Here is a 260137-nt window from a genome sequence, read left to right on the forward strand (position 1 = left end):
AGTCTTGAGGGAGTCTGTCCCATGGTATGTGGTAGAGATTGATGGGAGACCAGACCTACAACACCAATTGCTGGAGCACAGGATGGTTTGTGGTGGAGCTGAGCCGGCTCTCCCCACATCAGAGATGCTGCACCATATCTCAAGGCTCAGACTAAACTCTAAACTCCCCTCCTCCCTCAGACTCGGGGGAACAAAACCTCTGAATTACGTGGCTTGGACGCATTTGCACCCACTGGCCGGGGTTCATGGCCACAGAAAGCTGTGCAAGCAACACCAAGTGAAAATGAAAGTCTCACCCAACATTTTCTCTTCTCCTTATCACCCTACGCACTCAGGAGGGTTTAATCTGCCTGTGGCAGATGTCCATGAGTTTTACATCCCTCACCGAGTGGTTTTATTAGATGAGTGATGCCCATAAAATAGCCACTTGGGTGCTTCCTGCTTTTTTCCAATATTACCAGGGAGAAAACAAAATAATAATACAGAGATCCCTTGTGTGCAACTCCAAGCACCGAGTTGACTCCATCTCCCCTAAGAAAACCAAACTCCAGGTGCTCTACAACTCAAAAATGCCTTTATCCTCCTCTCATACCTTATCATCTGCTCAGCAATTCGGCCTCACGCTGGAAACTTTGTCCCTCTTGAACTGCAGCAGGAATTTTGTCCCCAAGGCCGTATTTTTCAGAAGACATCCACTTGCTTTCTTTGCGTGCAAACTTCAGCAGCATCATAAAGATTAACTTCTTGAAAGTACATCTGGAAAATAAAATTATATGGGAAGTTTACTTAATTATTACATATATCTTTGTCATGCTGACGAGAAGCACTTTAGTGTGTAGGTGTAGCTTTAGCAGAAGAAACAGGATAAAATTTATACAGAGGAACAGTTTTTCTATGCAATTACAGCTTGCCTTTGAGATCCTTCCCTAGAGAGAGCACGTTGCAGAGCTGGGTAGGGCCTTACCTGTGACATCAGTGCTACTTCTTCTTCCAAATATCGTGTTCTTCATGTGTAGTAACCTTGTCAAGCTTTAACTGAGTTATTGTCAATAGTTCCAAGTCCATACATCAGCAATAACTCCCAGATCATCCATTTGACAGTACGCTCATGCACTGGGTTGGGATGGGATGGGTTGGGTTGCAGTGGGTTGTGTTTGGTTGAGTTGGGTCACGTTGGGTTGGGTTGCGTTGCATTGCCTTGGGTCACGTTGGGTTGGGATGGGTTGGGTTCGGTTGCGTTGGGTTGCGTTGGGTCGCATTGGGTTGGGTTTGGTGGGGTTGGGTTGCGTTGGGTTGCATTGGGTTGCGTTGGTTGAGTTGGGTTGCGTTGGGTTGCATTGGGTTGTGTTGGCCACCATTCCTCTGACCTCTTCTTCAGTTGCATGACGTGATTCATCTCAAAATACTCCAGAGCACTGGAGCTATTCAATAGTCACCTTTGCTTTGAGGGTATCTGAGCACTTCAGCAACGCTGCGGTGCCCAAGCTCAAGCGATTCCCAAAGCTCAAGCAGCTAAAAAGGTTCTTTGCTTGGAAATGGTTTCGTGGAAGCTTCTCATCCTGCAAGCCCCTTCAAAATGAGAACTTTTCATCCCTGAGTTATCCCTGTTTCCCAAAGTAGCTTTTCTTGCACCTGCAGGACTCACCACCTCTTGGGCTTCTCCTGGTGTTCTGAGCGTCTTCTGGAAAGGACGGCAAGACCAGGGCATCACTTTGGGGAGGGCAGCTGAGAGGCTGGTTTTCCAGGCACTGGGCACTTCTTAATTAAAAGCACTGAGATTTAATAATAAAGAGAAAGGAAGTTAATGGGGAGACGCTCTGACTGGGGCTGCAGGTTATTTTGGCCACAAGAACACACAGGACAACAGCAAAACTGGGGGATGGTTAAAACCAGGCCTAAGCGTAAATCAAGATGAACTGAGAGCTGCAGCCAAGGGGAAATATATATATATACATATATATATATATACACACATATATATATATATAAATAATTTCATGTTTGTTTTTTATCTGAAGATGCTACTTGAATTCTGAAATGGATGCGCTTTATCTCAAATAAGGTTTCTAAAAGGCTCAGCCATGCAAAGAAGAAACACTTTGGGCGCACACAAAGTGGAATACGACCAAGTATTTTGTTTCGATTAAACCAAACAGAATTTTAACATCTATTTTTGACTCAGCTGCTGAGTCAAAAGATCCACAATTACGGCAAATGCAAAATAGAGACATTAAAAAGCAGCAGGAGACACTCCAACTGCTTCCTCCCATTAGCATCTTACCAAATCTGCCCACGGAGGAACCCAACTACGACACGGCACGTCTGAGGATGTCAAAACCACTCACTCTGGTGGCCAAAGAAGGAAGAGAAACCAAGAAGTTAATAACCTGGCTCGTGTTTTTCAAAGGAACGGGGAAGCAAAACCGGAGGGAGAAGCAAAACTCCGAGGCACAAGAAGGGAGAGAGAAATTCCTTCGTTACAACTGGCTCATCCTTGGCAGTAATTATCAGTTTCGGTAATTGAAATCTCCTAGCGCGGCGGGATAACGACTTCATGGAGCAGTCGTTGCGTCGGTTCGCCAGAGCAGCACATTTCAAAGTCATCCGTCCCCCCAAAAAAACGGCTCTGTCATGGTAGGCGGATAAACTGCCGAGCCATTCAAAACACAGCTGTCAAGAGCTCGGCCAGGCCTGCGTGTCGTCAAGCGTCGGGTCAACGATGCTGCGCTAATGCTAGGGAAAAAAAACCTCGTTACGAAGCAAAATACATCTCGGAGCCACCGCGGTGCCTTCGGAAACCAGTTAACCCCATGAAAATGGGGATAATCGTTCTTACCCACCTCCATCCCTCGCAGGGGTGCAATGGGATCAGTTGGCAGATCTAGAAAATGCAAATTGTTAATGAAACACACGCGTCTCTGCGCTGGTGGTGGCTCCTGGGTGGGATAAAATGAGCTCTGCTCTTCCCATGGGTGCCTTATCTTTCTTTTGTGGATGCCCAGAGGAGCCAAAAAGATGCTTCAATGGGCAGCCCAGGGTGACAGTCACCTCCAGTATAGAGGGTCATTTGGGCACCGTGACACCCCCAAGCCTTCACATCTCCCATTACGTCCCATCTCACACCGGATCACTGATCCACGCGCGTTGCGTTTACCCTCCTTTATGGCACCGCATCACTTGTGGGACCGTTTCTCCGATTTGCCGACATCCTTTCAGTTTCTAGCCCTGTCCCGCAAAGCCCTTTTGGGCTTTTCTTAATCTTGGCTGAGTAGCCATCCCATGACACCCCCAAACACGCTCAACGCTGTTTCCATTTCAACAGATGACGACTCTCCGGCGGTGATTTCCTACTCTCTACCCGAAAAGACTTCTTTTTTCTGGACAACACTGCCCTATTTACCTGATGAAACTGCCGTTTGACACATCATTAAACACCTTATTACCGTTCCAGGAGACAAAAGCCAGATGCACGCTCGACCACGGCAGCCTCCAACATCACGTTAACGCTTGCCAGTGGAGTAAAGGCCTTGGAAATAAATCAGTTATTGCAAATGAACTCTCGCTTTCCCATGGTTTGCTGACTTGATGCTCAGGCAAGTCGCTGAGTCAAAAGGTCAATGGGGCCCCAGGGGAACATAAAGACTTTATCATTCAGCTCCTGCGACTCGAGGTACCTGCGGCGTGGATGTCTCCATCAGAGCTAATCAGCCCCTGATTCCTTTAGTCAGCGAAGAGAAACAGGTGCTTTTAGGGAGTGATTCATCTAATCTATTTTCAGTCTTCCACGGGATGAGATAAATTACACCTAGAAATCTCAGCTTCTCACTTTCAGCCCCTAATGTCAAGACACCCCATTTAACGGACTTGAACATAATGAGGAAATCACCTTAGAAGGTGTAATGGTGATAGTTGTTTAATATGAAGATGAATCCGCCCGCTACTTCTATAATGAAATGAAAAAAATATAGTAATAATATAAAATATATATAATGTATACCTGTATGTCCTGTGACCGTCCCACACGCTCTCTGTTTTTCTTTGCTCCGTTTCTTCTACCTACAACTAGAAAAATGAACATTTTCTGTCCCAGATGTGAGGTTTAACATTTGTTACCGGCACTTAGCGCGTGCTTGAATTATTGTGCAGGAAAGAAGAGATTTAGTAGGATTAATATGGTGAACATATAGAAAAAATTGCTGGAGGTGGTGAGGGGACGGCAAGAAAATCAGCAGAGAGCAGCTCGCCTCTCCATCATTTCAGCACTCCATGAGAATGTTCATATTCGCATCGGAAACAAACTCTTCAAAGTGGAAAGGAAAGAAGCATTTCATAAGCAAAATATCCCTATTATTGGGAAGTGGAGAAACGAAGAGTTAATATTGCAGGGTCATCGCTCTGGGGGTGGAAATTGGGTTTGTGGGGTAAGAACAGGGCAGGTCCCATGGGACCGTGGGGCCTTGTCATGTCTCCCCCTATTCAAAGGGACCCAAAGTCAACGTGGTATCTGGATTTCAAATCTACATCTTTTAAAGCAGTAGATAAGGGTAAAGCAAGAGCTTCAACATGCTCTGATGCCCCATGGGAGCGCCTTGCGACGTGGGTGCTGCCATACGACAGCGTGCCCCAAAAACATCGACCCCCCGATATTTCCTGCTGGATTTCCAAGGCCAGAAAGATATTTTCTTGGCAAATCTCTTGGCAAAAAACTGATGAAACCAGTTGTGAAATGAGCAGCAAAGAAGGAAAAGAAGCCATTTCTAAGCCAGCTCAGCGTCACCCACGTGTGACAGAGGAACAGCCGCGCGGAGCCGGCTCGGCCTCAAAGGAAAAGCCGCAATCAGTAACGTCGTTAAAAATAAAACCCCCTCTCGCTGACGCTGCAGTTACGGCTCGAAACAATCAAATCCCACCCAAAGGCTTCGTCTAGTGAGGGATCACAAAATAGCACAGAGTCCTGCTCGAGTCGCCTCAAATAACGAGCAGGAAGTTTATCCATGGAGACCCTTCCCAGTTAACGTTGTGGAGGATCAGTGACGCTGCATCCAGCCCCAAAACATCATCAGCCATCCCTTCTCCTGGAGATCCTTGAGCATCCTCCCAACCTGCTTTAATAAAGGAATTGGGATGACAGGGCCACCGGCACCTCGTGTCTCCCCATCATCAACCTCAAAACTGTGTCCGACAGCAAATGCAGCTCCAGCAATGGCACAACAGATTAATGAAACCCAGCTTTGAAAAACTGTTTATTAATTCAGCTCCAGCACGGCCACCCCAAGAGAAACCTGGTACTTTGAGGTCTTGGAAAGGTGGAGAAAAGGGGGAATTGCCAGATTGGGTGAGGTTAAATTCAGTAATAAATAAACCGTCAGCTGATGGGGATGTTGTCTGGGGTGAGAGGTTGTCCCAAAAGTCCACAGCGAGCAGGTAAAATTGGGAAAGAGAGCAGCAATACCACGAAAATCAGGGGGAAGGGAGAAGATGACACATGCCTTTGCAGTCTCACACTTGCGGTTTATTTATATACACACACCTAGCTAAGCAAATGCCCAAGAAAAGCCGTTGAAAAGCAGTTTTTGAAAGCAAATTGCATTGTGTGGCTCAGCAGAGAGCTTGTTCCCTCTCTGCGAGGGACTCCCAGCTCACAGGAGGTTGGAGACCTTCTCCTGATGGCAACACAACTGATCCAAGACTGGATTTAAAGCGCTATCCCGGCACTAATAAGGCAAAGCCAAGACCCCACAAGGCTGGTGTTCAAACCCAGATAATTAAGCCACAGGTTTGGGTGTAGTTTGGTTTGGTTTGGTTTGGTCCACCACAGAAATGGGACTTTGTTGTTCTCCTATTGGTGGAAGAGAAGCTGGAGCAGCTAATGCTTTGATATTAACGTTGGTGGTGGGAATGAGAAAGAGGAAATAAAAGAAGAAAACCAGGCCTAGACATTTCAGGGAGGTTTCTTGATCCAAAGTTCACATTGAGCTTCATAGATCGAACTGTTCCTACACACAACTGACTGCAGGAAGAGCTAAAAGCAGTTGCAAAGAAGATTAAGACCCTCACATTTACAATCTCCTACGTTCTACCTCTTTTTCGCAACCATAATTTGGAAAGGACGACGAGATGGACTCTTTTCAAGCAGACAGGGTGTCCACCCAAAACGTAAAGCTTGCGAATTGGTAGTAGGTTGTTTTGGGAGGGTGAAGCCGCGCTCCTGCCCTGAGGATGTAATTACAAGAGGAAGATGGATGTTTCACACTCGGAGCCGCTCCAGAGGGACATTTATAGATCACAACATGACCGCAGTAATCAGGCGGGGACGTTAATGACGCCCAACCGAGTTCTGCAAACACGCTTCAGAGAAGTGGCCAAATACAAGGGGGAGGAATTAATCTTCCAGGACAATTATTTAAGACTTATAATCTGTTGAGAAAGGAATTACCGGCTGAGTGCTATGCAAAGCTGCGGTAATTATGCTAACAAATGAGAAGTACATTTATCTGCTTCCAAAACTGTTCATCAACATTGTGCGGTTGGCTTTCCCCGTATGCAGTTACAGACAGAAATCATTATTCTTTGTAGACTGCCACATACCGACCTTTTTCATGGGGTAATCGGCCAACAGAAAATCCCACTTTTAGGTTGAATAATCTCTAAGACTCGGCTCAAGTGCATCACGCAGCGATCGGACTTGTGATCCCTGTAACAAGACTAAAGGAGATAAGAGAAATCCTGTCAAACGTCAAAACTGATACTCCTCAAGAATATCCTGTGGGTTATTACCTTCTAAATGAGTTAATTTACTAAAAAAAGCTTATAATGCATCAGGATTGTGGAACTCATCTCCATCTCACCAAGGAACGCGCAGGTAGAAGTAAAGTCTCCGGTACGCCGTGGTGTGACCTTCTCCCGGCATCGCCGGAGAACGCGGGCTCAGCCCGACACCCTCCTCCAGAGAAGGTCCCAGTTGTGCCTTCCCAAGCGATTCCAGGACTTATCTCCCGGGATTTCACCCAGGAAAAGAGATGTAGCTGGACCCTGCCCAAGGGTGCACCCATGAGGAGTCTCAAAACCACCTTGTTTGGATGTCAGGGATGTAGGAGGCAGGAGAGGAGCTCACGGTGCGGGCGGACGCGGCTGGAGAACCAGCCCAGCGCAGAGCAGCCGGGGTGGACCTGACGTTACTTAAGCTGTTGCTAAACCCAGTCTCTGCCTCCTTAGGCTCAGCTTTGGTGCTGCGATCCCTCCCCGCACACTCAGGTTGTCATTTCCTGAGGACTGGAGCCTACAGCGCTGTTCGTTTGAAGTTTTGTTGATGAGCTGGATGTCCGAGGAGAAAAGCAGCTGCCAGGGAGCGTGCAAGGATGTGTCGTGACACGAAACGTCGCTCCAGGACGGGATTATCGTGCTCTTGTTGGAACTCAAACCGCTTAATTACTTAGCACATCACTGTGGTGATGGAGACGGATGAGGATTTGCTCACGGAGCGGCCAGAAGCTCGAGGGCGGGTGGAAACCCTTGAACGTGGTCCCAGGATGGGACAACCACCTTCTCAGCTCTCCATGGCCACCACCGCGCCACCTTCGAAGATGCCAAGTCCCAAACGGAAGAGGAGAGGGCAAATTTACTCCCGTTTTCCACCCAGAACGCCCTTTTTCTCCTCACCCACTCCATGCGAAATTCATATGGGCGGCGCTTCATTTAATTACGAAATAAGTAGGGTTGGTTTTTAATTGCCTCGCTGTTTTTCCAGATCCAACCAAGCGCTTCCCGTGCCGGGCGGTGGAAACATGTCGGGTATTTTCCGAGCTACTAATCAGCACGTTGCACGGTAAATATAAGGACACCGTGAACACAAGCCGCAAGATGATTATAGTGCGGCGGAACAACGGAGACGGAAAATAAAACAAATTGAGGGCAAGGCCACTACCCACAACGAGCATTCTGTATTTTGGATCTAAAAATACTGCGCTCAAATAAGGAGGCTTTAACTTACCCCTGACCAAAGCAAATAAAATCAGGTTGAGGCTACATTCAGTAGAGAGAGGTCAGGAATAGAATACATATGGCTTGTTCCTTTTTTAGGGTATTTATGGTTTGTTTTAAATCTGTCCTTTATTCACCCCGTTATCTTCGGCTGTTAGGGTGTATCTTTTTCTTCCTATAGGCAGAGCGAGGCGATTGTCCAAGGAGAGAAAACTTGGTTTGTTGCTCAGATTCTTTATATATCTCAGATAAAGTGGTAGAAGGCACAGTTATTTCCTCCTGCCAGCACAAGAGCGACTGCGAGATAAGGTACAGGAACAGCGTTGTCCATTAAAACAAAGTCTCCAAGAGAAAACAACCTCCCCGGCTTCTTACGGCACCTCTTAATTCTTTTTGGCTTCTTGGCAGCCGATCCATTTTAAGTGAAGCTCTTCGCTTGTCACCACAAAGCAGAAGGTCTTTCTATTTCAATTAATTGTATTTATTTCTGCTTGTCAAGCACACTTTAATACCAGCTGTCTCTGTTTGGAACTATCTTTATTGGCTGCTGTCAAAGGACTCCAAATAAGTAAAAGCCTAATAAGTAAAATAAGTAAGATTTATAGCGCTATATATTCAGCCCGGCTTCACCTGCGGGAAAACGCTACAGTACCAGAGTTTATATTTATTCTCCTGCTGAGATGGAGCCAGAGATGGAACAGATGTAGTAGGAAAACGTCGAAGTTTGAGATAAAAATACCTTGTTAGCGTGTAAAGCGTGCAGGGAATATATAGAGCACGTCGCCAGCGGCTCCATCCTCAGGGCGCCGTTCGGACAAGTTCACGCTCCGTCCGCCGTCCCACAGTCAGAAAGGAGCAGAGAAAAACTGCTTTTATTCATTTCTAGAGCTGGAAAATTGCTTTTCACTCTAAAACCATCAGCTTTTAAACAGCAGCACCCACCTGCTCCTCTTCTTCCTCACCGTTCCATCCGCTACGAGAAAACAGCGTGTGGAAATATTTGCTATTGGGTGTTAAATTTCACGGTTTACTGAAACACTGATGTCCATAAGGGTATTAAAGGTCTTTTCTAACCAAAATGATGCTACAATTAGTGTATATCCTGCTAAAAGCTATTCCACCTCTGCTTGGTCGGCTGAGAAGGCCCAAAGGCATGACCCTCACCTCAAAACTTATTTTTCTCCTGATTATTGCCTGAAAATGAGATATCTCACCCAAATACCACCAGACGCATGAGAAAGAGTCCAAACTCGTCTACACACCAAACCTCCCAGGGATGTGCAGATCCCATTGAAGCCAAGGGGAATCTTTACACATCCTCTAGCAGAACAAAATAGGGAGAAGGCGACGCTGGATCCACGTTGTCATTAAAACCAAAATTATTTGTGTAAAGTCAGCATCACAAATCACTGTTTTTACACGCACCATGATGTTATTATGGAATCACAGAATCCCAGAGTGTCAGGGGTTGAAGGGACCTGGCAAGCTCATGCAGTGCAATCCCCCCATGGAGCAGGAACACCCAGATGAGGTTACACAGGAAGGTGTCCAGGCGGGTTGGAATGTCTGCACAGAAGGAGACTCCACAACCCCCCTGGGCAGCCTGGGCCAGGCTCTGCCACCCTCACCAGGAACAAGTTTCTTCTCAAATTTAAGTGGAACCTCCTGTGTTCCAGTTTGAACCCATTACCCCTTGTCCTGTCACTGGTTGTCACCAGAAGAGCCTGGCTCCATCCTCCTGACACTCCCCCTTTAGATATCTGTAAACATGAATGAGTCCCCCCTCAGTGTCCTCTTGTCCAGCTCCAGAGCCCCAGCTCCCTCAGCCTTTCCTCACACGGGAGATGCTCCACTCCCTCCAGCATCTTGGTGGCTGCGCTGGACTCTCTCCAGCAGTTCCCTGTCCTGCTGGAACTGAGGGGCCACAGCTGGACACAAGATTCCAGGTGTGGTCTCCCCAGGGCAGAGCAGAGGGGCAGGAGAACCTCTCAGACCTACTGACCACCCCCTTCTAACCCACCCCAGGTACCATTGGCTTCCTGGCCACAAGGGCCCAGTGCTGGCTCATGGTCACCCTGCTGTCCCCAGCACCCCCAGGTCCCTTTCCCCTACGCTGCTCTCTAATAGCTCATTCCCCAACTTACACTGGAACCTGGGGTTGTTCTGCCCACATTCAAGACTCTACACTTGCCCTTGTTCTATTTCATTACATTTTCCCGCCCAACTCTCCAGCCTGTCCAGGTCTCTGATGGCAGCACAGCCTCTGGCGTGTCACCACTCCTCCCAGCTTGGTGTCACCAGCAAACTTGCTGACAGTCACTCTATTCCCTCGGCCAAATCACTGATGAATATCTTGAACAATCCCGGCCCCAGCACTGCCCCTGAGGCACTGCACTAGATCCAGGCCTCAACTGGACTCTGCCCATTGACCACGACTCTCTGGCTTCTTCCCTTCAGCCAGGTCACACTCCACCTCACTACTAGTTTGTATATTTGTAAGTTTATGCATCTTCCTTAATATTAGGGTAAATATCTCCTTGTTAAGAAGTCCTCCGTCTTCCAGCACCATGCAAAAGGGGTTTAGTTTGGTGCAATCTCATTAATCTCACGTCTCTTTTGCACTGATCCGTACCAGGATTAAACAGGCCAGCACCACTCCAGGTTTCTGCTGGTTGCTTGAACAGGCAAGGGATTGTGTCTTCTCACCAGCGCAAGTCCAGGCCAGATTGGGGGTGAAAAAACAACCTCCAGATCTACGACTTTGACTGTTGAATACAAGGAGGAAAGGAAAAATTCCGTGTCAAGTTGATTTAACTTCTCGAGCCATCTGTAAGTGTGAAAAACAAGCCGCCGCATCCACAAACAAAGCGGCAGATGGTGGGTTTGGGATGGCCGCTCTCCTGCGGGGATGCAGCAGCGTGCGGTGGCTTCTCCTCCAACCAGCCGTCCAAGAGCAGAGAAAATGCCTTCAAAAAGCGTAACTCCCCAGCACCTGTGCGTATATACTCTTATATTAGCAGAACAAGCCAAAACTCGTGACTTCCTTGGCGTGAAGGGCTCGTCTGGATGGCTTTCTGTCTATCTGGCCGGACCGCAGTCCCTAGCAGACAGGACAACCCGTCGCCACGCTGCCCATCTCCTGCTGCCGCCGCAGCTTCCACGGGCACAGCCCGGCTTTTTGATCCTAAATCAACAGGAACTATCCCAAAATAAATCAATAAAACGTGTTCGCCAAAAGAAAGGTGGGTAGGGATGGCTGTTTTACCTCCTCCTGCTTAATCCTTCATTGCAGAAGAAGCTGGATGCCTACCTAGCTGGTGGAGAAAGATTAGATTCTTCAGGGTGGTTGTTAAATAACAAGAGGCGATGAAATATTAAAATCCAGCCCAAAGTGGAGTGCAGAGCTGGCCAGTCAGCAGAAACTTGAAAAGAATGAGGGAAATAGAGAATATCCCTGAAACGGAGAGGAAAAGGCAGCCAGAGAGCTTAGCAGGTTTCGAAGATCAAGGAGAAATCCCACCTGATCAGCTTAAAAACTCTCAAGGCACTAAATATTATAAATGCAAGGCCCGGGTCTGGAAACTTGGGTTTTGAAGATAAACCAGCTGCAATCCGGCCATCATCCCAGGAGCTGGGACATCACGAGCTTTGCAAGAAAAATGCCGGGGCTCGGCGAGGATGAGGATGCCCAGAGGGGAGGAGGAGCAGCCAGCGCTGGAGAGAAGGACCATATGGCACGGAGACGAGCAGATGGGAGGGGGAGCTGAACGGCAAAGCGAAGGAGACGGCGCGTTCGGGTTTGTTCCGCGAGAAGGAGACGGCGGCGCAGGGGAGGGAGAGAATAAAACCACACCGAAACACGGGCAAACACCAGCCGCGTTCTGGTTGTATCAATACATGCTAAAACTATTTTAGTTGTATACTTACCCTCCGCTGCTTTGGCCACGCCAGGTCCACGGAGCGTCGCGGCGGCTTCTACCGGAGCTGTTTTGGCTTCCCGGCGGAGCGTCGCGACGGTGCGACGGGCTCCGCCGCCCACGGAGGATGCTCCGCGGCGTAAGGACCGAGCGGGTTCTGACGTACGGCGTTTCACACCCATGGCCAGAGGCCGCGTCTGCAAAAACCAGAAAGAAAACCGAATTACATAAACCTAAATCCTTGGCGTGACTGGGCTGCCTCGCAAAGCCCCGCTGCCCTGAAAGCTGCGACAATTAGCACACTGTTTATTCCTAAGATTAAAGCCAGCGAGGTGTAAAACAGCAGCTGGAGTGTCAAGCGCAAGGCATTATTTCGCTGCCGCAAAACAGACACGAGGCCGGGCTCCCGTTGCGCTCCAGCGACGCTTTGTCGCTCACCTGGAATGAAGGAACTCACTGTAATTTAAATTCATATATATATATATAGATATATATATAAACCCTTGGCTTTAGGAAGGGAGCAGGGTGGTCCACCATCCACAAAGCCTTTCACTGTCAATGGATTTGAACATTTCCCTTCTCTAACTCCATTAAAACTCCCTCCTTACGCAACAAGATCATTATGAGAGCGCTGGAAGAGAAAGGATTATAATAAGAATTACATATGTAAAGTCCGTAGCTGTTGATTCGGGGTTGATCTGGGTATTTCTATTCTCAGTACACACAGCGAACTCCCACATTCCTGGGTTGTTGCTGCCAGGCCACCCAACTCCTCCGCTCTCCGTTCTACTCTAATCATGAGAATTACATTCCGATAACGGCCAAGAATAAATCAGAAGGTCAAATAATACGGCCAGTATCAATCACTCCTCAGCATTCAGGTTAATAAAGCCAATTAGATCAATCAACCTCATCTCGCGTTCCCTGTAATCCACCCAGTTTCTCGCTGTTATGTTGCAGGGACAGATTCTTGCTAGGGAAGTTTTGGGTGTTACGGGCAAAAAAGAAGATGGATTGAAGAGTCAGAGGTGGTTGAGCATCGTACGTCGCCACACGAGCCATGTCTGGGGTCCGGATCCGGCCCCCTGCGCCACACGTTATGAAAAGCAGCAAAAAGTCCCTTCTGATGAAATTTGGGGAAAAAACTTCGTTCTGATCCCATATCTCATATGGGACTGACCCAGGTCCTGGGTCAATAGAGCAGGGAGGGGGGCAGAGATGATACCCCGAAGCTTCGCCAGCGCATCAGCATCTCCAGGAGAAGACATCAGCGCCAGCTTCTGGACACAACCACATGCAACCGACCTCGGATTATTCCCCTAGAAAAATCCAACGAAAGAACCAAAACAGGAAAACAAACTCATAAACCAAACCCAACAAACACTCACTGATTGTGCACTGGGGGAAAAAGTCCTTCCTGACCCTCGCCGGCCGCTGGCTGGAGCCCAAAATATCCCAATCGATCGTAGCAACTGTCAAGCCAGATGATGGTAACGCTCTCTCCTGACCTCAGAAATCTATTAGAATATATTAGATAACAGCTGTTTCCATGGCAGGTGATGTCACGACAACATCGCTGCGCCGGGTCGTTTGGGTGACGAAGCGAACGGCCGAAGGTCGCTGTAGGAAGCCACGTTCAGATGCTCGGCCACCTGAAAACAGATATAAACCACATTTTCTCTTGCTCAGTTGGCGCTGATGTTGTCTCAGAGCCCCAAGAAGCCTCTAAAACCGGTGTTTTCACCGCTGGTGTGGGCTTAAATATATAGTCATGCCTCTGGGCTGTACCAGGATATCTTCTACATCATTTACATGATGACTTGAAACGAAGCTTGGGATAAATTAGACTACATGAAAAATATTGTGACTGTGACATTGTTTTGCATGGAAATACCTGCATTTGCAAGCATTCAGACACACTTATTGCTTGCTAGGCCTTAATAAATCTTAAGAAATGTTGAGCTGTCCAATCCGGGAAAGGAAGGAATCCTGGGTGGCTGAAGAATAGGAAGCGATTTCAGGTCTTTGTTCTATATATATATATATATATTTGTACAGATATATACATACATATATATATATATCTGTAAACATGAACGAGTCCCCCCTCAGTGTCCTCTTGTCCAGCTCCAGAGCCCCAGCTCCCTCAGCCTTTCCTCACACAGGAGATGCTCCACTCCCTCCAGCATCTTGGTGGCTGCGCTGGACTCTCTCCAGCAGTTCCCTGTCCTGCTGGAACTGAGGGGCCACAGCTGGACACAATATTCCAGATGTGGTCTCCCCAGGGCAGAGCAGAGGGGCAGGAGAACCTCTCGGACCTACTGACCACCCCCTTCTAACCCACCCCAGGTACCATTGGCTTCCTGGCCACAAGGGCCCAGTGCTGGCTCATGGTCACCCTGCTGTCCCCAGCACCCCCAGGTCCCTTTCCCCTACGCTGCTCTCTAATAGCTCATTCCCCAACTTTTTCTTCTCATATTTAAGTGGAACCTCCTGTGTTCCAGTTTGTACCCATTGTTCCTTGTCCTGTCACTGGTTGCCACCAAGAGCGTGGCTCCATCTTCCTCACACTCACCCTTTACATATTTATAAACACTAATGAGGAATCACTTCAGTTGGAAAAGACCTTTAAGATCCTCAAGGCCAAGCACAACCCACCCCCGGCACTGCCCCGTGTCCCTGAGAACCTCGTCTGTGCATTCCCAACCCCTCCAGGGATGGCGACTCCACCACAGCCCCGGGCCGCCTGTTCCAACGCCCGCCATGAGGAAATTTTTCCCTGCCAACCCCCGGGGGCGCTGTGCAACCCTTAAATCCTTCCGATTTTCTTTTCATTCTTAATCTTTTCCGGGCTCGCCCCCGTTTCACCACCACAAACGCCCAAACGCGGAGCTGTTTTTCCCTCACAAACCCCCCGCGCACCCCCCGAGTGCGACCAACCGCCCGCCCTCCCGGTCCCGCCCAGGAACCGGCTCCGCCGCCCAATGGCGCGGCCGCCCCCCCCGCTCCCTCCCTCCCTCCCTCCCCGCGGCCGCCGCCGCCGGGAGCGCCATGGGACAAAAGACGCGCTGAGCAGCGCGGCCCCAGCGCCCAGGCCGCGCCCGCCCCGCTCCGTGCCCATGGCGGCGCGGAGCCGCTAGGATCCCCCCGGATCCCGCCGCCATGCCGAGCGGCAGCGCCGCCGCCGCCTCCCCCTCCGCCGAGCCCGCCGAGCCCCCCCCGCTGCTGCTGCTCCAGCAGCGCCTCGCCGGCCTCGGCCTCCGCGACCTGCGCGCCCGGAGGCGGGGGGGGGCGAGCGCGGCCGCACCGCTGGACCCCCCCGGGGAGCCGGGGCCTGGCGGGGCGGAGGAGGCGGCCGAGGGGGACGCCGAGCTGGGCGAGGAGGAGGCGCTGCTGGCGGAGGACGAGGAGGAGGAGGAGGAGGCGGCCGCGCTGCTGCTTCTCCCCTCGTCCTCCTCGCCCCCCCAGGCGCTGCTGCCGCTGGGCTCCGTGCTGCTCTCGCCGCCCTTCGATGCGGGGGAGGCGGCGGCCGGGCCGCGGGGAGCGATGGCGGCGCTGCTGGGCCAGGCGTGCGGGGGGGCCGGGGAGCAGCCGGCCCTGCTCCGCAGAAAGAGCGTCAACACCACCGAGTGCGTGCCCGTGCCCAGCTCCGAGCATGTGGCCGAGATCGTGGGGCGACAGGGTGAGTGGGGGACACGGGGGGTGGCCCCAAAACCCGGGCGGGCCGCGGGCCGGGGGTCCCCGTCGCTTCGGTGGGAGCTTCTGCTGGCCTAAAGTTTGGCTTCGCCGTGGGCTGCTGCTCCTTCCTGCGAACCCAAAAGCTTTGGTTGGTACTTTAAGCTGTGTAGAACGTGGCCACGTCCAGGTAGGTGTTGGCGCAGGGTTTGGTGTCCGGTGACGCTCAGCTCGGGCTCTGGTGCCGCCTTTCGCCGGGGGAACTTTGGACCATGTTTGGCGAAGACTTTTGGGTGAAGGGCTTTAACTTTGCGCTGTCCTGCAGCTTCCCCGGGCAGAGCGAGACCTCTCGGAGCCCTTTTCGGCATGAAAACCCTCTTCTTTCTGCAAAAACCCACCCAGTTCTGTGGGGCTGTGTCTTCCCGTCGCCGTCTCCCGCGCCCCGTGGGTCTGTGTCGCGCCGTGACAATAAGGTCACATCACTCGTGTCACGTTCACCGTTGGCCCTTCCATGCGGTCCGGCGGGAGCGGCGGTGGTGGAGTTACAAAGATGACGTTTCGCCGGCTTTCTGCCTGATTTTATATATATACCAAGCGCTTTATATATAGCAGCGGCGAGCGTAGGTGTGGAGAAGCAGACGATGAAGTGGCCGCGCTCTTCCCCTTCCCTTTTCTGCGTTGTTTCTCGCTCTGGGGGTGCTGGGTGGCGTTTGCTGATGGGCTCAGATAAGCAGCGGTTGTGCTGCTGCCTCCATCAATGTGGCTTTTGTTCCTTTTCTGGAGGGGAGAAGAACTAGTGAAATGGGTGGAAAACAAAGCGGTACCGAGCGCCAAGGCTTAGGCAGGGTTTATATTTTCACTTCCTACGGTTAAGGCCAGGTTTTAGCATTTTGGGCTGTGTGTGTTAAAGGAGAAGCAAACCCCACGTTACAGAACTTGGCAGGTATCTAATGCAGACACATCATTCTGTCCAGAAGCAAAGAAATAGTGGTTTAATGTCTTTAAACTTCTGTCTCATGAGGGTGAGAAACAGAACTGAAACCAGTTATTTCTCCAGTCGTCTCAAAGTGAAATCCAAATTATTGAGCTTGGAGGATCCATCACATCAGGATTGTTCTCCGTCGGGTATTTCGCAGGACTTGGACTCACTTAAAAACAAGATCATAGAGTTTGCTTTAAAAAAAAAAGCATCATTGCTCCTGAAGGATCCATTTGCTGCTTATTTCTTATCTGTTTGGCTTGCGATAAAATATTAGAATAAAAGAATCCAGGCTACAAAAGAGATTTGCATGAAAGCAAAGTGTAAAGCCACCCTCAAAATTCCAGCTCGGGGAGACTTCTTGGGGATATAAGTTGTATTAGTTCCACTAAATATTTGTCAGATTTCTTAGAAATACAACTCTTTGCGTCTTGTTTTTAGGCCCGGAGGCTCTTGTGCTCTCGTCCACCTGCTTTGCGAAGCGCGGCCGGGTTTCCTCGATTAAGCTGCTCCTTCTCCTCCCCAAAAATGAACCCCCATGTCTATTTAACACACATCCCACCCAGCCGGTTGCGTTATCCCCGACCCGTTCGGCTCGAGTTTTCTGCCAGCTCCGTGCTGTAATACTTTAATATCTAATTATGTAAGGCTGATGCAATTGGAATGTTACTCCTGATGGATTTTCGCTGAGATTTAGTTTATGTTCTTCGCGAGGTATAAAAAGAAACGTTTGCAGGCCTGAAATAGCAGGAGCGCTGAGTTTGATCTGCATTGACATCACCGGAAAAGGCTTAAGTAATATTTTCTTTTAATGAATACTAAGTGTCCCTTTTTAAAAAGGAAAATCTATAGTATTTCTGAATTTTGGGTGGTTTTTAATGCTTTTTCAACCTTGAAAAGTTCTCAACCTTTTCTTCCCCCCCCCCCAAGGCTGGCAGCCACCGGTTGGGATAGCGTAATATACCAGTAATAAATAAAACACAATCCAGGCTTTGGAGCGGAGGCATCTCCAAGGTGAACAACAAAGGGAAAGCTATTCGGAGCCTTTTCTTCTTGCTGAGGCATGTGCCGGGGAGCCAGGAAAACCGGATTCCATTCGTGGCATGGGCCGGTGTGAATTCGGACTCGCTGGATCCAACCGGCGCTGAGTCGCCGTGGAATATTCAGCAATACATTCACCAACGTGTTGATTATCCACCGAGCGTCGTTTTCAAAGGGTTTATAGTGTTGATAAAGTGGTGTTTCCTCCCTAAGACACCACTGGAGTCTAAATGCTGCGTCTCTTCCTTCGGGAATAGTTGGGGAGCTCGAAACGGGCCGAGCGGCCTCCAAACCCCAGCTGAGTATGAGCAGCGATGATATCACCCCGTTCCGCCGATTAAATCGATACCGACCGATCCGCTTTGCGACCGAAATAACATTTGGATGCATATTTCATGAGCCTTTTTGCTTCTGCGCGCGGGCGCTCGAGCAAAAGGAGCATTTTGCTTCGGGTCGCCCTGTAAATTAGAGACGGGCAAAGCTGGTAATTAGCATCAGCTAAATAATAGTTATCACTAAACTAAACCAATGCTGGAGCGAATCTGGGGACTGGACATCGATGTCCTACGGTACGATAATTATAGTCGTTTCGAAGAGAAATATACGTCTGGTTTTACGTCCCGATGCGTTGTGATCGTAATAATACAGCCAATATTTGGTTATTAATTGTTGACCTGTACAAAGCAGCGAGCACAAAAAACTAACGAGTCTGAATTGCATGTATATATATATATATATATATATATAAACTGAATGCTTAAGAATACTCGTAGTTTCATGTTTCATTTAGTTACTTTCTCTTCTAGTACATTGTGCTCTAGAAGAGAAACTTTGTTCTAAACAAAGAAATCAAAAGAAAAGGCCCAAAAGCTCTAAGTGAAGCATTTGTTTCCTATTTCAGTCATTTCCCTCTTTATTTCAGGTGTTTCTTTAAGTTCATGAGGCCTTAATATTGTGCAGGTTCTCGGTTTCCATCACCGATACCAATAATTCTACACCAAATTCTCTGTTGTTCCTTTGAGCAAAGACACATCATCTCTTGCTTTTCACCTTCTGGTTCATTTGACAATATATACATATATAAAATAATATACTGTGGAATTTTGGGTGTGAAAACACAGCTCTAGCGGCACTTTTGAGCGGGGAATTTGGTGTAGGTGACGATATATAGCGTGAGTTATATGGAAATATAACACGGGCAGGTTCGCTAACTTGTTGTCGTAACTTTTGGGTTGTAACGGCGCCGGTATCGCATTTTGGGTCATAAATTGGAAAACAATACACTTGGGAATTATTAATTTGCTTTTTGCGAGTCTTGACTCTTTTTAAAGGATTTTAGAAATAAGGATACACAATAATATTAAGTGACTGGTATTTATAGGGTAATCATGAAAGCGGGTGTTGGAGGGAAAAAGCCATTCAAATTTATTCACCGTCTAATAGTAATTGAGGAGGTGACGGGTTTAAAAGCCCCCAAAATGTTGCTAAAATAGTTTGTTGCTGGAAGCGCGAGAGGCAGAAGCTGTTGCCGCTTTCTCTGGTGTGGCTTGCGGAGATAGAAACAGCGCTTCTGGTTTCACCCCATGGTTTCTTCCAGCTCCCCAACCCGCTTAAAATAGGCGCTTTTCTTGTGGCTTTCTACACTTGGACATCGCGCTAAACTCACCTGTGTTTCCTTCCGACAGGTTGCAAAATCAAAGCGCTGAGGGCCAAGACGAACACGTACATCAAGACCCCCGTTCGTGGGGAAGAACCCGTCTTCGTCGTCACCGGCCGGAAGGAAGACGTCGCCATGGCCAAAAGGGAAATCCTCTCGGCCGCCAAACACTTCTCCATGATCAGAGCGTCGCGCAACAAGAACGGACCCACCTTGGGGGGTTTATCGTGTACCCCCAACCTGCCGGGCCAGACGACGGTCCAAGTCCGGGTGCCTTACCGCGTCGTGGGGCTGGTGGTGGGACCCAAAGGAGCCACGATCAAAAGGATTCAGCAGCAAACCCACACCTACATCGTCACTCCCAGCCGGGACAAGGAGCCCGTCTTCGAGGTGACGGGAATGCCCGAGAACGTCGACCGGGCGCGCGAGGAGATCGAGATGCACATCGCCATGCGCACCGGCAACTACGTGGAGCTCAACGAGGAGAACGATTTCCACTTCAACGGGACGGACGTCAGCTTCGAGGGGGGCGCGCTGGGGTCCGCCTGGCTCGCGGCCAACCCCGTCCCGCCCGGCCGCGCCAGGATGATCTCCAATTATCGCAACGACAGCTCCAGCTCCTTGGGAAGCGGCTCCACCGATTCCTATTTCGGAAGCAATAGATTGGCCGATTTCAGCCCGACGAGTCCCTTCAGCGCCGGCAACTTCTGGTTTGGAGAAACGTTGCCTTCGGTGGGCACGGAAGATCTCGCCGTCGATTCTCCCGTCTACGACTCCTTACCGCCGCCTTCCCAAACCATTTGGACTCCTTTTGAACCCGTCAACCCTCTGTCCGGCTTCGGTAGCGACGCCAAGCCCCAGCGCCAAGGGAGCCAACCGTCTACTCCTCGTTTGTCGCCCACTTTTCCGGATAACCTGGATCACCCTCTGGCGAGGAGAGCGAGGAGCGACCCACCCAACGCCCACCCAAGCGGCCTCCCCATCTACATCCCCGCCTTCTCCAACGGTACCAACAGTTATTCCTCTTCCAACGGCGGTTCCACCTCCAGCTCCCCCCCGGAATCGCGCCGGAAACACGACTGCGTCATCTGCTTCGAGAGCGAAGTCATCGCCGCCCTGGTCCCCTGCGGCCACAACCTCTTCTGCATGGAGTGTGCCAACAAGATCTGTGAAAAGGAAACGCCGGCGTGTCCCGTTTGCCAGACGGCTGTTACTCAGGCAATCCAAATTCACTCTTAAAAATATATATATATATATATAGATATTATTATATATGGACTTGGTAAACTCTTTACGAGTCACGGGTGTCACGGTACCCTCTAGTAAACTTCCTAATGAATTCTGACTGTTGGGCTTTTCTTGGGATTTAGGCTGAAGTTGTTCTGCGAGATTTCGACGTTCTCAAAAGGCTGCTACGCTAACACTAAACCTCGGCGGGAGGAGATGGCGGCGCCGGGTTTGCAGCGGTTTACACGAAATAACGCACCGCTTCTCCGGCTTTTCCGAAGGATCCGGGAAGCGCGATAACCCGTCTGCCGCGGAGGGTTTGTGGCATTATCGATGTATCAAGCAACACTTCCAACGCTGCCTTCTTTACACTGCCAGTTTTGAAACAAACAGGTTTGGGAATGACTCTTCTTTTTGCTTTGCGCGACAACTTAGGCCTAATTCTCGTTGCGAATCCCTTTCTTGTGTATCCTTCAAAAGCGCCGTTTGATTTCTCGACGTGGACGACGTTCAGCTGATCAATCACGGCGTGAAGCTGCCCCGACGCGATTCCATTTTGCGGTAGGATCAGGAATATCTCGATTGATTAATTCCTCCCCGTATCACGTGGCAAAGCCCGGTTGGCTTCATCCTACAACTTGGCGACACGATTCCCGCTGACATTCCGTTCGTTAGGCCGATCGAGTTGTTCTTAATTACAGTTTTTTAGCGTAGGATTCCAATTGTGAAGCATCTTTACGTTGGCTCCGTCTTTTTCTTGCACGTATCTCAAGGTAGAGTTTCTTTTTAGGAAGGAAAAGGAAAGACAACCAAGAGTTGACGTGTCCCCGTATTATTGACATCGGCCCTACAATCAGTTGACGTCTTTCCAATCATAAAGAATAAAAATAAGCCAAAATAAGTATTTTGGAGCTTCTTACATTTCAACCTGTGGATGTTTCCAGCGTTTTCATCCTCAGTACGTTCCCAAATCTGTGCTGGCAAATATTAAACCAACAACAAAAAGACACAAAGTGGAGTCCGGGTGGATTCTTTTCTATTTTTTGAAGCATTATTTTCCCAAGAAAAAGCTTTTTTTGTCATTATATTAAAAAAAAAAAGACAAAAAAAAAGTGTATTGAACTAGTAAATATACAGAAAATGTTATTTTTTATTTCCACTTGAAGAGTTACATTTCGTATCAAAAACCAAGTTTACAAAGAACGGTTTTTATTTTGCGACTTTCAGCCGAAGAGTTGCCTTGAGGGCACCTTTCATGCTAATTGCTTGTAGGTTAATTAATAGCTCCGCGTCAGTATTGAAACTTAATCCTGTAGGTCCGAACGAACCCGAACCCTCGTCCCGCATGTGTTTTGTATTTTAGCGCCTCGTACACGGCAACTAATACGCCAAGGAATCGCCAGCCGTTAGGTGCGTGTACCCTTTGTAGAAACCACAACCGTTAACGATCAGACTATCCAATTAGTTTAGTATTTGCTAATTTTACTACACTTTTTGTTATGTATATGTAGGGCGGTCGTAGGGATTATTAATTCAAGTAAAGCCGAAAAGAAAACAAACATATATTTTATGATAAAAGGGCCTTTAACTTATGACGGCCAAAGCACTGATATTATATATTTGCTGTAAAGAGAATTATAAGAGTTTTATTTTTCTGATATTAAAAGTTACTTAATAAAGACTCGTTTCCATTAACTGGAATGTTTCGCTCTCGTGGTTGTCGCAATTCCTCTCGCTACCGTGGAAATAACCTCGTTTTTCCATTAATTACTTATTTTCCAGGCTGCCATTGGTTCTTCTAGAGGGCCCCACTGGTCCCTCTTAAGTACTAAAGGGGGGGAATCAATATATATAATATATAGGTAATAATAGCTGCTCTTTTTGTTGTGTTTTGGGGTCTTACACCTGCACCTTTATCATCGTCCAACCTCCATTATTTCGGATCATTTTGGACTCGTGTAAAACAGCTACGGGCTTAAAAACCTCCCATTGGCCCCGTTGAATTGATTCTTCAATGTGATGGGTGAGTAAATCCACCTGGAATTGTAACTTTTCCTCATGGCAATGCAACTTTGTTGAATTCCAGATCAAATTTTAAGCTTGACTTTTATCTTAACTCCATCAGGGGCTTTTCCCAAGCAAAGAAATGGTTTAAATTTAAGCAAAAAATGCATAAATTGCCTTCCTTAGAACCAAAAATCCCTTATTGACGCTTAGGGAAGATTCTTGTGTCTATAGACCTGGAAAAGCAGGATGATGGGACCACCGAAGCATCAAGATTTTGGGGGGTGGAAGTAAAATTTAAAGGGAATAAAGGAGCTGGGGGTGAAGAAAACAAATGGATTTTGGGTTAATGATGGTGTTTGGTGACATGTCTCTGCCACTGCCACATTGGGTGTCCTTGGTCACATCCCTTGACGATACTTATGGAGCCAAAGAGCTTCACCCAACACCTCAAATATCCAACAATGCCCCTCAATTGTGGCTGCGGAGAATGTGACCGCGATTAAATGGCTTCAAAACTCCCACCCAAGAATCAAATCAAGCAGCCAAAGAGCTGAATCTTGACCTTTTTTAATCAAAAACATACTCTGGTACAGAATTTCAGGAAAGTTAACTACAGTATATTATCCACAAACTAGGGCTAATGAAAAAACAGACCGGGGGGTGCGGGGAAGCTACAAAGGAACTACTGGGAATTCTGTTGACCGCTTATCAAAAGGCAATGGCTGAAAGAATAGCTTCACGCAAAAATAACCCCTCACGCGGCGGGTTTTTGGGTCACGGGGACCGAATCGCTACCGAATATCAGCCGAAAAAGCCATGGGAAAAGGTAGCGGAGAGCGAAAGCGGGAGGGGATTGGGGTGAAAGGCTTAAATGGTGTGAATTTAGGGGGGATTTGTTACTCACAAGGCACAACAGCAGCGCTAAGAAACCTCCGGGGGTTTTGTCCGCCGTCGTTTCGCCTCCCGATTGGTCTCGCTAATGAATTTTTCAAGGTGGAAACTGGAGATCAACAGGAGTGGGTGGAGATCATTGATTTAACGTGTAAATCTCTTCATCTCTCAAAAACAGCGTCCGTAACGATACCTGATATGCATCTTGTTTTATAGAGATGTTCAAGTAGGGAATGAAAGGATGTCTTAAAGTCCAAATCCCACTTCGAAGACGCATCTTTAACCGGTTAACGAAGCAACTGCACAACGCAGTTAAAAGGTCTAAACTCTAAAGCGCTTCCTCGTCAAGATTTAAGACGTCTCGGTCGCGACCATCGAGACATAAAAACCATTTGAAGGGTTCTGAGGAAAAAACCGAGTCCCGTCGGAATTATTTTCATGGAAAAACACCAAAATTGAGGCGGTTTTCCTGATCGAATTAAGGATTTGTCAAGCAAATTTTCACCTCCGTCTCTAGAGCGTCAACTTGAAACGTTAAAGTTTTAAGGTTAAAGCCGCCTAAACCTTCCGGCGCTAATCCCGGCCAAGTCCTCGAGCGCAGAGATTTGTGATTGCGTAATTATTTCATCGCAATAATTAAGACAGTTGAATTCACCCCATTTTGAGATGTTGAGGCGAAGAGACGCGATTCTGGGGATGGTTGAGCCGCAGTTTTATGACCTTATATATTTCAACGCAAGACTTTGAAAGGTTTCACGTGCCGGTGCTGAAGGCTTTTCCAATCCATTATGGCTTCTTGGTTCTGAAAGACCCCATTGCCGTTATTTCCTCCTCCCGTTCTGAACGTAGCGGGGCAAGATAAGCCCCTCGCAAAGTGAAATAGGGAGTAAAGCTCATGGATAACCCCTCAAATGAAGTTTGGTGTGATAAATCCATCACTCGGAGGGTTAAGATGCTTCCTAAAAGCCAAGACGCCTCGTATCCAGCAGGAAAAGTACGGGAGGTGGTTCAAAACGGAGAAGAACGTGCGCTCGGGCTTTTAGTTTCTTCCACCAAACGCCGTTTTCTGTCGGGGATGGAACCTCACGGAGCTTCTCCAAGGATCAGAATCCTCCACTTCCCAAGAAGTTTTGGATGAAATAGATTATTGGGAGAGAAAGGAAAAAGGTTTTGAAGTCGAGGCCTTGAGCTAACTCAACGTTCTTTTTGCAAACGTCAAGACGTCGCCACGTAAACTTGGCCAAAAGCTGCTGAATCAGCGTTTCCCGGCTTTTTCTTTCCGTGGGCTCAGTCCAGCTCTGCAAAGCTTAAGCCGGCGTCTCCGTTTAAGCTCCAGCTCCTGTTCTCTTTTTATAGGTTGAAAGCGAGACCCTCCGGACGTGGTTTAACCGGGCGAATCAGAACGATTGGAGTCTAAACCGCCGCCAATTCCATCCGCTGTTGGCTGCTGCCGCTCATCTTGCGAAGGAAAAGAATCCGCCGGCTTCAAGGTGCGGAATGACAGGAGAGAAGCGAATTGAATTTATAATAAAAATCAGGGTTTTCATCATTTTATTTCGACTATTAACTAGAGAGAAGCATACATATTGTATCTGTCATACAGTCAATACATTTGCGGGGTGGGTTGGTTTTGGTTTCCTACGGTAAATTGTCTATACAAAGTCATTGCCAATTGATACGGTCGTCGATGGCACAGGGCGGAAAATAACCACGAGGTATAAAAACAAGTTTGCCATCTTGCCCTGAGTGGAAATGGTGAACAGATAGAAAAACTGGATCTTAATCTCGATGTATTTCTCCATGATTATGGTTTATGCGAGTAAAAAGTCACGCCGTTATTTTTTGCTTTAAAATACCTGCCACGTTTTCACTCGAATAAAATCAGCGAAGTCAGCAGGAGTTACGAAAATACGTTCAAGCCGCTGGGCACGCGATCTATTAATTTCAGTGGTGATTTTGCAGACTGGGGGTTTCCCGTTCTCTTTAAATCGAGTGCCAGCACTGAAAAGCATCCGTTTCCTTTAGTGTTTTAAAACGCTTCTGTCTATATAAATAAAAATCTACGCTATCTTCTTCTCTTTTTAAAAACTAGTGAAGGGAAAGCCCCATTTTCCTCGAGATTTTGAAGCAACGTCTATCTCATCCCTCATTTTTTTGGCAGCTTCTACCTTTTAATCCGGCAAACAAATCATAGCAAGGTAGTCAACAAAACCAACAAGTCTTCCGTTAAGTCTTGTTCCCTAAAAAGAACGTCCCGAATCAGTTGGAATTTTCAAGTTGCTAAACGTTCCGAACTATGAGAAGGAATTTTTCAGGTATAAATATATATATAATATATATTCTGCGTACAAAAGGCTCCTGTGAGGCTTTATCGCCGAGATGCCATAATAGAGAAGGAAAGTTTCCAAGGGAACAACCCCGATACCATAAAGTCCCTCTAAGGCGTTTTACCTTTCACCTCAAGCCCTGAGCCACGTCTTCTGACAATTAAATTCCCCAAACAACCGGCAAACAAAACCCCATCCAAATTCTGCATGTTCAGTTTCTTTCTGCTAAGAGCAAGGCGGCAAACACATTTTTAAAACCTGTTTTCGATTTGGTTGGGTGGGTTTTTTTTTTTAAGGTTAAGCAGAACAGAAGTAAAATATATCTTGGGGTTATAAACAGAATCGTATTTTACAATCCGCCATCCTCAGGACGTCCCGCGGCGGGAGGGAGCTCAGTCTAAAGGCTGCGGGTCGGCGATGGGCATGGTGTGCAGAACCTCGTCCAGGAGCTGCAGCGCGCGGTGCAAGTGGATTTCGATCCAGCACGGCGTCTCTTTGATGCTCTGCCTCGGGTAATCGGGGCCCCAACCTTTGACGAAGCTCATCCTGAGGATGCACAAGCGGCGCAGGTCGTCGACGCCGATCCCGGCGGCGGCCGACAAACCTGAACGGGAGAGAGGTAGCGAGTCAGCTCCTTTTTAGCGTCGTTCCCGGTCGCTCGGCGTACAAACCGCACAGCCAAGGCCAATCCATGTTTCTAGGCCTCGTTTCATATTATCAATCTGCTTTTTGTTGGGTTCAATTTCCAATTTTCAATGGGTTTTTTTTTTGCAAAACACATTCTTAATCCTTTTTTTTACCCCAAATAAAATATTGCATTTTAACTCTGCAAAGATTTATTACTTTAGAACATAGTGTAGATTTAATATGGAAGAGCAGCTGGATGGCTGCGTAGTGGAAACAATATTAAAAGTAATCTAAATAAGCGAAGAGAAACATTCCATACAAATTATTCATTGCTTGAAGTGGTTCAAAACCATTCAAATACGCTGATTAAGCGATTTTTAATGATGAGTGTGATACAAATACATGGGAAAGTGATAGGACAAGGGGTAATGGGTTCAAACTGGAACACAGGAGGTTCCACTTAAATTTGAGAAGCAACTTGTTCCTGGTGAGGGTGGCAGAGCCTGGCCCAGGCTGCCCAGGGGGTTGTGGAGTCTCCTTCTGTGCAGACATTCCAACCCGCCTGGACACCTTCCTGTGTAACCTCATCTGGGTGTTCCTGCTCCATGGGGGGATTGCACTGGATGGGCTTTCCAGGTCCCTTCAACCCCTGACATTCTGGGATTTTGTGTGATAATTTAAAGGATCTCAAATTTAGCAACTAAGAAATAATTAAATAGATTAAAAAATATAGAACATCCTCACGCTCTCTTCTTCTTCAAGAATCTGAATATTAATTTTCCCTACATCTCATCAAGGACTTTGTCGCTCGGTTGTTTCGAGTCACGTTTTTACGAGCTCAGACCGTAATTTTTCAAGCTTGGCTCTAAGCAGTTTGGTGCCGTATAGAAATGTGGATGTGGGGGTGTTGTTATGAGGAAAAGCTGTTTAATTTTGCTTTCGGGTAAGGAAAAAGGAGCTGAAGTTGTTGTACTCACTAATGGCCGGGGCTATTCCACCTACTGATCCGGGGCCGGGGATGTTTCCGGCGACGGCGGCGGCTTGAGCGGCGGCGGCGGCCTGAGCGGTGGCCGCCTGCTGCTGCATCTGACGGTGGCATTGGCGTAAATCAAACACCTTTGTAAAAAAGAAATAGCAAACTATAGAGATTCACCGCCATCAGGGAAGGAGTTAAGTCCCATCGCTGAGAAGCTGGATCTGCTTCGACGTACACGCGGGGAAAAGCCAAATTTTCCCTGCCTAGTTTAATTTCTAACAAAAATAATCTATTAAAGGTCATTCTTAAAAACTGTTCGCCTATGATGTTACTGATGCCAGAACCTGGTTGAGCTGAGCGCCCTGTGTGGAACAACCACACGATCGAGGTCTGAAAGATGCCGCGGGTTGATAAAATCCCAACTTTATACTTAAAACAGGCATGGAAGCCAATAAGTCCTGCTTAACTTTGTCAGGCTTTGTTGTTTTGTACTGAAACGCATTAAGCTATTTCAAATAAATACTGATAGGCCTGAAGGCTTCAAGTTGGTGGTATTTTCTATTTCTGTGCTCTAATATAGTCGGGAACTCTGTTCTCATACTAAAAATCTCATACACAAACGCTGGGGTGAATAAAGAATTCGGTATCTATATGATACTTTCAGTTTAGAGTCACGTTTCAAGTTTAAATTAAAGTCACCTGAGGTGTCAAATTGAAAGCTTTTGATTGTTTGAAAGGATAATCGAAGTGATTTATTTCAGTGTCTCATAGCGTAATGTTGAGTTATGTTTTTACAAGCTTTTTGAACCAAATAGATGCTTTCCCCCCCCCCAAATTTTCATCTAGACCATCCAAACCCACCTTGATATAGGCGCTCGGGTAAATCTTGTGAACGGCGTCCCCGGGCGCGCGTCCGGCTTCTCTGTCCAGGTAGTAACTCTGCACGAAAACCGCGTGGTCGCTGAGGCATCTCACCCACACGTCGCCTTCTCCTTTGCACTCCAGCTGCACCCCTTTCCCTATGTGCAACCTGCAAAGATACCCAATTTAACGCACTTGTGTATATATACTATACATTTGAACTCTGCTAAAGAAATTCTATGCGATTCTCTGTCTCTCGGTCGTTTGCGATGGTTTAATTTGCGCTCTGCTCATGCAAAGACTTGAATCTGTAATAAGATGTAAAGATCTATAGGAAACACAGAATGCGACCATATTTGAGTAGCAATGACTGCGCTCGCTGACCAAACCATCTCAAATTCATTGTTTTCTTCCCAAGTGTAAAACCCTGCAAGTGTTTTAGTGCAGAAAGTCCCTCAAGTCGAAACGTGTGGTTTTTTGGATCACGTTACAGTAATTCAGCATTCTGCCCATCGTGATGAGACATTTCTGAGATGTGGCATCATTTTACTCCTTCTCCTTTCAAAGGAGGAAGAGAGGGAAGGAAGGGGGAAGGAGAAGGGGAAGGAAGGAAGGGGGAGAAGGAAGGAAGGAAGGAAGGAAGGAAGGGGGAGAAGGAGGAGGAAGGAAGGAAGGGGGAGAAGGAAGGAAGGAAGGAAGGAAGGAAGGGGAGGAGGAGGAGGAAGAAGAGGAGGAGGAGGAAGAAGAGGAGGAGGAGGAAGAAGAGGAGGAGGAGGAAGAAGAGGAGGAGGAGGAAGAAGAGGAGGAGGAGGAAGAAGAGGAGGAGGAGGAAGAAGAGGAGGAGGAGGAAGAAGAGGAGGAGGAGGAAGAAGAGGAGGAGGAGGAAGAAGAGGAGGAGGAGGAAGAAGAGGAGGAGGAGGGGGAGGAAGAAGAGGAGGAGGAGGGGGAGGAAGAAGAAGAGAAGGAGGGGGAGGAAGAAGAAGAGAAGGAGGGGGAGGAAGAAGAAGAGAAGGAGGGGGAGGAAGAAGAAGAGAAGGAGGGGGAGGAGGAAGAAGAGAAGGAGGGGGAGGAGGAAGAAGAGAAGGGGGAGGAAGAAGAAGAGAAGGAGGGGGAGGAGGAAGAAGAGAAGGAGGGGGAGGAGGAAGAAGAGAAGGAGGGGGAGGAGGAAGAAGAGAAGGAGGGGGAGGAAGAAGAAGAGAAGGAGGGGGAGGAGGAAGAAGAGAAGGAGGGGGAGGAAGAAGAAGAGAAGGAGGGGGAGGAAGAAGAAGAAGAGAAGGAGGAAGAAGAAGAAGAAGAAGAGAAGGAGGAAGAACAAGAAGAAGAAGAAGAGAAGGAGGAAGAAGAAGAGAAGGAGGGGGAGGAAGAAGAGGAGAAGGAGGGGGAGAAAGAAGAAGAGAAGGAGGGGGAGGAGGAAGAAGAGAAGGAGGGGGAGGAAGAAGAAGAGAAGGAGGGGGAGGAAGAAGAGAAGGAGGGGGAGGAAGAAGAGGAGAAGGAGGGGTAGGAAGAAGAAGAGAAGGAGGGGGAGGAGGAAGAAGAGAAGGAGGGGGAGGAAGAAGAAGAGAAGGAGGGGGAGGAGGAAGAAGAGAAGGAGGGGGAGGAGGAAGAAGAGAAGGAGGGGGAGGAGGAAGAAGAGAAGGAGGGGGAGGAGGAAGAAGAGAAGGAGGGGGAGGAGGAAGAAGAGAAGGAGGGGGAGGAGGAAGAAGAGAAGGAGGGGGAGGAGGAAGAAGAGAAGGAGGGGGAGGAGGAAGAAGAGAAGGAGGGGGAGGAAGAAGAAGAGAAGGAGGGGGAGGAAGAAGAAGAGAAGGAGGGGGAGGAAGAGGAGGAAGAAGAGGAAGAAGAAGAGAAAAAAGGAGTCGTTTCAGTTTTCTGCGCTTCCCCATCAAAGCTTTGCACACGAATGGAAATCCAACGAGCGCTCCATCAACCTTTAACAAATCTATATATTGCGGTTATTCTCACATCACTCCGGGTGCGGCGTGATGTACATAATGGCACGGGCTGCTAATTTCATCCTGGAAGCAACAAAAAGCAACACGCTATCACAAAGGTTTTTGTCGCGTAATTCACGTTTGGGATGCATTTATCTTCGGATAAACTGCGCTGCGGGTAATTCGGTTCAATAAATACACGAGGCTTGTTTCAAAAGGGAGAAAGCATGAAATATTATCGAACACGGCAGGTTTGGGGAGGTGCGCGATACCTTGCTCGCTCGATGGCTTCTGTTCGATGCACGTTGGAGAGCTGGCCCAGGCAAAAACGGTCCCCTCCGGACGGATCCACGTATCCATCCACGGTGACGATGGGACAGCTCGAAGGGACTTTAAACGTCTCCCCGACTTGCACGTCCATTTCGAAGTAGGCAATTGAACACCAGTATTCTGGAGCTGAAGAACAGATACAGGTAACAACAGGCTGGATGAGCCACTTCAGGCTCTCCCTGCTAAATGAATTATCTTTGTGGCGATGGTTTTACTACTCAGTGTTTGAGCCCAATTTACACAGAATCACAGAATGGACTGGGTTGGAAAAGATGATCAAATCCAGCCCCCTTGGTCCAACTCCAGTCCATTGACTAGATCATGGCACTAAGTGCCATGGCCAAGCTCAGTTTAAAAACCTCCAGGGCCGGTGAGTCCAGCACCTCCCTGGGCAGCCATTCCAATGCCTGACCACTCTCTCTGCAGAGAATTGCTTTCTAATCTCCAGCCTAAATTTAAGCCCATGCCCCCTTGTCCTATTGCTGACTGCCTGGGAGAAGAGACCAAGCCCCACCTGGCTAGAACTGCCCTTCAGGTAGTTCTAGAGAGTGCTGAGCTCAGCTCTAAGCCTCCTCTTCTCCAGACTAAACAAGCCCAGCTCCCTCAGCCTCTCCCCATAGGGCTTGTGTTCCAGTCCCTTCCCCAGTCTTGTTGCTCTTCTCTGCACCCGCTCCAGCACTTCAATCTCTTTCCTGAGCTGAGGGCCCAGAACTGAACACAACACTCCAGGTGTGGCCTCCCCAATGCAGAGCACAGGGGAAGGATCACTGCCCTTGTCCTGCTGACCACGCTGGTTTGGATCCAGGACAGGATCCCATTGGCCTTCTTGGCCACCTGGGCACACTGGTGGCTCCTGTTGAGCTTCCTGTCCATGAGTCCCCCCAGGTCCCTTTCTGCCTGACTGCTCTCCAGCCACTCTGTGCCCAGCCTGGAGCGCTGCAGGGGTTGTTGTGGCCAAAGGGCAGCACCCGCCACTTGGCCTTGTTGAACTTCATCCCATTGGAATGGGCCCATTTTTCCAGTCTCTCCAGACCCCTCTGCAGAGCCCTCCTGCCTTCCAGCAGCTCCACACTCCCTCCCAACTTGGTGTCAAATCTGCTGATGATGGCCTCAATCCCCTCATCTAAATCATCAATAAAGATGTTAAACAGGACTGGACCCAACCCTGACCCCTGGGGACACCACCAGTGCCTGGCCGCCAGCTGGATGCAGCCCCATTAAATTCGGTTTGCGGAGAGCATCGCTATTTCAAACCAGTTTTGAATGGCAACGATTTATCTGTAAATGGTTCCTCTCCTTTTAAATATATACTCACAAATTTCAGAGGACTCGATCCCAAAAGAATCAGATTCAAACCAGACAGTTTGCAATTCCCACAATATTCCGCGTCCAGGTTGTACTCACCAGGATGATTTGATATAGGAGGCTGGAATGCAAGTTCATTGTGAACCGGCCCTTGAAAAAGAAAACATAGCATTTCTTGTACGCAAAGAAGGTTTTTATATTCTGAATCAACTTGGTTTTCTGCAAATGGAATAGTTACTATGGGATTGCAAAGCTTTAAAAGCAAAAGGAAACGCCGGATTTGTTACATATAGTAACACATATATAAAATATATGTGGTAGCGCTATAGCTATCTGAATTTCTCATTTCTGATCCCTGATTTCCGACCCCTAATTTCCGACCTCTAATTTCCAATCCCTAATTTCCGACCTCTCATCTCTTTATCCCTGATTTCTGATCCCTGACCCCTAATTTCCAGCCTCTAATTTCCGACCCCTAATTTCCGAGCCCTAATTTGCCCCCTAATTTCCAATACCTAATTTGACCCAATTTCCACTCCCTAATTTCTGACCCCTCGTTTCCAAACTCTGATTTCTGACCCCTCATTTCCTGATCCATGATTTCTGACCCCGATTTCCGACCCCTGATTTCCGATCCCTAATTTGACCCCAATTTCCAGTTCCTAATTTCCAACACCTAATATCTGATCCCTAATTTTTGACCCCTAATCTTTTTATCCCTGATTTCTGATCCCTGACCCCTAATTTCCGACCCCTAATTTGACCCCAAGTTCTGATCCCTAATTTCCGACTCCTAATTTCTTGATCCCTGTTTTCTGATCCCTGACCCCTAATTTCCCCCCCCCGATTTCTTTATCCCTGATTTCCCACTTCTCACTTCTTTATCCCTGATTTATGACCCCTGACCCCTAATTTCCGATCCCTAATTTGACCAGATTTCCAACCCCTCATCTCTTTATCCTCAATTTCTGATCCCTGACCCCAATTTCCAACCTTTAACTTCCGATCCCCGATTCCCAATCCCTAATTTGACCCCTAATTTCCAATTCCTGATTTCCGACCTCTAATTTCCAACCCCTAATTTGACCCCTGATTTCCGATTCCTAATTTCCGACCCCTAATTTCTGATCTCTAATTTCCGACCTCTCATTTCTTGATCCCCGATTTCCCACCTCTCATCTCTTGATCCCTAATTTCCGACCCCTGATCTCTTGATCCCTAATTTCCAACCCCTCATTTCTTGATCCCTAATTTCTAACCTCTCATTTCTTGATCCCTAATTTCTAACCTCTCATTTCTTGATCCCTAATTTCTGATCCCTAATTTCCCACCTCTGGTCTCTAATTTCTGACCCCTAATTTCCAATCTCTGCTGCTGTAACGGAGAAGAGTCCACCAACCACTTCTACTTAACTCTCCGAACACACTTCACATCAAAACGCTGGTTCTGTATTGAAATTAGAGAGTTTGAGGGTACAGAACGACCCAAAACGAGCCCCGAGCGTTGAATAAACATGCAAATGGGTGCTACTCACAATAATGTCCAGGGTGCATGGGCGGGTGATGCTGCAGATGGCCGTTCTGGTGGTGAGGTATGGTCGGCGTATACGCTGCCGTCCGACTTCCAGTCCAAGTCGTAGTACTGTCTGAAAATCAAAAAGAGCGCTTGGTTTGTTTTTAAGGAGTTATTCCCCATCTCGTTTCTAATCCTCTATTTCTCCTGCACGTTCGGGAGCTGGTTTTAGAGAGCTAAGAAGATGGCATGTATGGATATATATATATATATACTCACTGTGGTGGTAAGTGGCTGGCTGAGCCGTAAAGCCATTCTGCTGAGCTCCCGGCTGTAAGAGTCCATCACTATGGCTACCTGTCAATATACCTGGTAAAGAAACAAACTACCTATTCATGAACGTTCCAAAATGGGCGATTAAGAAGAGCTCGGCGCTACCGGGGAGGAAAATAAACCCAACTAAGGGCGCTGCAATATATAGTCACCCTGAATAGTTTAAGAGAAGGATGCAGGGAACTCTGTCCATCAACCACTTCACATCTCGTTTCTCAGTGGGAAAAACGTCACAGGTTGTATTAAATATGAACCCAAACAGGCCAACAATTGGCTTATTTTGTTGGGTTTCCCCCCCCTGAAATACATATTTCAAAAATCATCTAAGCTTTGAAGTAAAACTACAAATATTTCAGGACAGGTTGTAAGAATTTGATTCGAAAAGGCTTCAGCTCAGCCATTAACACTCAGCAGTTTCACTCAAACCGGTCTGAATTTAGAACTTTAAATGGAAAACTTGAACTAAAACCTAAGATTAAGTTGTTTGTTTCATGTCTTGGCTCCAAAAATTATAGCAAGGATGAGAAAAAGTTACTAAGTGTTGTGCAAAGCCAATGTGATTAAACTGCCTTGTCCTTTTTTTCCCCATTGGAGACAAATACAGACGTTGTACCTCAGTTTTAGCGACAATTAAAGACACCACCATAATTCAAATTTGATAACATCAAATCCATTATATTAACGCATTTTTAATATTAAAGTGATTACGTGAAACCTCGCCAAACTTCATGCTTTCCCTGTTTCCTATGTGTAAATGTTTGGAGGGAAGCGGGAGGTTTGACGTCGCAAACTCTTCCACTTGTAGCAAATACCCCTAGAAAAGGCAATTTTCAACGCAGCACCCCTATGGACTCATTAAAATATTAATTAGGGCTGTCGCTTTGATAGGACAGTGGGTCATCCAGTCTCTCAATACTTATAGTTGTAATAAAAGAATACAATTCTTCACTCCTACAGCAATTATTCAAATCATAGCCATGATGTTAACGATTACGAGATCGCATCGTATCAACGCGGCAACACCGCGGCGCCAACGCGAGTGACGCGTGGGTAAAAACCACCCGTTATCTTGGAGATTTGGCCGTTTTCGGCGTATTATTTGGGAAAATATGTGTGAATCTTACTTGTCGAAGCCACGGGAATGTTGGGGAAGTTGGTGGTGCTGGTGGTACTGGCCTCGGTGGGCGCCAGCATGGCCGGGGTGCTGTACGGCTCCGTGGACGCCCGGTTGCTGGGCGGGTGCTGGATGGTTTGGACCGAATGGCCTTCGGCCGAGGACAACGACGGCTGCCCCTCGTAGTCGTGAACGTATTCGTCTTTCACCAACATGCTCGACGGAGCTGCGAAGGAGCAAACGGGTCAACACGCAAAGCAAATCTATACTTGATTTTCCATATAATCATCACTAAATTCTAAAGAAACATTTTGAGGCAACGGGGTGGTAGAAACAACAAGTTAAAGCTTTGTTGAGTTGTCTGGGGGTTTATGTCATTTTTGCTTGAATATTTCTAATCAAAACACCGGGTTACCCAAATTTCCTCCTCTATGAACATCAATTGCAATGAAAATAGGACACACAAGGGGAGCTGAAGCTTCTATTAAATAATTATTTATCAATATATGCTTCTCATACGCTGCTGAGCTGGTTTTCCAAAAGACAAATTCAATTCCATCTGCTCTCTATTCCCCTTCCCAAGGAATAAAATCCGTGCGTCCTGAGAGTTTAACACCATTTGTGCCCATAAAAATGCAACAATAAATAGAATTACTCACCAGAACTCTGTAGTGTCAGCCCTGAGAGATCTTGAAAGAGAAGAAAAAGAGGGTGTGGATGGTTATATACATGGAGATCTTTAACAAATCTGAACATTAAGTTTATAAGCTTCTATAAATTAGACTCTACATATTATACCCCCCTCCATCACAACACAAGTCCCAACGCTAAATTACTCCTAGGATACACATTCACGGTAAGAAATGTGCGCAAAGCCAACAAAAAGGCTTCAACATAAGCCACAAACCGTTCTTTCCAATCTGGAATAAAGGTAAAAATATCATTCCATTCAGACAAACAAGAGCACATTTATAATTAGACCATTAAAGCGAATGTTTCTAATTTAGGCCTGTATGTTCTACACCCCAAAAGACAATCATTGTATAGTTTATTCGCACTTGAAATGGAGAGGCTACTTACCGATGCCAGGCGATACTACGCGCTCGTAATGGTAAGGGTTTACACAGACACTGTCACATTTTAAGTCAAAAGCGTACTGACAATATTTAACATGCTTGAGTTCATTTTTATGAAGATCAGGCCACCTCCAAAGACGAGCGTAAATCACATGGGGGAATCCCTTGCGACCGGCCACCTACAAAGTCAAGACAGAAAAGTCGATTGGGAAATATTTCCCTTTATTTGGGAGAGGACAAACATCAACATCATCTTTCATGAGGACATAACAAGATGGATGGATGAGCAGAGCGGTGGACATGGTCTAATCTGACTTGAGTGAGGCATTTGACACAGTGTCCCACAGCATCCTCAGCGCTGAACTGAGGGAGTGCGGTCTGGATGAGCGGGGAGTGAGGTGGAGTGTGACCTGGCTGAAGGGAAGAAGCCAGAGAGTCGTGGTCAATGGGCAGAGTCCAGTTGAGGCCTGGATCTAGTGCAGTGCCTCAGGGGCAGTGCTGGGGCCGGGATTGTTCAAGATATTCATCAGTGATTTGGCCGAGGGAATAGAGTGACTGTCAGCAAGTTTGCTGGTGACACCAAGCTGGGAGGAGTGGTGACACGCCAGAGGCTGTGCTGCCATCAGAGACCTGGACAGGCTGGAGAGTTGGGCGGGAAAATGTAATGAAATAGAACAAGGGCAAGTGTAGAGTCTTGAATCTGGGCAGAACAACCCCAGGTTCCAGTGTAAGTTGGGGAATGAGCTATTAGAGAGCAGCGTAGGGGAAAGGGACCTGGGGGTGCTGGGGACAGCAGGGTGACCATGAGCCAGCACTGGGCCCTTGTGGCCAGGAACCAATGGTACCTGGGGTGGGTTAGAAGGGGGTGGTCAGTAGGTCCGAGAGGTTCTCCTGCCCCTCTGCTCTGCCCTGGGGAGACCACACCTGGAATCTTGTGTCCAGCTGTGGCCCCTCAGTTCCAGCAGGACAGGGAACTGCTGCAGAGAGTCCAGCGCAGCCACCAAGATGCTGGAGGGAGTGGAGCATCTCCCGTGTGAGGAAAGGCTGAGGGAGCTGGGGCTCTGGAGCTGGACAAGAGGACACCGAGGGGGGACTCATTCCTGGGGATCAAGATGGAAAGGGGGAGTGTCAAGAGGATGGAGCCAGGCTCTTCTCGGTGACAACCAGTGACAGGACAAGGGGCAATGGGTTCAAACTGGAACACAAGAGGTTCCACTTAAATCTGAGAAGAAACTTGTTCCTGGTGAGGGTGGCAGAGCCTGGCCCAGGCTGCCCAGGGGGTTGTGGAGTCTCCTTCTGTGCAGACATTCCAACCCGCCTGGACACCTTCCTGTGTAACCTCATCTGGGTGTTCCTGCTCCATGGGGGGATTGCACTGCATGAGCTTGCCAGGGCCCTTCAACCCCCGACATTCTGGGATTCTCTCCATCATCAAAACAGGAAAAAATAAAAGTAAAGCTGGTGGACAGCTACTCTTCCTCAACACTCCAGAATGGAGGAAAACATCTGGTTTTTGCTTGTACTAACCTGAAGCCTCCCGTCTAGCGTTCTCTGGATCGTCACGCACTTGCTGGGATGAGCTCCGTTCGTGGTTATGGCCGTAATCAAAGAATCCAACTCATCTTTTTTCTCCTTCAGCTTCTTCACTAAACTCTCGATGGCGCGTTTGGCGAACGTTTCGCTCTCCCCACCTTGGCGATGGCACATCAAGCTGTGAACGATGCTCAGACAAGCGTCATTACTTGTTGGCGTGTTAGTAATAGACATATTGTCCATTTGTCACAGCTTTTTTCGTTTAATTTTCCTTTCAGATCAACCGTCGGGTTTGGGGGCTGTTCTGATTTTCAAGCCGATGAACGAGAGATGATCCAAGTGAAGTGTTAGATGGGAAAACCTAGGAGGAAAAAAGAGCTACATTAGAATTTCTTTAGTAACAAATCACGTTTCTCTGTGGCTTTTGGCTTATTTTTCAAGCTACGTACAGGATATTAAAAAGCACATGAAGACATATTAAAGTCAGTAAAAAAGTGTCTCAAACAGAACTGCCTTAATTACACTAAATTTAAGATAAGGAATAAGTCCGAAGATATTTGGCCTTTAAACTCCACTTGGGAAGAACCTGCAGCAGTTTCTGGTCATGAATTTATTCTTCTTGAATATCCTTTGGAAGTTAATTCACAAATTAGAAGAGCTTGATTGATTCTGAACGAGCTACTTAATTACTACACTTTACATTTTCTGAATAAGATTAAAATAGAAGCCTTTCTATTTCTAGAAACCACCATGGCATTCTCAGCAATGTAAATAAAATATATAAAGGAAAACACTAACCTAAAAGTTCAAGATCATTTTACCTAGTTATTTAAGTCTCTCCTTTTGCGCTTCAACTCATTAAACCTCTTTGAAAAGTCAAGCTTAACCTGCCACTCATTCTCTATGGCAACCTGCATAGATCCACCAGCTAAACCAGAATAAATATCCTTTCCCTTAAATATAAACCAGCATCCCGGACAGATGGGCACAAGTCATCATAAATAATAATAATAATAATAATAAAGTTTTAGCCAAAAGAGCTTGAAATAAAGAGATGAATGATAAATTTCCTCGCTGACTTTGAACGGAGGAAGATGGAGCGAATAAATCCTTATTTAAGCGGGACGATCTTCCGAAATGTCGACTCACCCGGCGCTCCATAGGAGCTTCTGACCGCTCAGCACTTTCCAAAGCCGGGCCGCTTGTTTTTAGGGTTTTGAATATCGAAGCGCGTGGCCGCTTTACAAGTCCCCTCTAGAGAAATCCTCTATTTAATCGCGCCATTTTAATCCCCCAAAAAGCGAGTAGATCAGTAGTTACCACCCTGGTGTGTATCAACAGATGCCACGACGTGTTTCTCCTTTGGATAGTTTACAGACTATTTTTTAAGTTCCTCCAAATTGATTTTCTCACCAAATCGCTCCGCTGATCACACATTCAAGAGGTGCCTTCGCACCTTCTTACTCTGTCGCTTTCACGTATGCGAATAAAAGCAAAACACAACCTTAACGCGACGTATTTTTCCGGCTTCCGGCCACGGAGCACTAGATGTTCCGCAAAACAACCGTCTGCTTGCGTGATTTCATGTTTATTTGATGTATGAAACCATACATTCGTTCCTTAGCACGTCCCACGCTCATCCCGCGCTTGGATATACAGTGGGATAGGTAGAGCCAAGTATATTGAGCAAAAATATCCCTCTCGGCAGGAATTTCATGGAAACGGCAACGGGTGAGAGCGTTTTGGGGGAAAAAGAGGCAAAAAAGAGACCGAGAACACGAGACAAGCAGCAAGAGATAAGAGTGAAGCTCTTGGCTTCGCCTGCCAAGGAATAAGATATTTACCTCCCTTTTGCTACAATATGGTGCAAGCAGAACAAAGAGGACAAGCTCAACTAATATTCTAACAAAGTTATAGAGAATTACCTCGTTATGGTATAGAAAGAAATGGATTGCAACTAAGAAGCATTAAGAGGTGTTAAAAAACAAGCCAACGAGTGTTCTGTGATAGTTTAAGTACTGTAACAAGAATAAGATCCTCTGAAAAGGAGAGAAATCTGAAAGACGAGATTGCCAAGTAATTAAAACCACCTTTAACGACATGGAGTGAACATGTCACTATCTCCAAGAACGGATAAGTAACCAGGAGCTGAAATTCTTCTTCCGAGACCAACGTAGACTTGAACAAATACCACGTACGACCCACTTCTGTCCCTGAAGGGTGACGGATCTTTTCAGCCCGCGTGATGAAATTCCAACCACGGAGCAGCTGTCTGAAACGACAAACGCGACGCTGGTGCCACATGCCTGGTTTTCACGGCTGCCGGAAATTACCTGAACAATAGAAATAGATTGTGGAAGGTCTCTCGTGAGGCCTTAGAGTTGCTGAGGTGTGTTTGAGTTTGAAAACCTTCAGCAAGAAGTAGGCAAAGACATAGAGACGTCGGCAGAGATACATGAGCCGTTTGAAGGTACAAACAAGAGGTTTAGGAAGAGAAAAGATGGGTTTTAGATTAGAAAAAAACACACGGAGTTGATTTCCTTGCTTATACAAAGGTATTATTACAGAAACTCAACCAAGACATGAGGGCTGCAAGGTGTCGCAGCCATTTAGCCAAGCGAATTTGGGAACTTTGGGGAGAACGATCAACCCCGAACGAGCAAATGAAATAAAACGCTTACACGGATAAACCATGGATGGAGCTGGAAACGAACGACTAACCCAAAGGAATATGATCGGAGGAATCCGACAGCTCGGGCAAGACGGTTAATCCAGCGCGACGCTGCTGTGATACCCTACCCTGTTCATTTCCAGTGGGGTTGAAGCCAATCGCAGCTGCGGAGGGCTCAAATTCACCGAGAAACTCGGTCTAAAAATGTGACAGTCCAAATGCCACCCGATAATTGCTTTAAGAAACGGGCAAAAGGCCAAAAGCCCCTCCACGTAATTTTCTGAGCTTGGATTTGATTCGTTAAATTGCTACGGCCAACTAGATGTTTTTTAAACGAGACACGACTTGAGACGCTCGGAGATTTCGCGGGCCAAATTATGTGTGAAGTATTAATGGTGGTTTTGATGATGGAGATGAGCTCAGAAAAGAGGTTCCAGCTCAGAAAAGAGGTTCCAGCTCAGAAAAGAGGTTCCAGACGCGGTGCTGAAGGTCCAGAGATGCTGGTGGGACGTTGACACGGGGCAGACGGGAGACACGGACGCATCCGAAGCGAAGGAACAACCAAGGTGGATTTGCCGTCGCGTGCGCAAGAGGCCTGAAATAAACAGTTGTGAGGGGAATCCAAGCAGTTTGTGAAGCTAAAATCAAATTAAAAACAAAGACGTTACACGTGCGGAGTAACAGATGACACATTTGGGGCTCGGGAAGCCTTTAAACAGCAAGGTAGAGAAAGATCTGCCTTTTATTTTTGTGCAAACTGATCGGAAAACAGTTCTGTGTCACCTTAAAGCATTTCAAATGCTCACCAATGGATGAGTAGATCCCTTCCGACCAAACTGTTCCGTTCTAAATGATACAATCACAGATTTTGAGCAGCAAAAATGCTCTATGATGAACACAAATACATAAAGCTGAGCACTTTTAGTCCTCGTATGCGTAAGGGCTGGTGTTACAAACGCACAGAGATGCTAAAGACGATAACGTACGGAAAATAAGCGTGTCTAACGGCATTCGCCAGGTACAATATGTTTTTATCTACGCTATGAATCTTAAGATAACTTGGCCATTATCTGTTGTAAAATAATGCAGAAGGGTCTAAGCAAGTCAGCAGAATTGCAGGCAGAACATCCTTTGTGATGAGCCATGACTTAAGTATTACTACGGTCTTGGGGGAAAAGGAAAAGAAATGCTTATATGGTCTGAGCTTTCAAGTAAAATATGAAGGTAATTTGGGGCAAAATATATGTAAGAAAACATCAGAATGGGTTACTGGAGGTTGCTCCCGATGCTCTGGGAGTAACAGCCGCCCCGGTCATAGATGCGCAACATTTTGAGCCCAGGCGGTAACGCGATGTTAACGAACTGGCTAATGAGAAGAGCGTACAAACTGACGCTTTGCTAGAACATTTCCCAAGAATAAAGGACGAGAAAGGCTCTTGTATAAGCTGCTGCCTCCAAAATTAGACAAACACGAAGCTGCCGCTAAAGCAGCGTATATATATTTGATAGCTTTTAACCACCAAAACATTACTCCGGAGTTTTGCTGTTTAATAATGCAGTGGTAGAAGTTTTATGATAAACACGATAAAGAATCCATAAACCAATAAAACAAAAGGCAGCTCGAGATTTGATGAAGAGATGAATAAGTGATTAAACTGCAGCTACTTTCCAGCACATTAGACTATTAGCTACTTGCCCAAAGGGTGAACGGGAACAAAAATGTTTGTAGACATAAGAACAAGCAGCATCAAAGAGCGGGAGAAGTGCAAAGGTACCACAGTTCTGTACACTAAGATCTAACATTCCCCAGAATACTATTTTTGTGCGCCTATCTGAATCATCACTCTCAATTCTGCTCATCTCGCTGTCAGGCGCTAGAAAAATTTCAGACACATGACAACGTAAAAAGAACCGGAGATGAGTTTTAAGACAACTCTGAGTGGCAACTCTTTCGTCTTCACATAAATCTGCGGTGAAAAAAGCATGAGCAGCCATTTCTTTGGGGAAGAAAGCTGCTCATCTGCATCTTTACTCCTCGCGGTTTCCACCTGTGCGCTTCAACGGCTTTCAAAAAGCACTTCTACTTTCTAATTTTTGGGAAAGTTTATGGCTCAAAAGCTCCTCTTTTCAATACAGGCTTCTTGTATGGTCAGAGAGGGACGATCACTACATGGAAAGGGCACTAAACTCCTCAAAAACTGGATTTATTTGCACAACGCACCTCCAAATGGGTGTTCAACCCCCTCTCCTCATCCTCACACCGCATGAAAACCCAACAACAGTCAGAGAAAAAGCTGAAGGCGGTGGAAGTTTTGCCATAAAACAACAAGCAAACCTGAACCATTCCTCAGAGGATCCTGCGAGCCCCATATTCTCAAAGAAAGGTCCTTCCAAAAAGGCCAATTTGTCAAAACCACCCAAAGAGGAAACAATTGCGGCTCGGCCAAGCAATAAAAGGAAGAGTCAAACCTCAGTGGGGCAGAAGCGGTGTGATTTTTTCCACTCGCACGTAACGTTTCGATAGCCCGGCAATAGGTGTATTAGATAACATCTGTTCTTTATTGTAATCTGCACGGGGATAATGTTCTCTGCAAAACACACAAAAATCACCTCTGGGCAAAGCAAGCGTGGAAAATTCCAGCCGCAAGTTTTTCCCAAGGTGAACAACATAGGAAAACGGAGTCCTAAGATTTGACTTGAACACCAGCACAGTGACGGCTGCTCCTCACCAGCACCCGCTCCCAGCACCTTTGTTCTCCGCTCTATCTGTTGCTACCTCTCAAAACTCACAACCCTATTGTGCCGGCTGCGCTCGAACGCATTATGTAAAGAGCCATCGACGTAAAGAAAAAGGCATTCTAATCAGTTTGAGACACTCTTTAGGCTGCAACTCTTTGAAATAAAGTTTCTCCATCAATATTAAACACGCATGCTTATGCAACAAGCAAATCAAGAGGTTCGCGAATGCAAAGCGAGAAGAAACTCCGGCCAAGATAACAGGAGGGCTAGAAGGACAAGTTGCCTATTATGGGGCATAAAACCAAGTTTAGTTTTATAAGTTTCGACAAGCGACATCACTGAGCAAAGTAATAACAGGATGAGAGTCTTAGCGTTTCAAAGATGACAGTCGGGAATCGCTCTCGCCTGTTGACAGTGGCACACCAGCCTTAACCGAGATAATTTGAGAAGCGGTGGTAAAAAACACCACGATCCTACTCCGGCCGTGTGTGTTTGACAACACTTGGGGTTGCAGTCGTGCAATTTGGGTTCGAAATAATAACGCGTCCAACCCACAAGTGGATTAGCCCATAAATTAACCAGCCTCCCGTGGTATAAAACTGGAAGACTCAAGTATGGACCAAGTCACAAACCCCCCTCAAAAAAAAATAAACAACGAGAAACGGGGAATGGAAGGAAAAATAGTAATGATGGAATAATCTTTAATTGTGCTCGGAAAAGCAGCGCCTCTTCCCGTGAATAAAATGGCAGGTTTGGCAGAGGGAAATCAAACAAAACCCATTTCCCAGCGTGCGGGAGAGAGGGGAGAAAACTGAAGCGCGGCCAGACGGGCTGAAGAGGCGATTTTAAATAAATAATAGTCAAAGTTTGTTGTTTGGGTTGTTTTTTTTTTGAGGGGGGTGTTTTTTTGGGGAACCGAGAGCGGGTGTTACCTGAGCGGCCGCTCTCCGGGCGCGGCCTGTGGTGAGAAGCGGTGCCGGGGCGGGGGGGGGGGGGGGGGGGGAGGATTCCCTCGCCTCAGCCGGCCCCGGTGCGGCGGAGCGGGCCAGGCCTCCGCCCCCCCGCCCTGCCCTGCCCTCCCCTCCCCGGGGCTGCGGCGGGGCGGCGCTGGGAGGCGCGGGGAAGGGGGGGAACCGGCCGCCCTGCACCGGCCGCGCCGCCGCCTTCCCGGGCTTGTTGTTGTTGTGGTGGCTCCGGCCGCTCGCGCTCCGCGGCCGACACGTCCGAGCGCCCCCGCGCATGCGCGACATCCGGGTATCACCCCCCCCCGCCCGCCACGGCGGAGCGGCTCCGCGCACCCCCCTCCCGCGAGGTAAGTGCGCATGCGCGCCCGCCGCGCCGCGGTTGCTGCGCAGCCGGCTGGAAGAGAGTGAAGCGGGCGGGCGCGTTACGCGGGTTTATTTTTGTGGTTGGCGTCCGGCGGCGGCGCAGACACAGCCCGCGAAAAGGCACCGGTCCAAAAATGCGGCTCTAACAAATGCAAACAAAATCCCTATAAGTGCAAAATGCAACCCCCAGAAATGCAACCTCCACAAGTGGAAAACCTCCCAAATGCAAACCCCAGAAGTGGAAAGTCCTGCAAATGCAACCGCAACAAATGCACAGGGACGCTAATGCAACCCCAATGCAAACACCGGGCGGCAAATCCAACTGCTTGTCTCGTCCAGCAAAAGCGAACTGCCCAACGGAATTCAGCTGAAAATGAGAATATTGATTTGTTAAACTGGAATGTTACATTTTGGCCACCGTTAGAAGACAAAAGAGAAGGGAAAAGGGGCACGAAATGCCGCAATCGCTGCAAAACGCAACGTTTTTGCTAAATACAGGGGGTGTTTGGCAGGGTGCTAACGCAGCTCCTCTGATAACAACAACGAAGAATGATGGAAATGACAAAAAATCGTTATATCACCATAGCAAAAAACTTCCTGCTCACACTATAAAGTCATTTATAGCCACTTCCACACCCTTTAAATCTCAGTGATGAAAAGCCATGTAAAATAGTGCTATATTGGGCATCTTTTCCTGGGTGGATGTAACTGAAGCTCCTCCACGTTGGGATTTGCTGAGCGCGTTGCAAATTGATATTTGAGTTTGGGAACATGCGATTAATTCACTCTGACAACACGTATTAAATGGGAAAGGATCTGAATTTGGGGTCGTTGTGATTATATCGTGATGATACGTCCGTGTGTTTTAAGCCGGAGCTCAAAGACGCTTCACCCACCAAAAACGCCTCCGAACTCCGGTATTTTTCAAACACAAAGTGCTGGATCCATTTAATATGTTGCGGTTTAGCGTCCGTTCCCCCCCTAAAATGTTATTTCAATCAAATCTTGGCTCGTTCTACCTCAAGATCCCGATCGATACGTTTTTATCCTTAATAAAAAATGCATTAAGTCGTCGTGGTGACTTTGTGCCAAACCGCCGCTCGCAGCGAGACCTGGACCAGAAATGGGCTTTTTAGAACAAAACCAGCCCAGCTAAATAATTCATGTGCTTTTCCTTGCAAATGAACGTAATTATGAGTAAATTATTTTTAAAAGTTGTGGAGTGTGACCTGGCTGAAGGGAAGAAGCCAGAGAGTCGTGGTCAATGGGCAGAGTCCAGTTGAGGCCTGGATCTAGTGCAGTGCCTCAGGGGCAGTGCTGGGGCCGGGATTGTTCAAGATATTCATCAGTGATTTGGCCGAGGGAACAGAGTGACTGTCAGCAAGTTTGCTGGTGACACCAAGCTGGGAGGAGTGGTGACACGCCAGAGGCTGTGCTGCCATCAGAGACCTGGACAGGCTGGAGAGTTGGGCGGGAAAATGTAATGAAATAGAACAAGGGCAAGTGTAGAGTCTTGAATCTGGGCAGAACAACCCCAGGTTCAGTGTAAGTTGGGGAATGAGCTATTAGAGAGCAGCGTAGGGGAAAGGGACCTGGGGGTGCTGGGGACAGCAGGGTGACCATGAGCCAGCACTGGGCCCTTGTGGCCAGGAAGCCAATGGTACCTGGGGTGGGTTAGAAGGGGGTGGTCAGTAGGTCCGAGAGGTTCTCCTGCCCCTCTGCTCTGCCCTGGGGAGACCACACCTGGAATCTTGTGTCCAGCTGTGGCCCCTCAGTTCCAGCAGGACAGGGAACTGCTGGAGAGAGTCCAGCGCAGCCACCAAGATGCTGGAGGGAGTGGAGCATCTCCTGTGTGAGGAAAGGCTGAGGGAGCTGGGGCTCTGGAGCTGGACAAGAGGACACTGAGGGGGGACTCATTCATGTTTACAGATATCTAAAGGGTGAGTGTCATAGGATGGAGCCAGGCTCTTCTGGTGACAACCAGTGACAGGACAAGGGGCAATGGGTACAAACTGGAACACAGGAGTTTCCACTTAAATTTGAGAAGCAACTTGTTCCTGGTGAGGGTGGCAGAGCCTGGCCCAGGCTGCCCAGGGGGTTGTGGAGTCTCCTTCTGTGCAGACATTCCAACCCGCCTGGACACCTTCCTGTGTAACCTCATCTGGGTGTTCCTGCTCCATGGGGGGATTGGACTCTCAGGCAGATCCACGTTAATGAAAAGGAATTTTGTCCTCTGGTAATTAAAAAATGGTTAATGGAGAGAGAAACTCATCGAGAAAATGGGTGTATATTCCAAATTTTTCTGCTCTTCCCATTAATTTAATTCAAGTCTCACCAGTTTGATGAAGCGCTTTAGTATCCACACTTGAAGAGTGGACCTTGGTAAGAACAAAGAGACAACTATAACTGGATTATCAAATACATTCATTTAGATCCTAAAAATGTATTTAGGATGTTTGCAATCATTCCCTATACATATATATAGATATATATCTGACACTCCTTTATTTATTAAGATTTAATTATAGCCAAGTCCGCCCTTCATGAAGAAAACACGAATATAGCCAAATTATATTCAGGATTTAACTTGCTCACCCCACCAGCTTGTTCTGGGCGAAGCTTATCGCTGTATATAAATATATATACTCATATATATGCTCTAAATCATTTGTTTTTTCGAGCTTTGTTATCTTCAATTTAAAGCATTTGTCTTTGAAAACGCACCCGGAGGAACAATTTAGAAACGACGACTTGTCGAGATTTCCAAACGCTTTACTGGGTGTACAAACGTAGGGCTTTAAATGAATTAAATTCAATTAAATTTCAATAGTAGTTCGGACAGGAAGCCTAAATTGTGTTTATTGATCCTGTGGAACTGGAGAATTAGAACTTGACTTGAGCATGAAAACACCCCCAGTTACAACGATTTGGTGGGGTTCTAAATACTTCATTAATTCCAGTTTAACAGTCAGATAACAGGCGCAAAATGAGGCGTGTAAATTTGAAATAGATGTTATTCAAAGGCTTTTAACGGGCAGGATATGTTGAATTCTTACTAAATATTGTAAACCCCACGGGCTCTGAAGGTTTGTGCCGCCCTAACGCTCCGATTCTGGGGCGGCTCAGCGTCCGAACCCACCAGGAATTCATTCCAAATTCCAGATGTTTGCGCGTCCTTCTTTCCGGCTTTACGAAAGCGGCTGTTTTTCCTTTTTCATAGCAATTTCTATGGTCATAAAATCCTCGGCCAGCGTCACTTCTTGCCCATCCAACCCCGACTCGGCCTGTCTCTTCATTTCGGTGACGTCCGCGTCTCCCTCCCCTCCGGGTTTGTATCGTTGACTGAAATGAGTCAACACCAGTTTCTTGGCTTGGCAGCGTTTGGCCCAAGCCGACGCCATTCTGGGAGTGCTGTGACCGCGCTCACGCGCCTTTTCCTCTTGGGTATCGTCCAACGTGGCTTCGTGCACCAGCACATCGGCTCCGTAGCAAAGCTTGGCCGCCGCATCTCCGACCGTCCCCGAACAATCCCCCAAAATGCAGATTTTCCTTCCGGGAATCGCGTTTTCTAAGATGTCCGAAGGAGAAATTGTGATTCCGTTCTCCAGAACGACCGAGGTTCCGTTCTTCAGCTTCCCATAGAGAGGACCTGGTTGAACTCCTGGGAAATAGAGTCCGTAAGTATTAGGATTCGGTTATAAAATCATCACTTAAAAAGAGACGGGCTAAATACAACCTCAATATAAATAGCGATGGATATTTCACATGAATAAAGAGCTTGTACTATGAGCAGGAAGCGTGTTTAAAGACAAGCTACGTTCTTCATATTAAAGTCAATACGCGTATTTTCCTCAAAGCTGCTTTGTGCTTTTTAAACTTTAACGTCTGCACGTGGTTGCTTTTCCCTGCACGATATTAATGGGTATTTGATATTCAGGCCGCTGCGTTGCTATGAAGTATGAAAACGTCTTTAATAGAAAAGGGAATATTGAATGTAAATGGATTATGGAGGGATACAGCAGGGCTAATTAGCTGCATTTGCGGAGTCACCGCTCGCGCTTTTAGGCCTTTAAAACATTCAAAAGAGGTAAAATAAACTAGTTACCAAGGTCTTTCAGCTTCTGGACGTTGAGTTTACCAGGCCGGGGCTTCTCTTCCACCACAAAACCAAAGGAAGGGATGCGATGGAACAGGCGAAACGCTTTCACAACCAGTTGCTCATCCTCAAGTAGTAAGTAAGAGTTTTCGACTGGATCCAGGTGGAGAATTGTCCCTTGTGCACCTTGAGCCACTTGATCCAAGCAAGAGAACTCTTTAAATTCCTCCGCGGGGCATTGATCTGGTGTTGGGACCAGCTCATGAACAGCGTAGGGAAAGAGAAGCTGGGAGTGGGAGAGCTCCAGACTCCTCCGGATGAAATACCGCAGCCCTAAGGGGCCGTAAATATCGAGCGGCGGTTTGCTTGGGTCGGGATTAACTTGGAGACTAAGCGTGCACAGCAGGCCGGGAAGGCCAAAAATGTGGTCGCCGTGAAGGTGAGTTATGAAAATCTTGGTGATTCTGCCTGGCGATTAGAAAGGAAAACAAGAGAGGAAAATAAACGAACGCCAGAACAATTAGGATATTAACACTTTGTGGCAAGAAGCGGGAAATAAAGGAGGGATATGAAAATGGAATGAGTGTTGAAGAAATCAACACGCAAGGCTTATCTTGGCGAAACAGGTCAAGAAAAGACGCCAGAGACAAAGGTTTTAGTCGCTTCTAAGCAAGACACGCTCCACAGAACAGAATCAACTGCAAAGAAACGCCACAAAGTGTTTGCGCTTTGATACATCACATGGAAACGAATGAGAAACCTGAGGTGGAATTTGTGTCTAGTTTTGAATTTCGCACATGAAATGATCATAAAGAAAAGAAAATAAACATCCAGGTTTGATTTCAAAGTCCTTTAAACAGTTTATCGTTGATAATTCCATCTTTATAACTCGGGAGTCCAAAGGCTGCTCTGGCTGCTGCAAAAGCACAGCGACCGAAGGTAAATCTGCTTGCTATTTTATTGCCAAAATGGAAGTTAACACGAATACGCGCTGCTTGAAAACAAAAGCACAATATCTATTGAAGACTCGCAGCGGGTACTGTCTAGAGCTGCCTGCAGACAAATACAAACCACGCCGGGTTAAAGCCGGTCTGTGGCCCAACGTTTGAAATCACAAAGCCCAAGAAATGAATTTAGGAGAGTTTGGTTCTCACAGAATCCCAGAATGTCAGGGATTGAAGGGCCCTGGCAAGCTCACCCAGTGCAATCCCCCCATGGAGCAGGAACACCCAGATGAGGTTACACAGGAAGGTGTCCAGGCGGGTTGGAATGTCTGCACAGAAGGAGACTCCACAACCCCCTGGGCAGCCTGGGCCAGGCTCTGCCACCCTCACCAGGAACAAGTTTCTTCTCAAATTTAAGTGGAACCTCCTGTGTTCCAGTTTGCACCCATTACCCCTTGTCCTATCACTGGTTGTCACCCAGAAGAGCCTGGCTCCATCCTCCTGACACTCCCCCTTTAGATATCTGTAAACATGAATGAGTCCCCCCTCAGTGTCCTCTTGTCCAGCTCCAGAGCCCCAGCTCCCTCAGCCTTTCCTCACACGGGAGATGCTCCACTCCCTCCAGCATCTTGGTGGCTGCGCTGGACTCTCTCCAGCAGTTCCCTGTCCTGCTGGAACTGAGGGGCCACAGCTGGACACAAGATTCCAGGTGTGGTCTCCCCAGGGCAGAGCAGAGGGGCAGGAGAACCTCTCGGACCTACTGACCACCCCCTTCTAACCCACCCCAGGTACCATTGGCTTCCTGGCCACAAGGGCCCAGTGCTGGCTCATGGTCACCCTGCTGTCCCCAGCACCCCCAGCTCCCTTTTCACTGCTCTCTAATAGCTCATTCCCCAACTGATACTCAAACACAGCTCTTCACCAAAGGGCAATCGAGGATTTCTGCGCGGCAGGTTCGGCAACCGCACCTTCAGATGCTCAGGCGTGTTTAGCGCGTATTCAAATAACACCAGCGCAACGCGTTTTGTTTCGATCCCACGAAATTGCTTCCCCGCTCCCCTCGTCGCAAAACCTTTAGTCGGCACAAACCTGCTCTGAGGTGGCTCCTCATGAATTGTGTTTGCGTTCCCTCCCCGCAGTCGAAGAGCCAACACTCCCCTTCCCGGCGAAGCACCAGGGCCGACGCTCCTCTTGTCGGAGACGGATACGCCGAGCCTGTGCCGAGGAACGTTATATCCATCGACATTTTAAACACGTCGGTGCGGCACCTGAAAGGGAGATTTCGAGCCCCTGAACGTACGTATTTATGCTGGGAAAGAAACAAACTTCTTTACTTTCAGTGAACATAATTTAACGTGACAATCAAATTACCTTATAACATAGAAACAAAAGCAGAGTGGCTTGTGATTTTCAGACAACGCAATATTTACAAGCAGCAGTTTTACATCAAGGGAAGGTTGCAAACATGCAGCCCAAAGTAAGATGTGACCATAGCTCGTTACCTGAAGAAACAGCCCTATCCAGCTGGAAACGCTCTGAGCTTTAAACCCACCATTATTTCTTCCTTCTTCGCGTTATTTAAGCTTCGAATTTTCCTCTAAAAGCTGTTTCCGAACGAGCGGCGCCAAACTGCCATTTAACCGCTGTTACTGGACACCAAGGGGAAAGATTCGCACCCCAAAGCAACATCAGCGACCACGAGAGGACCCGATTTATTTTGTCTTCGCCACAGCATCCTCAAAAGCGATGGATGTTTTACTTCTCATGAGCCCAAAAGCTGCAGAAGGATCTATACAATGAGCTGCCATGCTCCAGTTATTTATGTACCTGCTATATTGTCCGGGTTGGTCTATAGGAGCAGAATCTCCCTGAGCACAACTCGGATGCTTCTTGCCTTATGGGATGCGCTTCAGCCTTCCCAGGTTTAATTCCTACCTTGTTTTCAGATGTATTTCTGCCTCGTTTCAAACTGCAGGTGCCTCAACAGCTTCAGATACCTTTCAAGAAAAAGAATGACTGTTTATGACATCGAGTTGATTTTTAGAGGAGGTGCCACAGCTTTACAAAAGAGAACAGTCCTTTCCCTGAGGGTTCTCTGAAGAAAAATGAGGTGTAATTACCTGAATTGGGAGATAACGGGGGGAAGGACGTGCGTTTATCACATCCCAAAAAGGCAGAAATACACATTTTGCTTCCTTTTCCTCACATAAGAGCAGATTGACAACTTCTCAGCTGAACCAGCGTCAGGATTTACGCCGGGAATTTGTGTCCGTGAGGCAGAGATATGAGAACCAGCCAGAACACTCTGACCCCCCCTCAAACACCTCGCAGCCGCCCGAGGTGGAGCGGGGGGTGGGAGGAGAGGACACGGCTGATTTAGTCAGAAAACGCGGCAGGAATAGGCCTGACCCGCAGGCCCGGAGCCCCGGCCTCGAGTAGCCGCCCGCCCCGCCTACCTCCCCCCGGCGGCGGCAGGTGGAGCCCGCGCTGCGCCGCTCGGAACTCCCGGCTCTCCCGGCCCGGCCCCTCGGAGGCCGCGAATGGCGGGCGGGGCGCAGCTCGGCCGGGCGATACCACAAACCGCCGTCACACTCCGGTGTTTTCCCTCATCTATTAAAATACGGATGTAGGTCCTCAAGTCTTTTAATAAAGAACCTCTTTAAAAGTGCTGTAAAAGAGGCAGATGTCCTAAAAAAACAGTTGAAGAGCTAAAAGTTGAATAGCTCTAACTACAGCCTCAGTATGTTTTGTTTGCTGAGCATTTAGCAAGGGACAAAAAGGGGAAAAAAGGTAAATACCAGCAGTGATGCAGGTGATCACATACCAATTCTGTAGAGGTAAAGTGTTATTTTTTTCAGAATAAACAAAATCAAATGTAACTTAGGCAAAGGGAATGCATTTTACTAAGAAAATAGAGGACCAGGACACACATTTCTGTAGAGTTACAACAGTATAAAGGAGAAAAAATTAAAAGAACACCCAGTTAACATTTAAATACAATTTCAGTTACAGCTGAGCAATGACCGTCCCAGATAATTCAACACCGGAGATTCCTCACAAGCACTCCAGTACATTCATTTATGTACTTTAGATACCTTTAAGATAGAAATAAACATAAATTATTTTGACATTTCTCCACAAACTGGCCACTTTAAAGCATCTTTATTTCCATTTTATTAGAAAGGAACTACTTAAAGGACGGAGAAGTCCAAGTCAAAGGTAGTCAAGCGCACACCCGCAGGCTTTGCAATAGCACGGTAATTATATTGGGAGTAGGTAGGTCAAGGTAGATCCGCACAAAATTAGACGGGAACTGAATTATAGCGCTCAAATTCAGCTGTTGGGTGGGTGCAATTAGAGCTTTGCTCTACATTTTCTCCTTGCTCTGGCGTTCCACGGAACACCAGTCTCTGCTTGTTACAAAACGCGATAGCAGTCTTAAAAAGTCCAAAAATAAGAGTGGTTTTCTTAAATTCGGCAACCAGCACTTATGTATTTTTGCACATAAACGTAGATACGTTTATGTGAATGACAGAGTGGCTTAAACCCGCCTTTGACGTCAAAAAGAGCCGGAGTAAATGGAAGAAGCCACCTTGGATTTACTCAGGCCCAGAGTAGGCTGGATAATCATGATCCCCGCTCTCCTCAAGGAGCAGTCGCTAAATAGGGCTGCTAATTAAAAGCTAAATATCGTTTAACTTCACAGTTGAGCGTGACAAAGGGTTACATCCCCCCCTCCTGCAAAACAAAGAGCGCAAAGACGCGCACCTACCACAGGAAACCTGTTGGGCGCCGCTCTGCGCGTGAAGCGTCGCTTCGGTTTAGGCTTGGCAAAGCAACGCAACATCGTGAAACGTCGCCGTTTGGGATCTTAAGGAAGTTAAGCTTGGATTAGTCCTGGAAAAGACCGAGGTATTGACCTCCGTGTGGGTTTCTGATCCTCTCAAGAGCATCCAGAAGTTTCCTCATCGAAGAGACGTGGAATAAAGATTTCTACACCGTTCGGAGGACTAAAGTCACCACAGTTGGGTGAAGAGTTAGAATCTACTCATCCTTTAGGTGGTTTATTTTATAAAGAACAATAGAAGTTGAACTTATATTGTGTAATATTACAAAATGCATCCCGGTGACAACTTTTTCCCCTAAGAGAATTTTCTGTATTAATAAAGATCGGAAAATGCTTCGGAATAAACCAGCAAATAGAAACCAGGTTAGGTAAGTAGAAAAAGGATTCTGCGGTTCCTCGCTAAGCGGTAGCGCTAGCAATTAATCCAAAGCTTAATTAGATCTGAAGAATCCACACAAGTGAAGATGAATCGATGGATTTTATTAAGAAAAATCATCAAACTGAATAGATGGATGCAGAATTTTATTTTGTAAGACAGTGTTCTATTTACGGACTTATTGCCCGGCCTTTGTGATCGTTCTCAACCGAGACACCAGATCAGTGCACGGGGTGGTTTTGTTACTCATCTGCCTAATTAGCGCCTCGGCAGAAACGAAGAAATGTGCGTTCCCAATAGATTTGAATCCAACGATGCGAACTCCACGGACAAAACGCAACGAGCTTCAGCTAGAGCTGAATATTCAGGAGGTAACAAGAAGTCGTCCACGAAATAAATAGTTGCTCCGGAAGACCACGGGTTTCAATACGATACAAAGCAGACATAGCAAAAATAGATGAAAAAAAAGCATTCTTTGTAAAAACATCATATGTGTGTGTTGGTCTTTTTTTGTACATATACTTACATATACAAGTTGCAAATCACGTACGTTGCCCGATGGATTTGGAGCCCCGTCGGACAGCGCTTTACCACAGTTTGGATACGCGGCCTTTTCCCCACATGGCTATTTTTCTATCTTTAGATAATCAGTCTTCCCAGTTTTTTATCTAGTACACAAACATCATTTTAAAAGCAGAACTTTAAGCGACACAAACCATATCCCTGTTCTATTTTGGGCCTGTTTAGTGGAAAGTGCGTTTTCCGCTAGAAACAAGGGGGTAAATCCCCACCAAATTTTCCTTCTCTTTAAATCCCGGCTTCAATTTTGCCAGCGTAGCCCTCAAAATGAACGCAATGAAAAGGAATGCAGGTTGTGGTTTGTATATCGACCGCGCGGGACTATTCATCGCAAGGGAAAAATCCAACTTGCAATTTTGGATTTTACACCAAAAAACCGCCACGAATTAAAGCTGTTTTGGCTTCGGGGGGTTTGTTCGAAGCGGCGAGTGCATTGAGGAGCTTTTGTCATGAAAACATGGAGCGAGTGGTTTTGCGAGAACATGATGTGCAAGGGAGAAACCAATTTAGAAACAGAACCTTTAAAAAAGTAACGAATAAACCAACAAAACGTCGGTAAATCACCTTGGAGTCCGTCGCAGAAAACCCCGGATTATTAAAAGCAGGAAGAAATCTATAGATCATCATCAAACGCGCGTAGCTAAAGTATTAATGGAATTCTTTAGTGTGGGGTCTAAGCTAGAAATGCCACGTCGTAATTTAATTTTGGAGAGCGCTCTCATTCCTGTGACCGATATTATCACCCATATGGTTGGATGATAATCGGGAGAGATCTACGGCAAGTGAAAAACGGGGGGAAATAAGCCAACAAAATGAGCCAAAATAAATTACAGGACTCGAAGCTCATGATTTGAATTGGTCTGAAAAAGGGATCCCTGCAGAGTTAGAAGATACAGCCTGAGGAGCGCGATGTTGCCGTCAGTGAACCTTCGATTCGGGCCAGTCGTACACGTCTGGCATGAAGGATTCGTATTCGTAGGTCCAAACCTTGGAGCGAATGTAACGGTTCTTGTCTGCGGGCTCGGGGTAATGGAAAGCCATGTTGTTGGCGTATAAAAACTCCATAACCTGCAAAGTTAAAACCAGCGGGCAAGTTTGTGCCTTTAATTGCGTCGGCAGCCGCGCTCCCGCCTTTGAGGACTCGCAACATGGGTAAAGACGAACGCCAAAGTGTTTTTACCATTGCTGGATGTCTTACCAGGGAGCGGACAACTTAATTCTGTTCATCAAAACACCGTAATGTGGGCCCATCACCAACCAAAAGCAGCCAATAAATGCATGATTTTTATAGCGTCTCTTATTAAAGGCACAAAGAACAGGGTGTTTCGCACCCAAGGTTCTTATTGTGCAATTCAGCGAGTTAATGGACGCATAAAATGCTTTAGGACAGTTCAATTTTATGGTTCGCACTCACCTTAACGGCAATATAAATAGAAACTTCCCTGATATTAGACAGCGGAGGATAAAGTCTTCCTTGGGCGAGTTCTTCATCCGTCAACTGCTCTGCCAAAGCCTGAGGTAGAAAAACAACCAGCTTCTAGTGGTTGAATTCCAAACGAGATCAATAAGATGCTAAAAAGCATGTTGTTAGTATTATAGTGCCCTGAAAGCACTCGAATAACGCAGCCGAAATCTCGACATCCTCAAAGATCGACTCCACAATGTGTCCATATCAGCAAATTCAGCTTATAAGCATTTAGCAAAATAAACCAGTATTTTTTTGGAGGCTGAACTACCCATAACCATGACAAATAGAAGAATGTAAGATCCATGTGTGTTTGGCCAGTTGATTTGGTTGTATTTCCATGTGGTGGGTTCTCCCGCTCCTGAATGGAAGAGCAGGAGAGGATGGAACCACGACCACACCACCATCACCAAACCAAGCGCTGGGCAGGATGAGGCGGCAACGGATGGATCGAAACATTTCCTATTTCGTTTCTAAATGAAATTTGCAATGGAAGCTGCTATTTTTCACCGAAAATCTATTTGGTTTTCACCGAGGGGCTATAAAACCAACGGGAAACCCCAGAGTTTCAGCCCATTGTGCCCCAGCGTGTTCTGCTACCACACTTACCTTAGCGGCCTCTAGGAAAACCTTATCGCTGATATGTCGCACGCTGCTGAGGATCACGGCCAGAGCCACGCCTGCAATACAATTAATGCCAATTAGGGCCACGGCATTTCCAAATACGCAGCCGAGATGCCACGAGTCGCCCAGAGTGTTATTTTTATCTAGATCAGGCTTTGGCTACCAAAGGTCAGACCCTGTGGTCCCTTAAATCTGTGATTTTGATGTCTATTTTCTCCCTCCTCTTCCAAAATAAGTAGAAGAACCCAAAATGCAGCAGCTTTCAAAGCCTTTAATATGAAACACTCTTTTGTTTTAGTGAGCTCGCTGTGTGCATGTCACATCCATCCTTATTTGCCTTCATTTATTCTTCTGATTTGAGTTTTAGGCTTTAAATGCTGGTGACACCTCTTCACGCTGCTCCGCTAACTGTTCCTAATATAGCGATGGAACCAAAGAAGTGCGAATAGCCTGAGGTTCAAGATTTAAAGGAGATCATTCTATTTATTACCTGGAAATATATAAGCATTGTTTCCTTGGCCTGGTTTGAAGGTCCGTCCGTCCGGCAGAGTCACCAGCTCGAAGGGGCTGCCGCTGGCAAACAAGCAACGGCCCTAAGAATCCAAAGAAATCAAGTATTTGTGTTAAACCGTGATTAAAAGCATCAATGAGCCACAAGTCCCATGACCATAGGGACTGTACAAAGGGTCTATTTACCGTTCTTGTGAAAAAGGGGTTTAATCAGCACGAAATATTAAAATAAATGGAGAATTTGGAGCGTCAAATAAACCCTCAACCAAAGGCCAAAGACCAAAAGGCAACAAAGATTAAAACACAACCAAAGCCCACGCGATACCCAGTGGTGCTAAAGCATGGTCGGGGTTTTACAGGTGCCATCTAGTGGAAAAATAATAAGGAATAAAAGATAAGTGATAATATTTTCGTTTCCTTACTGACTTCCTAAGATTCTTTTAGCCTAAGGTTTTATATCGGTCAGGATTAGGCTGTTCCTAAGGCCTGGAGACACATGGGGCTGATAAACTTTATTAGTTAAATGACAAAGTCAAGTCACTGAGGATCTTCTAAGTAATTAGCGTATCTTAAAGGGAAGAACGTCATTAATTTTCAAGGATGAACTATAGGTAAGCTGAGTACGTTGCATTATGAAAACAGACATTAGATATGGAGAAAAGCCTGAAGACCCAGCGACGGTACAAAATTTATTAATAAGGCCTGGAATAAAATTACACCTGTTCGTTTACTGTAAAAACCGCAAGAAGTAATTAGGCTGGTCTGATAGTGCTGCTGGTCTCCTTCAATCCAAGATGCCTGTAGATCTTTATGCCAGCTAAATGAATTAAAATTAGAAAGTCTTTTAACGAGGCCCACACCTGGAGAATGCAGGCAGGGGAGAGAACACAGAAACCTGGAGCCTGCCATGTAAAGAAAAGGCATTTTCAGGCAAAATGTTCAATTTAGTGCTCTGTCTGCCTGCTGCTCCCTTGTTCCTACCCCAGCTCCGTTCCCTTCTCTCCACTCGCTCCAGCACCTCAAGGCCTTTCTTGGGAGGTGATCCCGCCACCCCTCTGACCACCATTTTGAGCTCTGAGGTGATTCTGGCACCCTCAGGGCTGCCAGTTTGAGCCCTGAGGTGATTCTGTTGCCCCCAGGGCCACCATTTTGAGCCCTGAGGTGACTCTGGTGCCCCTGGTGCTGCCATTTTGAGCCCTGAGTTGGTTCTGGTACCCCCAGGGCAGACATTTTGAGCCCTGAGGTGATTCTGGTGCCGCCATTTTGAGCCCTGAGGTGATTCTGGTGCTCCCAGGGCCGCCATTTTGAGCCCTGAGGTGATTCTGGTGCCCCCAGGGCAGCCATTTTGAGCCCTGAGGTGATTCTGGTGCCCCCAGGGCAGCCATTTTGAGCCCTGAGGTGATTCTGATGCTGCCATTTTGAGCCCTGAGGTGATTCTGGTGCCGCCATTTTGAGCTGTTTCCTCTCATCCTGCCACTTGTTCCTTGGGAGAAGGGACTTAGCAAAACATCATTCTTTGAAAATCAACACTTCTTTTCAAACCACCTCCATTTATTTTTGCCAGAAGCCAAGAAACCTCTGTATTATTCTGTCAGTAAGTCCACGTAATAATAAAATCATTTGAGTTCTTGCGTTCTGCCGCTCAGCAAACAGTTCTATCACTAAGGGCCAAGAGGAGGACATTTATAAATGTGACATACCTCTGTCAACGTATACGCTTCCTCTGCTGTGCATTCCGCTTTCACCGTGGGGTTACTCAGTGCAAATATTATGGGGCGCTCATTGATAGAGGCCATCGCTTTAATTACGTCCTGAGAGAAGAGCCGCCCAGCTCCCGCCACTCCTGAAGCAAAGGTAAAATAGAATCAATATTTGACCCCCTCGGGACAGGTGACAGTAGATTCACTTCATGTCACCCTTAAAGACTCGGAACGAAGCATTATTTTATGTGATTTTTTGGGGATTAATCGGTGTAAAGAACGCTTATTACTGCTCTGGGTAAGAAAGCGGGAACTCCATGCTCTCCCCATCTTTAATTGGGTGTTATGGGTATTTCTGACCCCACACAGGTACAAATGCAGATAACAGGTCACAAACTCAGGGTAGCTGCTCAGCCAAAACCCTTTTATTTTCCAAATAAATCAGAGTTGTACCAGGAAATACCTGTAATCCTATCCGACCTCTGTTATAAATCGCTACCTACGTATGTCAGTGGTTTAAAAGCTATGAAATATCTCCTTCCAGATTCTGCCCAGAAAAGCCGACTGCAAATTAAATCGAGCAAACGATGGGTAGGCAGAAACAAAAATAACCTTACTTACCAATGATAGCCGAAGGCCGAAGTACATTCACCGCCTCTACAAATGTCTTTGGTATCTGCTCTGGAGCCGGATGCGTAAATGGTTCTTGATTGGAATCGACCTTTTGTTCTCGGCCCTGTGGATAAAAAGGCGATTCTTTTATGATGGGGACATAGAAAGCAGCGTAATGTTGTATTTCAAGGCACGGTGCGTCCCTACCTGAACCAGTAAACCGTATTTGTCGAACATCCATATTCTCCCGTAGGCTTCCTCAGCAGAAACTCCGCTTTCCATCATGGCCATAACGATGAGGTTCGCGATTCCCAGGGCGGCCTTGGGGATAAAAGGACTTTTGGTTTCGAACGAGTCACAAAAGAGGTTTGTTATCTGGTTAAGAACCCCAGAAAAATCATTGAAGCGCTTTGTGCTTCTCTCCCCGATGCATTTAATGCTTTGTGTTAATGTATTTCAGCAACGTTCTGCAATGGAATTCAGACTGTGAACGTCCAGAAATCCAGTTTAATGTCTTGTTGTTCTGGAGTTTTAAGCAAACTCACCTCTCCTGCTCCAAGGAACAGCACTTTCTGCTCCGCAAGTGGTTTTCCTGTGGCTTTCTGTGCTGCCAACAGTCCCGCCAGGGCCACTGACGCCGTCCCTGGAAAAACAGAACAGATCAGCAAATTTGCTGCTGACACCGAGTTGGGAGGGAGTGTGGAGCTGCTGGAAGGCAGGAGGGCTCTGCAGAGGGGTCTGGAGAGACTGGAAAAATGGGCCCATTCCAATGGGATGAAGTTCAACAAGGCCAAGTGGCGGGTGCTGCCCTTTGGCCACAACAACCCCTGCAGCGCTCCAGGCTGGGCACAGAGTGGCTGGAGAGCAGTCAGGCAGAAAGGGACCTGGGGGGACTCATGGACAGGAAGCTCAACAGAAGCCACCAGTGTGCCCAGGTGGCCAAGAAGGCCAATGGGATCCTGTCCTGGATCCAAACCAGCGTGGTCAGCAGGACAAGGGCAGTGATCCTTCCCCTGTGCTCTGCATTGGGGAGGCCACACCTGGAGTGTTGTGTTCAGTTCTGGGCCCCTCAGCTCAGGAAAGAGATTGAAGTGCTGGAGCGGGTGCAGAGAAGAGCAACAAGACTGGGGAAGGGACTGGAACACAAGCCCTGTGGGGAGAGGCTGAGGGAGCTGGGCTTGTTTAGTCTGGAGAAGAGGAGGCTTAGAGCTGAGCTCAGCACTCTCTAGAACTACCTGAAGGGCAGTTCTAGCCAGGTGGGGATTGGTCTCTTCTCCTAGGCAGTTCACAATAGGACAATGGGGCTTAAACTTAAATTTAGGCTGGAGATTAGACAGCAATTCTCTGCAGAGAGAGTGGTCAGGCATTGGAATGGCTGCCCAGGGAGGTGCTGGACTTGCTGTTCCTGGAGGTTTTTAAACTGAGCTTGGCCATGGCACTTAGTGCCATGATCTAGTCAATGGACTGGAGTTGGACCAAGGCTTGGACTGGATGATCTCTGAGGTCTTTTCCAACCCAGTCCATTCTGCCATCTCAGGAGATCTGAACCGATCTCCACAGCACGTTATGGTTTTACGCACATTTTTTGCATCTATATGAAGGATATAAAGGATATACCTTGAATATCGTCGTTGAAGGTACAATATTTCTCCCGGTATTTTCTTAAAAACCGGAACGCGTTGTGGTTTCCGAAGTCTTCAAATTGGATAAGCGTGTTCTGGCCGTACCTAGGGAACGGGGCAAATATTCCTATCACAAAACACGTAAAGAAACACAATCCTTTTAAAATATACCCTGCACGTAATTCTCTTTGGAAAGAGGACGCCCCCAGGCCTTTCCCTGCTTCAAACAGCTCCATTCTGTGAATATTTAACTATAAGAACGTTTCAGGTCATGGAAAATCACTACAGAGCCGCGTCTTTTGACTTCTAGTCTTACCCTTACTCCTTAAATGATTATTTCAAGGCCGGTGTGTTATTTATTCTTTACTTCCCAGCAGTTTTGGCCATAATTCCATGTAGAATATTCAGTGTTGTACCTGTCTGTAATGGCTTCCATAAATTCATCAATCAGGTCATCGTAGACCTGCGAGCGATCCCTTTTTTGGTACAGGCCCATGTAAAATGGATCTTTTAGGAGCGTCTGAAAGAGAAGAAAATGAAGGTAGCAGCAGAATTAAGCTTAGCTTAATACGCTAAGCGGAGCTCACCGTAACACCTTTCGCACCAAAAATACTGAATTTATAGCCTCCAGTCTATATTAACGCTCATTAATTTCAGTTGGTGATGGCAGCTCTTAAAATGAACCAAATCAATACTGCGAATAAACCACTTTAAGAAATGCCTTAAAACATTTCCAGTTTCTTAAAGCCAAGTCGGCCTATTTTATAGCGTTCCAGTGTTTAATTTACTTCCAAACACATCATTTCGCTGACAAATCGATCCTGAACTCACAGTGTTATCCGTTCCAACATCGATACAGACGGGCAAGCATTTATCTGGATGAATTCCCGCACAGGCCGTATACAAACACAGTTTTCCTACTGGAATTCCCATCCCATATACGCCGAGGTCTCCAAGACCCAAGATTCTTTCTCCATCGGTGACAACGACGGCCTGAAAACAAAAGGTACAGTTATAAATTTATAAACTTCAGAGCGATATCAATTGTGGGTTTTTTTCCAGGTGAAAATTCAGGTACGTTTATACAGTCAAATAATAATTTACAGTTTATACAGTCAAATAATAGATAACAAGGAATATTTTACTCGAAGCAATAATGCTGAATGTTAGAGTCTATTAAGTTGGGTTTAGGATTTCCACTTGTAAATTTAAAATGTTTCAAATCATCATCACTCACCTCATCTCCCTTTGTGCTTCTCGACCCAACTGGGTCATACAAATTTTAATGGTACATGTTCATTATTATCTTAATTAGATGCCATCATCAATGCATTATTTAGTATTTACACTTGCGTCAAATACTAACGAAGCTTAAGCAGCTCAACTGAGATTAAATACGACAATTAAAAAGATATTAAACAGTGGTACCTTAACGTCGTTCTCCGGCCAATTGTTCACAATTGACCTTATATGGCCTCTGTCTGAGATCGAAATAAATAAACCTCTGAAAGAAAGAAACCAAGAAATATTTGATAGGTGACGATTAGAAATTTCAGTTTTCTTCATTAAACTGAATGTCAAAGAGTAAATGCCCCCCTGTAAGGGTATGAGAAGGGAACATGATGCTAAGCCTGGCTTAGTGAGCTCGGCTCCCAAGGAACAAGCGCCAGGATGAGAAGAAACGGCCTCAAGTTGCGCCAGGGGAGGTTGAGGTTGGAAATTTGGGATAATTCCTTCCCCAAAGGGCTGTGGGGCATTGGAACAGGCTGCCCAGGGCAGTGCTGGAGTCACCATCCCTGGAGGGGCTGGAAATACACACCGATGAGGTTCTTAGCGATGTGGTTTAGCGTTGGGTTACGGTTGAACTCCATCTTGAGGGTCTTTTGCAACCAGAACGATTCTGCAGTTCTACGGTTTAGCGGTGGACTCGGTTGTGTTGGGTTAACGCTTGGACTCGATGATCTTCACGGTCTTTTCCAACCAAAACGATTCTCTGATCCTATTTTGGACGCACTGAGCGTTTCTGAGTGTTGAGATTGACGATGCTCTTGTATTTCTCAGAGTGATTAACTCCGGTTCCGCTGCTATATCTTCAGGTTCCTCCCGTGGTCTTGTGGCTCTTTGTTGAGCTGTCCTGGAGAGCTCAGGTGGCATTCGAGGCAAAAAGAGCTGCTGCTTTGGTGGATTTGATGATCTTGAGGGTTTTTTCCAACCCAAACGATTCTATGTGGTGCTTAGGGACATGGTGACCTTGGCAGTGTTGGGTTAATGGTTGGACTCGATGATCTTAAAGGTCTTTTCCAACCTAAACGATTGTTTGATTCACTGCAGAACATCCCAATAATCTTTCCAGCCCTGGGACCCTTTGTCATCAGCAGAAACACGTTGGTCGCAGCTTTGATTCTGCTGGGACCGCGTTTAAGCTGAGCTTCCTCCAGCAAATCCGCCATAGGGGTTTGTGCGCACTCGCGTTCCTGCCCCGAATTGGCACAAGTCTTGTGTAACCGAGTCCAAATGAAAATAAAACATTGACAAGCACGCAGAAAAAGTGATAAGCAAGATATATGTGTTATCCTTACTTTGGTCTCCTGAAGATGTGTCCATACTGGGAGCAGGCCAGGCCTACGGTTGGTGTGTACACAATCGGCATTAACCGCTCAATATCGTCTTGTAATACCCTATAGAACAATTTTTCATTCCTCTCTTGGATTCCCATGATGTAGATATACCTGAAATCAAGAAAAACCATCAAAAAACCCCCAATTTATTTCACATTCATGCTTATTTAAAACGAAACACTGGCTGTGACACACCATGCATGCTAACGAGTTAATGCATAAACAGGCATTGGGATAATATAATATAATAAAGATAACGCACGGTTTTATTGCGGGACGCGGCTGGGAGTCTCGTTACTGTTAAAAACAATTGTCAGCGGAAGAACTTTTCTTCACAAAATCAATAAACAACAAAATACATTGATATTAACGAACTACGCATCACGAGACTCCAAATTCTAACCCAGTAATTCCCTCCTAGTGGGATTAATAACGCACGATTGATGAAACCTCCAACAACTACAACCCCCAGTGAGGGCATAAAAACCTCGGTTCGTTATCCTCTTGCTATTTTTTAAAGCAATTTCCATTTACTTTTCCAAGGGGTCCGTCATTTTGGCCAAATTCTTATGGAAGCGTAAGGCCTGGATGTCTTGCGTCTCTATTTTAGGAGGCAGGAGCCCTTGCAAGCCAAGCATCTGCCGTTCGTGTAACGTGAAGGCCATACCCTGCGAATGAGAGAGAAACAATTAGCGTTTCTAATGATCATCTAATTTTATTTGCTACTTCTGACCAGCCGCTGCGTCCTCTTCTCATGGCAGGTGCCCCATCATAGAAAATTATATATATATATATATATATATATATATATATATAAAAGATACAATAGGTTGACCTTTATATTGACCTTCATTATATATCATTAAATATAGAACTCAAAAAACCATAATTATTATATATTTTCACTTCTATTTGAAGAGACTTTCCCATGTATTTGTATCATGCTCATCACAATAAATCTCGAGTTTGGAGGCTCTGCTTCATATAAATCAGCGTATTTGACTGGTTTTTAACTAATAAAATTACTCCTTTGGCAAAAATATCATTAAAGAGATTAATAATTTGTATATAATGTTTCTCTTTGCTTATTTAAATCACTTTTAATATTGTTTCGACTACGCAGCCATCCAGCTGCTCTTCCATATTAACTCCCCATCTTGATTTAGTTTATTCCCGTTTTTCCAGTCTATAGACCACTTGGATTTTCAGAGCTACAAGAACATGACCCACAGTGGATTTTTAAGTGGTATCAAGCTGTAATACTGTAATAATTTCAATTTAAGTCACTTTTTGGTGTCCTTTGACCCATGGTACAAGGTGTCCTTTCTCTTAGCGTTATCCACTGACTTTCACTGCAATTAATTTCCTTAATCCTCTTTACAGCTCAGAAAAACCAGGTGTCCTCTCAAAGGCGGATGGAAGAGAAAACCCAGCGCACTTCAAAGGCCGCAAATTAATTCGTTCGGCCACACGGAGACATTCATTGCAACAAGAAATTAAAAAATAAGGTGAGTAAAACGAAGCGTTGACAGTTCTTTTTAGTTAAGACGAGCTCAAATAGAATCATAGCATCACAGTCTTTTAATCCACAGTTTTTACTGGCACTGAGAGCTCGGTTTGGTCTGAACTGAGCTCTGCTATGCAAAGCAAGCGGTTTAGGGAAGATATAATCAAATTACAGAAGCCCAGAGTGTCAGGGGTTGAAGGGCCCTGGCAAGCTGATCCAGTGCAATCCCCCATGGAGCAGGAACACCCAGATGAGGTTACACAGGAAGGTGTCCAGGCGGGTTGGAATGTCTGCACAGAAGGAGACTCCACAACCCCCTGGGCAGCCTGGGCCAGGCTCTGCCACCCTCACCAGGAACAAGTTCCTTCTCATATTTAAGTGGAACCTCCTGTGTTCCAGTTTGTACCCATTGCCCCTTGTCCTGTCACTGGTTGTCACTGAGAAGAGCCTGGCTCCATCCTCCTGACACTGCCCCTTTCCATATTGATCCCCAGGAATGAGTCCCCCCTCAGTGTCCTCTTGTCCAGCTCCAGAGCCCCAGCTCCCTCAGCCTTTCCTCACACGGGAGATGCTCCACTCCCTCCAGCATCTTGGTGGCTGCGCTGGACTCTCTCCAGCAGTTCCCTGTCCTGCTGGAACTGAGGGGCCACAGCTGGACACAATATTCCAGCTGTGGTCTCCCCAGGGCAGAGCAGAGGGGCAGGAGAACCTCTCGGACCTACTGACCACCCCCTTCTAACCCACCCCAGGTACCATTGGCTTCCTGGCCACAAGGGCCCAGTGCTGGCTCATGGTCACCCTGCTGTCCCCAGCACCCCCAGGTCCCTTTCCCCTACGCTGCTCTCTAATAGGTCATTCCCCAACTTACACTGAACCTGGGGTTGTTCTGCCCAGATTCAAGACTCTACCCTTGCCCTTGTTCTATTTCATTACATTTTCCCGCCCAACTCTCCAGCCTGTCCAGGTCTCTGATGGCAGCACAGCCTCTGGCGTGTCACCACTCCTCCCAGCTTGGTGTCACCAGCAAACTTGCTGACAGTCACTCTATTCCCTCGGCCAAATCACTGATGAATATCTTGAACAATCCCGGCCCCAGCACTGCCCCTGAGGCACTGCACTAGATCCAGGCCTCAACTGGACTCTGCCCATTGACCACGACTCTCTGGCTTCTTCCCTTCAGCCAGAGATGTTTCTCAGTATAGAATTTGGAAATCTCCTCTGATTTCTCCCCTCCATTTCTTAAATTCAATTGCATATCTTTATTCTTCCCGAAACAGAATCATATATATACCGGAGGGTTTGGATGATTCAATCTGTGAAACCACCCAGGTTATTAAACTTTTCAAGATCTCTACAGGCAAAGACGCCACCAGTTCTTGTGCCACCTCCAGATGTGCGGAACCACCTATAAATCAGTACAAAACCCCAAAACCAGACTTAACTAACCCAGTTTAATGAGGCGCAATATTACCCGCCACCTTTGGCTCTTATGGCACCTTTTCTGCGAGGCGATAAAAGCCGGTTACAGATTAAACAGCCCCGTCTTTCCGCGTTTAATTCCCTTTAAAAGCACGCAGATCTCTAGGTATTTCTACCTTTCGAAATTCAATGTAAATCTTCCATTTCTAGCGCTTTCTAGGATCTTTATTGATGGTCAATTGGCAACTGCTGGTGGTATTTCAAGCTCTATCCTATTGATTTTGTCCAATTCGCTTGAACTTTGGGTTGGTTTTATTTTCGTTGGGTTTTTAATCTGAATCAGAAACACGTTTGGATATTTCCCGGGAGTCAGAGAAGTCGCGTCCATCTTCATTAACAGAACAATTAAACAATTTAATCTCGCAGCATTTCTAAGTATTCAGGAAGGTGTAGATGACAATAAATCGGGCTGAAAAAGCTCAGAATGAATAGGGATTAAACTGTGATTTATGGTCTATATAAGCTGGGACAGTTCTCTAGGATTAAACCACGGCTTGTGACCCCACCAGTGAATTTAATTTATCATGTATTCCTGCACACAAGTGCCCAAGCATATGCACAAAGAAACTAAACCTATGAATAATGTTCCAGGGTGAAGATCAAGACTATTCATGGTCGAAGGGTCAGGGATCATCTAGAAGAAATCCTGGTCCTTGAGTGCGAAGCTGAAGCATTATCGCTACATAAATACCATTTTAATTGCCGGCGCTAGACAAATTAGATTGTCCGAAGAGCATCCCGAACGCCCAACGAGCTCCAAATGCTGCCAGCAGAATAAAAGGTCCTGGAGCCAATTAAATGTAACTCGAATCCCTGCAGAAATCAAACATCATGGAAGACAGTAAACACGCACGGATGCCAGCGATGCAGTTACAGTATGTTCCGCGATTGTTTGGCTGCGACATCAAGGGCGTTACCGATATAGCTCGTGACCTTTTTCCGAGCCGCCCTGACAATAAACTCAGTTTCAAGCGTATAAACCTCAACCAGCCCATGTAGGCGGAGTACAGACCTGAAGGAGACAGGTAAGGATGGGGGAATAAGATAAAAATATGTGTATTTTATATATATATATCGCACTGTGAGCAAGGAGAACACAAAGGGTAAAGCACTTTGCACCATTTATTGGGTTTGTTGTGTAATCAGCACTTGAAAAAAGCTTCCAGGCCTTGAAATCATTTCCAGTGGCACATCCAAGTTGTCTGGAGCCCCGAAAAGTCTCGAGATACTCTGATAAATCACACCAATCTATTCTTTTCTCCTTCTCCAACATGAAAATCCCCATTTGATTTTCACAGTCGGGCTCTAAACTTCCCAGCTCGCTCTTCATATTCACAACCTGCGTATTGAGGCATCGTGCAAGAAATGGTAAGAAATGTGACTATAGGTCTATATTTTCTACTTCTTCCCGTCTTTTCAGGATATTTGGGAATCATTTTTTGCCAAAAAAACACATTGGAGCCAAACATTTAAGAAAAAAAGGATAAAGTTATGCAAGTCCAGCTCCGATAGCTCAGGAAATATTGTTAGAGGCTGTTCAATTTGTCACCTTTCTTGGCCACTTTAGCCAGCTCAGCTCAAATATCAAAAGGCCTCGTCTCATTTCTTACGTGGTTTAGTTTACGCGTTAATTGTTTCGATATTTCTAAAGGGATAAAAATTGGGGGAACAGCAAAACTTTTGTGAAGGGAAAGAATAAAAAATACACTTTCCTAAGAGAAGTTGCGACGCATGGAATGAATATAATGTTTATTTGCCAGGCGAGCTCCATTCAAGGCTTATTTTTAGATGCTCTCTGCCCGACTCTCTGCACGGGGATGTTTTTTTATTGATGTGGCTCAGGCCCAATTCACAGTCACAGACTGAGTGGGGAACTAAGCAAGACTAAATTCACAATTAACCTTTGCAAGCTATGAACTTAAGGCTTTTCATCTGCCAAAGCTTGACTTGGATTCCACCAGCCCCAAAACGACGCCGGTGAGGAGCAAGAATTCTGTATTCGGTAGAAAGAAGCGGTCGGGTTGTGGAAATCGCTGTGAATTACACAGAATGGACTGGGTTGGAAAAGACCTCAGAGATCAAGTCCAAGCCTTGGTCCAACTCCAGTCCATTGACTAGATCATGGCACTAAGTGCCATGTCCAATCTCAGTTTAAAAACCTCCAGGGCCGGTGAGTCCAGCACCTCCCTGGGCAGCCATTCCAATGCCTGACCACTCTCTCTGTGAAGAATTGCTGTCTAATCTCCAGCCTAAATTTCCCCCGGCAGAGTTGAAGCCCATGCCCCCGTTAAATAACGGCGCTCCAAACCTTGTTCGTCCGCGGGTTTAGCATCAGCGGTTTGCCTTTCTCTTTGGTGTGTGCGCCGCGCCGCGCCATCGCGCAGGGACCGGCGGCTGCTCGGAGGCGAGAAAACATCGTTTCTTCCTTTTCTACCGCCCCTGGGAAAAGGAAAAGAAAAGAATTCAGAGTAACGTCGCTATTTGGTTTCAAAGAGACATGAGGAATGGAAACCTTGCCAGCGCTACAAACAGATGTTGCTTATAACACGATAATTCCAGCCTAAACCAGCCAGCAGTGGCCTAAACCCAACTAGAACTAAGGGCTGCTGAAAATCAGGATCGGAACAGCAAGATTAAATCGGTGCCGCAAAACAACCGGCCTTTAGGTTCAGTCTTAAGTGGTTTTCATTGTGGGTTTGATATCGTTAGGCGATCACGAATCCATCTCGATCCATACAGGTGAGGTTAAAAATGATGCGTAATTTGAACAAGGAGTTCAAAAGTAGGCCGAGCATCACCACACCTTATCTTCCTCTAATGAAATTCAAATTACTTCCTCGCAACTAACGAGCATTTCAAGACTGTGGCCCAGATTTCTCCTCGTTTAATCAATTAACTCTCTAATCAACAAGAGAAAAAGACTTAGAAGCCCCAAGAGCTCCGTGGTGACAAGAACAAGCCACCTGCCCAAACCCTTTGGATTTAAGGCTTCAAGAAGGAGGTTTTTAAGGAGATTAAAGGGTTGGGTGACGCCGCTTTGTGTTTTTAAGTGGTTTATGGTGGGGTTTGTAGAGGTCAGGCTGGAGACGGTGGTGGTTTAAGCAGAAGAAAAAGGAATTAGGGCTTGACAACAGTAAGGACTAAACAAGCCTGCGTGCACCACCAAACTGCTAATTTTTGGCTAATTACCACGTCCACGCTGTGTCGCGATTTAAGCGAATTAAACTCTCCGGCCCAGCAGCCAACGGGTGGCGTCTGTGCCTTATCAGGAGGCGTCTGGCCAGGTCAAACTCATCACCAACGTGCACAAACGCCCTTATCTAGGAGCAAACGTTTCGCCGCCGCAATTCCGGATTCGTGAACATTGCAAAAGCCGCTCGGAAGGGAAATTTCACCCGACTTTTTACAAGGGACGTCGCTCAGACAGTCGAGCCGCTGATTAAAGCGAGGTCCTTAATTCTAAGTAGCATCTCTCACCAGCAACTTGCGCTGGATGACTTTGCAGCCTAGAAATATAAGTCAGTGAAATCCTGTGGAAATAAACAGTTCCAGTCGTTCTTCCGTGCACAGAAACTACCAGGACCTATGAGTTAAAAGCAGCTTGTTCTTGACAACACAAATTGGAATTATCCATTCCAGACCATATAGTTCGCACAGTTTCTAATATTTAAGGCCTCTTCCTTTTTTATTGGGTTGGTTTGGCGGTGCTTAAAGACATTATTGTCTCTTCTGTAGCCACATCAATCTATCCAGTAATATACACTATCCCAAGCCTGGTGGGGATGCACCACTAGTCTAGTCTCTAATTAATTTTTAATAAAGAGACAAGCCTTGCTTAGCCAAGTATGACACAAAGCAGGCACACGCGAGCTGGCTTCATCACTTCAGGAATGATAAAGCAGGCTAGAATTATTACATTAGCTTTAAACGTCTCTCCCGATGAGATTTCTGCTTCAAGAAAGCAACATTTCCCTGTGTCCCGCGCTTTGCGGATCAAGGCGATAATTCAGTTTTATATCGGGAGCATCCCCATGCAAACTCATTTTAAATGATGTTTCTAACGTACCTCGACATCTGCAGGTTATAAGGAACAAACATCCGGGGGGGTGTCACTAATAAAACGCTTGGCAGCGGTAAGCGGGTCATATTGAAACTGCTTTTCGTCCCTTTTATTCTGAGGGAACTGATTCAACAAGGAGAAAAGTTGTTTGGAAGGTTCTTAAGTGAATAAGTTCACAACTTGAGGGTTGAAACATTCCACTCCCAGTAGTAAAGGTAAACGCATCTCCATACACAGGACTAAAGCCTTTCCTGCAGAAGCCTCGGAAAGATGCGGAAATAACCAGAAAGCCGCTTATATTCCAGAGAACTGGTAACCACCTGTCTTAGAGCTCTTCATTACCAAATCTAGATTGTTTTGGATAGATTTAAGAGAGAAACGAGGATGTTCCAACATGCTTACAAAAGGGAGAATCCTCAGCCATAAGCACGAGCTGCTGGCTAATTCAGAATTAATCACCTTTAGCGATTAACCCCTTATAAACCTCACTGTGCGCTAAAGGTTGGACTCCTTAAAAGCTTCCTGCTTAAATCCCAGAAGAATCTGAAAAACTACGTGTATATAACTAGTCACCAGCTCCTTCTGTTGCGATAAAGGTGCTGCCACCAGTAGTAAGGACGAACGTTGAATTAGTACACACAGAAACACGGCGCACGACCACGCGTTTTGGCAGCTTCCTTTCTCAGTTTAGGGACCAAACCAGCTTTGAGTCTTGTCTGCATTCACGCTGCTGACACAGAAGCATTTCCAACAGCCGCTTCTTCAAACGGCCAAGACGCAAAACCCGAGGACCACGGGTCTAAAATAAATATAAACTAAAAATACCAGGCGGCGTTTCCCCTCCGGCCGCCGCACCGGCAGCTCTGGCGCTTCGCAACTTTTGCCTTTATAGGTTTTAAGGCCACAAGAGTTCGGCGCTGAGGAGCTGGGGATGTGGGAACTCGGGTTTGTTCTCTGAGGGTGGCGGCGGAATTTGTCACCCATTTTGACAGCTGGTAAACACACAGCGGGTAAAGCGACGCACGGCCTGTTTCTCCTAAAACGAAACAGCCGCCCTTGGTGGTTCCCACCTGCCGGGCCCAGGGCAGCGGTCCCGGTGTCCCCCGGGGGAGTTCCCCGCAACAGGCCGAACCTTGGGGCCTCCCAAAAAACGGGGTTTGGGGGGGTGGGGAAGGGCGAGCTGCTGCTTTGGTGTGACCTCAATGGGCGGCAGGGGACACGGAGCTCCCTCCATCCTCCGGCCCCTCGCTCCCCGGCGGCCCCGCGGCCCCGCCCGGCGGGACGGGGCTGCTCCACGGCCGGGCCCGGCCGGTCCTGCCCCCCGCAAGGGCCGGAGCACCGAGAGAACGGGGTCTCCTCACCCTGGCTACACGTAGGGCCCGGGGGGGAGACGTTTGAAAGGCTCTGGAGAAAACGCCCCCGGGATACGCGTGTGGGAAGAGACACCTTCCGTACGCCACTGCAATTCTAAAATTGTTACCAGAGCGGGATCTACCTCCTCCTGCAGCTGCTGCCCTCTGAGTGATGCTGGCCGAGGAAGCTGTTTCTATTGTGCAACAGCACCTCCCATCCGCCGGAGCTCCGTCCGCCTCGGAACCCAACACTGAATGGAGCAAACAAGGAGGCACCAGGGAGGGACACCCCGGAGGGCGGGGCGTTCCCCGTGACTGACAAGGCAGCGCAGCCAGTGAGACGGAAAATTCCCACCGGTCCAAAGCGGCGCTCAGCCAATGAGATATCCTTCCTGCGGCTCCCCGCCCTGACAGAGCGGACAGATGGCCAATCAGCGAGGAGGGGGCGGGTTTGGGGTTGTGTGAGGGAATGGCGGTTGTTCGGGGACGAGGAGAAGCCGTTCTCCTCCATATAGCGCATTTACCTTTAATACTGGGGGCCCTCCCAATAAAACAAACAATAAAATCAATAATATGAACACATCTTGTCAAAAATCCTGCTTCCACAGTACAAGATAATGGACTTTCTGATGCTTAAGAGCTTTTCCAAAGCAAGGCTGTAACACGGATCAATTTAATCCGCTCTCTATTTGTCCTGGGAAAACTACGCTAGAATTACAAGTTATTCACAGAACATCTGCTCTTTTTACAGAGCTGTTCTGAAGAGATTCTCCTTTGAACTCAACCTTTATTTGCTGAGTGTTTCAAGCCTCAAGTTGTGAAGTTGCTTTACTTCAGAACTTTACATCCAACCTTGTTGGTCACCTCAGAAAAAGAGGGAATCATCCTCTGAAATAAACCTCATTTTTTGTAATAATCTAGGGCTATTTGTCCTAACACCCGTCTCACCTTAATTGAAATTATATATAATTGAAATTATACTTCATTGAAATTAATTATACAGCGTTTGGAAACGAAAGGTTTGATGGTTTAAAACGCAACTGCTCAGCTCACCTGAGATTTTGTCCTTCTCTCCAATTACATCCAATTATCCAAAATGCTAAAGCTGTTCATTCTCTTCCGGCACCTAACGAGATATAAATCATTAGATGTACAGACAAGCGCCGCGCCGGAGTTGCTATAGGAACTGTAACAATAAATATCTAAAGCCGCTTAATCAAAACCTCCTCTTCTAATCGTGATTTTGAGGCGTATCGTGAAGTGCATATTCTGCACTTGATATTCTGCATTTTCAACCCCTGATATTTAAGTCTGCCTAAGTCTTGCCCAACTTATCTAACGAACAATTAACGCCTTGCTGCAATATAAACTTCCCCGGGAGAGAATGATTGTCTAAAACCTGTGTCGTAATATGAAAAACCTTCCCCCCAGGGAATGGGATTTGCTGCAAGGTCTAAAGCAATTTTTACAATGACAGAGAGATATTATTTCCAGCCAGCATCTTGTGCATCAGCATTTTTCTCCCAGAAGCCCGTTGGTAGTGGTTAAATCCTCTCCTAAATCTGGACTTTGGTCCTGATCCGAGTATTTCAAGAGGGAGGTTGGTGTGGTGAGGAGCTCTGGACCGTGATTTGTGTCTTAACGAATCTTAAACTTCCGCAGGTGGGCGGCACCATCGTGGAGCGACGTTGTGATACGGATCAGCCTTCTACCTGACACCCCAACCTGGACCTGATAACCCAACCTGGACCTGGTAGCCCAAACCGGACCTGATAGCCAACCTGGACCTCATAACCCAACCTGGACCTGATAGCCCAGACTGGACCTGATAGCCAACCTGGACCTCATAACCCAAACTGGACCTGATAGCCCAAACCGGACCTGATAGCCAACCTGGACCTCATAACCCAACCTGGACCTGATAGCCCAGACTAGACCTGGTGACCCAACCTGGACTTGGTAACCCAAATTGGACCTGGTAACCCAAACTGGACCTGATAAACCAACCCGGACCTGGTAACCCAACCTGGACCTGGTAACCCAACCTGGACCTGGTAACCCAAACTGGACCTCCTCACCCAACCTGGACCTGATAACCCAAACTGGACCTCATAACCCAAACTGGACCTGATAACCCAACTTGGACCTGATAACCAAAACTGGACCTGATAACCAAAATGGATCTAATAACACAAACTGGACCTGATAATCCAAACTGGGCCTGATAACCCAACCTGGACCTGATAACCCAAACTGGACTTGATAACCCAAACTGGACCTGGTAACCCACACTGGATCTGATAACCCAAACTGGACCTGATGACCCAAACTGGATCTGGTGACCAAAACTGGACCTGATAACCCAACCTGGACCTGATAACCCAAACTGGACTTGATAACCCAAACTGGACCTGGTAACCCACACTGGATCTGATAACCCAAACTGGACCTGATGACCCAACCCAGACCTGGTAACCTGAACTGGACCTGATAACACAAACTGGACCTGGTGACCCAACCTGGACTTGGTAACCCAACCTGGATCTGGTAACCCAAGCTGAACCTGATAACCCAAACTGGACCTGGTAACCTGACCTGGACCCGATAACCCAACCTGGACCTGGTAACCCAACCTGGACCTGATAACCCAACCCAGACCTGATAACCCAAACTGGATCAGCCCTCAATGTTCCTCCACTGTCCCGGCTCCGCTCTCTATTGTGGATCATCCTCGGGATAATTTTGCCTCTCCTTTCTGTAACATTCCCAGCTTCTCAAACAGGGGTTAACTACATGGTTCGATTAATCCTTCTATACAGAGGTGACCCTATTGACTCTTCACATTTACATTAAGATGCTATAGCAAACACTGGGCAGTAAAGAGGATTGTTACCTCAAGGCAGAAAAATAGTGCATTTTATTAGATTAATTCCACTAAAAGTCATTACCTCTCCCCAAAACCTTGACTCCTTTACCTCTTCAGAGCTACCACTAATTACCTTTACACTAATAGCGCAGATGTGACTCATATAACCGTGAACAGGCGTCGTAGTCAAACCAGCACAACAGGTTTGGCACTCGTGCTCTTTAATTTCTCCGCTTTTGATCCGGAGCCTCTTTTTAAGCTGCGTTTGACCGCGGATCATCAGTTGCTTCTATAATATCACGTTTCTTATATTTCTCCTCAAGCTCCTTAACTGTCTTGATGGAAAGACAGAAGGACACGGAGCCTGAAATGAGGTTGGAAATTTAGGCTTGGGAGAAGAACCTTGTGTCTTTAATGTGCTTCTTTATACTGCAGGAGTAACTAATTAATTCCCATCGCAAGGCTTGAATGGTTTATTGCTCTCTCTCCCTTCTTTTTGCTCATCCAGGAGGCGGCTGAGGAATAGACTGTGATCGTATCACCACCTGCAGCATCAACTTGTGGCTGTGGGGCTGTTCATTCAAGCAAATATAAAGCAGATAAGCCTAAAGGGGAAGGACTGCCCTCTCCTGACCGCTCGGTATACACCAAGTTGGGATTATTCGACAAAAAAACAGGTATAAAAGCACCAAAAGCTTAACACTAAACTCATAGTGAGTTTAAAAGTCCTCAAGTCCAACTGGCTCCTGTTAAACTGGATCACAAAATCTAGATCCTCCTGCAGAAGGTTGATATTAAAACGCGATCAAAGCTCCACGCTGAGGTTTTATATCTCAAAGAAACAATAAAAGCCATAAATCGACGGTATCGCTTTCCGCAATGCGTAGACATCTGGAACAGTGTCCGACGCCTCATTTAGGAGATATCTGGATAATCAGGAGCCAGCGACGAAACCTCCGCTATAGAATGAGATTCATTCTGTGATTCTGTTACTCTTCGGAAAGCGATAAATCACAGCTCTTCTCTCAGCTATCCCTGATCAGCACAAACCCCCCCATCGGTTCTTCTTACCTGCTCCATTCTGCAAAGTTTTGTTTGATTCAATGATTCACGGACGCTCCGTTGTGGTTTTACTCTGGGATCCAGGTGTGATTTCTATAGGAAACACGTCCCTATTGAAAAGTGAGCTGAAGCTGGTTTTTGTCATTAATCTAACAGTAAAGCTCCGAAGAATAAACACTTTGAGACTTATAATAAGCAAAATAATTACGTGCTACCATGTAAAGAAGGCTCAGGCCTTAAATTTTATTGTTGTTGATGAGGAATAAATCTGGCTTGTGACCGGCTGAGCACAAATTAAAACCACCCCTTTCGCTCCCCGCCTTTCCCAGCATGGGACACCGACGTTCTGGAAACAACGTTAAATAACAGCTCGTGAATCGAGATGGCAAATCAGAGCAGCGGCAAGAAGCTCGAAAAGTCAATATTAGACTTTAAGTGTGGGGCCCCAAGCTCCCACTCCCCCCTAGAAGACAAGATTCAAAAGCAAAACTGTTCTTTTCATGGCCGTAATATCATAAATAGTCCCGCGCGTCTCTGGTGAAGATGTTCGGGCTGAACGCGCCAACCCAAAGCAAATGGCTTCTGGTTTCAGATGCGGTTCGATCGCTGCCGACGTCACGAGTGGGCGCGTCTCTGTGTTTGACGCACCGGCAGCGGAGAGTTTTAAGTCGCCTCTCGCGTCGCCGATCGCATCCTTCACGTAATAAAAACCCGGTCGGCTGCCAGACATCGGTTTCGAGTTGATGCTTCTGTTTGTGTGTCTCACGTTGGGTTTTACCTGCTCTTGGCGGGGCGGCACCGGGGAGCGAGGGGACACAACTGTGGCTGCTGCCACCTCCTCCTGTTCTCCAGGAACACGCTGGAGCGCCGACAATTCCATTCCCAACCGCCGCGCACACGGCGAAGCCGAGCGGGACCACGGCGCCGGATTCGCATCCTCTCCGCCGCTTCTTCGGCGTCTGAATCTCTCCCGCCGTCAGGAAAAGTGCTGAGCTTTAATTGAGGTATATTCATAATCCGCAACGCACTGGAAACCAAACCCTCGGTTTCTCCCTCGTTTCCCCTTCCTAAACATCCAAACACTCAAAGCTAAGACCAGAACTCAACGGCTTTGCCTTCCAGATGTTTTCTCCAACGGCTTTGCCTTCCAGATGTTCTCTCCAACGGCTTTGCCTTCCAGATGTCTTCACCTCCCAAATATCTTCTCCCCGCCTGCCCCAGGATTTCCACCCCATCCCACCCACGCAGCCTCATCGTCGGGATTAACGGTGTTTCCATCCATTTAAGGACAGACCTACAAGTTTTTGGGTTTCTCGACGCTTAGCGCAAGCTCTAAACCTCCACCTGATCCCACCACGAATAGAAACCAGGGTTAAGACGGTAAATGTTGCTGTTGGTCACCATCCCAGTCCCACAAGAGTTTTCTTCGCGTCGCAGAATATTTATTACTAGTAGATCACTCATTGAAAGGGTAGAAATAATTAATCTCGGAATAATAATAGTTAAATACTGACCTTGGGGTTACTAAGTACAGTAGTTTCTCTGTTACAAATGGAAGTAGCGCCGGCGTGCCGGAGAGCACAGCGAAAAAAGCAGAGATTGGCTTTTCTAACGCTATTTACAGGTTTTCCGTTGAAAAAAACCCGCCGAGTTGGATTAAATATACAACATTTCTCCCGTATCCAAACTCTTTAAGGTGCTCCGAAGTGTGGATGAAAACAGAAGCTACAGTAGATCAGTTGCGTCTATTTACAAACCGCTCTCGGTCGCCCGTTGACACCAGGATTTTCCGGAGAAGGGTGACGGAACTCAGGTTGTTCCACCAAAACGCGTCGTACGGGGCCTCCTGAGTACTCGGAGAGCTCGGATCCACCTCGTGCGACAGGAGCGAGAAGCTACGGGTGAGAAACCCAACGAGGAGAACGCGCTTAGAACAAATAAAAGAAACAATTGGAAAAATAGGAATAAAATCCCAAGTGGCCCGTAATTTGTAGGTCGAATTTCTTCAGAGTTCTTTTCTGTTTGATGGGCAAATTCTCCCCGTAGTTTCGTTCTCTGGTGCCTGACGGACGCTGCCCGGTGTCGCTTCTCCCCGTAGCGCTTGTGGTCGCACCGGTACCTCCTAATCGCTCCAAGTTGGGTGTTTTTGGGAACCCGTCAAACCAGGAGGGTTTGACCATAACGAAAACGCTGAGTTTGTCCTCGTCGGTCTAAGATTTTAGAGAAAAAGAAAGGAAAAGAAGTTGATTTGACTCCTGTTTGTAAACTTCTCATGTGCCGTCGCCGTTCCCTCGTACATTTACGTTTCAAACAGGTCCCAGAGATTGCAAGGCAAGCGTGTTAAGGCAGTAGAAGAAACTCAACATTTCAATCACACCTCTTGATTCCCTTAAAGGCATTTCTAAGGCATCAAAAGGGGCACGTGGTTTGTGCTTGGCCTTTGCAGAGAAAGGCGTTTGGTAGAGCGTAATAAAAACGACAGGCGGAAGCCACTCAGCCCCGGGCAACGGCCACGGCGTCGGCGAGGAACGGGGAGCCACGGCGCACGTTCCTCACCATCGCTCTTTCTGGTACACCTCTGTTTGTACGATCTCCCCGGGGTGCTCCGATATGCAAGCCCCGTTGATATCGCTGAGCTTGTTGTCCGGAAGATCTTCGGGTTTCGTGCAAAGTTTCAGCGCCCTGGAGATGAAGACGTCCAAGTCGAACTCGGGGTCCGTTTCGCTGGTGGCCTCCGCGGGTTCTTTGCGGAGCCGGTGAGGAGGAGACGGAGCGTTCCGTTCCTGAAGCTCCGGAAGAGGATTGGAACACTCGAGACCCACCTGCGTGCTCTTCACCCACTGAGCGATCTCCAGAAAGAGGTTGGATGGTTCTTCTTCCAGCGATAGCTCGGCCGCGGGCGCTATGGTCGCTCTTTTCCAGTGGGATAAATCTAAAATCAGCTTGGGTTCTGAGTAATGATGGGGCTTATTGTCTCTCCACAGCAATTTGTCCAAGTAGGATGGTGACCCCACTTTGTAATCGCACGATTTCCCACAATCGGCATCGAATACTCGGTCCATGGACGAGTGGGATAATTCCAAGAACCTCTCCGAGCTGCTTTGGGAATATTTCCGGGGATCGACTTGAGCTTCTTCAGCGATGGATTCGGATCCCGCCCGGGGGTCTCGCTGAACCTCGTCCATCTCGTGGTATTTATCGTGTCTCCAGTCCAAATCGGAGGAGAGGCTCACGTGATACCTGCGAAAAACACCATTAGACAACCCACAGCTCAAACCTCTGTATGTTTTTACCTTTTCCTTCCTACTACGCCACTTAACCTATAGATTTTTAATAATCAAACTGCCTCTCAGCCCAGAGACAACAGTCCAGGTCCTACTTTTTCACCCAGGCGAAGAGATGCGTAAGGTCCCGAAAGGTCCAAGAATAATGGGATTTTACAGCCCGTACCTGTCCCAGTTGGACATCTGGCTCTGGTTGGCTTCCATCAGTAAAATATCATCGATCTCGTCCTCGATCCGGAAGGGATGCTGAGACACCGGTTCGTCCTCGGGGCAGGAATACGGGCTCATGTAAGGATGCTGCAGCCCCATCTCCGCCGTTAATCGATCCATGGGGTTAAATGTCAGTATTTTCTCCAGAAAATCGATAGCTGCGAAGCGCAGAGAAACGAGCTCGTTAATTCCTCAAAAGCAACAGCGGCTCCCTTGCCATGAATCCCCCGAAACAAATCCCCTCGAAGGAAGGAAGGAATTAAAGGTCACACCCCGTGGGTATTTAACGTGTAATTTTTAAGTCTTCAGAGTGACCAACACTATGAAATAATTTTGCCCGTTAATATTTTACAGATTTGGAGTGTCTAAAATTATTTCAGAAAGACTGCAGAACATCAACTCTTTCTACAATAATTATGAAGGAAATTAAGTGTAATTAAAGTGACTAAAACGAATTCTAAACATATAGGGTTTGTTGTGAATCCTTTGACGATTCCTTTTGCTGAGATGACGTGAAAAGATCGAATCTTGTCATTAAAAATGTTGCTTAGGTTGGATTCAATGACCTTAAAGGTCTTTTCCAATGACAACAATTCTATGATCCGACGTGGAAAAATTCTTTAGGGTTCAGATAATAAATAGGAATGTGACTTTATTAATTTATAACACTTTACCTTCCGAAATATCCCCATTAAAGATGGAATCGTGTAAGCGGGACCATTTCTTTAGCGGCAAAATCACCCAGCGGAAAGGAAGGGCCGTTCCTCGGTGCTTAAACATTAACCAATATCCGATTGTCTCCCACGGGATTATTTCACCGCTCGGACTAATTAAGTAGGAAGCAATCAATAACTTCATAAGGTCACCGACTGCGGGCAAGCGGCGCGGTGGAGTGATATATTATGAGTTATATATTACGGGTCAGGGAGGCAGGAAAATGTCAATGGATGATGTAAGGGGCACAGGTGACCTTTATTTGCGCAGGAACGACGGGGAATAAATTCATTCCCGCTCGCCGGCGGCTGACACGGTCCCTGGGCAACCTGGGCCGATGGGTATTGTGTTGCCAACAAGTTAGACCAGTGAACATAAGCCAGGCTTAGTCTTGACATCCTCCCAAAAGCAGGTGGATGAGTCCACCTACAAAGCTGCTCCAAGGAGAAGTTCAGATCCAAGAGCCGGTGGTTTACAGCTCCCTCGCAACAACACGCTGCTGATTATTGATTTTTAAGCTCTAGTTGAATAAGGGAAGTGGCTCAAGTGGCTTGTGCCAGCACTGGGGTGGCCAGCAGGCCCAGGGCAGCGACCGTCCCTGTGCTGGGCACTGGGGAGGCCAAACTGAGAATCTTGGGGGCAGTTTTGGGCCACTCAGGCCAAGAAAGGCCTTGAGGTGCTGGAGCGAGTGGAGAGAAGGGGAAGGGGCTGGAGCACAAGTGTGATGGGAGCGGCTGAGGGACCTGGGGGGTTCAGCTGGAGAACAGGAGCTGAGGGGACACAGGGACACACAGAAACGGCCTCAAGTTGCGCCAGGGGAGGTTGAGGTTGGATGTGGGAACAATTTCTTCCCCAAAGGGCTGTGGGGCATTGGAACAGGCTGCCCAGGGCAGTGCTGGAGTCACCAGCCCTGGAGGGGTTGGAAATACACACCAATGATATTCTCAGGGACATGGGGCAGTGCCAGGGGTGGGTGAACGGTTGGACTTGATGGTCTTGAGGGTCTTTTCCAACCAAAACGATCCTATGATTCTAAGAGGAATGGGGAGGGAGGGACGCAAGGCTGGCACGAAGGAAATGCGCCTTGGTATAGTCTTGAAAGATCATTTCTTATTTCTGTGCGAGCTCCGTGCGCTCATGAGCGCTCTCCTGCATCCCCATGGGCCAGCGAGCAGGTCCTGTGGGGACGCACGAGCTCCAGGTGGGACCACGCACCACAGATCCCCAAATACCTGAAGCCCCTTCATGCACTTGGCTTTTGAGGACAATTTCTCAGACTCCCTGGGGACATCAGGCTGTTGGGGGATGTCCCACGAGAAGGACGTCGCCGAAGCACCACGGTACCTTCACTGTCCACCTCGGGGAGCAGCTTGCGCAGCGGTTTCCTCACTTCCCACGTGCTGTTGATGAACATGGGCATCACTTTGAGCAGCTCCTCTTTGTCTTCCTCGTGGATCACGGGGATGGTCTCCAGAATAAGCTGCATCTGTTCCAACTCATGACCCCCTAAACAAATAGAAAACAGGGAATGAGTTGAGATCCAGGAGTTAAACGAGCAATCGTATCTTTTTAAATCCTTCAGGCTAATTGCCAAATTGTGATTGAAATTATGGGGTATTCAAAGTGATGAAGGTTTTGTGGCTGGTCCCCTCTCTGCTCACTGAAGGTACCTGGAAGCCAAAAAGTTTAGTGACACAAACGACATAGGAAAACCTTGAATTACAGCTCTCAGGAAGCCAATTCTCCACCGTTATCCTCTATTTATGTCAGTCCTATGGCCTTTCGGAAGGAATTAATCTCTAAAAAGCAAAAATACAAACTACAGAGAGAATAAATGCACTGTGTGGGAGAGAACGAGGAGTTTTGCATCATGTTTTGGAAAAGAGATTTTCTGTTTCCTTTCATTATGTTTTCGAAAAGGAAACTCTTCCCCTTCCCTTTTCCTTCCCCTTCTTCTTCCCTTTCCCTTTCCCTTCCCCTTTCTCCTCTCCTCTCCTCTCCTCTCCTCTCCTCTCCTCTCCTCTCCTCTCCTCTCCTCTCCTCTCCTCTCCTCTCCTCTCCTCTCCTCTCCTCTCCTCTCCTCTCCTCTCCTCTCCTCTCCTTCCCTTTCCTTCCCTCTCTCCTTCCCTCTCTACTTCCTCTCTCCTTCCCATTCTCCTCTCCTCCCTCCTTCCCTCTCTCCTTTCCTCTCCTCCCCTTCCCCTTCCCTTCCCCTTCCCCTTCCCCTTCCCTTCCCTTCCCTTCCCTTCCCTTCCCTTCCCTTCCCTTCCCTTCCCTTCCCTTCCCTTCCCTTCCCTTCCCTTCCCTTCCCTTCCCTTCCCTTCCCTTCCCTTCCCCTACCCCCTTCCCTTCCCCTTCTCCTTCCCTTCCCCTTCTCCTTCCCTTTCCCCTCTCCTTCCCTTCCCCGTCTCCTTCCCTTCCCCTTCTCCTTCCCTTCCCCTTCCCCTTCCCTTCCCCTCCCCAGCAGAGTGTGGAGGAGTCACTGGAGGGAGCTGTAACCACTCAGTTACGGACATTCTTCCCCTCTTCCCTGTTTTCTGTGCAGATCGCACTGGGGATCTCTCCAAAGCTCCAAAAACCAGATTTGAGCTGTTGGCGACGTGCTGCACCCAATTTCTTCTGCCCCTCACACAACGGGCTGCGGGGACGACCCCCCTTTGTTGAGTTACGTATGAAAATCAAAGCAGGGAGTCACATCTATTCTTAATAACAACTTTCAGAGTTGAACGCCTTGGACGTGAAAATTTTCTAAAGGGGAGACTGAGGAAATTAGGGAGAAGGAAACGAGGTGATTTTAATGATGTTAATGATCCCGACTGCTGAATTTTCAGCTTTCACAAAAAGCTGCGAGAAGGAGCGACAGTCGACTGAAACACCTGCGAAGAAACCATCATTCTCTCCATTATTAATGGGGCTACATTATTTATTTACACAACTCGGCGAACAGCTGCTGACAAAATGGGTTAAACCTCGTCAATCGAAGCGCTAACGGGCCACGGAGAGACGACCAGCGCCACAGATTTTGGGCAGGGGGGTAGTTTGGACAGGCAAGAGCGTGGCCACTTTGTTCCTGAATTAATAGATCTACGTCCAAGCAAAGTTCACTCTTAACAGGAGTGGTTTTGGAAGAGTATTCAATCAAGATTCGCTTCTCGAGACCATCAGAGCTGAGATTCAAATGCTGTGCTGATAATCACGTGCTCTTTTTGGCTTCTTGTAACGCACCTTTACAACAACACCTGTCTATAGGAAAAGCCTGAAATTGAGTAGCGACATCCACAGAATCACACAGAATCCCAGAATGTCAGGGGTTGAAGGGTCCTGGCAAGCTCATGCAGTGCAATCCCCCCATGGAGCAGGAACACCCAGATGAGGTTACACAGGAAGGTGTCCAGGCGGGTTGGAATGTCTGCACAGAAGGAGACTCCACAACCCCCTGGGCAGCCTGGGCCAGGCTCTGCCACCCTCACCAGGAACAAGTTTCTTCTCAAATTCAAGCGGAACCTCCTGTGTTCCAGTTTGAACCCATTACCCCTTGTCCTGTCATTGGTTGTCACCGAGAAGAGCCTGGCTCCATCCTCCTGACACTCACCCTTTAGATATCTGGAAACATGAATGAGTCCCCCCTCAGTCTCCTCTTGTCCAGCTCCAGAGCCCCAGCTCCCTCAGCCTTTCCTCACACGGGAGATGCTCCACTCCCTCCAGCATCTTGGTGGCTGCGCTGGACTCTCTCCAGCAGTTCCCTGTCCTGCTGGAACTGAGGGGCCACAGCTGGACACAAGATTCCAGGTGTGGTCTCCCCAGGGCAGAGCAGAGGGGCAGGAGAACCTCTCGGACCTACTGACCACCCCCTTCTAACCCACCCCAGGTAGCATTGGCTTCCTGGCCACAAGGGCCCAGTGCTGGCTCATGGTCACCCTGCTGTCCCCAGCACCCCCAGGTCCCTTTCCCCTACGCTGCTCTCTAATAGCTCATTCCCCAACTTACACTGAACCTGGGGTTGTTCTGCCCAGATTCAAGACTCTACACTTGCCCTTGTTCTATTGCATTACATTTTCCCGCCCAACTCTCCAGCCTGTCCAGGTCTCTGATGGCAGCACAGCCTCTGGCGTGTCACCACTCCTCCCAGCTTGGTGTCACCAGCAAACTTGCTGACAGTCACTCTATTCCCTCGGCCAAATCACTGATGAATATCTTGAACAATCCCGGCCCCAGCACTGCCCCTGAGGCACTGCACTAGATCCAGGCCTCAACTGGACTCTGCCCATTGACCACGACTCTCTGGCTTCTTCCCTTCAGCCAGGTCACACTCCACCTCACTCCCCGCTCATCCAGACCGCACTCCCTCAGTTCAGCGCTGAGGATGCTGTGGGAGAAATGTCTTTCCTCAAAGAAAAAAAAGACCTTGAAGACGCCAACCACAATTCAAACCTCTTGGGACAGGGACATGTTATCTCTGTCCTACTCCACCCTATGGTATTTTTTAGCCGCCGCCTTATTTTCAGCTGCCAAGCAGAGGGGAATTCCCTCTGCAACGCTAAAAAACCTTTTAAATTGGGTCGTGAGTAAGAAGAAAAGGAGGAAAAGTCAATTTATTTATCAATTGATCAATAGAAGCCAGAACCTACCGGCGAAGAGCATCCTCCCCGTCAGCATCTCGGCCAGGATGCAACCGGCCGCCCACATATCGATGGCTTTGGTGTAGTTGTTTGGCGAGAGGAGGAGGCGAGGGGAGCGATACCACTTTGTTACTAAACCTTCGGAAAGGTAACCCTGAAAAGCAAAGAGAGAGAGAAAGAACGGTCAGAATTCCTCCGATCTCCATGTCGGATCTCCCGGAGAAACTGCCCGCAACGCTTGGGAATCTTGCCGGAGCAAAGAGGTGACACACAGGCCGCTGGAGGAAAAGCTCTTGTCGCTCCCCTAAAAATGATTTGCGGTTTGTCGCCGTGGTACCGAAGCATCTTCTGCAAAGGACAGATGGTTTTAATAGCGCGGATTTGCAGCTCGGAGCCGCAAAAGTTATTTTAGGTGATTGTTAAAGACTTGGATGTATTATGTAAATCGCAGTCAATCCCATTTGGGGAGTTAAGCACGTTATTGAAGTGTTTTGCTGTGTGCGAAGGAAGCTTTTCCCAGCTCAGTAGCCCGAGCTTAGATTTCCAAACGTGCCATTTTTGCTGATTCCACCTCCAGTTAATCCTTTATCTTTAATCCCTCCATAGCCACCTGGAGCGCCCATGGATCCGACTGAATTCCCATGGATCCGACTGAATTCCCATGGATCCAACTGAATTCCCATGGCGCCGACGCTGAAAATCAAGTTTGAAAGGGCACATGGAACTTGCCGCGTCCGCATCCCCCCGATGCTGCTGGGGGACCCCGATTTGGTTTGGGATACATAGAGGGAACTGCGGTCGAGCCCACGCGGCGTCTCAGAGGGATGGGGTCTCGTAATAAAGAGGAGGACGAAGCGACGGGGTGGAAAAAGCGGATTTACGGAGAAAAGGAAAGGCCCTCGTGCTCCGTCCCGCTTTGCCGACGCGTGACCCGGTTTTACAGGGACGTCCTCGGCAGCACCCGCGGGCCAAAGACAAAACTCCGTCGTCTCTTTGGAGCTCACCCGGGAGATTGGACGCGAGTGCCAAGCGCTCAGCGACTCCCGTTGAAATCAAGGAGGCGCGTTGAATCCCGAAAATAACGGCGGCGGAAGCGACGGCCCCGCAATGAACGGGCTGCGAAATGAATGGTTATTTCATCAGGGTAACGCTGGGATATTCCTAAGTAGGACTTACTATATTAAATATAACGCATTAACAGAACGAGGTGGATTGGAACACAACCGAAAAGAGAAGATAAAACAAACCGATCAAGCTGAATTGCATTCGGAGAGTATTAAAATGAATACAGTTCACATTAAAACCTCCATGCGAACTGATATCGTTTCATAAACTGTTTTCGGTCGCGGTATATCGTATAATTCGCAGTTAAAACACCTCCTGGGGTGTTACAGGATACACCTCTCAGCCTAAACATGAGGTTTACAATGCTCCTAATGCAGGTTTTCTTCCCATTTCCAAACGTGAAAGTCGTTAAGTTTTTAATCATCAAGGCTTTGCTTTTAAAAGAACATTGTAATTTTGGTCTTCTTAAGATAAGTCGTAATGGATTTGAGTTCTCAGAGGCACGAGCACGATGCAAAATGTATGAGCAATATACTAAAAACATCCATACGTAGCAACAAACCTAAAAATGTGTTACGTCTTTTATTTTTATCAAATGCATACGATAAATTCCTGTCTTGCCACCTGGAGGAAGCAGCACCAAGAGAAATGATTTGGGGCGGGTGTTGCGGTGTCTCAACGCGGAGGGTGGTCCCATCCGGGGCGAGTTCGGAGCAACGTTTCATCCTCATCTCCTTTGAAAACCTCGTGATGATCCACCTGGGAATGTCCTTATTTTCCTGGACGAACTGGAAGTGATGACGTTTGCACCGAGTCCAAACCAAAGGGAAGGACTTCAAAGGTTTGAAGACGTTCTGGAAACGATTTAGGATGAGATCGGCGCCTAAAAGGGCTGTCACGCCCTCCTTAGCATGGATTTTCTGCCAATTAATGCTGTAATTAATGTTGCCAAGAGGCAAATGGTCCCCTGGCAGCCTCGTGTAGATGCCCCAAGCGCTTTGGGGCACCAGACAGAGCCCCTAGAAGAGATCATTTGACTATTTTGTAAGATACAAGCAGGCTAAGGAGGGTCCCACTTTGCCATCTTGTCACCTGAATAAAGAGATTCAGCAGCCTCTGCATCCCTAGGTCACATCTGGACTATCATTTGGAGCCAAAAGTATTTATAGGACATAAAAGGGGGGATGGATGGAGAAGATAAAGCTCTGAAGAAGCGCAGGACCATGTGGGGAAGGATAACTGAGCTCAGTCGAAAGAATATGGCTGGATATCAAAGTCCCCTCTCTCTTGCTCAATGATTAAATAAGTGTAATTCGGATGGAATTGGGTTTTCAAACAGCAGGTGAGGAGAAAAATAAGCAGAGCGGCTGCGGATGAGGTTCCATTGTGGGGATGAACGGCAGCTTGTGTTTTGTAAAGGTACCAAACCAAGAAACAGGAAGTTTAATTATTTCAGTAAAATGAGTATATTTGATATATATGATATAAAGCAATAAAAGACACCTGAAGGCACTTGAGCTTTTCCTAGGCCCTGCTTGCGGCTTTGCAGCACCAGGGCGAGCTTAGCAGAGCTCAACTGTGGGCTTCGCCTGGATAAAACAAGTCCCAGCTTGGCCCAGCGCCCACCCCACAGCACCCAAACGGCCTCAAGGACCCGATCGCTTCGCCCTCGGGACGCGGTTCGGCGTCGCCTACCTTGTGCGAGTAATGCTGATCCACGATCCTGGCCAGCCCGAAGTCGCCGATTTTCAGCACCAAATCCTCGGTGCTGATGAAAATGTTGGCGGGTTTGAGGTCGCGGTGGAGGACGTTGGCCGAGTGGATGTATTTGAGCCCCCGCAGCAGTTGGTACATGAAGAGCTTGGCGTGTTCCTCGGCGAGCTTCCCCTGCTCCAGCAACCGCGCCAGGTCCGTCTCCATGTATTCCTGGACGATGTAAACCATGTTAAACTTAAAAAAATCCCCACGGAGGTTCGTCCCCTTGGGCCCCAACACCTCGTAGACCTTCACGATGTTATCGTGGTCCAGGCGGCGGATGATTTTGATCTCCCGGAAAGCGTGTTTCATGCTGCGCGCGTCGCCGATGGTGATCTTCTTCACGGCCACTTTGCGGCAGCTCTTGCTGTCGAGGGCCGACAGCACCAGCCCGTTGGCTCCGAAACCCAAGGGGCGAAAATTAACGAAACGACAGCCCAGGTCGTACCCGTACATGCTGGCGATGCAGTCGCACTTCTCTGCCATCGCGGGCTCCGTCCTCTTTCGGCTCCTTTTTCCTCTTCGTCACTTGAAAAGCTGCGAGAGTTGAAGATCACAAACGCAGTTTGAAACCAAGCGCCTCATTATTACTCCATCGCTTCAAGATGAGACGCAGCGAGAAGAGATGTGAGCGCACACACGCAAGTAAAATGTTTTAAACCAAATGAGAAATCCAAGGGTAGAGACTTTCCAAGCAGGACGGATAAATGAAGCCCCGAGATCTCTAGCAAAACAAAATGGTTGCTCTTCTTGGGACTAAAAGATCAACGTCGCTCTGTTTTGCAGCCGCTTGCTTGGGTTTCTCCTCCAGCGTCTCAGTGCCGGGGTGGCCAGGTGGCCTTGCTGCCCCCTTTTCGGTAGCGGGAGACCCCATGTTCCCCATCCGCAGGTCAAAATCTTGATAGCAGCAAATATTTTCCAGTCCAAAACTCACGTTCAGCGCAAATTTCCACAATTGCAGCTCCAGCACCTTCCCCTTGTCGGTTTTTCACTGGCGAAGCCAAGCGCCATCCGACCTTTACTGGTTATCCCTCAGCACCGCTCCTGGAAGAAAAGAGGAGATGGATTTATTTGAGAACAGCGTTTCACAGAATCCCAGGATGTCAGGGGTTGAAGGGCCCTGGCAAGCTCATGCAGTGCAATCCCCCCATGGAGCAGGAACACCCAGATGAGGTTACACAGGAAGGTGTCCAGGCGGGTTGGAATGTCTGCACAGAAGGAGACTCCACAACCCCCTGGGCAGCCTGGGCCAGGCTCTGCCACCCTCACCAGGAACAAGTTGCTTCTCATATTTAAGTGGAACCTCTTGTGTTCCAGTTTGAACCCATTGCCCCTTGTCCTACCATTGGTTGTCACCGAGAAGAGCCTGGCTCCATCCTCCTGACACTCCCCCTTTAGATATCTGTAAACATGAATGAGTCCCCCCTCAGTGTCCTCTTGTCCAGCTCCAGAGCCCCAGCTCCCTCAGCCTTTCCTCACACGGGAGATGCTCCACTCCCTCCAGCATCTTGGTGGCTGCGCTGGACCCTCTCCAGCAGTTCCCTGTCCTGCTGGAACTGAGGGGCCACAGCTGGACACAAGATTCCAGGTGTGGTCTCCCCAGGGCAGAGCAGAGGGGCAGGAGAACCTCTCGGACCTACTGACCACCCCCTTCTAACCCACCCCAGGTACCACTGGCTTCCTGGCCACAAGGGCCCAGTGCTGGCTCATGGTCACCCTGCTGTCCCCAGCACCCCCAGCTCCCTTTCCCCTACGCTGCTCTCTAATAGGTCATTCCCCAACTTACACTGAACCTGGGGTTGTTCTGCCCAGATTCAAGACTCTACACTTGCCCTTGTTCTATTTCATTACATTTTCCCGCCCAACTCTCCAGCCTGTCCAGGTCTCTGATGGCAGCACAGCCTCTGGCGTGTCACCACTCCTCCCAGCTTGGTGTCACCAGCAAACTTGCTGACAGTCACTCTATTCCCTCGGCCAAATCACTGATGAATATCTTGAACAATCCCGGCCCCAGCACTGCCCCTGAGGCACTGCACTAGATCCAGGCCTCAACTGGACTCTGCCCATTGACCACGACTCTCTGGCTTCTTCCCTTCAGCCAGGTCACACTCCACCTCACTCCCCGCTCATCCAGACCGCACTCCCTCAGTTCAGCGCTGAGGATGCTGTGGGACACTGTGTCAAATGCCTCACTCAAGGCATTTCGTTCAAGGTTAACGACAAGCAAAACTCTGATCTTTCAGAGACTCATTAGTCATCCCTCCAAAGGGATTATTAACCGCGTTTTTCAGATGGGGAAATTTCTTATCAAGTTGTATTGGCTTTTATATTGGGATAAACCCCATAAAGGTCTTGGCAGGTCTGAAGACCATGAGAAGGTTTAAGGACAGGTTGGGATGGAAAACGTACATCTGGCTGCAGCAAAACCAGAGCTTTTCCACTAATCTGAGTTTCTTAAGCCTGCGCTTAAAACCTCAGTCCCCGCACGGGTCACCTGGATGGCTGAGGAGGTCAAAAACCCACAAAAATCAGGAAAAATTCCCAATGGGAGCTCTGTAAAATAGGACTTGGGTCAACAAGGCGTCATGTTGGGTTTGACCCACCGCATTTCTCAACTTTTAGGTGCTATAAACCATGGTTTGAGCCCAGGTCGGGCTGGATGGGACGCGGTGCTTGGCTCACTCTAGATGCAATGGAATTAAACCAAGTTTTGCCTCATCGGCTTAATTATTAATAATTAGTATGGTTCTAGAAGCACTGAAAGGGAAAATGTGCTGAGTAAGACTAAAAGGGAAGACAGAGCCTTATTTTATGTCCTGAGAAAAGCGATGGGTGCTCCTGGCTACGTCTCAGCAGCATTTTGCACAATTAGAGAGGCAGAACCGTCCCGAAAAAGGCGCCAAGTTGCGCTTCTGGCCTTGTGGTTGGGTCCTTGTTACGGAACCATCCCAGGAAAAGCTGCTGGAGATGCTTTGGGATGCCCGATTCACCATCAGAAATCCTGGTTTGGATTCTTTTCTCGCTTCTCCAAGTCTATTGAATGCAAAATTGTTATTTCAGTGGCCTAATGAAAAGAGCTGCCAAGGCCAAGAGCGATCACAAAAGCAGCAGCGATGCTGTTTGGCTGCGGATGATGGAAAACATGGTTTATTTGCATAAAATGATGGAGTCCCTGGGGTTTTTTCAAGCTGACGAGGGCAGGATCCGCCATCCACTTGAAAAAGCCAAATTCAATGGGAGCTTCGGGGCAAACTGCAGCAGAATTGAGCCAACAGGTCCTGGAGCACAACAGAGGGTCGGGAGCGGGGAGAGAGAAAGAGAGTAATTATATAGATTAACCTCTTTCTCTCTCCCTTATACCTTAGTTTTCCTTCCATCTCTACCACTCTCTTTCCCTTTTGAACCTATAAGGATAACACCATCTTTAAGCTCCGCTGTTGATTGCTGGTTCAATTTCATATTATAGCTACTGATGCTACAAGTACTTTTAGTAAAACAACTGAACTGGACCCTGGGGGTGATTGTCTGTCATTCGCTTCACATAACGGCGCAGAATTAACCCAGAGTTAACTCACACGTGGTCTGATCTGTTGAATCAGGGCGCGTGTCGTTAATTCATTAAGTTAAGTTAACTCATCCCTCATCCCATCCGTTGGGACGGGACAGGGCCTCAGGGATCATTTGGGCCAACATTTCTAGGCAGGAGCTCCTGTGATGTCCGTGGAAGGGATGCGGCTACTCACACAGAGAATTACACGATCAAACTCCCAACAAACATTGTACATCTAAGAATAATGCAGGAAATATAGCGACGTGTTCCTCCTTTATGAATACTGAAGGTATTTTATGGTTTTAATTCACTTCTTGCTTTTTTCACAGGGGGGCAGCTGCAGTAGCGGAGATTTTTATCATCGGGACCCCTTGTGCCGTAAAACACAAGGACAAAGGATGAATTCATTAAAGCTCAAGCGTCCTAACAAGATTCTGTTATTAACAGAGCACCACGGGTGCTAATTAAAGGAGGACAGCAACGATCTCTCGCTTGAACACCTTGTAAAGGGCCGGATGCTGCAAACTATTACATCTCAACAGCCTTTCGACCAGACCTGAGATTAAAGGCGAAGCAGGAGGGGTTGTATTCACCGTATGGGCTTAACTTATTGATTCCTGTATCGGGTAGATCTGGCAGCAGCACGATGAGATTAATTTTGTCATTCCCTCTCTTCACCCCAATATCTTTCCCTCTCCAGCAAAAGCTGTTCGAACGTCCTTGGGGGGAACATCCCAAAAGCTGAGATCCCACGTTCGGTCCCACGACGGCCTTGAATCTCTTTTGGGAATCTCTCCAAGCTTTAGTCACAGTAACAGAGTTACTGAAGCAGAGGGAAACACGGACAAACCTCCCGTCGCTCTTTGCTCCCAGCAACTGATTGGAAGATGGAGCTTAATTAGTCTTTTGCATTAATAAACATCCCGCGGAGAGCCCGGGAGGGTCACAGAACGCAGGTAACGGCAAAAAGCCTCTTCCCATCCCTCCTGTGGCTCAAGCCATAAACCACAGGGCCCGTTTTTCTGCTTTGCAGCCTCCTGTATCTTCCAGAAGTACAAGGTTTCTATCACCTTGATTATAAAAGCAGATGGGATCACGGGGAAATAGGAAAACCGGGGGCGCCCCAACAAAACCAACCTGATCTCGGAGGAGAAAACCGTCCCCAAACCTCGTGATGAACACGGTAGCGAAAGGAATGTCTCATCTGGCAAAGGATGCTGAAGAACAAGCGATGCTCTTGTGCTGGGGTCTCCGGGTACCACGAAAAGCATCGCAAGCCTGTTCTGGGTTTCTGAAGAGGGTTTTTATCCTGAAAAGGGTTTTTATCAACCCAGCTTCCCTGCAGCAAAGCTGCACAGGACATCAGGTACCATGGGTGATCAAATCGTATTTATCAGATGCCTTTAATATCAAAATCCAAATAGAAACGCAGTGAGATTAGCAGAGCTGCCACCGGCAAAAGGCCAGAAGGCACCAAGGAGGAGGAAAAGAAACAACGGGAGAAAGCAAAACCAAAGGGAAGCAGCACAAAAACGACCCGAGTCTTGGATAAAACACACAATGTACCATAAGCAAGAGGAGCAACGTCGCTCAGCGCTGCAAATTCACCTCTCGCAGGACAATAGGAATTTTCCTCCTTAACAGCTAAGGCACTTGTGGCCAGGCCAAACGACACTGCAAAAGAATAAAAAGACAACTCAGACAATGCTCATTAGTTCACAGAAAGAACAGAAAACAATGAAGAACTTGCTGACGCTCGCAGGGATTTTCAGCGGGGCGGGAAAGACCGGTCGACCGGTCATGGGACGTGGCACGTTCGGCCGCCCTGGGCTGGATTTGCATGGCCAGACGGTGCCATGAACAAACACGGTTCAGTACGCGCATCCCACAGCCAACTCGCCCTCTCCCACCTGCCTAAATATGGTTTTTAACTTCTATTAAGCTGGAAAAGCTCGGCTTCATCTCTTTGAAAGCATCTGGGATGGACAAACAGACATTGTGGCCGGTGCTTTTGGCTCCACCCTCCTCCTTCTTTCACACTGCACGGGCTGAGAACACATCGATTTGAAACCAGTAGAAATATTTCCATTACCTCAATAAAACAATTCCTAGAACGGACGGCTCGGAAGCCCCAGCCATAAATCAGAGCGGAAATGTGATACCTCATCGGGGCAAATCGCTTCGCCCTTTTGGTTTGGCACGGTCTTTTCTTCTTAAGAAAAAGAGATAAGATCGGCTCTGCGCCGGCGCTTTGTGGCTTTAGCTCCCCAGGATACCACGGGTCAGGACTTTGCCTGTGTTGTCACTGGTAGGGCTGGACCAACATAAGCAAAAGGATGGTTATTTAAAAAGAAAACCTAATGAAAAATATAGAAGAGGCCCTAGAGAGGTTTTATTTTGCGGCAATTGAGGAGCCTGCAGCAGGAATTTGCCCCAAAGGAGGTATGTGCAGCACGTGCCGCAGACGGACAGACAGCAGCCCCAACCCAAGAGGTACCTCTGGGAGCGGAGAGTCTCAAATCGCCGCGCTGGGATCTCACAAAAGTGCTTATACTTGTGTCTCTCTCGGGGATTAACCTCCCCCTTAATCCCTCTGCTGGCTGACAAACCTCAGCCGGTTTATTTTGCGGGTCGGTCATAGATCCATGGGCTCAGCTTGAGAAAACAACGAAGACGGGTTTGATGGAGAGGAAAAAAACCCTACGTTTGTCTGTAGGAACCGCTTGGTAAAAGTTTCCACCCCCACAGCGATGGTCCCGCGCTGCTGCAGCCCCAATGCAGCAAGACAGAAGCTTCCCCAGCGACTGAGAGATGAAAAGGGGTCAAAATAATGTGGTGTGGAGAGTTGCTCGGTGTCCCAACCAGAAATAATCCCCTGATGTCGCTCTCTCCTCCCAGGCAGCGTCGCTGGGGACTCGGGGGAGATGGAACCCCCAGCTACGTGTTCTTGCTTCCGTCGTCCTCGAGAGGAATGTGTAATTAGAGACATTAATCTACAAAGGCGATGGAAGCCCCGGCCAAAACGATGCTCGCCCAAGGGGCCCAAGCATGCAGAGAACGTGACCCAAAAAGCCTCATAAACAGCTTCAAACCTCAAGGAGGTACGTCCAGGAGATTCCAGCCGCGGGATTTGCACCATAAGCTCTGTGATATTTGGAGAGGAACATCTTCCAGGAGATGTCTTACATCTGGATAGGAACAACCCCAGGTTCCAGTGTAACTTGGGGAATGAGCTGTTGGAGAGCAGTGAAAAGGGACCTGGGGACAGCAGGGTGACCATGAGCCAGCACTGGGCCCTTGTGGCCAAGAAGCCAATGGTACCTGGGGTGGGTTAGAAGGGGGTGGTCAGTAGGTCCGAGAGGTTCTCCTGCCCCTCTGCTCTGCCCTGGGGAGACCACACCTGGAATCTTGTGTCCAGTTGTGGCCCCTCAGTTCCAGCAGGACAGGGAACTGCTGCAGAGAGTCCAGCGCAGCCACCAAGATGCTGAAGGGAGTGGAGCATCTCCCGTGTGAGGAAAGGCTGAGGGAGCTGGGGCTCTGGAGCTGGACAAGAGGACACTGAGCGGGGACTCATTCATGTTTACAGATATCTAAAGGGGGAGTGTCAGGAGGATGGAGCCAGGCTCTTCTGGGTGACAACCAGTGACAGGACAAGGGGTAATGGGTGCAAACTGGAACACAGGAGGTTCCACTTAAATTTGAGAAGCAACTTGTTCCTGGTGAGGGTGGCAGAGCCTGGCCCAGGCTGCCCAGGGGGGTTGTGGAGTCTCCTTCTGTGCAGACATTCCAACCCGCCTGGACACCTTCCTGTGTAACCTCATCTGGGTGTTCCTGCTCCATGGGGGGATTGCACTGCATGAGCTTGCCAGGGCCCTTCAACCCCTGACATTCTGGGATTCTGTGTGTCGCTGCCGGATCGAGGCGGCCGAATATCCCAGAGCCACGGAATAAACGTGCCCATCTCGTCAAAAAGAAGATTTCTCTAGAGATTTCAAGCCAGAACATTGTAAATCGCGCTCCTAAAATAGCCCGAGCGAAATCAAAACACGCTCCCCGGGACTTTTAGCCACCCAGATAATAGATAGGGAATAAAAAGCTTTGCTAAAGCTTGTTCTCGGTTTAATCACCTACTACTATAATGAGATTACGTGAATTAGCTGTATTTTAAGGGAGCGTCAGTGAACTCAACAGCCTTTCTAAGCAGGTCCAAAGTCCTTCACTCTTATTTTCCCAAGCTGGACCATTGGGGAGTGAAACGCGGATATTTTGCTCCCTGTGCTGCATCTCAGCAGCTTTTTTCTCGTTATGGGCTCACGTATAAAACCCAATTAAGGCTTAAGCACCAGAGCAGCGCAGCAAAGCGACGGCCCCTCCACCCCACAGCTCCCACCCCGGCGAAGCGATAAGAATAACCCGTTAAAAAGTCACTTTAATTGCCTTGCTGGTTGTTCACACAAACTCCAGTGAATGCTTCACGTTCAAAAATGAATTAAGCTTTGAATAGCAATAGAAATGTTCCACCGCCACGCTTTTCTCGCAAATAAAACGCAAAAAAAAGAAGGCGAGGATACGCAGCGAAGCCCAAAGGGCATCGCGATTGGGATGGAGTCATTTCATCCGCTTCTTCACTTTTCACTCCAGATTTCCCTTTTGCAAAAGGAATCGCGCCAATAAAAATGGGCCGAGTGGTTTGTTTTGCAAGACTCGCGTCCCAAAGACTTCTTAACGTTTCCTTTTGATATCTGTTGGTCAAAAATTGCTCCTGTTCCTAAAGCTTTTTGTAGATTTTCCCATATTGCTGTGATAAAGAAAAGCGATAACAATTATTCTTTTCTGGCTGAGTAGTAGCAGGCACATGAGATTTATTCAGATAAAAGAGGCCAGCGTGGGAGATGAGATTATATAAATACATACATCTAAATCATGGGGAGATGTGGATTAAAACAGTGAGAAAGCAGAATTCCCAGAGAGCAAACTAATTCTAAAAGAAACCATCTGAAACACTTTCCGATTTTCAGAAGACACGCAAACCAGTCTTGCCATTTCAACCTGCAATATTGATAGAAATGTAACAAAACCACCTCTTCTTTCACCCCCTCGTTCTCCTTGATCTCATTTTAACTGGAACCGGTCCCAGCTGAACCAGATCCCAAGAAGCCCAGCACCTATCCGGTGTCCTTGAAGTCATTTTAAGCCAAGACCTACTTCCACATTCGCGTTTCTAGGGTTTCATTTACCCAAAGGCATTTTCTAATAGTCCAAAACTTTCCGTATTTTGCGGGATGAGGGGGAGTTAATGGAGCATAAAACCCCAACGAGGGGTCGGGTATAACCCGCCTCCATAAAGGTGCATTTTCTTCCATCTCAACAAACACTGAGACGTGTCTTAGGATTTGTGACACCCCCAGATGCTTCCAGAGGGACCCGCAGCATCGCAGCCACAAAAATGTACTCTGCAACGTGACATTCGATTAGGCTTTTTATCAGAGTTTACATAGCTAATTGTCGCAGGTGTTATCAGTTACCATGTCATTAATATCGTTGTAAAATCAGGTCTAGATATGCGCAAACAACCCGAGCGGTGTGGGCTGCCCAGCTTCCTACGGAGATGACGGGTTTGTGGATAATATAGAAACCGAGCCGCTTGTTGCGAGCACAACCACGCCAGCTGCTTTTTAAAGAAAGGGGTGGAAAGCGCTGCAGGAACAAGCACTAATAATTCCTCCACGTTTTCAGGAGGGAGATTTGGGAGCTCCGCACGCTCCTGACTCGGCCTCAGGGCAGCACCTGCAAGGTCATCCTGGCTGAAATCGGCTCCTCGTGCGTGATTCCCCCTGGAAATCCCCCCGAGATTTAACCTCAGCAGAGCACAAATCACAGGACGGGTGGATGAAGGCGTTTGCAAGGTGCAGCGGTTGGTTAGGAAAGAGATTCAGAGCTTAAATGTGCAAAAAAAACGCATGAAGCATGTGGTTTCTCCTGCCGTGGTCTGAAAGATGCTCACAGAGCGTTTGCAGGCCATAAATGCTGAATTTTGCTCTCGTCTATTCATTGAGCTACAAGGAGAAGGTTTTCACAGAATCCCAGGATGTCAGGGGTTGAAGGGCCCTGGCAAGCTCATGCAGTGCAATCCCCCCATGGAGCAGGAACACCCAGATGAGGTTACACAGGAAGGTGTCCAGGCGGGTTGGAATGTCTGCAGAGAAGGAGACTCCACAACCCCCTGGGCAGCCTGGGCCAGGCTCTGCCACCCTCACCAGGAACAAGTTTCTTCTCATATTTAAGTGGAACCTCCTGTGTTCCAGTTTGAACCCATTGCCCCTCGTCCTGTCATTGGTTGTCACCCAGAAGAGCCTGGCTCCATCCTCCTGACACTCACCCTTTAGATATCTGTAAACATGAATGAGTCCCCCCTCAGTGTCCTCTTGTCCAGCTCCAGAGCCCCAGCTCCCTCAGCCTTTCCTCACACGGGAGATGCTCCACTCCCTCCAGCATCTTGGTGGCTGCGCTGGACCCTCTCCAGCAGTTCCCTGTCCTGCTGGAACTGAGGGGCCACAACTGGACACAATATTCCAGGTGTGGTCTCCCCAGGGCAGAGCAGAGGGGCAGGAGAACCTCTCGGACCTACTGACCACCCCCTTCTAACCCACCCCAGGTACCATTGGCTTCCTGGCCACAAGGGCCCAGTGCTGGCTCATGGTCACCCTGCTGTCCCCAGCACCCCCAGGTCCCTTTCCCCTACGCTGCTCTCTAATAGCTCATTCCCCAACTTACACTGAACCCGGGGTTGTTCTGCCCAGATTCAAGACTCTACCCTTGCCCTTGTTCTATTTCATTCCATTTTCCCGCCCAACTCTCCAGCCTGTCCAGGTCTCTGATGGCAGCACAGCCTCTGGCGTGTCACCACTCCTCCCAGCTTGGTGTCACCAGCAAACTTGCTGACAGCCACTCTATTCCCTCGGCCAAATCACTGATGAATATCTTGAACAATCCCGGCCCCAGCACTGCCCCTGAGGCACTGCACTAGATCCAGGCCTCAACTGGACTCTGCCCATTGACCACGACTCTCTGGCTTCTTCCCTTCAGCCAGGTCACACTCCACCTCACTCCCCGCTCATCCAGACCGCACTCCCTCAGTTCAGTGGTGAGGATGCTGTGGGACACTGTGTCCAATGCCTCTCTGAAGTCAAGGTAGACCACATTTTCCCGCTATTCATCACGTACACGCACGCAGAGAGGTAAATAAAAATACCACAATGCAAACGGCTAATGCATAATCAATAGCAAAACCAAGGAACGCACCCATAAGTTGTTCGGCTGCAAAGCCGCTGGTGTCGCTCCCGTTTCAGCTTTAATCGCCCAAAGCGACGTGACAAGGAGAAAGCCAAAATGAACTGCAATGTCTAACGCTTCTTCCATCAGAGCTTAACTCTGATTTTTCAATAGTCATCGAAACTACAAGCCCAAAATAACGGCAGCGATGTCGTTAAAAAGGCAAATTTTACAAAGGCGAAAGCAATCGTTAGCAGGACTCACTTAAAGCATCTACCAAAGGCCCCAAAAGTTACAAACCCAGCAAAGCAGCAAGAGTTAAATCACGTAAAAATCATTCTGGCAATAAAAAAACACGTGGAAAATGCTTGGAAATGTGGTTTTCTAAAAGGTACTGAAAAAGAAATGTCCAGGGTCGGTGACTGATGAGGACATCTAATGGAATCCATTAAATCTGAACAGCTAACAGAATTAATTGTAAAGTAAGGCACTTTTAAGCATGCTAGGAATAGAGAATTAGCTGCCGGATTCACTGTCAGGTACCATCAGTAAAACTGCAAGTGAGTATTTGTGCTGTTACCAAAGAGGCCGAGAGAAGCTCGATTACAGATTAACCATGTGCACCCTGTGTCTTTCCCAACCTCCTGGAATCTGCCTTAAAACCCCTTAGCGACAGAGATTTCAGTGTTGCCAGACAGCTGCTAAAATAAAGAAGGTTTCAAATCAATGGGGGAAACACAAGGAAACTTTGTGTAGTTGCTATTTTAAAAAAGGAGGCAAGGCTGGGTCAGCTCCGGCACAGAAATTTCAGGTAAGTACACGAACCGGAGACTAAAAAGATCCAATTCTAATCAGCCAGCTGAGTTTCCTGACAATATTCTGAGTCCCAAGGGTGGCCAGAAAAATCACCCGTGATGGAGAAAGAGCCTTTGAGTGAGGCTACAACACCTTGAATCCTTCAGCCTTCTGAAGAAGTGACCCGATGGCTGCAGGGAGTGACAAGTCACCTTTGTGACAAGGGCACGACAATGTCCCCCCCTCTGCAAGTCCAAACGAGATAAGTTCAACCTTGAAACGAGATATTATCTCCCCAGAGCAATTAAATGCTGGCACAGGGTATGGGGAGGAAGGTAAGGGGGGTGCTCCCGAGTGCTTAGAGCTATGACAATAAAATTAACACGCTGGTTTTTAACTCAGCCCTCGGTGTCTGAGATGCTCACAGTTCAGCGTCCTTTCTGAACACGGGTTATTTGATTGGGATTTATCAGTCCTCACTAACAGGCTGGGCTCAGCTTGAGAGGGCAAGGACTGCAGTTAAGCCTGACTTTTCTCTCTGCTCTAGCTCTGAAGCAAGCAAGAGGCTCAGTGGTGATCTCCCAAGCACAAGAGAATCGATGGTTATCAGCTGTTTTACAGGGAGGGGAAATGCTGATGCTCACCTGCTGGGTATGAGATTTATCCCAGGAGCTCCTGCGGTCCTGGTGTCCCTTTCCCTGCAATCCTTCACACATACACCCCCACGGGGCTTTTTGTCACCTTCAAGCTGATGGGACATCTGTCCATCCAAAAGGAGGACAGTGAACTGTGAAACTGCGCCTCAGTCACATCTTTAATTGTGTCCAAGGTGATGGAAAAGATGTCACTGCCCCCAGGCCTCGTTGTGCTGGAGAAAGAAAAGCACTCTGCGTTCCCAGCACCAGGCAGGATTAAACACGCCTAATTAACAGCGAGGACGAACACAGAGACTAAAACTCCTCTCAGCGGCAGCCGAGCATCGCGTTGCCAAAACCAAACCAGTTGTTTAACCCAGAGAAAACCTTGATGTTCCACATCAGCTTCTCCAGCCATGACATCCCCCAAGCATATGGACACGTGGTGGGTAGCACAGGTACCCAGAGACCTCTGACACCCCAAAAAGGGGGTGCACGCGGGACCTGTGGGACCCCAACCCATCCCAGGAGGATGGGGCTGGACAAAGCACCGTGTGGGGACAACCAGACATCAGGGTCGGGATTCATCCCCTTTTTCTGGGGATGAACCAGCCTGGGATGCCCCTTCCCGAGGTGCCGTGGCTCCCGAACGCGCATTTCACCGCACACCGAGCACGTTTGATGCCGCTAAAGCCTGGCCCAACGCCACCTGCCATCGCCGGCTCTCAGACACAAGCGTCTCTTTTAGGCTAAGACTAAATAAGACTGAGAGCAAATGCAACCTGTCTTTGATGGGAAGAGGGAGAGAAGCAGATTTTCCCCTCTAGATACTGGGAAAGGTTCGGGGACCCCGACACCAGCTTAGTTGTGCACGGATTTAGCTGTGCAAACCCGAGTACTGCACGTAAAGCAGGTATAGAGACATAGAGCAGGTATAGAGACATAAAACAGATATAGAGACATAAAGCAGATATAGACATAAAACAGGTATAGAGACGTAAAGTAGGTATAGATAAAACAGGTCTAGAGATGTAAAGTAGGTATAGAGACATAAAGCAGGTATAGTGACGTAAAGCAGGTATAGAGATGCAAAGCAGGTATGGCCATGAAGCAGGTATAGAGACATAAAGCAGATATAGAGACATAAGGCAGGTATAGCCATAAAGCAAGTATAGACGTAAAACAGGTATAGCCATAAAGCAGATATAGAGACATAAGGCAGGTATAGACATAAAGCAGGTATAGACATAAGGCAGATATAGAGACATAAAGCAGGTATAGAGACATGAGGCAGACATAGAGACATACAGCAGGTATAGAACCGTTGAGAAGCACATGCACATGGGTCACCCATCCTCCCCCGGGCAGCAACCCGGGATGTTAAACCGGCTGAGCCCCGGGGAAGGACGAGGCGCCACCGGGAGGTTCCAGCGCCGGGTCCCACCCGGGGCAGGAGCGGGCGAACCCGCTCTCCGCCGTCCCCGCCGCCCTCGGCCCGCCCCGCATCGCCCCTCAAATCCCCTGAGCACCGGCTGGGGGGAGCCCGGCCGAGGAGGGCGCGGGGATCCCCGCACTCACCGGCTCCGCCATGGCCCGGCCGGCTCCATCTCCTCAGCGCACCGGCACCGCGCGCCCGCCCCCGCCCTGACGTCACCCACCGGCCGCCGCCGCGCGGGGGCCACCTGCCGGGGGAGGAGCCGCCTGAGGGGACCCGGGCAGCCCAGTGGGGGGACACGGTTCCCCTTCACTGTCCCCAGGAGTCGGCTGAGGGGACACGGTTCCCCCTCATTGTCCCCTTAAGGCGAATGAGGGGACCCGCTGCCCCCTCACCATCCCCATGAACCGCCTGAGGGGACCTGGTTCCCCCCTTCCCGCCATAGTTCCTGTGAGGAGCCGCCTGAGGGGATGCGGCTCCCCCTCACTGTTCCCATGAGCCGACTGAGGGGACCCGCTCCCCCCTCACCGTACCCATGAGGAGCCCCATGCGGGGACCCGGGCACCGCTCATTGTCCCCATTAGTCAACTGAGGGGACACGGTTCTGCTTCACTTTCCCCAGGAATCGACTGAGGGGACGCGGTTCCCCCTCATTGTCCCCTTAAGGCGAGTGAGGGGACCCGCTCCCCCCTCACCGTCCCCATGAGGGGCCGCCTGAGGGGACACGGGCACCGCCCACTGTCCCCATGAGCTGAGTGAGGGGACACGGCTCCCCTTCACTGTCCCCAGAAGTCGACTGAAGGGACACAGTTCCCCCTCATCGTCCCCATGAACGGCCTGAGGGGATCTGGGTCCCCCCTTCCCGCCATAGCTCCTGTGAGGAGCCACCTGAGGGGATGCAGTTCCCCTCACCATCCCCATATGGAGCCACCCAAGGGGATTCACCTGCCTTGGCCAGTCCCTGTGAGGAGCTGCCTGAGGGCATCCGGTGTCCTCCTTAGTGTCCCCATGTGGTGACTGAGGGGACCCAGTGTCCCCCTCCCTGCACTGAGGGAACCTGCTTCTCCCTCACCATCCCCATGAGGAGCCACCCAAGGGGATCTGGTCCTCCCCACCATGGTCCATGAGGAGCTGCCTGAGGGGATCTGGTCCCCCTCACCATCCCCATGAACCACCTGAGGGGATCCAGTTCCCCTCACCATCCCCATGAGGAGCCACCCAATGGGATCTGGTCCTCCCCACCATGGTCCATGAGGAGCTGCCTGAGGGGATCTGGTCCCCCTCACCATCCCCATGAACCACCTGAGGGGATCCAGTTCCCGCCCCCATAGTAAGGAGGTGCTAAAGGGAGATCCCACCTGCCCCCCCAAACACCACAGGGTGCTGGTGGGGCTGTGAACCCCCTAAATTGAAACACTCACATTGAAAACCCTGAGTGGGCTTTTTGTCCTTCGCCGATGAAACGTGTCACGGAATTCGGGTAGAGCCCCCAGGGCTGTTACAGCTGAAGTAGCCGAGGTCTTTCCACCCCCGGGTGGCACAACCCGCTGAGCAGCTTCAATGGAAAATATTTCACCATACGCTGTATTTACAGTGTGAAAGAACAATTAAAGGAACCTGCTTCAACAGCTTTAAGTGGAGGAAGCACAATAGTTCGATAGTTATTGATCTCCTCCAGACAAGCGTGCTGCTTTGTTAGAGCTGGAAGAACAGAGCCTCCCTCGCCTTCTGCAGAGAAAACCGAGGAAAAATAGAAAATGCTCCAATAAATTCAACTCTGCCCACTCTGCTCAGCTCAAGTGCCACACAGGACTGGAAAATAAATGACTGTGGGGTGAGGCTGAAGCTCATGAAATGTGGGAGCGCGTTCTGCGTCCGCGCCGGCTGGGAGCGACGTGGGGCTTTGAGGACTTGCCTTGAATCCTTCACTTCGTGGTGCTGCTGTACGTGGAGCCATTTTAACAAGCAAATGTTATTCTGTCTTCAGTTACAGGACTTGCCTGATGTACTTAGGAAGTTAAATCACTCGCTGTCGAAATAAACGGGGACCTGAGTGTCAGCACGACTTGAGTTGCAGAAATCCCCTGTCACATCTGAACTCGGTGACATGATACGAGTCAGCCCGGCGCTGTCGTTTCCCGCTGGATGCGCTACGTTCGGCACATCATTTTGACACACAGAATGTGGCCTTTTCCAGACTCATCCCCGATGTTTTATCAGCCCAAAGAAGATGCAAAACGTCGGTACTTGCCCTGTTGGTAAAATGAAGCATCGGGGTAAAAGCAGCCGCATTTCCAGAGGTGTTAATCCTGGCTGCAGGGCTTTGGAAGCATCTCAGGAGCTGTGAAAAATCAAATATAATCATGTAGAGTCTTGAATCTGGGCAGAACAACCCCAGGTTCCAGTATAAGTTGGGGAATGAGCTATTAGAGAGCAGCGTAGGGGAAAGGGACCTGGGGGTGCTGGGGACAGCAGGGTGACCATGAGCCAGCACTGGGCCCTTGTGGCCAGGAAGCCAATGGTACCTGGGGTGGGTTAGAAGGGGGTGGTCAGTAGGTCCGAGAGGTTCTCCTGCCCCTCTGCTCTGCCCTGGGGAGACCACATCTGGAATATTGTGTCCAGTTGTGGCCCCTCAGTTCCAGCAGGACAGGGAACTGCTGGAGAGAGTCCAGCGCAACCACCAAGATGCTGAAGGGAGTGGAGCATCTCCCGTGTGAGGAAAGGCTGAGGGAGCTGGGGCTCTGGAGCTGGACAAGAGGACACTGAGCGGGGACTCATTCCTGGGGATCAATATGGAAAGGGGCAGTGTCAGGAGGATGGAGCCAGGCTCTTCTCAGTGACAACCAGTGATAGGACAAGGGGTAATGGGTTCAAACTGGAACACAGGAGGTTCCACTTAAATTTGAGAAGCAACTTGTTCCTGGTGAGGGTGGCAGAGCCTGGCCCAGGCTGCCCAGGGGGTTGTGGAGTCTCCTTCTGTGCAGACATTCCAACCCGCCTGGACACCTTCCTGTGTAACCTCATCTGGGTGTTCCTGCTCCATGGGGGGATTGCACTGGATGAGCTTTCCAGGTCCCTCCAACCCCTCACATTCTGGGATTCTGTGATGCTTTTCTTCATCAACACATTGTAGGTTCCCTTCTCACTCCATATATGGGGAACACTTTTAGGAATTGCTCTGGTTTGTGAGGCAGGAAAAGAATTAAAAGATCATTTCTTGCCTCAGCAACCTCCTCTTCTCTCCAGGCTGCCTACCCCACACGTACCAAATTTTAGCTTTTCTCAGCAGTTTAAGCTCGCAGCCCAATTTCCTTCCATCAGCTGTATCATTAAGCAGCAGGCTGCAAATTACGTTGCTATAAGCCACGTGCTTTTTGTATTTGAAAGCGAAAATCAAATAATTGGCTGCGTAGTAAACAAATCGCAGCTTTCTGGGAGGACATAGAAAAATAGCAAATAAGAGAAGCTGATAAATGGCTGATAAATCCCATGTTCATGTTTCCTACTCAAAGTTTGCCTTTGTATTATAATTCTTGATTCAGTGCTGCTGATACTGGTTGGACTTGGGAAAAGAAGAGCCATTTAATAATGTATATATTTCTTTAATTCCCCAGGGGAGGGTGTGATAGTAACGTGGGATCAGTTGCCCTGGAATAGTGTTAATATACAGAAATCAAGTGGGAATTAAAAGCTTTGGGCACAATCCATTGCTGGACTTGACCGGCCAAGAGGGATCCCAGCCCGTTCCTTCCGTCTCACCAGCAACAAAAAGACTCAAGAGCAAAGCTTTTCATTACCCAAACTGTCACCAATTCGGCATCACCCTGGTTTTATTCCGTCTTATTAAACCAACCTAGAACTGCCAAAGCAAAGCAATCAACCACCTTTGTAAATCTTTGGGAATGAGCTTATCACATCTCCCTGGTACAGGGTGATTCCGTTCTCTGCACGCCCACATTTTCCACCTCCTCTTAATTTCATGGACGCTATAATCACACTTGCCGGAGCGAGGGGAAAAGGAGATTCCCGAGGAGAACGACACCATCCCCAAATTTTGCCACAGCGCTTGGCTGTTTCTCGTCACTGGTTTAGCTGGGGCTACAGCGGGAATGGACCGCGCGGGGTCTACGGCGCTTCGAGGCAATTTTGGGAAGCGGTAGCTCAGCCGCGTTCCCGATTGCTCAGAGCGTTTTGAAGCCATAGCACAAATCCAGCCACAAGAAAGAAAAGCAACAGAATACATTGAAAATTTGTGGTTTGCTTCTTTTGCCGCAGCTGGCCAGACAAGGCCCAGATTAACCAGCGTCATTTCCAAATCGACGTCTCCCCACCCGTCAGGGCAAATCCCTCGCAGCACTTAGGCTCGGTTTTAAGCAAAGGAGCTACTGTAGGAACAACTTACCTGCTGACGTGAGTATTTAAGTGTTTTACCAGCTCCCAGCATTTGTAGAACTGACCCTGCAGAAAACAAGCAGCCAGATGATTCTTTTTTACAGGGACCTTCACAAAGCGTCGCTCCAAATTACCTGGGGGAGCAGAAAGGAAATAAAACCGGGAGTTAGTCAAGGTCTTCCTATTCATAAATTGTTTGATTCATTAATTAAAGCTGGCTGAAGAATGGGAACAGCTTCCCCGAGGTCCCAATTAAACAGGACAGCTTTGCACCGGCCACAGTGGGTATCCAAGGGACGGGGTGAGGACGGAAGGATTGACGGATGATAATGAAGGAGCTGTTGGAACATGTGCAAACGAAGTTCTTAAATGACCTTCCGCAGCGTGGTTTGGGAAAGCTGCGCTGTCTGTGCCGGGAGATGTTATCTCCTCTGAGAACAACCCGGCTGAGGCACCGTCCAGCCCTTTGTCTTTTAGATGCAGCGTCTGGGGGATATTTCAACATGAGAAATAACCGATGCCAAGCGCACAGCAAGTTTTCCCCTCCCTGCCACAACTGGCCATTTCCCCACAGTGCTGTTCTACTTGTAAATAGTGGGTTTTAAGCTTAAAAAGGTGCGCAAACTGTCCAAATTAGTCTTGTAATAGGCGATCAATTTGAATTTATAACAACGCCAAACCGTCCAAATGTGGGAAAATGAAGGAATCAAGGAGCAGACGCTGACAACCTCCCTACAGAAAAGTCTTCTGGTCCGACGCGTGGTCGGGAGCAACATCTGGATGTCGCACGGGGAGGATATTTGAGATAATGCCCAAGGTAGCTTGGAAAAACGAGCTTTTAATTAATACTACTGCGCCTTTTCTAGAGGCAGCGATGCTGAGCTGCTCTCTGCCATCCCAAGCTGCGAAGATGCGTGTTTGTGTGGTTCATCACCACGGAAGGGTCTGGATCAGCCACGGTTGCTTTTTTGCGAGTCGAAAGATACTCACGCGGCCTTGCAGAGCCCTGAAGGCTTTTCCAGCGCTGGTTTGACCCCCCTGGTCCTCCCAGGCTTGCAAGGTGAGGAAGACGTTTCCAGCCCATGAACAAAACCAGAATAACCAGCTGGGCCGCTGGTGCAAAATGTTTTTGGACTGGAGAAGACTCCAGTTGCCAGACGGTTTCTACGCAAGCGAGTCCTTTGATGGCAAGGGCAGCGGCGGATGATGAGAAGAAGGCACCGCAGGACTTCAGAGGAGACCTCAAAGATTAATCTGTAATCTGATGTTTTCAACCAGGGGAATTTTCTCTCATCAGCTGACGAACTCCGTGATCTCTTTGTATCTTGTCTATGGATTCGTGGGTTGTGTGTTCCCACCTTGTAGCTGAGACAAAATGACTTGAACAGGCTGGGGAGCTTTGTTGACTGGGCTCTGTCATTAACCAAGCTAATTCAGATAAGCGAGTTGTTCAAGCCATATTAGGCTCAGCAAGAACAGCCAGAGCAAAACAATCAAGGCTTTAGAAGAATTAAGAATTCTCTGGAAAATTCAGAGCAGATTTCTGTGGACAACCACAAAACCAGAGCGGTCGATGGTGGGGAAGCCCAGGACGTGTTTTGGAGTCAGAACAGAGCAAGGAGATGCTGGGATGGGGAAGCACAGGACCAGCTTAAAGAGGGCACCAAGAAACCCTCAAGGCCAAGGACAAGAGGTTTTTCTCAGCCATGATTTAAGCTGGATATCGGGAGAGAAACAGAAAGATCCGGACTCCCCAAGTGGGTTTAACGTGGAGCTTAGCAAGTCAACCAGCCCAAAGCCAAAAGGATTTCCAAGGTGAGAGCATAGGGAAGTGGTGGCCAGGGACAAAACCAAGTGCTCAGCGCCACCATCTCCACCTCCAGCCCTGGGAAGTATTTTAACACCTTGTTGATTTGTTTTCCATATGTACAACACCATTCCATGCTTAGGAATCACTCCAATCATTAACACTACAGCAAAATCATGAGAGATCTGTATATATCTCCTGGTTTGCATATTAATAACTTCAAGTCGCTTGTGACAATTTGGGGATGGGAAAACGCTGAGGAGCTCGTGCGTGCTGAGCCCATCCCAAAGCAGAAAGAACCCCCATGAGCACGTCGCTGCGGCCGAAGTATCTGAAACCCTCTAAATCCCACCAGCGCACAGACGGCCCTTCAGTGCTCTCATGCTTTATTAATAAACCACGGGTCTTGCCACGTGGGCTCGGCTCACTCGTTGCATCAGAGGCTGTTTAAATTTTAATTGGCGCGTTGCATATACATTCTTACCCAAATGGAAGGAGCTGAGGTGTTGCCATGGCATCTCCCATCCCCAAAGCGGCGGCGGATTATTTACAAGTGAGGGATTCATAGCTGGGATGCGGCAGCGTGGGGAAAAAGAGGCTGTTTTAACATTCGCGGGGTTTTAAAGAATGGGTAAAACTGCTGCTGTTCTGCTTAATTACCCACTTAATTAGCAACCAGGGAAAGAAACGCTGAAACTTGCAGCGATTTCCAAATATCCCAGTTGCTTGGGGGGGGAAAGGGAAGAGCGCGATGGGGGCTGGTTTGCCAGGTTTGGGATGGACGCTGCGCTAAGACCCCGTAACAACTTATCTGCATATACTTATATATATAGATAAATTCCCATATGTCGCATCCTACTGGGTGCAGCCCACATGCAGAGTCCCAGCCCCTTTCTCAGCGGGGAGCAATCCTGAGCCTCTCTCTCCTTAAATAACTGAGCAAAAACCAGAAGAAAACGCTGCCGCAAAGAATAAACACCAAAAATCAACCTATTTCCAGCTTGGAAGAGTCAGCAGATTATTTCATTTCAAAATCTTATTAAGATCAGGGTGATTTCCCAGAGGGAAAAACACGTTTAAACGACTCGGGCTCGCTGTGGTTATTATAAGGCAGGGAGGCGGCTCTGCCCCGGACACCCACCCCACCCAATGAGAAGAGGAATATTTGGGGCAAATTATCAAAAGCTCACACGGCAACAGCAGAGAACGAAGGGTTCCAATTAGTATTTTAATTTATTTGCTTCGTTTTTTTGGCCAGGACGCAGAATCGGGTCGTCAGACCTTCAATCCAAGCTGCCAAAACGACCGACGCAACCACGCTCTTGCCAGATGGAAGCAGCCAAAAGACTAGCACTAAACTGCTCTTCATTAAACATTTGTCTTGCAATTACATACTTCTGAGTAATTATCGCAAGACAAACAGCAACTGGATTACACAGGGAAGAGACAGCCGGTAAAAGGTTAACGGGTCTTTTTCCTCCCTTTGAGGTTATTCCTGAGATATTGCAGAGAGACGGGCAGAGCCGGAGCCGCTGCAAGGGAGGAACGAGCCCATTATTGATGGAAAACGCACCCTGAATGAGCAGATTTAGAAATGACAGGATTAAGAGGATGGATGATGATTTCTTCGAGGTCTTGGCGTGACCCAGACCACAGCCAAAAGCTTCTTCCCACATTAAGCAACCCAAATTCTTCCCTTTTTCCTTTGCATCAAACCTTTTAAGCCCTTCTCACATCCCTCTTGTGCCTTCTCTTTAATCTGGCCTAAAACGCAACCAGAGAAAGCGGCCAAGCCGAGTCCTCACCTGCAATTGGTCCAAATGGAAAGCAGTCAGTCAACCTAACATGTTCCCACTCGATAAACCTAACTATATACATTTTGTTTTATTATTTATCTGATTTTGTTGAGCCACAGCTGAATTATTAACGATTAGCGCCGCTCTTTCTATTAAGGAACGAGCGGACAGGTGAGCAACAATGACGCCAGTGAATCTTTTAAGCCGTGTCTATAAAGAAGTTCGTCTGACTCCAGGCCTGCTCAGGCCATGGGGAAATTTAATTATTTAGGCTTCTCAGCTGCTGCATAAAGAGCAAAGAGAAAATATGAGTTCATAATTGAAACGCTGAGTCAGCAGGGATGGGCAAGATGAGGCTGGTCACAGAATCACAGAATGGACTGGGTTGGAAAAGACCTCAGAGATCATCGAGTCCAACCCTTGGTCCAACTCTAGTCCGTTTACTAGATCATGGCACTAAGTGCCAAGGCCAATCTCAGTTTAAAAACCTCCAGGGTCGGTGAGTCCAGCACCTCCCTGGGCAGCCATTCCAATGCCTGACCACTCTCTCTGCAGAGAATTGCTGTCTAATCTCCAGCCTAAATTTAAGTTTAAGCCCCATTGTCCTATTGTGAACTGCCTAGGAGAAGAGACCAAGCCCCACCTGGCTAGAACTGCCCTTCAGGTAGTTCTAGAGAGTGCTGAGCTCAGCTCTAAGCCTCCTCTTCTCCAGACTAAACAAGCCCAGCTCCCTCAGCCTCTCCCCATAGGGCTTGTGTTCCAGTCCCTTCCCCAGTCTTGTTGCTCTTCTCTGCACCCGCTCCAGCACTTCAATCTCTTTCCTGAGCTGAGGGGCCCAGAACTGAACACAACACTCCAGGTGTGGCCTCCCCAATGCAGAGCACAGGGGAAGGATCACTGCCCTTGTCCTGCTGACCACGCTGGTTTGGATCCAGGACAGGATCCCGTTGGCCTTCTTGGCCACCTGGGCACACTGGTGGCTCCTGTTGAGCTTCCTGTCCATGAGTCCCCCCAGGTCCCTTTCTGCCTGACTGCTCTCCAGCCACTCTGTGCCCAGCCTGGAGCGCTGCAGGGGTTGTTGTGGCCAAAGGGCAGCACCCGCCACTTGGCCTTGTTGAACTTCATCCCATTGGAATGGGCCCATTTTTCCAGTCTCTCCAGACCCCTCTGCAGAGCCCTCCTGCCTTCCAGCAGCTCCACACTCCCTCCCAACTTGGTGTCAAATTTGCTGATGATGGTCTCAATCCCCTCATCTAAATCATCAATGAAGATGTTGAACAGGACCGGACCCAGCCCTGACCCCTGGGGACACCACTAGTGCCTGGCCGCCAGCTGGATGCAGCCCCATTCACCAGCACTCTCTGGGCCCGGCCCTCCAGCCAGTTCTTAACCCAGCAGAGAGTGCGCTTGCCCAAGCCATGGGCTCCCAGCTTTTGCAGGAGTATATGATGGGAGACAGTGGCAAAGGCTTTGCTGAAGTCCAGATAGACCACGTCCACGGCTTTCCCCTCATCCACCAGCTGGGTCACCTGATCATAAAAGGAGACCAGGTTGGTCAGACAGGAACTGCCCTGTCAGCACAAAAAGATGTGGGAATAGAGGTTAAGCTGCTCCTATGAACAAATTCCCCCTGAAATTTGGGGAAAAACAAGCAGATTTCAGAATGGATCAACCTCCCAGGCTTCTACTGAGCATGAAACAACCGTCAAATGTTGCCAGGAGAGTCCGCTTGCCTTGCCGCCACGTGTGAGTAAAACTTCTCGCAGGATTGCGAGTGCGTTATAAATTAATCCTTGCAGAATCGCGAGTGTACGCTTTCCACACGCAATACGAGTACGTGTGTATCCCTTTAAATAATCCCACACCGTGTTCAGGCAAGCGTGGACTCTTCCTGGACTCAGGGACGGCTCCGGCATTGGTTTTGGTGAAGCCACGTGCATACACACTGTGGACCTCCAGTTGTATTAGTTGCTGCCCCTTAATAACTGACTCAACTGATATCCAAACCTGTATTGAAGTCACTTTGGAGTGTTAAGACCCCATCTTCCACCGGTCAATCCGCTGCATGTTTTGGACCCTGTTGTCCCTTAAACTAACCTCAGGGTGCCTCCGTGACAGTCCTTGACATCAATTATTAATCTCCTCTTTGTTTTACTGGTTCCGGACCAGCTTTGCTCAGGATTAACTCCCTCTAAGCGAAGATTCAGCATGAACGACATGAAACGCGTGTTTCCGTTGCTCCTTAGAGATGGAAATCGCCGCCTCCCAGAACAACCGAATTAAATCCTCATGGGTACGAGCGCGTTGAGCATCAATTTCAGATTATTTTAAAGAGGCGCTGCTGGAAATAGAGGTTAAAGAGAATAAAAAGTGCAGTTTTGAACCAAAAAAACAGCAAAGCGATGGGAACAACGAGCGTTCAATTCTATATTTTGTCTAGATCAGCCCAAGGAGGGAACTTTGCTCACCAAAAACAGAATCAATCACTTGTCTTGTTCCTTAAAGCTCTCGGGACACTTCAGTTTTCCAGATTGCAAATCAATGTGAACTTATAGAAGAAAAGGTGGAAAGTGACTACAATCCATGGCTAAATTTCTTGGAAGAAATAAAAGCAAGAAAACACACTATTAAGATAGGGGAAGGGAATCTAGGTTTACACAGCACTCAAAATCTCTTTATTAAGAAAGTTTGATGTTCATTGAGGGTGTTTTGCTTGTTATATCGTCATTTTAACAGCGACAGGGTACAAGAGAAGGTATTTTGGATTAGTAGTTCGGATAACAGATACAGACTTAAGGAAGAAAGAGTCACTTTTCTTGGCTGCACGCTCAAGAATGAAAACCACATGGGAAACAGAACTACGGATCGTCCGTCTGGAAATGCTTAAACCGCCTCAGATCTTCCTGTTCAAGCCACGCAGGAAACTCCAACACACACAATTAGGAGAAGAAGAAAAAGATGAAGGAAATCTGGAAATTGCTTTGAGGGATTAAAGAAATAATAATGATTAAACGCTTCCTTTGAGGAGCTACAGAGTCTTTAACTCAGCAACACAAAAGGATCATTATTAACACGCAGAGGATTTAAACTTCCAAGTGTTGACTTGAAAATGTGATTGAAAGCGTGTGTGAGCACAGGTGCAGCAATTGGCTGTTTGCTTTGTGTGTCTAATTTACCAAAAAGACAATTTTTTCTCAAAATACTTCAAGGCTGTTTGATGTTAATTTAGGAGAGATGGCCAAAAAACATTTAGTGGTCCTCACTTTTAGAATATAAGACACCTGGGTAGGAACGTTTGCACAGAATCTCTGTGTCTCAAAACACTTCGGCCTCCTGTATCTTGGGTAAAGCGGAAAGCTCGTTAGCAGATGACGTAACGGATGAGCCTGGAGCCACGAACTTCTCGCACTCGCTGGCAGTGGCGCAGGATGTTGAGGATGCTATGGAAGCGTTTATCCACTTTGAGTTGAGTGAACTCTTTGATATCGGCCTCCACGATAAAGAATTCACCTGGAAAACAAATAACGAGGCTTAACGGTTCGTAAATCGCAATTCATTGCCCAAGCTGATGAAAAGATTAAATCAGCAGTAGGAAGATCTCAAACTATCTGAAGATACGTCACGAGTTACGCAGGCCACCGTTGCCTTGATTTCCGTCAGATTCGGAACACAATAATTGTTTGTTAATTAAAAAAGACAATTAACCACGTGGAACAGCATCCTCCTTGTGTCTCTAAGAGAATTGCATCAGAGCTGCCAGCCCATCCCTTCCTGTCGTTGATTAACTGCTTCTAATAGGAAATGCTCATTATCAAGCGCTTATAGGCCTTGGCTGAAGTTAAAGTAATTAAAATACTTGCGACAGAACCCCCAAAATCCCCACAAACAGGCGCCACAAAGAGGGAGGGAGTTATTCTAAGCCCTCCATAGCGATATTCACTCCCCACCGTTTCATATTCATTTCATACACCGCTCAGATAGGAGATAATTATAGATCTAGTAAAACAACGATCTATTTAATATTTCCCGTAACGTACGGTTTTAACCGTGCGTCTTCACAAAAGCGTAAGAAAACAATTCTCAAACGAGGAACGTGCTAATTAAGGTATAAGAAAGAAACACCTCATTATCTTTAAGGAGAATAAGTAGAAGGAAATAACGTTCTTTGGTAATATCACACAGATGAGAAATCCCTAAACTAGGGATGTTTTAGCTTGGAGAAGAGAATAGGAGGGCGCTCTCCTTATTCTTTTTACCCTTAAATAAGGCAGAGGCAGCAGCATCTCAAATAAAATGGAGCATCTTGTAATTCTATGAAGTTATTGAAGAGTCCTTCCAGTTTTACCACAGAGAAAGTAGCTGGTGCCAGCTGGAAAGCTGAAGTTGCCAGGAAAGCTTTACATTGGCTTCATAAATAAATCAATGTAGCTTTACGTGGGCAAATCTGTAACCATTTTGTTTGTCAATTCCGTCTTCTGAGCCATCTGACTATGCTGGGATTCCTATACTGGGATTCCTATACTGGGATTCCTATACTGGGATCTCCGAGCTTGCAGCACCGCCAAATTCACATACAGATGAGAAATGGAAGGTTTGCTTACTAGGGAAAAACTGCATAACTGCTTAAAATTGGATAAAGCACGTTTAAAATCTCCAGTAACAAGGCAATACCCCAAAATAGCGTTCGGAAGCCAGAAAGAATCCACCTGCTGATTCCAGTTACATCTTTGGGAGCATCTGAATGTCCCAAATCTGTGCAGAATCTGCAGCGTTTTCTTATATTTCTTATATTCAGTAGCAGGATCTTGTTGCTGAAGAACCCAGAGCTGGCTACAGGGTGGTGGTTTAGTTGGGAAAAAATAGATCCAGGGACTAATTAACTATCTAAACCAGCTGAATCACCTTCTTGATCAACCTTACGCTAATAAACCAGGCAGCGTCTTCTCTCATCTTGAAAACAGAGCGAGAGTTCAGCCGGCAAACAGCCCAGGCTGAGAAACCTGGGCAATCCGAAGCTGAGAATCAATGAATGCACAACCTCATCCTGAAAAATGCGATGGATAAAGACGTTGAATGAGCCAAGAAGTGTCTGCCAGGCCTTTTCTTTAGGTTTTCTAGATGATTAGTCACAACACCACCAAAATAAAGTCTACCGCATACACACACGCTCCCAGATGCTGAACGTTCTAGTTTATTGAACACAACACTGATTTTCACACGACGTGTTAATCCTACAGGTCTCAAAAACGGCTCAGAATTCCTCCCCTACACAAAATGTGCATTGAGAATCTAGAAGTTTGTGATGTTATCACTATACTATAAATATTGAGAGTCTTGTTTTCAGGTAAAGAACTCTCTGTGAGACAGATCCATGTTTTACATCTGAACTTGGAAACCTGAGGGCATTGTAAACCATCGCCAAGCTTGACATGCACAGCACATCCCCCTGGGAATAATTACATACTTGTTCTCCAAAGGAATGTCAAAAAGGAGATTTTCATAGCAGAGATTTACTGTGCCGTGTAGCTTTGGGACAACTAGGAAGATAATTTGGTGCGGTTTTGCTCTTTCTGTGCTTTTAAAAGGAGAAAACTTGTTAAGATTATCAGACAGTGCTGTCTCTTCCACAAAGCCACTGCGGCTTGAGCGATGACCCCGATTTCCCGACTTCAGAACACATTTTTAATAGTTTAATAGTGAAAACACGGTTTATACAGTTTGGTTATCAACACGGGAGCTTCCAAAACTTGTGGTGATGCCAAATTAAAGCTTCATGCGAAGTTTTATTGCTACGACACACCAGGAAGCGACGTGTTTTCGGTGAAAACATATAGATAGTAACAAAATCCATTATGGGAAAAACTCTTCAGTCAAAACGATTGCTACACTTGATCCAGAAGAGAATAAGATGCTCTAGTTACATTCTAACACAAAAGGCATGTGCTGTCATTACAAAGTCGATGTTTTAGACTTGCGCTGCAATATCCAAGTGTTCCAAGTTCAGGACTAACAAAGACGAAAGAAAAATACCTTTTGTATCCTTGGTTTCATCTTCCAGGAACCTGTGGTAGAGATTTCTGGCTGCTGCATTCATTGATTTCAAAGGTTGATGCACAATCTTGTACTTGCCCAGCACGGCCTTGTTAAGGTCTTGAACGACCGCGTTAATCTGCTCATACGTCAAGCGGCCTTTCATATACCTACAAATCAAAGTTCAAATTCAGTAACCACTAAGCAAAAAGGCAAGCACCAGAAAGTACAGAAACAGCCGCTTCCCGAGCATTTCGTAAAGCCAGGACTAAAATAATACGATTAATAAGATAATAAGGGCTTTTGAAGTCAGAACATCAGGCAGCTAAAAGCTGGAGGACAATAAGAGTGAAAAGATCAATGAACAGGAAATTCTCTCATTTTCATCTGAATGGGAAAACCTCAGTTTTTGGCCAACATACAAAGAATTTCAAGCACGAGTAGCTCATCCATAACAAATTCAATAGTCCAAAGCAGAAGGTGGGCAGGGGTTCTACAATCGTCAACTCAAATTCAGTGCTCACTGTAAATTTTAAGGATAGCCCGGTCTGCACAGGGTGTGTAAAAATTGCCAAATCCAAAGCAATTGTTCTAATTTCAGACTGAATTGCCATTATTTAGAGCCACTTTTCAACTTTATTGATATTTTTGATCGATGCAGATTCGAAGTTGGAGGTACAGCTGTTTTTCTATTAATAAAAAACGCTCTGCTTGGCATACATAACCTCTTCTTAAATAAAAGCAGCGCTACCACCCCTGAAACAGAGTCTTTGAGAGGCCCCTGGGTGTCCAAGATATCAAGTTGAGAAATTCCAAATTAATCATAGAATCCCAGAATGTCAGAGGTTGGAAGGGCCCTGGCAAGCTCATGCAGTGCAATCCCCCCATGGAGCAGGAACACCCAGATGAGGTTACACAGGAAGGTGTCCAGGCGGGTTGGAATGTCTGCGCAGAAGGAGACTCCACAACCCCCTGGGCAGCCTGGACCAGGCTCTGCCACCCTCACCAGGAACAAGTTGCTTCTCAAATTTAAATGGAACCTTTTGTCTTCCAGTTTAAACCTATTGTCCCTTGACCTATCATTGGTTGTCACCCAGAAGAGCCTGGCTCCATCCTCCTGACACTCCCCCTTTAGATATCTGTAAACATGAATGAGTCCCCCCTCGGTGTCCTCTTGTCCAGCTCCAGAGCCCCAGCTCCCTCAGCCTTTCCTCACACGGGAGATGCTCCACTCCCTCCAGCATCTTGGTGGCTGCGCTGGACTCTCTCCAGCAGTTCCCTGTCCTGCTGGAACTGAGGGGCCACAGCTGGACACAAGATTCCAGGTGTGGTCTCCCCAGGGCAGAGCAGAGGGGCAGGAGAACCTCTCGGACCTACTGACCACCCCCTTCTAACCCACCCCAGGTACCATTGGCTTCCTGGCCACAAGGGCCAGTGCTGGCTCATGGTCACCCTGCTGTCCCCAGCACCCCCAGGTCCCTTTCCCCTACGCTGCTCTCTAATAGGTCATTCCCCAACTTACACTGAACCTGGGGTTGTTCTGCCCAGATTCAAGACTCTACACTTGCCCTTGTTCTATTTCATTCCATTTTCCCGCCCAACTCTCCAGCCTGTCCAGGTCTCTGATGGCAGCACAGCCTCTGGCGTGTCACCACTCCTCCCAGCTTGGTGTCACCAGCAAACTTGCTGACAGTCACTCTATTCCCTCGGCCAAATCACTGATGAATATCTTGAACAATCCCGGCCCCAGCACTGCCCCTGAGGCACTGCACTAGATCCAGGCCTCAACTGGACTCTGCCCATTGACCACGACTCTCTGGCTTCTTCCCTTCAGCCAGGTCACACTCCACCTCACTCCCCGCTCATCCAGACCAATCCATTTAATTCAAATAGCAAATAACCCTAAAACATGCTTCACTAAGCAACTTGGTTTCTTTTTGTAAGCCATAGAAGCCCCTTTCAAAACACATTATTTTATTTCTGTAGGTTTAAAAACCAAAGCACTGTGTTCTTCAAAGAAGAGAACAATATATCGCATATATACCACTGGGAATAAAAATAAAATAGATAAATCTCCTAGTGATCAGGCTCTGCTGTTTTAAAAACACTTTGGGTAAAAGAAACGTATATTCCCTCAAGTTACCGTCTTCTCAGACTTCAGAGGGTTCTAATGAATGTATAGATTCTAAAAAGATCTTAAGCTCTAGGGATTTTAGACACAGAATAAAGCATTTTCTTTGCCTTGAATTCAATGTTAAACAAAACATCTACTGTGCCATTTCTTTTCTGTTCCTCCAAAAAGGCGCCTTTTCTGCAATATATTTGAAGGCCATGAACATTTCCAAGTTTCTTACTGTGCGAGCGTATTTTGTTTGATGGAACCTGCGCCCTAACTCAGCATCTACCTCTGTGAAATACCCGCTGCAGGGTTCTGAAAATACAAAGCCACTATATATCCCTTTTAATTACGTTAGGGATAGATTTTCCTTCCCATTCAGCACAAAGGGGGTGAAAACCACCTAGATTTTTCCTAGAGAATAAGGAATGAGGCTCTTGGTAGATGCAAAACCCACAATACACAGTTGGTACAGGATTTAGACACATAAGTTGGGCTTTATTAAGTCCCCAGTCAGGCTTAGCATAGGCACAGTCTTGTGTTAGCACAGCAGCTGCATAAAAACACTGTATTAACTTGTGTTTCTATTGCCATCCTAAACCAGAACCAGTGCTGACCTGGAAAACTGGGATATGAACTTAATCCTCATTTTGCCAAGAGAATATATTAGGTGTAAGAAAATTTGGCTCGCAAACACTCGCTGCTTAGATTTGATTAAATAGTATGTGAAATTATAAGTTGAATGGACTCTCCCAATCTTGGATTCCAACATTGCCAGGCAACAGAATTAAAAAATAAAGGTAGATTAAGAGATCTATTTAAATTTGTGGAAATCTTCCTCAAAGGACAAACACGCCTTTCCCATCTCAATAAAAATCTTCCTATAGCTCCTATAGCTCAAACTAAGACACAACCATCCTATAAACCAGCGATAAATGGCTGGAGTCCGTCCCTGTTCTCCCCATACACCAACAGCAGTGACAAACCTTCCATTTCCGAGGAAAATGAAACACTTTGAGAGGTTATCACAGATGATTTGAGGTAAAAGACATGGGGTTTAACTGATTAGTTCTGATCTTCCCAAAATATACACAAAGAACCTAATTAGCTCTATTCATTTAATTTTCAGGTTTGCCAGCATTGCATTTAAACTATTTGGAGCTATTATATCATCCTGCTGATCATATAAAATCTTAAAACATCTCTGTTAGGCTCAGTTCTACAAGAGCTCACTTACACAAGCCTACATTTGAAACCCAAGTTAGCCTGAAGAGTTTTAAGCAAAGCCAGGCTTACGTACGCAGGAACGCTTTCAAATTCTTCTGCAGTTATTAAGGGCACTTCTTTAATAGGTCTCGTCTCTTTTGTAGGTTTCTTCACACGTTCAGGTTCTACAACTTTCGTCAGCTCTTCACGTTTCACAATCAGCCCAGTGATGCTGTAAAATGAATGACTATTAGGTGTATAAATAGTAGAGAAGTAGCAAAAATAACATTACAGAATCCCAGACTGTCAGGGACTAGAAAGGACCTGGCAAGCTCATGCAGTGCAACCCCCCATGGAGCAGGAACACCCAGATGAGGTTACACAGGAAGGTGTCCAGGCGGGTTGGAATGTCTGCACAGAAGGAGACTCCACAACCCCCTGGGCAGCCTGGGCCAGGCTCTGCCACCCTCACCAGGAACAAGTTGCTTCTCAAATTTAAGTGGAACCTCCTGTGTTCCAGTTTGTACCCATTGCCCCTTGTCCTGTCACTGGTTGTCACCCAGAAGAGCCTGGCTCCATCCTCCTGACACTCCCCCTTTAGATATCTGTAAACATGAATGAGTCCCCCCTCAGTGTCCTCTTGTCCAGCTCCAGAGCCCCAGCTCCCTCAGCCTTTCCTCACACGGGAGATGCTCCACTCCCTCCAGCATCTTGGTGGCTGCGCTGGACTCTCTCCAGCAGTTCCCTGTCCTGCTGGAACTGAGGGGCCACAGCTGGACACAAGATTCCAGGTGTGGTCTCCCCAGGGCAGAGCAGAGGGGCAGGAGAACCTCTCGGACCTACTGACCACCCCCTTCTAACCCACCCCAGGTACCATTGGCTTCCTGGCCACAAGGGCCCAGTGCTGGCTCATGGTCACCCTGCTGTCCCCAGCACCCCCAGCTCCCTTTCCCCTACACTGCTCTCTAATAGCTCATTCCCCAACTTACACTGAACCTGGGGTTGTTCTGCCCAGATTCAAGACTCTACACTTGCCCTTGTTCTATTTCATTCCATTTTCCCGCCCAACTCTCCAGCCTGTCCAGGTCTCTGATGGCAGCACAGCCTCTGGCGTGTCACCACTCCTCCCAGCTTGGTGTCACCAGCAAACTTGCTGACAGTCACTCTATTCCCTCGGCCAAATCCTTGATGAATATATTGAATAATATAGTACATTAGTACATCTGCTTACTCTCAGCCCATCTGGGTGAACACAATTCACCACCTTTGCAAGAAAAAGAAATAAAAGCCAGCAAGCCTACTCCATTTTCAGGCCGTGTGTCTTCACTGACTTTAAATTAGAGCTGTTCTGCTGGAGAGGCTGCGAGCAGGTGAATCGGAAGGAATCCAAACGCAGCAGCGAGCGGTTAAGAATTCAACGTACCATGACATTTCACAGAACAGGAGGCCTGGTTTTCTTTGGGTTTTTTTGATCAGATAACAGAGCACAGAGCTGCAGCCTAACGGGCCGATTTAGAACCAAGTTCAACTCTCGGGAAGCCTGACTCATCCATTGAGCTTTTGAAGCATATCCCAGCCTACTGGATGGTGTTGGGTTTAATTTTTAAGATATATATATATTTTTAGACAAGATCTCAACAGCCAAATAATTTCCTGTTTTGAGTGATTGTCAGAGCATTATTTTTTATAATAAACCCTCAATTTTGAGCCTCAAACAGATGAAGGTTTGGGGGTTCTGCCCAATTTTGGTCTTCTTGATATCAAAAATGATACAATTGCTTAACAAGCCTCATTTGCATCTAGACAATTCTCAGGAGTTATGGTACATTTAAGGTCAAGTAAGATACACAAAGAAAGCAGAACCCCGGTGATATCGCTACACGCTATCAAAAATTACAGTTCACTTTTCTCCCCTGCAACCTTGTTTCAACATCCTTAACCTTTTACTTTGCTGGAATACGCCTGGAATGTGGAATTCAGTGTGTTATAACATCTTAGAAGCCTTGTGAATGATAATAGAGGTTGTGTCATGGATTTGCGTCTCATTCTGAAAGGCTTCTTCGTACAGCCCTCTAAAGGCAGGTGGATGTCATTGCTAGGTAAAATAAATGCCAAGCCGCTGCAGGGAAAGGAGAATAAAACTATCACAACCATCATTTAAATCTCTATAGAAAGATGATTGAATTATATATGGGTTTTTTGTTTTTAATATGATATTTGGAAGGGTGGTGTTGACCATCAGTTCTAGCGACCCACCCTTCAATCCTTAGGCGCTGCGGCTATTAAATCAGTGCGTTCACAATTCGACAGCGAGGAACGCTCGGGTTTATCAATGAACTAGTTTTCTACTGGAACGTCGCGCCTGCTACCGGAACCTTCCATCTGAACAATTTGTTAGGGTGCAAGTCGAGAGCAAACTCCAGAATTAACACATCTAATGACATTAACTCCCAAAATATAGAATAAAAGGGGTATGACTGTACGGATGCTGCCACGAGCATCCGTATCGCTTTATGTTCCACGTACCAGCTCTGCGTCGGTTTGGGCAGATGGGGAGGGATGTTTTCCCGCAGGTGCTGTGCTTCATTTTGCTCTCTCTCAGCAGACTTCTGCAGCTCCTGAAACGAACATTAGATTTAAATCAGAAATTTAATGCCAAGCAAGGAAAATCAGTTTGCTATTAGGGGGATGCTAAAATTTCTTTACATTGAGGTGTTTTTTGCTCTCTCCATCTCTTTACCCCAAATTTCCCCAAGAGCAACAAAACATAATCTTGTCTATCAGAGATATTTAAGGGGGTAACAAGTAAATACTTAAATAACCTGGAAGGTCTGGGTGGTGGGGATGAACAGAAACTATGGGCAACTCATCTATATCCCCCAAAAAAACACCTTCCCAAAGAGACTTAACACATCAAGGCACTGCAACCACACACTGAAACAGATAAATGTTCTCATTAAATTGTTTTTATAGCTGTTGCAAAGATGTAACATTAGAGCTGCTCTTTAGATCGCAGGATCTATTCCTGTCACGTGCATGTTTTACATACAAGCACATGCATCAAAATGTATGACTTCAAAAAGAACTACAAACTTATCAACAATTTGAAGTTTTCAGCGTTTTATGAACGGAAAAAATATTACTTTTAGCAAATTATTCAGTTTTTCTTGCTGTTGAATTTCCGCCTCCATTTGATTCAGGAGATCGTGCAGAAGAGCCATTTCATTTCCTATTTTACAGAGTGTAGATTTGAGGGATGCTTCTTGACCTATCAAAGAGAGAAAATTAAGCCAAACCCATGAAACATTCAGAACAATTTCTTCATCTCATTAGTGCATTCCCATTTTCTATAAGGAAATAATCCGCTTTTAATATCTTTTACCTATGTTCCTTAGCTGAAGTGTCTTTTTAATAGTTGAAATCTTCGTGTTGATGTGAAAGCACAAATCTTCCAGGTCTGAGGATGCCATGCTCCTCTATTATCATACTGAAGAGAAATTAAGAAGATAATAAGAACCACCCAAGTCGCAAACACGAAGCACACGAGCAGAATTTTGAAACTGATGGGTCAAAGCAGCAAAGGGAATTTAAATGAAGCAATACATGTCATAACTACCTTTTATCCTCCTAAATTGGAAACAGGAGGAAGCACAAAGTGACTGACATTAGACAAGACAAAGCAATTTCCCTGAACTCTGGAGTTTAATCCTATTTCCTGGCTCCCCTTGTGTTTCCAGCGCTCGCTCAGCTCCCTCTGGCGGTTACCTAACACTTAAAACCAAAGCTTTTCTTTTCCCTTTAGTTTTTAAAATACGACGAACCAGCACGCTCGTTAAATTAGAGGTTTATCGATTTCCACATCTTCTGTGGATACAAAACAGGAGAAAGCGCTACAACCCTCGGCAGCGGAACCGCGGCCACGTTTTACCTCAGGTCCCGACCCGAGTGTCTCCCGCCCCGCTCTCACCGGAGCCGGCTCGGTCGGGGCTGTGAGGGGTGGAAGAAGCGGTGAGGGGGGTGAAGAAGCCTCGAAGAGGGTGAAGAAGCCTTGAAGAGGGTGAAAAAGCCGTGAAGGGTGAGAAAAGCTCCACCAAAAGAGTCGCGGCCGCTCCCGCCGTTCAGCGCCGTTTCAAACCCGCCGCGCCCGGAGCGGCCGTTGGGAAGGCGGGAAGCGCTGAGGGGACCCGCCCCGGGACCGCCCCACACGGCTCCTCCCCGCACAAAACACCCCACAGCTTGTATTAATTACCCATAGAAATTCAGTTTATTACAGCATTCAATAAAAGACAAAGCCCTCGATAAAAATTAAGTCGCTTTTCAACATATACATACTTATAATGGTGCATCTATAGAACATCATCATCACCCATGGCGTCTTACTCTGGGGGGGGACTGCCCTGCACGGCTCCTTCCCACACAAAACACCCCACAGCTTTTATTAGTTATCCATATAAATTCAGTTTATTTCGACATTCAGTAAAAGACAAAGCCCTCTATAAAAATTAAGTCGCTTTTCAACATATACATACTCATATAGAACATAATAATCACCCATTGCTTTTTACTCTGGGGAGGAAAGTATAAATAAACAGCTTATCTTAACCTAAACTCCTTTGTTTTATTCCTAATTAACTACAAATATGAGTATTTATTGCTAAGGATTAACTGCTTATCTCTCCAAATAAAAATATAAGCAAAACTCTGCTGCTTGTCCACAATTCCCTAACAGGGAATAGCTCGTAGTTCCCTCCTTCCCCAACCTTAAAAACAACCCCAAAACCCCTAAAGAACTGAGAAACAGATTGACACACAAATGTGTTAAAAAAGGACCAAGAAGGCCATCCAAGAAGTGACTTCGAGCAGAACTTCAAGGAGAAATTAAAAGAGCAAATAAGGAGTCGCGTGACTCCGCCAGACAGCAAATTATTGCAATTCCTCGGTACAAAAATGCGTCGTCTTTGTATTTTTAGGGGTGAAAAGCGGTGAAAGGGGCAGGGATGGCGGCATCGAGTCTACACAACCACATGAACCAACATGTCCTGTGATTCGCATCTTCTCAATAACCTTTGCGATTTGTATGTTAAATGAAGAGATATAGCCTGTTGACTAGACGAACTATGAAAGCATCAATAAAAGGAAAAGAAATCAAAAGCCATTTTTAATGTCAAATAATAATAATTTTTAAAAAATAATGCCAAGAGAGGTGTCCCGAGCCCAAATGCTCAACACATACATCCCCTCCTAGCCTGGCGTTGTTCACATTTGCTAAGTGCTTTAAAAACAACTCAAATACACATTTCTAGACTTTAAACCAGGTTGTCTTGCGCTGACCACCTCTGTGGTAAACTGAATTACAACATATGACCAGAAGGAGAACACAAAATCAAACCATCAGCTATAGAGAAAACATCTTCTAACTCCCCACGCTTACAAACAATATTTGAACATATTGAATATCTATTGAATTCAAAAGGTTTTTCTTCTGCGTGTTTTGAGGGCCACACGCAAGGAACTTTCCCAAGTCAATACACATTCTTTCCGTTTCACATACATAAAATACTTAGCAAGAAGGTCATAAATTGTCCTCTAGCGTTCATCTTTACGAGTCTATATTATCAGGAAGCAAAAAGTGTGATGTTTGTGTTTTATTAGGCGAATACGCCCGAGTAAAGCGGCTGATACCCAGTGTCTTCTCTCTTGCAGGTCAGCACGCAGACGCTCAGCATGGCGAAGAACTGAAAGAGAGCGTAAGACATTTAGTTTCGCTGTATTTTATGTTTCAATCATCGGATTTAACGTTATCTAAGATGATATCTGGGCAGATTTTGGCTTCTACACTGAGTTCAGGAATGGGATGTTAAATAGCAATGGCTCACCTTACAGCCACACTTTTATAATCAAATAAAAACCACTTTGCTGATATTAAAGGGTTGAAATTGTCAACAAAGAACAGGTTACAAATCTTGGGAGCAGGTAGAGCGAACAATGACAAAGCACCAGGTTAAAATATACGGGTCAAAACCTTCACAAAGCTGCGTCGGTGTTTCATCGATGCGCCAATTACGAGTTTTTCATCAGGGCTTTTCAACTCACAACATGATCCAGTTTCCATTCAGTCTTCTAAGTCATAAATAGGTTTTGTTCCTTGTCATATTTCCATGAGGGAAGAGAGATTTTTTACCTTGACAATGGCAAAGCCCAGGATGACAAGCATAGCGTAGCTGATAACGCTCTGCAGCCCCAACTCCACCTCCGCTGCACAGCCCTGCCGGGAAAGAAATGGGTGAAAACTCATCCAAAGATGTAATTCAGCTGGACATTTTGGGCTTTTAGCTCCCTTGTAAGACCTGTCTAACCAACCACTGCAGATTTGAGGGCTTCCATTCTTGCCACAACTCACGCTTTGGCCTTGTCATGTTGCTTTTGTAGCAACATAGAATATTTTGGGTTGGAAGGGACCTCTAAAGGTCACCCAGTGTCCCCCCTGCCATGAGCAGGGACATCTTCACCAGCTCAGGGTGCTCAGAGCCCCGTCCAGCCTGGCCTGGGATGTCTCCAGGGATGGTTCATCTACCACCTCTCTGGCCAACCTGGGACAGGCTCTCACCACCCTCAGGGACAACAATTTCTTCCTCATGTCTAACATGAAACATGAAGGAATTATTAGTACAGATAAGACCAAACATCCAGACTGGTCCCCCTTTCATCACCTAGGAGCTTTTATAGAATAACATGAGAATCGCAGACTGTCAGGGACTGGGAGGGACTTGGAAAGCTCACCCAGTGCAACCCCCCATGGAGCAGGAACACCCAGATGAGGTTACACAGGAAGGTGTCCAGGCGGGTTGGAATGTCTGCACAGAAGGAGACTCCACAACCCCCTGGGCAGCCTGGGCCAGGCTCTGCCACCCTCACCCCAAACAAGTTGCTTCTCAAATTTAAGTGGAACCTCCTGTGTTCCAGTTTGTACCCATTGTCCCTTGTCCTATCACTGGTTGTCACCCAGAAGAGCCTGGCTCCATCCTCCTGACACTCATCCTTTAGATATCTGGAAACATGAATGAGTCCCCCCTCAGTGTCCTCTTGTCCAGCTCCAGAGCCCCAGCTCCCTCAGCCTTTCCTCACACGGGAGATGCTCCACTCCCTTCAGCATCTTGGTGGCTGCGCTGGACTCTCTCCAGCAGTTCCCTGTCCTGCTGGAACTGAGGGGCCACAGCTGGACACAAGATTCCAGGTGTGGTCTCCCCAGGGCAGAGCAGAGGGGCAGGAGAACCTCTCGGACCTACTGACCACCCCCTTCTAACCCACCCCAGGTACCATTGGCTTCCTGGCCACAAGGGCCCAGTGCTGGCTCATGGTCACCCTGCTGTCCCCAGCACCCCCAGCTCCCTTTCCCCTACACTGCTCTCTAATAGCTCATTCCCCAACTTACACTGAACCTGGGGTTGTTCTGCCCAGATTCAAGACTCTACACTTGCCCTTGTTCTATTTCATTCCATTTTCCCGCCCAACTCTCCAGCCTGTCCAGGTCTCTGATGGCAGCACAGCCTCTGGCGTGTCACCACTCCTCCCAGCTTGGTGTCACCAGCAAACTTGCTGACAGTCACTCTATTCCCTCGGCCAAATCACTGATGAATATCTTGAACAATCCCGGCCCCAGCACTGCCCCTGAGGCACTGCACTAGATCCAGGCCTCAACTGGACTCTGCCCATTGACCACGACTCTCTGGCTTCTTCCCTTCAGCCAGGTCACACTCCACCTCACCACCTGATCATCCAGACCACAAGGAAGGACGTTAGCTAGAGGAAAACTATGGCGAGAAAAGAGTCTGGGGACAAATCCCAACTGTGGAACCGTGTCCTTTATCCTCACCCGCGTTTCGAGGTCCTGGGGCTGATCCAGACTCCCTGTGCAGTTCTTCACGTCTTGCCTGCAGCAGCTCAGAGGGACGCTGTTGTTACGGGTGACATTAAACCAGGTCGTGGTTGTCCAGTCACTGTAGTTCTTTACACCACAACAATGAAGCTGCCAGACACAGGACAGTTACAGGGATGTATGGATATAGATGAACACGAATGCTAATTAATGTTAAATCTCTCTTTGGCAAGCTGGGCTTCAATTGCTATGGAGAATCAGATGCTAAACGCTGCTGTAGAGCTGAATTCTGCGGTTAGGACGCAATTATTCCTTTCTAAATAATTTTGAGAACAATTTAAGCATTTTCTTACCTGTTCTTGCAAGTAATCCACAACAGTAGACTCCGGATTTTTCCCATCATACTTGTCGAAGACTGAGCGCATGGTGCCTTGCACATCACTTTTTACCTATTTGGAAAGGGAAAAAATAGACATATTGTTTTAATGTGGTTGCAGGATAGGGGACAAAGCCCCCAAAAACCTTTCAAATGCTCTAATAATGCAGATCTATTCTTTACTTTCAGGTTTCTACAGAGCTGCTAATTCTTTGCTTACCTTTTCCCTATAAACAAATCCCAGGACAAAAGCGGATATTTCTGCAATAAAGATAACCAGGATAATGGCCAAGAACTGAAATGAAAAGAAAAAGACTGTAAAGAATGAATCAACTGCTTGTTGAGCTCAAAGACGTGACCTGGAGGCCCGAAGTTATCGAACCCTTTTAAAAATCATTCTACAAGTTGAGATTCGGGCTTCACAGAACTAAACAGGGCGAAGAAGGCCGAGCAACGCTCACCAGCCCCAGGCCGACGCGCGACTCGCGGAACGTGGCGCAACAGCCGATCAACCCGATGACGAACATGACGACGGCGACGCAAAGGATGATGACGGCCGGCAACACGGCATACTTGTCCTGCAGAAAGTTGTTGTAGCTCTTGTAGGTGTTAATGACGTAACCCCCAACATAGCTGAGACCGGCTGCTGCTGCCTGAAATGCAAACGAGAGAGTTATTAGTTAAGCGTCCGCCCGGGAAAGTCAATACGGAGCTGTTTGGATCGGTGCGATTCATATTTTAACTTTAGGAGTAATGACTATAGCATGCAAAGATCTAGAAGGAAAAAAGGGGCACCTAAACTAGTTGCTCATCCAAACTGTAACACAAAATTCACATCCCGTTAATCACTTTTCTACTAACGAAGCACTGATTTAGCTAAGCTGAAACACTGTGCTGCCATCAGAGACCTGGACGGGCTGGAGAGTTGGGTGGGAAAATGTAATGAAATAGAACAAGGGCAAGCGTAGAGTCTTGAATGTGGGCAGAACAACCCCAGGTTCAGTGTAAGTTGGGGAATGACCAGGGGGCCCTTAAACAGGCAGAACAGATAATTTTCCCTCCTCCCACCACATCTAAATACAAGATGGTAAAAGAGCCAAACTAGCATAGAAATTAAAAGGTGGCGTTTGTCGTTTTGAGATTTCGGGAGGTTTTTTTAAGGTTTCTCCCAGAATCCTCCAGCTTCAGTGTGTTGATTCGATCATTTGGACCATTAATGTGGACCAGTATATCACATATATATATAAAGCCACACTGGAAGAACTATAAATATCCACACAAACACGTTCTGAACCATTCCCTTCTAGTTCTTCATGAGACAAGCAGCTCATGGAGGGGTTTTGAGTTCATTTTAAGGCTTGTTTCACCAGTATCTTTGCAGAGCAGTGATTTAAATCAGAGCACCCAATATAAAACCTGATGCTGTTTCGCCTGCAGAAAATACTCCACTTATTTAATTCTTTGTGTACGAAACCCAACATTTTAATGACTTTCCAACTGCTGCTTAAATTTAGCCCATGAGGACCATGGAGGTCCCGGACTCGACCACGAGCATCCCCCAAAATCAGGACAACGCTTGCTCAGCGCTTCCCATCCCACTTCCCACATTCCTTTTCCTGCCCTGGGCTTAAAACTTTCCCGGTTCGAGGGACCTCCTGGCGTCGGCTTCGTTTCCTACCCTATTTACAGTGTCCATTTCTCCAAATGATAAATCAATGAGTGTGATGCGGCTTTGTGTGACCCTCCTTACAGGGGCAGTATGAGGTCACCAAAGAACAGAAGGGTTGAGGTGGGAAGGAATCTGGAGATCATCTGTTCGAACCACCAAGAGCACGTCCAGATGGCTTCTGAATGTCGACGTTCAGAAGGAACCTCTAATGTTTCAATTTCATCGAATCATGGAATAATTTAGGTTGGAAGGGAGCTCTAAAGGTCACCTCGTCCAACCCCTTCATGTCTTCACCAGCTCAGGTTGCTTAGAGCCTTGGGATGTCTCCAGGATGGAGCATCCACCACCGCTCAAGTTCGTGCTTGTTGACTGGTCTTGGTGCCACTGAGAAGAACCTGGGTCCATCCTCCTGCCGCCCCCACCTCAGGTATTTATCTACATCTGTGGCGGGTGCACTCAACCCCCCAGCCAAACCAGAGCAGTTTGGTTCAGGCTCCAGAGGAGGGAAAAGCCTGAGCTGTCACCAGACCCAGAACTTCTTTTAGGAAACACACAGCGACATGGAACAGGAAATGAACCCCAGTAACTTGTGGGCACAGGGAGACTCGTGCAGACTTTTCCTACTATCTTGAAACCACAGTCTCCTCATGGGAAATCCAGAGGTGGGACACAACTCTACTGAGCCTCCAGAGCCGTGGGAGACTCTTCAAAGTAGATTATATCAAAATACAGGGCATGTTCCAGCTTGTTTTCAAGTCTTGTTGAATAAATGTTTTATTTAGTTGTCTGAGCACGTCCCCAAATAAAAGGCACAGACTGTAAGAGCTCGCGGCAAATGTCAACCAAGCGCCGGTGGATTTATCGGCCGCCGCCAAGTTGGTTTTGATCTGAACAGCCGGTTCAGACACAAAACACCCTCTAGTTCAATATTTGCCTTCAGAACCACCCCGGTTCCTCATTAAGCCATTCCTGGCTCGGCCACCGCATCCTGCGACTTCCACCTCATGACCTACAAACCAAAGAACGAAAAGTTCACTTAGCGAACGCTAAAACCTGGGAAAACGTCTCGGAGCTGGAAACTGCCTATAATCTGCCCCAAAATACGGCTCATCGCACAGCTGAAAGGGAAGGGCCGGGGTTGGTTTGTGCCTCCTGCCATAAGGAAAAGCGCAGGTGCGAGACTCATGAAGAGACCGAAATCCATAACTTGACCACCCAACAGGTCTTTTCCCAGCTTTGGGGACACCCAGACTAAGGTTGTTCCCCAGAAACGGGCCAGAAAGGGTCAAGTTTCTCACCCCGTATCTGCACCAGCATCTGAGCGCTTCCCCTTTTCCGACCACGCGGCGCTGATATCTTAGTTTTATTTTTATCCGTGTGACCGTTACACACACAGCAAAGTTCATTTTCCTGAAAGTTGCTTGATTTCTGCTTCCTGCTTTTGGGCAGAATAGCTTAAAATCAGGAGGAGCTTCCAATACACACAGGAAACCACTAATAAGGTTGAAAACAAGTAGTTTTTGGTCTTGGATGCACCAAGGGCACAGGAGACAGATTAAGCACCAACCACACAAATAGTCCAGGATGTGACGATGTGTTTAACAGCAAGTCACTTCACAAGACATTACCACTAATATTGGTGTCTCCTCCAACCCTTCCACTCTTATTTTACGAATTAAACCACCATCCCATCATCATCCAGACCAGGCCAACACCCATTTACCAAAATAACCACATATTTGGACCTAATCAGTAGGTGCTAAAAGCAAAATTAGAGGTGGGCAGATCTCCCACAGCTGGAAGCACCACCCTGGGTACCTCTGTAGTTAAAACAGCTTCAATCAATTTGTTTGGGGGGCTACACCAAGGGGAAGTCGTGCTTGACCAACCTCATTGACTTTTATGAGGACATAACAAGATGGATGGATGGTGGCAGAGCGGTGGACATGGTCTACCTTGACTTGAGTGAGGCATTTGACACAGTGTCCCACAGCATCCTCAGCGCTGAACTGAGGGAGTGCGGTCTGGATGAGCGGGGAGTGAGGTGGAGTGTGACCTGGCTGAAGGGAAGAAGCCAGAGAGTCGTGGTCAATGGGCAGAGTCCAGTTGAGGCCTGGATCTAGTGCAGTGCCTCAGGGGCAGTGCTGGGGCCGGGATTGTTCAAGATATTCATCAGTGATTTGGCCGAGGGAATAGAGTGACTGTCAGCAAGTTTGCTGGTGACACCAAGCTGGGAGGAGTGGTGACACGCCAGAGGCTGTGCTGCCATCAGAGACCTGGACAGGCTGGAGAGTTGGGCGGGAAAATGTAATGAAATAGAACAAGGGCAAGTGTAGAGTCTTGAATCTGGGCAGAACAACCCCAGGTTCAGTGTAAGTTGGGGAACGACCTATTAGAGAGCAGCGTAGGGGAAAGGGACCTGGGGGTGCTGGGGACAGCAGGGTGACCATGAGCCAGCACTGGGCCCTTGTGGCCAGGAAGCCAATGGTACCTGGGGTGGGTTAGAAGGGGGTGGTCAGTAGGTCCGAGAGGTTCTCCTGCCCCTCTGCTCTGCCCTGGGGAGACCACACCTGGAATCTTGTGTCCAGCTGTGGCCCCTCAGTTCCAGCAGGACAGGGAACTGCTGGAGAGAGTCCAGCGCAGCCACCAAGATGCTGAAGGGAGTGGAGCATCTCCCGTGTGAGGAAAGGCTGAGGGAGCTGGGGCTCTGGAGCTGGACAAGAGGACACTGAGGGGGGACTCATTCATGTTTACAGATATCTAAAGGGTGAGTGTCAGGAGGATGGAGCCAGGCTCTTCTCAGTGACAACCAGTGGCAGGACAAGGGGCAATGGGTGCAAACTGGAACACAGGAGGTTCCACTTAAATTTGAGAAGCAACTTGTTCCTGGTGAGGGTGGCAGAGCCTGGCCCAGGCTGCCCAGGGGGGTTGTGGAGTCTCCTTCTGTGCAGACATTCCAACCCGCCTGGACACCTTCCTGTGTAACCTCATCTGGGTGTTCCTGCTCCATGGGGGGATTGCACCGGATGAGCTTTCCAGGTCCCTTCCAACCCCTGACATTCTGGGATTCTGTGTTAGAAATGGTCTGAAAGAAAATTAATCCAGTTCTTCCTTCCCCACCCTCTCCAAACCTGATTTCCAGGTTCTGCGGTTCTACTGCAGGAATGTGATTACTGCACGTAATGGTGGCGGCAGCGTCTAAACGCCACGGGCTTCAGAGCTGAATTGCTCTTCCTGGGGTAAAAATACGAAGGGTTGGTCTGGGTCACCCCAATTTTAGAGGTTATAGATGTGTGGAAGGATAATTACTGATAGTCCATAGATCCAGAGGACTGAATGGCTTCAATCATGATTAGCGAGTTCCTCCACAGCAGAAGGTCCCAGAAACAATTCCAAGAAGATATAAAGCTGTTAAGGTTTTAGAAGCCAAGAAATGATGCTGATCCGAAGCACGATGAGCTAAAGCTCAGGGGATTTCCACATGCAAATAGTGGGATGCTCCAAAGTCTCCCTGTGAGTATTTAAGAATAAAAGCAACCGCACACCATATATAAATGGGGAGATCACATTACTCGACATGCAGCAGCAAACACAGCGATACAAGTCACCTCAGATACACCCAGAAATAAATTCAGCAATAAAACGTGCTATAAAGAAACATGGGGCTGGAACAGGGTGAGCTCCTCGCTCCAACCAGCAGCACGGCCCTTATTTACAAAACAAGGCGCAACACCCCACGAGACCTCAGGGTTTAATTGAAGCAATATTATAGTTGTTTTTTATTTTCTTTCCACGTAGCTGCTTTGTGGGAAACCTGTTTTTCCCCTTGAATTCCTCCTCACTTTACAAGGTTCTCTCCCTTCCCCACAGCGAAGCCGAGCGATGGGGGCCGAGGGTTCTCAACCCTCATCCTCAGGCTGTCACCGGCACGTTCAAAACTACGTGACCGATTCGGTCCCTTCTACAAGAGCAGCACACGAGTCCCTGGGTGGTGATGGGGGGATTAAGCACATTTCCCCATGCGGGAGAAAAACCCCCAAAATTAGGGAATACTGGAATAATTGCATCTTCTTCCACGCTGTCACCATCATGTCATGAACCTCCCATCCCAAACCCTTCAAACCGAAGGCTAAAAAGTACACAACCCCACCCTCTTTTTTTTTTCTTGTTTAAATAGTCGTAAATAATTACTCAGGAAGCGATTTGGAAAGGCGTATTTGTCGCTAAATATAGTTGGAACAAAATTCTCGGCCATTTTCCAACTACACCTCACCCCAAAGCGGGAGGGCGGCCCCTCAGGAACTTTTAAAAGCTCGCAACTTTTTGTTCTTTAAAAATGCGTATGTAGGGTTTCCCTACAGAAATAAGTTCCCTACGCACTTGTAGATTAAATAAATCGATTAACTACGCACTGGTGGATTAAATTAATCGATTAACTCTGGCGATGTTGGTTGCGAACGCAGTCACGTCCCTCAGAACCGTCCCCTCGCACCCAACACCCGCGGCCGCCCCACAACCCACCCGGGTCCCCCCCAAAATAAACCCCCCAGTCTCGGTACCCAGAACGAGAGGCTGAGCAGCAGCAACACAGTCTTGGAGGTGATCACGCCACAGTCCATATCGTGACAGAAAAGCAACGATTCTGCGACACAACGAGCAGGAACCGGCCGTGAGGCCCGTGTGGAGCCGCCCCCGGGCCCGCCCGCCCCGGCCCTTCCCGCCCACGGGGCGGCGGCCATGGAGGAACTTCCCCCGTCAGCAAATATTGTTCACTTCAGGATGTTTTTTTGCTTTGTTTGCTTAGTTTTTGATCGTTTAGGTTTTTTTTTCCTCTGAGTGCCTCCCATCACTCCTCAACTTTCCTGCTTTGGCACGGCGTGGTGCCCGTTTTTCCACAGCTACAAGGAGGGTTTGGACACCCCAAAATACGTCCTGGCCGCCAAAATAAAACAAATAAAAAGAGATAAGAAGTGGAGCAATGAATTTAACAGCAGAGTCAATTAAACTGTTAAGCGGCAATCTTTATTTTAGCAGCGCTGCAGATCATTCTCCATAAGTGCTCCGAAGACCAGTCGCTCTTGTGTTTTATATTACCATAATTTGCCAGATCTGTTTTTCTCCTATTGAGCTCCATTTTTCTTGAAGCACTTAAAACTGGGTTTAAACGGGACATTGCTGACTCACTTCCAGCTCGCTCCACATCCATTTGTGCCGCTTCCGAGCCAGCTCGTCCCCATCCGCTTCTCCCGGTCGCTCCCTCGTCCCTTCTGCTCCACGTCACATTTTTCAGCCTTTCCCCCCAAATCCTCCACATTTCAATTCTCTATTTTTAATCCTCTGCTTTCTTACTGAATTAAAACCCGGGAGAATTTGGTGAATTCTGATTTCTATGTTTTCTTTGTATCATAAGCCTTACATGCAGTTCACAGAATCACACAGAATGGACTGGGTTGGAAAAGACCTCAGAGATCATCGAGTCCAAGCCTTGGTCCAACTCCAGTCCATTGACTAGATCATGGCACTAAGTGCCATGGCCAAGCTCAGTTTAAAAACCTCCAGGGCCGGTGAGTCCAGCACCTCCCTGGGCAGCCATTCCAATGCCTGACCACTCTCTCTGCAGAGAATTGCTTTCTAATCTCCAGCCTAAATTTAAGTTGAAGCCCCCTTGTCCTATTGCTGACTGCCTGGGAGAAGAGACCAACCCCCACCTGGCTAGAACTGCCCTTCAGGTAGTTCTAGAGAGTGCTGAGCTCAGCTCTAAGCCTCCTCTTCTCCAGACTAAACAAGCCCAGCTCCCTCAGCCTCTCCCCATAGGGCTTGTGTTCCAGTCCCTTCCCCAGTCTTGTTGCTCTTCTCTGCACCCGCTCCAGCACTTCAATCTCTTTCCTGAGCTGAGGGGCCCAGAACTGAACACAACACTCCAGGTGTGGCCTCCCCAATGCAGAGCACAGGGGAAGGATCACTGCCCTTGTCCTGCTGACCACGCTGGTTTGGATCCAGGACAGGATCCCATTGGCCTTCTTGGCCACCTGGGCACACTGGTGGCTCCTGTTGAGCTTCCTGTCCATGAGTCCCCCCAGGTCCCTTTCTGCCTGACTGCTCTCCAGCCACTCTGTGCCCAGCCTGGAGCGCTGCAGGGGTTGTTGTGGCCAAAGGGCAGCACCCGCCACTTGGCCTTGTTGAACTTCATCCCCACCTCACATCCCTCCCAAAAAACTCACCGAGAACAGCTCTGAGATGACCGAAAACATTTTAATAGTTATTAAAGATAAAACCCATCGTTCGATTGCCATCAATTTGCACAAAAGCGCTGCGTAACTGTCCCTTTCCTCACTCTCCCCTTGATTCTAACCCTTTATTCCTGCTTTCCTGCCCAACTTGCCGCATGTTTGGTGACCCGTGGTGCCACGGGGACAGCAAATCACTCTCCCATGATCAGCACGTGGGGGTGACACAAAAGCGCTTTTCACAGCGGACGATCTTATTTCTCAGAATCGCTTGGATCTTTTGTGATACCTCATGAAAATAACAGGAAGGCGAGTTTACAGCCAACTTTTTAGCAGAAAATATTGAAATAATCTTTTACGGAGCTCCCAAAATTAGCAAAAAGTATGAAAAACTACACACTTTCAGTTCCTCTTTAATATTAGCAGAGTTACACAGTTCTTGCCCCTGTGAACAAATGTGTTGCCCAGCAACAAATACTCTCTCATTTTTACGGTGGGGAAATTGTTGCTGCGTGAAGTTGAATTAGGAAGTTGCCACCGCAGCCATTTCAGCTCCATCGCCCCCGATATCCTGGGAGGGGAATTCTGGTGACATCCAGGTGGTGAGCGAGGACATCCCGGTGGGACAAAGTGATGACACCCACGTTGGATCTTATCATCTGCATTCTCTTCTTTTGTGGTTTCGCTTTGAAGGTTGAGAGAAGGAAATGAAGAGATTAATTCCTCTACTTGCCCGTGGGTGTGGAGAGCAGCTGATTTTCTCTCCCGTTTCTGTCTGCGCCGCGGGCGGGAAAGGTCTCTGATCTATGTACTTCTACACCTAAGCCACAACGACCAAGCAGGAGTCATGTTGATCCCACCAAACGTCACCCCGGCCCATCAGCCGCCTCCTTTATTCCCTTTGAAGATTCCCTGTTTTCTTTTCAGCTCCTAATATTTGAACGTTGACCGGCTCCATCTCCAAAGTACCTAAAAGACATCAAAATGATTTCCCTAAATATTTTGAAGATTACCTGGAAGGGTTAGAAGGGAGCGTGACCAGAGGAAACCTCGGGGAATTCAGAACTGCTGATGTCTCAAAGCTTTAAGGAAAGTTTTGTGTTATTCTGAGACGTGGGGATGCCTGTGGTTCCCTTAAAAGCAGTTAATTTTCCTTCTGGAAGAAGAAGTTGAAAGTTCCTTTGTACAAAGAAAAGGGGGAATTGTTCATCGGTTGATAACAATCAACTTACGCTTCTGCAAAGAGCAGAAAGGCCCAACTGTCCTGGGTGGACTTTCCCACATCTCTGGTTTCCCAAATTGCTTTAAATCATCACGAGGTGCCGTTCTTCCCTCTTCTCGCCCCCGGAACTTCCTTCGCGCCGCCGTTCGTGTTCGTGCAGCTGGGCCAAGGCGGATGGAACCCAAGGAGCCACGTCGCGCCGTCCTTAGGGTTTAACCACATGAGCCGCATCTTTGTGCCGAGGAGAGAAAGGAGAGGCGGCTCCGGCTCTTTTTGTGACTGGCCGGGCTTGTCTAAAGCAGCTTAAAACCACAGCGCACATCTAAAACTCTGACTTGTGTGCAGTTGTGGACACCTGAGTGTAAAACAAGTGTTTTTATACTGGCAAGATCCTTAGAGAGAGGTTTCAGGAACAAGAATGCAAGACACACCATAGATATCCCACATATATCCCCCCAGTGAGGAAACCCTGAAGAAAAGTGCCGCAACCAGAGTTCCCTTTTAAGAAGATCTGTCTCTTCATCTAATATTAACATCTCAAGACATCCATGATACTTTTAGACTAAAATTAGCTTTTCCAGGAGCTAACTGCTCATCAGCCAAGTCCTGACTATCTGCCAGAACGCAAAGCTCTTATCACCTTCCGAGCTTCAGCGACATCTTTTTCCTGTGACTTCTTTGCGGGCAATGAACTTGACACCACCACGGATCCATAGATAACGTTTTATTTCCTATTTATCTACAGGGTGAGCAGCTCTGGGCCATGTCTGCCGGCAGGACACGGACCACAGGAGGTTCTTACCAGGGCTTGTCCTGAGCTGTGGGGTTCACACAGCGACCACCAACATGAAGCTCAGATCTTCCTTTTATGTGCTTATTAACTCAAAACGTTGTCACTCTTGTAGCCATCTGTGCCAGGCTCTGCTCCCACTAGATGCCACCAGCACCTCACAGCGAGGTGACGTTACATTAAGGGATGTCAGGGGTGATGTGTCACACTTGGAGGGCCAGGTGGCCAAAAAGGCCACCAGCATCCTGGCTGGTACCAGCACTGGTGTGGCCAGCAGGCCCAGGGCAGCGACTGTCCCTGTGCTGGGACCTGGGGAGGACAAACCATGAATTCTGGGGGCAGTTTTGGGAGCGCAAAATGGCAGCACCAGAATCACCTCAGGGATCAAAATGGCGGCACCAGAATCACCTCAGGGGTCAAAATGGCAGCACCAGGGGCACCAGAATCACCTCAGGGTTTAAAATGGTGGCCAGAGGGGTGGTGGGATCACCTCCCAAGAAAGGCCTTGAGGTGCTGGAGCGAGTGGAGAGAAGGGAACGGAGCTGGGGAAGGGGCTGGAGCACAAGTGTGATGGGAGCGGCTGAGGGACCTGGGGGGTTCAGCTGGAGAACAGGAGCTGAGGGGACACAGGATGGAGTCACCATCCCTGGAGGGGCTGGAAATACACAGAGATGAGGTTCTCAGGGACATGGGGCAGTGCCGGGGGTGGGTTAATGGTCGGACTCGATTATCTTGAGGTTCTCCATGGTTCTGTGACTCCACAACCCACGGCCCCTCGGCCGCCATGTCACCCGCACATCGTCCCTCAGCCCGCCCGCAGCAGCGCACCCGGCGTCATGACGCCACTTCCGGCGCGGCGCTTTGTCACGGCAACGGGCGGCGTGTCCCGCCTTCCCCGGCCATGGACGCGCGGCGCCGGCAGCGGCCGCGGTGCCGGGAGGTGCCCGGGCCCTTCCCGCACTCCACGGCGCTGGTGAGCGGCCCATCCGGTCTTGGGGGGGTTCCAGCCCGGTGCTGGTTGGGGCTGGGCCCTGTGAGGGGGGGCCGGGAGCGGCGCGGGGTTCCCTGGGGAGGGGGACAAGGGGATGGAGCAGACTCTGTTCAGTGGTGCCCAGCGACAGGGTGAGGGGCAATGCGCACAGACTGAAGCACAGGAGGGTCCATCTGAGTATAAGGGGGAACCTCTTTCCTTTGAGGTGCCAGAGCCTGAACCAGTCTGCAAAGAGAGGTTGTGGAGGTGGCATAAACAGATATAAGTGAGATATAAGTCATAGCCATTTCTGTGCGTCCCTGTGTCCCCTCAGCTCCTGTTCTCCAGCTGAACCCCCCAGGTCCCTCAGCCGCTCCCATCACACTTGTGCTCCAGCCCCTTCCCCAGCTCCGTTCCCTTCTCTGCACTCGCTCCAGCACCTCAAGGCCTTTCTTGTGAGGTGATCCCGCCACCCCTCTGGCCGCCATTTTGGGCCCTGAGGGGCTTCTGGCGCCGCCATTTTGGGCCCTGAGGGGCTTCTGGCGCCGCCATTTTGGGCCCTGAGGGGCTTCTGGCGCCGCCATTTGGCCCAAAACTGACCCAGGATTTGAGGTGCGGCCTCACCTTATTTGATCATGAATTCATCCAAACCAAACCACAGATCATATTTTCACCACTGACAATGCTTTTTCTTACAGAGAGCCAGGTCTCCTAAAGAGCAAACCAGTGAAAACGTTGCCTCCGCCCAAAGACGGGAAGAAAAAGAACTTGAATATGCCAACCTCTTAAAGCTCTACGCCCAGTATCGCCACGTTAACGAGTGGCAGAAACACAATGAACAGAAATGGCTGCACAGCGCCCTGCAGAGAAAGGTGGACGCGGCCATGCTGGAATATCTACCTGGAGCCGAGGAGAGGAGAGAGAGGTACCAGCGCGTAGCTAAAAACAACATCTACCCTAATATTTTCAGTTTAACTTTGCTCTTAGAGAAATGATAACGGGAAAAACACTCAGTAGAGCTCAGCTCCGTGTTACACCACGTGTTGGGGCATAATATTAATTATTCATTGTAATTGAAAGCGTAATGGTGTTTACTTGTTGGTGAAGCAGCGATGTAGAACAAACAGTAGTTAACTGGGCTGTTACTTACTGAGCCAATCGCTAGGGATGCGTATTTAAACACCGTAACTTGTACGGTTTGGGTTTGCAAGATAAAGAGCTTAATCTGTGCCAGGGCATGATTTTTTGTGTCCTCAGGGGGGATTTTGCAGTCATCCCCAAGTTAAAATTTGGATGATGTTGGAAGGAGCCAAGTGCCCATTTTCACAGAATCACAGAATCCCAGGGGTTGAAGGGCCCTGGCAAGCTCATCCAGTGCAATCCCCCCATGGAGCAGGAACACCCAGATGAGGTTACACAGGAAGGTGTCCAGGCGGGTTGGAATGTCTGCACAGAAGGAGACTCCACAACCCCCTGGGCAGCCTGGGCCAGGCTCTGCCACCCTCACCCCCAACAAGTTGCTTCTCAAATTTAAATGGAACCTTTTGTCTTCCAGTTTAAACCTATTGTCCCTTGACCTATCATTGGTTGTCACCAGAAGAGCCTGGCTCCATCCTCCTGACACTCCCCCTTTAGATATCTGGAAACATGAATGAGTCCCCCCTCAGTGTCCTTGTCCAGCTCCAGAGCCCCAGCTCCCTCAGCCTTTCCTCACACGGGAGATGCTCCACTCCCTCCAGCATCTTGGTGGCTGCGCTGGACTCTCTCCAGCAGTTCCCTGTCCTGCTGGAACTGAGGGGCCACAGCTGGACACAAGATTCCAGGTGTGGTCTCCCCAGGGCAGAGCAGAGGGGCAGGAGAACCTCTCGGACCTACTGACCACCCCCTTCTAACCCACCCCAGGTACCATTGGCTTCCTGGCCACAAGGGCCCAGTGCTGGCTCATGGTCACCCTGCTGTCCCCAGCACCCCCAGGTCCCTTTCCCCTACGCTGCTCTCTAATAGCTCATTCCCCAACTTACACTGGAACCTGGGGTTGTTTCTACCCCGATGTAAGACTCTGCACTTTCCCTTGTTACCTTCATTTTGTGCCTGTAACCAATAAACTAGACCTTTATCATTCTCCAGAATGATCATTTTAACTTTTATTTGAATATTTTCAATACAGACTTCGTGAGCTTCTGGAAGCAGAGGAAACCAAATACTTTGCCGAGATGGACGCCCTTGAAGAAACGGTACAGGAGAAACACGACAAAATGAGGGAACAAGCCAAAATACTGAGAGAGAAGAGAGAAAAAGAAAGACAACAACTGGTGGCTGAGAAACGGGAGCAGCAATTCAGGTATCACTACAAATATATCTTAGTGTTTGCCCGAAATAAATACCAAGAGGCAATTGGGCAAGAAGGTGATAATTTTGTTGTCTTTAAGTAGCTCCAGATCTATTTTCCCCCTGTTATGTTCATCCTTAAACAACTTGGTCCATGCAGAGACTTTGCTGATCAGGAGACAAATATTTATTGAAGATCCATGAGCAAATATCTGTGTATGTTCATTATTGGTACCTTTAAAGAAAATCATCTTAAAAAACATATTGCATCGTCTTCTATTTTGCGATAACATCACAAGGATCCGTATGGAAAGTGTTATCGCAGCGACTTTGTACCATAAAATGAATAAGTAACCAGAGAGGAGAGAAATAAATGAGGTTTTTGTCTTTGGGAAGTGGCAAATACAGACATAATTTTAATGTTAAGAAGCTTAGGACATCAAGAGAGGAAGAAAACCAACCATCTGGGGGAGCAGATGCTTCTAAGTTGCTGTAAAAGCTGCTTTAAAGGAATTATTTTGATGAAATCAAGCAATTACAGGAGTATTTTCTATTATTCTACCCGTGCTGAAATTTTACTTAAGTTCTCTTCTCCTCTGAGAAAGCAATTAAATTCAGATTAGTTTATAAGCGTGAAAAAGAATAAATAACTGTTTATTCCTTCACTGCTGAAAGAACTTTGAACCCATTGTGTTAAGGTAAGACAGTTATTTCACAGAATCCCAGAATGTCAGGGGTTGAAGGGCCCTGGCAAGCTCATGCAGTGCAATCCCCCCATGGAGCAGGAACACCCAGATGAGGTTACACAGGAAGGTGTCCAGGCGGGTTGGAATGTCTGCACAGAAGGAGACTCCACAACCCCCTGGGCAGCCTGGGCCAGGCTCTGCCACCCTCACCAGGAACAAGTTTCTTCTCAGATTTAAATGGAACCTCCTGTGTTCCAGTTTGAACCCATTGCCCCTTGTCCTGTCACTGGTTGTCACCCAGAAGAGCCTGGCTCCATCCTCCTGACACTCCCCCTTTAGATATCTGTAAACATGAATGAGTCCCCCCTCAGTGTCCTCTTGTCCAGCTCCAGAGCCCCAGCTCCCTCAGCCTTTCCTCACACGGGAGATGCTCCACTCCCTCCAGCATCTTGGTGGCTGCGCTGGACTCTCTCCAGCAGTTCCCTGTCCTGCTGGAACTGAGGGGCCACAGCTGGACACAAGATTCCAGGTGTGGTCTCCCCAGGGCAGAGCAGAGGGGCAGGAGAACCTCTTGGACCTACTGACCACCCCCTTCTAACCCACCCCAGGTACCATTGGCTTCCTGGCCACAAGGGCCCAGTGCTGGCTCATGGTCACCCTGCTGTCCCCAGCACCCCCAGCTCCCTTTCCCCTACGCTGCTCTCTAATAGCTCATTCCCCAACTTACACTGAACCTGGGGTTGTTCTGCCCACATTCAAGACTCTATACTTGCCCTTGTTCTATTGCATTAATTTTTTTCCTGTGCGTCTGTCACACCTGTACATCTTCACCCTTGTTGATGAACGTTTATATCCCGCTGATAAAACAATTAAAATACTTATATATTGTCCAAATTAAATATTGTTTGACAGCGTATTCTAGTGGTTCCTGTTGAACAGTGTAACCTAAATTTCCGCTCTCTGAGTATTTTCTCCATAAGAATGAGCTTTCGAGGGACCAGGAGACTTAGTTAAGTCTGTATTTGAATGAAGAGCAACCGGTGTGTTTGAACAAGCATATTGTGTGTGGTTTATATGTAAAAGAAAGGCCTATATATGCAAACCCCGCACAACGCATGTTCCAACAACATCCATTCCTCTTCTCCCCTTTTCCCTCTTCCTTCCCCCCCTTTGCCCTCTTCCTCCCCCCCCTTTTCCCTCTTCCTCCCCCCCCTTTTCCCTCTTCCTCCCCCCCCTTTTCCCTCTTCCTCCCCCCCCTTTTCCCTCTTCCTCCCCCCCCTTTTCCCTCTTCCTCCCCCCCCTTTTCCCTCTTCCTCCCCCCCCTTTTCCCTCTTCCTCCCCCCCCTTTGCCCTCTTCCTCCCCCCCCTTTGCCCTCTTCCTCCCCCCCCTTTGCCCTCTTCCTCCCCCCCCTTTGCCCTCTTCCTCCCCCCCCTTTGCCCTCTTCCTCCCCCCCCTTTTCCCTCTTCCTCCCCCCCCTTTTCCCTCTTCCTCCCCCCCCTTTTCCCTCTTCCTCCCCCCCCTTTTCCCTCTTCCTCCCCCCCCTTTTCCTACAAATGAAGATACAGGAGCTGCTCCCCAACAGACCAAGGTGCAAATCTCCTTCCAATCTCTCTTTGACTTCCTACATCTCCCAAAGAGCCAGCGCCACACCAGCTGTAGAATCTGCCATCCCGATCATCAGTGCCATGTGTCTGTATGACCCAAGATCCTCCATCCTCCTCACCCCTCCAGACTCACACGTTATTTTGAGCCCGTTATTTCAATTTCAACCTTTACCGTTGCCTTTCCAGCCAACAATGCGAGGAGCTCCGCGTGCAGCTGGCCAAGAAGCACCAGCGAGAAGTGTGCGCGGACCGGCTGGCCCAGCTGGCTCTGAAGGAAGAGCTGCAAAAGCACCGGCGGGAGGAGGAGCAGATGTTCGCGGAGCTCTGGAGGCAGGACAGGCTGGCCAAGGAGCAGCGAGACGCCGCCGAGGTGCAGAAATCGGCGCAGCGGCACCGCGAAACGCTCAACGTGCTCGGCGCCCAGGTCGCGGCGCTCGGCGCTCGCAAAGAGGAGGAGAAGCGGCTGAAGGAAGAGGACGCTCAGTTGCTGGTAATTTCTATATAATTCGCCGTTCGGAGGTGTCTAGAAGGCCCTCCTGGTGACAGGCTTACTAAACATTTAGATTAATCCATACCTTCTTTGTGTCTTCACTGATTCCATTAGGATCTGAGACTGTCCTGTTATGCTAAGCCTCTTTTCCAGAGCTGCGGCAAACGCGCTCCTGTTTACTGAGGGAAATACGGCTTTTGAAACTCGGCATGTCAAGGATTTGGGCATTTAAAGCCTCTCAGAGCCTTTGTGGGAAATCAACATCTTTTTAAGCTTTTAGGATCATAGAATTATTAATCATCTTGGTTGGAAGAAACTACTGAGAGCATTGAGTCCAACCGTTAACCCACCCCTGGCACTACCCTGAGAACCTCATCTCTGTGTATTTCCAGCCCCTCCAGGGATGGTGACTCCAGCACTGCCCTGGGCAGCCTGTTCTAATGCCCCACAGCCCTTTAGATGAATAAATGTGTCCTAATATCCAATTTAAACTTCCCCAGTGCGACTCGAGGCTGTTTCTTTGTGTCCCTGTGTTCCCTCAGCTCCTGTTCTCCAGCTGAACCCCCCAGGTCCCTCAGCGGCTCCCATCACACTTGTGCTCCAGCCCCTTCCCCAGCTCCGTTCCCTTCTCTCCACTCACTCCAGCACCTCAAGGCCTTTCTTGGGAGGTGATCCCACCACCCCTCTGGCTGCCATTTTGAGCCCTGAGGTGATTCTGGTGCCGCCATCTTGAGCCCTGAGGTGATTTTGGTGCCATTTTGACCCCTGAGGTGATTCTGGTGCTGCCGCTTTGAGCCCTGAGCGGATTCTGGTGCCATTTTGAGCCCTGAGGTGATTCTGGTGCCACCGTTTTGAGCCCTGAGGTGATTCTGGTGCCACCATTTTGAGCCCTGAGGTGATTCTGGTGCTGCCGCTTTGAGCCCTGAGTGGATTCTGGTGCCATTTTGAGCCCTGAGGTGATTCTGGTGCCGCCGTTTTGAGCCCTGAGGTGATTCTGGTGCCACCGTTTTGAGCCCTGAGGTGATTCTGGTGCCACCGTTTTGAGCCCTGAGGTGATTCTGGTGCCGCCATTTTGAGCCCTGAGGTGATTCTGGTGCCGCCGTTTTGAGCCCTGAGCGGATTCTGGTGCCGCCGTTTTGAGCCCTGAGCGGATTCTGGTGCCGCCGTTTTGAGCCCTGAGGTGATTCTGGTGCCGCCATTTTGAGCCTTGAGGTGATTCTGGTGCCGCCGTTTTGAGCCCTGAGGTGATTCTGGTGCCGCCGTTTTGAGCCCTGAGCGGATTCTGGTGCCATTTTGAGCCCTGAGGTGATTCTGGTGCCGCCATTTTGAGCCTTGAGGTGATTCTGGTGCCGCCGTTTTGAGCCCTGAGGTGATTCTGGTGCCGCCGTTTTGAGCCCTGAGCGGATTCTGGTGCCATTTTGAGCCCTGAGGTGATTCTGGTGCCGCCATTTTGAGCTCCCAAAACCCCCCCCAGGATTCACGGTTTGGCCTCCCCAGTCCCCAGCACAGGGACGGTCGCTGCCCTGGGCCTGCTGGCCACACCGGTGCTGGTACCAGCCAGGATGCTGGTGGCCTTTTGGGCCTTTTTGGCCACCTGGGCACATTTGCCATACAGCTTTGCAGTTTCCTGATTTCTAGTTTCCTCGTGTCCCAGCTGGGACGCACAACACCAGCTCTCAGACCACGATACGCATTTATGTACAAAATCCCAACTGCTTATGCCTCAGCTGTTGGAATTTCAGAATATACACCCATATATGCTATTTTTTAACTAATTCAGTGCCTAAACACTCTCACCCATTAGTCCTGGCTACTCTTGGGTGTCATTACAGGAGGCGTTTGGTTGCTTTGGCCCAACCATTGTGGTCAATACGCTGTTGTTTTTTCCTCTCCCTTTCCACTATAGGCTTGTTGTAGTTGTGCTGGTTTTACTGGTGCTTGCTAGTGGTTTATTTAATTTTGACTAAATAATCTTAAAATATATATACCTGTTAGCTCTTTTCATTGTTTCTTTGTTAAGAACTCAACTTTTCCCGTTCTTTCCAATATAAATTGGAAATGGAAATTCAGTAACTTCCCATCAGAATATAAGGATGCAATTACTTACCTCATATAATTATGTCCGCTAGAGATGCAGAATATCCACAATATACGAAGCTCTGTTATCATTTAGTGAAAATCTTAAGCTATTTATCTTTGCTCTTCAGTGTTCTGATTAAACTAATTTTAGCCATCGCTTGGTTGGAAGTTATGCAAGGAGTCTTACATCAGGGTAGGAAGAACCCCAGGTTCCAGTGTAAGTTGGGGAACAAGCTGTTGGAGAGCAGTGAAAAGGGAGCTGGGGGTGCTGGGGACAGCAGGGTGACCATGAGCCAGCACTGGGCCCTTGTGGCCAGGAAGCCAATGGTACCTGGGGTGGGTTAGAAGGGGGTGGTCAGTAGGTCAGAGAGGTTCTCCTGCCCCTCTGCTCTGCCCTGGGGAGACCACACCTGGAATCTTGTGTCCAGTTGTGGCCCCTCAGTTCCAGCAGGACAGGGAACTGCTGGAGAGAGTCCAGCGCAGCCACCAAGATGCTGGAGGGAGTGGAGCATCTCCCGTGTGAGGAAAGGCTGAGGGAGCTGGGGCTCTGGAGCTGGACAAGAGGACACTGAGGGGGGACTCATTCATGTTTACAGATATCTAAAGGGTGAGTGTCAGGAGGATGGAGCCAGGCTCTTCTGGGTGACAACCAGTGACAGGACAAGGGGTAATGGGTGCAAACTGGAACACAAGAGGTTCCACTTAAATTTGAGAAGCAACTTGTTCCTGGTGAGGGTGGCAGAGCCTGGCCCAGGCTGCCCAGGGGGTTGTGGAGTCTCCTTCTGTGCAGACATTCCAACCCGCCTGGACACCTTCCTGTGTAACCTCATCTGGGTGTTCCTGCTCCATGGGGGGATTGCACTGCATGAGCTTGCCAGGGCCCTTCAACCCCTGACATTCTGGGATTCTGTGATGTTACAAGCTGATTATTTTTCCCGTTGTAGGAACAACAGCAGAAGCTGCTTAAGCAAGAGAATGAACAACGTCAGATGGAGAAGCGACAGAAACAGAAAGAACTCAGGGACGTGTTGCTCAGCGCAGCCGAGGACAAGAAACAGCATCTTAATGAGGAAAAACAAAACGAACTTGCCCTCGAGATGAAGATCTTAGAAAAAGCTCTTCAGGAACCCCAGGAAGACCTTGAGGAGAAAACGAAAAGAAAAGTAAGAGCTGAGGGAAGTCAATATTTAACTTATTCCAACTCATTAATACTAAGAAAAGGTTTAAAATCTTTACTAGCTGGATATATATGCAAAACCACATGTTAAATATCTTGGAGATGCCACGAGAGGCGGATGTGTGTGTCACAAACAAGTCAATTGCCCATTGAAAATGGGTCTTGACGTATCTTTGAGAGAGCAGGGAGCTGAATTCTTTACTCTGCTCCAGGTATTTAGAAGCTCACATACATTAGGAAAGATGTATAAACTCACTGTTAGACCTTAGAGGAGGTGACATTTATTATTGTGTCTTAATGTATTTCTCAATCCCGAGGTTTCTAATGCAGGTGAGGGTGAAGTAGCTTGATCAGCTCTGCAAATATCTGTGTTCGCAGCACGAGCTGTTCAAGGAGCAACAGAACTACCTGGCGCACCGGGCTCAGCAGCAGGAGGAGGAGAAACGGCGCCAAAAGGAAGACGAGCAGCTCCTGGATGAGGAGATGGCCAAGATTTGGGCCAAGAAGGCCGAACAAGTGCGGTTAGAAAGGGAAGCGAGAGAGCAGCTGCTGAAAAACGTCCTGGATACACGACAACTGCAGGTTGAGGAGAAGCGTAAGTGATAGTGGCTGAGTCGCCTTCTGAAAGTTGACTCTGACGGGCGTTTATAGGATTGTTTTGGTGGGAAAGTGATGCTTCAGATCATTTGAGTCCCACTGGAAAACACACAGAATACACAGCAAGGGGTTCTTGATGCTTTAGCGGTTTGATTTATGATTTAAGCCAAGACCATCTTCACCACCTGCCCCATTTTGGGAAGATGTTTGACAGTGCTTGGAGGGCCTGTTCTCCTGCCCCATCGCCCACAGCGATAATAATACAGAATCCCAGAGTGTCAGGGGTTGAAGGGCCCTGGCAAGCTCATGCAGTGCAATCCCCCCATGGAGCAGGAACACCCAGATGAGGTTACACAGGAAGGTGTCCAGGCGGGTTGGAATGTCTGCACAGAAGGAGACTCCACAACCCCCTGGGCAGCCTGGGCCAGGCTCTGCCACCCTCACCAGGAACGAGTTGCTTCTCAGACTTAAGTGGAACCTTCTGTGTTCCAGTTTGCACCCATTGCCCATTGTCCTGTCACTGGTTGTCACCCAGAAGAGCCTGGCTCCATCCTCCTGACACTCACCCTTTAGATATCTGGAAACATGAATGAGTCCCCCCTCAGTGTCCTCTTGTCCAGCTCCAGAGCCCCAGCTCCCTCAGCCTTTCCTCACACGGGAGATGCTCCACTCCCTCCAGCATCTTGGTGGCTGCGCTGGACTCTCTCCAGCAGTTCCCTGTCCTGCTGGAACTGAGGGGCCACAGCTGGACACAAGATTCCAGGTGTGGTCTCCCCAGGGCAGAGCAGAGGGGCAGGAGAACCTCTCTGACCTACTGACCACCCCCTTCTAACCCACCCCAGGTACCATTGGCTTCCTGGCCACAAGGGCCCAGTGCTGGCTCATGGTCACCCTGCTGTCCCCAGCACCCCCAGGTCCCTTTCCCCTACGCTGCTCTCTAATAGGTCATTCCCCAACTTACACTGGAACCTGGGGTTGTTCTGCCCAGATTCAAGACTCTACACTTGCCCTTGTTCTATTTCATTCCATTTTCCCGCCCAACTCTCCAGCCTGTCCAGTTCTCTGATGGCAGCACAGCCTCTGGCGTGTCACCACTCCTCCCAGCTTGGTGTCACCAGCAAACTTGCTGACAGTCACTCTATTCCCTCGGCCAAATCACTGATGAATATCTTGAACAATCCCGGCCCCAGCACTGCCCCTGAGGCACTGCACTAGATCCAGGCCTCAACTGGACTCTGCCCATTGACCACGACTCTCTGGCTTCTTCCCTTCAGCCAGGTCACACTCCACCTCACTCCCCGCTCATCCAGACCGCACTCCCTCAGTTCAGCGCTGAGGATGCTGTGGGACACTGTGCCAAATGCCTCACTCAAGGCATATTCTCAGCACATACCTAGTGCTATTCAATTTTCCGTTTTATTATGTATAACGCATGATTTTTTTGAAGGCGTTAAGATGCTTACTTAGACTAACAAGTCCTGGCCTGTGCCCGGAATGAACCGAACGGGTACAAAAGGAAGAGACGGGGGCCAAAACCAGAAAAGCCACACAAATATACTCACTATTTTCGCATTTTAGCAGCGATTTTCCTAAGAAGGGAATTCCTTACACTAATATCCTGTTAGAATCACCAAAGCAAAGCCCAGTGAAGCACAGATTACATGAGCAAACAATCTTTATTATTTACTCTATTAAGTTCTGAATGCAAAGTCTTTTTGTGTTCTGAGTGGATAAAAACCGAATAAGCTGAGGATAACTTGATATTGTTCATGTGTCTCTGTTCATTGATATTGTTCATGTGGCTCTGGAGAAGCAGCAAAACTTAGTCTTGCTCTTTAGGCTTGAACTCAGGGTCGCCGTCCCTCTAAGCTTAGCTTAACTTCTACAACTTGGTTTGTTTTTCAGTGCAAAGAAACACAAAGGAGCAGGAAGAACTCGCTCAAGAGAGGTTGTTATTATCCAAATCCATCGCAGAACTTAGACATGTAGAAGAAGAAAAATACGCGAGGTATTTTTCCTTCTGTTCTTTTCTCCAATCAATTAATTTCATTGCAGATCCATCTTTTACATTTGTGAGCGGGTTAATTCTTATTTTCCTTTGTTCAGAGCCGCTCAATTGGTGCGAGATCACACAAATCACACAAATAACGGCGTTTCATTACATCTCGTTTGGGGCTTTTTTGACCCATTGCATGACTTGTTTATTAAATACACCCCCTCGTACTCCGAGCTGTTATTAGGGAGGAGGGTTAATGAGAGGTTAGTTGGTTACTTATCTGCGAGAACTAGTGCTAATTGCTCAACTCCACCCACACGCAGCAATTAAATGGTCATTTAATCAGCCGCCAAAGTCCCCGATTGCTGCACGGAAACATGGAATTCTCACCTTAGGGTGAAAATCGTTACCCGCAGTAGCTAAAATGTTCCTCTGGGTGTCATGCAAAGGACATTATTTCACTTATTCCCTTTATTTTTGATGCTCCGCACTGGGGAGGTGACCAAGTTACTGGGAATGTTGCGTTCTCTAGTCTTAATCTCCCCGTTTGCAAGGCGACACGTTGGGTTTTGTCTTCAATAAGCTTCGCTTAGCAAAGACGGCGTTTAGTCGTGTCACTTGCGGTCCATCCCAGTTGCGTTTACACCCAAATCTTGACTCAACTGTTGGCATTGTGGCGTCTTTGTGAGTCCCGCTCCAGCAATGAGCCCAAACAGAAGGAGGTTCTTTAGTCTAAAGCTAACGGATTAAATCATCATAATTGTTGATTTAAGCCAGGCTTTATAAATAACCCATTCATATGTTATTTCCAGAAAAGTCAAGGAAAGAAAAGAATACCAAGAGCAACTCAGGGCTCAAATCGCCCAGCGACAACAGGCCCGTGATGCTGAGGAAGAAGAGAAGCGGCGGGAACACGAGTCGAGTTTAGCGGCAGAGCGAGCTTACCAAGAGAGGATCCAGGACATTCTAGCAAAGCCTTATGATAAAACAGCCAAAATCCACCCTTTGAGACGAAAACTCACGTCTGACTCTCAAGAAGTTCGCTTATGATACTCTCCTATAGATTTTTATGATACTTTCCTATATGTTTTTATTCTGCTTTTCCACCTCGATGGGGTGGGCGACTTGGCTGTGGCAGAGCTGGCAACTCCAGTCCCAATCGCATCACCCCAAATTTACCCCCAAATTTAAAACCCCGGCGCTTGCCGATACGCTGAAATATTTAATAGGCCGGTGCTTGTTAAATATCACCATCGCAAGTTTTGATTCCCAAAGGAACAGAAACCTTTGCCTTCTAAATGAGAGAATTTCCAGCACTTAGGACACACTTGAGGGATTTTCTCTGTGTGTTGAGCGCTTTAGTTTCTCTTTAATTAAAGTCTTATATTAATGGAAAATCAGAACAGGGATGGCTGCGCTTTCCTCTGGGCTGTCCTCACCGATATCTTTACCCCTTATACATTTTATTTCTACAGTTCAATTAAAAGGAGACAAACAAGTTTGTTTGCCCGACAAAACTATTTCCCCCGGCGCCACCTGCGATTTATTTGGCTTCACCAAGGACGTTAGAGTGGGAAAATAAAGAGATATCTGCACTATTTGTTGTCCTCCCACCGGATCCGTGGTGCTGCGGGGGGGCTAAAGGAGCAGGTGACAAATGCAGGGGACAGTTTCACCCCCGAGGGACAAGGAGCAGGTGCCACCAGCGCTAACTGGGTGCCCAGCAAACAACGCAGCCCGAACCACGGGTGGCAGAGCAAACAAAGCATAAGCACATTTTCTGCCTGCTTAGTTAATATGCAAAATGCCTCCAATGCTAATGAGCAGCTACTGTGATTCATCAGGAATATTTTGCGTTCACATCGTCCTTCTCGAGCTCAGAAAGCGCCTCGTAAGCAGAAATAGAAGCACCCGGGGATGGAGGGAAGCGCTGTGGCCACGGATTGATAAACTGGGATGGTTTTTGGCTGTTTCTGCCCCAAAACCAATTGTTGCCGTGGCTGTGGGATGCGGTGACACGCCAGGAGCACAGTGCTGGTGGTGGGAATCCACCTCCAGCCTGGAGAAGATGGAGAAAAACCCATCCCTGGCGCTTTCCTCCAATGGATTTCCAGTGGGCTCGTGTGGGTGACACCCCGTTAAAGCTGTTCCTGCACCCCAACAAATGGGGCATCCCCTCATGGCAGCGCCTCAAACCGCTCAGAGGAATGTGCTTGAGGTTTTGTTACTCTTTTTCTGTTGGAAAAGAAGAAAAGGGTTAAAAAAGCCCAAACGCAATGAGAAATGGGGTGTGTTTGAGTGAAGGGGTGATGCTTTGCCCCGCTGCCCGGTACCCTGCCTGGGGATCAGGGCAGGACGCAGCTGGGACCGGGGAGGTGAAGAGAAATACGTATAAAAAAGGGGGTTTATTAAAATATATATGTAAACCGACACAAGGGGTGAGGCAAAGCGCTGCTCCTTTAACCCCCCGCGCCCGGGGAAAGCGGAGCACAGCCGAACTGAGCCGGACTCAGCCGAACTGAGCCGGACTCAGCCGAACCGAGCCGGACTCAGCCGAACCGAGCCGGACTCAGCCGAACCGAGCCGAGTCGAATCGAGCCGAGCGGAGCCGAAGTCAGCCGAACCGAACCGGACCGGACCCAGGCGAGCGGAACCGAGCCCAGCCGAACCTAACCGAACCCAGCCGAGCGGAGCCGAACGCAGCCGAGCCGTGCCCGGCCGCACCGCCCCATACCTGCGCGGGGCGCGGCGGGGGCGGTTCTTCCTCCTCCTCCTCCTCCTGCGCGCTTCGCTGCGCCGCTCCCCTCCCTTCCCCGCGCCCCGGCCGGCGCGGCGGGTCTAAAGGTCGGTGTGTCTGTCCGGCGGTCGGTCCGGCGGCGCCGCTCGCTGCCTGCCGGCCCCATGCCCCGCGCTTAGCGCCGCCCGCCCCGGCCATGTCCGCCGCGCAGCTCTACACCAAGGTGAGCGGGAAGCGTTTTGGCGGGGGCTGGGTGAGTGGGGTGGGGGCTGGGTGTGTGTGTAGTTTTCCACTCGTGAAGCGGCAGGTTTCCCCGTGTCCCCCCGCGATGGTGCCCCGGGGACCCCGCGCGTACCGGGACGGGTCCCCCACAGCCCGGCCCCTCACGGGGTTTCCCCCCGGGTGGCCGGGGCGGCCGGTTCCGTGTAGCGAGGGGTGAACTTCGCCCGTGGGTCGCGGTTGTGTCGGCGTTAAACTGGGTCCGTCACCTCAGCGCGCTCTAAAACACCCTCAGCTTCCCCAAATCCTCACAGAATAATGATTTTTACCTCACGTTCCCTCCGCCGGAGTGGAGAAAACACTCTATGAGGAACCAAAATACTCTCAAGGTGCCCAATTTCTAGTTTCTTTTTCCTTCTGCGCCTCCCAAATCCGACTCCTCAACGCACCTGCTTCCTCATGGCAGCGGGGGAGGGAACATGGCTGGTGGCCTGGCGCTTTTATTTTGATTTGATTTTGTTTTATTATATTACTGTGGGATCCTCAGGGTGCCAGCATGTTTTTGCTCCTTGGCCAAAGCGGGTTGGGGGTGATTTGGGGGGTTTTGCCCCGTTTAAAGCAAGACTTTGGTACCTAGAGAGGTTGATTTTCTGATTGACTTGGCACGGTGAAAGAACTCGGACACGCAGAGCGCGTCTCGCTGCATCTTCAGACCATCAATAACATCAGGCAGGGGCTGATAGAGAAAAGTGCTCGGCTTCGGAACGGCTTTTACTGGAAGACTCTAAAGCGTCGTGGTTTTAACAATAAGAATTTTACTGTTTGAAATTCTTCCTGTGGCGACATTACCAGCTTGACAGCAGCCCTCTCAAGGCTTTTTGTTTCCCGGACTGAACTTTGCTGCGGATTTCTGCCTCTGTAACTCGTGTTTTTTTTTACGGGCGGCTTTTATGTAATATTGGGGGTTGCCGCTTGGTTTGTTGGTTTTTTGGCTGTCGCTGTCAAACGGGCGCAGGACGAACCGTGAACGTGGCAGCTCCTTTTGAACCTGTGGGAATTTAAGAAGTGGGGCTGCCCTCTTGATTTCTCACTTCGCAAGCAAAAGTCTCAGGTTTGGAAAACCTTTTATTTAGTTTTCTCTTGGAAAATCGCGAGTCAAGCTGTGGTTAAACTGCTCCGACGTGCAGCATCTCATGGGACGAGCGGTGGATGCGATGGGGACCTGGTTGTGTTATCCATATCTATGGGCTGGTTAATTGATTCTTAACTTGATGCTCAGGTAATTAACCCGTGTGGGTGTTTTTATGCTGACTTGATTCGGTTTATACTGCTCGATGGGTATAAGATGCCCATTGGAGGAGGAGATAAACTGTTGGGGACAAGTTTGGAGCGGCCGAGTGGGACTTGTCAGGTCCTCCCACCTCTCCATCCAGCTGGGCTGTGATGAGGAGCTACTACAGGTTGTGTAGGGAGCTACTACAGGTTGTGTAGAGAGCCCATAACTTGATATTCACAGAAGGTCTCCTGGGATCTTGTAAGATGTGGAGTGTTTTCTTGGTGCTTAAGCTTATGCTTGTTAAGCCTTGCTGCTGGTTTGGCTGTGTTAGACTTGGTGCTAGTCTGAGGAGCACTTAAACTGGAGAAGAACATGTCCTGGGAACACCAGCAGCTGGAGACCCTCTCCATGGGATGTCTTATCCATTCCCCTTTAAGAGCAGTGATGACTGGTGTTTAATAACCCCCATCCAATGAGATAATTAACAGCTGTGCCTAATGAGCAGCATGTGAGTAGTTCCAAAACTGCATCAACCTTCAAGCACGTAGGATTCCACTTGAGCAAATAGTTACGGGGAGACTATTATAATGTTCTTTGTGCAGCACCTGGTGACTTCGACGTCTTTCTGGGGCTGGTCCTGCTGCCGCGTCCCCGGGGTGTCCGCTGGCGTGTGGCACTGGTGGGACGTGCCCATCCAAACTGGTTGCAACTGGGCAGGGGGGTTTCTCCACCCCTATTTAGCGAAGGCAGCTCTTTGTGTGCGACGTTCGTTCCTCTCCATCCAGAGCCCTCCAAAGAAACCTGTTGCTGACACAGCCAGACTTGAGCCGAGGTGACCGCGGCGTGATCCCCGTAAGCCCAGCAGCCCTGTAAGGAGATAACGGGGACAATCTGGGCAGGACAGGGGGACGACGTCGCTCCTGGGAGATGCCACCTCCGCTAACGGTTTGATTTGCAGCATCAAACTGGAGATGAGACGCGTTGGCGCGGCTGGATTTTGTTATTGTACGGCGAAACTCTTCATCTTATGAAAACAACTCTAATTGCTTTTGCTGCTGGATGTTCTGCTCACTTAAAGGTACTTCTTAATATATGTTAATTGTTCATTTAAGCGTAGCCACTGAACCTAATGCAAAATAGTTCTGCCAGGGTGGTGAATAAGCTGGGCTTTGCAGCTCTTCAGAAGGTTTGCAAACTCTGTAGAAGAAACCAGGGTATTTATTTCTTTTTTAATATGTTTTTCCCTCTCCGTCTGCCAAGTATTTTTTAATAGACGATAGAACTTAATGCATTAAAATCCTCTTCTAATGGCTAGTGTTGGGTATAGAAAACTCGCCGGTTTTCACTTCAAGTTGTATTAAATAAAGTAGCTGGAATGAATGACCCTGGGGAGCAACTTTTCAGAAGCGAATAAATATGCCCAGTGTGATCACACACTGATTGAGCCCATGAATTGGCATAAAACCTTCTGGCTTAAAACCTTTCTGAAAATGGTTTATGCTTTAGGGCTCAGGGAGGATTCAACCTTAGTGGCTTGTGTGCTGGTTTGGGCTTGAGAGAGATTTTCTGTGTATTGTGTATTAATAGAAACATTTTGGGGGAATAAATGGTGGGGGGGGATTTAGTTTTGTGCTCTTCTGGCACCGTACAGATGGATCTCCCGCTTCAAGGTTTAATTAACTTGATTCCTGCTTTGTACCCTTGTGCTGCTTGGGATCAATCAACTTGCCTTCTATACGTTATTGTAAAGAATTTGCACCCTGATAGTATTTTAAGGATGTGAATTTGGGGGAGATCCCAATGCACACAAGCCCAACTTGCAGTGATTTGCTGGGTTAACTCCCATGCTGCAGGATGGAAACCTTTGTAGTTCTGGCCAAAAAGAGGAGAATACCCTTAATGTGATGGTTTTCTGGGCAGGAAAGCACAGGAGTAACGTAATTTTAGCGTAAAACTGGACTTTGGACCTTCTGAATCAGTCGTGGGTGTAATAAATAGCAGGTAGTGTAGGTGAAACCCTGACTTGGGTTTTTTGTATTATTATCTGCTCTTTGACCCGTTCTGCAAACATTTCGTGGCGGTTCAAGGAATATCAGCACCAACTATAATTCAGGTCAGGAAAATGCTTTTGTTGCAGCTTTGGCAGGCACCTGAAATATTTGCAAAAAGAAAAAAAGGGCATTTTAGCGAGGAATTTGCTATTTAGCAAAACAGAAAGAACAGTTTCACGTGAGCGTTTTGTGGCGTGAGGTGGTTGTATAAAGCAGTTTGCCCTCAAATGCCTCTGGCTCAATGCAAGACATGTTTTGTGGGGTCGGGTTGGGCTTTGGTTTAACCTGGGCCTTCAGAAATGAGCCGAGACTTGGCCAGAGATGGTGACAAGCGATCAGGGCCCGGTGGGTGATGGGTTTTGCTTGACTGCTCTTTAACATGATGCTAAACTCATTAGTTTTACTAACGAGGCTGTTAAAGATTTGGTAGTTCTGCTCGTTGCCCTTTCCTGTGGTATCCAAAGGGTTTGGAGAGAAACGTCCCTTCAGGGAAGAGCTTTCAACCTGGAAATGTGACACTTTCTCCAGCTTTTGTCCTTGCTTTGTCCATACCCGGTCTCCTTCATCTCTTTGAAACTTGTGAGTCATGGGAATGGAGAACTATAAGCAACATATGTCTATAAATCCTTCCTCTAAGTAAGATAAGCCCTTAATGGCTGGGTATGGCCCCAAACCCATGTCTTGGTGCGGCTCCTCCAGCAATGTGTGTTCCTGACCCACTGTGCCACTGTCCTTCATCGCTTTTAAGCAAATCCCATTCGATTTTTAAAATCTATTTATTATCTTCTCGCCTTTAATGCGTGGCCATAACCTCCTCCTTTGGTCCACGCTCCGTGGGCGTTGGTGGTGGTACCAGTGGGGTGGTTTTGTGTTGTCTGGGTGTGCTCCAGGTGTTTGGTGCTAAGGTGACGTGGCTCCCCAACAAATGTGAGCTGTGTCCACCTGTCCATCCTGCCGTTTGGACGTTCTGTTGGTCCATCCTTTTGTTTGCCAGGTCCTTCCAGCTTAGCTTTACCTTGAGAACAAGTCGTCTTCACGCTTGACGTTGACCAACCCTTTTGGTTCATGTTCTCTTCCCCTCTCATGGGAAGTCCTAATGGGCTCCGTGAAGGGTCACGTTTCCCTCTGTGGCTCCACCGAGGTGTTAAGCCAGCTCTTAAACCCAGCTTATCCAAACCTTCACCCTTCCCATGAGTCACCGATGGTCCTGCCGAGCCGCGAGGTGCCTGTAGGACACGTGAACCACCATTCCCAGTGCTGTTGCGAGCAGGATGTGTTGCGGGTGAGTCACAGCCGCTACTTATCAAAATGACACGTTACATCTCGGGGCTGCATCCTGCCGAGTCGCTGCTCTTCAAATTAAAAATGACCCTTAATAGATTTAAAGGTGGCTTTTAGAAATCTTGGAGGACGGTGATGGGTATGTCCAGTTTTTTGTGAAAGCCCCACGGGCGGCTCGGCAGGCTGGACATGAGCGGGCAGTTGGTGCCGCTGACATGTGTCTTAGCAAATGAGTGTTGAAAATGGCTTTTTAGAACAAAAATAATAATAAATATATCGGATCCCTGTGTCTACTGTCAAGTTGGTCCTTGGTGCTGTGCCCCAAGTGAGCAGAAACTTGGCGTGAGCATCTCAAGCGAATGAAAAAATACTGGCCTGATGTAAGCGATAATTTTCAATCTAATTAAGCTGAGTAACTCCCTCATGGATTTATGCTTCTTAATTACTTTGAGTTCTGATATCGCTGGTTTTTGGACGGCGAGTGCGACGTCCGGCCGGGGCGGAGGTGCGGTACCCACTGAGCGCCTTGGGGATGGTGAGGGTCTCAACCAAGGATGCTTCATCTCCTGGTGGGGATGGAGACCTGGATACATGTTTTGGCCAAAAAAAGCCCTTTAACACCACCAGAAAGCTCTTTTGGAGGTGATGTCTGCACTGGGTGAGGGGCTCTTGCCTCTCCTGCCACGTGTGTTTTATGGCCCTGGGCGTTATAAAGACCTCAGCAACAGAGATAGGAAGGCGTTGGCTTGCTCTGTAGAGCCTAAATCCACCAGGGTTTAAATCTCTTGATCTGCTTGAAAAAGAAAAACCCAAACATCTTAAGCATGCAAATCTGAATTCTAGAAAATAGTGAATAAAGGGCGGGTGATTTTGGGTGTAACTGGTGGCCGTGGGTTTCCCCTCCCTCTCTAGGAGATGCTTTAAAGCCTTGTGTGCTCTCGCCGTGCCAAAATAAACTTGGAGCCGAGGCTGTCAGAATGAATCTTCATCTTTTGCTGCTTTTTTGGCTGGTTCGGTGAGCGACGGCCGCGCTCGCACCCGCTTATTTTAGGGACCGTCGCCGTGATGCCATATGATGCCGAAATACCCATTTGCTTGACCGTCAAGGTGGGTCAAAATCATTTTTAGGAGCAAAACTTGCTTGGATTTGACTTTGAGCGCCTGACGCTTCATTCTGGGGTGACGAGGTGGAATTTCTCACTGTCCAAACGGCGACCAGGATTCTCCTCCCCAATCGCTTCCGCACTAGTGTTTGCATCCCAAAGTCCGACATCAGACACAAAACCCACCCAAAATAGTATTTCTTATTTATTTTTAAGTGGTTTTTGGAGTGAAAAAGCTGCCGTCTCCTGGCGTTCTTTGCTCGGTACAAAGTTCCGACGCTCGGGAGTCACGTGAAGTAAATCAGCACAACGCAAACTGCTGGTACATGCTAAACTTTGCCCGGATCTCATGTAATCACCAAACTGTTAAATACTTGGGATCTCCATCTCTTTTTCCTGCAAAAAAAGAAGCTCAGATCCACTCTCCGACTGATTCTATAATTTTCTGATATTGAGCCTTTGGCATATAAATCATCTCAGAGCTTTCAGTGTTATATCTCCATTTTAAATACATTTCTAAATAGCAAAATGTTTGATGTCCTTTTTCTTTTCAGTTTCTGATGACTCTACTTAAATATCATCTCATTCCCCAAATTGGCCTTTCACTAATCTCCAACACGATGGTTTTTTGTGTTGTGGCTGATAGCGCTCACCATAGTTTTTAACCATCAGATCACGCAGCTCGTAAGTTGAAATTTCATCCTTTTATCAACTCTGAAGGTGTTTTCTTGTCTCTCCGCCTTCAATCCTAAAGACTGAATGTTTCTAAAAAGCCTTCCGAGAAAATAATGTCGTTCTTCCTCCGTAATATTTTGAGGACAATCTGTTGGCGACTGTTTTATCCGGCTCACAACCCTCTTTGATGTGGCTCATTCAGGGGAAAAATGGCATTACGCGCGACCTCAATCACTCACATGTCAGAGGGGATATCGCCTTGGACTAATCGGGGCAAATTTGGGAAGGTTTAGTAATGCCGGGAGACATGACCCACTTTCAAATCAACGCTTTTCAGACAATAGAGGTTGCGCTACGTGGTGAGGGAGGGAAAAACATTCCTAGGGTAGAAATAATAAGTATTTGTAATTTTTGTATTTTATATTACTGTTCTGACCTTCTCCCAGGTTCAGGATGGTTGTTTTCTTTCTTTTTCTGATTTCTATGTTTTCTTTGTATCACAAACCTTACATGCAGTTCACAGAATCACAGAATGGACTGGGTTGGAAAAGACCTCAGAGATCACCCAGTCCAACCCTTGGTCCAACTCCAGTCCATTGACTAGATCATGGCACTAAGTGCCATGGCCAAGCTCAGTTTAAAAACCTCCAGGACGGTGAGTCCAGCACCTCCCTGGGCAGCCATTCCAATGCCTGACCACTCTCTCTGCAGAGAATTGCTGTCTAATCTCCAGCCTAAATTTAAGCCCATGGCCCCTTGTCCTATTGCTGACTGCCTGGGAGAAGAGACCAAGCCCCACCTGGCTAGAACTGCCCTTCAGGTAGTTCTAGAGAGTGCTGAGCTCAGCTCTAAGCCTCCTCTTCTCCAGACTAAACAAGCCCAGCTCCCTCAGCCTCTCCCCATAGGGCTTGTGTTCCAGTCCCTTCCCCAGTCTTGTTGCTCTTCTCTGCACCCGCTCCAGCACTTCAATCTCTTTCCTGAGCTGAGGGGCCCAGAACTGAACACAACACTCCAGGTGTGGCCTCCCCAATGCAGAGCACAGGGGAAGGATCACTGCCCTTGTCCTGCTGACCACGCTGGTTTGGATCCAGGACAGGATCCCATTGGCCTTCTTGGCCACCTGGGCACACTGGTGGCTCCTGTTGAGCTTCCTGTCCATGAGTCCCCCCAGGTCCCTTTCTGCCTGACTGCTCTCCAGCCACTCTGTGCCCAGCCTGGAGCGCTGCAGGGGTTGTTGTGGCCAAAGGGCAGCACCCGCCACTTGGCCTTGTTGAACTTCATCCCATTGGAATGGGCCCATTTTTCCAGTCTCTCCAGACCCCTCTGCAGAGCCCTCCTGCCTTCCAGCAGCTCCACACTCCCTCCCAACTTGGTGTCAGCAGCAAATTTGCTGATGATGGCCTCAATCCCCCCATCTAAATTATCCCTGTTCCTCCATTTTTGGGCTTTATGGCCAAAACAGCAACAGAAATCACAGAACTGTAGCACTACCATGTTGCAAGACTCGAAGAAGCCAAACCTGATGCTTAAATATATCATACATAAACTTTTTCTTCAAAGCCAACAAAAGAGAGTGTTCCTCGAGTGGTGATTTTCAGCGCTACAAGTTCCATCGAGCGACTTGTTGCGGCCGTTTCTTGGCGTGAGTTTTTATCATTGCGGCCGCGTGAGCTGAGCGAAAAATCCTCTTTATGTCCTTGAAACGTCTTGTAACCCCTTCTTAAAAATAGCTTTGTAATGTTTGCGTAGTGCGGCAACAACGCTTGTGTCTTAATTCCATATCGTAGCTAATTTTTGGTGTATATTGCAACTTGCGACGATGGGACAGAAGCTTTTTCTGCCTTGCGGGAGGTTGGGAAGAGCTAAAAAATACCTGGGATCTGGACAAACCCGTCCTGCAGTCAGGCTAAAAACTTCAAATAGGGAATTATTCTGGGAATAAGAGGCTGTTTTGGACGCAAAACACGTGTAATTTAGCAAGTCAAGACAGAGCAAAACACGGCGGCCGAGGGCAGGAGGAGCTGGATCTGAACTCATCGTTTGGAAGCTGAATAGCTTTTGAAACACCCCAAGAGATGGAGAAGGATCTGTGTCTGCTTTACCTGTTTCAACCCTGTAAATATCACTCACCTGCGTCTTTTGTGTTTCGTACATAATTGATTTCTGCTTTAAAAATTGGCTGCTGTGTTAACACAGTAAACCAGCCTTAAATATCCGTGGGGTGGAGCGACACGGGAAATCTCAATGAGTCTCTTCATGACTTGAGTTACGGAGCTTCCCACACTGGGGAGGGATTTTGCTGGTGATGTCTCTTACCTTTGATATTCTGCACATGAGCTCACGCCGGTGGCGTTAATTACTGTAGCGATAAAGCACCCGTTAGGAGCGATAATCAAATTGAAGTGCAGCAATCTGTCCAGCTACCAGAGCCTCTGTTTTATATCTTGTGATATCTCGCAATTATATTTTCCCCAGTGTCGGTGCAAAACAAGATGAGGGTTTTCTCCCACGTGAGCAAATCCTAAAGGGAGATGGAAGCGTCGGAGGAGCAGGGAAATCCCGCATCTTGAGTGGTTTTGGCTGAAAAGGGGTGCTGGGCGATGCTGAGGTTGGGTTGTTTCTTTTCAAACAAAGCCCAACCTTAACACGGCGCTTTGGTGGCGGCGGACGGATGGAAAACCTCCGAGCGCGGATTAAAAGACCCTTGAAACAGGTTAAGCTGCTTTTCTATGAAAAGAGCTGTTGTGAAAACCAGTCCCTTGGGGTTTCTTACTGGGACGTCAGCGCTGGCAGCCGAAACAGGCTTGGGTGGTGATGGCCACGTTGTCCCCTCCTTGTGCGTTGCTGTGGCCGTCGGTGCCGTCCTCGCAAAGCTTTGGGTTTCTGTTGAGGTGGCTTCTCTGAAACGTGTTAGGGACCCTCAATGGGGCAGAGTCCAGTTGAGGCCTGGATCTAGTGCAGTGCCTCAGGGGCAGTGCTGGGGCCGGGATTGTTCAAGATATTCATCAGTGATTTGGCCGAGGGAATAGAGTGACTGTCAGCAAGTTTGCTGGTGACACCAAGCTGGGAGGAGTGGTGACACGCCAGAGGCTGTGCTGCCATCAGAGACCTGGACAGGCTGGAGAGCTGGGCGTGGAGAAATGTAATGAACTAGAACAAGGGCAAGTGTAGAGTCTTGAATCTGGGCAGAACAACCCCAGGTTCAGTGTAAGTTGGGGAATGAGCTATTAGAGAGCAGCGTAGGGGAAAGGGACCTGGGGGTGCTGGGGACAGCAGGGTGACCATGAGCCAGCACTGGGCCCTTGTGGCCAGGAAGCCAATGGTACCTGGGGTGGGTTAGAAGGGGGTGGTCAGTAGGTCCGAGAGGTTCTCCTGCCCCTCTGCTCTGCCCTGGGGAGACCACACCTGGAATCTTGTGTCCAGCTGTGGCCCCTCAGTTCCAGCAGGACAGGGAACTGCTGGAGAGAGTCCAGCGCAGCCACCAAGATGCTGGAGGGAGTGGAGCATCTCCCGTGTGAGGAAAGGCTGAGGGAGCTGGGGCTCTGGAGCTGGACAAGAGGACACTGAGGGGGGACTCATTCATGGTTACAGATATCTAAAGGGGGAGTGTCAGGAGGATGGAGCCAGGCTCTTCTCGGTGACAACCAGTGACAGGACAAGGGGCAATGGGTTCAAACTGGAACACAGCAGGTTCCACTTAAATTTGAGAAGCAACTTGTTCCTGGTGAGGGTGGCAGAGCCTGGCCCAGGCTGCCCAGGGGGTTGTGGAGTCTCCTTCTGTGCAGACATTCAAACCCACCTGGACACCTTCCTGTGTAACCTCATCTGGGTGTTCCTGCTCCATGGGGGGATTGCACTGCATGAGCTTGCCAGGGCCCTTCAACCCCTGACATTCTGGGATTCTGTGATCATTGAATCTGATGTATAGAACATAGAAATGATTGAAAGCATCAACGAAAAGCAACAGGAGTTGACCAGCAGGTCCCTGGGACGTTGGGCCAGGCTGCTTTTGCTCTGCAGCATTAACACCGGGTACATCCTTTAGCTTTGCATTTGGAGGTGACCCTGTTTTGCAAATCCAACACAAGGAGGACAAAGGAGAGAAGAAGGAAGAGCAAATATTTGCATTACTGCTGCTGAATCCACCTCACCGATGCTCTGGTAGGATCCATTCCCCTCTCATGCTCTTACTAAAGCCTTTCTGAACGTTCTGTTAACACCAAGTGGGTCTTATCTCCACACCAAGTGGGTCTTATCTCCACTGCAGCTGGGAATAGGGAGGTTGTGCTCCGGCAGCAGCTTGAATAATGCTCAGATAAGGGCTCCCTGCCATCTGTTGTTGAGGAACAGAAACAGGGGTATGAGTTGGTTTGAGCTTCTTTTATACCTTAAACATCCCAAGTGTGCTGTGTTTTATTGGCAGGAATTATATCCCAATAATTACGGTGTTTGAGCCTTAAATCTGCAAATCTGCAGGTGATTTTGACACGTATGGGGAATCACTGAAGTTCAGATCATGGATTTCAGTTCAGTCCTCGATGGTTATTCTTAACGAACAGGAATTTGCTTCTCGGTGGGTTGAGCGATGGGATCGCGGGGTATTTCTACAGTCAAGAGATGCCTGTGGTTGTACAATGTGTCTAAAAAACTGGCTTAATTTGGGGCGATAAGTTACAAATTGCCGTTAACTCAAGTTTTATTTCTATTGGTGTGGCCATTTCTGGCTCAACCGTTGAACATCCACATTTATGCCGAGAACTTTTATGGGACAAGCAAATCTTTCACTTCTCTCCAAATTTTGGACACGGTACGTCCCTTTTGTGTAGAACACGACACAGCATCGCGTCCCAAATCTCCTGCAATTCAAAATTCAGGGCTTACCGGAGGTAGTTTCTCTTCCATCCTTTCTCATTGAAGTTTTCGTGTCCCCTATATTTCTTAGAGGAAATTGCATATGGGATTTAGGGGCTGCTTTTCCAGTGAGCTGCTGTGCGATGTGAATAAGAGGCTGCAGGATATTGGTGCTGGAAGATCTGGAAAGTAAAGCTATAAGAAAATAAGAAGGAAAATGTAGCTGACTATGTATCTGCGATATAGTTCCTATTTTATATATGAAGAAGGAAACCGCTTCAAATATTCTAATTAAACCTATTTATTCCAGCTTTGCTCTTGACCGCTGGTGCCGTTGGGAGGGAGGGAACACATTGATGCATTCCCCTAAAGCATCGTGAGGCTACGTTATAGATGGAGAACTGTGAAAACCTGGGGTGAAAGGACATTTTGAACTCCATAATTAAAACCCAAAGGCCATTCTTTAATTACTTGATTAATAATCAATGTATATGGTGTATATTAAGCGCTTTTAGATCCGGTCGATGTTCATCAAGGTGCTTATTTGGAGTTGAGGTAGAAAATGAGACCGGGAAGACGAGATTACACCACAACGCCGCTCAAGGTTTTGATTAATTGAGAATTAAGCGCGAGAAGGGTAATTAATGCCAATCAACAGGGATCTGCAGGAAGTAGCCTGGAAGGGTTTAACTTTTGCAATAGGACAGGTTGTTTGGTGAAAGTCACACCATGCAGACGCTTGACGGGGTTTTTAATTAAAAAAGGTGAAAAACAAGGTGTGTAAAAACCCAGTAACCTTTATTGGAATAGGAATCTTGACTGCGTGGCTGAGTTTGGGCTGCGGTAGACGGGGTCTCGTCTTGATTCCACTTAGACACCGTGTGAAGGATTGTTTTGCGATTCCGTGTGGTGTGGCAATTTTTTAATTGATGGCTCAGAAGAGTTAATGAGCAGCAGAGGAGCTGGGTCGGGTGGGTGATGCTGGAGCGAGGCTTTGAGCATCCCATGGCTGCTGGAGCGTCTTCTAGAGCAACTGGTGAATGTCTTCTAGAGCGACTGGTGAGCGTCTTGTAGAACTGGTGAGTGTCTTCTAGAGCGTCTTGTAGAGCGACTGGTGGGCGTCTTGTAGAGCGTCTTGTAGAGTAACTGGTGAGTTGTAGAGCAGCTGGTGAGTATCTTGTAGAGCAACTGGTGAGTTGTAGAGCAGCTGGTGAGCGTCTTGTAGAGCAACTGGTGGGCATCTTGTAGAACAACTGGTGAGTGTCTTCTAGAGCATCTTGTAGAGCGACTGGTGAGTTGTAGAGCAGCTGGTGGGCGTCTTGTAGAGTGTCTTGTAGAGCGACTGGTGGGCGTCTTGTAGAGCATCTTTCAGAGCAGCTGGTGAACATCTTGTAGACCACCTTCTAGAGCAACTGATGAGCGTCTTGTAGAGTGACTGTGAGCGTCTTGTAGAGCAACTGGTGGGCGTCTTGTAGAGCGTCTTGTAGAGCAACTGGTGAGTTGTAGAGCAGCTGGTGAGTGTCTTGTAGAGCATCTTGTAGAGCAACCGGTGGGCATCTTGTAGAACAACTGGTGAGTGTCTTCTAGAGCATCTTGTAGAGCGACTGGTGGGCGTCTTGTAGAGCGACTGGTGGGCGTCTTGTAGAGCGACTGGTGGGCGTCTTGTAGAGCGACTGGTGGGCGTCTTGTAGAGCGACTGGTGGGCGTCTTGTAGAGCGACTGGTGGGCGTCTTGTAGAGCGACTGGTGGGCGTCTTGTAGAGCGACTGGTGGGCGTCTTGTAGAGCGACTGGTGGGCGTCTTGTAGAGCGACTGGTGGGCGTCTTGTAGAGCGACTGGTGGGCGTCTTGTAGAGCGACTGGTGGGCGTCTTGTAGAGCGACTGGTGGGCGTCTTGTAGAGCGACTGGTGGGCGTCTTGTAGAGCGACTGGTGGGCGTCTTGTAGAGCGACTGGTGGGCGTCTTGTAGAGCGACTGGTGGGCGTCTTGTAGAGCGACTGGTGGGCGTCTTGTAGAGCGACTGGTGGGCGTCTTGTAGAGCGACTGGTGGGCGTCTTGTAGAGCAACTGGTGGGCGTCTTGTAGAGCATCTTGTAGAGCAACTGGTGGGCGTCTTGTAGAGCATCTTGTAGAGCAACTGGTGGGCGTCTTGTAGAGCATCTTGTAGAGCAACTGGTGGGCGTCTTGTAGAGCATCTTGTAGAGCAACTGGTGGGCGTCTTGTAGAGCATCTTGTAGAGCAACTGGTGGGCGTCTTCTAGAGCGTCTTGTAGAGCAGCTGGTGGGCATCTTGTAGAGCAACTGGTGAGTGTCTTCTAGAGCGTCTTGTAGAGCGACTGGTGAGTTGTAGAGCAGCTGGTGAGTGTCTTGTAGAGCAACTGGTGAAGGTCTTGTAGAGCATCTTCTAGAGCAACTGGTGAGTATCTTGTAGAGCAACTGTGAAGTTGTAGAGCGTCTTGTAGAGCAGCTGGTGAACATCTTCTAGAGTATCTTTTAGAGCAACTGGTGTGCGTCTTGTGGAACAAATGGTAAATGTCTTCTAGAGCATCTTGCTCATGAGTTGCTCTGCATCTTGTAGAGCAATTGGTGAGTGTCTTCTAGAGCATCTTGTAGAATAACTGCTGAGTATCTTGTAGAGCATCTTGTAGGGCAACTGGTGAGTTGTAGAGCACCTTGTAGAGCAGCTGGTGAGCATCTTGTAGAGCAACTGGTAAATGTCTTCTAGAGTATCTTATAGAGCAAATGGTGCGCGTCTTATAGAGCAAGTGGTGAACGTCTTGTAGAGCATCTTGCTCGTGAGTTGCTCTACACCTTGTAGAGCGTCTTGTAGAGCGATTGAGCATCTTGTAGAGCAACTGGTGAACATCTTCTAGAGCGTCATGTACAGCGTCTTGTAGAAGGTCTTGTGGAGCAACTGGTCAGCCTGAGAGCGACCATTTTTACCCCAAAATGAAGAGCAAACGGTTGATTTATTTGCCATCCCGAAGCACCGGGGGCTCTACCCAGTTTTGCAGCACCTCATGATTTATTGTAAGAGGGATTTAGCATTTCGGGCTGTCACTGCGGTGACGGCGCTGCCTGCGCACCCGAGACCTTGGCGCTGAACCTGTCGCTCTTCATTAAGCCTGCGCTAACGAGCACCGCTGAGAAATCATGATGGGGAGAGGATGGGAAGGCACGAGTTGGCTGTTTATGTTTAAGTCCATTGATTAGTCCTGGAAATAATTAAAGCAGAAATATTAGGGGGACACTTGGTGTCGGGCTCACCATCAGCCCCGCTTTGCTTAGTACCGGTTTTAACTCTGCTGATGGAGAGATGAGGTTGGCACGCTGATAAACCGAAGCTTTATAAACCCCAATTCATTAGCAACGCTACTAACAAGCCGGTGGATATATGCTGGAAAATCCACGTGTCTCGGCACCGATGCCGTGAGGAGGACGGGGAATATGCGACCCGGTGCAGATTACGCTCCTCTGTTTGCATTTATATGTTTTTATCAGCTCTGGGAAACACATAAATCACTCGTTCTCACGTTGAGTAATTAGAGGCGCTTCGCTGCGTGCCACCGTCTTTCCCTTTGCACTTAATACTGGGAGCAAACGAACATTTTGAGCTGCAGAACGTGATCTTTTTTCTCCCGTTTTAACAAGTAAACCCACAATATTTATTGCCCAACCCCTCGAGCGTGATATTGGGGTAGCGCGTGTCGCTTGTTGTGTGTTAAAATGTTGATTTACCGGTTGTTTTGGAAGGCGAGGAAGAAGTGGGGTGATGCTGGGCTGGCACACAAGGCCACCATGGGGTACCAGTGCTGCAGGAATTCGGCAATAGGGGGGTTTGGAGCATCCCTGCCCGCTCCGTACAGCGCGGCCAAACCTCTGCCGTCCCCTCCCAACCCTCGTGAGGGGTTTTTTGGTACCCGGCAGCGATCGGAGGAGCCAGATTAAAGCGGGATGTGGAGCTCTGACCTCAATCTACGCTTTGATTGTCTCTCTGATAAAGGAGAAATCCCTCCCGGGATGGAAGTCTTGGAAAAGGGCTGATTACGCTTTGCCATCTGTCCCGGCGTTCAAGATGGTAAATAACAATAAAGAAGTTAATGATCCACAAGTCCCTTAACAGAGGTTTTTCTGTCCCGCTGCTGCGTCACGGCCAAAGCAGATTTTTCTCCTGAGTCACTGCCAAGTGGGGCAGAATTGATTTTTAAAGCTGCAGATGCCCCAGAGAAACTTGGAACCAATGCCTTTTGGTAGCGACAGCACCACCCGAGCGGCTCTTCCCAGCACTGAGAACGGTTTTGCCGCAAAGCAAGTTTGGTGAAACTTGAATTTTAGCGAGAGCTGAAGGGGGGTTATTGGATTGCTGATAGAGTGACTGTCAGCAGGTTTGCTGGTGACACCAAGCTGGGAGGAGTGGTGACACGCCAGAGGCTGTGCTGCCATCAGAGACCTGGACAGGCTGGAGAGTTGGGCGGGAAAATGTAATGAAATAGAACAAGGGCAAGTGGAGAGTCTTGAATCTGGGCAGAACAACCCCAGGTTCAGTGTAAGTTGGGGAATGACCTATTAGAGAGCAGCGTAGGGGAAAGGGACCTGGGGGTGCTGGGGACAGCAGGGTGACCATGAGCCAGCACTGGGCCCTTGTGGCCAGGAAGCCAATGGTACCTGGGGTGGGTTAGAAGGGGGTGGTCAGTAGGTCAGAGAGGTTCTCCTGCCCCTCTGCTCTGCCCTGGGGAGACCACACCTGGAATCTTGTGTCCAGCTGTGGCCCCTCAGTTCCAGCAGGACAGGGAACTGCTGGAGAGAGTCCAGCGCAGCCACCAAGATGCTGGAGGGAGTGGAGCATCTCCCGTGTGAGGAAAGGCTGAGGGAGCTGGGGCTCTGGAGCTGGACAAGAGGACACTGAGGGGGGACTCATTCATGTTTACAGATATCTAAAGGGGGAGTGTCAGGAGGATGGAGCCAGGCTCTTCTGGGTGACAACCAGTGATAGGACAAGGGGTAATGGGTTCAAACTGGAACACAGGAGGTTCCACTTAAATTTGAGAAGCAACTTGTTCCTGGTGAGGGTGGCAGAGCCTGGCCCAGGCTGCCCAGGGGGTTGTGGAGTCTCCTTCTGTGCAGACATTCCAACCCGCCTGGACACCTTCCTGTGTAACCTCATCTGGGTGTTCCTGCTCCATGGGGGGATTGCACTGCATGAGCTTGCCAGGGCCCTTCAACCCCTGACATCCTGTGGTTCTGTGTGTAAATAATCTTGGGGAAGCCAGGACTGAAGCTCGTGCTGTTTCCTCTTTAATATATATTTTTGTCCTCATCAAGAGCATCAATTAATTGATATTCTAAGGCGCGCGTGGCTTCTCTTAAAGTCCTTTCCTAAGTTCTTCTCAACCTGCGTGGAAAAACCTTGGCGGTGAGATATTCTATTGTTGTCTTCACCCTCTGGCTGTGATCCTGTTGGCAAGATGCCCGTGGAAAAAGAATTCCCAAAAAAACAAACCAGTCCTTGGTGGGTTTTAATTAAAGCTCAGCTTGTGAAGATCTAAGAACGACGAAGAGCTTTGGTTTTGGCGCCGTGTGGTGTGATGTACTTGGGATTTGTGGCTGTGAGGGAGGCGTTGGGTGCACGTTTGTGGAGCAAAACCACCCGTATTTAGCGGGATGGGAAGAGCAGAGGTCACGTTCAAGGTGTCTCAACCAGGGAACGAGTTATCCCAGGGGTTCCCGAGACCTTTCGAACATCAACGTCTTCTGTGTACGCACAAGGAGAATCCGCTTAAGTTCTTCAAATTCTCGACTCTTGTTCTTGGGACATCAAGTCTTTGACCACCAGCTTCTAAGCCCATGGCTGGGTGGTGGATGTTGAAAGCTGGGACCTCCACCAGCGCTTCCAACATCTCACCAGGTCATGGTCGATGAAGAATCACCAAGACGGACCCAAAGTTCATCACCACAAGGACCATTATATTAGGGTCTCTTTGGGGTCAACGTGTCCCTCTCGGCGTCCGTGTGTCCGGGCAGGTCCGTGGTTCAACATCTTGGTTTTGAAGCCGCCGGGTACATCCCGATCCCCGACTATTTTGGGCGATTCTGCAGCGGGTTTGATCTCTCCCGCTGGCTGAACCCGCGGCCGCGGGGATGAAAGGAGAGACGGGAGCTGCGGGAACAGGCCGGGGAACCTTTCCTGGAGAAACTGGGGCGAGACACGGGGGGTGAGGAGAGCAGAGCGGGTTTGCTTATCCCTGGGGTTTAACCCCTGGTTTTGGCCTCCCCTCTTTTAGTCCATCCATCGCCCCTTCACCATTTTGGCCCATCCATTGTACCCCCCCACCCCCCCCTGCCTTTTGGTGGTGTGTGTCGATCCCCCCCTCCCTCCCCCCCTTTTGCTGGTGTCACCCCCCCCCCTCCTTTTGGGGTGTGTGTGTCCCCACTTTGGTGTCTCTTCCCCCCCCCTTCCTCTCTCTTCCCCCCCCCTTCCTCTCTCTTCCCCCCCCCTTCCTCTCTCTTCCCCCCCCCTTCCTCTCTCTTCCCCCCCCCTTCCTCTCTCTTCCCCCCCCCTTCCTCTCTCTTCCCCCCCCCTTCCTCTCTCTTCCCCCCCCCTTCCTCTCTCTTCCCCCCCCCTTCCTCTCTCTTCCCCCCCCCTTCCTCTCTCTTCCCCCCCCCTTCCTCTCTCTTCCCCCCCCCTTCCTCTCTCTTCCCCCCCCCTTCCTCTCTCTTCCCCCCCCCTTCCTCTCTCTTCCCCCCCCCTTCCTCTCTCTTCCCCCCCCCTTCCTCTCTCTTCCCCCCCCCTTCCTCTCTCTTCCCCCCCCCTTCCTCTCTCTTCCCCCCCCCTTCCTCTCTCTTCCCCCCCCCTTCCTCTCTCTTCCCCCCCCCTTCCTCTCTCTTCCCCCCCCCTTCCTCTCTCTTCCCCCCCCCTTCCTCTCTCTTCCCCCCCCCTTCCTCTCTCTTCCCCCCCCCTTCCTCTCTCTTCCCCCCCCCTTCCTCTCTCTTCCCCCCCCCTTCCTCTCTCTTCCCCCCCCCTTCCTCTCTCTTCCCCCCCCCTTCCTCTCTCTTCCCCCCCCCTTCCTCTCTCTTCCCCCCCCCTTCCTCTCTCTTCCCCCCCCCTTCCTCTCTCTTCCCCCCCCCTTCCTCTCTCTTCCCCCCCCCTTCCTCTCTCTTCCCCCCCCCTTCCTCTCTCTTCCCCCCCCCTTCCTCTCTCTTCCCCCCCCCCTTCCTCTCTCTTCCCCCCCCCCTTCCTCTCTCTTCCCCCCCCCCTTCCTCTCTCTTCCCCCCCCCCTTCCTCTCTCTTCCCCCCCCCCTTCCTCTCTCTTCCCCCCCCCCTTCCTCTCTCTTCCCCCCCCCCTTCCTCTCTCTTCCCCCCCCCCTTCCTCTCTCTTCCCCCCCCCTTCCTCTCTCTTCCCCCCCCCTTCCTCTCTCTTCCCCCCCCCTTCCTCTCTCTTCCCCCCCCCTTCCTCTCTCTTCCCCCCCCCCTTCCTCTCTCTTCCCCCCCCCCTTCCTCTCTCTTCCCCCCCCCCTTCCTCTCTCTTCCCCCCCCCCTTCCTCTCTCTTCCCCCCCCCCTTCCTCTCTCTTCCCCCCCCCCTTCCTCTCTCTTCCCCCCCCCCTTCCTCTCTCTTCCCCCCCCCTTCCTCTCTCTTCCCCCCCCCCTTCCTCTCTCTTCCCCCCCCCCTTCCTCTCTCTTCCCCCCCCCCTTCCTCTCTCTTCCCCCCCCCCTTCCTCTCTCTTCCCCCCCCCCTTCCTCTCTCTTCCCCCCCCCCTTCCTCTCTCTTCCCCCCCCCCTTCCTCTCTCTTCCCCCCCCCCTTCCTCTCTCTTCCCCCCCCCCTTCCTCTCTCTTCCCCCCCCCCTTCCTCTCTCTTCCCCCCCCCCTTCCTCTCTCTTCCCCCCCCCCTTCCTCTCTCTTCCCCCCCCCCTTCCTCTCTCTTCCCCCCCCCCTTCCTCTCTCTTCCCCCCCCCCTTCCTCTCTCTTCCCCCCCCCCTTCCTCTCTCTTCCCCCCCCCCTTCCTCTCTCTTCCCCCCCCCCTTCCTCTCTCTTCCCCCCCCCCTTCCTCTCTCTTCCCCCCCCCCTTCCTCTCTCTTCCCCCCCCCCTTCCTCTCTCTTCCCCCCCCCCTTCCTCTCTCTTCCCCCCCCCCTTCCTCTCTCTTCCCCCCCCCCTTCCTCTCTCTTCCCCCCCCCCTTCCTCTCTCTTCCCCCCCCCCTTCCTCTCTCTTCCCCCCCCCCTTCCTCTCTCTTCCCCCCCCCCTTCCTCTCTCTTCCCCCCCCCCTTCCTCTCTCTTCCCCCCCCCCTTCCTCTCTCTTCCCCCCCCCCTTCCTCTCTCTTCCCCCCCCCCTTCCTCTCTCTTCCCCCCCCCCTTCCTCTCTCTTCCCCCCCCCCTTCCTCTCTCTTCCCCCCCCCCTTCCTCTCTCTTCCCCCCCCCCTTCCTCTCTCTTCCCCCCCCCCTTCCTCTCTCTTCCCCCCCCCCTTCCTCTCTCTTCCCCCCCCCCTTCCTCTCTCTTCCCCCCCCCTTCCTCTCTCTTCCCCCCCCCCTTCCTCTCTCTTCCCCCCCCCCTTCCTCTCTCTTCCCCCCCCCCTTCCTCTCTCTTCCCCCCCCCCTTCCTCTCTCTTCCCCCCCCCCTTCCTCTCTCTTCCCCCCCCCCTTCCTCTCTCTTCCCCCCCCCCTTCCTCTCTCTTCCCCCCCCCCTTCCTCTCTCTTCCCCCCCCCCTTCCTCTCTCTTCCCCCCCCCCTTCCTCTCTCTTCCCCCCCCCCTTCCTCTCTCTTCCCCCCCCCCTTCCTCTCTCTTCCCCCTCTCGTGTGCCGCGGGTTTGGTTTTAAGATGAGGGCCACAAAATCTTTTTCTGATTTAATTTCAAGATGTTTCCTTGCGTTTAATTCTCAATTTTGTTTTTCTCCTCTCTTCAGTACACCCGGGTTTGGATTCCTGACCCCGACCAAGTTTGGAGATCGGCAGAAATCATCAAGGATTACAAAGAGGGAGATAAAAGCCTCCATCTGAAACTCGAAGATGAAACTGTAAGCTTTTGCACGTCGTTATTCTTCTTATGAATTTCAAGCTTCAAATTAACGTGTGAAGAAGCCTGAACCATCTCATATTTTTTAGGAAATATTTTTAAATGTGTTTTATTGCCTTAACGCTTCAGCATTTCCCTGCCCTGATGATTTCGTTTAAAATTAGGTTGTGAGAAAAGCCCTTGACCCCTCTCACATCTTTTCATCCCCTGGCAAAATTAGTCTGTGATACCAGAAATAGAACAAGGGCAAGTGTAGAGTCTTGAATCTGGGCAGAACAACCCCAGGTTCAGTGTAAGTTGGGGAATGACCTATTAGAGAGCAGCGTAGGGGAAAGGGACCTGGGGGTGCTGGGGACAGCAGGGTGACCATGAGCCAGCACTGGGCCCTTGTGGCCAGGAAGCCAGTGGTACCTGGGGTGGGTTAGAAGGGGGTGGTCAGTAGGTCCGAGAGGTTCTCCTGCCCCTCTGCTCTGCCCTGGGGAGACCACACCTGGAATCTTGTGTCCAGCTGTGGCCCCTCAGTTCCAGCAGGACAGGGAACTGCTGGAGAGAGTCCAGCGCAGCCACCAAGATGCTGGAGGGAGTGGAGCATCTCCCGTGTGAGGAAAGGCTGAGGGAGCTGGGGCTCTGGAGCTGGACAAGAGGACACTGAGGGGGGACTCATTCATGTTTACAGATATATAAAGGGGGAGTGTCAGGAGGATGGAGCCAGGCTCTTCTGGGTGACAACCAGTGACAGGACAAGGGGTAATGGGTTCAAACTGGAACACAAGAGGTTCCACTTAAATTTGAGAAGCAACTTGTTCCTGGTGAGGGTGGCAGAGCCTGGCCCAGGCTGCCCAGGGGGTTGTGGAGTCTCCTTCTGTGCAGACATTCCAACCCGCCTGGACACCTTCCTGTGTAACCTCATCTGGGTGTTCCTGCTCCATGGGGGGATTGGATTAGCTCATCTTCTGAGGTCCCTTCCAACCCTGACATTCTGTGAATTCAGATTAAAATCTGCACCCGGCTCACGGTGCTGTTGGCTCATCGCAGTTCAGCCCCAGTTGTGCTCGTTGTCCTCAGTTTGCTCCTCAGCAGCAGGCAGCAATCTGAGGAGGGTGAAGGATGGAGGGTGAGGAGATGCCCAGGTGCCACCTCATTGTCCCTTGGGAGCAGCAGATACGTTCTTGTAGGACCATGAATCACCATCCTGTGCTTCTGGGTGAGTTCCCTGCCCAGCAGCTCCGTGGTTGGTCCTGCTGGATTCACCGTCCCGCATCTCTCAGTCATATCAATCTTTGAATGTATCTTTAATAATACGATGCAAACATGATGCTCAGGAGTTGTACAAGAAGCTGCTGCTTATTGTGGGTGCTCCCAAAAACCCCAGTTTGCTGCTTTTTCATATGAAACCCCGCGGGGACCCAGGTTGTGTTGGGCTGAAAAGCTTCAGCGAAGGGGAAAACATCATGTGCGTCAGACGGAGACACCGAGCGTTCATATCTTCAGGGGTTTTGAAGCTGTTGAAAGCCTTTTATTCCTGACAGCCAACATGCATTACCTGACTATTTAGTGCTTCTCTTTTGTCCTTGTGCTTGAAATGCTTTGGGTTTTTATTTTTATGGTTTCTGGCCATACTCCTCAATGAAAAGCCCATTACGAAATATCACAAGGGATCCCCGCTCTATTTGCTGTTAAGACGCGAGACTGAGCGCAAACTCATGACAATTGCCGTTGGCAACGTGGAGCTGGGATATCAAACAAGCCCGAGGTGCTCGGACGTGCTGTGCGTCCCTGTCCTTGAGCACTTGGGTTGATTGTTCTTGAGCCGTTTGGCCATGGAGTGCCAACATCATGACAACATCGCCGGTGTCTTTTGAAACAAGGTGTATTTTGAAGCAAGGCGGACTTTTGGAGAGCATGAAGATGCTTCAGTGAGATGAAGCGGTGGTTTTCTGTGGTATCTGTTACAGCTCAGCTGGCTAAAGGCTTTTTGCCCCATGATTGGCCTGAAAACAACTCAGATATTCTCAGGTTGGTACTTGTGGATCATCAGTGTCCACCAGGACCATCTCTTGGCCACCTCCAAGCCATTTATGATGACCCGTCACCTGGTGGTGTGTCATCCAGGTCCCTTTACCTTTGATTTAATTTAGAGCAGGATGTGCAAATATCAATATTTGATAGTATCGGGGTGGAGTTGTGCTTGTTATAACATGTCAGAGGTTTTTGTGGTCTCATGTTCCCCGTGTGTCTCTCCTCAGCTCTACGAATATCCCATTGATCTCCAAGGAAACGAGCTGCCTTTCCTGCGCAATCCCGATATCCTGGTGGGAGAGAATGACCTGACGGCTCTGAGCTACCTCCACGAACCCGCCGTCCTCCACAACCTCAAAGTCAGGTTCCTGGAGTCCAACCACATCTACACGTACTGCGGTGAGTGTCCAGGCCATGTGTTGAGCTCCCGGTGAGCCGTGTCCACCTAGAAACCACTGCCAACCACAAACCAGGGGCTGTGACATGTGGAAAGTCCGGGGAGTGTGAATTTGAGGCGGGTGGGAGACACCAGAGTGAGCCAACAAGCTTTAGATTGCCAAACTAGACGTGGCTTTTGAGGGTTAGTGCACTGAGAACCTCCAAGCTTGTTGTCTATGGGTGTAAATCTTGGTGGCAGTGTCTCAACAGATGAATCACAGAATCTTAGGGATTGGAAGGGCCCTGGCAAGCTCATGCAGTGCAATCCCCCCATGGAGCAGGAACACCCAGATGAGGTTACACAGGAAGGTGTCCAGGCGGGTTGGAATGTCTGCACAGAAGGAGACTCCACAACCCCCTGGGCAGCCTGGGCCAGGCTCTGCCACCCTCACCCCAAACAAGTTGCTTCTCAAATTTAAGTGGAACCTTTTGTGTTCCAGTTTGTACCCATTACCCCTTGTCCTGTCATTGGTTGCCACCGAAAAGAGCCTGGCTCCATCCTCCTGACACTCCCCCTTTAGATATCTGTAAACATGAATGAGTCCCCCCTCAGTGTCCTCTTGTCCAGCTCCAGAGCCCCAGCTCCCTCAGCCTTTCCTCACACGGGAGATGCTCCACTCCCTTCAGCATCTTGGTGGCTGCGCTGGACTCTCTCCAGCAGTTCCCTGTCCTGCTGGAACTGAGGGGCCACAGCTGGACACAAGATTCCAGGTGTGGTCTCCCCAGGGCAGAGCAGAGGGGCAGGAGAACCTCTCGGACCTACTGACCACCCCCTTCTAACCCACCCCAGGTACCATTGGCTTCCTGGCCACAAGGGCCCAGTGCTGGCTCATGGTCACCCTGCTGTCCCCAGGACCCCCAGGTCCCTTTCCCCTACACTACTCTCTAAATGATGAGTTTGAGGTCAGCTTTGGATGTGCTTGGCGGTCTGGAGAGGGAAAAAGTAGGACCTAGCAAAACACGGGAGAACAGCATGATGCCAGAAAGGTGCGATCCAACCCGTCCATAGCAGGTTTTTCTCCTGAAAGACTGCAAAAAGACTTATTGCTTCCTTTTCTTGATTAATTCGGGGGTCTTCTAATTCTTATATTCAAAAGAGAAGTAATGAGCTTGGGTTTGTCATTCCCAGGGAGGGTGGCTCGCCAAAGCCATTCGAAACAGCGGGTTATCTATGAATAGATTGCAACCTAAAAAAACCAACCAAAAAAAGGCAATTCAGCCGTTTTTATTGAGTCACCTTGGGGAACATTGAGTGTTGAACCCTCTGGCTGGCACTCAAGAAGAGCTTGTTGGCTTTTCAAAATGATGAGTCGGAAGATTTCGGTGAAACGCGTATTTTTGTGGCAGGGTTAAGGCTGGCGCGTACGGCGATGATTAAGTGTCGCAATTTGGGTTGTTGAGGAAATGCTTGGCAGGAGGAGATGACTCTTTAGAGTAGCATCCTTGAAATAAGTGCCCTCAGTGGCTGGTAATAGTGGTAATTTTCCTTTGAATTTGTAATTATCTGTGATGTTTGACTGTTGACACAACTCGCAGCCTTTTGCAGCTGTGTGTGGGCTTGCAGTTTGATGCAAACTTGATTTTTGTCCAAAATCAGTGAGGTTGCCTCATCTGTGTGTATTTTCAACCCTTCTCTCAACTCGCTCCAGCACCTCAAGGCCTTTCTTGTGAGGTGATCCCGCACCCCTCTGGCCACCATTTTGAACCCTGAGGTGATTCTGGTGGCCCCAGGGCCGCCATTTTGAGACCCAAAGTGATTCTGGTGCCCCTGGTGCCGCCATTTTGAGCCCTGAGGTGATTCTGGTGCCGCCATTTTGAGCCCTGAGGTGATTCTGGTGCCGCCATTTTGAGACCCAAAGTGATTCTGGTGCCCCTGGTGCCGCCATTTTGAGCCCTGAGGTGATTCTGGTGTCCCCAGGGCCACCATTTTGAGCCCTGAGGTGGTTCTGGTGCCCCTGGTGCCACCATTTTGAGCCCTGAGGTGATTCTGGTGCCCCGGGTGCCGCCATTTTGAGCCCTGAGGTGATTCTGGTGCCGCCATTTTGAGCCCTGAGGTGATTCTGGTGCCGCCATTTTGAGCCCTGAGGTGATTCTGGTGCCCCTGGTGCCACCGTTTTGAGCCCTGAGGTGATTCTGGTGCCGCCATTTTGAGCCCTGAGGTGATTCTGGTGCCGCCATTTTGAGCCCTGAGGTGATTCTGGTGCCGCCATTTTGAGCCCTGAGGTGATTCTGCTGCCGCCATTTTGAGCCCTGAGGTGATTCTGGTGCCCAATTCGGCCAACCCCCCAGATCCTTTTCCACCAGGCACCTTTCCAAAGCAATTCTCCGGAGCAATAACAGTTTAAACCTGCAAAACCTGAAGGTTTTTGGAGGTGGAACCTGGCGGGCGTTCGTGTTTTGTGGGGTGCGAGTCAGCTCCTGGGCTCACTCAGCGTTCCAAAGAAAGACGCTTGAAAGCTTTAATTCAAGCTCTGGCATTTCTTCCCTGTGATTTATACAATTCATTTTGATTTGAGTACGTTCTTTGTTATGAGCTTTTACTCAAGAATGAAAGTCAGGGGAAAAGCCGGGCTATTTGTTTGGGCCTGGCAGGGCTTTGATGGCGCAGGAATTGCTTTTCTGAAGTGATGGCTGTTTAGCTCTTCTTCTGCCTCCCCCTGCAAAGCCTGGCTTTACACAATGGAGATTATTATATATTTACTCCTGTCATCTGTTCCATTCGCCTCCTCTGTAGCTGTATGGGAGCTTATATATCAAAGCACATCGCTTTGAATGAGATGCTGAGATAAGAATTAAGAGTCTTTCCCCAATCCCTTCTTATATTGTTTTTCTCCAAGCATTTCATTTCAAAAATCACTCAAAACAACCAACGCAAGCCCTGAAAAGCCACAAGTCTAACTCTGCGCTTACTTTGTAACGTATCTATTTCTCTTTTCGAAGGTATCGTGCTCGTTGCCATCAATCCCTACGAGCAGCTGCCCATCTATGAACAAGATGTCATCTACGCGTACAGCGGCCAAAACGTGGGCGATATGGACCCGCACATCTTCGCCGTGGCCGAGGAGGCCTACAAGCAGATGGCCAGGTGAGCCAAAAACTCAATATTACCAGCGCGCCACGGTAGCGACGTTGCGGAAAAGAGGATGAAATGTCTTGATTTTCATAGTTGACAAGACAAGGTGTTCTGGTGTGTTTTCACGGTGCCACGTCTCCCCGTCTTGGTGCTCATCTTCACCCGTGGGCGCTGGTATTCTGTCCGTCTTCCACGAGGTATAAAACTTGAGTCTCTTGTACAATGCAGAACCGCTTCACGCTGAAAGCCGTGGATGTGGTCTGTCTAGACTTCAGCAAAGCCTTTGCCACTGTCTCCCATCATATACTCCTGCAAAAGCTGGGAGCCCATGGCTTGGGCAAGTGCACTCTCTGCTGGGTTAAGAACTGGCTGGAGGGCCGGGCCCAGAGAGTGCTGGTGAATGGGGCTGCATCCAGCTGGCGGCCAGGCACTAGTGGTGTCCCCAGGGGTCAGGGTTGGGTCCGGTCCTGTTCAACATCTTCATTGATGATTTAGATGAGGGCATTGAGACCATCATCAGCAGATTTGCTGCTGACACCAAGTTGGGAGGGAGTGTGGAGCTGCTGGAAGGCAGGAGGGCTCTGCAGAGGGGTCTGGAGAGACTGGAAAAATGGGCCCATTCCAATGGGATGAAGTTCAACAAGGCCAAGTGGCGGGTGCTGCACTTTGGTCACAACAACCCCTGCAGCGCTCCAGGCTGGGCACAGAGTGGCTGGAGAGCAGTCAGGCAGAAAGGGACCTGGGGGGACTCATGGACAGGAAGCTCAACAGGAGCCACCAGTGTGCCCAGGTGGCCAAGAAGGCCAATGGGATCCTGTCCTGGATCCAAACCAGCGTGGTCAGCAGGACAAGGGCAGTGATCCTTCCCCTGTGCTCTGCATTGGGGAGGCCACACCTGGAGTGTTGTGTTCAGTTCTGGGCCCCTCAGCTCAGGAAAGAGATTGAAGTGCTGGAGCGGGTGCAGAGAAGAGCAACAAGACTGGGGAAGGGACTGGAACACAAGCCCTATGGGGAGAGGCTGAGGGAGCTGGGCTTGTTTAGTCTGGAGAAGAGGAGGCTTAGAGCTGAGCTCAGCACTCTCTAGAACTACCTGAAGGGCAGTTCTAGCCAGGTGGGGCTTGGTCTCTTCTCCCAGGCAGTCAGCAATAGGACAAGGGGGCATGGGCTTAAATTCAGGCTGGAGATTAGAAAGCAATTCTCTGCAGAGAGAGTGGTCAGGCATTGGAATGGCTGCCCAGGGAGGTGCTGGACTCACCGGCCCTGGAGGTTTTTAAACTGAGCTTGGCCATGGCACTTAGTGCCATGATCTAGTCAATGGACTGGAGTTGGACCAAGGGTTGGACTGGATGATCTCTGAGGTCTTTTCCAACCCAGTCCATTCTGTGAAATCACTTTAAGGTCATCTATTTTTAATTAATTCCGTGGTGTCGGCTGGTGAGACCGACAGGCTGGGCTGACGGGGATCTCCACGCCCCTCACAAACTCAACAGGTTTGGCGCAACCGCCATTCAGACGGGGGATCTTTCTGTTGCCGCTTGGATGAGTTTCCTGGCAGAAATTCAAACCGCTCTGCAAATGTCATGTTTAATAGCTCCGAGGAAACCGCATTTCAGATAATTTAGTGAGATAAGCAGGCTGAACTCAGTTGTTCTATGATTTTTGAGTTAGGATGTGACCGGTAGATATTTGGAGATATTTATAGGTCCTTCAAAGCGGAGTTTTCACCAAGTGAACGTGGCGTGAGTTTCATTTGTGTTTATTGTGTCACCAAGGACAGATTTTGTTCTTACAAAAGAGAATTTGAGCGGAAGCTTCAAATTGTTGCACCGGGAATCATTTGATTATAGTTGTCTGGACTCCCACAGTGTGTTAAATTTGCTTGTGGATAAACTGGTTATTTGTCCAGCCCCGGCTTTTAATGGCAAAAATAAGCGCTGAACCGTTTACCAAGCGTTTCAACCCATTTTCTGCCCTGTTTTGGTTGGAAGTGGCGATTTAAGATGCATTTCTGATCCAAGATGAGCCTGACCAATGTGGAACCGGTGCAAAACCATCACTTGTTTAGCTTTTAAGTTATTGTATTGTGTCTGGTACATCCTATAGACAAGGAATAAAACTCCAACCTGCAATCTCGGAAGGTCAAAATCATGCTAGGGCTTATTTTCGGGGTAGGGCTTATTTTGGGGGCAAGAGGGTATTAAACTACATTGTATTTCATGATTAAACGGTGGTTTTTCTGTCCTCTGGGTGCCAAGAATGGCATATTTTCCATGTAGATATTGCAAATATGGGTATAAATATTATTGACATAGATTGATATAAAAATAATTGTTATTAAATATATTGAAATTCTTATTCCGATGTAAGTAGGAATTCCATTGCAAGTAGGCTTGAACTCGCAACATTGTGGTGAATGAATCGATTTAATTAGTCTTCAACCTTAGGTTAATTTTAGTTGAGAAGAAAGTGTTTGAACATCGAGGGTCGTACCTTAATTCAGACACAGTGTTACTTTTAAGATGAAATTTGTTTAATTCCATGAACGCAAAACTAAGGAAAAAGAACAAATTAGGAATTCTGATCATTACAAGCCAACAGTAATTAATTGGAAGGATGAACATTTCCATCTTGTTGCCAAAAAAGGTCAGAGCAGGTGATGCTTGTGGGCCCTTCCAACCTAGTATTTGATTCTATGATGGGCGCTGGTGCTTTTTACATCTTAGGGTGCTGAAAATCCCAGTTAAAGCTTCGTGGTCAATGGGCAGAGTCCAGTTGAGGCCTGGATCTAGTGCAGTGCCTCAGGGGCAGTGCTGGGGCCGGGATTGTTCAAGATATTCATCAGTGATTTGGCCGAGGGAATAGAGTGACTGTCAGCAAGTTTGCTGGTGACACCAAGCTGGGAGGAGTGGTGACACGCCAGAGGCTGTGCTGCCATCAGAGACCTGGACAGGCTGGAGAGTTGGGCGGGAAAATGTAATGAAATAGAACAAGGGCAAGGGTAGAGTCTTGAATCTGGGCAGAACAACCCCAGGTTCAGTGTAAGTTGGGGAATGAGCTATTAGAGAGCAGCGTAGGGGAAAGGGAGCTGGGGGTGCTGGGGACAGCAGGGTGACCATGAGCCAGCACTGGGCCCTTGTGGCCAGGAAGCCAATGGTACCTGGGGTGGGTTAGAAGGGGGTGGTCAGTAGGTCCGAGAGGTTCTCCTGCCCCTCTGCTCTGCCCTGGGGAGACCACACCTGGAATATTGTGTCCAGCTGTGGCCCCTCAGTTCCAGCAGGACAGGGAACTGCTGGAGAGAGTCCAGCGCAGCCACCAAGATGCTGGAGGGAGTGGAGCATCTCCCGTGTGAGGAAAGGCTGAGGGAGCTGGGGCTCTGGAGCTGGACAAGAGGACACTGAGGGGTCTCAGACCCTCTCATGGGGATCAATATGGAAATGGTGAGTGTCAGGAGGATGGAGCCAGGCACTTCTCGGTGACAACCAGTGACAGGACAAGGGGTAATGGGTTCAAACTGGAACACAAAAGTTCAGCTTAAATTTGAGAAGAAACTTGTTTGGGGTGAGGGTGGCAGAGCCTGGCCCAGGCTGCCCAGGGGGTTGTGGAGTCTCCTTCTGTGCAGACATTCCAACCCGCCTGGACACCTTCCTGTGTAACCTCATCTGGGTGTTCCTGCTCCATGGGGGGATTGCACTGCATGAGCTTGCCAGGGCCCTTCAACCCCTGACACTCTGGGATTCTTTGAGAACACCTAGGATGCCCTGGAGATCCAGCACAAATGCTGCTTTGCTTCTCACTTTTCTCCGCGGAACAAAAGCTCCCTTGTGTGTCCCAGTCGCGGCGGTGGCTCCGATTCCCTCCCGTGTCATCGCTTTGGGCAGGAGCCCGGAGTTCCGCCAAAATTTTCCTCTCACAACTTGATTTCTCTCCATAAAAACATCTCAGCAGTTGCTGCCACTTCTGTGGATGCGACTAAAATTTGGATGTAACTCTGTGACCTCCTGTTAGAAAAATCACAGCTGAAGTGCTCAAATAGGGAATATATTTGCTCAGCTTTTCCATCTTTGGCTCCATCTCTTGATTTTGTACCCGTTAGGTTCATTCTGCACACAAGCCAGGACTTTAAAAGCCTCCTAAGAAGTGGATGAAATGCCACGGTTTATATTCACTTGCGCATCCTTCAGGGCAATGCCTTGTGATGTCCACAAAGTTGTCGTGTCACCGGAGTCGTAATAGGAGGGGTGAAAGCTTTAACACCAAGTATAATTAAACATTCAGGACGGTGTTGACGAGCATCGTAATTACATGGGAGCACAAAGCCCTTGTCTACCTCCCAGCCGCTGCTTGTTGTCCCATGTCCTCACTGAATTTCCTGAGACCTCGGGGTGGAGAATTTGGTCCTGTAGGTTTCTGAAAATCTAGGGTTTTCCTTATGTATATCAACCGTAATTAGCTAGATGGTAGTGTAGGAGTTTTAAAAGCACCGGTGGCTGATGATGGTTGAGGTGGTGAAGGACCTGAGCGCTGGGGAGGCCCAACCTCGAATCGTGGGGGCAGTTTTGGGCCATTCACCTTAGGGCTCAAAATGGCGGCACCAGAATCACCTCAGGGCTCAAAATGGCGGCACCGAAGTCACCTCAGGGCTCAAAATGCGGCCCTGGGGGCACCAGAATCACCTCAGGGCTCAAAATGGTGGCCCTTGAATCACCTCAGGGCTCAAAATGGTGGTACCAGGGGCACCAGAATCACCTCAGGGCTCGAAATGGTGGCCCTGGGGGCACCAGAATCACCTCAGGGCTCAAAATGGTGGCACTTGAATCACCTCAGGGCTCAAAATGGCGGTACCAGGGGCACCAGAATCACCTCAGGGCTCAAAATGGTGGCCAGAGGGGTGGCGGCATCACCTCACCAGAAAGGCCTTGAGGTGCTGGAGCGAGTGGAGAGAAGGGGAAGGGGCTGGAGCACAAGTGTGATGGGAGCGGCTGAGGGACCTGGGGGGTTCAGCTGGAGAACAGGAGCTGAGGGGACACAGGGACACAAAGAAACGGCCTCAAGTTGCGCCAGGGGAGGTTGAGGTTGGATCTGGGGAACAATTTCTTCCCCAAAGGGCTGTGGGGCATTGGAACAGGCTGCCCAGGGCAGTGCTGGAGTCACCATCCCTGGAGGGGTTGGAAATACACACAGATGAGGTTCTTAGTGACATTGGTCAGTGCCAGGGGTGGGTTAATGGTTGAACTTGATCTTGAGTGTCTTTTTCCAAACATAACAATTATATGATTCTTTTACCCTCTTCCTGGGACTGCCATGGGGTGGAAGAACAACAACCTTGTCCTCCTGGTGCCTGCAGAGCTCAGCTCCTGGGTTTGCAAGCGTGTGGAGCAGAAAACCCCTGTGATCCTTACCCTGTGCGATCTTTTTTGGGAGGATGCCATCTCCATTTTCAGGGCCATCGAGCTCCACATCCGCTTGGGTGGGAGCCGGCGACGCTCGGGTGTGCGATCCCAGCGCCAAAAAGAGCATCAGGGTACCAGAGAGCCGCTAAAATTGGCCGGGCGCGTGTTTTGCTCTCATTAAAACCAGCACACAAAAGAATCGCTGACCTCATTTTAGTGCGGCCGAGGACTTTGTGTTCTTCCCTAAAGCATAAATCCCAGGAGAAGCTCGTCCTTCCCTCCGAAGCTGCACAGGGTGAACCCCGGGGGGTTTGTCACCCCACGATGCATCATCCCATGTAAGACCCTGAATGGGCCACGTGTGATCTAACGTCCCCCCTGCAACATTTGGGTGACGTTACACCAGCTTTTGATGTTGCCGGAATGGGATATTGCGGATAAATAATAGCACTGGAAAAGCCGTCAATATGTTGCTGCTGACTTTGGCACTGGTGGTAATTAAATTATTGCCGTTTTATGTATCGCTAACACCGTGGTGTAATAGCTACGCTCATTTTTAACCTCCACAATTGTATTAGAGCCTCTTGTGCATCGAGGCTTTATGGGTCTTTTAGTTACGGTCAGGCTAAATTCAAACTACAATACTTAAAGCATTTTTAATCTTCAACTTGCTTTATGGACACTAATCCTCTGAGCATCCCCAAAGAAGTAGGTTAAATATGATTTTCGTGGTGGAAATGCGGGGAGACTCATCGACTCGCTCCGCGACGTGGAGAATTAGTGTCGGATCCGGGATTAGAGCTGGAGCAACCCTGGAGATGCTTAGAAACAGGTATTACTGCTTGAAAAAAACACATTGAAATAGCAAAATGAAGGAAAACACTCAGAATTTACAGTCTATAAATTATATACAGATGCCACCGTTATTTGCAACCCTCAGCTTTCATGGAATCATAGAATAATTTCGGTTGGAAAAGACCTTTATAATCATCGAGTCCAACCATTAACCCAACGCTATCGCTAAACCACGTCCCGAAAATCCTCATCTCCGCGTCCTTTAAACTTTGCGCCATTTAAACTTTTGGGGCTGCCGTTGGCCCTCGCATTGGAGAAGTAATCTTGGACTTGGTTCTGGTTTGGATTTCTGCACCTTGGTGCTTTTCTAAGTATCTCTGATGGGCGGAGGTTGTAGTTCGGGTCATTATATTAATTTTTGAGACTGTGGCTCATCTTGGTTTTCCATGAAGATGATCACTGCAGAGCTGAAACTTCTCACCTATATAATAGATAGATGATGATAAATCACTGGTGTTGCCCATCCTGGGAACTGCTGCTAAGGGTTTATCCAACATATTTGTGGGTTTGGTGCTTGGTCTTAGTTTCTTTGGAGCTGGAATTGGTTTTTATCTGTTGGGTTCATGTGTCTGGTGGGTCGTGCTACAAAAACAGCTTTAACACCCCCGAGCGGCACTGGGGAGGCCAAACCTCGAATCTTGGGGGCAGTTTTGGGCCCCTCACCTCAGGGCTCGAAATGGCGGCACCAGAATCACCTCAGGGCTCGAAATGGCGGCACCAGAATCACCTCAGGGCTCGAAATGGCGGCACCAGAATCACCTCAGGGCTCGAAATGGCGGCACCAGAATCACCTCAGGGCTCGAAATGGCGGCACCAGAATCACCTCAGGGCTCGAAATGGCGGCACCAGAATCACCTCAGGGCTCGAAATGGCGGCACCAGAATCACCTCAAGGCTCAAAATGGCGGTACCAGAATCGCCTCAGGGCTCAAAATGGCGGCACCAGGGGCACCAGAATCACCTCAGGGCTCGAAATGGCGGCACCAGAATCACCTCAGGGCTCAAAATGGTGGCTCCAGGGGCGCCAGAATCACCTCAGGGCTCGAAATGGTGGCACCAGAATCACCTCAGGGCTTGAAATGGTGGCACCAGGGGCACCAGAGTCACCTCAGGGCTCGAAATGGTGGCACCAGGGGCACCAGAGTCACCTCAGGGCTCAAAATGGCGGCACCAGGGGCACCAGAGTCACCTCAGGGCTCAAAATGGCGGCCAGAGGGGTGGTGGGATCACCTCCCAAGAAAGGCCTTGAGGTGCTGGAGCGAGTGGAGAGAAGGGAACGGAGCTGGGGAAGGGGCTGGAGCACAAGTGTGATGGGAGCGGCTGAGGGACCTGGGGGGTTCAGCTGGAGAACAGGAGCTGAGGGGACACAGGGACACAAAGAAACATGCAGATGCGGCGAGATCATGTGTTAATATTGTACAAAACGTGCATAAAGATCCATCTTTTAAACGAAGCGTTAGGATGGGTTGGTTTGGCCGGAGTCTTGGCAGGAGCAGTTGTGTCCTTTAAATCCATTATATTTTTCCTTTGTGTTATTTTTGTCAAAGTTTTAACCAGATGTTTGAAAATACTTCTATAATTCCCCAGGGAATCAAACGAATTCTGCTGTTCCTAATTTTAGGGTGCTTGATTTCACAATTTCAATAGTTCTTCATGTATTTGGAGCTCAGAGGAACCTTCCTGGGTATTTATGTTCTAATAGCTCAGCAATAAGGCTACTTGAGTGGATTTTGCACCTAATTGCCCGTGCTTCGTTAAGCAAAAGCTCAAATGCTTGAGTGAAGGCATTGGAGGGACATTAAATATATAATATTAGAGCTGAAGTTCAGCCAATGATTGTTAATAGTTCTTTAGATGAATGCCAAGCAGCATATTGTGACGTTATAAGGTGGATGGACGGTCAGAGCATCCTTTAGATTTTAATTAACGTTTAGCACAATTGTGGATTATTCACCGTTGGACTCGATGATCTTGAGGGTCATTTTCAACCAAAATAACGATCAGTTTGGTAAAATCCAGAATAAATCCAGCACCTGGGTGGTGAGAAGACGAGAGAGACGCGGCCGCGTGAAGATGGAAGATGGTTGCGTGATGCAAACAGACTATTAACAAGCAAATTAACTAGGTTAATAAGCTTCTTGTCTCTGCCACCACAGGGATGAGAAGAACCAATCCATCATCGTCAGCGGGGAATCGGGTGCGGGGAAGACGGTTTCTGCCAAATACGCCATGCGCTTCTTCGCAACCGTGGGCGGTTCTGCCAGCGACACCAACATTGAAGCCAAAGTCCTTGCGTCGAGCCCAATTATGGAGGTAAAACCCACGTATTTTCCATTGTCCTTCTTGTTGCGATCACTGTGTGTCCCCAGAAGTGACTAAAACAGCTTTAACTTCGTCTGCTTGATGAAGAAATGAAAAATCAACCTTTCATCTTGTTTCTACGCAGGCGATTGGAAACGCCAAAACAACCAGGAATGACAACAGCAGCCGCTTTGGGAAATACATTCAGATCGGCTTTGATAAAAGATACCACATCATCGGCGCCAACATGAGGACGTATCTGCTGGAAAAATCCCGCGTTGTTTTCCAGGTGAGTTGGTCTGTCTTTTGGAACCTGTGGTACTGATTTCCGTGGATTAGGGCAAGGGTGGCACCTCCCTTTTCCCATGTACCACAAGGTTCCCACCTTCTTGGTGGCACTGAGGAGGCCGCGATGATGGGAATCAGAGAATCCCAGGATGTCAGGGGTTGAAGGGCCCTGGAAAGCTCATCCAATGCAATCCCCCCATGGAGCAGGAACACCCAGATGAGGTTACACAGGAAGGTGTCCAGGCGGGTTGGAATGTCTGCACAGAAGGAGACTCCACAACCCCCCTGGGCAGCCTGGGCCAGGCTCTGCCACCCTCACCAGGAACAAGTTGCTTCTCAAATTTAAGTGGAACCTCTTGTGTTCCAGTTTGCACCCATTGCCCCTTGTCCTGTCACTGGTTGTCACCGAGAAGAGCCTGGCTCCATCCTCCTGACACTCACCATTTCCATATTGATCCCCATGAGAGGATCTGAGACCCCTCAGTGTCCTCTTGTCCAGCTCCAGAGCCCCAGCTCCCTCAGCCTTTCCTCACACGGGAGATGCTCCACTCCCTCCATCATCTTGGTGGCTGCGCTGGACTCTCTGCAGCAGTTCCCTGTCCTGCTGGAACTGAGGGGCCACAGCTGGACACAAGATTCCAGGTGTGGTCTCCCCAGGGCAGAGCAGAGGGGCAGGAGAACCTCTCGGACCTACTGACCACCCCCTTCTAACCCACCCCAGGTACCATTGGCTTCCTGGCCACAAGGGCCCAGTGCTGGCTCATGGTCACCCTGCTGTCCCCAGCACCCCCAGGTCCCTTTCCCCTACGCTGCTCTCTAATAGGTCATTCCCCAACTTACACTGAACCTGGGGTTGTTCTGCCCAGATTCAAGACTCTACACTTGTCCTTGTTCTATTTCATTACATTTTCCCGCCCAACTCTCCAGCCTGTCCAGGTCTCTGATGGCAGCACAGCCTCTGGCGTGTCACCACTCCTCCCAGCTTGGTGTCACCAGCAAACTTGCTGACAGTCACTCTATTCCCTCGGCCAAATCACTGATGAATATCTTGAACAATCCCGGCCCCAGCACTGCCCCTGAGACACTGCACTAGATCCAGGCCTCAACTGGACTCTGCCCGTTGACCACGAGGGTGGTCAGGATGGGAGCACAACCATAACCTCTTCTCACCCCTGAATTTGCTGTTTCCCCCCGTAGGCAGAGGACGAGCGCAACTACCACATCTTCTACCAGCTTTGCGCCTCAGCGAGTCTTCCGGAGTTCAAAGAGCTCGGCCTAAGTACGTGGTTCTACCTCCCTCGCGTATCCGCAAAACGCAACGACGGCGAAAAGCCATTTGCTCCGAAATTGGAGATGTTTGACTTTGGTGCAGGGAATTAATAGGTCGGGGTGTTTTTCCGTGAGTGCAGATATGCACAATTCTTTCACATTTCTTTATTTCGAGGGATTTTTCATGACTGATTTCGCACCAGACTTATGCGAATCAAAGGGAGTTGTGGTCATTAAAGTCATTAACGCCACGTGTTCCATCATTACCTGGGTGAATTTCTATTGTGCTGGGGAAACCGGGACGGACATCAGTATTTTCCACCCGTTGTTTCCCGAGTTACCGAAACCTCCGTGTCCCGGCGCTTTTTGTGCCAAAAAGAATTCAATGTTTTTCTTACAACCTGAAATTACAGCTAATGCAAAAACCCACGGGAGGGCTGGGAAGCCGTGGGGACCTTCTGGTGACAACGAGTCAAAAACTAAGCACAGATTGCAGTGATTTTAAAGGTTACCAGCAGGAACACACAGTAGATTGGTTTTTCGTGATACTTTGGCAATATGTTGGGAGTTTGAAACGAACCGAACTGGTGCTGAGAACCAACTCTGGCTTCCAGTTCTCACCCTTGGGCGCAGATCTTGATGGTTTGGGCCTCAAACTAAGTTTACGGACAAGGCGATTGCGGTTCTAAATCCCGGGGTCTCTCCTTGTTGTGTCTGCGTTTCAAACGCCCCTCGCTCTTCAAATCTGCTGTTTGTCGCTGATGTATTTCTTCTCGTTCTCCTCTCTTAGCGTGCGCCGAAGACTTTTTCTACACGTCTCAGGGAGGCGACACGTCCATCGACGGCGTGGACGACGCCGACGACCTGGAGAAAACCAGGCACGCCTTCACCCTGCTTGGTAAGCGCTTGGAGAAGCCTCTGGCAAATGATTTTTAGCTGAATTCTGCAGCCATCCTGTAATACTACGTGCTAAAAACCCACCTTCCCGCTGAGCTAGTTGGCTTAACCTTGTTCTTTAGTAGCGGTAGAAGTTTTTCTTGCGGACCAACCTTTTGTGAAGAGGTAACAAGGTGGATGGATGGTGGCAGAGCGGTGGACATGGTCTACCTTGACTTGAGTGAGGCATTTGACACAGTGTCCCACAGCATCCTCACCGCTGAACTGAGGGAGTGCGGTCTGGATGAGCGGGGAGTGAGGTGGAGTGTGACCTGGCTGAAGGGAAGAAGCCAGAGAGTCGTGGTCAATGGGCAGAGTCCAGTTGAGGCCTGGATCTAGTGCAGTGCCTCAGGGGCAGTGCTGGGGCCGGGATTGTTCAAGATATTCATCAGTGATTTGGCCGAGGGAATAGAGTGACTGTCAGCAAGTTTGCTGGTGACACCAAGCTGGGAGGAGTGGTGACACGCCAGAGGCTGTGCTGCCATCAGAGACCTGGACAGGCTGGAGAGTTGGGCGGGAAAATGGAATGAAATAGAACAAGGGCAAGTGTAGAGTCTTGAATCTGGGCAGAACAACCCCAGGTTCAGTGTAAGTTGGGGAATGACCTATTAGAGAGCAGCGTAGGGGAAAGGGAGCTCGGGGTGCTGGGGACAGCAGGGTGACCATGAGCCAGCACTGGGCCCTTGTGGCCAGGAAGCCAATGGTACCTGGGGTGGGTTAGAAGGGGGTGGTCAGTAGGTCCGAGAGGTTCTCCTGCCCCTCTGCTCTGCCCTGGGGAGACCACACCTGGAATCTTGTGTCCAGCTGTGGCCCCTCAGTTCCAGCAGGACAGGGAACTGCTGGAGAGAGTCCAGCGCAGCCACCAAGATGCTGAAGGGAGCGGAGCATCTCCCGTGTGAGGAAAGGCTGAGGGAGCTGGGGCTCTGGAGCTGGACAAGAGGACACTGAGGGGGGACTCATTCATGTTTACAGATATCTAAAGGGGGAGTGTCAGGAGGATGGAGCCAGGCTCTTCTGGTGACAACCAGTGACAGGACAAGGGGCAATGGGTGCAAACTGGAACACAGGAGGTTCCACTTAAATCTGAGAAGAAACTTGTTTGGGGTGAGGGTGGCAGAGCCTGGCCCAGGCTGCCCAGGGGGTTGTGGAGTCTCCTTCTGTGCAGACATTCCAACCCGCCTGGACACCTTCCTGTGTAACCTCATCTGGGTGTTCCTGCTCCATGGGGGGATTGCACTGCATGAGCTTCCCAGGGCCCTTCAACCCCTGACATTCTGGGATTCTGTGAAATGGAGGAGCACACCGAACTTCAATTCAGAGAAACCCAAATAAACCATTCTGGAGTCAAAGCTGATCTGCAGCTTCCACTTGCTATTTTTTCCCCTGTTTCCAGGCTCTCACTGTACACTTCAATCTTTATTCACGTTGAGGGTGTTGTCGCTTCTTGGACCATTGCAGGATTGTAACGAGCAGCTGATTCCTGAGCCGAGGGTCTTGTCGTCACCCTTCTCTTGTCCAGCTTGTGCGACTTATATCTCGTAATTACTCATAAAATATACGATGCCTCTTGTTGCTCCAAACTTGCCCACGGGACTGTAACCCCCAGGGACCTTCTCCCCATCCCTTTGTCACTCGAGGTGTCGCTTTGGTCCCTTTCTCTGCCTCCCCCAACTCTGCTTGCGCTCAGGGCCTGGTGAAATTACTCCTACACTCTCCTGCCTTATTATGTGTAACGAGAAGTCAGATTTATCTGCAAATCCCCACCCTAGGCAGGCTTAACTCCCATTAAGAATGCCAAGTACCAGAGTGTTGCTCCTTTTAGTAACCTTGAAACGTTTCTCACGGTGCTGATAACAGAAAAGTCCCGAGAGAGCGAGCGAGAGAAAGAGAAGCTCTTGATAATTCAAAACCCAGCAGGTGCTGTCTCAGACCTTGGGTGGATAATTAGGATACTAGAACTGAACATAAAACAGGCCCAGAAACCCAACAGGGATGAAAAAATGCAAGATATGGCAAGAAAACTTTGTGCGGGTTGCTGCTGAGCAAAGGCCCTGCTGGGAATGCCTGCAAAAATCTGCTAGAAAATATATATATAGCAACAACATCTTCTACCCCCGGTGTAGAATCAACGGTAGAATCCTTGTTTTCATGCGTTTTCTCTATAGTATGAAACCCACACGTGATAAAACGCCTTTGATACAACCATTAGAGGTAAAGAAAGAACACGAGGAGCTCCCGTTGCCGTCACATTTGAGCCATGACTTAACGCCGAATTGATAGGGAGCGGTCTGATAATTCTCGACAGCGCGGGAAGGAAACCAAACCGGCCTTTTTTGAATAAACCAAAACCCACCGTTTGTTTTCCGGTGCCGCAATCAGCTGTCGATTGTTCCCGTAGGTGTGAAGGAGTCTCACCAGACGACCATTTTCCGGATCATCGCTGCCATTCTGCACCTCGGCAACTTGGAAATCCAAGGGGAACGGGACGGCGACGCCTGTAGTGTCTCGGTAGGTCGGCAGCAAGAGCTTTGCGTGCTCATATATGGATATATTGAGCGGATCCTTTGCTAGAAAACCCTTTCCCTCCTCGTATTCTTTTCTATTGTTGCAAACACATCGTAATTTCATGCTTGTTTTGCTTTTTAACTGGGAGATGGCGCATTATGTCTCGCTCAAGCCAGCCCGTGAGCAAAACCCTTCAAAGCTCAGTTACCGCCTTACATCCTAAATCATCTTTAAATCTTCCAGTGATCTGTTGAGTTGTATAATGCACTGGAGAAAAGGAAGTTCAGATGTCATTTAATTGATTCTGCAAAACACAAACCCTTCTGTTAATGCACGTTTTGCAACTTTGCTCTTCAAAATGGGGTCGGTTTGTAAAAGGCCGGTGGAACGGCGTACCCGGAGCTTTAATTGAGGGTTAATTAAGGTTGCTCGGAAGGAGCGTGCGGTTGCAGCTCAAGGAGGAGTAAAGTGGAGACAATCGCTGTGGAAATCTGGTTTTTGATGAGGTTTAAGACCTCAAAAATAGAGCAGAGGAAAACCACGGGTTGTCCCACCACGTAGAGCTCCGCGTGAGCCGTGTCCTTAATGTCCACGAAGACCAACGCAACTGGACGAGCCCTCATCGCATCTCTGTCCTTACACAGTATTTCCCTAAATAATCATTAAATACTAATTCCTTGCACTGATTTGAAGATTCGGTGTTAAAACTCCGCTTCTGGAGTGTCGCCAACCTGCTGATTTGACCTCTTGTTCCCCCTCCAGAGCGAGGACGAGCACTTGGCCAACTTTTGCGCTTTGCTGGGCCTGGAGCACGGCCAGATGCAGCACTGGCTTTGCCATCGCAAGCTCGTCACCACGGCCGAGACCTACGTGAAGAACATGTCCGTGCAGCAGGTGCTCAACGCCCGCGACGCCTTGGCCAAGCACATCTACGCTCAGCTCTTCAACTGGATCGTGCAGCACATCAACAAGGCCCTGCACACCACCGTCAAGCAGCACTCCTTCATCGGCGTGCTCGATATCTACGGGTAGGCGCGATTTTCTGCTTTTAGCTCTGGTTAATTAGGCCTTCCTGATTTATCTCACCCTTCTGGTCGTGCACGCTTGACCTTGTCTTATGGCAGGAGATGGGAATCATAGAAAAGGTCGCGAAAAGCGCGGTCGTGATATCGTAGAATCGTAGTTTGGGTTGGAAAGGACCTTCAAATGTCGTCTAGTCCAACCTCCACGCAACGAGCATCTGGTTGCAACGATACGTGGTTTGAAGTTTCAATCCTCCCTTAGGTTTTGCAGCCCCGACATGGAAACAGTGTATGGAAGATGAGCTTGAGCGCTGGCTTTTGGGATTTATCACTCATGCTATTCCCGTTGGGGATTTCTGTCCCCCGTGCTGTTTAACGCATCAAGCTTAAAGATGAGCTGGGTGTAAACTGTAGAATCATTTTGGTCGGAAGAGACCTTCAGGATCATGTCCAACTGTTAACCCAACCCTGGCACTAAACCATGGTCCTGAAAACCTTAAGCCATGGTCCTGAGACCTTCAGCCATGATCCTCAGAACCTCACCCATGGCCCTAGGACCCTCAGCCGTGGTCCTGAGACCTTCAGCCGTGGTCCTCAGAACCTAACCCATGGTCCTAGGACGCTCAGCCGTGGTCCTGAGACCCTCAGCCATGATCCTCAGAACCTCACCCATGGTCCTAGGACCCTCAGCCATGGTCCTGAGACCCTCAGCCATGATCCTCAGAACCTCACCCATGGTCCTAGGACCCTCAGCCGTGGTCCTGAGACCCTCAGCCATGATCCTCAGAACCTCACCCATGGTCCTAGGACCCTCAGCCGTGGTCCTGAGACCCTCAGCCATGATCCTCAGAACCTCACCCATGGTCCTAGGACCCTCAGCCATGGTCCTGAGACCCTCAGCCATGATCCTCAGAACCTCACCCAAGGCCCTGGGACCCTCAGCCATGGTCCTCAGAACCTTGCCCATGGCCCCAAGACCCTCAAACGTGGTTCTCAGAACCTCACCCAAGGCCCTGGGACCCTCAGCCATGGTCCTCAGAACCTTGCCCATGGCCCCAAGACCCTCAAACGTGGTTCTCAGAACCTCAGCCACGGTCCTCAGACCCTCAACCATCATCCTCAGAACTTTGCCCGTGGCCCCAAGACCCTCAAACATGGTCCTCAGAACCTCAGCCATGGTCCTCAGACTCTCAGCCATTGTCCTCAGAACTTTGCCCATGGCCCCAAGACCCTCAAATGTGGTCCTTGACCCTCACCCATGGCCCTAGGACCCTCACCCATGGCTCTGAGACCCTCACCCGTTGTCCTCAGACCCTCACCCATGGCCCTAGGACCCTCACCCATGGCCCTAGGACCCTCACCCATGGCCCTCAACCGTTGTCCTCAGAACCTTGCCCAAGGCCATAGGACCCTCAGCCCTGAGACCATAGGACCCTGAGACCATCAAGCATCGTCCTCAGAACCTTCACCCATGGCCCCAAGACCCTCAAACATGGCCCTGAGACCCTCACCCATGTCCCTGAGACCCTCACCCGTGGCCCTGAGGTTCTCAAACCTGGGTCAATGCAGAAAGCTGGACCTCCGAGTTACAAAACCAACCGCGGTCTTTCCAAAATCAGAATCAAAGGAGACTTGAGGATAACGCTCATGAAAGATTAAGCTTGAAAACCTGTTAGTGTGGAAGAAAAACCTTCCTTAGCCGCGCGTCTCCTGTGCGTCACGTCCCGCCGATGCTTTTACAGCGCCGGTGTCGCCGCGGGGTACGATGTTTGGGGTTATTTTCTCCATAGAGTCCTGCAGATCCCATGGCAAGAAGTAGATTGGCAGAGGGTGTCCCCATGGGTGGGATTTCTGGAGACAGGGTCCAAATGCAAAGTACAGAGGTTGTGGGGTTTATCTCCTAATTCTCAGCCTTTCGTCCTTATTCCTCTGCTGGTTTTGGGGTGAGACGGCAAAGCGTTAAAAACCTTTCCGTATTAATTAAAAGCGCATCGTTTGCTTTAGCAGCAATACCCAACCAAATAGTGGATTCACACGGTGTCCCCGGAATCGACGGGGGCGATTTTTCCCTCTGCTTGCCGTGTGAAGTGTGAACACCCAGGTGACCGGCTGTATGCTGGACTTATTTATGAACTTTAAATATTTAAGCATCAACCCCGGTGCTGCGCTCGATGTAGGAGATACCAGTCAGAACGGGGAACGGGAGCAAAGCCAAAGCGCAGCGTTCACCCCGCGATATCGGCTCGTCAGAGCTGTCCCCAAGCCGGGTTGATGCAACGACATGGTGAATATATTTAATTCTTGCACCAGGATACAGGCGCTCAAACCAACAGAACAAAACAGCCGTCGGTTTACGCTCCGTCAATTAACGAATTGCGCTGGTAGAGTTGCTTAATTAGCGACTTGGTGACGTCTTCCTTGGAGTTGATGTTGTGCAGCTGCTCAGCCCCCGGCCGAGGGCTCGTAAATCACATCTGGTGTCTCCTGAGTGGAAAAAGAGTTTCCCCTCCCATATCTTTTCCCCTCGTAGCGCCGCTCTCGTCGTGTTTTCCATCTCTGTTTTAATTAAGTCTTTTCTTGGCCTGTTGCTCCCGTGATGAACCTGCAGGAATTATTTCCAAGGAAGTCACGTCCCTTTAGTTGCGGAGAGCTGACGATGACTCGGTGCGGTGGCTGCGCACCAAGGTCAAGAAGCTCTTCACCATCGAGACCCTCGGCGCGTGTTTAACACAAGTATTGATCCCAGGCACCGCCTTTTGTCGCTGTCCTGTCCCAACGGATGGGATGAGGGATGAGTTAACTCTAGACGCGACACGCACCCTGATTCAACAGATGGGACCACGTGTGAGTTAACTCTGGGTTAATTCTGCGCCGTTATGTGAAGCGAATGACAGACAATCACCCCCAGGGTCCAATTCAGTTGTTTTACTAAAAGTACTTGTAGCATCAGTAGCTATAATATGAAATTGAACCAGAAATCAACAGCAGAGCTTAAAGATGGTGTTATCCTTATATGTTCAAAAGGGAAAGAGAGTGGTAGAGAGGGAAGGAAAACTAAGGTATAACGGAGAGAGAAAGAGAGTAATCTATATATATGGAAGGAGGGACAAAGAAATTGGAGAAGAGAGAAGGAAAGAGTGAGGGATCCAGTCTCTTACGGCCCCGCAGTGTGGATGACAGGACTCGTGCGATGACGTGTGGCCTCGGCGTTCCACGGCGAGGATGCCGGGGTCAGGAGCACAGCTCCTGGTTGGTTCGGAGGGAGGAGGGTGCTGGTGTTCTCTTGGTGAGGCCAAGCTGGTATTTCCTTTGGTGAGACTGGTAGGCTGGTATTCCCTACCCGTGCTGTTTTGGGTGAGCTTTTTATAGCTCCCAGAGTGGGGGAAAGTCTGGGGGGGGGAAAGTGGTGATTGCAAAAGAGGGACAAGTCTGGCCAAGTCCGGGGCCATGTCAAAGGGTCTCAGCTTTTCCCCTTTGTTTGCTGAGCTGGGCATATCAGGAGATGGGGCTATGTGCCCTCCAGCACACCCTCCATCTCCCATCGGTCAGCCGGCCTGATCTGTGGCTTGTTAGCTTGTCGTTGATATGTAGATCGCGGTTCCCCCTGCTCTCAATGTGATATCGCCTGGCTGAACTAGTTTCACAGAATCCCGGAATGTCGGGGATTGAAGGGACCTGGCAAGCTCATGCAGTGCAATCCCCCCATGGAGCAGGAACACCCAGATGAGGTTACACAGGAAGGTGTCCAGGCGGGTTGGAATGTCTGCACAGAAGGAGACTCCACAACCCCCTGGGCAGCCTGGGCCAGGCTCTGCCACCCTCACCAGGAACAAGTTGCTTCTCAAATTTAAGTGGAACCTTTTGTCTTCCAGTTTGCACCCATTGTCCCTTGACCTGTCACTGGTTGTCACCGAGAAGAGCCTGGCTCCATCCTCCTGACACTCCCCCTTTAGATATCTGTAAACATGAATGAGTCCCCCCTCAGTGTCCTCTTGTCCAGCTCCAGAGCCCCAGCTCCCTCAGCCTTTCCTCACACGGGAGATGCTCCACTCCCTCCAGCATCTTGGTGGCTGCGCTGGACTCTCTGCAGCAGTTCCCTGTCCTGCTGGAACTGAGGGGCCACAGCTGGACACAAGATTCCAGGTGTGGTCTCCCCAGGGCAGAGCAGAGGGGCAGGAGAACCTCTCGGACCTACTGACCACCCCCTTCTAACCCACCCCAGGTACCATTGGCTTCCTGGCCACAAGGGCCCAGTGCTGGCTCATGGTCACCCTGCTGTCCCCAGCACCCCCAGGTCCCTTTCCCCTACGCTGCTCTCTAATAGCTCATTCCCCAACTTACACTGAACCTGGGGTTGTTCTGCCCAGACTCAAGACTCTACCCTTGCCCTTGTTCTATTTCATTACATTTTCCCGCCCAGCTCTCCAGCCTGTCCAGGTCTCTGATGGCAGCACAGCCTCTGGCGTGTCACCACTCCTCCCAGTTTCAATACTCAACAGTTGTGTTTAAGATCACAAAGCTCAGTTTCTGGCACGGGGAGGGAGCAGAGAGCTGATCCTCGGTTTCTTCAGGGATTGCTAAAAGCACAAAAGTGCCTCTTTTTCCCCTTCTTTCCATTTTCTTTCTCCCAAGGGCTGAGCTATATTTTTGATGAACGCTTGGTGATACCTGAGGAACAGCTGCATCGTGTGGAGAACAGCCAGCTGGTCCTCAGAAAGTGCTAGAAATACTCATTTTGGGGTAAAACCAACAAGTTTCATGTGTTTAATACTTTATACTGTTCTGCCACCTTCTCCTGTGCTATCAGGGATAAAATACAGAAGCTATGATGAATTTAATACCTTTTTTTTCCACGTTAAAAATACCACATCGGGTCTTTCGGGGCAGCTCCTGTTTCTCCATCACCTTCACGGCGAATACATTTGGATTTAATATTTCATTATGTTTTTTTCCATGAGAGAGGCCGTTACGTTTCTCATCTCGGCGCTTCCACCTGATGGGCAGGAAGCTGCAGTCACACCGAATATCTCAACCATGCGTAGAAGGGACATTTTGAATCCCCGGAGTCTTAGGGAGACATTTTGTGGAACGAGGAATCAAGTGTAGATTTGGGATAGAAAAAATGCAAAGAAACGGTTGAATCACCGGTGTTCCCCATCACCGTGGCGCTAAAAGTAGATTTCTTCTTGGCGATGAAGCTTAACGCTGGTTTATTCGTCGCTTTGCAGGTTTGAAACGTTTGAAGTGAACAGCTTCGAGCAGTTTTGCATCAACTACGCCAACGAAAAGCTCCAGCAGCAGTTCAACTCGGTAAGGTCAGCTTGGCCACCGCCAAGTACCCTGCGGTACTTGAAACCGGATCAAACGCCTCGACGCAAACGTTTGGGGTGTATCTAATGCCGCTAAAAACCAAAAGCGAACTATGGATCGTGTTTGCGCTGTTCGTATCTCGCTTAGGATGCCCAACTAGTGCTTATGAAGCTTCGAAATTCAAACTCCGAGGTGACGTTTGGAGAGGTTTTCAAAAGCCATCTTTGAAGAAGCGTTTTTTAATATGCTTAGAGTAGCTGCGAAATAGAGACAATTGATCCACTTGGACAGAGGTCTGAGATATATAAGCCGTGCAAAGATGATTTTGAGTCAAGTTTTTAATAAGAATCTACAATAGAAAGATGCCGCTGTTGATATCCTTTGTGGACTGGTGGGTGCTCTTTGTGAAGCTCCCGACTCGTCACTTGCTGCAGGTCACTACTTTAATTAGCAAAACACTAATAAAGGAGAGACAGAGGGCAGTTTTCCCAGCCCTAGAGATATAAATATCATCGCCACTTCAATATTTGGCTCCAGCTTAAACGGAGTGACAGCTTCAATCATTTTCTGGTTGAAAGTCATAAAACCTTCTATTTTTATTTCTCTCCCGCTTGGTTTCGTAGTGTGATGCTTCTTATTTTCTTCACTAGAAGGCAAATTGTGCTTGCACGTGCGGCACCAATTCTTATGGCTTCGGGATGTGCCGAGGGAACATTCTGGATGCGCCCAGGGAATATTCAGCTCCGGTGCAAACGGGGACACGTCAGGTTCAGGTGCCGGTCGATAACTCATCTGTTCTTTCCCCTCTCAGCACGTGTTTAAGCTGGAACAAGAAGAGTACATGAAGGAGGGAATCCCTTGGACTCTCATCGATTTCTACGATAACCAGCCCTGCATAGACCTTATAGAGGCAAAACTTGGCATCTTGGACCTGCTGGATGAGGAGTGCAAGGTAAAAAGCCTTTTCACAAAGGTGTTTTGGTTTTATACAAGTTTAAAGAACGGGTTTTAACCTATGGTAGCTTGCAGGAGGGTAACTATCTCCTTTCATGTGCATCTGTTGGCATTTTATATGTTTTAGGACCTTTCAGAACCTCCTTGGTAGATATTTGCTGCCAACTTGGGTACCTGGTGTGACCAGAGCTCGCATTTCTGGCCTGAGTGCACACAGGGATGGTCGTTGCTTGCGACTTTGGATTCCTTCAATCTTATCCAGGAGCTGGAGTTCCTCCCCAAAATGGTGGCACCAGGGGCACCTCAGGGCTCAAAATGGCGGCACCAGGGGCACCAGAATCACCTCAGGGCTCAAAATGGCGGCACCAGGGGCACCAGAATCACCTCAGGGCTCAAAATGGCGGCACCAGGGGCACCAGAATCACCTCAGGGCTCAAAATGGCGGCACCAGGAGCACCAGAATCACCTCAGGGCTCAAAATGGCGGCACCAGGGCCACCTTGGGGCTCAAAATGGCGGCACCAGGGGCACCAGAATCACCTCAGGGCTCAAAATGGTGGTGAGAGGTGTGGCAGGATCACCTCCCAAGAAAGGCCTTGAGGTGCTGGAGCGAGTGGAGAGAAGGGAACGGAGCTGGGGAAGGGGCTGGAGCACAAGTGTGATGGGAGCGGCTGAGGGACCTGGGGGGTTCAGCTGGAGAACAGGAGCTGAGGGGACACAGGGACACAAAGAAACGGCCTCAAGTTGCACCAGGGGAGGTTGAGGTTGGATCTGGGGAATAATTTCTTCCCCAAAGGGCTGTGGGGCATTGGAACAGGCTGCCCAGGGCAGTGCTGGAGTCACCAGCCCTGGAGGGGTTGGAAATACACAGAGATGAGGTTCTTAGTGACATCGGTCAGTGCCAGGGGTGGGTTAATGGTTGGACTCAACGATCTTGAGGGTCTTTTCCAACCAAAATGATTCTACGATTCAGTGATCAGAGGGAAAGGTTTTGAATCCTTTTCTCAGAGCACTGTCCCTGTTGGGATTTCAGGCTGACCTGTCCTTGTTGGGGACAGCCGCCGCCTGTCAAGTGGCTGCTCTCCTCCAAGTGACAGGGCACAACCAGACTGTCCCAACCCACACGTCCCACCAGCTCAGCCCTCCCTGGGATACGGACACTTTGCCCTTTTCAACTCCGATCTCGAGAAGACTCCTTTAAAATGATAACGAATTAAACTTGATTTGATGACATTCAAATAGCGTCTTAGGCAGTGCTGTCTCAGGAGGTCAGACTAGACTATCAGCTTGATATTCAGCACCGTTTCATTTAGTCTCCACTAAATTCTTCAGGCTCAAACCAGCTCCTGGGGGTCGTGAAGAACATAAGGAAACAGCAGCTTTGCTGTAGATCTGCCTGCTACTCCTTTTTTCATCCATACTTCTTTTTGACCAAAAGAAATGGAACACAAGATCTATCCCCCCCACATCAAACGCCAATTATCTGCGTGTTTACCTGTCAGTAGGGAACGCCGTCATTAATCACAGGCCCTTATTACAAGCCCTGTAATTGGCTCTTTTATAATAACCTGCAAGCGTTCTCCAGCTTTATGAACATTTGGGCAAAACCTGTCAACTAAAAGCACCGGTTTATGGATGAAAACCTTCACCTCCGCGTCACTGGCAGCAGCGTTCGGCCTCTTGGGGAGAACCAACCGCGGGACCACAATGGGGTAATTGCGAGTCGTCTCGTTAGCACGTACAACGGTGGAAAATAAATATATTCCGGGACTGAAATGCCATCGAGGGGGGTCCTGGTAACATAATGAAACATTAGCGCAAATGCAGAGGGTTTGGCGCTAATATTCTCGTTTCGCAGTATGGAGTTTGATATTTATAATCTTTAATGTGAGGTTGAGGAGGGGGTGGTTGGGTAGATGTCGAAGCCGTTCGGCTAACGAAGGTCACAGATCTTGAGTCTTGTCGCTGTTCAGAGAATGGGGCTGGACGGGATTGAAGTGGGAATTGGCAATAAAATAGAGTCTGGAGTTGAGATTGGAGTTTTAAGGACTAAACCTGTCTCATGAAAGCAAGCGATAAAACCCCTAACTCTGAAAAAAAAAGATGACTTTAGGATTTGGTTGAATTTGGGGGTTTTTAAACAGCTTTGAGGTCCCACGAGTTGGAAGCTGTTGTAGAATTTTGAAGGTTGGAGGGAGTTTGTGGAGGTGATTTTGTCCAACCCCCGGTTATGTCCCTGGTCTGCCCAGCAGGACTCGTCATCTCCATAGGATTGTGACCTTATGTCCTTCGGAGTCCTCCAAGTGACTCTTCCCCATTTCCCGCACTGGAGCATCACCCGCCCAGATCTGGAGCTTTTAGAACCTCTTGCTTTTGCTTGGACATTAAAAGATGCCAGAGGAACAGCAAGAGTTGGTGTCCCATGGCCAGAAACCAAGGCCACCACGATGGGCGTGACGTTGACGTGCTCTAGCACAAACTGATGAGCCTGAAGAAGAGGGGACGGAGTCACCGCAGGGCCGACGCTGTTGGTGGGAAGTACTTTGGGCTAAGAGCAGAGCCCTTGAGGAGAACAAGACCAATGGAGAACCCATCAGGAGAGATGGGCATTGAGGAGGGTGGTTGTCCTCTGAAAATTCGGTTCTTGGAAGTTGGGAGGGCGTGTGGAAGATGACTTGTATGTCTGGGGTGGCCTGAGGGTATGGTTGGTCTAATCGTGGTGGGAATGACTTTGGTGGAGCGGACAGAAGACCTTGAGGTTGGAGGGAAGACATGAAGAGCTCTGAAGAGGAGGAGCCACTTGGGGTTGATACTTTTGCAAGAGGAATTCTAGAATCACGGAACCGTTTTGGTTGGAAAAGTCCTTTTATGTGCCAAATACATTTTTTAACCCTTTTTAGAAGATGCTCATTAATCTTTCTGGTTAATTAATCCTTCTGTCAAGTGCCAAGAACATTCACGTCTGCTCCTCACAGACCTGTTTGCCATCCCACTTGTCTCTCTGCATCTCCGTGATGCTATTTTGCATTAATTTAAGAAGTTTACAGTTATTTAGAACTAGAATTGGAGGAGCTGAAATTCATTTTGCACACATTCCTGTATCCTGAACACCAGGAAATCCCCCAAGGGCTCCAAAATCTCTCTGTATAGCCGACCACAACTTTATTTTTGCTCTGTTTTCTCCCCGTCCAGGTTCCCAAAGGCACCGACCAGAACTGGGCGCAGAAGCTCTACGACCGGCACGGCGCCTGCCAGCACTTCCAGAAACCCCGCATGTCCAACACGTCCTTCATCGTCCTCCACTTCGCCGACAAGGTAAGAAAAACAAAGAAACACCATGAGAAATTCAGTTATAGCCCCACGAGGCGCTTTTTGGTGATAGGGATGGGTGGTTGACCGTCATCTTGGTTGGACAATCAGATCTAGATCAGCTTGGAGAACTTCAGCCTCCAAATTCACAGAATCTCAGAATCCCAGAGTGTCAGGGGTTGAAGGGCCCTGGCAAGCTCATGCAGTGCAATCCCCCCATGGAGCAGGAACACCCAGATGAGGTTACACAGGAAGGTGTCCAGGCGGGTTGGAATGTCTGCACAGAAGGAGACTCCACAACCCCCTGGGCAGCCTGGGCCAGGCTCTGCCACCCTCACCAGGAACAAGTTGCTTCTCAAATTTAAGTGGAACCTTTTGTGTTCCAGTTTGCACCCATTACCCCTTGTCCTGTCACTGGTTGTCACCGAGAAGAGCCTGGCTCCATCCTCCTGACACTCCCCCTTTAGATATCTGTAAACATGAATGAGTCCCCCCTCAGTGTCCTCTTGTCCAGCTCCAGAGCCCCAGCTCCCTCAGCCTTTCCTCACACGGGAGATGCTCCACTCCCTCCAGCATCTTGGTGGCTGCGCTGGACTCTCTCCAGCAGTTCCCTGTCCTGCTGGAACTGAGGGGCCACAGCTGGACACAAGATTCCAGGTGTGGTCTCCCCAGGGCAGAGCAGAGGGGCAGGAGAACCTCTCGGACCTACTGACCACCCCCTTCTAACCCACCCCAGGTACCATTGGCTTCCTGGCCACAAGGGCCCAGTGCTGGCTCATGGTCACCCTGCTGTCCCCAGCACCCCCAGGTCCCTTTCCCCTACGCTGCTCTCTAATAGGTCATTCCCCAACTTACACTGAACCTGGGGTTGTTCTGCCCAGATTCAAGACTCTACACTTGCCCTTGTTCTATTTCATTACATTTTCCCGCCCAACTCTCCAGCCTGTCCAGGTCTCTGATGGCAGCACAGCCTCTGGCGTGTCACCACTCCTCCCAGCTTGGTGTCACCAGCAAACTTGCTGACAGTCACTCTATTCCCTCGGCCAAATCACTGATGAATATCTTGAACAATCCCGGCCCCAGCACTGCCCCTGAGGCACTGCACTAGATCCAGGCCTCAACTGGACTCTGCCCATTGACCACGACTCTCTGGCTTCTTCCCTTCAGCCAGGTCACACTCCACCTCACTCCCCGCTCATCCAGACCGCACTCCCTCAGTTCAGCTTTTTGAGCTAAACTTTAAGTAGGGGAGAGGAAAATCCCTAATCTCAAAAATATATTCCAAAATATATTGGAAAGGGAGTGATTTTAGAAGAGCAGGAGCTGCGAGTGTTGGAATGATGGAGGAGAACATGAGTGGTGACGCTGGAGATGCCAACTGGGTATTCGAAATGTGTCTGGTGCTGTAGGGCCCGTATTAATTGAAATCCTGACACGACACATTTTTATAGCAAAATTTAATATTCACCTTTCCTTAAACACGTTATTTTGCACACGTATCCCTCCCAAATTTGTTCCTCGTTCCGCTTCTCCCCCCACTTTGGTGTCTCGGGTGATGATGGGGAGCGATGGACCAAAACCCCTTGTCCCTGTGTGGTTGGACTTAGTCTGAGCTTCTTCATTTGGTTTGTCCCAGGTGGAATATCAAAGCGAGGGATTCCTGGAAAAAAACAGGGACACGGTGTATGAGGAACAGATCAACATCCTCAAAGCCAGCAAGGTAAACCCAGCGAATCGGGAGATAATCGAGTTAAAATAAAGAACATAAAACACTGGAAGTCTGGCATGAGCTCAGAAACATTCCAGCTTCTGCTAGAGCTATTTTACACCATTTCCAATCCATAATCTTAACAAATTAACACATATTGGCGATGGCTCTTGCTCCTGTATTACCCGATTTTGCGCCGTGTACCTTTTCTCTCCCAAATATTGTAAAAACAACTTGCTGCTCGAGAGCTTTTTGGGGAATCCTTGGAATCGGGCGTTAGGTCTTGTGGTGGCTCCATAGGTGACACCAAAATGTGACCTAGATGAGCAAAAACTTGGGAGTTGATGTTGTTTGAATCAAGAGAAGCAATTTGAACGCCGATTGAAAGCGTACGGGTGCGCTGTTAAATACTATTTCCCAGTTTCTATAATGATTATTACGATTAATGCGCCAGTGGTTTTGACTTTGCCGATTGGGCAGGAGGAGTCTGTCCTTCCCTCTTATCCATAAAATAGATCCAGGGCTGCTACGTGGTCCCGTTTTTTCTAGGTTTGATGAACTAGAAAACACAACGACGAACGGTCCTGCTGAGGTGGTTACGTAGGCAACTCTTCTTGCTTTCGCTTTATTGCCTTTTTGACCCTTTCTGCTTTAAAATGGGGAGGAAAAAGCCACCAGAGCAACGTGACTTGGGTGGGTTGGCTAAACAAAGAGCTGCTCAGGTGTTGGTTTTTGGTTTCAGTATCAAATGGTCGCTGACTTATTCCAAGATGAGAAGGACGCTGCACCCGCCACTTCCGTGGCAAAGGGAACAGCCAAAATCAGCGTCCGTTCGGCCAGACCCGCGATCAAAGCTGCCAACAAGGAGCACAAGAAAACGGTGGGACACCAGGTAACGTACGATATGAGCGGATTGGTTGGGGAATGGGACAGGTAAATCCAGATGTTTTTACAGTTCAGATCTCGTTTCTTCAGCTTGAAGCACAGGTTGGGGGGTAAAAGTGAAGGAGACCTTCCCATGACCTTTGTTGAGGATGGGAAGACTTTGGTCATTGCATTTCAAGCCTCAACTGATGAGATCCCTGAGCAAACACTTATTGCTCTTGTACCGTATTGACCTGGAAGCCCTGAACCCACCAGTGTCTTCTCTGAATGGCTCCCACAAGTAACAACCGATAGGATGAGAGGAAACGGCCTCAAGTTGCGCCAGGAGAGGTTGAGGTTGGATCTTGGGAACCCCACCATCCCTGGAGGGGTTGGAAATACACACAGATGAGGTTCTCATGGACATGGGGTAGTGCCAGGGGTGGGTTAATGGTTGGACTCCATGATCTTGAGGGTCTTTTCCAACCAAAACGATTTGTTGATCGATGTGCTGGGCTGACACCGCAGGCGGCTTCTTGCCCTTCCTGCCAACTTGGGGTGCGTTGACCCATCACCTCCATCTCTCCTTTTGTCTTTCAGTTCCGCAACTCGTTGCATTTGCTCATGGAGACTCTGAACGCCACCACCCCGCACTACGTGCGCTGCATCAAGCCCAACGACGAGAAGCTCCCGTTTAAGTAAGTGGAATTTCGGCTGACTAAATGTGTTCAGCGTTACAGCCAGAGCGTGCTTTGGACTTTTCCTCTTGCTCCAAGACATTGTGATGCCGTTTCCGTAACCGGAAGGTTCCTCGTAGTTTGCTGGAGTTGCTTCTCTTGGGTTTAATAATGCGGTTTTTGTGTCCGTGAAATGAAGATTAACGCAGGTCATAGTAATTCATAGATGCTCTGCTAATACTGAGCATCCTTACTTTGTGCGGTTTCATCTTAGAGTTGCTTTGATTTAAATGGTTTATAGCGCAGTGAAAAGTAGCAGAGAAGGAAATGAAAACCCAAAATGTCTTGGTGCTTCCAAAATAAATGTGGGAAAAGTAAAGACGTGACTTGTATCGACTTTCCAGGTTTCCAGGTGAGCGAATGGCTGAAGGAAAAAGCCAATTTGGATCTTCCTCTAGTTAAACGGCGTATCGTAGGCTTTGAACTGTAGGTGTTACCCTTGTTTAGCCTCTTAGACAAGGTATTTTTATCCAATTTTGTTCCTTTTAAGTTCAGAAATGCTTAGCTCTTAATATGCCTTCAACATGACAATTCAATTCTTCACGTGATGCTCAAATCTTAGTGAATATCGTTTTCTAAACATACGCACCCCTGCTTGTCAAGGTGCAGTAATTAGCTAAACGAACTCATTTGTACTTCTGGGTAGCACATACCAGGAGGATAATTGTGCTTGTGTCACAGTCTGAGTGACGCTTCCCATCTGGCGATCGTCAGAGTTGTTAATAACTCCGGATTTTGGGAAACCAGAATAGGCACAGGAATGATGTGGGTGTAGGATGTTGGACTAGAGACTTTCCAAGGTTTCTTGCTCCCTGAATTACTCTCATTCCTGCTTTCCATCTTGGTGCAAATGTAAGGACTTTTTCTTTAGAAGGTGAGGAACGTCAGAACTTCCAGCCTGGAGGAAACGTTGGCACCACACCATTAAATTTGCTGCATCTGAACTTGATCCCTGATGGAGAAGACTTCAAAGAGAGAGGAATGCCCGACTTCTGCTTATACCTTTGGCAATTTTCCTCCCAAATGCTGTTTCAGGCAGGGTTTGTGATCTCTTACTTGCATTTCCAGGCAAAAAACAACCTACTAGGTGCTTCTGCCTGCATATTTATCCCACTTTTAAGCTCGTTATTTCAGCCGCAACCCATAGCTGGAATTATTGCCGGAGACAGTCCTGGCTTTCCAGTTGCAGAAAGTTCCCCTCGTGTACAACGTACGTTGCCCTGGGATCTTTCAGGACTGAAGCTTCCCCTTCCTTTTGTTGTGGAAATCTAACACAGCTACGGACATCGCTACCTGAAAGGAGGTCGTAGCATGGAGGGTGTTGGTCTCTTCCCCCCAGTAGCAAGTGACAGGACAAGAGGAAACGGCCTCAAGTTGCGCCAGAGGAGGTTGAGGTTGGATCTGGGGAACAATTTCTTCCCCAAAGGGCTGTGGGGCATTGGAACAGGCTGCCCAGGGCAGTGGTGGCGTCACCATCCCTGGAGGGGTTGAAAAGGTGTTTAGATGAGGTTCTTAGCGACGTGGTTTAGTGCCGGAATTAGGTTATGGTTGGACTCGATGATCCTGAGGGTCTCTTCCAACCGGAATGATTTTATGATTCTGTGATCTACGGATATCAACGTTGATGGACTTCAGGATCTACGGACGCCAATGTTAACAGACCTCAGGATCTACAGACATCAACGCTGACGGACTTCAAGATCTATGGACATCAACGTTAACGGACTTCAGGATCTGCAGACGCCAGTGTTAATGGACTTCAAGATCTATGGACATCAGCATTGACGGACTTCAGGATCTACAGATGCCAGCGTTAGTGGCCTTCAAGATCTACGGACATCAACGTTAGTGGCCTTCAAGATCTACGGACATCAGCGTTAGTGGCCTTCAGGATCTACGGACATCAGCGTTAGTGGCCTTCAGGATCTACGGACATCAGCGTTAGTGGCCTTCAAGACCTACGGACATCAACGTTAGTGGCCTTCAAGACCTACGGACATCAGCGTTAGTGGCCTTCAGGATCTACGGACATCAGCGTTAGTGGCCTTCAGGATCTACGGACATCAGCGTTAGTGGCCTTCAGGATCTACGGACATCAGCGTTAGTGGCCTTCAGGATCTACGGACATCAGCGTTAGTGGCCTTCAGGATCTACGGACATCAGCGTTAGTGGCCTTCAGGATCTACGGACATCAGCGTTAGTGGCCTTCAGGATCTACGGACATCAACGTTAGTGGCCTTCAGGATCTACGGACATCAACGTTAGTGGCCTTCAGGATCTACGGACATCAGCGTTAGTGGCCTTCAAGATCTACGGACATCAACGTTAGTGGCCTTCAGGATCTACGGACATCAGCGTTAGTGGCCTTCAGGATCTACGGACATCAGCGTTAGTGGCCTTCAAGATCTACGGACATCAGCGTTAGTGGCCTTCAGGATCTACGGACATCAGCGTTAGTGGCCTTCAGGATCTACGGACATCACCATTGACGCACTCCTAGGATCTACGGACATCAACCTTGATGGACATCAACATCTTTTGAGTCCGAGCTTCATCCAGCAGCCTTGTCCATTGTCCAATGTCTTATGCTGGAGAGCTGGGACCTCTTTGTGCATTTGGTGTTGGGGTGGAAGGAGGTAAAAGTGACGGGAGATGCTGCTACTTGTGCTCTGGGCAAAGAGAAATTGATCCAAAAGTGGGATCATGCCAGGACGCCAACAACTATGTTCTTGCGGATGCTTTAGGTGATGATGTGGGTTCCTCCTCGCTGTGTTAATCTCTATCTTAAATCTAATCGCAGGTTCGATCCCAAGAGAGCGGTTCAGCAGCTGAGAGCTTGTGGAGTACTGGAGACCATCCGCATCAGTGCCGCCGGCTTCCCCTCCAGGTACCGTGTTGCGAATTTGCCGTGGCCTTAGATATATATGTTAGAAAAGATAATATAGATATATCATTTAGTATTTTGCCACCCCCACGTTCGCTCCTGGCCTCCTCAAATTTAAGAGCTTCGTTATCAAGATAACGAAAGCCGCTGGAGGGCGCGTTGTGTCACGTCCGGCGTTTCAGCTGCTGCTTTTCAGTTCATTTCCCCAGAAGGAATTTAATGTGGTGAAATCCCTGAAAACGCTGGTACGTGGCAGATAAATGAACCCAGTTTCGCTCCCAGATGGAGGTGAACAGACAGTAACAAAATAGCATCTCTATATCCAGCTTGTTTCATCGCTCAAGCTCCCCATCCATCGCTTTCCATTGTTATTTGGCTTCTAACACCTGCTACAATAGTCATTTCAGCCCCAAAAAATTCATTACGCTTGCAGAGAAGGAAAATAATGGTTGGAAATTATCATCGCGGGCTTTAGCGCCGCACGTGCAAAGCGTACGAGGCTTCAAGCCCTTCCATATTAAAACAGGAAAGGTTGTGGGCGGCGTGGCTAATTGCGATACAAAATTCCAAAGAGGTGTTTTAAGGCCAGAAAACAATCTATAAATAAGCCCTGAAAATGACAAGGGCAAATAATTGGAAAAATGCATCGAATGTGTTTTAGCGCCAAGCAGCTTTGTGTTAATATCAGCACGGCCATCGGGCTTTTTGTAGGAGCAAAGGGGTTATAAATACACTCAGTGAAGAGTCGTGATGCTGAACGCCGTGAGTTTTGGGGTTTTTAGCGCAGAAATGTGCTGCTTATCGGTTCATCTTATCTCCCGCAAGGCTGCAAAGAGCTTCGGAGAAAACCAAGACTAATATATTCATCAATGATTTGGATGAGGGAATAGAGTGACTGTCAGCAAGTTTGCTGGTGACACCAAGCTGGGAGGAGTGGTGACACGCCAGAGGCTGTGCTGCCATCAGAGACCTGGACAGGCTGGAGAGTTGGGCGGGAAAATGTAATGAAATAGAACAAGGGCAAGTGTAGAGGCTTGAATCTGGGCAGGAACAACCCCAGGTTCAGTGTAAGTTGGGGAATGAGCTATTAGAGAGCAGCGTAGGGGAAAGGGACCTGGGGGTGCTGGGGACAGCAGGGTGACCATGAGCCAGCACTGGGCCCTTGTGGCCAGGAAGCCAATGGTACCTGGGGTGGGTTAGAAGGGGGTGGTCAGTAGGTCAGAGAGGTTCTCCTGCCCCTCTGCTCTGCCCTGGGGAGACCACACCTGGAATATTGTGTCCAGCTGTGGCCCCTCAGTTCCAGCAGGACAGGGAACTGCTGGAGAGAGTCCAGCGCAGCCACCAAGATGCTGAAGGGAGTGGAGCATCTCCCGTGTGAGGAAAGGCTGAGGGAGCTGGGGCTCTGGAGCTGGACAAGAGGACACTGAGGGGGGACTCATTCATGTTTACAGATATCTAAAGGGGGAGTGTCAGGAGGATGGAGCCAGGCTCTTCTGGGTGACAACCAGTGACAGGACAAGGGGCAATGGGTTCAAACTGGAACACAGGAGGTTCCACTTAAATTTGAGAAGAAACTGCCTTTATTTTCTCATTTCCGTGGTTCTCTGTGTGAGTAAATTGAAAATAGATCATTTAATTTGAAACATTACGCAGCAATTAAGAAACAGATTTATTAGCATGTGTATAAGTGACTGCAATGAATGGACCATCTGAAATGTGTAGATAGTAAATTTATCATTGATGTCTCCGTTATAAAGCACGGAGGATGTTATAAAACCATTCGTCTCTGTAGAAACCGGCCACGTAACGATGAGTCTGTAGCAGATTAATTAGCGCAGATCTCCGTTAAAGGAATTTCACGCCAAATCTTGGCTTAAATATTTCATACACCTGTCCCCCAAACAGGCTTTGGCTGCTATAGAAAGATCCATATAGTCCAGCTCTTTACTGCTTAAAATATTGATCCTTTCAGGGGTTGATACCACTTGGAGTTTTGTGTAAAGCATCCAAATCTTGGGTTTTAAACCACAAATAGAAGGTTTAATTTCTGGGGTGTCTTGTGGCTTCTTCCCTCCATCTAATACTTGTAGATGACAAATTGGGGGGTTGACCAAGTCACGAAGCTCTTGAGCATCTTAGGCTCAAGCCTAAGAAGGGTTTTTGCCACAGATCCAAGTTGGTTTTCTTTGTCCTTCCGTTCCTTTTGTTGCCTTTAGTGACCTGCACTGATTTCAGACTAAAATTTCCATGCTTGAGGTCGGTTGTGCTCGATCTCAGCTTTCCAATTTCATTTAATACCCATCAACAAGTTGAACTGAGGTATCATCTTTAATTGCTCCTTTCTCTTGGGGGGGATCTTATAACGGCGTCTCCAAACCCCCCCGACGCAGCTAATTAAATGAAACCGGTGAAACTCCTGATGAACCAGCTGAGCCCCATCCTTGCAGAGCTTTTATCTTGATATTCCAGGGATGATAATCCAAGTGGTTGTGATCTCAGGGCTGTCACCTCCTATTAAATCACCGCGAGCGGCCGCGGCAAAACTATGTCGTGCCGTTAAAGATGGGCTGGAATGGAAACGAGCGGAAAACTCACCGTGTAAAGCGAGAGCAAGGGGCTGGGAAGAAAGATCCTTGATGCGGTGATTTATGATTGATTTTGAAGGCACTTCTGCAGGTATCTGGTTCTTCGTCTGGGGGATCTCCCCAGGAAAATGATGGATTTGGGTGTTTTCCACCCAGCTCTTGCTCACACGTTGCCTCATCCCCATCCGCTCTTTGTCAGAGGAGCCCATGGGATAATTTCTTCCTCCAAAAAGCTGCGGTTAATTAATATCAACCCCTAAACGGACTCTGGGAATGTTCTCACCTTCTCTTTTCTCCTCTCCAAGCAATCCCTGACTTAAATAGGACCCGAACCCGGCGGGAGGTCCCAAGCGCCGCTGGCTCCGTCGTTCTGTCGCTTTTGATTTAGAGCCGTGCGAAGCCTCAAACACGCTTCAAATGGCAACGGGTTTTCTCCGTGCAAAGGAAAGGATCAAAGCGCAAGACGGGAAACGTAATATGAAAATGGAGGCGTTGAGAAAGCAAGTTTAAGCTTAAGCCCGACATAACACGAACCTGTTGTTTTGTGTGATCTTTGCGTTCGCTTTTCACAGAATCCCAGAATGTCAGGGGTTGGAAGGGCCCTGGCAAGCTCACCCAGTGCAATCCCCCCATGGAGCAGGAACACCCAGATGAGGTTACACAGGAAGGTGTCCAGGCGGGTTGGAATGTCTGCACAGAAGGAGACTCCACAACCCCCTGGGCAGCCTGGGCCAGGCTCTGCCACCCTCACCAGGAACAAGTTTCTTCTCAAATTTAAGTGGAACCTCTTGTGTTCCAGTTTGCACCCATTACCCCTTGTCCTGTCACTGGTTGTCACCCAGAAGAGCCTGGCTCCATCCTCCTGACACTCCCCCTTTAGATATCTGTAAACATGAATGAGTCCCCCCTCAGTGTCCTCTTGTCCAGCTCCAGAGCCCCAGCTCCCTCAGCCTTTCCTCACACGGGAGATGCTCCACTCCCTCCAGCATCTTGGTGGCTGCGCTGGACTCTCTCCAGCAGTTCCCTGTCCTGCTGGAACTGAGGGGCCACAGCTGGACACAAGATTCCAGGTGTGGTCTCCCCAGGGCAGAGCAGAGGGGCAGGAGAACCTCTCGGACCTACTGACCACCCCCTTCTAACCCACCCCAGGTACCATTGGCTTCCTGGCCACAAGGGCCCAGTGCTGGCTCATGGTCACCCTGCTGTCCCCAGCACCCCCAGGTCCCTTTCCCCTACGCTGCTCTCTAATAGGTCATTCCCCAACTTACACTGAACCTGGGGTTGTTCTGCCCAGATTCAAGACTCTACACTTGCCCTTGTTCTATTTCATTACATTTTCCCGCCCAACTCTCCAGCCTGTCCAGGTCTCTGATGGCAGCACAGCCTCTGGCGTGTCACCACTCCTCCCAGCTTGGTGTCACCAGCAAACTTGCTGACAGTCACTCTATTCCCTCGGCCAAATCACTGATGAATATCTTGAACAATCCCGGCCCCAGCACTGCCCCTGAGGCACTGCACTAGATCCAGGCCTCAACTGGACTCTGCCCACTGACCACGACTCTCTGGCTTCTTCCCTTCAGCCAGTCTGCAGTGCTGTACCTCACTCCAGAGCAAGCTCCGCATAGCACGTATCTTATTTTTTTATTAGTGATAATCTGATATTTTTGGTCATTTAAGCGTGGGAGTAGCATTGGCTGTCCAGCCCCACGACAAACTTGTGTAGATAGGGATTAAAATTCACTATTATTTGAAGCGATGCAAAACTTGCGCGTTTTGAAATAAGTGTTATATTGCTGATATACCCACCTCATCGATGACTCCAAATGCTTTATTTTAAAGAAATACCACCCAGCGCGCAGGTTAATCCTCTGTATGCTTCACTTTCAGGTGGTCCTACCACGACTTCTTCAATAGGTATCGCGTTCTGATGAAGAAGAGAGACCTCTCGAAGAATGACAAGAAGCAGATCTGCCAGACCCTGTTGGAAGATCTCATTCAGGTGAGCCGGGACCAAACCTTTGGCGACGGTTTTTGAAAGCGCGGAAGCTCGTGGCTTTGATACAAATCAAATTGCTACTTCGCCCACTGCTCGTTCAGAAGCTTATTAGAGTTTATTTCCCAAATGAGATAACGAGAACAAACGTGATGCGGAATCTCTCGATTGCTCAACGTGCTGTTTTAATACTGGTCAAGTCGAGGGGTTTTTATCACTGATTATACGTGAAAAATGGGTTATATCCTAAAAACTCATCCCCCCAACCCCTCCTGGGTTGTGGTTGGAGTGTATTTGAGAGGTCAAGCTTTGCGTGCTGTGTACAACACCATGAACCTTAATCAAAGTCAATTCTTTCACACCATCATTAAATATCTCATTGCACAAATGAGAATAACACGATAATTTCCGTATCGTGACGTATGGGAGACTTTTAATGGCCACTAATATGTAGAATTTTCCCCTTATGTATAAGCAAATAAGCATTGTCGCACCTCTTACCAAAACCGTAGACTTGTGTGCGTTATTTTTAAGTTACACGGCGTGCACGCAAATGTTTCTTCCTGGCTATTGCAGAGCCCAGAACTTGCACATCATCTTAAGCCAGGCTTTAATTTTTGATCCTTGTTTTCCTTGTAGGATTTTGAGGAATTGGGTTATTTACTCAATTGGGTTTTTTACTCCTTAAGTACTGAGCGTTTGTCTCGGCTGCAGAGCCGTTTGTGGTGTGGTATAGTATGGTAGTCTAATAATATTATCATCATGCAATTAACGTGAGCTGATAAACTTGACCCAAAGCGGGGTTTTGATCTGTAGCTACTGAGCAGCATAGACTGAAACAAACCAAAATTATGTTCACCTTAATTAAATGTAGTTTCCTTTATGCTTTTGAAAAGGATCCAGACAAGTTCCAGTTTGGACGTACCAAGATCTTTTTCCGTGCAGGCCAAGTGGCATATCTGGAGAAACTGCGGGCAGATAAGTTCAGAGCTGCCACAATCATGATTCAGAAGACGGTTCGGGGTTGGCTGCAGAGGCTCAAGTACAAAAGGCTGCGCCGAGCCGCCGTCGTCATCCAACGCTACGCGCGTGGGCACCGGGCGCGGAGGTGGGTCCTGTTCTCCGTCTGTTCCGTCTCGTAGGCCTTCAACTTCACGTTGTAAGATCATTTTGGTTGGAAAAGACCTTGGAGGTCAGCGAGTCCAGGAAAAGACCTTGGAGGTCAAGTCCAACCATTCTTGGACTTGGCTCAATGCTGCCAAGTCCAACTCTAAACCTAAGAACCTCATCTCTGCCTAAACTCGGGGGTTTCATAGCAGCAAGACCTGTTTTGTGCACTATGGTGCTAAAGTCAAGACTTATTTCCCAGCCCCTCTCCCCAGCCTTTTATTCGGGAGCAAGAGAACAAAGTTCTTTGTCTCAAACTGATTGTATATCTACATGGGTTTAATTCTTAGGTTCAGGGTTAGAGCGTAGGCAGTTAGGCTGCAATCAGATGCCTGAAGTATATATAAATTTAGGTGAAAATGCTTCACATAACTACTGTTTTACTGGCAAAAGGCGCTTGGATCGGCTTTGCAAGTCGCTACGCGCTCCTTTTCTGCAGAGCGCAGGTTTGTGCCTCCGTGGTATCCAAGGGGAGCTCTCAACATTGATTTACTGTATCCTTTGTAATGAGAAAAATCACTCCAAACGACCGGCAACGGCGCTATTTACGGTACAGAATAATAGAGCGTGAAGTTTAACTCTCTGTATGCAGTTCGCCTCTTTTTGGGGGATGGGTGTTGTCTGAATAACTGATTTCTCCTCCTTTTTTTGGGAACGGACCATCCCTTGTCCTCTTTAATAAGCTCTGGCTCAATGGGTCCTAATGAGAAATCATTGGCCTTGACGAAGAGAATATATAAGCCAATCCAATATGGCTTTTGATACGCTTTTCACATAATAAAGTAGTAGATCAAATATCTATATAATACCTCATGCTGAGAGCAATAAACGGATCATAAATGCAGCAAAACAAGCTCGTTATCCAATTAAATGGAGCTTTTACAGGCGTTCATTAACCTGCGGAACAGCAAATTGAACACGACGTCAGTCGGAGAGCGGGAGCGACGTGGCACCGAGTTGCCCGCATCCCTCGTTTCTTCACCGTGAACCGCGAGCGTTGCCAAACCAGCGCACGCCGGTTTAAACAACAAATCCATTTGCCGCCGTTGTCACCGAGTCGGTCGATACCCCGTTGGCTTTTTATAGTTGGGGAAGTGACGGAGCCAACGCGGGACGTTGATTGGCTCCAGTATGTAAAGCGAAGAGTTCAAACCAAGGGGAAAAGCTGGAAAAGATTTGTTTTTAATGCCGTTTAGGATTAACAAAGTGTTGCGTACGTGTTCTCGTTATTCTAACGAAGTCATGCTACCGGCTGCGCTTTTCTTAGCCGTACTGCTGGGATGGTCTTTCTTCAGTACCATCAAGCTACTTTTGGACAAAAGGTTTTTCTCTCTGTCCAGTTTTAAGCTTAATATGATTTTTTTTAAAAAGATGATGATTTTAGGGGTTTTTTAACCTTTTTTCCTGTGCTATTTAGACTTGCCGAGCACCTGAGGAGGACGAGAGCGGCCGTCGTCTTCCAGAAGCAGTTCCGAATGCTGCGCGTCCTCCGAGCTTTCCGAAGCGTCCGCAACGCGACCGTCACCATCCAGGCCTTCGCTCGGGGCATGTTTGTCAGGAGGATTTATCGCAGGGTACGTCTCCACGGGGTGTCTTGGCGTAAAAAGAGCATGGAAATGTCTTTATTGTGGTCGTTTTGACGTTTGCCGAAGCCGACTGGTGTTTCCGGAGAGCACGCGGTGATGGGGAGATGTTGCCATTTAAAGCCGTGCGAGCAAAAATGATCTTGGCAGGGGCAGCTCAATGAAATGAGTCATTCAGATGCCGTAAGGCATCGTGGTAAGCTGGAAATGTCGCTTGATCTAACCCAGACTCTGCAAAATACTCATTGGCAAAGTGATTTATTGAGCCGTGCTACAGGTGGGAAGACCCGTAGGGTTTGTTGTAGAAGGTGTCGAGTCATTTATCGCTATAAATCCATCCTTAATTAGTTCTTTCTGTGCTAAACCAAGAGCTGAAAGCAATGAAATAAAGGTTTGTGACAGTAGGTGATACGGTGAGTGCTTGAAAAAGCAAGAACAGCTTTGGGGAATCTTCTGTCTGCTCTTCAGGTCCAGCCTTACTTTAGTAGTCACCTAAATTTATGCTTAATTGGATGGTCATGGGGTAATTAAAGAAGTCAGAGGCACGATGAGCCCGTCCTGAGGGCAATCGAAGTTACGTGGTGACCCACTAGAGCTCAGGGATCCAACTGCATCCCAACTTCACACAACCCCTTTATTCCCAACTAAAATTTGCGAGTGCAAAGAAAACCCGAGGGCGAAAGAAGAGATTTGGAAGAGAAGCTGATACGGTGCCTTTTCCATCCCAAAATAATAACAGCAAAGCGTCTTGTAATCTGTCATTTATCTGCCTTATAATTTATCACGTTGAGGGGGCAGAACACACTAAAAAATTCATGTAAAAACCTGTTCTGGTGAGAAGCTGAAGGGGCAGCAAGTTTATTACTAAGTGTTGGTGTTAACGGCTGTTTTATTTTGCTACCGATGGATCTTGTGGATCTTTGTTCTATTTTGAGGGGGTCCATAAAGTCCCACTTGAGCACAAATGTCCCCATCGAGTCCTCACCAGCCAGGAATGGGGTTTGAGGCGCCTCTTCCAAACTATAAAAGGATGTAAAATACCAACCTCCATCTCCATCCATCACCTACCAGGACTCTCCTACTTGGAGAAGACCTCTTGAAGACACTTTTAGAAGTGTTGACGCAAAGTTGCAGCAAAACCGTGGCTACCGCTCCCTTTGCAGGTGAATTTCTCACTTAATTGTCGCATTTCTGCCCGTTTTATTTGTAATAGATCCTGGCGGAACACAAAGCCACGATCCTCCAGAAGTACGCCCGTGGCTGGTTGGCCCGGACTCGCTTCCGCCGGGTCAGAGGCGCCACCATCGTTCTGCAGTGCTACTACCGGCGCATGAAGGCCAGGCAGGAGCTGAAGGCGCTGAAGATCGAGGCCCGCTCAGCGCAGCACCTGAAGAAACTCAACATCGGGATGGAGAACAAGGTGGTCCAGCTTCAAAGGAAGATCGATGAGCAGGTATGTCTTGCGCTGGGACAAGTTGGGGTCCTCCTTCTGCTTCGTCTTTCTTCTGTTGCCCTTTCTGGGAAGGATTTGATCTCATGATGTTTGGAAGGATGTCGTGGTGGTGGCAACCATCTAAGGGTGGTCAAACACTTGTAAGGGTGGGACACCACCATGGTAGATGCGTGTAGATCTTGGGGCTCCACCTTGGTGTTGCTTTCTTCTGCTTTGCCTCTCTTCCATTGTCCTTTCTGGGAAGGATTTGATCTTCTCATGACGTTTGGAAGGATGTCGTGATGGGAGCCTTCTGCTGGTGGCCAAACACTCGTAAGGGTGGGTCATCACCATGGTAGATGCACTTGGATCTTGGGGCTCCACCTTCATGTGTTTCTGTGTTGCCTCTTTTCTCTTGTCCTTCCTTGGAAGGATTTGATCTCATGATGTTTGGAAGGATATCGTGGTTGGGGGAGCCTTCTACTGCTGTCCAAGCACTTGTAAGGGTTTGACACAACCATGGTAGATGCACTTGGATCTTGAGGTTCCACCTTTGTGTGTTTCTGCTTTGCCTCTTATCTTTTGTCCTTCCTTGGAAGGATTTGATCTCATGATGTTTGGGAGGATATCGTGGTGGTGGCAACCTTCTCCTGTTGGCCAAACACTTGTAAGGGTGGGACACCACCATGGTAGATGCGTGTAGATCTTGGGGCTCCAGCTTGGTGTGGTTCTGCTCCTGCTTTGCCTCTCTTCCGTTGTCCTTTTGGGGAAGGATTTAATCTTCTCATGACATTTAAAAGGATGTCATGGTGGTGGAAGCCTTCTGCTGGTGGCCAAACACTTGTAAGGGTGGGTCATCACCATGGTAGATGCACTTGGATCTTGGGGCTCCACCTTTATGTGTTTCCACTTTGCCTCTTTTCTCTTGTCCTTCATGGGAAGGATTTGATCTTCTCATGCTGTTTGGAAGGACGTCATGGTGGTGGGAGCCTTCTCCTGTTAGCCAGACACTTGTAAGGGTTGATCATCACCATGATAGATGCATTTGCACCTAGGGTCTCCAACTTGGTGTGGTTCTGCTTTGCCTCTTTTCTCTTGTCCTTCCTGGGAAGGATGTGCCACCACCATCACATCCTTCCAAACATCATGGCAAGATCAACCTTCTACTGGTGACCAAACACTCGTACGGGCGCAACAGCACCATGGAAGTGCAGATCCTCTTGGTCTTGGGTCTCCACCTTGGTGTCTGAAGATCTTTCTCACTAACGAGCTACAGAATAATCATTTGATGTAGAAGGATTTTCTCACCTACAAGTTACCTCCGTGTTGCTTCCAAGGATTTGAGGGATGAGTATAAACGCTGAGTACGACCCGATCTATAAACGTGACCTTTTAACAATGCCAATTAACTTGGGAAGGAAAAAATAAATGGCAGGTGAGCCGGAGAGCGGCACTCGGATCATTTTTTGCCTCGCTGTGGAAGAAAATGTTTCTATTTCTGCCGCTTCAGCTCACGCATGAATAGAGATGCAAATACTCCCTGTGCCCCTGAGGGAGAAAAGATCCTTCTCTGAAAACATTCAAACCTGGTATTTGCTCCAGCACCCGTAACGCGGCCTATTAATTCAGTTTCTAAATCAGGGGAGGGATTTTTTGCACAGAAACAGCCAAAGGTTTAATTTGCAGGTTATCAGGACGCTCATCTGCTCATTATCAGAAGTTTGTTAGCCACCCTGCTTGAGGATTTTGACGCTTTTTGCATTTATTGATATATTTTCTTCTCTTTTGGGGCTGCAGAACAAGGAATACAAACTTCTGAGCGAGCAGCTCTCCCTGCTCACGTCAACACACTCGTCCGAGGTGGAAAAACTGAAGAAGGAGCTGGTGCAATATGAGCGGAACCAGCGTGGTGACGACAACCAGCTCGCAAGCCTCCAGGGGGAGATGGAGCAGCTGCGGCTGGAGCTCCAAAAAGCCCACGGGGAGAGGAAGGTGGTGGAGGACACCTACGCCAAGGAGAAGGGTTTGCTGAGGAAGGTGTGGATTTGTCGTAGCTCGTGTTTTGTAGGTGCTTTTTGCAATCGTAGAATCATTTTGGTTGGAAAAGACCCTCAAGATGGAGTACAACTGTTCATCCACCCCTGGCACTGCCCCATGTGCCTGAGAACCTCATCTGTGTGTATTTCCAACCCCTCCAGGGATGGTGACTCCAGCACTGCCCTGGGCAGCCTGTTCCAATGCCCCACAGCCCTTTGGGGAAGAAATTGTTCCCCAGATCCAACCTCAACCTCCCCTGGCGCAACTTGAGGCCGTTTCTTTGTGTCCCTGTGTTCCCTCAGCTCCTGTTCTCCAGCTGAACCCCCAGGTCCCTCAGCTGCTCCATCACACTTGTGCTCCAGCCCCTCACCAGCTCCGTTCCCTTCTCTCCACTCGCTCCAGCACCTCAAGGCCTTTCTTGGGAGGTGATCCCGCCACCCCTCTGGCCGCCATTTTGAGCCCTGAGGTGATTCTGGTGCCGCCATTTTGAGCCCTGAGGTGATGCTGGTGCCGCCATTTTGAGCCCTGAGGTGATGCTGGTGCCGCCATTTTGAGCCCTGAGGTGATGCTGGTGCCGCCATTTTGAGCCCTGAGGTGATGCTGGTGCTGCCGTTTTGAGCCCTGAGGTGAGGGACCCAAAGCTCCCCCAGTGCCCCCCCTGCCATGAGCAGGGACATCTTCACCAGCTCAGGTTGCTCAGAGCCCCATCCAGCCTGGCCTGGGATGGCTCCAGGGATGGTTCATCCACCATATCTCTGGGCAACGTGTTCCAGGCTCTCACACCCTCAGGGCCAACAATTTCTTCCTTATTTCTAATGTAAATCTCCAATCTTTCAATTTAAAACCTTCACCACATGTCAAAAGTCACACTTCTGAGATCTCTGGATCTCTTGAGTTGATCCACTCCCACCATTGCACAACAAACTGGTCTAGTGGCAGAAAGAGACTTCAGAATGAATCTTTCTTTTTCCAAACAGCAAAACCAGATCTTTTATCTTGAATTTCTTTGCTGCTCAGGTTCATTTTGAATAAGCTTTGCCCCCATTCCCATAACCTGAGGTACGAGTTTGGTTTCCTGCTGTGAATTCTTGACTACTCACGTTAAATCCTCACCAGGCCTTTTAGTAGGAAAATCCTAAATACCATAATTCTTACAAGATTCAGGGAGGCCCAAAACCAAATCTCACGAGCAAGTGGTTCCGGTAGAACATGAAATAAGGCCTGAAATCACCACGAGCACTTGCTGCTCAACATCTTCCATTAATTGCTGTTAATTGCTGTATACACTCCAAAGGCCCTGCTGCACACTCTAGTAAAGGTTCTGCAGTAGCGTGAAGCATTTAAATGACTATAATCTCATGATATCAAGTTAAAAAAGCCGGAATTATTTAATATTAATTCTAGTATTCACTATATTCATCTTAAGTATGTAAGTTACTTGAAACAATCAGCAGATTGTCGATTTTTCATAGCGAATATCTGACTTGGAAGAAGAAAACGCGCTCCTGAAGCAGGAAAAAGAGGAGCTTAACAGCAGGATTCGGTGTCAATCTGAAGGTAAATATATATATATATTTATATACTTACAGCATTGGAATGCCTCTGCTAATTTTATTAATTAGTACTTGTTGCATGTTTTTACAAGAAGTTAATTTTGGAGATGAAGATCGTAACGTCTTTTAATTTCTTCTTCCTTATTTGAAAGATGAATTTGCCCAAAATACAGTTGAGGAAAATATCCAGATGAAAAAAGAGCTGGAAGAAGAAAGATCTCGATATCAGAACCTGGTCAAAGAATATTCGAGGCTGGAACAGAGATACGACAACTTGCGGGATGAAATGACAATGATGAAGGTAACGAAGTGAAGGTGAAGTGTAAGGTGACAATTGAACCTTTTGTATAAACCTTAGTGTATAAACACATACTTGCTCTCAGAAATGATACTTTGGGAGGAATCCTTCTTTAAACACTGAATATCTTGTATATCCGCGTCGTTCCTTGGCAGCAAACCCCGGGACACAGGAGAAACCCGTCCAACCAGAGCAGTTTGGAGTCCGATTCCAATTATCCGTCCATATCGACCTCGGAGATCGGGGACACTGAGGACGTCGTGCAGCAAGTGGAGGTACCACACGGGGAACCATAGAATTCATCCAATCATTGATCGTTTCGCTTGGAAAAGACCCTCAGGATCATAGAGTCCAACCGTTAACACTAAACCTCATCTCTGTGTATTTTCAACCCCTCCAGGGATGGTGATTCCACCACCGTTCCAATACCCGACAGCCCTTTGGGGAAGAAATGATTCCTAATATCCAATTTTTCCTCCCAGCGCATCTTTTTACGTCACTTTAATATTTCTGAACCGCACTGAGAGCAAATGAATCGGTATTGGCTCTTTCTAATGGAAAATATTCCAGGTTTCAAAACAATTAACATCTGATGCTGTGGGGGTTATAAAACTTGACTTTTTCTCCATTTTTTTCATAGAATCGTAGAATTTCTCTCATTTTTTTCCCCTCTCCAGGAGGTCGGGACGGACAAAGCAGCCATGGACATGACCCTTTTCCTAAAGCTCCAGAAACGGGTGAGGGAGCTCGAGCAGGAGAGGAAGAAGCTGCAAAACCAACTGGAGAAAAAGGAGCAAGAGAGCAAGAAATCCCAGGTAAAAGCCGACTTTTCATCCATCCTAATATTTCATGGCTTCCCTTGGTTGCCCGATGGCTTCTAAGCAATTCTAGCAATCCTACGTGTTGCCGGAACTCTGTTTAACGGCGATTAAAACCATTATTACGGTGGGGCCGACCGTCTCGTGCTGTGCGCCACTTCCCGGCTGCTTTTATATATGAATTAATATCTCTTGAATCCACGCAGGTCATCGAAACGAAGCCTGAAGTGGCTTCGGACCACGAGGATTCTGCATACAACAGTCTGAAGGTGAGTGAGGAGCCTCCTGCTTGGTGCCGTCACCTATGGCGTGGATCCGAAAGCCAAAAAAGGTGGAAATAACCCCAAACCTCCTATAATTTGATCCATCAGCACCTGGGCCGCGCTCACAGATGTTTCTCTTTGGGTCAATGTCTGTTCTGCTCTGGTAGAGTGATCATTGGATCATTTTGGTTGGGAGAGACGCTCAAGTTCATCAAGTCCAACCATTAACCCACCAGATGTCTCTAGATAGAAAATCAATCCATAAAATCCACCGAGAAAGGAGTAGAGAAATAATTCAAAGGTAAATTCGGAAAGGAATCCAGGGTGTTTTTGCAGCAAGATGTCCACGTGCTCATCTATTCCGCTCACACCTCCGCTGTGCTAAAACCTGCTATTGCTAATTTGGAAGGATATATAATTATCAACACTCGTTTCCTATGGAAACGAGGTTTCCACAGCTGTGCTGGCTACACACTGTGTAAATTATATAAATTGTCCCCAGCTATTTTTGGAATTATTACATTTCCAAAAAAAAAACAGATAAGAGGAAACAAAGGGTGAAAAGGTGCTAATGGTTGGACTTGATCTTGAGGGTCTTTTCGAGCAGCCATAGTGGGAGTTCGCACAGCCCTCACTCACCTAACGAGTCCTGTAAATCAGCGTCTTCCCACCTCATCTAATGAATTTAAAGATGAATTAAACATTGTGGGGTTTGCGGTGATTTCTTAATTGCAAAGGAATAAGGGATGGACAAGAAACCAACGTGGTCTACCTTGACTTGAGTGAGGCATTTGACACAGTGTCCCACAGCATCCTCAGCGCTGAACTGAGGGAGTGCGGTCTGGATGAGCGGGGAGCGAGGTGGAGTGTGACCTGGCTGAAGGGAAGAAGCCAGAGAGTCGTGGTCAATGGGCAGAGTCCAGTTGAGGCCTGGATCTAGTGCAGTGCCTCAGGGGCAGTGCTGGGGCCGGGATTGTTCAAGATATTCATCAATGACTTGGATGCAGGACTGTGCTGCCATCAGAGACCTGGACAGGCTGGAGCTGGGTGGGAAAAATTGAATGAAATAGAACAAGGGCAAGTGTAGAGTCTTGAATCTGGGCAGAACAACCCCAGGTTCCAGTGTAAGTTGGGGAATGAGCTATTAGAGAGCAGCGTAGGGGAAAGGGACCTGGGGGTGCTGGGGACAGCAGGGTGACCATGAGCCAGCACTGGGCCCTTGTGGCCAGGAAGCCAATGGTACCTGGGGTGGGTTAGAAGGGGGTGGTCAGTAGGTCCGAGAGGTTCTCCTGCCCCTCTGCTCTGCCCTGGGGAGACCACACCTGGAATCTTGTGTCCAGCTGTGGCCCCTCAGTTCCAGCAGGACAGGGAACTGCTGGAGAGAGTCCAGCGCAGCCACCAAGATGCTGGAGGGAGTGGAGCATCTCCCGTGTGAGGAAAGGCTGAGGGAGCTGGGGCTCTGGAGCTGGACAAGAGGACACTGAGGGGGGACTCATTCATGTTTACAGATATCTAAAGGGGGAGTGTCAGGAGGATGGAGCCAGGCTCTTCTGGGTGACAACCAGTGACAGGACAAGGGGCAATGGGGTCAAACTGGAACACAGGAGGTTCCACTTAAATGTGAGAAGCAACTTGTTCCTGGTGAGGGTGGCAGAGCCTGGCCCAGGCTGCCCAGGGAGTTGTGGAGTCTCCTTCTGTGCAGACATTCCAACCCGCCTGGACACCTTCCTGTGTAACCTCATCTGGGTGTTCCTGCTCCATGGGGGGATTGGACTCAATGATCTTTTGAGGTCCCTTCCAGTCCCTAACGTTCTGTGATTCTGTGTTTGGCTTTTCTACGGTGGCACTTTTGCGTTTGTTTTCCAGAGGCAAGAGCTGGAGTCGGAGAACAAGAAGCTGAAAAACGAATTAAATGAGCTGCGCAAGGTTATCGCGGAGCGAGCAACCCACAACAACTCGGCCAACGATGGCCAGGAGAGTTACAACCTCTTGCTGAACCAGCTGAAATCGGCCAATGAGGAGCTGGAGGTGCGGAAGGAAGAAGTGCTCATCCTAAGGACGCAGATTATGAAGGCGGCCCAGCAAAAAGAGACGGGGAAAAACACGGTAATTGAGCGGGTTATGTGGTTTCTTTGCCTTTTCCGGCGCTGAAAATGTGCCCGAGTGATGCCATTTCTGCTTCGGCCTTCGGGCGTCAAGATGCTTCAAGGAGGTTCTGTACGGTGGGTTAAGATACAGCCCGTGATGCGTGGCCGTCCAAGATGTTCCCCGTGATGTTTTTGTGACGACTGAATTATTCCGCAAAGAAACAGGATGGGGAAAAAGATCGTTTGGACCCGATTCTCCTCACTGGTGAAGCTGGAATATGTTCTTACATATTTTCCAGCCTGGCCCATCGCAGCCGAGGGCTTTTTTCTTTTGAGCTGGTTGCATTTGTATTGAAAAGTTTCCCTTGGGTTTTTTAATTCATCGCATTATCATTCCTGGAGGTTTCGGTGCGGTTTGTATTTCAAACCGCGCTCCCCCTGATCTCCCAGGTTCTCCGCATCCTCTTTCCATCTCCCAACTTCACGCCTGCAAATTCCCAGAAGCTCTTTAGCCCCGAGGAAACTCACGTTGAGGCCGGTCGTGACTTTTTGGGTCTTAAGAATTCTAAAAAGCAAGAGGGAGATGTGCAGGGTGTCATTTTACTACGTTTTGCATGTCGGCTTTAGGAGAACATCACCAGCAACGCCAGCTGGCCCAACAGCGACAAGCACATCGACCAGGAGGACGCGATCGAAGCTTATCAGGGGATGTGCGAGACAAACCGGTAAGCGTGGCCTAAGCTTCTTTCTCCAGCAGCATGAGGGTTTAGGCAAAATTTGGCTCTGGACTAAAATGAATGAAACTTGGAGAGTTATCAGCTTCTGGATTGTTTGCTGGACCTTGCGTAGCGAAGATTTAGGATAAAGGAGAAATGAGGTTTTGTGAATCGTGTCCATTCGACTCATTTTAGGCTTGTTTGAGGTCTACCCGCTATTGTAGGAAATTCTTTTGGCACATATTAATTAATCTAATTAGCTCGGATTTTTGGTAAAAATAGGAATATCTCTAGAATGATGCTAACTTGCCAGGAGGTTGGATTGGCTGATGAATTAATAAATTAAATTAAGAAAAAATTAATAAGGATTCTGCATCTTTTCCCCTTCTGCTGCAACTGACCTTTCGTCTTTCTCTGTCCTCTCGTTTCCTTTTCTCTGTCCTTTATTTCTAGCAAGACTGAGGACTGGGGGTATCTCAATGAAGATGGAGAGCTCGGCTTGGCTTATCAAGGTTTAAAGCAAGTTGCCAGGTCAAAACACTCTCTTTCTTTCTCTCCTACTGTTTCCTCTTCCACTTTGGTTTCTTTCTCTTCCTTTGCTGTTGGCCTCTTGTCCTCTTTGGGGCCTCTTGTCCTCTTTGGGGCCTCTTGTCCTCTTTGGGGCCTCTTGTCCTCTTTGGGGCCTCTTGTCCTCTTTGGGGCCTCTTGTCCTCTTTGGGGCCTCTTGTCCTCTTTGGGGCCTCTTGTCCTCTTTGGGGCCTCTTGTCCTCTTTGGGGCCTCTTGTCCTCTTTGGGGCCTCTTGTCCTCTTTGGGATCAGCCAAACTAAAGGAATCAAGATCCTCTAATTTTCAAACGAGCCGTCTTGATTCTAATTAGGCATTGCTAATGTTGGCCGTAGTCACTGATGACGGAGCTGTGTTTCAACCCAGGGTGACAGGACAAAATATTAGTGAAAAAATGGGAGAAAAGCTGCTTTTGGCGACTTCTGTCAGTTGTGTATCATGTTGTTGGTATTTGTATGGCACAGAATACAAGGAAACAAATCTTTTCAGAAGTCAGCAGCGATGTTTGAAAGGGGGCGAGCGAAACAAATCCCCATCAAGTTGAGCTTTTGAAAAACCCCCAGGTGTTGATCTGTGTTGCTTTTTTGCTTATGGGAAGAGTAAAGGAACTCAAATTTGTGAGTCTGAAGGCATATCAGGGCTAAGAGGGTTATTAGGGGCAGTCAGCATGGCTGCACCAAGGGGAAGTCGTGCTTGACCAACCTCATGGACTTTTATGAGGACATAACAAGATGGATGGTGGCAGAGTGGTGGACATGGTCAACCTTGACTTGAGTGAGGCATTTGGCACAGTGTCCCACAGCATCCTCAGCGCTGAACTGAGGGAGTGCGGTCTGGATGAGCGGGGAGTGAGGTGGAGTGTGACCTGGCTGAAGGGAAGAAGCCAGAGAGTCGTGGTCAATGGGCAGAGTCCAGTTGAGGCCTGGATCTAGTGCAGTGCCTCAGGGGCAGTGCTGGGGCCGGGATTGTTCAAGATATTCATCAGTGATTTGGCCGAGGGAATAGAGTGACTGTCAGCAAGTTTGCTGGTGACACCAAGCTGGGAGGAGTGGTGACACGCCAGAGGCTGTGCTGCCATCAGAGACCTGGACAGGCTGGAGAGTTGGGCGGTAAATGTAATGAAATAGAACAAGGGCAAGTGTAGAGTCTTGAATCTGGGCAGAACAACCCCAGGTTCAGTGTAAGTTGGGGAATGAGCTATTAGAGAGCAGCGTAGGGGAAAGGGAGCTGGGGGTGCTGGGGACAGCAGGGTGACCATGAGCCAGCACTGGGCCCTTGTGGCCAGGAAGCCAATGGTACCTGGGGTGGGTTAGAAGGGGGTGGTCAGTAGGTCCGAGAGGTTCTCCTGCCCCTCTGCTCTGCCCTGGGGAGACCACACCTGGAATCTTGTGTCCAGCTGTGGCCCCTCAGTTCCAGCAGGACAGGGAACTGCTGCAGAGAGTCCAGCGCAGCCACCAAGATGCTGGAGGGAGTGGAGCATCTCCCGTGTGAGGAAAGGCTGAGGGAGCTGGGGCTCTGGAGCTGGACAAGAGGACACTGAGGGGGGACTCATTCATGGGGATCAATATGGAAAGGGGGAGTGTCAGGAGGATGGAGCCAGGCTCTTCTCACTGACAACCAATGGGGCAATGGGTTCAAACTGGAACACAAAAGGTTCAGCTTAAATTAGAGAAGCAACTTGTTCCTGGTGAGGGTGGCAGAGCCTGGCCCAGGCTGCCCAGGGGGTTGTGGAGTCTCCTTCTGTGCAGACATTCCAACCCGCCTGGACACCTTCCTGTGTAACCTCATCTGGGTGTTCCTGCTCCATGGGGGGATTGCACTGCATGAGCTTTCCAGGGCCCTTCAACCCCTGACATTCTGGGATTCTGTAGGAAACATCTCCCAAGTTGGTTGACTTTGAAGGATCTAAACTCAAAATGGCGGCGACCGCCACGATACCAAAATCACGGACCCATCGGTACCATCCCTTTCTCAGGTTGCTGGAAGCGCAGCTCCAGGAGCAGAGACGAGAGCACGAAGAGGAGGTGGAAGCTCTGAAAAACGAGGTGGACGCCATGAGAGAAGAGTTGGAAAAACAGCAACAGGCTTTTCTGCAGAGCCTGCAGCTCTCGCCGGAGGCCCAGGTGGAGTTTGGACTTCAGCAAGAAATTACACGGCTCACCAATGAAAATCTGGTAAGAGAATATATTGAAAATGTAGCCTGAGTTGGGGGAAAACGCTTTGGGTGATGTGTTGTGAGTGTTTACCTGCTGTATGTTACTTCTAGAAGAATCAGGCGTGTGACATCCACAATGGTCATGGTTTTGCTGAGCAATCCAGAAATAACGTCTCTTCTTCTCCCAAAATGCTCACACCATGTAGTAGTGGTGCATTGACTGCGACTCCAGCCTCAAACTCACCCCAAATGAGTTGCTTTGGGGTTTAATTTCTTTATTTTTTAAACCCAACGCGTCTTCTGTTTTGCAGGATCTCAAAGAATTGCTTGAGAAGTTGGAGAAGAACGAGAGGAAACTCAAGAAGCAACTCAAGATTTACATGAAGAAGGTCCAAGATTTTGAAGGTGACTTGACTGTTGGTAGATATTGGGCTTCTGGTTCTACACCTTAGAGATCTGCAGAGTTTTCTCTTTAAAACCATCCTATTTTATGAAATTTGGATGGAAGCGCGAGGCTCAACGGTTCTTGATGTTTTTCTCAGTTTGAAGCCGATATGATTGAAAATTTAAGATCTGATGCTTTGACGTGGTGTCCGCTCGAAGGCCCGTGGAGGATGTGAATCGTTTTTGATCGCCTTTCACGCTCTTTTCACAGCGTCCCAAGCTGCGCTACCGGCCGAGAGGAGGCGGAACGAGCGGAACATGCACGTTGCCGTCCAGAGGAAGGAGAAGGATTTTCAGGGCATGTTGGAATATTATAAAGAAGACGAGCCGCTTCTCATCCGAAACCTCATAACAGGTGAGGAACTCGCTCTGCTCCTGGGTTTGGCTCCTTTTTCTCTTGCCCAGGAGTTTGTAAACGTGAGATCTCAATATATAGATACAACAGCAAAAATAATGGGAACTGCACAAAGGAGGCCGCGGTTTAACTCGCTGAGCTTCGTACCTTCGGAGGCCGCAAATTCTCGCAGCTGCCGTTCATTATCTTGAGGGAAAAAGTGATTTACTGCGTCACGAATTCAGAGTGGGGGGTTTATAACCTGCGGGAGATATTCCCGAAAGCTTCAGGGAGCTTTGCTAAGAGTATTTGCGCGCTGCTTGAGTAGGTTTTTACGCAGTCAAGATCTAGTTGTGCATCCGTAATGGGACAATGTCACAAAGCGCGGGCTCTTGCGCTTTGCCCGGTTCCGGTTGCACCTCTGGCTCCATGTCTGCGTTGCAAAGATCCACGTTGCAAAACCAAAATCTCATCGTCCAGAAGACTTTGGGGTTTGCTTGGGTGCACCTCCAGCTCTCGTTTTGCTGGAAGTCGGTGAACTTTAAAAGGATTCTTTGAAAAAACAACCCAAACGTTTTAGATCTCAAGCCTCAGGCCGTGTCTGCGACCGTCCCCTGCCTTCCCGCCTACATCCTCTACATGTGCATCCGACACGCGGATTATATCAATGACGACCAGAAAGTCCACTCCTTGCTCACCTCCACCATCAACGGCGTCAAGAAAGTGCTGAAGGTGCGTGGCCGTTGCCTTTTGTCTTGGCGTGAGGTGGTTCGAACCACGTCAAAGTTTGCCTTTCGTAGCCAATTTCCAACCTGATCTTAGCAAAAATATGCTTACCTTTATAGATTTAAAAAAGAACATTTGCGGGGAACAAATAGCTAATATTGCCCGTCTACGGAGAGGGATCTTCTTGATCTCAACCTCAAAATGATGGTTTAATTTTGCTCCTTCAGAAACACAGCGATGATTTTGAGATGACGTCGTTCTGGCTGGCAAATACGTGTCGCCTCCTGCACTGTTTGAAGCAGTACAGCGGAGACGCGGTAAGAAAATAGGATAATAGCATATATATTTAATATTAATAAAAAATATAGTGATTTTACCGGGCGATAAATGGGTGGAATAACAAAACGGGCTGTTTTAATCTCCCGGCGTTCAGGGGTTTATGACGCAGAACACGCCGAAGCAGAACGAGCACTGTCTGAAGAACTTCGACCTGACCGAGTATCGCCAGGTGCTGAGCCACCTCTCCATCCAGATCTACCAGCAGCTCATCAAGGTGGCCGAGGGCATCCTCCAACCCATGATCGGTACCCTCACGCTTGTTTTTGACTCTTATTATATATCCTGAGGGTTTTTCAGACCTTTGTACAGTGACTTTTCCCCAAAAGGAAGAGCCTGCGACCTTGCTTTGCTAAGCTAATGATGAGGCTTTTCTGTTTCCTAGTTGCTGTATTTTCCTCGAGCTCCCAGCCTGGATTCCACTTTATCTTGGGACTCTTTCCCTTTACTCTCTGAACGTCGTTGTGCAAATTCACAGAATCCCAGAATGTCAGGGGTTGAAGGGCCCTGGCAAGCTCATGCAGTGCAATCCCCCCATGGAGCAGGAACACCCAGATGAGGTTACACAGGAAGGTGTCCAGGCGGGTTGGAATGTCTGCACAGAAGGAGACTCCACAACCCCCTGGGCAGCCTGGGCCAGGCTCTGCCACCCTCACCAGGAACAAGTTTCTTCTCAAATTCAAGTGGAACCTCCTGTGTTCCAGTTTGAACCCATTGCCCCTTGTCCTGTCACTGGTTGTCACCGAGAAGAGCCTGGCTCCATCCTCCTGACACTCCCCCTTTAGATATCTGTAACCATGAATGAGTCCCCCCTCAGTGTCCTCTTGTCCAGCTCCAGAGCCCCAGCTCCCTCAGCCTTTCCTCACACGGGAGATGCTTCACTCCCTTCAGCATCTTGGTGGCTGCGCTGGACTCTCTGCAGCAGTTCCCTGTCCTGCTGGAACTGAGGGGCCACAGCTGGACACAAGATTCCAGGTGTGGTCTCCCCAGGGCAGAGCAGAGGGGCAGGAGAACCTCTCGGACCTACTGACCACCCCCTTCTAACCCACCCCAGGTACCATTGGCTTCCTGGCCACAAGGGCCCAGTGCTGGCTCATGGTCACCCTGCTGTCCCCAGCACCCCCAGGTCCCTTTCCCCTATGCTGCTCTCTAATAGGTCATTCCCCAACTTACACTGGAACCTGGGGTTGTTCCTGCCCAATTCCATCGCTGCGTGGACCTCCTGCTCCTTGCGCCAAGTTGTCCTGTTCTTTTATCAATCAGGCTGAAAGAATTTGATTCCTTTTAATCTGTTTTTCATTTCTCTCAGTCCTTTGAGCCAATGAATCGCCTGAAGCGCAGAATTTCAGGCTCCGTGGTGGGTATAGAAGGAGACTTGATTACAACTCAAAGCAGAGATGTTCCCACTTTCTGTGATTTCTGTGTAGTAACAGGTGGATAAAGGTGTTTTTAGCTCATTTTATCCCCGTTTTTCAGTGTCTGCGGTGCTGGAAAACGAAAGCATCCAGGGGCTTTCTGGTGTCAAACCCATGGGCTACAGGAATCGCTCCTCCAGCGTGGAAGACGGTGACAGCTACAGCTTAGACGCGCTAATTCGCCAGCTGAACACGTTCCACGGCGTCATGAGCGACCAGGGTCTGGACCCGGAGATCGTGCAGCAGGTTTTCAAGCAGCTCTTCTACATGATCAACGCGGTCGCCCTGAATAATCTCCTGCTCAGGAAGGACGTTTGCTCGTGGAGCACGGGCATGCAGCTCAGGTAGGATCAGGTTTGGGATGCTTCGCGTATTCTTCTTGAGCATCAGAGCGGAACAGGCAAAAGCATGTTTTGTGAAGATGTTTTCTAAGGTGATTTAAGCATTTAAAAGCTTCATTTTAATTGACTTTCAAAACTTGGATGGCTCTGAATGCTGTAGAAAAGCACAATCCTTGTGCTTTTCAGCTGCTACGTGGCTCATTTATTTTGAAGACAACACAGAGTATAAATTTTGCTTTGAGTTGCTGAATATTCAGCTTCGCTCTGGTTGTCTTTTGTCACGAGTACGGCAATTGTGCATCAAAAGATACATATAGAATCATTTTGCTAGGAAGAGAGCCTCAAGATTGAGTCCAGCCCTTAACTCAACACTAAACCACATCACTAAGAACCTCATCTCTGTTTGCTGATGACACGAAGCCGGAAGGACTGGTTGACACACCAGAGGCTGTGCTGCCATCAGAGACCTGGACAGGCTGGAGAGTTGGGTGGGAAAATGTAATGAAATAGAACAAGGGCAAGTGTAGAGTCTTGAATCTGGGCAGAACAACCCCAGGTTCAGTGTAAGTTGGGGAATGAGCTATTAGAGAGCAGCGTAGGGGAAAGGGACCTGGGGGTGCTGGGGACAGCAGGGTGACCATGAGCCAGCACTGGGCCCTTGTGGCCAGGAAGCCAATGGTACCTGGGGTGGGTTAGAAGGGGGTGGTCAGTAGGTCCGAGAGGTTCTCCTGCCCCTCTGCTCTGCCCTGGGGAGACCACACCTGGAATATTGTGTCCAGTTGTGGCCCCTCAGTTCCAGCAGGACAGGGAACTGCTGGAGAGAGTCCAGCACAGCCACCAAGATGCTGGAGGGAGTGGAGCATCTCCCGTGTGAGGAAAGGCTGAGGGAGCTGGGGCTCTGGAGCTGGACAAGAGGACACTGAGGGGGGACTCATTCATGTTTACAGATAGATAAAGGGTGAGTGTCAGGAGGATGGAGCCAGGCTCTTCTCGGTGACAACCAGTGACAGGACAAGCGACAGTGGGTTCAAACTGGAACACAGGAGGTTCCGCTTGAATTTGAGAAGCAACTTGTTCCTGGTGAGGGTGGCAGAGCCTGGCCCAGGCTGCCCAGGGGGTTGTGGAGTCTCCTTCTGTGCAGACATTCCAACCCGCCTGGACACCTTCCTGTGTAACCTCATCTGGGTGTTCCTGCTCCATGGGGGGATTGCACTGCATGAGCTTGCCAGGTCCCTTCCAATCCCTGACATTCCGTGATTCTGTATTTCCAATCCCTCCAGGGATGGTGACTCCAGCACTGCCCTGGGCAGCCTGTTCCAATTCCCCACAGCCCTTTGGGGAAGAAATTGTTCCCCACATCCAACCTCAACCTCCCGTGGCGCAACTTGAGGCCGTTTCTTTGTGTCCGTGTCTCCTCTCAGTCCCCCAGGTCCCTCAGCCGCTCGCATCGCACTTGTCCTCCATATACCAGCACTGCAACACACCCTGAGTCTCGCAGAGTATTTTTGAGGTGATGTTATCTCTTCTCCCTCATCTCACATCTTACCTTGGCCGCTCGCCCAGGTTTAACATCAGCCAGCTGGAGGAATGGCTGCACGGGAAGAACCTGCAGCAGAGCGGAGCGGCACAGACTTTGGAGCCCTTGATCCAAGCGGCGCAGCTGCTGCAGCTCAAAAAGAAAACGTCGGAAGACGCCGAGGCCATTTGCTCCTTGTGCACGTCGCTCACCACGCAGCAGGTGGGGAGCGGGGTGGAGATTTCCATGTTCAAAGATTAAACCCAGCGCTGAGGGTTTCGTGGTATAAGTCAGACATGTGGGATTTTAAACCCAGCTGCTCTTCCCAGGTCTAACATGGCTAAGCCTGCAGGGTGCTGGGATTTGGGTTTGAGAATGGCCCCTCTAGGCTGGATCTGACCTTAAACTTGGAGACTCTGTTCCAGGAGGATCTAAACTCATGTTCTTTGCCGCTGGATTGTGTGGTCTTAAGTTGATAATGTCATAGGAGGGAGAAGCCAGAGGTGTGAACTGATCTCTGGTGAATCTTGGGGATCTTTTCTCCATCTTGAACATGGTGACAGGCGGTAGTGGGGGAGCAGAACTGTTGTAGAGGTGACATCAGCCGTACTGGTCACTCACATCACCATGTGCCAGCTGCCTGAAGTCCCTGGATAAATCCCTTGATCAATTTAATTCCCAATTTACAAGTATTGCCACAAAAGGTGATTTGGGCAGGTCTGTAGATGCTTCACACACCGTCCAGCAGACAAAGGAACATCAGGATGGTTCTTGTGCTACTTCTGCTTCTCAAGAGGGTCAAGGGAATCTTGTTCTGGTCGTATCAAGACAAAATATTAGTGGTGCTTTGAATTCTGGACTCCTCTGACTCTCTGTAACGCTGTTTTGTTCTCAACAGATTGTAAAGATACTTAATCTCTACACTCCCGTGAACGAGTTTGAAGAACGTGTGACTGTAGCTTTCATACGGGACATCCAGGTAAATTAGAGGCTTGAAAGTGGGGGGGGATAGTAACGAGTTAATACAGATTTCATTAGCATAACTCAGGCGTTTTGTAATTTTGCGTGTTGTCTGGGATTTTGCGCTCTTGCAACACACAGCTGCAGGGATAACGAGGCTGTTAATTACAAAGTGCAATAAGCAATTAAGTTCTCAGCTCATGCAACGTGACTCAGAAGTGAGGCTGCGGGAGCCGGTGAGAAATTGAATTATTGCTGAGCTACAAGGCAACTAAGGGAGAAATAAAGAAATGAAAACCAAACCTTTTGTACCTTCTCAAGCCTTTGACAATGACAAATGCAAAGAAAAGCCAACGATTGATCCGTTTTCCTTATTCTGCACCTCGCAGACGCACTTGCAGGAGCGAAACGACCCTCCGCAGCTGCTCTTGGACTTCAAGCACATGTTCCCGGTTTTGTTCCCCTTCAACCCCTCCTCCATAACCATGGACTCCATTCACATCCCCGCTTCGCTCAACTTGGAATTTCTCCAGAAAGTCTGAAGGAAATGGAGTTAAGCTCAGCCTTCCTTACCCAGAGACCTCCAGCGAAGACACAAAAATCACTAAAAGGAATTTAAGGAGCTCTTTTAAGGTTTAAAAGAACCACCGATCCCCAGTAATAAATGGATGTTAAACTGTACAGTAAAAAAAAGAGACTGATCTCTATGTGATTCTTTATTCTTTTGGGGGGTAATTTGCAGCTCAGAATAATAATACTTGAAATGTAGATTTGTTTTTTACTTCTTGATTTTATGTTGATACAGTTCAGAGCCCCAAAGCCACTAACAAAAAAGAACGATGAGCGGGAGCCGACTCACTTTGATCTTCCCAGGTGTCGATGAAGAAATGGCAGTTAAACCCAAAATCTGAGACACTTTTGCTGCCTTGAGGGACGTGTGAATTGTCTAATACTGAGGTGGTTTTGTCTGTATTAATAACGGGCTATTCAGTTCTGCCTCTTGTTGCTAAGAACTATCACGATAGCGAGTTAGAAACTAGATTGCAGAAGGTGCGATACGTATTTATCAAGCTGGGCTTGGATGCCACGACGTGGAATTTATCCCAAATCTGAGATTTGAAAAATCCGGTTGCTCCCCTATGTACGTCCAGCTTGGACTTAATTCCGTTATCAAGTGACTCACAAAGGTTTAGTCCTGGTGAAATAATCTTGAGACAAGGGACAACTTTAGGCCTCCTGCTTCTAGGATAGACGAGCATCATCCTAATCCCTGCTCTTGGCTTTTCCTCTGCTTTTAAAAGTCAAAAGCTTTGATGCAGCGGCCGTCGAGGTTCCGAATCTCACGCGTAGATAAGATGTGCAAAACCAACCCGGTTTAATAATTGCTGCTGTTTCTCTTGGGTGGGTTAGTCCTAGCCTTAGCAGTCCATGGCAAAATTGTATTTAGTTCAACAGCCATCTGAAATTTTAATAGTCGTGCAAATACCGGGCTTAGAAAAATGAAGAAGAAAAGCAAATGAAGCCATGAAATGCTTTAATCCAAAATTGCAACGTAGTAGTTTAAACCATTGAGGAGTCAAGACGAACTCTTTGTCTTGCAACCAATTCCAATCCTGTTCCAATTTTTAATCTAACGTATTAATTAAAACAAACCAACCTCCTCAGAGGATTAAAATGGGACGTCGCTTAAGAACACACAAAATCCCACCACGCTGCAGCCGCCTTTTGAGATACAGCGCGTTTTGATTTCAACATCGTGTATGTAATCTATGTATATACAAACTGTAAGAGTCCTGTATGTACTATATATGTATATTACGAGCCAAAAGAAGCACATTTTTAAAGAAATGGAGTGCTGTGAAGAAACCTATTGGTGGGTAAATCCCGTGTTTCGAATGGTTTAGTCCCAGCCTAAGGCCAGACTTAAAAGTTATTTTCCTCTAATCATCACCCAATTAATTATAGACTAAAATGTATTGCTTGTATAGTACCAGCGCTACCTCTAAACCATCATCGCCAAGCATTTGCGTCTACTGGGTATATACAGTAGTGCCTTTCTATACAATAATGATAATTTATGCCCTCTCCCATCACCTCCTCTGCAATAGTTTAATTTATTGGACCTACCTCTTCTGACTTTTTGCAAACAGATGTTTTTGCAATGCTCTGAATTTTATTTTATCCCTTTTTTTCCCCCCCAATGCACCACAGTTTAAATAATAATAAAAATAAAGCAGAATTTCAAACAATATAGATCCTAAAACAATCCAGAGCACGTAGTCCCCAATGAATATATAATTTCCTTTAAAATATAAAAGCCAGTGGACAAAGGCTTTAGAATTATGTTGAAATAAGAAAAATGTGCTATTATAGCGCAATGTCTGTTTGTTTAGGGATTTTCGGGGGGGATGTGGAGCTTAATTACCTTAAAAAGCAGAAGGTAAAGCTGCTCTTAACGGAGTTAAATGATATACAGGAGATACTGTAGATGAAATATTGCTTATAAAATATCTTTCCATTTGGAACAAATCTGTAAACTACACTTCTGTTTATAGGAAAACGCTTGTAATAGTCACTGTAATATTCAGCTGTGGATACAAAAAATGTGAAATAAACACTTTGGAAGAAATCGTGACTTTTGGTCAAAAACGGAAGCGTGAAAAATACACTTCGATATCCTACAGGTGGGAAACATTTCTATTTAAAAATTACAAAGCACCTTACAAACACAAATGAATGGTCTCAAAGCTTTTACTTAAGACTTAACTTAATGAAGGTGCTGAAATATTGTGAGCTAATTAGAAACTAATTAAGGGTGGGATCTTATCAACTGTTGTTAATGAATGAGGGGGATGTAGTGTCAGGTAAATCAATGGCAGAGAGGGGAAAAAAATAGCATAAAATCTGCTTTTTTTAAAGACAAAGTTGCCTGTTGCTGTGTGAATAGATTCATTAAACCATTGCAATTATATAGGGAATGCTGGTTAAGATTATTTTGACTCAAACATTGGATTGCTTGCAGGAAAACAATACAAAATTGATGAAACTTAAACTGAATGAAGATGTGACAACTTTTCTTCGTATGCAAAGTAAAAATATACTCATCTGCCAGACAGTCTCAGTGAATCCACTAAAGGTTTTACACACCCAAATACACCTCAACATGTATTTTTTTCAAAAACACCTTTGAAAAGGCTGGGGTTTTGTGGATTCTCCCGAGGAAAGTCCAACTTTTAACAGGATGAAGGTTGGAAACAGGGCAAAGCACCTCAGGGCGCCAAACCGCCGTTAAAGCCGCTCCCAGAGACGAGCCCTCAGGGTCTGAGGTAACTTTTCCCCGTACAACCCTCCTCACCGCACCCGTGGAATTCAGCTGCGGATGGCGGGGGAGAAATATATTAAAAATACCTTAAAAAGTGCTGGCTTCACTCCGCCCCCAGCGTGACGAATGTGCGGCGGGTCAGGCGCTGGCGCGGCGGGAGCGGAGCGGAGCGGAGCGGGTCGGCCATGGCGCTTCTGAGGGGTGAGGCTCCATCAGCCCCGCCGGGCTCCTGTCACTCAGCCCCGGCGGGTTCCTGGCGGTTCCCCGGCGGTTCCCCGGTACCGGGTGGGGGTTGTGGGGCTCCCCAGCGAGGGTGGTGTGGCCGCCGGGCACTGAGGGGGCAGCGGGACCCGGGCTGGTTGTGTCATGGCGGGCGGGTCTGAGGTAAAGGTGACCGGCGGTGCTTGACTTGCTGCAGCGCTTAAGTCACTTGTGGTAGAAATAAACCCAGATTTTAGCTACCTAGCTTTAATATATACGCAAACGGTGCATATATGTGTTAAATAACTGTCCCTATTTGCGTGCAGTGACTAGAAGTGACACTTAATAACTTAAACTTTGTTTTGTCACATCCACCCCCCCCCGCCTGTGTCAGCGGTAAAAAAGCACCAAGTATTTTGTGGAAAGAAGTGCTTTCTGCTTTACGCAGTTAAAATGTTATGCCTCTTAAAAATGAGATGAATACGCCCAATTATTCTTTAAAAGCAAAATTGGAGTGTGGTGAACTTGTGCTTTTTATCTGTTTGACAGAGCTTTGCTGTTTGGCGGGTGGTACCTAAATAATAACGTATATAATCACGGTTTGAGGTTTCAGGGCTGAGAGCCTGTCTACTGTAATTTAATTCTGTAATTCTCTTTGGTGTAATTAGTGTAATTCCATATTGCTCTGCTGAACTGATAATAGAAAGCATCTTTGCCCAAACTTGTTTGGTGTTAGTTTTCTGTGCCCATTTCATAATCTTCTCTCTTGCAATAACGTTTTTCATACACACTTCTCGCCTGTTAATTTTTGGGGGAGGTTAACAGTTGGTTTTTAGGCCTTTAAAAGAGGATCTGATGAAATATTGTCATACCAAGAAATGCTGGAGGATTAAGGAATGTTATAACAGCCTGTTTGGCAGCGGGTGATTAACAAAACCTGATTAAAAGAAGCCTTGAACTGAGTGTTTGGTGAGGATTCAGAGTGACCTTTGCTTTCTAGCCCTAAAAGTTTCCTTATCCCGGTGTATTTCATCCGATGTTTTATCACCTTGGAAAATTGCAGAGGCTTTGGAAGTCTTGCCATGGTAATGTAGGATAGTACTAATTAATAGGGATTTAGAGCTGTTGAAGACCATGGGATCCTTTATTTGGAGGTGTCGCTCCAATCAAGCAAAAATAGGAAGGCTCTGCAGTAATAATCCTTAAAAAAGTCCTTATGGGAAAGGCTCTGTGCTCATTTATAACTCCACACAGGTTGTGCTGCTTTTCCCTTAGAGATTTAGTGAGCGACCAGGGTGAAAGAGAGAGATGTTATTGTGAAAGCTGAAGGGCAAAGTTCCATCCTCGGGCTATTCAGCAAATAATGTGAATAAGCGACAACATGGCCAAAAGGGAGGAGAACAAGTTGGTTTAGTTTGCTCCGCAGCAAAGCTTTGTGACCAACTACGGTCTTTTGCTTTACATTGTTAACATTTGATGAAGTCTCAAAGGGAATATTCGATAATTTATAGTTAATACAATCCATTTGGGACAGTTAAATCAAACCACCTGCTGTAAGTTTTGGAATATTTACTGTGTCAGTGCTACGTTTTAAGGGATCAGCAGCAGTGTGCTTAGCACCTTTTTAGGGTGTTACTTTGTTTTGCTCTTTTCATGGCTTCAAACCCCACGTTTTATGCATTCATTCCTATCTTTTAGCTGCAATTCTTACTTAAATTATCCCCCAGATAATGAGTGTAGTAATTGCGTGCTCCAGGTTTTAACATTGTATTCAGGTTGTGAGTGCGACCTTGACCAGTTTGGAAGGTTCTTTTGTATAAATTGCGCAGCCTTGGGATCCGAATACAGAAGAAGAAGAAGAGAACCCTCACCCTGAAAATAAACCCGACAAAATAATCTGCATTACAGAGCTGAAAACAGCATTCACAAGATGCTTAACACACAGGCGTTTCATTCGCCTGCATTCTTGTATCTGTATTTCTCCTTCTAGTGTTACTTAATATAACCGGGGATGTTTCGTGGCTGTTGTTTAACTGGGGGAAAGGTCACAAATGGGCGTGCATGTGTTTTCGCACGCGGGAGCAGCGACACTGTGCCAAGATATTCAGTTTGCTTCAAAGGTGGCTTTTCCAGAGCTGAAATTCTGCTTCTGGCCAATGCGTTTGTCCACAAATCTGTATCTAAAATATCTGGGTGTGTTGTTTTTTTTCAAATCGCTTTCTGGAATCTTCCTAGTCTTGCTTTCTGACCATTGATTCTGCATACCTTACAATCATAGAATCATTTGGGTTGGAAGAGACCCTCAAGATCGTCAAGTCCAACTGTTAACCCAACCCTGGCACTGACCGATGTCACTAAGAACCTCATCTGTGTATATTTCCAACCCCTCCAGGGCTGGTGACTCCAGAACTGCCCTGGGCAGCCTGTTCCAATGCCCCACAGCCCTTTGGGGAAGAAATTGTTCCCACATCCAACCTCAACCTCCCCTGGCGCAACTTGAGGCCGTTTCTTTGTGTCCCTGTGTCCCCTCAGCTCCTGTTCTCCAGCTGAACCCCCCAGGTCCCTCAGCCGCTCCCATCACACTTGTGCTCCAGCCCCTCACCAGCTCCGTTCCCTTCTCTCCACTCGCTCCAGCACCTCAAGGCCTTTCTTGGCGTGAGGGGCCCAAAACTGCCCCCAGGATTCATGGTTTGTCCTCCCCAGCTCCCAGCACAGGGACGGTCGCTGCCCTGGGCCTGCTGGCCACACCAGTGCTGGTACCAGCCAGCATGCTGGTGGCCTCTTGGCCACCTGGGCACACGCTGGCTCATGTCCGACCACTGTCACCAACACCCCCAGGTCCTTTCCAGCTGCTCTTCCCCGACCCTGCAGCGTTCATGGGGTTGTTGTGACCCAAGTGCAAGACCCGTGACTTGGCCTTGTTAAACCTCAGACAATTGGCCTCAGCCCAACCATCCCGATGGTCCAGATCCCTCTGTAGAACCTGCCCACCCTCCAGCACATCAACGCTCCAACTTGGTGTCATCTGCAAACTCACTGAGGGTGCACTCAAATCATTGATAAAATATCTATATCCTATTGATAAAGTTATATATATCCTATATCTTATTCATCTTGAACTGTGTGGGTTCACATTTCTTTGCTTTACAACCTGCTTCTGAATTTAGGATGTTACCCGCTTAGAATGGGGATTCGCTGTTGGTTATCTGGCTAATTCTCGCTCCTCTCGCAGGCGTGTTCATCGTCGCGGCGAAGCGAACGCCGTTTGGGGCCTATGGAGGTTTGCTGAAGGATTTCAGCGCCACCGACCTGACGGAAATCGCCGCTCGGGCCGCGCTGGCCGCCGGCAAAGTCTTTCCCGAGATCATCGACAGCGTCATCGTCGGCAACGTCATACAGGTTGGTAGCGTGGAAAATTCGCTGGTCAGCAGCGATTTTATTCATCCTCTGGTCCTGTACATAGTTGCCTATGGTTTGCAGCCAAGAATAAGCCAAAGGGATGGAAATTAAATGGGTAAGTAGCGTTTATAGTGTTATGGTTCATGTTTAAGGGACATACCCGCATGATTTGTGATATTATTGGGAGCGATCATATTTTTTCCAAAGAGCTTGTTATGTACAGAGCACCAGCATTGCAAAACTGCCTTTACCCACATGTTAGGGTTAGGATTAGGATATTAGGATTAGGGTTTTGTTTTAAGCAAGACAGCAAAGAGCATTTCTGGTTTGGTTTTGCTTTGTATTCTGACTTGACTTTGCTTTATATTCTGCCTCACCTCTGTCCCTGGGAAAGTAATGGAACAGCTTATCCTTGGTGCCATCTCAAGGCATATCAAGGATAAGAGGGTTATTAGGGGCAGTCAGAACGGCTTTACCAAGGGGAAGTCATGCTTGACCAACCTCATAGCCTTTTATGAGAATGTAACAAGGTGGATGGATGACGGCAGAGCGGTGGATGTGGTCTACCTTGACTTCAGTAAAGCCTTTGACACAGTCTCCCACAGCATCCTCACAGCTAAGTTGAGGAGGTGTGGTCTGGACAATAGAGTAGTGAGGTGGGTTGCAAACTGGCTTAAGGAGAGAAGCCAGAGAGTGGTAGTCAATGGTGTGGGGTCTAGCTGGAGGCCAGTATCTAGTGCAGTGCCTCAGGGGTCAGTGCTGGGGCCAATATTATTCAATATATTCATTAACGATTTAGACGAGGGAATAGAGTGACTGTCAGCAAGTTTGCTGGTGACACCAAGCTGGGAGGAGTGGTGACACGCCAGAGGCTGTGCTGCCATCAGAGACCTGGACAGGCTGGAGAGCTGGGCGGGAAAATGTAATGAAATAGAACAAGGGCAAGTGTAGAGTCTTGAATCTGGGCAGAACAACCCCAGGTTCCAGTATAGGTTGGGAAATTACATATTAGAGAGCAGTGTAGGGGAAAGGGACCTGGGGGTCCTGGTGGACAACAGGATGACCATGAGCCAGCACTGGGCCCTTGTGGCCAGGAAGGCCAATGGTACCTGGGGTGGGTTAGAAGGGGGTGGTCAGTAGGTCCGAGAGGTTCTCCTTCCCCTCTACTCCGCCCTGGTGAGACCACACCTGGAATCTTGTGTCCAGTTGTGGCCCCTCAGTTCCAGCAGGACAGGGAACTGCTGGAGAGGGTCCAGCGTAGGGCAGCAAAGATGCTGAAGGGAGTGGAGCATCTCCCTTATGAAGAAAGGTTGAGGGAGCTGACTGAGGGGTGACCTTATTAATGTTTATAAATATATAAAGGGTAAGTGCCACGAGGATGGAGCCAGGCTCTTCTCGGTGGCAAACAATGACAGGACAAGGGGTAATGGGATCAAGCTGGAACACAAAAGGTTCCACTTAAATTTGAGAAGAAACTTGTTCCTGGTGAGGGTGGCAGAGCCTGGCCCAGGCTGCCCAGGGGGTTGTGGAGTCTCCTTCTGTGCAGACATTCAAAACCCGCCTGGACATGTTCCTGTGCGACCTCACCCAGGCGTTCCTGCTCCAGCAGGGTGATTGGACTAGATGATCTTTTGAGGTCCCTTCCAGTCCCAAACATACTGTGATACTGTGATTAAGGGTAGACGGGCTTATTTTGCCCTGAGTGTTTCAAGGGTGCCGAAGAGCCAAGTAACAGAACTTTTGTGATATGTGAACAAACTTGCAGCGTTTCTTCTTGATTTTCAGCCTAAAGTATAGCTTGTGATTCTACAGCTGCCATCTCAGCTTCTTTTCAGGTTTCTTAAGAACTGATTGTGGCCTAGAAAAAGAAACAGTGTCCAAATTTCTTACAGTGCTGTCACGGAGGCACCCCGAGGTTAGTTTAAGGGACAACAGGGTCCAAACCAGCTTTTATTAAACCGGTGAGAAACAGGGTTTTAGCACTCCAAAAGTGACATGAATATGGGTTCGGATATCAGTTGAGGAAAATTATTAAGGGGCAGCAACTAATACAACAGGCGGTCCACAGTGTGCATGCACATGGCATCACCAAAACCAATGCCGGCGCTGCCCCTGAGTCCGGGAAGAGTCCACACTTGCCTGAACACGGTGTGGGATTATTTAAAGGGATACACATACTCATATTGAGTACAGAAAGTGTACACTCGCAATCCTGCGAGGGTAGATTTATAACACATTCGCAATCCTGCGAGGAGAGATACACGTGCAAATGTGCACGGATTATTACACGTGCTTATGTGGAAGCACGGGAGGAAAATACACTCGCGATTCTGCGAGGAAATAACTTATACACGTGCTCATATTGAGCACAGAAAGTATAAATACGCGTGCAGATGTGCACGGGAAGTAGATACAGTCATGCGAGGGCTAATTTTACTCACACACGTGGCGGCAAGGCAAGCGGAGTCTCCATCCCAGAGTCGGGGGGAAAGCGGCTCCTGGCAGCTCGTAACTTCAAGAGATCGCATGCAAGGGGCAGAGCCTCGACAAGAATCCCGTTTTATAGCCTGATCAGATCTGACTGGGGGCATTCCAGAAGCTTCTCTGCACCCCCACCCTGGCTGTGTCACATAAGACTCTTTAAGTTACTGATTTTGGTCTTAACATCTTTAGTCCCTTTCCGATCATATAGGATAGTGTGGTTTTGAAGTGCTTCTTCTCACAAATAGGATTTTTGGTGAATATCCACCATCTCGCAGTGATGCAATTACAGCACGCTGCCTTTTCATCCGGAGTATTAAAGAAATCAGAGTGTAATGAACCCTTTTATTTGTTCTGCCAACAGAGCGCCGCGGACGGGATTTATATCGCGAGACACGCTGGGTTACGGGTGGGAGTTCCCGTCCCGGTTCCAGCCCTCACCGTCAACAGACTTTGTGGCTCTGGTTTCCAATCCATTGCCAATGGATGTCAGGTACGTAGCTCTTATTTTTTAATCTGTATTAGTTATATATTATTCAATATATTCATCAATGATTTGGCCGAGGGAATAGAGTGACTGTCAGCAAGTTTGCTGGTGACACCAAGCTGGGAGGAGTGGTGACACGCCAGAGGCTGTGCTGCCATCAGAGACCTGGACAGGCTGGAGAGTTGGGCGGGAAAATGTAATGAAATAGAACAAGGGCAAGTGTAGAGTCTTGAATCTGGGCAGAACAACCCCAGGTTCAGTGTAAGTTGGGGAATGACCTATTAGAGAGCAGCGTAGGGGAAAGGGACCTGGGGGTGCTGGGGACAGCAGGGTGACCATGAGCCAGCACTGGGCCCTTGTGGCCAGGAAGCCAATGGTACCTGGGGTGGGTTAGAAGGGGGTGGTCAGTAGGTCAGAGAGGTTCTCCTGCCCCTCTGCTCTGCCCTGGGGAGACCACACCTGGAATATTGTGTCCAGTTGTGGCCCCTCAGTTCCAGCAGGACAGGGAACTGCTGGAGAGAGTCCAGCGCAGCCACCAAGATGCTGAAGGGAGTGGAGCATCTCCCGTGTGAGGAAAGGCTGAGGGAGCTGGGGCTCTGGAGCTGGACAAGAGGACACTGAGGGGTCTCAGATCCTCTCATGGGGATCAATATGGAAAGGGGGAGTGTCAGGAGGATGGAGCCAGGCTCTTCTTGGTGACAACCAGTGACAGGACAAGGGGTAGTGGGTACAAACTGGAACACAAGAGGTTCCACTTAAATTTGAGAAGAAACTTGTTCCTGGTGAGGGTGGCAGAGCCTGGCCCAGGCTGCCCAGGGGGTTGTGGAGTCTCCTTCTGTGCAGACATTCCAACCCGCCTGGACACCTTCCTGTGTAACCTCATCTGGGTGTTCCTGCTCCATGGGGGGATTGCACTGCATGAGCTTGCCAGGGCCCTTCCAACCCCTGACATCTTGTGTTTATAACCTTGATAAAGTGTTAACACCTGATAAGTATAACCTCTGATAAGAGTGTTAACATCAGAGAAATACGTAGAAACATGTTCTTCATGTTTGGGATGAGGCTTAACGTGGATTTTTTAGCTACCACTGGTAGTGATTTCCTATTGTCCTGCATGGTATTGTGAAGAAGTTCACCCTCCACTGTGACATATATTGTGGTTGGTCTTAAAAATCATCGTCGTAGCTATTTTTGGTTTAACATAAGGAACGCAACATCCCGTGAAATAGAGCTCAGCTGTGCAGTAGTTGCATTTTGTGATCCTGTTTGGGTGAATTGCAATTCCTGGGCATCAGAACCACAACAGGAGGCTTCCCACTGATTATTGCTCATATTCTCACCTGTGTAAGCAGCAACCTGTGCTTTTCAAGTGCCTTTTTTCTAGTGCTTTCTGCAAAGGCTGCACTGAATAAATCTGTTGGCGACTTTGACCACCTATATGAAAACTACAACACACAACCAAGCTGCAGATTCTATTCCAAGCTGCTTAAACGTACACAAAGTTTTAGTAACTATAGGAAGCATCTCAGTACATAGTACAAATCAATCGTAGTAATTATTAATTAATCATCTGATGCCTATCGAGATAATTTCATCTGCTTCCATTCCAGTCTGCAAATAACTTGAACTGTCGGGTGGTGCATTTAGGAATTGGAGCTTTTAGGTTCTGTGCGCTTAATTAGACTCCGATCCTAATACCCCTTCATCGATATACACATGGCTAAGCTTGAATTTGTTCTGTGTGCGGGTGGCTTTGTAGGTGATGAAGTCTTTTCCTAAAACAGTTGTTACGGTCTGACCAAACCAGCAAATTAAATCCTAAATCTAGTTGTTTTTTCTCTTAACAGGAAATTTGCCTTAACGACTCCGAAGTTGTTCTGTGTGGCGGAGCTGAAAATATGAGCCAGGCTCCATATGCAGTTCGAAACATTCGGTTTGGAACCAGATTAGGAGCAGAACTCAAGGTCTAGTACTTTCTTTTGCTTGTAAAGCTAGTGAGGGTAGCAATGGGTAAATAAACCAGTAAAGAATAAATACCTCCAAGCTGTAAGCATCTCTGAATTCTAAAAATGGTCAATTGCAATTAAATGCATTGCTAGAGAAATGATTTTTATCTTCTGAAGAGACACTGTCTCCCATAATATACTCCTGCAAAAGCTGGGAGCCCATGGCTTGGGCAAGTGCACTCTCTGCTGGGTTAAGAACTGGCTGGAGGGCCGGGCCCAGAGAGTGCTGGTGAATGGGGCTGCATCCAGCTGGCGGCCAGGCACTAGTGGTGTCCCCAGGGGTCAGGGTTGGGTCCGGTCCTGTTCAACATCTTCATTGATGATTTAGATGAGGGCATTGAGACCATCATCAGCAAATTTGACACCAAGTTGGGAGGGAGTGTGGAGCTGCTGGAAGGCAGGAGGGCTCTGCAGAGGGGTCTGGAGAGACTGGAAAAATGGGCCCATTCCAATGGGATGAAGTTCAACAAGGCCAAGTGGCGGGTGCTGCCCTTTGGCCACAACAACCCCTGCAGCGCTCCAGGCTGGGCACAGAGTGGCTGGAGAGCAGTCAGGCAGAAAGGGACCTGGGGGGACTCATGGACAGGAAGCTCAACAGGAGCCACCAGTGTGCCCAGGTGGCCAAGAAGGCCAATGGGATCCTGTCCTGGATCCAAACCAGCGTGGTCAGCAGGACAAGGGCAGTGATCCTTCCCCTGTGCTCTGCATTGGGGAGGCCACACCTGGAGTGTTGTGTTCAGTTCTGGGCCCCTCAGCTCAGGAAAGAGATTGAAGTGCTGGAGCGGGTGCAGAGAAGAGCAACAAGACTGGGGAAGGGACTGGAACACAAGCCCTATGGGGAGAGGCTGAGGGAGCTGGGCTTGTTTAGTCTGGAGAAGAGGAGGCTTAGAGCTGAGCTCAGCACTCTCTAGAACTACCTGAAGGGCAGTTCTAGCCAGGTGGGGCTTGGTCTCTTCTCCCAGGCAGTCAGCAATAGGACAAGGGGGCATGGGCTTAAATTTAGGCTGGAGATTAGACAGCAATTCTCTGCAGAGAGAGTGGTCAGGCATTGGAATGGCTGCCCAGGGAGGTGCTGGACTCACCGACCCTGGAGGTTTTTAAACTGAGCTTGGCCATGGCACTTAGTGCCATGATCTAGTCAATGGGCTGGAGTTGGACCAAGGGTTGGACTCGATGATCTCTGAGGTCTTTTCCAACCCAGTCCATTCTGTGATTCTGTGTAACATCAAAATGCTAAATTATGATATTTCGATGGTTTTTTCTACACTGTTTTTCTATTAATAATTCTAATAATTCTAATAATAATTAATTTTCATATTCTATCTAATTTTCACGCAGCTGGAAGACACGTTGTGGGCCGGCCTAACAGATACGCACGTTAAACTCCCTATGGCGCTTACGGCTGAAAATCTGGCCGCAAAATACAACATCACGCGGGAGGACTGTGACCGATACGCCCTCAAAACCCAACAGAGGTGTAAAGCTGGTTAGTCCGTTTAAGAATGGAAGCGTTTCTGATATAACTTCAAATCTAGTCTGTTTTTAGCATTGATTGGAATGATCTTTACGTTCTGTGTAGCTCGTGCATCTTGGTGTAATCCTTTTTGTGCTCGCAGCTCAGGACGCCGGTTACTTTAACGCTGAGATGGCACCGATTGAAGTGAAAACGAGAAAGGGGAAAGAAACGATGGAAAAGGATGAGCACCCCAAACCCCAGACCACCCCAGAACAGCTGGCAAAGCTCCTGTGTGTGTTTAAGAAGGACGGGACGGTCACTGCCGGGAACGCTTCGGTGAGTACGTCAAGGCCTCGGCTCCTGAAGCGTCGCTGCGAACGTTCTCCAAGTCCATTGTCGCCACGTTGGTGTCTTGCTGAGCCACCTTTGGCTCTTGATGAAAATTATTTCTAATTTTGGAATTAAATGGCCGCGATTAACCCTCCCGGCCTCTAAATGGTGAGGGATCCTTCAGTCCGCTCCTATAATTTGGTTCTGTGCATTGCCGCCGGGCTTTTAGTGAGTCGTTAACGCTTCCTCATCAGCCTCTAATGATGCAGTTGCTGCCTGTGTAGAATTCGCCCTTGCTTCTGCTCATCTTTTACCACCGTTAGTATCCTCTGTGTCCAAACCACGTTTTGCTCTTACCCAGGGTGCTTAGCAGCACTGTTCCTCTTACAGTCATTACCTTAATTAACTGATTAATGTTCTTTGGGCCGGAAGGACCACTGTAATTGTATAATTCCTTTCCAAAATAGGCATTGGTGTCTGCATTAATATTATACACCATCAATAGTGTTCTTGCCAGTCTACAGAATGATATTTCCAGTGTAAGGGAGGCTTCAAGCGGCAAAAATGCTTCTGAAGCATTGAAATTAATTAGAAACCTACATTTATCTTTCGCAATCCACAGAATAGTGGAAGACTGTGGTTTTGAATAAACGCTACTAATTGTCTGTTAAATATTAATATCCTGGACTCAAGCTTTTCTGAGAGGCATATTCAGTTTAAAGTGTGTCAGGGTTTATATTCTCCACTTAAGATGCTTTTCTCTCTCATTCCAAGGGGGTGTGCGATGGAGCTGGTGTTGTCATCATTGCCAGTGAATCGGCCCTGAAGAAGCACAGTCTTACTCCTCTGGCACGAGTAGTCGCGTATCATGCGTCTGGCTGCGACCCTTCCATCATGGGCATCGGTGAGTTGTGGTAAAACACAGAATCCCAGAATGTCAGGGGTTGGAAGGGACCTGGCAAGCTCATGCAGTGCAATCCCCCCATGGAGCAGGAACACCCAGATGAGGTTACACAGGAAGGTGTCCAGGCGGGTTGGAATGTCTGCACAGAAGGAGACTCCACAACCCCCTGGGCAGCCTGGGCCAGGCTCTGCCACCCTCACCAGGAACAAGTTTCTTCTCATATTTAAGTGGAACCTCTTGTGTTCCAGTTTGTACCCATTACCCCTTGTCCTGTCACTGGTTGTCACCCAGAAGAGCCTGGCTCCATCCTCCTGACATTCACCCTTTAGATATCTGTAAACATGAATGAGTCCCCCCTCAGTGTCCTCTTGTCCAGCTCCAGAGCCCCAGCTCCCTCAGCCTTTCCTCACACGGGAGATGCTCCACTCCCTCCAGCATCTTGGTGGCTGCGCTGGACTCTCTCCAGCAGTTCCCTGTCCTGCTGGAACTGAGGGGCCACAGCTGGACACAAGATTCCAGGTGTGGTCTCCCCAGGGCAGAGCAGAGGGGCAGGAGAACCTCTCGGACCTACTGACCACCCCCTTCTAACCCACCCCAGGTACCATTGGCTTCCTGGCCACAAGGGCCCAGTGCTGGCTCATGGTCACCCTGCTGTCCCCAGCACCCCCAGGTCCCTTTCCCCTACGCTGCTCTCTAATAGCTCATTCCCCAACTTACACTGGAACCTGGGGTTGTTCTGCCCAGATTCAAGACTCTACACTTGCCCTTGTTCTATTTCATTACATTTTCCCGCCCAACTCTCCAGCCTGTCCAGTTCTCTGATGGCAGCACAGCCTCTGGCGTGTCACCACTCCTCCCAGCTTGGTGTCACCAGCAAACTTGCTGACAGTCACTCTATTCCCTCGGCCAAATCACTGATGAATATCTTGAACAATCCCGGCCCCAGCACTGCCCCTGAGGCACTGCACTAGATCCAGGCCTCAACTGGACTCTGCCCATTGACCACGACTCTCTGGCTTCTTCCCTTCAGCCAGGTCACACTCCACCTCACTCCCCGCTCATCCAGACCGCACTCCCTCAGTTCAGCGCTGAGGATGCTGTGGGACACTGTGCCAAATGCCTCACTCAAGTCAAGGTAGACCATGTCCACCACTCTGCCACCATCCATCCATCTTGTTATGTCCTCATAAAAGTCAATGAGGTTGGTCAAGCACGACTTCCCCTTGGTGAAGCCATGTTGACTGCCCCTAATGACCCTCTTAGCACTGATATGCCTTGAGATGGCACCAAGGATAAGTCGTTCCATCAGTTTCCCAGGGATGGAGAGGCATCTTAGATTTTATTCTTTTGATAAAACAGCATCAAGCAGCGTTTAAATATCCCAGAGGAAGGAAAGAGAGGCTGCAGTGTGCTGAGTCTGGTAGCTCTGAAGGCTTTTGTGTGTTTACTAGAGTGTTACTCACAGGGGTTGATTTACTCCTCGCTTTGGCTGAAGGGCTACGTGTGGTACCTATAATATTAGCTCTTTTAGTCCCCCACCTTTTTCCTTTTTCACTCTGTTAGTAAGTCAAGAAAACAGTCGCTCTCAATTTTTTTAAACCCAGTTTTCTCCTGAAAATCACTTTAATTTCTATAAGCTTTAATTCCCATAATTAAATGTGTAGCTCTGATTTGTCTTCCTCACTGCTTGTTGAAGGAGTTTTGGCTCCATGTACCCCTTTCAGTTGCTCAAGCTAAGAGCTTGAGCATCTATTCAGGTATTATTTTGGCAAACCAATTACTCTTCTTTTTTCACCAGTCCCGTATTTTATGCTTCCTGATCAAGCAGAATTTAATGCAGACATACCCTCCAATCCAGACACCTTGGGATTGATCCCTTCTGACTGAGCAGCTGCCTTTTCAGAGACATAGATAGTCCTGCCTCACAAAGTCTGGTAAAATACCATCGTGCAATAGCATTGTTAATATTTTAGGGGTGTTTTTTTGGTCTCATGATCAGCTGCCATCTCAATATCTTTCTCCTTTCAAATTTCAAATGAATTAGCCCTTTCGAATAATCTTTGAGTGTCCCCTTAGGTAGCTGTGCTTTGAGATTAATCACCGCTAGTGGATTATACATGGTTATAAATGGCAACTTTTTTCCAGAGAACAGTTTTATATCCAAACTCTGTAATATTCTCAAAAGAAAAAATCTTACTGGCTTTATTTGGCTGGGACCTGTGTCCAAAGGAACCTTTTCTTGTTAGTTTTATTGACTAGAAGATTTTCCGTTCAATTATATTAACACCACCAAACGAACAATAACTGTAACTAAACACGTGTCTGGCAAACTCCAGAACAGCCTTTTTCTTTCTTGGATTCATTGCCAGCACAGAGACTCATGGAATGGAATCTGATGAGGCTTTACGAAGCTATTCCTACATATTTATAAGCTTTTATTATTGTTTTATTTTAATCTAACTAACTGCACACAATTTCCCAACAGGCCCTGTACCTGCAATCACCGAGGTTCTGAAAAAAGCAGGATTGACCCTGAAGGACATGGATTTGGTAGAGGTAAGGAATTTAAACATGAACGTGAGCTTACTCCTCATGGCTTGACCTGACAACCTGTGCCTTGTCTGCGTACGCTTTTATCAACACCATTTTTCATATTGACCTGGAGAAGAAACGCGCCGCGTTTCATCCCGTGCGTGCAGACGCCGCTGAAAGCTTGTGCGGAAAATCAGAGGCGAACGGTTTTATCGTTTCTCTGGCGTTTCAGGTGAACGAGGCGTTCGCACCTCAGTATTTAGCTGTCGAAAAAGTTTTGGGCCTTGACCCTGAAAAAACCAACGTCAACGGCGGTGCCATCGCCATAGGTCACCCTTTGGGTGCGTCGGGATCGCGGATCACAGCTCATCTGGTTCATGAATTAAGGTACTTTTAGTCTGCTTTCAGAAATTCTGTCTCCTTTGGCTTTCTTGATGGTAAAAAAGCCAGACCTTGTTTTCTACAGCAATATTTCAACGTCAGTTGAGGCTGGATGATCTTTTTCTAGAAAAAGAACAACATACAGAATCACAGGATGTCAGGGGTTGAAGGGCCCTGGCAAGCTCATGCAGTGCAATCCCCCCATGGAGCAGGAACACCCAGATGAGGTTACACAGGAAGGTGTCCAGGCGGGTTGGAATGTCTGCACAGAAGGAGACTCCACAACCCACCTGGGCAGCCTGGGCCAGGCTCTGCCACCCTCACCAGGAACAAGTTTCTTCTCAAATTTAAGTGGAACCTCCTGTGCTCCAGTTTGTACCCATTGCCCCTTGTCCTGTCACTGGTTGTCACCCAGAAGAGCCTGGCTCCATCCTCCTGACACTCCCCCTTTAGATATCTGTAAACATGAATGAGTCCCCCCTCAGTGTCCTCTTGTCCAGCTCCAGAGCCCCAGCTCCCTCAGCCTTTCCTCACACGGGAGATGCTCCACTCCCTTCAGCATCTTGGTGGCTGCGCTGGACTCTCTCCAGCAGTTCCCTGTCCTGCTGGAACTGAGGGGCCACAGCTGGCCACAGGATTCCAGGTGTGGTCTCCCCAGGGCAGAGCAGAGGGGCAGGAGAACCTCTCGGACCTACTGACCACCCCCTTCTAACCCACCCCAGGTCCCATTGGCTTCCTGGCCACAAGGGCCCAGTGCTGGCTCATGGTCACCCTGCTGTCCCCAGCACCCCCAGCTCCCTTTCCCCTACGCTGCTCTCTAATAGCTCATTCCCCAACTTACACTGGAACCTGGGGTTGTTCCTACCTAGATGCAAGACACATTCTAAACCATATATAATAGTACTTACTTGCTAACTAGTTTCCTTTCATAAAATCTGAATGACAGCAACTGTGGTTTCATTAATTTTCACTGTTCTTTCTTCCGTACAGGCGTCGTGGTGGGAAATATGCGGTTGGCTCGGCTTGCATTGGCGGCGGACAAGGAATTGCTCTTGTCATAGAGAACACGGCCTGAGAGACACTGGAAAGTGCAGCACTGCCCAAATCGCTAATTTCCTGAGAAATTGCTGCCTTTCGCGGCGATAAAACATTGCCGCCTTCATTTTGTGCCATTCCTGCAAGGTAAAGGAATAGCCAGGAAGTCTGAATTCCGTACAAAAAGATGAATTAATGTCTTTCGAAGCAAAGGAAGCGTAACGCCAATATAATTTCCCACTGATCAAGGGTTTTGTGAAAGCGTCTTTTCAATCAGGGATAATGTAGGCAAAATTCTTTTCATTTCCTGAGGAAATTGCCTGTCAAATTTTCACCAAACAGCCTTAAACTAGCAGTTGGTGCAGCTCTAGAAGCAAATATTGTGTAAACTATTTTTCTTTCAGCTGCCACTGCTGTCTGACACGTGCACCTTTTTATTATCAGGAGATATAAATTTAATTGGAGACCTTCAGTACGTACTGATTGTGGATTGTAACCTGTACCCGCTGTTGGCGAGGGAAAAATGAGCGCAAGCTGAAATTCCCATTGTGCCTCCCAAAAGAACAATAAATACAAGAGAAAAAGAAGGGGTGGGTGTTATTCCTTTGGTTCGCTCGTTATTCCTTTGGTTCGCTCGTTATTCCTTTGGTTCGCTCCTTATTCCTTTGGTTCGCTTGTTATTTATTTTGGTGGTTGGCTGGTGTGGTGGTTGGTGTGGTTGTTTGGTTGGCTGGCGTGGTTGTTTGGTTGGCTGGCGTGGTTGGTTGGTTGGCTGGCGTGGTTGGTTGGTTGGCTGGCATGGTTGGTTGGTTGGCTGGCGTGGTTGGTTGGGTGGTTGGTTGGTTGGTTGGCGTGGTTGGTGTGGTTGGTTGGCTGGCGTGGTTGGTTGGTTGGCTGGCGTGGTTGGTTGGTTGGCGTGGTTGGTTGGTTGGTTGGCGTGGTTGGTGTGGTTGGTTGGCTGGCGTGGTTGGTTGGTTGGCTGGCGTGGTTGGTTGGTTGGCTGGCGTGGTTGGTTGGTTGGTTGGCTGGCGTGGTTGGTTGGTTGGTTGGCTGGCGTGGTTGGTTGGCTGGCGTGGTTGGTTGGTCGGCTGGCGTGGTTGTTTGGTTGGCTGGCGTGGTTGGTTGGTTGGCTGGCGTGGTTGGTTGGTTGGCTGGCATGGTTGGTTGGTTGGCTGGCGTGGTTGGTTGGGTGGTTGGTTGGTTGGTTGGCGTGGTTGGTGTGGTTGGTTGGCTGGTGTGGTTGGTTGGTTGGCTGGCGTGGTTGGTTGGTTGGCGTGGTTGGTTGGTTGGTTGGCGTGGTTGGTGTGGTTGGTTGGCTGGCGTGGTTGGTTGGTTGGCTGGCGTGGTTGGTTGGTTGGCTGGCGTGGTTGGTTGGTTGGTTGGCTGGCGTGGTTGGTTGGTTGGTTGGCTGGCGTGGTTGGTTGGCTGGCATGGTTGGTTGGTTGGTTGGTTGGCTGGCGTGGTTGGTTGGCTGGCGTGGTTGGTTGGCTGGCGTGGTTGGTTGGTTGGCTGGCGTGGTTGGTTGGCTGGCGTGGTTGGTTGGCTGGCGTGGTTGGTTGGTTGGCTGGCGTGGTTGGTTGGCTGGCGTGGTTGGTTGGCTGGCTGGCGTGGTTGGTTGGTTGGCTGGCTGGCGTGGTTGGTTGGTTGGCTGGCATGGTTGGTTGGTTGGCTGGCGTGGTTGGTTGGTTGGTTGGTTGGCGTGGTTGGTTGGTTGGCTGGCATGGTTGGTGTGGTTGGTTGGTTGGTGTGGTTGGTTGGTTTGGTGGCTGGTTGGTTGGTTTTCTTTGTTGTTTTCTTTGTTTTCAAAGTAAACCACTGAGAATTGTTACTTTAAGCCAGTTTTTGTTTTCCAATAGGCTGTTTTTCCTGCCTGAGGTATAACTGGTATTTACTGGGTAGTTTCTAGAGTTTTCTAGTAACTGTGCCAGCCTTCCAGGAAGGGGAGCAGTTGCACCTCATTGCATTGCCGTGTGGTGACTGCAAAAATATAGCATCTCATTGCTTCATTTCGTCTACGAGTACCATCTCTTTGGGTCACGTAACACGGGGCTGTTCTTACCTCATTTGCCGAGCGCACATCCGAGCGAGTCGTCTCGCCCCTCGCAGGCACTAGAGTTCAACATGAATCATTTGACGTAACGTAGATGCCGTTTGGATGAAACGAGATCTCAGGAACAAGTTGTAGCTTGCTCCAAAAACAAACAGCTGCCATAAGGCAGCAACCAGATGTTCATCTGGCACAATATCTCTCTTTCTACCGTATCTTATCAAGTTAGCGGTACTGAGGTTTCACTCTTCAAGATGCAGTTGCCGCCCTGATTTTATAAAGCAAGATGTTTTCTTAGCTCTGTAAGAACCAATTCCCTTTTCCTTCTGGACTGTGGATAATCATTGAACTCTTGTTTTCAGAGAACTGGCCGCTGTTTTTCCAGGATCCCGTCCCTGTGTAGATACAGTTGTTTCAGAGCTCATCACTGCGTAGGTACAGTAAAGAACGATCCCCTTCATGCACTTTATTTTGCACATAATGTTTTATTTCCCCTTTTTATCCCTCAGTTTTTTGCGAGCCGTGTGTAATTTGAGCTGTGCAAGTCAAATTGGGTCATCCTGAATAATTACATATAAATATGTCACGATGTCCACCTCACTTTCCAGATCACTTATGAATGTGTTATCATCACAAACTCGTAAAGCAGCGTGAAATTTACTCTTCAATGTAGATGTAGCTTTCTACCACTGGATGGTGCATTTTCAACACCCTGCAGATCTCACTCCTATTATTACAAAGGTGTTTGTCCTCCATATGGTAGCACAGCTTTTCTCACAAGTTTTTTTTAACCTTGAAACCGAGTCACACGAAATTTCAGGTCCTGTTTCTCCTTCTGTGGGTTTTAACCAAGCAGGTGCCGCCATCCCAACACGTATTTGCTACTACAGACCCCAGAGTCTATTGTTTTACGGAGTAGGGACAAGAGGGCACTGAGAAATTGTATTTACTGGACTCGTAATCACGGAATTGAATATTAACTCATTTGCTACTCACAAGGCTAAAGTTTTTCACCTACACAAAACTAAAGTTATGCTCTTTTCAAGAAAAAATATACTCACCAAACTCCAGAAATTTCTAAACCGTATTTTAAGAGTAATAATTCGTCAAATCTACAGTTGGTAAAGTTGAACTAATTTGGAGAAAAACATGTAAAGTTGTGGTGGATGAAAAGCAGAATTTGGCGTTTGTGACTCTTACTCCAACAGCGGCAAGTGTGAGTATTCAAATACTTGAGATTCAGGGGGAAGTAGAAGAGAGTAGAGTATGGAGTAGACGGAGTAGACTTGAGTATGGAGTAGACTGAGTATGAACTAGAGTATGTGGTAGACTAGAGTATGTGATAGAGTATGGAGTAGACCAGAGTATGTGGTAGAGTATGGAGTAGACTTGAGTATGAGCTTGAGTATGGAGTAGACTTGAGTATGTGGTAGAGTATGGAGTGGACAGAGTATGTGGTAGAGTATGGAGTAGACTTGAGTATGAACTTGAGTATGGAGTAGACTTGAGTATGTGGTAGAGTATGGAGTGGACAGAGTATGTGGTAGAGTATGGAGTAGACTTTGGAGTAGACTGAGTATGTGGTAGAGTACGGAGTAGACTTGAGTATGGAGTAGACTGATTGTAGACTTGAGTATGTGGTAGACTTGAGTATGTGGTAGAGTATGGAGTAGACTTGAGTATGGAGTAGGTTGAGTATGAGGTTGAGTATGGAGTAGGTTGAGCATGGAGTAAATTGAAGTCGAGGGACAGGACAGCTATGGATCTGAAGCCTGTTGCCCACAGAGCGTGAGTTCCTCCAGGAACTTCTGAGTTTGTAGTAACTTGGTGACCGTGCCCTAGAGGAGTCAGATTCACAAGAACTTCATGTTGCTCAACACATTGTGTGGCATGAGCTGGTGCCCTCTTAAAATAGCTTCCAGATCTCTCTGTGCTGGACATATGACTCTTGAACTTCAAAGAAGGGCTGCTTCTCGCTCCGCTTGTTGTTTCCCGTCGCTCCCACCTGTGTCATTTCAGTCTCAATCACCGGTTTCTGAGACGGGGAGGATTTCACCGTGACTTTCCTGGGAGGGAAGGGGGAGTGTCGGCGACTCCCAGCAGCGCACGCGTGATGGAGAAGAAGTCACTTGAAGCTCTTATATCTTTTTTCTTCCGTTTTCCCCTTGTTCACACTACCTGTTGCTTAGACATTTGTGCAATTAGGTGGTCCAACTTCTAGTAGCCGCAGCGATACCTAATTGTGCCGCTGCTGGAATGAGATTGTGGTGAACTTAAACCTTGCCGACTTTAGGCTGAGCCCTGGGTTGAATTCAGGAGCAGAGCTCTGAGGTCAACTCCTGGCTAAAAGTTGAGCAGTAGAAAATGAGTTTCCTGTGAAATAAAGGACATGAGAATTCTGAAACGACTCTCCGCATGAGGTGGAATTGTTTAGCTTGGAAAAGCCTCAGCTCCTAAAAATAGGGCTGTGGCTGTTGTGCTGCAGCTTTAGGAGTGTTTGTGTGTCCTTACTGCTTTGTAGGTCCTTACTGGTGTGGGTAACTACTTGATTCATCCTGACCTGGCACTTGAGCCCGGTTCTACTTCTGCACAACCGCACTGTGAGCACATTCCGAGCCCCAGGTGAGGTAAGACGAGGTTACGTTGGTGTGTGTCGCGCTTGCAAAGTCTGATTCTTAATGAGTCTTCTCAGTGACCACCGAACAAATGCATTTGTTGTTTGTCTGAGGGGAAGTTTTATTTCTTAATGTTAAATTTATGATTTTTGAGGCCAGCACAGGCGTCAGTTTGGCATGTTTTGAAGTGGCAACCAGCGTTTATTTGATAAAACTAAAATCCTCTAGGTTACCAACCAGCAGAAATACGCTGAAGTTTATCAAGGTATTTGTTAAACTGCTGGAAAACTTGTAACTGTCCCTTTGTAGCCATGAGATTTTGTGATTAAAACCTACAGGGAGGACTCGTCCAGGGAAAATAATGTTCTACTAATGGCGACTGTGTTTCGAAAAGTGTTTCGTGTGATTTACAGAGGCGCTTGTTGCAGGTGCTGACGGTTTGATGGTCCCACAGCTTGGGAGCTGAGGCATCGCTGGCTTTTGCAGGCGTCTTGGTTGTCTTCTCCAAGTTCTCCTTGTGCTGAGGAGTGAAGGAGATCCCTCTCCTCCCGTTTCAGGTCTCAACGCCTGGATGAGATAAGCACAATTACGCACGTATAGAAATATTGATGCTAAACTTGGTGGGACTCATCCAGTCTCAGCTCTAAGATTACGTGGTAGGAGTGCAGTTCAGTGCTAGAATAAGGAAAGCTATATATAATTTTTAGGAGCGGTTTAAGGAACTGAGCAACCTGTCTTCTTGGTGGTAGATTGCCCATCCCTGGAGACATCCCAGGCCAGGCTGGACGGGGCTCTGAGCAACCTGAGCTGGTGAAGATGTCCCTGCTCATGGCAGGGGGGGCACTGGGGGAGCTTTGAAGGCCCCTTCCAACCCCACCTGTTCTGTGATTCTTCCTTGCCCTGTAGGAAATGGCAGAGATGATTGTTGTCCTCCTTGCAGTGGATGCAAGACCTCCCAGTTGGAATTGTGGTGGTTCCTTCTCAGCCATTTATGAATGCTGAAGAAAACTGGAGCAATTGTGTAGGACTGAGGATCACTCTGTGGGATAAATCATGGCCGTTCTCCTGGGTTTAACCTATTTATTGCATTTGGTAGGTGCGCATAGAACCCATGAATGTGTACCCTTCCAAACAGCAGAGCTGCCTCTCAGGATGGTGTCGCTGCTGTAATGCACTTGAGGTTTCAGCACCATGTCCTAAACAAACTGTTCCGCAGAGGAGTGGATTATCCCGTTGTTTATTTTGGACCGTATTTGAGCTCGGTTTTTGGCCTAGCTCAGCAACCAGCTCCCCGACAGGCTGGTTGTACCTGCTCCGTCACTACCTACGGCTCCTTTACTCGACAGGTGGCGTGAGGTCTTCTGCAGGCTGGATGGCTGTGGGATCTTGCGTGATTGATGGAGCACCCATGACGTGACACTGCGTGTCCCTGTAGTCATGTCCCACGGCCAATCACAGGCCATGGAGACAAGGAGGCTGAGGAGACACCTCCTCACTCCCTACAACTACCCGAAAGGAGGTTGAAGCCACGGGGGGTCGGGCTCTGCTCCCAAGTAACAAGCGCCAGGATGAGAGGAAACGGCCTCAAGTTGCGCCAGGGGAGGTTGAGGTTGGATCTGGGGAACAATTTCTTCCCCAAAGGGCTGTGGGGCATTGGAACAGGCTGCCCAGGGCAGTGCTGGAGTCACCATCCCTGGAGGGGTTGGAAATACACACAGATGAGGTTCTCAGGGACATGGGGTAGTGACAGGGGTGGGTTAACTCGATGATCTTGAGGGTCTCTTCCAACCTAAATGGTTCTATGGTTTAGTGGTTGGCTTGGTCATGCTGTGTTAACAGTTGGACTTGATGATCTTAAGGTCTTTTCCAACCAAAACGATTCTGTGGTTCTATGCTGGCCTAAAACCCTGCTTAGAAGGGCTCCAGCATCTCCTCCAAAGAGGTGGGATTAGTGACGGGCTGAGCTTAGCCCAAGGTCTTGCTGATGCCCACAGGGCTCTGCTTTGGGACAACCAGGTCCTACACGCAAAACCGGCCTTGGACGAGGCCACCCACCACCTGAAGGCAAAGGATGGGGATACTGGGCAACTACAGTTTGTGAAATGTGGGTTTGGGCTGTTCGACGGTGCTTTTGATCTGGAGTTAATGGTGTTTTTTCCACTAATTTCAGTTGGGCTGAGGTCAAGGTCCCTATAAATATAGTTGGATGGATGGATGGACGTCTGTTGGGACTTCAGGATTCCTAGAAGCTTTTTGTCATCCAAGAGATGTATCTAAGTTCGTGCTCAACTTATTTTGCACAAATTACACAACCAGTTCTGAACATTTCATTTCCACTCCTCAGAGTTCTCAAGAAGTGGGTCATGGGGGTGACAAGTGGGTCATGGGGGTGACAAGTGGGTCGTGAGGGTGACAAGTGGGTCGTGAGGGTGACAAGTGGGTCGTGAGGGTGACAACTGGGTCTTGAGGGTGACAACTGGGTCTTGAGGGCCAGCACTGGTAGGAGCTTGGAGACCATGGAAACGTCACCAAGCAACAGTTGTCGGAGATCAAAATAAGGCGATAAAGGGCTTTTACTGATTAAAAAACTGCGTTGTACAAGTGTGTGTTATTTGTCGAGGAGGATTTTCATACTTGAATTGGGAACAGGTGTTAATAATACTTTTAATGACTCTTATAAGGGCGTTTATTTTGGTTTTTACATTATTTGTGCTGCGTTAGTTGTTTGTAGTTAATGCAAAATCTCAGGGTGAGGAGGAGGAGGAAACGTGGATGTAGCAAAGACAGAAATCTAAAGCTTAAAGGATTTTATCGATCTCAGTACCACAAAATTTCTTTATGAAGTTGTACTTAATGCTTCAGGCAATGAAGGAAAATGCTCCAGCCAGCTCCTTCCAGCTGGTTTGCTTCTTTTGGCAATGACAAATCCACCCCAAATGGGATTTTTTTGTGTAGGTTACACCTTTCAAAAGACTTGACCATGGAACTTGTGTCTGCCTCGAATTTTCTTCATCCAGGGAAGACGTGTCTGAGTTACGGATTCAGCTCAGCCAGCAAGCCCTGCCGCTTTCGGTACGATTTCCATGTAACCGTATTTAATCTGAAATGCTGTTTTACAGACGGGATTTCCCTTTGTGCTGCTGGTGATATTGCCCCCCGAGCTCAGCCCGCCTTGCGAAATCCAACGCTTGTTTTGTAAAACCCCTTCCACTTGCCTGCGGTTACAACAGAACACAAACCACGCGGCGACAGGAAACGCAAAATTCTTGGAACTGGGTGAAGAAAAGCAAAAATTAAGTATAAACCACTAAGAAATGTTTTTTAAAATAAGAGGAATTTGCAGCTGAGCAGCATCCCCAGAAGGTGTAGGCGGACTGGGTGGTGGTGCAAGCGAGGTCAGGCTCAGCAGAGCCGGGCTTACTCAGCCTGGCGGCTGCTCCGTCATCTGGAATGTGTTCGGTCCTCCCCTCCGGCATCATCCGCAGCCTCGGCCGCAGATTGGCTGCGCTCGAGTCAGCCCATGTCTCACTAGGAGGAAACTTGAGCCCCAATCTCCGCCGCCGCTCGGGCGGGTGAATAGCGGCGCTCGGCAGCGGCCGGCCCGGCATCTGCGCTTTGTTTCTCAAAGAGAAAAAGAATCAAAAGGTTTGTGCGGAGCTGGCAGTGTGGGCGGAAAACCAGCGTTTGCCATGTAAAGAAGTAAAAAATAAGACATTGGATGAGCTGCTTTTTCCTCCTCCCCATCCTGAGCCCCCCAAACCTCTGGGCAGCAGCAGCAAAGCACTAAAAACCCCTTTCTAGAATTACCGCTGTTGTTTTTCCAGGGACTCTGATGCACGTTGGTTCCGGACGTGCATTCAGGAGCGGGTCACCTCTGATTTAATTCCAGCCCCCTAGTTAAATTTGACACTTGAGTGCTTTCTACACCCTCTAGGGAGTGAGAAGGGGGGACCTGCACATCACAGTGACTTTAATCTGTGTTAAACAAGAAGGCAAGAGGGCGATCAGGCGTTCAATTTTGAGGTGGTTGATGTCAGGGGACATTAATCCCTTCCCTTTGCATCTGCCACTTGCAGAATATAGATGTTAATGTCCACTAAATACCTTCAGCTCCTTTCTCCATGCAGGGTGAGCTGCACATTTTGCAAATGTCAAATATCTTATTTAATGAAACAGAACAAGGGCAAGTGTAGAGTCTTGAATCTGGGCAGAACAACCCCAGGTTCCAGTGTAAGTTGGGGAATGAGCTATTAGAGAGCAGCGTAGGGGAAAGGGACCTGGGGGTGCTGGGGACAGCAGGGTGACCATGAGCCAGCACTGGGCCCTTGTGGCCAGGAAGCCAATGGTACCTGGGGTGGGTTAGAAGGGGGTGGTCAGTAGGTCCGAGAGGTTCTCCTGCCCCTCTGCTCTGCCCTGGGGAGACCACACCTGGAATCTTG

The 260137-nt window shown here is 48.5% G+C and overlaps 10 protein-coding genes and 1 long non-coding RNA gene across 24 annotated transcripts; 4 read left to right on the plus strand and 7 right to left on the minus strand.

The window, feature by feature from the left end:
- The first annotated feature begins 14911 nt into the window (after positions 1 to 14911).
- Positions 14912 to 22177, plus strand: LOC102097086 (RNA-binding E3 ubiquitin-protein ligase MEX3C). The gene is made up of 2 exons (XM_065046808.1): positions 14912 to 15579; positions 19278 to 22177. Exons 1-2 carry the CDS (start codon positions 15060 to 15062, stop codon positions 20486 to 20488), a joined length of 1731 nt encoding a protein of 576 aa, XP_064902880.1. The 5' UTR covers positions 14912 to 15059; the 3' UTR covers positions 20489 to 22177.
- Positions 22178 to 23034: 857 nt separating this feature from the next.
- LOC102095020 (mothers against decapentaplegic homolog 4) lies at positions 23035 to 50300 on the minus strand. Of its 5 annotated transcripts, XM_065046811.1 has the most exons (13): positions 43639 to 43945; positions 37291 to 37657; positions 35768 to 35942; positions 35347 to 35376; positions 34698 to 34913; positions 33520 to 33609; positions 33263 to 33373; positions 31828 to 31878; positions 30366 to 30549; positions 28166 to 28334; positions 27306 to 27444; positions 26055 to 26305; positions 23035 to 24857 (listed from the first exon to the last, which is right to left on the minus strand). In XM_065046811.1, exons 2-12 carry the CDS (start codon positions 37537 to 37539, stop codon positions 26094 to 26096), a joined length of 1626 nt encoding a protein of 541 aa, XP_064902883.1. In that variant the 5' UTR covers positions 37540 to 37657; positions 43639 to 43945; the 3' UTR covers positions 23035 to 24857; positions 26055 to 26093. The 5 variants fall into 5 exon arrangements, with proteins under 5 accessions (XP_064902883.1, XP_021143973.2, XP_064902881.1 ...); XM_021288298.2 differs by lacking the exons at positions 23035 to 24857; positions 43639 to 43945 and adding an exon at positions 50164 to 50300 and having other exon boundaries at positions 24909 to 26305; XM_065046809.1 differs by lacking the exon at positions 23035 to 24857 and having other exon boundaries at positions 24909 to 26305; positions 43639 to 43944.
- LOC135577387 (zinc phosphodiesterase ELAC protein 1-like) lies at positions 46786 to 50336 on the minus strand. The gene is made up of 3 exons (XM_065046813.1): positions 50164 to 50336; positions 48140 to 48598; positions 46786 to 47695 (listed from the first exon to the last, which is right to left on the minus strand). Exons 1-3 carry the CDS (start codon positions 50318 to 50320, stop codon positions 47223 to 47225), a joined length of 1089 nt encoding a protein of 362 aa, XP_064902885.1. The 5' UTR covers positions 50321 to 50336; the 3' UTR covers positions 46786 to 47222.
- Positions 50269 to 72531, minus strand: LOC102094841 (NAD-dependent malic enzyme, mitochondrial). 4 transcript variants are annotated; one of them, XM_021288297.2, is made up of 17 exons: positions 71569 to 71760; positions 68322 to 68452; positions 63562 to 63695; positions 62989 to 63138; positions 61838 to 61913; positions 61241 to 61402; positions 60826 to 60929; positions 60405 to 60514; positions 59333 to 59430; positions 58995 to 59108; positions 58797 to 58911; positions 58176 to 58318; positions 56456 to 56558; positions 55951 to 56021; positions 55291 to 55389; positions 51010 to 51071; positions 50269 to 50342 (listed from the first exon to the last, which is right to left on the minus strand). In XM_021288297.2, exons 2-16 carry the CDS (start codon positions 68427 to 68429, stop codon positions 51039 to 51041), a joined length of 1620 nt encoding a protein of 539 aa, XP_021143972.1. In that variant the 5' UTR covers positions 68430 to 68452; positions 71569 to 71760; the 3' UTR covers positions 50269 to 50342; positions 51010 to 51038. The 4 variants fall into 4 exon arrangements, with proteins under 4 accessions (XP_021143972.1, XP_021143971.1, XP_005503027.1 ...); XM_021288296.2 differs by lacking the exons at positions 50269 to 50342; positions 51010 to 51071; positions 71569 to 71760 and adding exons at positions 53381 to 54944; positions 72479 to 72531; XM_005502970.3 differs by lacking the exons at positions 50269 to 50342; positions 51010 to 51071 and adding an exon at positions 53381 to 54944.
- Positions 72532 to 75572: 3041 nt separating this feature from the next.
- On the minus strand, positions 75573 to 100939 carry LOC102094655 (mitogen-activated protein kinase 4). Of its 6 annotated transcripts, none has more exons than XM_065046802.1 (7): positions 100831 to 100916; positions 92117 to 92224; positions 86941 to 88044; positions 84190 to 84334; positions 80906 to 81067; positions 78804 to 79005; positions 75573 to 78593 (listed from the first exon to the last, which is right to left on the minus strand). In XM_065046802.1, the coding sequence occupies exons 3-7, from the start codon at positions 87484 to 87486 to the stop codon at positions 77906 to 77908; spliced, it is 1743 nt and encodes a 580-aa protein (XP_064902874.1). In that variant the 5' UTR covers positions 87487 to 88044; positions 92117 to 92224; positions 100831 to 100916; the 3' UTR covers positions 75573 to 77905. The 6 variants fall into 6 exon arrangements, with proteins under 6 accessions (XP_064902874.1, XP_064902877.1, XP_064902876.1 ...); XM_065046805.1 differs by having other exon boundaries at positions 91688 to 92224; positions 100831 to 100909; XM_065046804.1 differs by lacking the exon at positions 100831 to 100916 and adding an exon at positions 99262 to 99456.
- A 10395-nt stretch (positions 100940 to 111334) lies between these two features.
- LOC135575237 (spindle and kinetochore-associated protein 1-like) lies at positions 111335 to 122232 on the minus strand. 2 transcript variants are annotated; one of them, XM_065046815.1, is made up of 7 exons: positions 122002 to 122232; positions 121417 to 121521; positions 121178 to 121302; positions 120561 to 120652; positions 118129 to 118266; positions 114713 to 114882; positions 111335 to 112192 (listed from the first exon to the last, which is right to left on the minus strand). In XM_065046815.1, exons 2-7 carry the CDS (start codon positions 121502 to 121504, stop codon positions 112044 to 112046), a joined length of 762 nt encoding a protein of 253 aa, XP_064902887.1. In that variant the 5' UTR covers positions 121505 to 121521; positions 122002 to 122232; the 3' UTR covers positions 111335 to 112043. The 2 variants fall into 2 exon arrangements, with proteins under 2 accessions (XP_064902887.1, XP_064902888.1); XM_065046816.1 differs by having other exon boundaries at positions 121963 to 122226.
- A 235-nt stretch (positions 122233 to 122467) lies between these two features.
- On the minus strand, positions 122468 to 132670 carry LOC135577388 (tetraspanin-36-like). The gene is made up of 7 exons (XM_065046814.1): positions 132515 to 132670; positions 126748 to 126939; positions 126507 to 126581; positions 126264 to 126359; positions 125908 to 126060; positions 124216 to 124299; positions 122468 to 123769 (listed from the first exon to the last, which is right to left on the minus strand). The coding sequence occupies exons 1-7, from the start codon at positions 132572 to 132574 to the stop codon at positions 123683 to 123685; spliced, it is 747 nt and encodes a 248-aa protein (XP_064902886.1). The 5' UTR covers positions 132575 to 132670; the 3' UTR covers positions 122468 to 123682.
- Positions 132671 to 134190: 1520 nt separating this feature from the next.
- LOC110355085 (uncharacterized) lies at positions 134191 to 136216 on the minus strand. The gene is made up of 2 exons (XR_002407463.2): positions 135415 to 136216; positions 134191 to 135151 (listed from the first exon to the last, which is right to left on the minus strand). It is a non-coding gene; the product is annotated as an uncharacterized LOC110355085 (long non-coding RNA).
- Positions 136217 to 136963: 747 nt separating this feature from the next.
- LOC102092795 (cilia- and flagella-associated protein 53-like) lies at positions 136964 to 149720 on the plus strand. Its single transcript, XM_065046818.1, has 8 exons — positions 136964 to 137167; positions 137863 to 138089; positions 139332 to 139505; positions 141970 to 142273; positions 145297 to 145515; positions 145908 to 146124; positions 148032 to 148134; positions 148935 to 149720. The coding sequence occupies exons 1-8, from the start codon at positions 136979 to 136981 to the stop codon at positions 149170 to 149172; spliced, it is 1671 nt and encodes a 556-aa protein (XP_064902890.1). The 5' UTR covers positions 136964 to 136978; the 3' UTR covers positions 149173 to 149720.
- A 213-nt stretch (positions 149721 to 149933) lies between these two features.
- LOC135577389 (unconventional myosin-Vb-like) lies at positions 149934 to 235137 on the plus strand. Its single transcript, XM_065046817.1, has 40 exons — positions 149934 to 151082; positions 171209 to 171319; positions 173565 to 173736; positions 176716 to 176860; positions 185249 to 185405; positions 185539 to 185682; positions 186879 to 186960; positions 187741 to 187848; positions 190285 to 190394; positions 191154 to 191419; positions 196642 to 196723; positions 197535 to 197675; positions 200869 to 200991; positions 202622 to 202705; positions 203436 to 203585; positions 204158 to 204255; positions 207095 to 207181; positions 211651 to 211762; positions 212653 to 212864; positions 214341 to 214497; positions 215720 to 215959; positions 217736 to 217975; positions 219448 to 219532; positions 219681 to 219829; positions 219982 to 220101; positions 220504 to 220641; positions 220851 to 220913; positions 222774 to 223013; positions 223622 to 223719; positions 224164 to 224241; positions 226251 to 226449; positions 226742 to 226835; positions 227086 to 227229; positions 227789 to 227940; positions 228162 to 228251; positions 228368 to 228518; positions 229747 to 230029; positions 231590 to 231764; positions 232441 to 232521; positions 232892 to 235137. The coding sequence occupies exons 1-40, from the start codon at positions 151056 to 151058 to the stop codon at positions 233042 to 233044; spliced, it is 5541 nt and encodes a 1846-aa protein (XP_064902889.1). The 5' UTR covers positions 149934 to 151055; the 3' UTR covers positions 233045 to 235137.
- A 759-nt stretch (positions 235138 to 235896) lies between these two features.
- Positions 235897 to 251623, plus strand: LOC135577390 (3-ketoacyl-CoA thiolase, mitochondrial-like). Its single transcript, XM_065046819.1, has 10 exons — positions 235897 to 236025; positions 239258 to 239424; positions 242270 to 242398; positions 244240 to 244356; positions 245737 to 245884; positions 246015 to 246190; positions 246959 to 247088; positions 249574 to 249644; positions 249853 to 250007; positions 250992 to 251623. The coding sequence occupies exons 1-10, from the start codon at positions 236010 to 236012 to the stop codon at positions 251074 to 251076; spliced, it is 1194 nt and encodes a 397-aa protein (XP_064902891.1). The 5' UTR covers positions 235897 to 236009; the 3' UTR covers positions 251077 to 251623.
- The last annotated feature ends 8514 nt before the right edge of the window (positions 251624 to 260137 follow it).

Source organism: Columba livia, chromosome Z (assembly GCF_036013475.1).
Source record: "Columba livia isolate bColLiv1 breed racing homer chromosome Z, bColLiv1.pat.W.v2, whole genome shotgun sequence".
NCBI lineage: Eukaryota > Metazoa > Chordata > Aves > Columbiformes > Columbidae > Columba > Columba livia.

What these genes read in the sequence shown, in the direction of transcription:
- LOC135575237 (XM_065046815.1), bottom strand. Translation starts at nt 121,504, where the DNA reads ATGGCATCCTCAGACCTGGAAGATTTGTGCTTTCACATCAACACGAAG. An exon ending in ACTTCAGCTAAGGAACATAG is followed by an intron (nt 121,303 to 121,416) that starts GTAAAAGATATT and finishes TCTCTTTGATAG; the next exon opens with GTCAAGAAGCATCCCTCAAA. An exon ending in GAATTTGAAAGCGTTCCTGC is followed by an intron (nt 114,883 to 118,128) that starts GTACGTAAGCCT and finishes TTTGATTTGTAG; the next exon opens with GTATATGAAAGGCCGCTTGA.
- LOC102095020 (XM_065046811.1), bottom strand. Translation starts at nt 37,539, where the DNA reads ATGGACAATATGTCTATTACTAACACGCCAACAAGTAATGACGCTTGT. An exon ending in CATGCACCCTGGACATTATT is followed by an intron (nt 31,879 to 33,262) that starts GTGAGTAGCACC and finishes TTCTTTTTCAAG; the next exon opens with GGCCGGTTCACAATGAACTT. An exon ending in GAAGCCATCGAGCGAGCAAG is followed by an intron (nt 28,335 to 30,365) that starts GTATCGCGCACC and finishes GTATCTTTGCAG; the next exon opens with GTTGCACATAGGGAAAGGGG.
- LOC135577388 (XM_065046814.1), bottom strand. Translation starts at nt 132,574, where the DNA reads ATGGACTGTGGCGTGATCACCTCCAAGACTGTGTTGCTGCTGCTCAGC. An exon ending in CGCGCGTCGGCCTGGGGCTG is followed by an intron (nt 126,582 to 126,747) that starts GTGAGCGTTGCT and finishes TTTTCATTTCAG; the next exon opens with TTCTTGGCCATTATCCTGGT. An exon ending in GATTTGTTTATAGGGAAAAG is followed by an intron (nt 126,360 to 126,506) that starts GTAAGCAAAGAA and finishes CTTTCCAAATAG; the next exon opens with GTAAAAAGTGATGTGCAAGG.
- LOC102094655 (XM_065046803.1), bottom strand. Translation starts at nt 87,486, where the DNA reads ATGGCAGAGAAGTGCGACTGCATCGCCAGCATGTACGGGTACGACCTG. An exon ending in ATCAGCATTACTCGCACAAG is followed by an intron (nt 84,335 to 86,940) that starts GTAGGCGACGCC and finishes TTTGCTTTTCAG; the next exon opens with GGTTACCTTTCCGAAGGTTT. An exon ending in GGGGAGGATGCTCTTCGCCG is followed by an intron (nt 81,068 to 84,189) that starts GTAGGTTCTGGC and finishes CTATTTGTTTAG; the next exon opens with GGGGTCATGAGTTGGAACAG.
- LOC102092795 (XM_065046818.1), top strand. Translation starts at nt 136,979, where the DNA reads ATGTCACCCGCACATCGTCCCTCAGCCCGCCCGCAGCAGCGCACCCGG. An exon ending in GCCGAGGAGAGGAGAGAGAG is followed by an intron (nt 138,090 to 139,331) that starts GTACCAGCGCGT and finishes TTTTCAATACAG; the next exon opens with ACTTCGTGAGCTTCTGGAAG. An exon ending in AAGAGGACGCTCAGTTGCTG is followed by an intron (nt 142,274 to 145,296) that starts GTAATTTCTATA and finishes TTCCCGTTGTAG; the next exon opens with GAACAACAGCAGAAGCTGCT.
- LOC102094841 (XM_021288296.2), bottom strand. Translation starts at nt 68,429, where the DNA reads ATGTTTTCTCGCCTCCGAGCAGCCGCCGGTCCCTGCGCGATGGCGCGG. An exon ending in ATGTTGGAACGGATAACACT is followed by an intron (nt 60,930 to 61,240) that starts GTGAGTTCAGGA and finishes CTTCTCTTTCAG; the next exon opens with ACGCTCCTAAAAGATCCATT. An exon ending in TGTTCCTTGGAGCAGGAGAG is followed by an intron (nt 59,109 to 59,332) that starts GTGAGTTTGCTT and finishes TTTATCCCCAAG; the next exon opens with GCCGCCCTGGGAATCGCGAA.
- LOC135577390 (XM_065046819.1), top strand. An exon ending in CCATTGCCAATGGATGTCAG is followed by an intron (nt 242,399 to 244,239) that starts GTACGTAGCTCT and finishes TTCTCTTAACAG; the next exon opens with GAAATTTGCCTTAACGACTC. An exon ending in TCACTGCCGGGAACGCTTCG is followed by an intron (nt 246,191 to 246,958) that starts GTGAGTACGTCA and finishes TCTCATTCCAAG; the next exon opens with GGGGTGTGCGATGGAGCTGG.
- LOC135577387 (XM_065046813.1), bottom strand. Translation starts at nt 50,320, where the DNA reads ATGTCGATGGATATAACGTTCCTCGGCACAGGCTCGGCGTATCCGTCT. An exon ending in GAGGAGCCACCTCAGAGCAG is followed by an intron (nt 48,599 to 50,163) that starts GTTTGTGCCGAC and finishes TCTAATCGCCAG; the next exon opens with GCAGAATCACCAAGATTTTC. An exon ending in CCAGAAGCTGAAAGACCTTG is followed by an intron (nt 47,696 to 48,139) that starts GTAACTAGTTTA and finishes TCTATTTCCCAG; the next exon opens with GAGTTCAACCAGGTCCTCTC.
- LOC102097086 (XM_065046808.1), top strand. Translation starts at nt 15,060, where the DNA reads ATGCCGAGCGGCAGCGCCGCCGCCGCCTCCCCCTCCGCCGAGCCCGCC. An exon ending in CGAGATCGTGGGGCGACAGG is followed by an intron (nt 15,580 to 19,277) that starts GTGAGTGGGGGA and finishes TCCTTCCGACAG; the next exon opens with GTTGCAAAATCAAAGCGCTG.
- LOC135577389 (XM_065046817.1), top strand. Translation starts at nt 151,056, where the DNA reads ATGTCCGCCGCGCAGCTCTACACCAAG. An exon ending in GCCTACAAGCAGATGGCCAG is followed by an intron (nt 176,861 to 185,248) that starts GTGAGCCAAAAA and finishes CTGCCACCACAG; the next exon opens with GGATGAGAAGAACCAATCCA. An exon ending in GGCTCACCAATGAAAATCTG is followed by an intron (nt 226,450 to 226,741) that starts GTAAGAGAATAT and finishes TCTGTTTTGCAG; the next exon opens with GATCTCAAAGAATTGCTTGA.